Source organism: Arvicanthis niloticus, chromosome 4, assembly GCF_011762505.2.
Source record: "Arvicanthis niloticus isolate mArvNil1 chromosome 4, mArvNil1.pat.X, whole genome shotgun sequence".
Classification (NCBI taxonomy): Eukaryota; Metazoa; Chordata; class Mammalia; order Rodentia; family Muridae; genus Arvicanthis; species Arvicanthis niloticus.
Window position 1 is genome coordinate 47,569,306 of NC_047661.1, and position 288,358 is coordinate 47,857,663.

At 40.3% G+C, this 288,358-nt stretch overlaps 2 protein-coding genes and 1 pseudogene across 10 annotated transcripts; 1 reads left to right on the forward strand and 2 right to left on the reverse strand.

The window, feature by feature from the left end:
* Positions 1-7,299: 7,299 nt before the first annotated feature.
* Veph1 (ventricular zone expressed PH domain containing 1) lies at positions 7,300-216,268 on the reverse strand. 9 transcript variants are annotated; one of them, XM_076932482.1, is made up of 14 exons: positions 215,951-216,265; positions 199,190-199,458; positions 189,787-190,002; positions 180,459-180,633; positions 155,824-155,990; positions 148,585-148,794; positions 119,753-119,973; positions 107,342-107,551; positions 105,972-106,369; positions 79,336-79,475; positions 74,876-75,010; positions 38,234-38,351; positions 14,531-14,667; positions 7,300-10,717 (listed from the first exon to the last, which is right to left on the reverse strand). In XM_076932482.1, the coding sequence occupies exons 2-14, from the start codon at positions 199,376-199,378 to the stop codon at positions 10,481-10,483; spliced, it is 2,553 nt and encodes an 850-aa protein (XP_076788597.1). In that variant the 5' UTR covers positions 199,379-199,458; positions 215,951-216,265; the 3' UTR covers positions 7,300-10,480. The 9 variants fall into 9 exon arrangements, with proteins under 9 accessions (XP_076788597.1, XP_076788598.1, XP_034356800.1 ...); XM_076932483.1 differs by lacking the exon at positions 215,951-216,265 and adding an exon at positions 211,790-212,302 and having other exon boundaries at positions 7,300-10,714; XM_034500909.2 differs by lacking the exon at positions 215,951-216,265 and adding an exon at positions 211,790-212,302.
* On the reverse strand, positions 131,611-133,578 carry LOC117706748 (COMM domain-containing protein 6 pseudogene; annotated as a pseudogene).
* Positions 162,966-168,933, forward strand: Ptx3 (pentraxin 3). Its single transcript, XM_034500911.2, has 3 exons — positions 162,966-163,293; positions 163,746-164,147; positions 167,715-168,933. Exons 1-3 carry the CDS (start codon positions 163,164-163,166, stop codon positions 168,326-168,328), a joined length of 1,146 nt encoding a protein of 381 aa, XP_034356802.1. The 5' UTR covers positions 162,966-163,163; the 3' UTR covers positions 168,329-168,933.
* Positions 216,269-288,358: the final 72,090 nt, after the last annotated feature.

The following is a 288,358-nucleotide window of genomic DNA, read 5'->3' on the forward strand; positions in this document are numbered from 1 at the left end:
TTTAGGCTAAGTGCTCAGTGGAAAAAAATATCATTGTCTATTTTTTAAAAGAAAGATTTACTTTACTATTCATTCCTGCATGTGCATTTGTGCACATGAGGGAGGTACCCATGGAGGCCAGGAGAGGCTGTTAGATCACCAGGAGAGGGAGTTACTGGTGGTTGTAAAGCCAACAGTGTGGGTACTGGGAATTAAACTAGTCCTTTGAGAGACCAGGAAGTCTGGGTCTCTTGACCCCAGAACCATTTATCCAGCTTTCTACCATTATTTTATTAAAACCTCCCACTATGAAAAGCACGAGTGCCTTGCTGGAATTTACTTTAACAACTGTCACCAAGCTGCTAAGCACTTTGTGACTGATTAAATCAGCTAGATTTTTTTTTTTTTTATCTCTGGATCTTGAGAAGGAGCTGGTAGCGGCTGGAGGAGAGACAACTCAGCAGTTTAAAACACGTGATCCTCTTTCAAGAGTCCAGGGCTCAATTCTCATCAACAACATTGTGGCTCTTGTGTAATTCCAGTTCCAGGAGATCTGACACCTTTTACTGACCTCTCTGGGGACCAGGCACATGCATAACCCGTGCAGGTGAAATACTCACACATATAAAATAAAATAAAATAAAATAAAATAAAATAAAATAAAATAAACCTTTAAAGAAAAAGAAAGGGCTGATAGATTTAAAAAAATCCCACACAGATAATAATTAACAGCTACAATTATTCTCACCCTCTTCCTGCCCAACTTCATATAAAAAGATATCCAGGGTGATTACCCTATATATACTCTGAGAATCTGTCTCTAAATTAAGTTTATGGGCAAAGGATGGTCAATGATAACTGATTGCCATTAAATAAAAGTAAGAAGTTCTGGTGTGCCATTGTGTACTGTTGGCTAGAAGAAAGTATTTTAAATGCCTTTTTTTCTTATAAATTATTGAAAATGTTTGAATTGATGATATGCTTATATTGATCATACAGTGTAATATATACCAAGGCATTACATTGTACTGTTAATATCCATGTTTTTTTTTATTAGATATTTTATTTACACTTCAGATGCCATCCCCTTTCCCCATTCCCCCCCCTTAGAAAACCCCTATCCTATGCCCCCTTTTCCTTTTTGCATTTATACATTTTTTTTAAATAATGTTAATCATAAGCGTTATAAGTTTGGAATTGTTCAATCAGAGGTGTAACCCACTGACCGACCTAGATATAACAACTATCTTTGACTGGTGGAGATACATGAATATCTGCCTCCCTGTCTCCCCCCTCTTTCTCTCTTTCATCACCTAGCTTCTCCTATCCTTCTTCTCCTCCTCTTCTAACTCCTTTTCTTCCTCTCAGTACTCCTTCTACCTTAGCTCCTCCTACACATCACCCTTCCTGTTAAAATGAAATTTTTCCCTCAAAATACAATTAGAGCATAATTATGCCAATTTGTACCAGTGAGGTACAAGATAGTCCTAATACCCAGTCCATCATTTTGTTGACTAACCAGCACCTCTGTCATCTATCCTAACTAAAACATTTAGTTCTGAACCTGGCTTTAGGATGAATGTCAGCTGACGACCATCCACTCAAATCTTTTCTCTTACGGTAAATAGCTATAAGTTTTCAACCCCGTCAGAAATCCAGAATGACTGAGTTAACTATAATTGTGGGAAGCACAAAGCATAGCTTCTAAAACTTAGCCAATTTATAGAGACCTCTGAACACCTGAAAAGCCCCTATACTACCAAACGTTGGAGCATCAAATCTTCAGCCTTCTGGCCCAGAATCATCTGACAGACCTTGGTGATGCAGGATTATTAAGGACTGATTACTCTGTATAGGCAGATATAATCAGTCGACTATTCTGCATGTGTGTCCTTTTCTGGACAGTAATTTGTCTGTAGATGGAGAGAGGCAATTCTTGCCTAGTGGCTGTTACCACACAACTGGAGTAACTCGAAGGATGCTCAATTTCTTCTTAGAATCCACGACAGGAAGCTGTCAGGAGCAGACAGGTCTCTAATCAATATGAACATTAATATATAAATATTTGTAGCATCAGTTCTATGGACTTCTGATGTTTTGAAAACCAACTATCCATGTAAGGTAACCTGGACTGTTTTCTGTTAACTCCACTCAGCTATTTCTAAGTAAACTATGGAAAGCACCCTAACAATAAACTCAAAAATATGAATTTGCTATAGTCCCTTAACTCATAGGTTAATATCCATGTTTTTAAAAAACATAGTTATATATTAAGTTAAAGTAAATTTAAATGTAATAATCTCTTGTAGATGGCAAAAAATTAAATTTAGAATTTGCCTTACTTCTCAAATTGTTGTTTCTACATTTTCTATCTCAGGGACTGTCACCACCATGCACACAGCGTCCTAGGCAAGTGCCTAGGAATGGGCATATCTGCTCTTCTCTTTTCCATCCCTGTCCTCCAGCTCCAGACAGTCACCAGTCTTCATCCATTTGGGTAATTCCTAATTTTACTAATTCCCCTGCCTGACTGCTCACATCACTCTCTTTCCCATTAGTGAGATAAAGTATCCAAGTCTGGATAACTTTGTAAAGAAAAGCAGTGTCTTTAAATCACAGTTTTTTTGGTTCAAGGACTTGACGGTGGCCTGGGCTCCACTTGAAAGAGACATGGTGGCAGATGTCATCACAATGATGACATCACGTGCAAGGCGAGACCACCTGGCAACACAGGAAGCCAGTGTGGTTAGGAAAGGGTTACATTTTTAACAGTCTTCTCTCAAGAACTAACCAGGGTTCCTCTACATCAGTAGAGACAGTTTCCTCCATGACCTAATTTCTCCTTACTAGCTCACCAACGTGCAATATCTGTACCCAAGAACCAGGTTCCTATGTGAACCCTTGGGGGAAATATCTAGATAATTGTTCCATTTCTCTCTGCTGTGTCTGCTACTACGTCAGTGCAGGTCTTCATCTTTGAGGAGACTTACAACTGTTTTGATGTGTTGTTTGTTTTTTGTTTTTGTTTTTGTTTTTTTTCTATGCAGTTTTGAGTTGGGGATTGAGCCTGGGACTTTATGCATTCTGATTCTAGGCTACCACGTCCTCTAGACTTTGCCACAGCTACTGATACATAGTCCAGTAATTGTACGACCATAAAAGTTGTCTTTCTAAATGTGAACCTGCTCAACACCTTGTCGTGATGCTAATCATCTTAACTTGCCATTTCAGAAAGGGACTGTGTGCTTGTTTACATTTGCAGGGTGGTTCCTTAACCTGCTATTTTGTTCTCTGTTTATCTATAGCTTTACTATTAGTTCATTAAGCACAGCTTATTCTATAGAGCCTCAGGGAAACAGCGATCCGGTGCATTTACATGTGTTTTCTCCTGTTTCCACAGGACTGTGTGTATAACTTCATTAAGACACTAGATATCCTTCCAGTCTGGGCCCAAGCACTGAGCAGATCCTGGATGGCAGCTCTAACCCCAGTAGTAACACCCACCTCACACAGTTCTGATACAACCAAGATAATAGGAAAGACAGGCTCTAGTCAGAGACAGGGCAGGTAGCACTAAGGAGATCCAGATGGCGAAAGGCAAGTGCAAGAACATAAGCATCAACAACCCAGGGTACTTGGCATCATTAGAACCTAGTTCTCCCACACAAGAAAGTCCTGAATTCCCCATATTACTAGGAAAGCAAGATTCAGATTTAAAATCACTTCTAACAACGATTATAGAGGACTTTAAGAAAGACATAAATAACACTCAAAGAATTTGAGGAGAATACAGGTAAACAAACAGGTAGAAGCCCTGAAAGAGGAAATACAAAAATTCCTTAAAGAATTACAAGAGAACACAACCAAACAGGTGAAGGAATTGAACAAAACCATCCAGGACATAAAAATGGAAGTAGAAACAATCAAGAAATCTCAAAGGGAGACTACCCTGGAGATAGAAAACCTAGGAAAGAAATCAGGAGTCATAGACGCAAGCATCACCAACAGAATACAAGAGATAGAAGAGAGAATTTCAGGTGCAGAAGACACCATAGAAAATATTGACACAACAGTCAAAGAAAACACAAAATGCAAAAAGTTCTTAACACAAAACATCCAGGAAATCCAGGACACAATGAGAAGACCAAACCTAAGGATAATAGGTATACGGACTGGATGTAAACAGTACCCAGCATTTTGCTGCATACGGGAAACCCACCTCAGTGACAAAGATAGACTCTACCTTAGAGTAAAAGGCTGGAAAACAATTTTTCAAGCAAATGGTCCTAAGAAACAAGCTGGAGTAGCCATTCTAAAATCTCCAGCCCGAGAACACAAAGGGAGGAATTCATGGCTCCACCTGTATAGGTAGTTGAGGGTGGCCTTGCCAGGCATCAGTGGATCAGGATCAGCCTTGGTGCCTGAAAGTTTGGATTCCCTAGTGTTGGGTAATTTGAGAGCAGGGAGGAGGGAATGGGAGGATGGTGGGAGCACACCCTCATAGTAATAGGAGGAGGGGGATGGGGTTAGGCATCAATGGAAATGGAGGGCCTTGGTGCCTGAAGGTTTGGATTCCCTAGTGTTGGGTAATTTGAGAGCAGGGAGGTGGGAATGAGAGGATGGTGGGAGCACACCCTTATAGAAATTTCCAGAATTATATGGATTAAACATGACAGAGGCAGGCAGCCAGAAGACTAGATTCCAGAATTCAAACAAAAAGTTATCTTGATACTAAAATTTGTTTTGAGAATTGTATATTGCAGAATATGCAGCCTTGGTGTATCTACTCATCAAGCAAGCTGAGAAGACCTGCTTGAACCTCTGATGTCCTGGAATTCCAGCTGGATGCAGTGAAGGCACAGTATCAGAGGCTTATCAATTTATTCTTCCCCCTGCGCTTCTTCTAATATCTCATCGCCTATAATCAGCTTGAAGAAGTTAATGAAGAGTCGGCACCCCCTATTCCCTGGACTTGGGGACTGAGGTAGTTAATATTGGGTTGTCTTTCTAGGAAAAAATAGTGGTTTTGGTAGAACAGGGAGGATTAGCTAGGATTTATTGCATAGCCATAACCTAGTGGTAGAAATGTTATAATATGTATAATTGTTATTAAGATGAAGTTATAATTCCTTAAATGGTACAAAGTTTACTTTGATTTCAAATTTAAGGTTTTCACTGGTACGAGCTTCTTATTGATATAAAAGTGAGGTGAATATTGATACTCTCATGGGCATTGTGCCTGTATAACACATTTAGGAATACAAGGCTTAGACCCAGTCCTTCTTTAACTTTTTAAACTGATTTGAGATGGTTAGCCTGTGAGTTAAGGGCCTATAGCAAATTCATGGCTCTGAGTTTATTGATAGGGTGATTTCTATATTTTCTTTAGAAATAGCTGAGAGGAGTTAACAGACAACAGTCCAGGTTACCTTATATGGATAATTGGTTTTCATAACATCAGAAGTCCACAGAATTGACATTACAAATATTTCTGTAGTAATGTTCATTTTGATTAGAGACCTATCTTCTCCTGACAGTTTTCTGTCTTGGATTCTAAGAAGAAATTGAGCATCTTTGGAGTTACTCCAGTTGTGGTGAGACAGCCACTAGGCAAGAATTGCCTCTTTTCATCTACAGACAAATTACTGTCCAGAGAAGGACACACTTGCAGAATAGTCGACTGATTATATCTGCCAAGACAGAATAATCAGCTCTTAATAATTCTGCATCACTAGGTCTGTCAGATGATCCTGGGCCAGAAGGCTGAAGATCAGATGCTCCAACGTTTTGTAGTACAGGAACTGTTCAGGTGGGCTAAAATATAAATGGGCTCTATAAATGGGCTAAGTTTTAGAAGCTATGCTTTGTGCTTCCCATAATTTCAGTTAACTCAGTCATTCTGGATTTCTGATGGGGTTGAAGACTTATAGTCTCATAGCCAATCCCGGCTATTTACTTTGAGAGAAAAGATTTGAGAGGATGGTTTTCAGCTGACATTCTTTCTAAAGCCAAGAAAAAAGCCAGGTTCAGAACTGAGTCTTTTAGTTAGGAGAGATGACAGAGGTTCTGCTTAGTCAATAAAATGATGGACTGGGTATTAGGACTATCTTGTACCTTACTGACACAGATTGGTATAGTTATTCTCCGATTGTATTTTGAGAGAAACATTTTAACAGGAAGGGTGACATGTAGAAAGAACTAAGGTGGAAGGAGTAAGGAGAGGAAGAGGAGGAATAAGGAGAGGAGGAGAGGAGCTAGGTGATGAGAGAGAGAGAGAGAGAGAGAGAGAGAGAGAGAGAGAGAGAGAGAGAGAGAGAGAGAATGAATCATGGAGGCAGTTGTTCACATGTCTCCACCAGTCAAAGATAGTTGGTATATCTAGGTTGGGTATTGGGTTACACTTCGGTTGAGCATTACCAAACTTATAAAGCCTTTGATCAACATTAAAAAAATTGCATAAAAGCAAAAAGGAGAAGGGGGGGGGATTGGATAGGGGTTTTCTAGGGAGAGGAAATGGGGAAAGGGGATGGCATCTGAAATGTAAATAAAATATTCAATAAAAAATAAATTTAAAAAAGACACTAGATATAAGACATTTCAACTCTTGTTGTATGTGTCTGTCTCCTTTACTATACATTAACTTCTTGGGGGAAAGAAATAGGTGTATTGTCTTGTTTTGTTTTTGTTTGTTTTCCTGGTGTAATTAACCTTAAATATACCACAACCTCTCCTCCCAAAAAACCTATAAACTCCTTCAATGGTGTCAGCCTCTTCATGTGCTTTACTGTGTGTGTGCTTCTGCTTTCAATAAAAAAGCACTGAGAACTGGGAAAAAAAAAAGAGGTTGTCTTTTTATTTTGGAATCTCCAGGCCAGGTATGGTCCTTGGTGCTTAGCAGGTTCTTTTTTTTTTTTTTTTTTTCGAGACAGGGTTTCTCTGTGTAGTCCTGGCTGTCCTGATACTCACTCTGTAGACCAGGCTGGCCTCGAACTCAGAAATCCGCCTGCCTCTGCCTCCCAAGTGCTGGGATTAAAGGCATGCGCCATCACCGCCTGGCTGCCTAGCAGGTTCTTAGTAAGTTGCTGCTCATACAGATTGCATGTATGTGTGTGTGTGTGCATGCATCTGTGTATATGTGTATATATGTGTCTCTGTGTGTGTGTTTTGTGTGTATAGTGCAAACATGTGAGTCTGTGAGTGCTTATGCACATGGAGGTTAAAGCAGATTATCAGGTTTCTTCCTCTGTGACTCTGACTTTTGTCTCAAGACTGGGTCTTAGTTACTTCTCTAGTGCTGTGAATGAACACCAAGACCAAGGCAACTATAGAAGAAAGAGTTTATTGGGGGCTTACAGTTTCAGAGGATAAATATGTTTCCATCACAGCAGAGAGCAGGGCAGTAGGCAGGCATGGTCCTGGAGCCGTAGTTGAGAGCACAAATCATGAGACATAACCATGTAGCAGAGGCAGGTGGTGGGGTGGTTAACTTGAAACGCCATGGGCTTTGAACCCTCAAAGCCCAGCCACCAGTGACACACCTTCTCTAACAAGCCACACCTTCAAATCCTTCCCAAATAGTTCCACCAACTGGGAACCTAGTAGTCAAATATGTAAGCCTATGGGGACCATGCTCATCCAAACGACCATCTGGGGTTTCTCAGTGAGCCAGAAGTTCATCACTTCAGCTGGACTGGTGGCCAAGGTGCTCTTGGGATCCACTTGTCTCCAACTCCCAGTGCAGGGTTACAGACCCCAAAAGCCATGCTGGGATTTTCATGTCTGTGTTGCTGACTTGACCTCAGAGGCTTGTGTTTGTAGGCAAGCTCTCTCATGACTGAGACATTTCCCTGGCCCCTGGATACAGAACTTTGAAAAATTATTCTCTATCACATTTAGTAAACTTGACCTTGTCTTTCCTTGTCTATATTTATTAAACTGTTTTCCTTCTTATGATGACGTCACCTAAAACAAAATAAGAAACCACTCATTTATTCTATTCTGCTCTTTCACCTTAACCCCACCTTTAAAAAATTAAAATACAACAGTCGATTACTACAACACATCGAAAGTTAACTTTTACTGCATCGTTTCAATGAAATTGTTCTTACCAGTGACACCAATTGCTTCCTAATTATGAAAGTCAAGCTCTATCTTCCGGATTTCAAATTGCTGACATCCCGAAAATCCTTCTTAATTTAGCTTTTGTAATATCATGTCTCCTGGGCTACATCATCTCTGAATACTGATCAGCTAATCTACCTTGCCTTTGTCTAAATATTGTTATCCCAAGGGGTCATTTTCAATTCTCCATTTCTTATGTAATTCAGCCAATTCCATATCTTTCACAATTACCTACGTATGCAGTGGACCCAAAATTTGATCTCTTGAACTCTATTTTCATGGTGTAATAATTTCTGTGGCTCATAATATCCTCAAACTTTACATGTTAAAATTGAATTAAGTTTCTTTGCTCAAGTATGACCCCTTTTACATTTCCTATGCCAGTGAGTTAACAGTAGTGTCAGTGTGGTGACATCTTTTCCAGGCTTCTATGCTAAAATACATAATAAATCAATTTCACAGAAAAAAGTTATCTTTGATATATTACCAGCGGGGGTTTTATATGAATTAATCAGTGCATAACAAATTACCACATGGTTTGCATTTAAAGCAGGGTGTACTGTTACTGTATAGTTTCCGTGGGGCAGGAGTCCATCTTATCCGGGTCCTCTAAGCGGAGGACCTCATGGCTGCCAACAAGATGGTGGTGGGCTGGCTCTTGAGAGGCTCACTATTGTTTCAGGGTCACATAGGTGTTGGCGCAGGTCACTCATTGCCTTGCAGCTATAGTACCATGGCAGCTTATTCAAGCTCACCAGGAGAGTCTGACATACTCTTTTTCTTAGCTGATAACCTGGCTGTTCAGGTTGTATCAGTTTTACTAAAGACATCTGAAGGACCTTAATTTATTTGTTACTTTTTAAATTTCTGTTGTAATGTAACACAATTGTAGGAGAGACTACCGTATCACCTTTGCCATATTATGCAAGTTAGAAGCAAGCTTCGGGTTCCACTCCCCAGCACTCCAGGGGTAGAACATTATTACAGGGCATGGGTCACTGGACGTCACCCAAACTGCCAATGGCAGCTTAATTCAAAATTATATAAGGATAATGGGAAAAACCAATAAATGCTTATAATTTGGGCAATACAACGCTTAACACAGAGAAGAAAACCACAGAATTTTAATTAAAAAAAATCTTGAAGTTTAAGAGAGGTGATGCATATTTACAAAGAAGAAAAGGTGTCTTTCTATTCCTATTCTCTATACTTACTGCCGTGGACAGTAGATAGAGCCACGTGTCCAAACATTAAAATCCAATTTTACACTCTAATAAGAGCCTGAATTTAATTATATAACTGGAGTAAGAATCACTGTAACGTGTGCTGCCATCTTCTGTGTTGAGAAGATAAATGCTTAAGGGTGGTAATTTAAATAATTAAACAATTTTAATGCCTCCCATATGCTCACATATTTGAACACGTGGTCCCATTGGTAGTGCTGTTTCAGGAAGTTGTGGAGCCCTTAGGGGGTGGAGCCTTGGTAGAGGAAGTCCATCGATGGGGGTGGGTTTTGTGGTTTTATAATCATACCCTGCTTCCCACCCTTTCTGCTTCCTCCGCTAAGTAAAAGTCAGCCAGCATTCTGTTCTTGCTGCTATGATTTTTCTGCCTGGTGCCATGTATTCTCCTACACAATGGACTCTATCCCTCTGGGACCATAAACCAAAATAAATCCTTTCTCCCTTAACTTATTTTTGTCAGGGTATTTTGTCATGGCAACAGAAAACTAATATACTAAAGTTAACTGTTTTCTTGAGTGTACCTTAGTTCAACCTTTCTTAATTTTTTTTAAAAATGTTTTTAATGTGATAGTTTTCCTTCAAGAAAGATCTTTTGGGCATCTGTTGTTTTAAAATTTCATTCATTCATTCATTCATTCATTCATTCATTTCTTCCTCTTCTTTTGTAAACTGGAAGTATGAATGTGCTATGGTATGCAGAGAACAGAAGATAAGTGACAAGAGTTGGTTCTTCTTCCACCAAGTCAGTTATGGGGCTAGAACTCAAGCCATCCAGCTTGGCAGCAAGTTCCCTTTACCTGCTCAGCCTTCTTGCTGGCCCCATTCACTGCTTTCTTACAGCCATAAATCACATAGCTACAGAAGTTCTTTTATACGTAACTTTCCCTCCCTGGCCCACGTGCTCCAATATGAACTCTGTGGCTTCTCTTTCTCACGTACTTGAGGCAGAAATCTTGGAGTTAATACAAGAGCTGCGAGGGCGTGGGGTTTACTGAGAACCCTGCCATTTTAGGCTCTCTTTAGGGATAATGGTTTCCCTGGTATTTAGTGAAACCCAATAGCGCCATCGTGGGTTCCTCTTTGTTGACACTGGCAATGCCTATCATGCGTGGCCGTAAGAGCGGGTGTGCGAATCCCTACAGATATGTGGTTACTTCTCGGCCCTCCCTCTCCTTTGCCTGGGCCAGCGCCACGTTGATGCACTGAAGCCACTCCTCTGCGTTCTTCTCATCCTTGGCTTTGAAAACATAGGTCTTATTGTCTGTGAAGATTTCAAATGCCCGAGGGAGAGAGCGGTCCCGGCGTTTCTTGACCACAGCTTTCACGCTCTGTACTTTGCTGAGTTCTATTGGGGAGTCATCAGGGTCATCCTTCTGGGAGAAATGGAAAGGAAAGGTCATGAGTTGGCTCCTGCTGCCGCCTATTTCACTGGCTCTTGGAATTTCCCAAGAGAGCCTGGACCTTTCACATCCTATGGCTTGAGACCTTTCTGTTTTGGGTGCTAAGGCCCACAGAGTCATTAGGACAACAGAAGCTCAAATTTTGGCTTCTATTATAGTATTATAAGTCATCACAAGATAGCCAGTACTGAAATTTATTATAAGTGAAATTGAAAAAAAAAGTTTAATTCATGGTTCTTTGTTCTTCTGTCACCTTCTATTGATATTGACACTATTAATAAAGCGCAAAGCAGCAGTGAAATCTGGAATACACTCACCTCAAATTTTCAGCTAGTCAAAGAGGCCTAGTATTGGGTTTTCCTGTGGTGTACTACTGGAAAAGGGTATTGAAAACCTAGTGTCTAAGTAGCTTTTGGAATCTCTGAACTAGAAGCATGCACTGTCCATAGACATTACTCAGTGATGTTGTATTTGTGTCTTAGGAAAGCAAAGGCTTAATATTTGTGTCTTAGGAAAGCAGAGGTTTAGGGACCTCTGTAATACCGGAGTCATCAGATTGGGCTAGCACAAATGGTTTTAGACAATTAAAAATGTCTAAAAGCAGTGAACACATTTTGTCTACTGGAAAAAATACCTGTGGTTGGGCATCTTGCCAACTGTCCTTTTCCCCCCCCCCCCCCCGTTGTGATAGTCACCTCCCCTACTTGGCAATGAAAAAGCACTGTTCTTACTCAAAACTTTCTAGAGTGTATGGCCAGCTTGGAAAAGCCTCAGGAACACCGAACACCACCTCCATTCCCTAATTCAACATAGCAATGTTAGGGAGATATTGTTATAACAAGACAACATAACTTTTCTATATCAATTTTATTAATAGATAGCATTCCCTCCCTCTCCGCTGTGTGTGTGCATGTGTGTGTGGATACGTAGAAGTCAGAGGTCAGCATCAGATGCCTTCCTCTTAACCCTCTCCACATTATTCTTTGAGACAGAGTCTCCCACACTGGCCTAAGCTCGTCATTTTGGCTAGACTGTTCAGCAAGCCCCTGGGATCCACCTTTCCAGTCAGGTTAGAGACAAGAGTCACTGTGGGGCTTTTATATGGGCGCTAGGGATTCAAACTCAAGTCTTTATGTGTATGAAGCAAGCAATTACCCGTTAAGTCATCTTCCTGGTCTAGCATTTCCATTTTAGTGTTTAATACTTAATTACTAAATGTGGCATTATACTGAAGCACATTCATAAATGATATAACTTAAAAAAAAAGAGAAGTCAACCAGAAAAATGAGCACTTAGAGGTTAATGATCACAGAAGTTAAAACAATTGCATTTCAATGTATGCACACGGTTTTCTTATACTGAAAAATGATAGGGAGGACTGGAGCGATGCCCCGGTGGTTAAAGGCATGGACTGCTCTTGCTGAGGACCCGAGTTCAGTTCCCAGCACCCACTCTGGAATCTTCACAATCGTCTGTAACTCAAACTCTTCTGGTTTCCATGGGAACCCACCCATACCCAAACACTTATAATTAAATACAAAATAAATCTTAAAAATAACAGGGCAATTGAGACACATTGTTAGGGAAAGGTAGTAAGAAATCTGAATTCAAATGAAACAGAAGCAATGAAAATATCTCTACTAAAGATACTAAGATATATATTTTTAAAAAGATGCATGATACTGAATTAATGTGTTATGGTATTTTATTCTAGTAATTATATTTAAAGAGATTTTTTAAAATTAAATATAAATTAAAGAGAAAATATGCTTTTTTATTTTGAAATGTCAATATTTATAGTGCAACATAAATTAAAACTGTGTAAATTCATAATAAATGTGTCAATAACATTTAAGATGTTACATAGATTTTTTTTTCCCAAAAAATTCTTTTAGGTGTTACACAGGACAAAATTTGAGGACATCTCCGCTATACAGTCTATTAGCCTAATTTCGTTTATATTAAGTATATGTTGATAATAAATTGTGTTGAGGTCAGACTATAGTACAGAAATTGATACACTATAACTGGATACACCATAACTGATGGAGAACAGAGGGCTCCTACAGATATAAGGAAGGTGAGAGAGAGAGAGAGAGAGAGAGAGAGAGAGAGAGAGAGAGAGAGAGAGAGAAGAGAGAGAGAAAGCACTGTTGCCTACCTGGCTAGTGGAAATCAACACCATAAGAATGTGAATTTGAACTACAGTCTGGGTTTGCCTTTCAGGCCGAGGTTTCACTGATGTTTTTAAAAGAGGTTGTTTTTAAAAGAGGTTGTGAGTCCTTGTGATCAGAGGTATTTTGTTGTATATTGTTTCTCACTATTGAGACACATGTTCTGTCAGATTTCTACAATGCCAAACTGTTATTTACTGATAAATATACCAAACAACGTATTCTTTAGAACTTAGTTAAAAGTTTAAAATTTGGGTGAGAAATATTTAGACCATCATTTCAGTGCTTAAAAATAGTTTCATAGACTAGTTCTGTGTTTGTGCTAAGGGTCTGAGGAACATTGCTTCTTTATGTTTATTCCTGAGTTCTTGGGTAGATGTGGGAAATTCAGATGGTCATTCCAAACACTTAAAACTGCTCCAATGTGAACTGATGTCAAAAAATATTTCTTTAAAATCTAATAACTCTTTAAATTGAACATGCTGTCACCCTTTCACTCTGAAAAGGTGTTTAGCCAGAGAAAAAGCCACCTCCATATGGCACAGACTGAGAAAGATACATAGCTTCAAGGTATCACAAAATACATTTTTAAAAGCAAAAATCATTTTGAGGGAGGTCTTATTAAGGAAATACTTTCTCAGAATACATCATAATTCTGATGTACTGTATTTTACTCTCACTGAGAAAAATATTTCAATGACATCTCTAGTGAGAAATCTAAAAACATGGTGCATTTGTCCAGAGAGAATTGTTAATGTGTAACCCATTTAATTTATTAACAAGGCAATAGTTTAGTTTATATGATGGTTCAAGATATGAGTCAACTTGCCTGGGCAAATGGGTCCCCAAATAGCCATTAAAACATGGTTTCTGAGTGTGCCTGTGTTTCCAAAAGAGACAAACATTTGAGTCAATGGGAAACAAATCCACCTCCACCACTGTGGGTGGCATCAATCCATCCATGCAGCATAGAACAAAATCACAGAGGAAGGGACGTCTGTGTTACACTAATCTTTTCAGAAAAAAAGGATAATGGCCTGTTCCAGGTAAACAGGCAGAACTCTGAGTCTAAGGTCAGCCAGAGCTACATGGTGAGACTGTCTTCTCAGTGATATCATTGCCATCACCACCTCCACTACCACACACTGGTGCTTGGTGTGGTGGCACACACTGGAGCACTCTGGAGGCAGAGGCAAGATGATCACCATAAGTTCAAGGCCAGCCAATGCTATTCAATAAGGCCCTGTTTTAACACCTCCCCCACAGTGTCAGCATCTTGGGGATTGAGGTAGGGGACACAGCTTTACTATCACCCTCAGGCAGGTGGGGAGTTTTTCTAATCTCTTAGAGACTCCAACTTAGGCCAAAGTGGAGTTCATGGCTTCCACAGAGCAAAGAATTGCAAGCCCAGGCAGTCTAATGCAGAGTTGTGTTGAATGGATTTTAAGATAGGCTTAGGCATGAGGCACTCATAAGGTAAGATGTTTGAAAGCATGGGTGTGAGCTTCTGAGATGCCCAACTGTGTTTTTACAACTGTGTGCTTTAGGATTGTGGTGGTGTTTGAAGGAAAGAGAAACAATTTAAGTGTAAAAAATGTGTCAGAGAACTCACAGATTTCCCCTTTTGAAACAGAAGTTGGTTTCCAGCCAGTGTAAAATAACGCGTTTTCCACCTCTTGATGAACCTCCACCTCACTTGTTTCTCCTTAAGTTTTCCTTCAATGAGAGGCTGGCCATCTTGATTTACAACTATGGAGGGAAACAGAATGATCAAGCACTCATTTTCTGTTATTGATTTGGCACATGATCAAAAGTCATAACTGTAAAATGAACCAGACCCTGGAGAGCACATCTGAAATACTCCGACTGAAAGCCGTTTGGGGGAGGAAAGGGTTTATTTCAGCTTACAGGTTGCAGTCCATCATCAAAGGAAACCAGGGCAGGAACTGCAGCCAGACGTTGAAGAAGAAACTATGGAGGACCACTGATTACCAGCTTGTCAGCTTCCTTCTATAGCCCAGGCCCATCCTCCTAGGGATTACCTGATCCGAGGTGGGCAGGGCCTCCCAAATCAATAAAGATGCAAGAGAATATCCCATAGGTATGTTCACGGGTCAATCGAATGGAAGCAATTTCTCAACTGAGGTCCTCTCTTCTCATGTGTGTCAAGGTGACAACAGACATAGCCATCACACCTAGCCAGCACTGGGTATTTCTTATTTCAACTTAAAATATTGATCTTGAGAAACTTTGCCCAAATCCAGGACAGAGCTGCCTTCGTCTATCTGTCCTCAGGGTTCATGATGCTTGCTTTATGTTTGTCATTGTCACTCAGGGAAGGTTATTGGTGCTTGCCTTCCTAAGGCCTTTATCTCTCATTCACCCGAGAGCTTTATGGGGAGTGTCTTTGCTGTGTTTCCTACTAAAACACGTGATACCTCACACAGTACCAAGCAAGTAGTAAAGGAGTCTATAAATGTGTTAATGAGTGGACTAATTAGACACCAGAGTAGAATACAGAATGATTGCACATTGTCACAGAATTGGAAGGTCCATTAGAGGTGGAGAAGCTGAACTGAAGAATTTCATTTCTCTTACCAGCTATGTAAGATTTATTGTCAGATTTCCTTGAGGGTGTCTTAAGTTTTAGCGGGAGAAAACATCATTGTGAGTAGAACCCTATTTAGCGGTATTCAATTGCACCCAGTTTTCATAGCACATCATAAACAATAAAATTTATTTTTTCCATTGCTGTAGAATTAAAAAAAATGACAGTGTCTACTTTGCTATATGAACACAATCTATCTTTGCTATCTTGACAAACCATGCTCAACATAAGATAATCAAATATGTGGTTTTCATTAGTGAAGTTCTATGAAGGCTAGTTTGACATTCATTTCCATTTTGGTGTAGTGATTATTCAATCGAATGTTCTAACAACATGAAATAAAAGCTAAAAATAAAGATTACACACCACATATATTAGGTAGTGGTAAGGACTGTGATGAATTGAGAGTAAGGACTGGCTGGCAGTTGGTGTGCATATACTTTAGTCAGGAAAAAGCTTGGCTATTGGAGGCTTGGTTGCTCTGAGTCCTTAGTGATAAGAGGCTGTCCTGCCTACTCAGAAGATCCATTGTGCCTAGCATAAATGGCAGAAGATAAGTATTTTTTTTCCGTTATATTAGGCATGGTCTAGTTGGAGAGTTAATGTAATAATGCTCTTCATAAATTTGAATTCTCTACAAACACAGTGGTTGTGTCTTTTGTGCTATTCCACACCCAGCAGTGAAAACACCTAGACACTGGGTCACCCAGTTCCCAGGGTAGAAAGAGAAGATCCAAAAGGAAAAAGAGGCAACCACGAAACCATCAACTGCCTTCCCAAATGAAAATGATTTAATGCAAAGTCTTTAATAACTGCATTTTCCTTCTCTGTGCCTTTCAAGTAATATTGAAGCACATGGATTGGTAAGATTTGTCACTGTATTTCTCCTCGAGGTAGAACCAAGTGGTTTACTTGAAGGACCTATTTGACAGAAGGTTCCTGCATTGGCAACACTGCTCAGAGAGAGGAGCCATTAGAGATACAGAATGAATGAGGCATGACACTAACAAAACCCAAGAGAGGGGTGACCTGGAGCTATGTGTCTATTGGGAACCAAGACTTTTTTCAGTAATCCGCTGCTCCCCCAAGACTTCACCGTAGCCTTGTAAAAATTATCTCAGAGAGAAAGTCCATGGAAAGGATTTTATGGAGGAAATGTTAGCAGAACCTTAGAAAAGCAGAATGGTAGAAGCCAAATTTTGGCATCAAAATCATGTTGGAGAATTTAGTAAGAGCCAAGTAATCAAGAGAGAGAAGGAGGAAGAGAAAGAGAAGGAGTGGAGAGGGAGGGCAGGAGAGTTGGGGGACTGAATTCTTTTCCAGATACTAGCTCATGTCTTTTTTCTTTTTCTTTTCTTTTCTTTTCTTTTCTTTTCTTTTCTTTTCTTTTCTTTTCTTTTCTTTTCTTTTTTTTTTTTTGAGACAGGGTTTTTCTGTGTAGCCCTGGCTGTCCTGGAACTCACTCTGTAGACTAGCCTGGCCTCGAACTCAGAAATCCGCCTGCCTCTGCCTCCCAAGAGTTGGGGATTAAAAGCATTCGCCACCACTGCTCGGTGGCTAGCTCATGTCTTGCAGACATTTTTGTTTACAATTGCACATAACTTATGTATTATGGGACACATATCATTTTAATAAGTTTTTTTTTACTCACAGAATTTCCTTATAAACAAGTATAATATGATAGTATTGTGTCTTTATAGCCAAAATGTTGAATTACTTTTTTTTTTTTTTAAAGATTGTCGAATTCTATTGAAAACGAAGACATTGAATAATAGGATGAATAGTGCTTTCAAAGTACAGAGGGTATTCAAGTCTTTCCTACTTTCTAATTAACACACGACTTTACCCAAAGCAACACAGTTTGGGTAGGGTACTCCCTACCAACCCGGGTCTGTTCTTTTTCCTTTAATTATCAACAGGCTGAAATGATAGTAATGTGTTTAAATTTTTAGTGTACCTAAAATCCCAAGTCTTATCACGTTTACCAACTAAAACATTTTTTTTTTCAGAATTCAAATATCACTAACATCTTCTGTCCTCCAAGATGGAAAATAAAATAACAAATAAACCCTGAAGGTTCTACTGTGAGTAAGAGTGAAACAAGTGACAGCGATCAGCAGCAGATGAGAAGTTCTCCAGCTGGAGGAATGAATGAAACAAGAGTGTTCGTCTGTCCATCAAGCATCCATCCAGCTCACACGTGCTTCTGAGCATAGAGAAGGTATGAGGCTCGCTCGCTTTGAGGAGTGGTAGGACCTGTCTTCCAGGGAGCTTAAGTTATGGTGTAGGATCCTTAGAAACATGCACTGCTCAACAGAGGTTGGTGAGTCAGAGAAGGGTAACCACGTGCTCCAGCACACAAGAGGAAATCCCGCTGTTAGCTGAGAAGAGATGACAGGAGAGTTGGAACTTGCTAAAGAAGTGGGGAAGAATTCTCTAGAAAGTGCAGAAAGATGTGTGTGTGTGTGTGTGTGTGTGTGTACTACACAAAACAACCTAAAGAGACTCAAGATTCAGTGACTCAGAAGCTAGTTCCAAAGCATTTGCTTGAGAAAAAAGTCCTGGGCTGAGGGCTGAGGAAGTAAACCTTGTTCAAGACTTTGCCCCATTGAAAGACTGGCAAGGTGCCCTACCCTGAAAGTCAAACAACTGATTGACTTATTCACAAAGATTGTCACTAGTGATAGTGGCTGCCTTAGAAGAATCTCCCATGACATCTGTGGTTGTTCTTTTTTCTTTCTACCTCAATCTTGACTTTGTAATATTTTAGAAAGCATGAGTAGACAATAATGTCTGCATAACTGCTAATCCTCAGGCACACTGACTTCCATTCAGGCTTAGGAGCACCTTGTTTTGTGTGCTTTTCCCAATCTTGAAATACCTCACTGCATATAGACAGCCATATTTCACTGCATATAGACAGCCATATTTCACTGCATATAGACAACCATACCTCACTATTATAGACAGTCATATCTCACTGTGTTTAAACAACCATACCTCACTTCATATAGACAATAATACCTCACTGCATAAAATACCCATTCCTCAATGCATATAGACACCCATCCCTCACTGTATATAGACAGCCATACCTCACTGCATATAGACAGCCATATCTCACTGCATAAAAACAACCATACCTCATGACATATAGACAACCATACCTTACTGCATAAAAACAACCACACCTCACTGCATATAGACAACCATACCTCACTGCATGTAGACAGCCATACCTCACTGCATATAGACAGCCAGACCTTACTGCATATAGACAGCCATACATCACTGCATATAGACAGCCATACCTCACTGCATTTACACAGCCATACATCACTGCATATAGACAGCCAGACCTCACTGCATATAGACAGCCATACATCACTGCATATAGACAGCCAGACCTCACTGCATATAGACAGCCATACATCACTGCATATAGACAGCCAGACCTCACTGCATATAGACAGCCATACCTCACTGCATATAGACAGCCAGACCTCACTGCATATAGACAGCCAGACCTCACTGCATATAGACAGCCAGACCTCACTGCATATAGACAGCCAGACCTCACTGCATATAGACAGCCATACATCACTGCATATAGACAGCCAGACCTCACTGCATATACACAGCCATACATCACTACATATAGACAGCCAGACCTCACTGCATATACACAGCCATACATCACTACATATAGACAGCCATACATCACTGCATATAGACAGCCAGACCTCACTGCATATACACAGCCATACCTCACTGCATAAAAGCAACCACATCTCACTGCATATAGACAGCCATACCTTACTGCATAAAATACAACCATACCTCATGGGATATAGACAACCATATCTCACTGCATATAAAAAACAATACCTTACTGTATATAAGCAACATCTATTCGAGGCCATCATGAATTCCATTTGTGATATTTGAATTTTTATATATTCTTTTCTGGTAGTTATAGGTAAGTGGCTTTAAAAGAAGGCACATCTGGGAGAAAATATGTAATTTCCCCCAAACTGAGTATCAAAATAAGAATTTTAAAATAAGAGCTGAGAGAAGGTATACAGTTACCCTCGAAATAATGGCTGCTGGGAGCTGTGGTTTCTGTGCAGTCTATAGCGAATTTCTTTGTATATATTGTATGTGTTGTTTTGTGCATCTCAAAGTTCCTTTTTTTTGGTAGTGTGTGTGCCAGTTCTAACAAAGCCAGAGTGATTACAGATGATGTGATCACTAACTACGAGCTCTTAGGAGCTACAGAGACCGTGTGGCTTTTAAAATCACTAAGGGTCTTCACAAATGCCATGTTTCTTACGTGCTTTAGAGTATATATTTCCTTATTGGGGTGAATAAGTACATACAAACACAAAATAGTCAGCACTGTTCCTATAAAATGCTGTGGGGACCAAAGCAGGAAAGTGAGATCAGTCTTATGAGGGTGCTTCTGCACTTCCAAATGGTCTCATTGCTCGTTAGTTTCATATTCACCAAAGTATAGGTCATTTTCTAGATTTCTCTGACAAAGCACTGAGTATCAACCTTCCAGGCCGTCAGAATTACACTTTCTTACACCTTTAGACTGTGTTCTGGGGCCACCTTCTTCAAATCAGCTGCTAGTTTGTGAAAATGCACTTTCCAAAGTACTGCCCTAAATCCACTGTATCTGACTTTTGAGGGGTGGCGAGGGACTCTGGAGTTTTAACGAGGTCTCCAGACTATGGAGAGCAACAATCTATATGCTTCATGTCTCTCAAGAACTCCTGGGAAGTTTTGAGTTTTGTCATGATGGGTGAGAGTAATTGGTCAATTAGCAAACAAAAAAATAAAGCCAAAAATAGCAAGAGAAAAATGGTTATGACTTTTCTACAGAATAAAAGACTAGGAGAACAGCATGATCATATACCTGTTGTTGGATTTATTCATTAAAATTACTAAGTGCTTAGAATCAATACTTGTGCAATTTGGTTTATATTATTAATGAAACTAAATCTATTTTTTTTGTTTGTTTGTGTGTAACATATATATGTGTGGGTGTATGTGTGTGCAGAGGACAACCTTGGGTTTCATTTCACAAGGTGTCTCTGGCTCATTGGCCTAGAGCCTTGCCTAGTAGGCTAGACCAGATGGCCAGTGAGCCTCTAGTCTGTGTTTCTTTCTCTGCCTCTCATCTGGCATTGCTGAGATCAATACATGCCACTTGGTCTAGCTTTTTCTGTTCATTCTGGGGATCTGAACCCAGATCCTCACACTGCAAGGCAAGTGCTTTACATACTGAGCTGTCTCCCTCAGTCTGGTAAACAAACAAACAAAGTCTAAGGGCACTTTCTAAGAAGACAGCCCTTTTAGCAATTCCGAGTGTTATGTGTACTTTTATGAGAGACTCATAATGAAGAAGGGACCAATAAGAATAGAACAGGAAGTAGAAAGAAATGGAGATAAAAATTCAATCTTTGGATTAAAGTTTTAACAAGAGTTTCATACAGATATCCCATGTAGGTCCCACTTGGCCTCATTAATGAACTCTTATGATTTATTGGCAACATCTTGTAACTATAATTTGCGAACTATAGCAGACTCTTCATGCTGAGATCTGAGCATGGAGACAACCTGCAGAGAAGGAAGCTGACCTGGGCTGATTCACATTATTCTAGGAAAGGACTGACCAAACTGTATGACAGCAAAAATCTAAACATTTCCTGGCCTTTACATTTATCCATCCATCATCTATCTATCTATCTATCTATCTATCTATCTATCTATCTATCTATCTATCTATCTACAAATTGTAAAGCTGCCACAGGTGTGGTAGAAAGAAATTTGATTTTTTTTAATCTCCCTAGTTTGTCCTACTGTAAATAAATCCATTTTCCTTTACTAATTTCTGTTTCCTAATTTGTTTGAGAATACAGGGAAACAAAGAAGGCAGGCCATGGATATGCATATCTGATAATCATTTTGACTCAGCCATCTGTGAAGAAACTGTGTGGTCACCCGATCTCCAAATTTAATACCCCGAGGAGAGCACAGTTGCCAGGATGGTCCCCTCTTCCCCCACTGTAGGTAGTGGTTTCCTGTAAACAGGTATTGGTAAATTGATAACAGAAAAGGCTTTTGCTTTAGGCCTGGTCTTCTTTTTGAAGATTATTATGAGGTTGTTTGGTGTTGTGATTTGGAAAGTTTTGGGTAAATGCCTAAGGTCAAGATTTTGCTCTTAGACAATTTGTAAGGAGAATTTGGAGTAAAACCAGGCACATTTGATACGCTCATCGTGCTGAAGGCCCAGCTGAGCCATTTGCTGATGAGTTGCTTGGTTGCTTGACAGGACCCTTCTGGTTTTGTTTGGCAGAGTGTTCATTTTGCCTGCATTTCTGTAGCCAGGTTTGGCATTAGTGAACCACAAGGCCTGGCTCAGGCTAGCCTTTGTTTGGAGAGGCACTCATTTTTGTCTAGGTATACCTAGCTATATAGTTGGATTTTGTACATGAGTGTTTCCATTTTGGTTTAATCTTTGTTTTGACATTTGAGGCATGACTATCATTTAGACTTTCCTTTGTCACTTTGCAGTACCACTTGATGTGACATAATTTATTTCAAGTGTCTGAAGCTTGAATATCTATCTATCTATCTATCTTTGGAGTTCTGTTGTTATGATATGAAGATGAGAGGACTAAAATTCTCAGTAAAGTTGTCTACATTTGAATATATATACATTTTAAATCTCTGTTGTAATTGGTATAAACATGGGAAATGTTAAATCTATGCTATCTTGGTGGCTTTGGGAAGAATTCTGGATGACTAGTTCTTTTATGATAATTTGTCTGGAGTGTACATATGAGTTTATATACATGCTAGTTAAATGACAAATATCCAGAAAGCTACCAATGAGGCTGTGGAATAAATTTATATACAAACCAAAACTCTAAGGACTTTTATAATCAAGTAATTGTTATTTAGGACTCAGCAGGTCTGTGTTTATTTGATGTTTCTTTTCTTTATTTCAAGTCAAAGTTTTAAAAAAGAAAAACTTAAGCACATATATGGCTTCTGGCTTCTGAGATACCACTACCCCAGCTAGCTGAAGACTATGCTAAACAATTAGAGTGAGTTAAAGAGTTTCCTGTGGTCATGGGAGGCTTGAAAAGAGAAATCTTGCAGGGAAAATTTATGTGCAAGTAGGGTGGTTATTACTGGAGAGTTCTTTAAACCATTTTCTAGTTCTTTGTATGAAAAGAAACAAGACTATCTTAGCACATTGATTCAGTTGTAGTACAGTTTATAAAGGGGCTAACTTTAAAAAAGACAAAAATCAAATATTTAATACATAATTTTATTAGTTTTTTTGTGGGGGGCAGAGTCAGGCTTATTTAAATTTCTCTGAGTTGAAATCGTTTCAATGGTCATATTATAGTTCTAGCTAAATAGGATGTAGTTATACTTGTGTACCAGATGGTTCTGATTTGATACTGCTTTCAAATACTTGTGGAAGATCTTAAATTAAAAGTGCTTGCATAATTATGATGCTATTTTCTTTATCTGTGTTTGTGATACCCTGGGATACAACTCCTGGGATACAACTTCTAGAATGTAAAGCATATAAATGCTTACCAAGCTGGCATCATCAAAGTAAAGATGATTAATAATGATAATTTTTAATATATATGTTCCTAATTATATTATGACCATTATTTTTTGGGGGGAGCACAAACAACTAAACACACTCAAACACATCCAATTCTAAGCAAAACCAATTTAACAGGCTTCAACATTGATCTTGCAGAGTCTCCTCATGTAATGCTCTTGTCAATGGGACACTGAGACAGTTTATATATCCCTAGCCCTCTTGGGTTTTGTTATTGTAACTTTCTTCTCAAGCTTTATAGCTCATCTCTTCATTTTTCTGTTACAAAAGAAGAACAAAACACTCACAGATCTCAATGTCAAGGTTAGTGTTTTTAATAGGCATATCAGCAAGCTGAGGTTAAAGCTGCTCTCCAGACAGAAGGACAAGGGGAAGCTTCCTTCCGACAGCTGTGGAAGATCAGGCAGAACATAAAGGACATAGAGACAAAGATCTCTATAAGTGTGGAAAGGATAGGGGAACTTCCCCACCTGTAATGCAAATTATTTAGGCATTTGAGAATAGATTCTAGGTAAATTCAGCCTAAGAGTCCTTGCTTCTAGATGTGTGTTGCTTTAATTTGATCTCTGACTCAGGACTTTATCTGCCTCCTCCTTCCCAGTGTGGGGCCAGATCAGATAGTCAGGGAAAGAATCTCATCCTGGCAATGGCAGACAGTTAAGCAGCAATGTCTTAAAAATATGTTGAGAAAGGAAAGAATATAATTGAAATGATGTAAGGTTCAAGGCAAACACAGTCCGAACTAAGAGACACCAACAAGGATGAGTCATTGTGCCAGTCCTAAAGCCAAGAGGCTATGAAGAAAGGGTCTTAGGCAATGCTTCCCCGTTCTAGCCTGACTCCTACATATGTATATTCATTTCTGATATCTCTTCCAAGAAAGGACACATTCCAGGAGATTTCACATCAGCTCACCAGTACATGGCATAACATTCCAAATCCCTCCAAACTGAAGAAATGTTAAGGAAGGAGGAAAGGCTGACAGTAAATAGTACAGAAACACAGCAGACCCTCCATGCTCCTAGGCAGCAAGAGGCAGCTGGCTAAGGACAGACATAACCTGCTGATGTTGGACACAACCTGGACAGAGTTAAACTGTCTCACAGCAAAGTCTGCACAGATTCTGGCTTTTGTCTCATGTGTTTCTATAAATTGTAAGTTCAGCATAGTGGAGTGAGCTTAGATTCTCCAGTTCACCTAAATTTTGCATGAATTAATTTTCCTTTCTCACTTTCAGTTTTTAACTTCCTTTGGAATAGCTGGTAAGGTGTGGACCTGAATATTCAGGAACAACTGGGCTGATAGCTTTAAATGTTGACTACTTTCTCATATTGTCAGGGTATGGTAGAGCTTGCCTAGTTTGGGGATATATGGATGTGGCACAGTTGTGCAAAGTTTGTGATAGAAAGAGTCAATCTGTGGAGTGTGTTCTAACCACACTCCTGTCTGTATATGTGTGATATTCTGGACTTCAAGACATTGCCCATAATGTTTTCATGTGATTAAAAGAAAAAAAAAATCTCAACAAATTTCATCCACTTTAGTTCAACACTTGACATCAAACTTTTGACCAATAAACCAAAGTTTAATCTGTGTTAGAAGCATTGGCTATAACACACACCATTATATGATGTATATTTTGTGTATATATACAGACAAGCATATGTGTATTAGGGTATATATAAAGCGTCCATATATTTTCAATACACACATATAAAAACCTCACACATCCTGTTAAGTAAAATGATATTTTTTATAATAGTTCTAGAAAGAACTTGTTTATGAAAAAATGTTTATACGAAGGGATGTGTGACATAAAATATATGCTGCAAATGTCTTCACATGAATTTTTACTTTTTTCCTTCTAAAATGGATATTTGTGCTTTGTTACTATTGACTGAGAAAAACTTCACTACTGAAATTATTCTAAGATACAAGATTTGATGGTTGTGTAACAAATATATCCAAATTGAAACATCTCAGGGGAGGATGGGGTAGGTTCATGAGATTCAGGAAGTAAGCAACTCACAAATCTCAAGAAGTTCCTGAAGCAAACAAGATTCACAAGGCTTCTTACCCCAGGTTATGCAAACACTAAGCATATACCTAGGGTGGAGACTCTCCAACCAGCTGCACTATTGGAAGGAGACTGTGATCTGTCCAGCTGCCTGCAGAGAACTTGGAGATGCAGCTGTCATGAATCCCCATTCAGACTAGGTAGGTTTTTAGTGATGCCTTTGTGTCATCCATGATCCATGCTATAAGCAACCTTTTGCTTAGGCTCCTATAAATTTGTAAAATTAAAAAAAAAACTTCTTACCCATTTGTGTTTTTTCTTTTGAGAACTCTGATTAGTTACATAGGCCCAGATAGTTCCATAGGCTCCTTTTTAAGTTGTTTTCTTATTGTTTTAGTTTTTGATATATATATCCTCTATCAGATGTGTTTTTGGCAAAGACATTTTCTCTATTCTATAGCCTGCCTCATAGGAGATAACAGTCTCCTTTGCAGTACAGATTCTTGATATGAAGTCCTGCTTGTTGTTTGTGGGTTCTAATTCCTGGGCAATCAGGGTCCTATTCACAAGGTTCTTACCTGAGCCTGCATCCTGAAGTGTATTCCCTATTCTTGTTTCAGAGTTTCAGGTGTAACACTGAGATTTCTAAAATTGATTTGTGTTCAGGGTGAGAAAGGAGGATCAAATTTCATTCCTTTACCATATAGATATCCAGTTTCCCCAACAGCATGCTGGCTTTCCTCTAGTGTATTTTTGACATCCTTGTCAAAAATCAGAAGGCTGTAGGGGTGTTGAATTATAACTAGGTTCTTGAATCTTGTCCATTGCGCTGTGTCCACTGATCAACAGCTCTTGCTATATTGCCCAGTTCATTTTAAACATCTGGCTACAAGTGCTCCCTCTGTCAAAGTCCCTTGAGTGCCCGAGACTATAGAAGCAGAGTGTCATGCTATTTTTATTTACAAAAATATTGGTAGATGGACTTCAGAGTGTGTAAGGTAGATGAGAAATCACTTCTCAGTAGCAAATTGAAGAAGATAAGAAAAAACAATTCCACAAAGTACACACACACACACACACACACACACACACACACACACACACACACGATGAAAGTACAGAGACAGGTCCATCTGCGTATTTCTCGGTACTGTATAAGTTTCTTCCAAGCTGGCTTTCCGTCATGCACTAGCTGCCCAGGGGGTATGAATGAAAATGGAATCTCAGAAAGATTTGTGGACCTCCATCCACAGACCGTAAAGGTATGCTTGCCAGCAGAGGGCGTAGGTATGCAGAGAAGGGAAATTTAACTATTCTGCTCTGCAGAAGCAGAAGGTCTTAAACCATATGCACATCTGCAATCTCAGTGGACCCCAATGTACCTGGAAAACTTCAGTTTTGGAGGAAAAACAGCCACAGAAATCCACCCCAACCCCTTCCTTTTTTCTTGCCTTGTGTTATGTCCCCCATCCCTCCACTTCCCATTTCACTATGCTTTAAAAAATAGCTTCTCAGGCTGTGAACTGACTAGGTAATGGAAGATGACCTTGACCTTCGTTCCATCTCCTTGCTTCCACCTCCCCGGTGGTTATTGCAGGAGTGTGCCACTGTGCCTTGTTTTAGTGTAGCGCTCGGATGGAGCCTTCACACTGGGCAAATACTCCACCCACTTTCCACTCCTTCTGTATCTTTTTTTTTTTTTTTTTTTTTAAGGTTTTATACTCTTATTTTTTGTTCCTGTTCACTTACTTAATTATGTTTAATTTTTTTATAACTATTGGATGAATTTTTCATTTTCTTTGTGCCCCTCCACCTTTTGCTTTACTGTACTTTGAGTAGCATTTTAACCTCATCTTTTTTTAAGCTTTATGTTTCTAGTTTTTGTTCTCTTTCCTATATTTATCTAATTTTCTTATTGCTTTAAATCCACATTTTAGGTTAGCATGCAAATAATGGGTTTCTTCATGGCATCATTGTATTTATCAATTTTTTCCTAGATAAATATTTTCCCTTTTATTATCCTCCATTTTTTCTCTTCCCCTTGACAGCATTCTCTGTCTCTCTTCCACTTTCCCTCCATTTATTTAGCCACTGTTACACTTTGCACCCTTTCTTTTGCCTGGTTAATTTGCTACTTCTACATTTACCTTATAGACTTTTAACTTTATGGTACACTTGACATGATTTCTACTATTTTCTGCCTCGTGGGCATTAGTGGGCTTATAGTGATTTCAAGTATATTCCTCAGTCTGAGGTGCTGCTGTCGTAGTGTTTGTTTTATTTTGTCTAAGTGGTGTTAAGGTTTGAACCCTCAAGGGAAGGCTGACCATTAACTAGATCCCCAAATAAAGCAGTGTGGCTCAGTTTTCCCAGCCAAGTCACTCTTATTACTGCAGTGTTCCCAGCAGCTATGCTGTGGAACCAGGCTGGATGCCCTGGGTAAATGGATAAAGAAATGTGGTATCAAAACACAGTGCAGTTTGTTCAGACAGGAAGGAGAAGGAAATGATTTTATTCTCAGAAGTGTGGGTGGAACTGAAGAGAATCCCATTAAGAGAGATAAGTCAGTCTTAGATAAGCATTTAATGTTTTCTCTCTTACAAATATTATTATGGATCTGTGAATACTTATTACATATTTCACAGATCAGTAGAGGGGGAAGAAGAGATGCAAAGTGAGAAGAGAACAGGAGAGGGTAATGGGGGGGGAAACAGATAACATGTTGCTTATTCTTTGGTATTTATAGATTCTTGCTTTAATAAACCTACATGCAAATGTACACACACACACACACACACACATACACACACACGGAGTACTATTGGGGAAGGAGGGAGAGCAACAAAGCCAGAGGAGGTGATTGGATGTAAGCTTGGTTAACATGAACAAGTTACAATGATGTGTATGTTTGAGAATGTCACCATTCTTTTGTATGCCAACTAAAAGTAGTTAATTTACAAGTTGATAAGACATTAGGTTTTGTTTTTGAGACAGACTCTTCCAATGTAGTCCTGGATGGCCTCCAACTCACAATCCTCCTGCTTCAGCCTTGTAAATGCTGGGACCTTCTGAACTCTGTATTTTAAAAGTAATTCCAACTTTCGATCATGGCTATGCTGCCACTGACATGATTTACAAACTGCCATCTATCTGTCTGTGCTTGTTAAACATGGCTGTGTGCTAGGCCTGGAACAATACACGGTTCCTCTTGTGGTTAACTGTCTTGGAGAAGACTCATGTAAATACACCACATGTAATGCAGATATGTAGGCAGAAGACAGAAAGAGTAAAGGGAAAGAGAGTTTATTCAGCCTTAGAGTAGTGGTGTGTGTGTGTGTGTGTGTGTTGCTGCAGCCTAGAGCTAGAAGTTGAAAGATGAGGGGGGAAGAAAGGAATGGAGTTTCAAGATGACAAATCATCTGGGTTGATGAGCACATGTTTATATTGTTATGGATAATTCAGAGTATCAGAACAACAAGCAGAGGCTCATTTTTATGTAATTAACCTATACATAATAGTCAACAACAGCGTGTAATATGATCTGTGAAGTTGTGCACTACAGTGTTGTATGTAATATGATTTGTGAAGGCGTGTTCAACAGTGTGGTGCTGTCTGTGGCACTCTAATAGAGCAGATAAGCCTGTGCTCAAACCTGTGAGGTAGGAGGAAAGATATAAGACAGCCCCAACTCTGCATACATCCAAAATGGATTCTTTCATTTTGTTGAAGTTCTATGAAATTAAATGGCGACATCTCATATTAGTGGACTCTCAAGCTATCTGTGGGCTCATGAGCTGGCCATATTCATGTTGGCATTTGGCACGGAAAGGCATCTAGCCCACAGGAATGGTGTGCACTGAAGGAGAGCCACACCACAGTCCCCAGTTATCTTTAGTGTCTCCACCATGAAGGCCATGCCACACTGATTGGATTTAGAACCCCCTTCTGTTTGCTTTTGTGATAGAAAGGGCAGCATGCTCTCAGACAGAGAATCTTTAGAATCAGTTCTACAGAAGAATCATGATAGAACATTATTTATAAAAGAATTCTCCCATTTTCTTTTAGAATCCATGGAGACTTCCTACTGACAACCACACTCACATTCTAAATATCAAATGACTCAGAGAGTGACTCTGTTGGGGATTATTCAGATTTATGGAGGATGTTAAGTGCCAAAATTCTGAGCTTTTCCTTCTTTCTTTCGCTTTTTTTTTTTTCTTCAGGTTACAAGAACTAAGTCACCCCACATGCTTCAGGCAGCGAGAGTGAGAATCATAACCTATTTCTCCTCCTACTTAAAAAAAAAATGTGGCAGCTTGTAAGTCCTGACAGCCCCAGGGAAGCCCTCTGCCTTCTTTTACTGTTACAGGTCCTGCAGTTCCAAGACTCACTGGCAGCTGTAAAGAGGTTTTGCATGGTTTTCCAGAAGTCAGTTACATTCGGCTACATCTTCTTGCTCAACCTCTGTTCTCTCATTCACTGGAGTAATGGGATGATCCTTGGTATCACCAGACAGTTCTCAGAGGGTTTCTGAGTTATTTCTGGGATTTTGAAATCACTTGCTTTGTACCTTTGTAAAATGACTATTGGAACTGAGTCAGCAATTGGACTGGAAATAGTTTCTATTGTAGTCATTGGCCACGTGTAACAGTTCCCCACTGATTACCACATCAAAGTTCCCGCTCTTGTAAAATCAGAGAGGCAGATCACATCTAAGCAATTAAACCTCGTTTTGGTCTTTACAGCACAGTAGAACATTGTGGAGTAGTTGTTATGGAAGTGTCTAAAATTCCACGTTTTAATTTGGACTGGCCCTAGAGGTTGAAATTTCAATTTCTGGAATTAGCTTATCATGAAGAAAATGCCAGTTCTAGCAGTAGGTAACTGTGTGACCTTGGAGGAAAATGCTGGTTATATCTTTTTTTTTTTCCTTTCCTTTCCTTTCCTTTCCTTTCCTTTCCTTTCCTTTCCTTTCCTTTCCTTTCCTTTCCTTTCCTTTCCTTTCCTTTCCTTCTTTGTAAATTGAGGTCAATAATGACAGTAAAAGAGGAAACACACACGTACAACATGCAGCAACACATTAATTAGAATGATAAAGTAGCATAATCTCAGGGCCTCTCTACCACTCTAGCATGTATGCTTTTTCTCATGCGTTTCAATTCAGTGGTATTGAACACTAAATATTAAGCTCCAGTGAGTTTCTGTGTGAACGAAAGAGACTGGAAGATGGTGATAAGAATTTTAGCTGGCCTAGGATGCATGTGAGGTGACAATACAAGCTAGTTCACGACTGTTGGCTTCTGAAAGACTTGTAGAGCCTTAATCTGGATATGCTAAGAAATACTTCATATTTTTGAATTTCTTTCTTAATGGTTAATTTATTTATGATGTGTTCCCTATTTATGGAGAGGCTGGACAGTAGTTAGAAAATACTGGAACACAGACTATGTGAGAACAATTACTATATTATTGATTAGTTCTTGTGGGGGGGAATACAGAAATCAGACTATTCAGTTCTTTCTATTAGAATCTGTGGGTGTTGTGGCCCTTGGGTGAGGCCCAATGGATGGCGAGGGAGGCTTAACCCACCTCCCTAACAGTACGAGTGTCCATGTCAGCTGACATACAAGTGTGTCACAAATAGAAGATCCTTGCAAACTAGTGAGCCTCAGAATGGGCCCGGAACAGGGAGCTGGCTGCTTCCCAGTCTTTCTGAAGTCCCCTCGGGTGCTGGCAGCCTGGCATGTCCTGATAGTGACAGTGGGATCGTTGGCTACTCCAGAGCACAGGTGGAGATTCCCCATTGGTCCAAAGGTTATATAAAAAAATGCTTGCTACTGTACAATATAGTAGATCTGCACCTGGATAATGGTCTCTGGAGTCTGTTTCCTGGGTTCACAACTCTGCCTCCCTTACCCCCGCCTGGATCCTGGTTCCTACAAGAGTCCAGCCCAACTGCCTTTAGAGGCCTCCTCTCACAGTGGGAAGGGAATCTGACCCAAAGCAGGCACAAGTACAGTCCAGGGTCGTGCACAGTACACAGCATAATACAGCCAGCTGTGAGGCTGGCCACTTGGTTTCTATGTGGTGAGTTCTCTTATGGAAGAAACAGGACCAGACTTCCGTTACCAAGCTCACAATGTTCTATCATATTGTGATGTGTATTTGATATGGTTAATTCATCTTCAAAATCTTGAAGCATTGCATTTTAATATTAAGGAATTTTTGACTTTGCCATTTCTAAATATTAGGTACACATTCATCCATTCAATACGTATTTACGGTATGTTAAGAAACACAAGAAGAGTGCAAGATTTCTTTCATAGAAGGCTCCTGGCTCTAACTGGGTTGTGGATCCCTTCTAAAAGAGGCTCTGCACCATCTTTATCTTTCTTTCTCCAGGCATCCTGTAGAAGACACATAGCCCATGCAAAAGGCACACACTGCACGTGTGAATAATGGGCCGCAATTAGGCCGACTGTTCATGCCCATAGCCCAAATGTTCATTTGTATATCTTAGTCATCTTTCACGCTGGGATTTAAGTACAACAAGAATGCAAATGTTGCCTCCCTGAAGAATACACTTGGTTGCAGGATTATGCTAGACCTTTTGCTTAGATCAAATATATAATTTATATGCCTATATAAAAAGAAGATGAAACCAACAACATATATAAACTCTCCAGGGACTCACAAATGTGAGAATAACAGTTTAGAAGAGGATTTCTCTCCGTCTCAAATCCTCTTCCATGTAGCCCAAGGAAATGAGCAAAGAAATTCAGACACACTGAAGTTTTCAGGGCTAAACATTTTGATCCAATATGTTCTGCTGTAAAGTGTTTGGCCTTGTTAGAGCTTTTTATCACTCTGTGTTCCCAGTCTGTGCTTCATGGTGGGAAAAACAAATAAGACGGTGATGTGCAAAATGTTCTTTTCAAGTGTGTGGCAGCGAATTTGAGAAAATACATATTAAAGGAACGCCTCATACCACTGAGCCCCTTTCCTGGGGCCTCCCTCAGTCAGGCTGACTCAGTTTTTATTGAATTAAGGACTTAAGCTCACTTGGAGTGAACACTCTGAAGAGCCTTCCCAGAGTCACCTAAGAGAGGTACGTTATTGCACCATGCTCTCCAATGAAGCATTTTTGATGCTCCACCTTTTTGCATATGGGTGGTAAAGCTCTAATTAGAACATCTTACAATGGAGGCATTCAATCCCCAAATTTCTTCTTTGCTTGAATCAACTTTTAAAAAACTGAGGTGTTCACTCTGGTATGGCCTTAATCCAGACTCTGTAATCAGCCCACAATCTGTGCATCACAAATGCCCCATCCTTCCCTGCCAGCTTCAACCTTCTGCACCTCTTCCTCTGGGTAATGCATTTTAATTGGTGCCTCTCTGTATGTGAGCCCCTAGCATCTCTGGTCAAACAAACACTGTTTTGCTTTTTTTTTTTCTTTTGTTTTTTAAGATTCAGCCTCAACATCTTGGCAGTTAAAAGGAGGACAAACTTGCCACATGGTTACCTTTAAGATGATAAAATCCATAAAATCCTCAAACTGGAGAAGAAGTTCCCAGAGATGCAGCGTTTACTTGAATTTGTTGTATTGGCTAAATGAAAGCAGGCATCTGGCATGCAGAGCAAGGCACTTTGCTTGTATTCACTCACAATTACGTTTAGTCAGTGTCTTAGCTAGGGTTTTACTGCTGTGAACAGACACCATGGCCAAGGCAACTCTTATAAGGACAACATTTAATTGTGGCTCGCTTACAGGTTCAGAAGTTCAGTCCAGTGTCATGAAGGTGGCAATATGGCATCATCTAGGCAGGCATGGAGCAGGAGGAGTTAAGAGTTCTACATCTTCATCTGAAGGCTGCTAGCAGAATACTGGTTTCCAGGCGGCTAGGATAAGAGTCCTAAAGCCCATGCCCACAGTGACACATCTACTTCAACAAGGCCACACCTTCTAATAGTGCCACTCCCTGGACTGAGCATATACAAACCATCACATTCCACTCCCTGGACCCCATAGGCTTGTTCAAACATATGAGTTTATGGGAGCCATACCTAAACACAGCATAATTTAAAAAAATACGTTTAGCCCAACTTCAAAAGTCCCAATAGTTTATAGCAGTCTCAACAATGTTAAAAGTACAAAATTCAAAGTCTCTTCTGAGATCCATCCAATCACTTAACTGAAATCCCTGAATCAAGCGAGGAAACCAATTGGACAAACTCCAAACTCTTCTTTTTCATCTTTGTTGACTGCAACAAAGTTTTTTTCTCCTGGGCTGGTTCCACTCCCTGTTAGCAGATTTTCTCAGCAGATAGCTCATGGCTCTGGCATCTTGAACATCATGGGATCTACAAGGCAACTTCAATGTTACAGCTTCTTGTTTCAATGTCTGGGATCCACACATGATCTTCTGGACTCCTCCAAAGGACTGACGTCACTTCTCCAGCTCTGCCCTCTGTAGCACTCTAAGCTCAGGTTGATCCATTCCACTGCCGCTGCTGTTTATGGTGATCCTCCCATGGTATTGGCATTTTCGATACACTGGGGTCTTACACTGCAACTAGGCCCCACCAATAGCCTTTCATAGGCTCTCTTCATGGTGCCAAGCCTCAACTCCTTTGAATGACCCCATCAGGCCTGGGCCATCAACTGCAACTGAGGCTTCACCAACGATCTTCCATGGCCTCTCACAGTGCCAAGCCTCAGCTGTTCTTCATGACCCCTTTATGTCTTCAAAACCAGCATCTCCTGGGTAACTCTTACACATAACCAAGTCCAGCTGCAGCACAAGGTACAACCTTGGCTATCTCTGAAAAAGGGCTTCTTTGTGCTCTCAGAAAACACTTCCTAGATCACACTCAATGATCCTGGTCTCTTCTTAATCATCACTAATTTCTTAGCTCCAGCTAGCATCAGTTGTCCCAGTAGTCCCTTTTATTCTGGACTCTAAAGCCAGAGCCACATGGCCAAAGCTGCCAAATTCTGCTGCTTGCTGGGGTTGGAAATATGGCCCCCACTCCCTTATTCTATTATCAGCTTTCTGTTTTCAAACCTCATTGATGCCTAAGCTTGGAGGTCCTGCAACTTCTCTGTAGACTGACCTTGAACTCAGAGATCTGCATGTCTGTCTCCTAAGCACTGAGATTAAAGGTGTGGTCCACCAAGCCTGGATTTAACTTTTTCTTTTTTTTTTTTTCAAGATTTTCTTTTTTTTTTATTGGATATTTTATTTACATTTCAGATGCCATCCCCTTTCCCCATTTCCCCTCCCTAGAAAACCCCTATCCCATACCCCCTTCTCCTTTTTGCCTTTATATATATATTTTTAATGTTAACCAATGGCTTTATAAATTTGGTAATGCTCAATATCAATCAGAAGTGTAACCTAATACCCAACCTAGATATATCAACTATCTTTGACTGGTGAAGACATGTGAACATCTGCCTCCATGTCTGGCCCCCCTCTCTCTTTCTCTCTCATTACCTAGCTCCTCCTCTCCTCCTCCTCCTCTTCTTACTCCTACTCTCCTTACTCCTCCCACCTTAGCTCCTCTTACATATCACCCTTCCTGTTAAAATAAAACTTTTCTCTCAAAATACAGTTAGAGCATAACTATACCAATTTATGTCAGTAAGGTGCATGATAGACCTAATACCTAGTCTATCATTTTGTTGACTAAGCAGAACCTCTGTCATCTCTCCTAAATAAAAGACTTAGTTCTGAACCTGGCTTTTTTTTTTCTTGGCTTTAGGATGAATGTCAGCTGAAAATTATCCTATCAAATCTTTTCTCTCAAAGTAAATAGCAAGGATTGGCTATGAGACTATAAGTTTTCAACCCCATTAGAAATCCAGAATGACTGAGTTAACTGAAATTATGGGAAGCACAAAGCATAGCTTCTAAAACATAGTCAATTTATAGAGACCGCTGAATACCTGGACAGTCCCTATACTACAAAACGTTGGAGCATCTGATCTTCAGCCTTCTGGCCCAGGATCATCTGACAGACCTAGTGATGCAGAATTATTAAGGGCTGATTACTCTGTCTTGGCAGATATAATCAGTCGACTATTCTGCAAGTGTGTCCTTTTCTGGACAGTAATTTGTCTGTAGATGGAAAGAGGCAATTCTTGCCTAGTGGCTGACTCACCACAATTGGAATAACTCCAAAGATGCTCAATTTCTTCTTAGAATCCAAGACAGGAAGCTGTCAGGAGCAGACAGGTCTCTAATCAAAATGAACATTAATACAGAAATGTTTGTAATGTCAATTCTGTGGACTTCTGACGTTTTGAAAACCAACTATTTACATAAGGCAATCTGGACTGTTGTCTGTTAACACCACTCAGCTATTTCTAAAGAAAATATAGAAAACACCCTAACAATAAACTCAAAGCCATGAATTTGCTATAGGCCCTTAACTCACAGGCTAACCATCTCAAATCAGTTAAAAAAGTTAAAGAAGGACTGGGTCTAAGCCCTGTATTCCTAAATGTGTTATATAGGCACAATGCCTATGATAGTAACAATATTCATCTCACTTTTATATTAATAAGAAGCTAGTACCAATGAAAACCTTAAATTTGAAATCAAAGTAAATTTTGTACCATTTAAGAAATTATAACTTCATCTTAATAACAATTATACATATTTCTACCACTAGGTTATGGCTATGCAATAAATCCTAGCCAATCCTCCCTGTTCCAACAAAACCACTACGTTTCCCTAGAAAGACAGCCTAATATTAACCACCTCAGTCCCAAAGCCCAGGGAATAGGGGCACTGACTCTTCATTAACTTCTTCAAGTTGATTATGGGTGTTGAGATATTAGAAGAGGGGTTGGGGGAAGAGTAAATTGATAAGCCTCTGACACTGTGTCTTCACTGCATCCGGCTGGAATTCCAGGACATCAGAGGTTCGAGCAGGTGTGCTCAGCTTGCCTGATGAGTAGATACACCAAGGCTATGTATTCTGCAATATACAATTCTAAGATACTGCCCGGGTTAGAGTTCTTGGGAGCCCCGCTTCCTCTGGGTTCTGTGTGATTGGGGGCAGAGCTGTCATCTTGGATCTGCTCAGTTCCTGGGCCCAGACTGGAAGGAACCAGTGCTCTGGGCTGGGAATGACTTCCTGGGTCCTTGTGGGTCCCAATTACTCCTTGTTTGCGGTGGGCCTTGCTGTCTGCTTACCTAAGATACTGCCTGAGTTAGAGCACCTGGGATCCCCGCTTCCTTTGGGTTCTTAGAGATTGGGGGCAGAGCTGCTGTCTTGGATCTGCTCAGTTCCTGGGCCCAGACCAGAAGGGATTTAACTTTTTCTTCACCTAGAATTTTCTTGGTTCTAGGCTGGCTTTGAATTTAGAGTTCTGTGTGGCTTTGCCTCCTGGGATTAAAGGATTATACTACCATTAAACTTAGCTAGGTGGTATCTTGCCCCAAGGTCACCACTCCCTTAATTCAATTTAATATCCATGAACATGGGATTCAGCTCCATTTCACTTCTTGGTGCCCCTTTAATACTTGAACCACGTATTTTATATTTTTCCTTTCTAAGCTTGCTACACTTGTTTAAAATTCTCTTCATGAGACTTAACTAGAGAACAAAGCCTCTGCTGGGCTTTTTTGAGACTTCTTTTGTCAATGCAATTAATATAAATCTCTATACTTTAGCCTCAGGAAGACTCTTCAGATAATGACTAAAAGCAGTCACATTCTTCACCCAAATATCACAAGAACTGTCTCTCGGCTGCATATTAAAATTCTTCTTCTCTGAAACCTCTGGAGCCAAGCTTACACAGTACAAATCACCCTCAGCAACAGAGTCTTCCATATTCCTATAGGATAGTCTATTAAGCCCCATTTAAAAAATTCTACTGCTTTCCAAATCCAAAGGCCCCAAATCCATATTCTTCTAAACAAAAGCATGGGCAGTTCTATCACAGCAATACCCCAGTCGCTAGTACCAACTTCTGTCTTAGTTAGGATTTTACTGCTGTGAACAGACACCGTGGCCAAGGCAACTCTTATAAAGACAACATTTAATTGTGGCTGGCTTACAGGTTCAGAAGTTCAGTCCATTGTTATCAAGGTGGGAACATGGCAGCATCCAGGCAGGCATGGTGCAGAAGGAGCTAAAAGTTCTATACCTTCATTTGAAGGCTGCTAGCAGAATACTGATTTCCAGGCAGCTAGGATAAGTGTCTTAAAGCCCATGCCCACTGTGACACATCTACTCCAACAAGGCCACACCTACTCCAACAGGGCTACACCATCTAATAGTGCCGCTCCCTGGACTGAGCATATACAAACCACCACAGTCAGGTTAGTAGACTAAAGTCCTTGGGTAGCAGAAAAGATGAGGCATGGTGATGAGGGTTATTAACTGATTGCTGCCAGTGAACATGGTTCATTCACCAAGCAGCATCATAGGGAGTGCTACAGGGCAATATGGACTGGGTGATCAGTCCCTGGTTTAGTGTGGCCTCAGTTCTTTGAAGCTCTGGAACACAGCTGGACAGAACGTTTGTTTTCTCTAATCCTCAGGTTCATTTGGGTGAAATAAAGATTCTTTGAGAGTAAGATGTCCCCCTGTCCCTCCTTTCTTCCTTTTATCCTTTTTTCTTCCCTCCATTTTTCCATTTCTCCCTCCCCTCTTCCTCCTTTAACATAATACTGGAGAGTGAACCTAGGAGTTCACACTTGCTGTGCAAATGCTCTATCACAAATTCAGCCCAGTCTTGTTTTCTTGAGGTCAAAGAGGTCAGAGATGCCTTGGTCTCTTTTCTCACTCTGTCTCTTTCCCTTCTAGCATCTTGGCACTTTTTCCTTTTTAAACACAGCTACTCCAGTGAGATGCCTTTCTTAGTATGAGGTGGAGATCAGACACTGCTCTAAATTAGTACAACATGGGGTATCTACCAAAAAGAAGGGCACTTATTGCCTCTGGGCTCACAGATCCCTGTAAACCCAAGGGTAGGGAGCACAACTGGTTCTTTGTGACAAGTGGGGCCACTCACCGGTTGCCTTTTCAGGGTTGTTGCACATGAAGCATTGCCACGCCCCCGCTGTTTCACTGAAGCCGAACACGTCAAAGAACCGCACTTCTTCCAGATGGAGCTGAAGCCGGTCCAGATCCTGTTTCAGGAATACAGCGCACAAAAAGAATAAGCATGCTTGCTTGCTACAGAGCATCTGACACCAGAAAGAGGGGATGTGGAGCTGGAATGGCTGACTCTGGGACCACGAGAGCATTGGAAGAGACATCTCTTGGTCACCCTTGGAGAAGAGCACTTAGCTCAGGCTCTTCTGTGGGATGGCTCTTCACTATAGAGTGAGAGAGCCTAGCCTCAGGGCTGAGGCTTTCGGTGTAGGGAGAGACATCAGAACCTAAAGTGGCCCAGATTTTTCCTGCATTTGAAACAGCTTCAAAAATTCTATACAGAAAGGATGTCTGAGTGTCACTGTCTTTGAAGGAAATGCTGTTGAAGAAATGGCCTTGTATTCAAATTGTGTGTAAAATTGAGAACTACATGGGTATTATTTATACCACAAACATTTTTTTTATAAGGTTGGCTTTTTAGAGAGTGATGGAAAGTCCAGGGGTGGGCTCATTCCATCTGAGATGAGATTGCTCTCGTCTCCAGTACTATTTAGCCTGATGGTTTATCTCAGATTTATATGCAGATTTTGTTTAATATTCCACAATACAGCTCCGTTGGTTTTAGTGGGAAACCATCCCTGAAATTGTTTGTCAGTAAAGTAGCCATGTTCTGAGTAGTCGAGTGTAATTTGACATACTGAGATGGGTCATTTTTAGGTGGCGTGTGGCACGACGCCATGTCGGTGTGCTCTTATTCAGGAGGGAAGGCAGAGAGAGGTTCCGTTAGGCTATAAGAAGATGAAAAGCTATTAGACTAACCAAATGAACATTTTCTACTGTCTTTGAGGGGCTTTTCTGATATGTAAGGAACCCATCACTTGTGTTTCCTCTCTTAAGAGCTGATTCTTCTAAGAAGGACTTGCCTTCTTGCTGGTCTTGCACACATCTCTTCAACCTAATTTGTGTGTGAGCATTGGTGTACTGTGACTTCACTTTCTTGTCCTTGGTTCTGCACTTTCATCTTTCCTGCTTATTGTGATAACTCTTAGCTCTCGGAAAGGCCAGGTGCTGGATGTGGTGTTTGCATGGCGTCAGGCGGGCCTGGTAGAGCATGGGTGATGGGTTTCCCAGATCCTACCCAGAATTACTGATTCTCCATTTGTCGACACAAATGCTCAGCACACTAAACTTTGAGCAGTTTGAGAACAGAACTCAGTTGGTTTTGGGGGATTTGATTTGTACTTACATGGGAATTCACACATCTGCTTCGAGTCCCTGCCACCGGTTGGGTTTTTTTTTTTTTTTTTTATTGGTCAATAAAGAGAGCCAGTGGCCAATGACTGGACAGGGGGTCAGAGGCAGGACTCTGAGGATTCCCAGAAATAAAATACACATCAGGGAGAAGAAATTGCCAGGGCAGAAGGATGGAAGAGGATACAAACATGAGAGCCATGGAAGACAGAGAACCAACCATGTAAGAATCAGGGAAAAGCAGCTTCAGGGGCCACCCCACTAATTGGGTCTTGGGCAGAAGAGATAAAATGTAGATTTTAGAAAGGAGTAACTCAAGAATATCGAAGGGGGAGAGTGTCTTAGCCGCAAGGAGGTTTGGAAGTGGCCCAGTCTTTGAGCTAGTTAAGGCATATTAAAAAAATAAAAGTTGCATGTGCATTTCTTTCATTTGTGAATTCAGAGCTTTTGGGTGGGTGCAGAGCCACACCCATATCTGCCAGGAGTATAGAGTGGACCGTAAATATTCACCACTTCACTCAGTCTTCTTTGATAACAGCTGTATCCCCAGTATCTAGTATGGCACTGGGAATGGAGTAGCACCATTGGTTTGTAGGTGCAATATAAATCCCGTTTGCCAAAGAACTATATGAAAGGTGCAATGGCAATTTGAAATTCTCTTTAGAGAACATTCATGCTTACCAGAAGATAAACACAATGAGGACAGGGATTTTGTTTGTTGAATTGGATGTTTGAAACCTCAGCCTCTGAAAGTGCTTGTTACACAAATACACACAAAAAAACCCACATCTAATGAAAACCACAGATCAGGCCTTTCAGTGTCTTTATTAAGACAACTGTGCTTTACAATTTGGGATTAGACACTTTGACTGCTTAACATGCTGAGTATAGTATTTTAGATTCCTAATATCAGAGGCATTTCAATAGGCTGTGCACACGTGTGTATGTACATGCAAACACACATGTGCATGCACACACATGCACACATACAAAAATGAATGTTGTTTTAAAAAATGATTTAGAATGTGTTTATTAGAAAAAAAAAACTTTTTTTTAAAAAAAGAATGTTCCCCAAGATAAAGACCAAAGAAGCACCTGGGAGCTTTATAGGTTTCAAAGGATGAAATCCATATTAAAATTTATGGGGAGAAAGCAGATGTTCATAAATATCTGTTTCAAAACTGCAAGGTCTCTGAAGTCTGTCCTTGGCCATCGGCATGCAGATCAGTCTTTGTTTTTTACACAATTAAAGATTAGTTCTTTATTCCCCACAAACATTCCTAGCAAACAAAGGACTTAGCACATAGGGCTCCCTTTATTTTTCTGTTCAGAGACCAGGAATGTCCCAGGTTGTTACCTATCATCCACACTTGCTTTGGCAAAAAGTTACTTGAGAAGTTTAGGACAGATGGTGAGCTACATCCCAGTGCTCAAGTTCTGAAACCAAGAACAGGTTTAGCTCTTCAGAGGATTAAGGTGTTATGCAAAGGGATCCAAGCAAGGAAGATGGATCATAGTTACAGGAACTATTAAAGTTGGTGGTAACAGCCAACTTTAAATAAACAGATGAAGTACATGTAATTTTAACTATCTGTGGAAAGTCAAATTAAGTAAATCACAAAACAAGCCAGTACAGACTACCAGGGATATGTTTTGGGATTCTACATTTTAAATGTGCCTAGGGTCATTATTTTTTTCCATTTATTTTTACCCTCTTTAGTCCTTAGTTTTGCCCAAGAACTGACATTGCCACCTCTTCTCCTCTCCTCTGCTTCTCATCTTCTTCAAAACAAGAGAACTAAAATTGAATTAGAAAAGTACCAACTTTCTTTTAGATATCTAGACTACAGAAGAATGATACAATAGTTCATATCTAATTCTCCATCCCTTTCTGGGTATTTCAGTTCTAATGGGATTGTGGCAGGTGGGGCTTCCGATGATCTACCAGTAATTTTCATCTCATAGTGTCCATCTGCTTGTACAGTCATGTACACTTGAGTATTGGAGGCTCCTCTGTCTTTTTAGAGAATGACAAAGATGACAGAATATCAGTCTCATAGTACACCGCCCCTCCCCCACCTTATATACATAAGATCCTTCTTGCTAGCACATACCTACAAAGGAATTCTATCCTACTGGCCTTGAAGAAACAAGAAATTTGAGGAAAACTATGAGTAGTTTCCAGTAGCTAGCAAGAGACTAAGAACTGTGTTTGTATAGCCATGAATACATTTTATTTATTTATTTATTTATTTATTTTTCCAGCAACCTGGCTTTTCTCAAAGTAAAGAATGATCCTACTTGGAAGAGTCAGTCTTCCAGGTACCTTTCAAATCAGGTCTTAATAAAACCCGAAGGATAATGAAGCTCAAATTGTTTATGTGGGTTTGAGAAACTTACACAATAACACCAGGAAACATGCTCTGAGAAGGATTTTCCTGACAATTGTCAGTTAACACAGTTAAAAAGTCACTGGAGGGAAAATGGTCTTGTAAAGCAGTTGTTTAGATAAGTTCATCTCCAACTTGAGAAAAAAAGTCATTAATGAAATTAAGAAGTTGGAAAACCATAAAGAATCTTGTAAATCCACGTAGGGAAAAATAAGTTAGGCAACAGGGAAAGATGAGTGGACATTCATATCCTATAAAAGTGTGTGTGTGTGTGTGTGTGTGTGTATGGGTAAAGTTGGGGGTGGGGGTGAAGGCAACCAAATAGCTTAGCAGGGAAAGTCACTTGGGTAAAGGAACTTTCCATCAAGCTTGATGACCTGAGTTCAATCCCTGGTATCCATAGTGGAAAGAGGTAACTATTCCTTGAAGCTGTCCTCCAACTTCCATGTGAGCTCATGGTGTGCGTACCACACCACCCTCCAGGTATATAAATAAATGTACTATTTGTTTTTAATGTGCATATGAGCTATGAAACTCACATCGTGGTCTATGTACTGAGAGAGGGTACTGTGAAAGAGTTTTCTAGAAATCAGCCAAAGCATACATCTGGAAGAGCTTTGGCTCCTGGCACATTTAAGTTCTGTTCTAAAGTGCTCTGTGCACAGAAAGAAAACATGGGCTTGCCTCACGCGCTGTGTGTGCTTCTGGTTAGCAGGACTTCCAGCCTCAAAGCTCAAGTATCGGATAAGAAATAGGAAAGTTTCAAGAAGTCCCGAATATTCTTAAATATTAATAAGGACTTCATGCTTTACTAGATATTTCTAGAGTGCTCACTCTAGCTGTATCCCAGACCCAGGTGAAATGAGTTTATAGAGGGAATATAATCAATAATTCATCTTTGTATTGGCCTACATTGGACCGGCATAAAGAAAGAAACACTATGCTGAGTGCATAAATTAGCAAATGAGATTAAAAAAAAATGCCCACCTTATTACTCAATCTTTTTATTCTTTCAGTTACTGGAAAATTCTGCGTTTGAGCTCAATTAATAAAATGTAGTGTCAGAGCAGCTGGTGTGTCGGAGATTATGAATAAAGGGATGAAAGTGGCATAGGTCTGCAGTCCCAGAAAGTGGGACAGGACATTGGAAGATGCCTTCCACTTGTGTGTGTATGTGTGTGTGTGTGGTCACTATAGCGTGTTTTACCATGTGACCTTTGACCCTCCACTTTATGAAAGCTTCATAGAAAGTCTGACTTTTACTCTACTTTGTCACTTTTGGAAATACAGTGACTAGTGCTTTGTTCATATTATGTTTCAATGAATTGTTATTTTACTAACTGAGGTTTGTAGGTCTTATTTCTAATCTATATCAATGGTAACATTTGGGTTTTCTATTTTTATGTTTATTTGAGTACGTTCATTAAAGATTTACACAGTACTTTTCTTTGCTTTTTAAGAAATGGGTCTTGCAATGTTCCCCAGGCTGGCCTCCAACTCTTTTGCTCCAGAAATTCTGCCTTAGCCTCCTTAGCTGGTATGATAATCGCATGCTACCATACTTCTCTAGAGAACATTTCTTTGAAGCTCTAATCTGGGAGCCCAGATTAGCTCAGTGACAAAATACTTGGTTAGCGTGTGCAATGCCTCTTACTTAATCCTCAACAATGCAAATATATCACGACACAATATAACCACATCTCTCTGAGTATTGGCAGGAATTAATTTTATTTAACAAGTATTTAGAATAAAATCAGTCAGACAAGAAGGGTAAGAGTCTGAATTCATCAGTGCCGCATACTGGTTAGCTTTAAGACAGTCAATGTCCCCAGTTTATCAGTTCTTGTTTGGTTTCAACATCAGGAATTTTGGGAGACCTGTTACAAGCATTATACAAAGCTTTCATCTTCAATGCTTCTCAACAGGCTTTCCAAGATATTCGGATGTGCACGCCCTGGAAAACTCTACACTGTTGGGAACAGATGTGAAGATGGCTGATATATTCCTTAAAGGATTTGTATTTGAGGAATTTGTCAATTTCCTGGTACATCTGCTCATACATTCTCACAGCATTTGGTTTCATGTTACAAAGCACATGGTCTGTTCACAAAAGCACACGTTTCATTTTAAAAAATCAGAGACGTCGTTGTTTCAAATCGTGCAATATGGAAAAATGAGATGAGTTGTGCAAATCACTGGGCCTAGTTTGGGCGTTAGTGAACCGTTATAGTGCTTATGGAAGAAGACAAGCTCCAGGTGGGAGAGCGACACAGTGGTGACAGCAAGGAGCCATTCCTGGCATGTGGGATTCAGTACAACATGGATGCCACATGTGAGATAGCTTCCCTCGACTATCATTTTTCCAGCCTAAATTAATAAGGGAAATCTAAGAATGCATGACCAATGAGGTCCCCGCATTAGGCTTCTCACTATCCATAGCAACAACAGACTAGACTCAAATTCTTTGTGTCCTTCAGGAGTCTGTGTCTGGCAGCTGTGACTCTGGTTATGTCACCATGTAGCTGGATCAGAATGCCCATATTTGATTCATGTTAGAGAGAGTTCTTGGCATACTTTTATATAGGCACCAATGAAGATGTTAGAATAGTTGATTTAGTTCAAAAGACAAATCTACACATTCACCTAAGGATAAGGCGAAAAAGAATGTGGTGGACAATGTAGGTTGATGACATAAGAGTTTAAACAAAAAAGTTTATGGAAAAGGTCACAGAGGAGTATGGGGCCAAGTAGGAAAGGAAGGTAGTAGCAATTTGGGTCATGCTGTATAAGCTTTATCAATATTTGATAAACATATTTTTTTCTCATATGTCCCAGGCTGGCCTTGAACTTGTTATGTACTAGAGGATCATCTAGAATCTCCGATTTCCTTGTCTCTGCCTTCCTGGTGCTAGGATGATAGATGTACAGAACTAGGTACAGGTTTATATGGTGCTTCGAGTGGAACCAGGAGCTGTGCACACTGGGCAAGTACTCTGCCAAGAGACATGTTCCCAGTCCCAAACATCACTTCTTTATAAATCAAATTATTTCAGATTTTATATCATTAAAACCTGCAATACATTTTATCAGTGTGAAAACAAGGGCAACAGATTACCGCTGTGTATATATCCAGAGAGCTTTGAGGGTGTTACTGTAGTATCAGCAAAAATATTAGATTTCTAGAAATAACCGCAAGGATTTTATGTTTTCTTTTTCGTTGAAAAACAAAGGATTTTCATTTTTTTTTTTCTAATTGACTACTGTCACCAACATTTAACAGATGTGCCTTGAGCATCTTCTGTGTGGCACTGGACAGGCCTCTTTAGAAGAACCTGCTTTCCCCTCCTTTGGTAAGAAGATAAGAGAACTGCATTACTCAATCAGGGTGTTACTCTGCTGGAAATAAGGTTCTTCTCTTACTCCCTTGTTGATTGATGTGGAAAATCTTAGACCACTGTGGAAATTGGAATAGGCTTGGTCCCCAATGACTCTTGTATTTTAATGCCTGACCCATAGGGAATGGCACTGTTAGGAGATGTGTGACCTTATTGGAGAAAGTGTGTCATTGTAGAGGCAGCTTTTGAGATCTCCCATGTTCAAGCTACTCCTAGTGTGACACACAGTCTCCTTCTGCTCCCTGTGGATCAAAATGTAGAATTCTCAGCTCCTCCAGCCCCATGCCTGCCTGCATGCTGCCACGCCTGGCCCCATGATGATAATGGACTAAGCCTCTGAATCTATAAGCCAGCCTCAATTGAGTGTTTTCCTTTATAGGAGTTGCCTTTGTCATGGTGTCTCTTCACAGCAATTAAACCCTAACTATGACACCCACTATGGGTGATGCCACTTTTGGACAAGTCCAAGGTTATATAAGAAATCTGGCTTAGCATGAGCCAGGGGCAACAAGCCATTGTTTCTCCATGGTTTCTACTTCAGTTCCCACCTTTGAGTTCCTGCTCTGACTTCCCTCGTGATGGACTATTGTCTAGAAGTGTAAGCTAAATAAACCCTTTCCTCCCCGAGTTGCTTTTGGTCATGGTATTTATCATAGCAACAGAAACCTAACTGGGATAGAAGAGTAGATGCACTAAATGTGTGAAATGCAATTAAACTTATGACATTTAGTTATGATGGGTTTATGGGGATATGCCCATATTGTACCTCAAGAAGTATCTGTATCAGGGGAAAGTGAGGACCAGTCTGAGGGGAAGAGTGATATCGGACAACTCTTATTAAAAAAACCATTTAATTGTGGCCAGCTTACAGTTTCAGAGGCTTAGTCCATTATTATCATGGGGGCAGGCATGACAGCATGTAGGCAGGCATGGGGCTGGAGGAGCTGAGAGTTCTACATCTTGATCCACAGGGAGCAGAAAGAGACTGTGTGTCACACTGGGAGTAGCTTGAATATAGGAGACCTCAAAGCCTGCCTTCACAGTGACACACTTTGTCCAACAAGGTCACACATCTCTAATAGTGCCGTTCCCTATGGGTCAGGCATTGAAATATATAAATCAATGGGGGCCAAACCTATTCAAATTACCACAGTGAGCAAGGCTTTTCCACATCAATGAATAATCAAGAGAATTTCACACAAACATGGGCACAGGCCAGTCCAGCCTGGGCAGTTCCTTGACTGATACTACCTCTTCCCAGGTGACTATTGATTACATCAAGTTGACAATAAAAAAACTAGCCAGGACAGCTACTGAACATCATAGTTTAGTGCTGTGGAACTTTGCATCTTTGGTCATGACATGGCCATTACTATCTTGAAATCAGAGCAGGTGTGATTACCGGAATGAAATTCACCTGAGATTCTAGCTGTTCATTTACTTCCTCTGGTGGCATTCCCTTGTCCCCAACTGCGTATAACCCTGCTCAAGCTATGAGTCTCAGGAGGAGCTAGAGTATAGAGAGATGGGAGATTAACCAAAGGAAGACTCCATGAAGCATTAGGGAGGTCATCAACTATGTGATGGACAGGTCATTTTGGTGATGCAGCTGGTTTGTGGTCACGTATACTCCTGTAAGTAAGTATATATGTTATTTTATATAAACCCAATAAACCCACTGGTTCCACTTGCTATACTTGGGTGAAATTTTTCTTTAGTCTGTTGGTGTCCTAATCTGAGGTATATAGATATTTGTTTGCCCTTCCCTAGGAAAGTTATGTAGCCACTACAGTGCACAGCCGCCCACGGTTTACCTTGATGATCTGGGGGACTGCTGCCTACCAAGCAGCACTAGATAGTGTTTTGCCATAGATTGCCTAAAATTTAAAATTTGAATCACTTCTTTTCAAGGCATACTTACTTTTATGTTGCTAAGCAAGGTAGGCATGGATTCTTAATGAACACACCTTTAAAATTTCCTGTTTTTTTTTTTAAACTTTTACAAGTGATATTATACTGTAGACTCCATTCCATTTGTTCCAGTCAAGATATCTCCATGGGGCTGGGGAGATGTCTGGGTAAAGTGCTTGCTACACATGTATGAAGACCTGAATTTGAATCCTCAGAACTCATGAAAGACAGCAAAATGCTGTGTGTCTGTTGTATACCCAGTGTTGAAAGGCTGGAGCAGAGACAGATAGATCTAGGATGGTGTCTGGTAAACCTCTCTCCCTGGAAGTGTGAGAGCCAAGCTTATTGAGAGACTCTGTCTCAAAAAAGTAAGATGGAGAGTGAGGGATATTAATATTGGCTTGTTCATATATTTAAGTATGGGTGAGTGCACCCACTACATGCACAAACATGTATACACGAGCGTGTGCGTGTGTGCGCGCACACACACACACACCCACACCTCTCCATAGTGCCATGCCCACCATCCACGTTATGGTACCCATTACCAGGGGCTGTGTAACTTTTGATCTCACAGGAAACATAAAACAAAGAGCATCCATACCTGCCTCTCTTGTGGTATGAGCAGGGCTGGTTCTTGGACAAACTCTCCAGAATGGAATTTCTGGGTTATAAGATGTTCATGTTAGACTGTAGAGAAGATGTGTGTGTGTGTGTGTGTGTGTGTGTGTGTGTGTGGTGTGTATATGTGTGTGTGTTTCTGCATAGTTAAGGCTTTCTGAGATTTTTTTTTACTGAATGGTGTGACCTAATTTTATGACTGACTAGAAAGTGAGGTACCAGAGATTTATTTTCTTAGAAGTGTTTATGATTCAGTGTGAGGATGAGACCAAAGACCCTGGAGAAGTTCGTGTCTGTTTGGGTGTCCAGTAGAGACTTTGGTCTCATCTTTTCTTTGGAAAGAGTTATGTATATTAACAAGGGCATAGGTAGGAACTCAGGCCTCTTTCCAAGGAGGATAGATCCTTTCTTCCCTCCTTTCTTAAATGACCTCCCCTATGTAAATGACCAGAATCATCTTTTCAAGATTCTTGCCTGTAGTGTAGACCCAATAATGTGTTGGATGACATCTGGTTCTCATTGTGTTGCCTCAGGGCTAACAACAGAAACCAAAGGGAACTGGCAAGGCTATTTGCTCTCAGAAAATAATAACCTGCTCAACTCCAGAAACTTGGTTTCATGAGATATTAAACATTTTATATTATGTGTATCCTTAATGCCACTGGGTTCTGCCAAAGCGCTTTCCAGAATGAACTTCCAGTTTACATTTCCACTAGCCGAACACCAGGGGTTCTTTTTCCACCTCGCAACAGGGAAGCCTTTTCTAGGCTCAGAGTTTCCTGGAAGATTAGAATGTATGTTTTGTCTCATACATTGACTAGGCTTTTGTGGACTGGAAATGCATGGGATCTGATTGTCGCAGGTGCTTGCAAGTGTCTGCAATGACTTCTTTAGTAGTTGCTTCTTAAAAACTAGCCACACTTCTAGAGAGAACATTTTGTTCTCCTTCATTATTGCCTCTTGTTGGAAAGAAAGGTTACAGGTTTTTGGGAATCACAGCAACCATTTTTAGGTGCCAACATATGCCGATTCATGTCAATGTTTGATCAACATCTAGCTTTAAGAATTACATTAAGAATTAAAGTACATCTTTAATTCCAGCATTCTGGGTGGCAGAGGCAGGTGGGTCTATGAGTTCCAGGGCAGCCTAGTCTACAGAGTGAGTTCCAGGATAGCCAGGGCTACACAGAACAACCTGTCTCAAAAAATAACAGAACAACAACACAAAATAAATTATTTTGTTGCTGTGTTAACTACTTGAAGTAATAAAAAAAGGGAGATAAAATTGATTCTAGTGGGTGGAGAGATGGCTGAGCAGTTAAGAGTGCTGCTGCTCTTCCAGAAGGCCAGAGTTTGGTTCCCAGAGCCCACATTGGCCACGCTCTCCTGGACTCCTTTGATACCTGCACACATGTGATATGCGTTCATAAACACACACACACACACACACACACACACACACACACACACACAGAGAGAGAGAGAGAGAGAGAGAGAGAGAGAGAGAGACAGACAGAAAAAGACCGAGAGACAGACAGAAAGAGGCAGAGAGAGCCTAAAAACAAAAGAAAGGACAGAATGATTTCAGTGCTGACAGGACCCCTACAACCACAGAGAACACTCCTAAAACTTACCAGGCTTTCTGTAAGAAATGTTGCAAGCACACTCCCCAAGTGACACAGTACATGAAGGGTAAGGATTCTCTGTACATCCAAGGCAAGCAGCATTATGACAAGCAACGCAGCCTAGGTAGGCAGACCGAGTCTACTCTCAGTGAAAAGGCTAAAATTACAAAGAAGCCTGTGTGTGTGTTGAGCCGAACTGCAGATTGAAGAGGATGCTGGGTATCCAAAGACAGGAGTATTTCGAACTGGAAGGTGGTAACAAGAGAAGGAGCCATGCGTTCTTTAGACAGAAAGCATTGTATCCGTGCTGCTAGAATTCTAAGTATCTTCTTTTAGTCATTCAACAAAGCGAGGAGGTAACAGTGATGGAGGCAGATGCCATCAGCAGGATAGCTACCATGTGGATATGAAGTCGATACAGCTCACTAAGGTCAATTCACAAATGCTCACCTCTAGAGATGCTAAAATGAGGTGATCTACAAGCATAAACATACTTAAACCATTATTATTATTATGAGGATTAGTGAGTTAGTATGTGTGTAAGGGCATGCATGCCATATGTGGAGGTCAGAGAACAACTTCATGAAGCTGTTTCTCATCTTCCCCTTATACAGAGTGGGGAATCTAACTCATATCACCAAGCTAAAAAAGTAAGCCATCTCACTGGCCCAGCGAGATATACTTTCAAACAAAATGCTAAGTATAGAATTAAAATTCAAACAGTGGTATGAAAATACTTATGGAGGCCATACAAGTCAGCCCCAGAAGAGCATCTCTGACCACTTCCTTTTGTAGAGGTGGATACTTGAAGCAACTATCAAAGAAAGATAAACATTTTCTATCTGGAGAAAGGAGACATGTTTTTGTGCTTATCTGAATTTGTGAATTACTTATAGGTCCTGTACACATGGGGCTTGCCTCGATGTCCCTCTAGGCACTTGTAGAGTAGAATCTTTACTTTGCCTGTGCAAGCCTGGTTTTGATAGTGAAAGCCACTAAAAGGCTGTCTTGTCTTTCTGATGTTTGTACCCATCCTTGTCAAAGGGCTCTATGCTGAAAAAGAGATCTTTGTATGTGTGTGTGAGAGAGAGAGAGAGAGGAGGGGGGGGAGGGAAGGAGATATGAGACAGAGACAAAGAGACAGACAGATAGAGATATAGACAGTTAGACAGACAGACAGACAGACAGACAGACAGACAGATAGATAAATTGATAGAGACAGAAAGGAGGCAGAGAAGGCCCAGTGACTGCAGGTGCTTCAGGGGTGAGATAGTGTCAGATGTCAGAGCTGGAGTTACAGGTGGCTCTGGATGAGCAGATGTGGCCTTGACTACTGAGTCATTTCTGTGGCCTCAAGTTGAAGTTTTTACCTAGTTCTTCAATCTTGAAGACAAAGAAACAGGCAGAAAATGCAAATTATTTCAAATGCCTTCTTTTTGTCTTTCCTTACCAAACTAAGCATCGTTAATTCCACTTTTAGGAAGTAACACAGAATGGATTGTTTAACAAGGGGGGTTACTTCAAATATGGTTTCTGGGGGTGGGAGGATTAGAATTCATACCCTAGCATTCTCGAGAAATCACCCTTAGTCCCTTGAGGCTTCTAATGTGCCATTCCAATTATATAATCCTGTGACCCCCTGAACTTCAGGGAGGAGCTGCCACAGCACTCATGGGTAATCATAATACTGAGAAAACTGTACAGAAATAATAAGAGTATTAAAAATGTCTTCCAAAAATGAAGTTAAGCCTCTTTTTCATATATAAAAATAGTACTTTGGATCTTTGAGATAAATAAGCATAAGAAATTTTTTTTTTTTCTGCAAGGAATGACTTGTTTCAGAAACACGGATGTTAGGTGCCCGAGAAACATTTAATTTTCTAAAAGCAAGACATAGTTATCTGCCTGTTTTTGTTAGTTGGTTGTCAGATCTGGGAGCAGTGGATGTGACAGGATGCTAACATAGAAGGATGTGAGGAACATGAATGTTTCAAGGGGCCATAATGACATGCACATGGTTCGATAGGGCCGTAATGAGGCAGGCAAATAGAAAGGCACACAGAGATATGCATCGGTGATGATGTAATGAGATGCATAAATGGATGAGAGTAATGACAAAGGCATGGAGGCATGATTCGGTTTGTAAACGGGAGCTTTAAATGGAAAGGGTGGGAAGGGTGGCCCAAGATGAGAAGCAGAGGGAAAGGCTCCAGTGCTGTGTGAGAATGGAGGAGCTAATCACATGTGCATGAGGAGGTAAGGAGATAAGAATGGGGTGGGATAATGAAGTTCACAGATGGAGAGGTGTAATGAGCTGCATGGAAAGAGGAGGATGGCAACAAGCATAAAAGGAAAGGTTTAATACCAAGAAGAAAGAGATGGCACAAAGAGATGCAGACACTGAAAGGAGGTACAGAGAAACGGGATGCTGGTGAAGAGATGGAAATAACAAGATGAGCCAATTAGCGCTCTAATGAGATGCCAACATGAAAGGGTGCAGTGAGGTGTGTCCATTTAGGGAATAATTAGATACCCACATAGGACTGCCATGAAGGACCCAGGTTCTGATGAGACACAGATCAGAGGATTTAGTTCTTACTAAGGCTGTGGAAATAATCTTGAAGAGGCCACAGAGGTATTTAAATCGGAAAAGATGTGACAAAGCAGGTGATTTGAAAGATAGCCTCAAGGTTTATTTGTGAAGAGATGGGTTGCAGCTGCAGTATATAGGGCCTTATAGAGATGGGTTGCAGCTTCGGTGTATAGGGCTCTACTCTGTGCCCCACACTCTGCTAAGTGTTTAAGAGACTGTATGGGCACATTCCACCCTCCTATGAAGCTCATGATGGAAGGAGCTAATTTCTAGTTGAGGACTCCATCTGTCCAGCACATTAACACGTGGGTGGTGGATATGGGAGTCCCATCAGCTGGGTTATTACAGCCTTTGCCTCCATGTTGGCATTTTGGAAGATCTTGAGGTTGACAACAATCAGGATCAACTAGTGTCTTGGTTGCTTTTCTATCGCTGTGATAAGATACCCAAACCAAGGCAACTTATAAAAGAAAACATTTAATTTGGGACTCATGGTTGCAGAGGCTTACAGTCCATAGCCAAGTAGGCAGGCAGGGAACTGGAGCAGTAGCTGAGAGCTCATACCTTTATCTGAAAGTAGGAGGAGGCAAAGAGCTAACTGGAAATAGCCTAGGCTTTTGAAACCTCAAAGTCCACCCCCAGTGACAAATCTCCCCCAACAAGGCCACACCCTTTAATCTTCACCAAACAGTTACCAACTGGGGAGCAAGTATTCAAACCATATGACCCTTCTAGGGACCATGCTCATCCAAAACACCATACCTGGCAAAGATGCAGAAATACAGTGACACAGGTTCACCCCAGTGAGTGCACCATTTGCAGAATCTGCAGAAGCTCCAGGAACTGGTATTGCTCTGTAGCTACATTTTTATTTGTTTTGTTTCCTGTATCTCAGTCTGGTCTTAAAATTCCTTCTGTAGCCAAGGATGACCTTGAACTTCTGATCCTCCTGTGTCTATCTCTAGAGTGCTGGGGTTTCAGGTGAGTAACACCATGCCTGCTGGTTTTTTATATGGTGCTGGGGACTGCAACAGGGGCTTTTGCATGCTAGTCAGACATTCTCCCAGCTGAGCGCCAGCCTCAACCAGGCATTTAAAGTAGCTCCTGAGGCAGGGAAAGTACTCAAAAAGATCAGGGCAAGTTTGTGTGATGACCTAATGCTATCTTCAGTTCCAGGGAGAAGAAGGCTATGTGAGACACTGGGGTTCACTACAAGGGGCACCGTCTTGACAGGACTCAGCAGGTCTACATGAGGCACCAAGTTATTCCATGGACTGTTGTTTAGCATGCAAGGTTTGTCTCTCTCTCTTTAAGACAGGTCCCCTACTTTTTTGATTGATATTCAAATAGAAACACTAAGTTATATTGAATATAAAAATAAAAATGTGCTGAAAATAATTAATTCTGAGAAATGTTTATTTCCAGGATTTAAATAGAACAGAGCTCCCTCCCTCCATATTTGTGTAACTGCTCTGAACAAAGCTTGAGGTACTCTTAGAACCATGCTTGCAGTTCACAGGAGACTTGGGATTCCAACACTAAAAACAAGTACCACTGAGTTCTGTTTCCTCCTGTGTCTGTCATCGAGACTCGTAGATTGCCCAGACCTTTCAGAGACAAACTGAAACTTATATCTCAAAATGAGTGTAAAACCCAAGTGACCACTCATATATTTGGGCACACAGGATCTAAACAAAACAAAACACAACAAACAAGATGCTAATCCCTTGATCCTTTCTTCAAAAACTTTTCAAAAGTGTCTTAGAACTGTTCTCAGAATATGGTGGGTTTTTTTTTTTCACTGTCTGTTAGGTTACATTTATTGGATATTTTATTTATTTACAGTACAAATGTCATCCCCTTTCCCCATTTCCCATCCCTAGAACCCCCCTATCCTATACCCCCTCTTCCTTTATGCTTTTATACCATTTTAATTACATGCATGTAATAAGGTCAGTTCTAGGTTGAGGGTCTAGCAATACAATAGATGCAAATAGTCGAGGAAAAAGCAATACAATAAGCACAAATAGTCAAAGGAAAAGCAAGGCATGAATCAGTTATGTGAACACTCCCATGATCACTGTTTCTAAAGGCTTATCAGGATGATCAAAGTTTCTGAGCCTACTTCCCTATCCTAGCCCAAGGTCATTTTCATGTCTGAAGTCTACTTCCTTGTTCTAGCCTAAAATTTAGAATCCTGTCTGAAATTACTTCTTTGTTCTGGCCTAATATTTAGATTCCTGCTTGAGATTGCTTCTTTGTTGTAGCCTATGCTTTAGACTCCTTCCTGTAATTACCTCTTTGTTCTAGTCTAATGTCAGATTCCTGCTTGAAGCCTTGACCTTGGCCAATGTCATATTCTCGACAAGCAGCTCCTTTCCTTGTCCTTGGCTCATGTTAGCTTCTTGCCAAGCAGCTCCAAAGGTTCTCCACCTCTCCCCATTTTTTATTTAGTTAACAAGACTGAGCCTGTCTTAGGTCGTTCTGACAAGAATGCCTTCCTTACCTGTCATGGAATTTGCATTATCAAAGGCAATGCACTTCTGTCTTAGGTTGGTAAGGCTCTGTGAAGAATCTTACTCGTCTTTGACTTGTCAGCCTGTTACTTTGTCTGGGGGTCCATTTTCAGGTTTAAGCCATGTACTTTGTCTGCCAACATGTTGATGTTGTTAAAGATAAGCTTTAACACAATGGGCAAGAATAAGAGTATTCCCAGGACAAAAAGGGATAGCCTGATCAAGCTATGTATGCCATTCCTGAGGTTTGTCCAAAATGAAAATACTGAGCTCAACCATGGATAATTTTATTGGCATTATCTGCAGCATCAAAGGTCAACAAAGCAGCATTCTTTAAATTCATAATGTCATTATGCAAGGTTAAGACACCCGGAGAGGTATTAGGATTATGCCATATATCCTGCAGGTGTCTTTAAACTTTTTTTTAATTATAATGACAATCATTGTGAATTTCAAAAGTAACACTACTCCAATAATATTTGTCATGACATTTGGAATGGCTCCCTATATAAATCCTTTTGTATACTCAATACATTAGTAACATTTTTTTGATAGATGGTTAACAAAAATAGTTGTCTTAATTCCTTGTGTCAATGCTATTGCAGAAGCAGTGGTGCTAGCAATTAATGGAATTAAAGCTGTTATACCAGCAATAATCAAGCCTGCTACCCTCTTGCTTCTGCTTAAAGCCTAGTCACTTCTTCCAGCACTTTCAAGCTTTTCTTTTTAGAGAATCAAGGTTTTCTAATACTCAGGGCAGTGAGACAAAAGCTAGTTGATAGATCCCCATAACAAACATGCCAGGATTTAACACACTAACATAATTGGAAATTATACAGTCAATGCAACCCTTACAAATGCTGTAGAAGAGACAAACCAATTTTAGCTTGACAATTAAAAAAGCCCCAAAACATGGACCAACCCTTGCTTGAAATCCAGATCCTGTCCCAGCACCATCTCTTGCAATCCCAACATCACAGCGAGCTACAGCCAGCTTCCAAACATGTTCCTGACAAAGTTCAGATCCAGTCCTCTAAAAGTAGACTGATATGACCCATATTGATCTCCAGACCAGTCATGATTGAGTCCTAATAGCTGGGCACCTTCAAGAAGAATACAAGAGACATAGTTTCTCTTTTCGATTCTCTATCCCACAAGGTCTAAAAACTTGAGGCAAGGCAGCTTGTCTCATCTGGGATATAGTCAAGCAAAGGTAGGTCAGGAACATATGTGCAATACAGCTCCCCAGTCACCCTTGTCAGTGCACTCAGCAAGCTCATAGGTCGGCATCATTCTTTGTCTCAGCAACAGTATGTCTAACAAATCTTTTTAAAGTTCCTTGGGCCTTATCTACAATGCCTTGTACTTGAGAATTATGTGAAATCCCAGTAATGAATTGTTGACAAAAAGTCTCAACAGCTCAACTACGATTGCCAGACCCATTTTCTGTTTTTTTTTTAAAATTGGTTATTTTATTTATTTACCTTTCAATATTATTTCCTCTCTCCAAACCTCTTACTCCATCCCCCCTCCTCCTATTACTGTGAGGGTGTGCTCCCGCCATCCTCTCATTCCTTCCTCCCTGCTCTTGAATTACCCAACACTAGGGAATCCAAACTTTCAGGCACCAAGGCCATCCACTTCCACTGGTGCCTGGCAAGGCCACCCTCAGCTACCTATACAGGTGGAGCCATGAGTCCCTCCCTTTGTGTTCTCGGGCTGGAGATTTTAGAATGGCTATTTCAGCTAGTTTCTTAGGACCATTTGCCTAAAAAATTGTTTTCTAGTCTTTTACCCTACGGTAGAGTCTGTCTTTGTCACTGAGGTGGGTTTCCTGTATGCAGCAAAATGCTGGGTCCTGTTTACATATCCAGTCCATTAGCCTATGTCTTTTAATTGGGGAATTGAGTCGATTGATGTTAAGAGATATTAAGGAACAGTGATTGTTGGTTCCTGTTATTTTTGTTATTAGAGGTGGAATTATCTTTGTGTGGCTATCTTATTTTGGATTTGTTGGAAGAGGATTACTTTCTTGCTTTCTCTAGGGTATAATTTCCCTCCTTGTAGTGGAGCTTTCCTGCTATTATTCTTTCTAGTGCTGGGTTTGTGGAAAGATGTTGTGTAAATTTGGTTTTGTGGTGGAATATCTTGGTTTCTCCATCTATGGTAATTGAGAGTTTTGCTGGGTATAGTAGCCTGGGCTGGCATTTGTGTTCTCTTAGGGTCTGTATGTCATCTGTCCAGCATTTCCTGGCTTTTATAGTATCTGGTGAGAAGTCTGGTGTAATTCTGATAGATCAGCCTTTATATGTTACTTGGCCTTTTCCCCTTACTGCATTTAGTATTCTTTCTTTGTTTTGTATACTTGGTGTTTTGATTATTATGTGATGGGAGGTATTTCTCTTCTGGCCTAATCTATTTGGAGTTCTATAGGCTTCTTGTATATTTATGAGCATCTTGTTTTTTAGGTTAGGGAAGTTTTGTTCTATAATTTTGTTGAAGATATTTATTGGCCCTTTAAGTTGGGAATCTTCAGTTTCATCTATACCTATTATTTTTAGGTTTGGTCTTCTCATTGTGTCCTGGATTTCCTGGATGTTTTGTGTTAAGAACATTTTTCATTTTGCATTTTCCTTGACAGTTGTGTCAATATTTTCTATGGTATCTTCTGCACCTGTGATTCTCTCTTCTATCTCTTGTATTCTGTTGGTGATGCTTGCGTCTATGACTCCTGATTTCTTTCCTAGGTTTTCTATCTCCAGGGTAGTCTCCCTTTGTGATTTCTTTATTGTTTCTACTTCCATTTTTATGTCCTGGAAGGTTTTGGTCAATTCATTCACCTGTTTGGTTGTGTTTTCTTGTAGTACTTTAAGGGATTTTTGTGTTTCCTCTTTAAGGGCTTCTACCTGTCTACCTGTGTTCTCCTCAAATTCTTTGAGAGTGTTATTTATGTCCTTCTTAAAGTCCTCTATTATCATCATTAGTAGTGATTTTAAATCTGAATCTTGCTTTCCTGGTGATATGGGGAATTCAGGACTTTCTAGTGTGGGAGAACTAGATTCTAATGATGCCAAGTACCCTGGGTTGTTGATGCTTATGTTCTTGCACTTGCTTTTCACCATCTGGATCTCCTTAGTGCTATCTGCCCTGTCTCTGACTGGAGCCTGTCTTTCCTATTATCTTGGTTGTATCAGAACTGTGTGGGGTGGGTGTTACTACTGGGGTTAGAGCTGCCGCCCAGGATCTGCTCAGTGCTTGGGCCCAGACAGGAAGGTACCAGTGTTCTGGGCTGGGAATGACTTCCTGGGTCTTAGTGGGTCCCAGTTACTCCCTGTTTTGGGTGGGTGTTGCTGTCTCCTTACCTGAGATACTGCCAGGGTTAGAGCTCCTGGGAGGCCTGCTTCCTCTGGGTTCTGTGAGATTGGGGACAGAGCTGCTGCCTGGGATTTGCTCAGTGCTCAGGCTCAGACTGGAAGGAACCAGTCTTCTGGGATAGGAGTCTATTGTTTTTTTTTTTTTTTGTTTGTTTCTTTGTTTGTTTTTTTTTGTTTTTTGTTTTTTAAATCACAGAATAAGAAAATATAAGAAACAAATTTCATTGCTTCCATAAAACCTAGTTTCTTTTGTGTACATGTGTGTATGTACGTACACAGGCATATAGACATATGTGTGTGTATACTTGTGTATAGAAGGTTTATATGTGTCCATGGAGCAGGTAGAATCCAGAGGATGCTCTGGGATGTTGTTTCTCAGGTTTTGTCTACCTCTACTTGGAGACAAATCTCTCACTGCTATTCTCATTGCCCAGGAATCCTGGGGATCTATCTGCCTCTGCCTTCCCAGTGCTGGAATCACAAGTGTATGCTACCATGCCCACTTTTTAAAATGTGGGTTCTGAAAATTGAACCCAGGTTCACGCACTGTTTCAATTAAACTATCTTTCCAAGACTGCAATTTAGTTTTTTACTGAAACATATTCAGATTGAGCAGTTTTCTTTTATGATGTATCTGGGCACAGATAAATTTTGGATTATTTCTGAAAATAAAACCCATTTCCAAATGGTGAAACTTTTTATTAAGTTATATAATATACTTATACAGCTACAGTGGGTGTTGGAAAATGCAGACACGAATGGGAAGACCTCAGTCCCACAGCTTATAAGAGGCATAAAGGCATTAAAATGAAGTGATTCTTCAGAATGTTGAATGCTTTCCTGACATGTGTGAGGTTACGCGGACATGGCCAAGGGGATCGTTTTTTTTGTTTGGAGGAGACTTGCAAAGGAGTTGTAATACTATGCACTGCCGACCATTTACTGAGTTCTGACTATTTGCCACACACTTTCCAAGGATTTTGTACACATTGTCTCGTAAATCTATAACATCCCTGTGGTTTTCTGCACTCTGCATGTAAAGAAGCCGAGGTACAGGGCAATAAAAGAACAAGTAAGTAAACGGTAGGGACAGGAGTCAAGCCTGTGCCCTATATGTTTTTGTCACCAAACTATGCATAGAGACTGGTTAGTGCCAAGTGCTTGTAAGAACTTGCATGCTACCCTTCGCTTTCATAAAGTAGAGAAACTTTATGCTTGCACTAATCACTTTGCAAACAGTGCAAGCCTCCATTGGGTTAGAGCAGACATTCCAGAGGGACTGCATACCTCCATTCCCTAAGGAATAGAGTTATTTTGTTAACTATTTGTGAAAGTTAAAAAAAAAATTCCTTGACTGATGCAGAACATCTGGCTTACTGTGAAGGAATGTTCATGACAGTAGTAAAATTGACATGCTTCATTATCAGCCTGGCTTGAGAAACATGCAGGAAATATGATATGATGATAGACCTGGATATCAGCTAACTGAGAAAACACTTCTATGCTAACTTAAAAATAATTTAAAGCAAATGCCCAGGATAAGAAAAGCATGTGTGGACAGTGAGTGAATAGAAATGATAGTGTATTTTATTAGACTAGTGTAAGAATGGTGGTTTTCTAAGGAGGATCAGAGTATTCAAAAACAAGGAGGATAAAACAACAGATCAGGGTATAACAATGAATAGAAATCTGTTTTTGGATAGGAATCAACTGTCATTTAGTTAGATTCATTGTGGCTACAAAATCATATGTCACCGCTTAGCATAATGGCTCATGGGGACAGAATTGTTTAATAGGGACCCGGAAGGATAGCTGTCAAGGGAAAGGAGTCATACAGTTGAAGGTAGAGACGATTTAGGGAGGCAAGAGTCAAAATCTGGCTGGATTCCCAAACTCAATGGTCCCAAAGGCATCCATTACAGGCATGCTTGTAGAAATGTCTAAGGGCTGCATTTTCCCTTTTAAGGGCTCCTCACTTTCAAACCTCGATTCCTATGCCAATCATGTTAATTGAAGATGAATGAGTGTTTGGCTGTGGCGGTGGAGCATCAGCCCGTTGATGCTGTATACACCATGGTAAAAACCTATCTCCTGTTAAGCTACAGCTCTTTCTCTACTACCTCACAATGCAAGCCCTATTTATAGAGTGCGGTGAGAACACATTGTGGTCAGGTAACTCATCTACCCCTCTTCCTCAATGCCTATCTTTGCTAATCTTGACCAGGTTCATAATCGCTTGTGTGGTTGCTTCCAAAGTTGATTGCAGAGCATTTGCTGAGCCTGGGAGGAGAAGCGGAGGACTCTTGGGAAGAGCAACTCACCCCAAATCCACTATCTTCTCACTCAGAAAATAGTGAATCTAAAGACCACGCATACATTTCCCAAACTGGCTTGCAGGTGAGCAAATACTTTCTTTTCAGTAGTTTGAACTTTTCATTTTGGGGTTTATCTTTATCTTTTATCATTTTAAAAATACAACTCTCTTTTTGAGACCAAAGGCACTTTAGCACCTGATTGGTTGATTATAGCTGGACAAAAAGCTTAGATCTAATTGGGTGCTACTCTGCACCCAGAAGCCCCGCCACATTCCTTTGGGATTTTCCTCTGTGGCTGAGTGATAGTTTATCACACACACATACACATATATGTGCAGGCACACACAAACATATTTTTTTTTTATTCACTCTTCTAGTTCTGACAAATCAGCCTGCCTCCATTTTAGGCTCAAACGCCATATTAAAGTAAAGAAAAACTAGACACATTCATGTTTGTGTTTAAATCTTCTTCTATAGGATTGGGTTATGTATGACCTGTAACCTTAATTATAAATGGTGCTGTACTGCTTGTTCCAAGAAAGGGAAACTATGTCTTTGTTTCAAACAAACATTTTGCTACTTTTGTTTCAAAAGGTCATTATGACTACCTGTTGTTATGACTACCTGACTTTGATTGCCTTGCAACCATGTTTTTGTTTTAGAAGGTTTTTATGACTAACTTGTTATACTTATGTTTTGCTCCTGTAACCCCCTCCCCCCCAATGTTCGCCAAATCTTTCATTTGGAAACCTCTTAACCCAGAGCTTTAGAAACCTTGTCTTCTTCACATCTTATGCTGGCTTCTTGAAACTGACCTTAGGATGATGAAGCCCAAATCCATGAATAAAAAAAATATGCTTTAATTAATTGCTTGCTTTAATTGATTTGGCCATGCTGATTTGAGTCACTGGTCTTTCTCTTCCCATCTTTGGGATCAACAGTTCCTAGTTGTAGTCCCCATTTTCTTTATCCCTCAATCACTGAGTGATATCCTTGACATTCTTTCTTCATATGAACACCTATTCACAGCCCTTTTCATGATTCCACAACTGAATACTCTGAATAGTGCAGCAACAAACATAGGGCAGACATGGCCAGGTAGGCTGACATCATTCCCTCTGGCTATTCACCCAGACACAGGATAGCAGAATCCTATAGAAAATCTAGTTTTAGTCTTTAAAGGAGTGCCCCTGCTGCTTCTCCTAATGGCTCTGCCAATCTGTGTTCCCAACAATGGCGTCTAGACGTTCCCTTTTCTCCATATTCTATCCCAAATTTAGAATTTAACTTTCATCTTTGAACCCAGGTGAGAAGGTATCTCCTTGTAGTTTTGATTTGCATTTCCCTGATAGTGAAAGACATTGCCCATTTTATCCTTTTAAATTGTTATCATCTTTAAATTTTTCTTTTCAGGGCTGGCTAGATGGCTCAGCGAGTAAAGGAACTTCCTTCCAAGCCTTATAACCTGAGTTCACTTCTTGGAACCTACATGGTAGAAGGAGAAAAGCAACTTCTGCTAATTGTCCTCTGACCTACCTATGTACCCTGTGACATGTTCTCTCCCCTCCAAAAAAATGTGATTAAAAACTTTAAAACAGATTTTGATCATGTTTTATAATAAAAGAACACTATGTAAAATGCACACACACTGAAGACTTGTGCTCGAATGTTTTTGTTGTTTGTTTTTAAATGGAACATTTGATAAATTTGGAGGAGAATGTTCTCATATGCCAAGTGTTCCCCACCTCTCCTTCCTCCTCTCTGTCCTCCTTTTCCCACTCCCTACCTCCTCCTCCTCACCTCCTCATTGTTTTTGGTTTCAGGGTCTCTGCAAATCATTCTCTTAGTCAGAAAAGCTTACCGGAAATCCGCTTAGAGGTCAGTAATTTGTATATTTTATCAAAGGTACATTTCATTTGTGGTCAGAGATAAGTATTAAGGTGTGTTAGCACACACCTGTAATCTTAGCACATGGGCTATGGAGGCAGGAGCAACAGAAGTTCAAGGACATTCTCAGCTAAATAAAGCTGAAACTAGCCTGAGTCACATTCCATTCTATCTCAAAGAAAACAAAGAACAAAAATTATTTAAAACCTCACATTCTGTTGCTGCATACAGGTAAACATTAAAGTTTACTTAAAGAAAAATCCACTAACATAGGTGAAGTCTATTATAAAATAATTTTATTAAGAGGAAGGAAAAATCAATTGATTTATTGAAGAAATAAAGCCATCCATGGAGCACCTGGAGAGAGCTGTTAATAATTCCATTCATGCGTGTGCTACCCATTCCTTTGAGGGGAACAAAGCACGGATTATCAGAGAACCAGACAGCTGGGGGATTGCTAACAGTTCAGAATCTGAGAGAGATGGTATCTTTATTGATACACATGACCCAGTTCCCAAAGCATGGGGGAAATCCCATATGCCATGGAAATGAGGTCTCCAAAACTATGCTCATTATGGAAACAAAAACATTTAAATAAAATTTGCTGCTGAAATACAATTTCTAAAAAAATGCGCCCCATCTGGCTGCCGTGTGGAGTTTTGTTTTCTGTCCATGCTGCTTCAGACACACCTGACAGTTCCCAGGGTAGCTGGTCAGAGGGTTGAAGCATAAATAAAAGCGAAGCTTTGATCCTGGGTGGAATAAAATGAGACCTTCTGATGATCCCAAGGGCTTAGATGCAGTGTCTTAAATTATGCTGTTAATGTGCTTGAATAGGTAAATGCACACATAAGTAATTAGTAGGCTTCCACACAGGATGCAATGTTCAGACCCTCCTGTGAAATTGAAGTGTGTGTAGGCAAGGGGAATGATGAGCAGTTGGCCTCCAGGGAAGGTGGTGTGACGTGCCCGTGTCAGAAGCAGGCTAAGGTGCCAAATCTCCTTTTCAGAAAACTAGGTGGGAGTGGGAGTTTGAGATCTGAGAAGCCTAGATGTAGAGTTAGGGCCTTGAACCTATGAGATCAGAACCAGGCAAAACCGAAAGATAGCTCAAAAAATACACTATGGAAAGGTGACTAAAGGATAAACCATATGGAAGCCATGACTAGGTAACTGGGGCCAAGGGGCTGGAGAGAATAGGGTTCAAAAGCTGAATGCTCACTTAGGTGCAAAGGTGCAAATGTCTGATGCTCTCTGATCAGGAAGGGAGGCATTTGGGAGGGCAATGGGCTAAAATTCAGAGGTAAGAGGCTGGAGAAATGGCTCAGTGGTTAAGAGGACCCTCTGTATTTCCAGAGAAGCAGTATTTGATTTTCAGTGCCCAGTCTGCAACTCCAGCTCCAGTGGATCCAATGCCCCCTTCTGTCCTCTACTGGAACTCTCACAGACATGGCATACATACACAGACACAGAAATATAAATTATAAACAAATAAAGTTAGGATTTAACAAGAAGCGGGGAAGAAGAAAATAGTTCTATTTAGGAAGAATGGTGTAGTAAATAATTATGCCTTTAAGTTCATAGGGTCAGTTAAAAACTGTTTTGTTGTTGTTGAGCATCTGCTGTATCCTGACTGTGTGTGTGAATATGTGAATATATTTGTCTGTCTATCTATCTATCATCTATCTATCTATCTATCTATCTATCTATCTATCTATCTATCTATCTATCTATCTTTATACATACACACAAATACAAGTTAAAAATGAGCACATGTTGAGTGGTCTAAGAAGGCTTCTCCATTAACCAGAGTTAACCCTTTGATACGTGTGTGTGTGTGTGTGTATAGTGCCCATATGTATGCATATGCACACAGGTGTATGTTTATACACGCATTGCATATGTAGAGAAGTCAGAAGACAACCTCAGGTCTTGTTCCTCAGGCACTATGTTGGTTAGATTTTATCAACTTACTAGAGTTATCCGGAAGAGGAAATCCTAATTGAGAAAACACTTCCACGAAACTGGCCTGTATGCAAGTCTGTGGGGGTGTTTTCTTGGTTAATGATTGATGTGGATGGTGTCTCCCCTGAGAAAGTAGTCTTGGGCTGTTTTGATATTTATTTACTTTTTAAACAGAGAGAAAGGCTTGAAGTTGCTTGCATGAGTAAGGCAACTAGGAGGTGTTGGGGGAGAGGAAAGTATTGTATGAAAGTTTTACAAAATTAAAATATTTTAAAGACGAAGAAAAAAAACAAGAAAGCAAGGAAGGAGGTTAAGGAACAAGCCAGTAAACAACGTTCTTCTATGGCTTCTACTTCAGTTCCTGCCTTCAGGTTTCTGCTTTGTGTTCCTGCCTTGACTTCCCGAAGTTCCTCTGTCTTACCTCCCAGTTTTCCATCCCTGGGTGTACAAGCATGTGCTACTTTGCCCTGTTTGAATGGTGATCTTCCTGTTTTAGCCTTCCAAGAAGCTGTGACAGGCCTCTGCCACCAGCTCTGCCTCACACTGTCTTTTAAAGGAGGCTGCACCTGAGAACGTGGTCTTAGGCCTTGCTTAGGACAGAGTATTTTTTGTATCATAATACAAAACTTCCTTATGCTTAAGGATATTTTTCTGAAAAACTCAACTATATTTAAGACTGTTGGAAAGACAGTGCCTCTTTCACTATGATTGTCCAACTAATGATTATGTAGATTTTTCTTAACTACTTTTAATTGGGTCTACCTGATTTGATATTAATAGAATATGAAATCTCTATTTTTTTCATATCATTGCCATTTTGGGCATCTTGGTATTATCACAAATTCTAATTTTTGTCAATCCCACCATTATAAACTTGAATAACATTAAAAAATGTGTAAGTCAATCACTTCAGTGATATTGTCTCTGAACATCTTGTCCTTCACGACTTGGCCCTTTGAGGTTCATTGTAAGTATTTCAAATAGTTTCTCCCAGCTTGAGTGTGTCTTTAACTTTGTTACAGAGTATCTAACTAGACAGAAATTAAATATTTTAGGTAGTTAAATTTATTCATATTTATTTTAATGATTTTTAGGATTCATGTTCATATTCTTTACTCACTTGTCCTAATTTTTTTTCTTGTCCTGAATTTATTAGATGACATTTGATATTTTCCTCTAATTAGTGTAAAATTTCACTAGTTATACTTAGGTCTTTAATTTATCTCCACAGTGTTTGATATGAACCTAATTATACTTTTTAAAAAAAAGACTTTTTATTGATTCTTTATGAATTTCACACCATGCACCCCGATTCTACTTATCTCCCATCCCTTCATACCCACCCTCTGCCCTTGCAACCTCCCCCACAAAATAAAATAAGATAGAATTAAAAAATCTTGTTATGGAAGCTGCTGTGTGTCACAGTATGTCCCACAGTATACCCACTGCTTCCCCCATCTTTATTTATAAGTGTTCTTTGCAGCAAGTCATTGGTCTATTTCAAGTACTCTGGCTTCTAGATCCTTATGGGGATTTCTCTCTGCTACCCTGTTGTTGCCCTGTGTCATGGAGGTCCTGCAGCTTTGGATCTGTAGGACTGGCTCCTTCACATGTGCCAGCAGCTCATAGATGGTGTGATGGTTTGAATAAGATTGACACTAGTAGAAGGTATGGTGTTGTTGGAGTAGGTATAGCCTTGTTGGAGGAAGTGTGTCATTGTGGGTGTGGGCTTTGAGACCCTCCTCCTAATTGCCTGGAAGATAGTTTCTCCTGGTTGTCTTCAGAACAAGATTTAGAACTCTCAGCTCCTCCAGCGCCATGCCTTCCTGGATGCTGCCATGCTTCCCACCATGATAACAATGGACTGAACCTTAGAATCTATAAGCCAGCCCCAATTCAATGTCCCTTATAAGAGTTGCCTTGATCATGGTGTCTTTTCACAGCAATGGAAACCCTAAGACAGATGGGGTAGATTTTGGGGTTGGCCAACTCAAAGCCCTGGATCTGGGCCTGGGAGGTAGCTGAGTTCTCCTGTGCTGGCACCACCAGGGCAAGCTCTACCATACTGCCCTGGCTAGCTCACCCAGTGTGACATCTGGCAAGGGGCAGGGTCAGCCTCTTGCTCTTGAGGTCCTTGAGGCCTTTCTCAATAGAGTCAGCTCTACTGTGCTGCCCAGGCAAGGTACAGGGCCCATTCTCCCTAGTGCTGCAGCCAGTGAGGGGCAGGGCCAGCTCTTCTGCTCCTATGACCTCAAAGTCAGCTCTCCTACCTGACATAGGAAGCGGGGGTGTGGGGTAGCCTTGGCTAAGCCACTGATTAGGGGCAGTGCCAGCTCTTCTGAGTGTGGTAGCCAAAAGGGGCAGGGACAACTCAGCTCAGAGCCTCAGGCAGATGTTCAGATCAGTGACAACTGCATGGCCTTCGGTAGTAATACAAGCATGGCTTTTGGTAGTCATACAGGCCTGGGAAATCAACACAGATTACAGCTGCCATGTGACCATGGACCTAGACATGGCCCCTGGCAGCACCATGAGCCTGGATGTCCCCAGGATCTCAGGTGGCAGCTCAGGCCACGCAGGTCAGCATGTTCTCCCCTGCTGCAGCAGAGCCCTTAGATATCCACATGGTCTTATATGGCAGCCCAGACCATAGATATCTGCTTGGCCTTCGGTGGTAACTTGGGCCATAGACATCGGCACAACATCTTCCCCCTTCCTTACCCCTCCTCGAGCTGCAGCAGGACCAGGGACCCAGAACTCACTATGGCCACTTCATATCTTCGGGCTCCTCACAGCTGTCTTCAGTTCCATCCCCTCCCTGCCCCCCAGCTTTGCTTTCCCACTCATTTCTCCATCACATACTCATCCACCACAGTGGCAAGTACTTGGGTGTCTTTCTTCTGACCCCTGCAGGCTGGACCCCTGAATTCTGTTTTTTTTTTTTTTTTTTTTTTTTCTTTTCTTTTAAACTTTTTGATTCTTTGTGAGTTTCACATTATGCACCTCAGTCCCACTCATCTCCCTGTTTCCTCATATCTGCTCTCTGCCCTTGTAACCTCCCCTCCAAATAAAACACACACACACACAGACACAGATACACACACACACACACACACACACACACACACACACACACATCAAAATAAAGCATAGAAAACAACTCATCATGGAAACTGTAGTACAGCCCAGTGGGTCCCCCACAGTATATCCCTCTGTCCACACATTTTCACCTGCAAATGTTCACAATGAGTCATTGGTCTGGTTCTAGGTCTCTGGCTTCTGTGACACCATCAGTACTGGATATTCACTTGGACTCCTCCTGGTTTTGCTGTTGTTGCCTTGTGTCATTGAGATCTTGCAGCTTGGATCAGCAGGACTGGCCCCTTCACATGCCCCAACTGTTCACAGATGACATAGATTTTGAGGTAGGCCAACTCAAAGTTCTTGATCTAGGCCTGGGTGATAACTAAGGTGGCCAGTCTGCTGGCTCTCCCTTATTTGCACCACCAAGGTGAGCTCTCCAGTGCTGCTAGGCCACCCAATGCAGACATTGGCAGGAGGCAGAACCATCTCTCCTGTTCTCATGCCCTCAGACCACTCACCTACCCTTACACCTCCCTGCCTGACTAATCAGCTCCCCTGTGCTGCCTAGTCAAGGTGAGGGGCCCCATTTCTCAGGTGTTGCTGCCAATGAGGGCCTGGGCCAGCTCTCTCTCATACCCTCAGGGCTGGCTCACCTGTGACTTCACCATTAAGGCCAGTTCCAATTTGTTGCCCAAGTGAGGTATAAGGTCCACTTTCCCAACAGGAAGTGGCAGGGATCCTCTCATGCCCTGGGAGTCACAGGTGGTGAGGGGCAAGAGTGGGCAGGGCATCACCCCACACCCACTCTACCTCATGGCAGACAAGTGACTGCAGTGGCCAGCTCTCTTATGCTCATGCCCACATGCCTGCTCACCTGTGCCCCCTCCACCAGGGCCAGCTCTACTCTTCTGCCCAGGCGAGGTTCAGGGCCTGCTCTCTTGAACACTGCAGCCACAAGGGTGAGGGGCCAGCTCACTAGTTCTCATAACCCTAGGGTCAGCAATCCTGACTGACTCAGGTGGCAGGGTGGAGGGCATCACCCCAACAGCTAGGCTACTTCATGACCAGGCCTGTTCTGTGCTCACAGTCTTGGGGCTCACTCATCTAAGCCCCCATAGCTCTACTGTGCTGACCAGATGAGGTGCAGGCCTAATTGTACATTTTAAATCTTTAAAGTCACATCTCCTTACACTATTTTATAGATATTTAACTTTGTCCTAGCTGATCTGAAATCTTCTGTTACCTATGGAATCCCATATGAGTTCAAGACTGGCTTTGGACTCTGTTTTTTAATTTTCTTTTTGCTTTGAGATACAGTTTTGGTATGAATCATGCACAATTTGAAAAACCCTCATGATTCTTCTGCATCAGCCTCTCAAGTGCTGGGATTACAGTGGTATACCGCTATGTCTGGCTCAGACTCTTTCTGTTGTTTTTGTTTTTTGTTTGTTTGTTTGTTTTCGAGACAGGGCTTCTCTGTATATTCCTGGCTATCCTGGAATTCAGTCTGTAGACCAGGCTGGCCTTGAACTAGATCCTCCTGCTTCTGCCTCTTAGGGCTGGGATTAAAGGCGTGTACCAGCACCACCTGGATTCAGACTCAACTCTTCATTGCTGATTTACTTCTGAAGCAGTAAACGCAACTTATCATGGGTTAGAATAGGTTTTCTTTTTCGTAATAGAAGAATTCCCGTTTTCTGCTTTTTTTCTTATAATTCTTCTGTTCACTTATAATTTAGGCTCAGTTTGTTAAACAGCATGAAGAAGCTGGGCCTGGTGGCATAGGTCTGCCATCATAAATGCTCTGGAGGCTTAAGTACAGACATTTTGTGAGTTCGAGGTCATTCTGGGTAAACTTAGTGAGATTCTATCCCAAAACAGAAAGTAGAGAAAAGGCTGGGGACAGATGCTGTTCAGTGTTAGAGGACTCACCTAGCACACACATACCCTTTGCTCAGGCCTCGTCTCAGATGAACCCAAACAAAAACAGGCCAGCAACAATAACAAAATCAGAGTGAAGAAATTCTATTGCTGTTATAATTAGGAATAGCACTGTATTCATATTTTCATCTGGAAAAAATGTTTTGCTATGATAATGATTTTCTATTTGTGTTAATGGCATTTTTTTTTTTTTTTTTTTTAGTAATTCAGGTCTTCCAGTAATGTCTTTGTTAATATATAGACATGTTTGTTCATAAAATAGTTCATATCTATTGATTGTGGTTTGAAAGTTAAGTGTACCCCATAGAATCATGTGTCTGAACACTTGGTCCTTGGTAGAAAGTGCTGTTTGGGAAGGTTATCAATCAAACCTTTAGGAGTAGAGCCTTCATGGAGGAAGTGGCACTGCATATAGGCCTTGTGATTTTAAATCTGAGACCCACATCTGATTTACTGTCTGCAGTGTATCCTCTAATCGCCTGCTCAGGCCACCGCATCTTCCCTGAGGTGACAGAATGTATCCCTTCAAACTGCAAGCCAGAGCAAATCTTCCTCCTTTCAATTGCTTCTTTTCAGGAATTTTGGCCCAGAAATAAGAAAAGTAAGAAACATAGTATCATTGAAAATGATTATGCTTAACACTGCTTATAGATTAATTGTTGTCATTAAATATATCTTCTTACTGCATTTTTCATGCCTAGGCTATTCTTGATCTTAAATCAGATAACTTTATAATTTTTATTTTAAGTTCTAAAAGTTAAGTTGTCTTGTATTTTTCTGCACATGTGATCCGTTTGCTCAGGATCTCTCTCTGTGAATCATCACCCCTGTCTTTCTATAGCTTCTTTTGTGTCAATCCCTACAGCACTTCCTTGGTTGTCATGTCTTCCTATTAGATAGAAACCTCAGTAGAAGGAAGGAGACATGCTAAGAATGATAGTAGATACATTGTTGGAACATGATCCATAAACAAAGCTTCGTGAGGAGATTTCTGAGACCTTGTGAGAAAACTGCAAGTAAATATGACAGGAGTTTTGTAATCTTTGTTCATAACATGGGTTGTTCTTGGACTATGTTTTTGTGCTTCTCTCAGGTGTAGCAGATAGGAGTGAGTTTACTTCAGGTGTTGCTATTTATTTGTGCCTCTATGAAAAACATGTTTTGCCTCGTGTGGCTTGCCCTTGCGGATTATATACTTCACTCAGAAGACTCTTCTTGACCCTCAGAGTATAAATTTGCTCTTAGTTATGGTTTCATTGCTATGAAGCAACACCATGACCACAGCAACTCTTATGAAGGAAAACATTTAATTGGGGTTGGCTTACAGTGTCAGAGTGTCCATTATCATCATGGCAGGAGCATGGCAGCGTCTAGACAGACATGATGCTGGAGGAGCAGAGAGTTCTACATCCTGATGTACAGGCAGGAGGAGACTGTTCCACTGGGTGTGGCATGAGCATATATGAGACCTCAAAGGCCGCCCCCACAGTGACATACTTTCTCCAACAAGGCCACACCTCCTAATAGTGCCACTCCCTATGGCCAAGCATTCATACTTATGACACATTCATTTACAAGAGGAGGGACAGAGAGAGGGAAGGAGAGAGGGAGAGAGGGAGAGAGGAGAGAGAGAGAGAGAGAGAGAGAGAGAGAGAGAGAGAGAGAGAGAGAAGACGGGGACATAGAAACAAAGGCTTAAATGAGTGACAAAACCCCGGTCATGCTATTCAGGTACGGGCAGAGAGAAAGGTAAAGTTTGCTGCTCTAACCAACAGGAAATTTCAGTTTTCAACAGAACAAAAGGCTGGTGGTTTCTCATGCAGCACGAGTGATGGGATTAGCTATCTTTCAGAGCCACAGTCCTCTATGTGGGAGCTCATAATTCCAGGCTCTTTCCACCTTCTGTCAATCCAGTATCAGCAATTGCTTTAGTCGCCATGGTGGAAGATGAAAACGAAGACACTCACACACTGACTTTTAAAGTCTAAAATTGGACCAAAATCATCTCAAAGCCAAGCTTTTTGTCACTGGGGAACTTGATGCTGTCCCTTCCCAGATGAGAGAAGAGCCAGATGCATTGGTGGCAGTCTAGCCCTAATTCTGACACTGACTTTCAACAGATCCCTTGCTTCTAGTTTTAACACAGTATTTGACAGTATTTGTTTACTCAATGAACACCTATTGTTTGGGCCAAATACTGTGTGACCATAGAAATAAAATGGTAGATTTGAGGAAATCTCTCAAATATCCCTCAGATATTTGCTGTAGTCTCAAGCTCCTGGTGAGGACAATGTGTACTTTATCACACATGGTCTTATTTTAATGGATCTTAGTGACAGACTTCAGTTCTAAGATTCCAAGTTTCTACTTTAAAATGCTACAGTCACAGTTCAGGCTCAAGTATTTGCTCAAACGTGTTTCCTCAGGAGAACACACTTCTCCCGAGAGCCTGAGTTCTCTAGACTGAAGTCTAGACTGAAGTTCAGAAGCAGAGAGACAAATGCCATCACTTCCATATCACTGCATGTGTATATGTGTGTATGTGTGTGTACTGTGTGCATGTGGTGTATGTGTAAACAAAGAAGCTACTGTGCAAGTCTCAGCTATTTTGAATTTAATATGGAGAGCTCTTCATAAAAGATGGCAGCAAGCAAGTATGATTGAAAAATTTTGGAACAGACATTTTTGCCACACTGTGTACTTTCCAGATACCAACATTTTTCTATTCTCATGAATAAACCAAATTATGAAACTTAGAACATTTCAAAAAATTGGCTTTACAGTTACCTTTCTCCTAGAGGAATATTTATTGGCAGAAAGTAGGAATATGAATAACAGTAATAGCAAGTACAAAACTGGTTGCCAAGTTATTTAATCTCTTAGATCTCCAAGTAGGTGCCAAGTTTTAATTTTCTTCTTGTCTCCAGCTGAAATAGCTAATAATTAAAAAATTCTATAAGATTTTTTATGCATTGTCTTTAAGCATAATGTAACAGTTGAAAAATTAAGTAAAATATGCAAAGAATTTCATTCACTTCCTGTGGATGTGATTTCGGGGTTTCCTTTTTCTTTCAATACCAAGTGTCAAATTCTTAAACCAAAGCCAAAGATGAGTGAAACCGAAAGTTGAATATTTCTCTGTTGTCTATAGACTCTCGAATAAAAATTCTGAATAGTTACGGATCTCATCCTGTTGTTATTCACACAAGAGACACTTCCACAATGTAACAGGTTTTGATTAACTTACCACTTGTTTTTACTTAATGTGCACATGTGTGTGTATACATGCTAGTGCACCCACATATGCAGAGGACTTATGTCTTTCTTTCTCAATTTTTATTTCATCCCCCTGCAACAGGCTCCCTCATTCAACCAGACACGCACTGTTTCCACTAGCTGGCCAGTCTGTAAGCTCTTAGGAGCTGCTTCCTGCCCCTGCCCCTGCCCCCAGGTCGAAGTGCTGGAGTTACAGGCACTTGTAGCCACGTCTTTTAAAAAAGATGTGTGCTTGAGATTTGAACTTAGGCCTACTTGCAGATCTAGAGCCCTAACCCCCAAACCATCTAAGCCCTTGCTTGTACTTTGAGTTTACTTGATATTGATATGTTTATCTTCCTTTCTCAAAAGAAAAACAGGTGGAGGGAGAGAAGGATAAATGTTGGTCGAATGGTACCAAGTTAGAGCTAGACAAGAGACGGACAGACATAGTGTGCTGTTGATAGTCAAGTGACTATAAATAGTGACAATGTATATATATTTCAAAGAGCTATAATAACAAAGTTTAGATTTTTCACAAAGAAATGCTAAGTGTTTGTGATTGAGATATTTACCCTGATTTGAATATTATACAAGATATATATGTATTTAAACATCCCATAATATTCCACACACAAAAAAGATTTTTTTATGAGAAAAATCAGCTAAATTGGGTCAGAGACCAAGATCAACTATGTCAGAACCTCTAGATTTCCCACTTGGCATACAGATATGTCTTATTTCAGAAAGCTGGCAATGGTCAGAGAAGCTTTCTTTAGCCGTCTGTATTTGCTATCTGTATTGTGTCTTCAGTGGCCCAGTCTACTCCAAAATCCATATCTCCGGTCATACTTTTCTTTGTGAGAACCACTCTAAAATTTTAATCACCAAAATACACAAACATGGACTCTTCCTATGTTAATTTTCTGATATTAACAAAATACCTGAGGTTGAGACATTTGCAGAATTTGTTTCTTATAGTTCCATCAGCCAGAATATCTAAGATCAAGCAAGGCACTGGAAACTGTGTTATGTGGTAAGAGCTTGGTCTCTGCTTCCAGTACACAATGAACTCTGCCTCCTCCTTGGATGGCAGAAGGCAGAGAAGAATTTTGTAAAAACATATAGAATGTCAATAAGTGACAAAAACCTCACTTATTTACAGACAATACCTATCACCTCTACAAAGCCCTTGATAGCATTTATAAGGGTTTTGCCCCATGACTTAGTTCTTTAATACTTCACTTCTTTATTCTATCACATATCACATTAAATAGGGCTAATGACATTCAAAAATTTGAAAGTATCATACTACCTTCAAACCCCAAGGTAGTCCAGCCTCTCAAGGATGGTTTCTGTCTTTGGTCAGGCTTTCAGTAATCATTCCCTGGTCCACACAGCCCATGGCTTTTCTCACAGGAACCTTTGAGCTCACCAGAGTCCTTGTGCCGTACTTTGCCTGTATCCAGGGACCAGGTCTCTTCAGCCCTTGGATCTTTTTCTGTTGCAGCTGTCTGCTGAGGAGATCTCCGGCTACTATGGGTGGCAGGGGTGGGGGTGGGGCTAGGGGGTGGGGTGCTACTGCTTCTTGGACCTTAGATTATACTTTTCTGGCCCTATTCCACCTTGTTACCCTGACCACACCTCTCTGCCACTCAATTCATCTCCATTTTCTTGCTTAGTAGTGGTTGCTGAAGACAGGGCAAAGAGGGACTGTGAGGGAGGAAGGGAAAAGCATCAAAGAGCCTGGAGTCAGGCTTGCGGCTGCTCTTTTAGAACTCTTGAGATTTCTATAAAATAAAATATTACTTATGTACTTAATGTGCATACATTAGTGCATATATTAGGTAGCCTGTGCACCATTTTGAACCTGATGGCCAGAAGAGGGCATCGGATCCTCAAGGAGTGGAGTTAAGGTTATGAGCTGCCATATGGCTGCTGGGAATTATTAACTGATCCTGTGGAAGAGCAGCTAGTGTTCTTAACTACTGAGCCATCTCTCCAGCGCCTGTGTAAAATGTATTGGCTCCATAGCATGCTTGTGGCATTATGTGGTCTTAGGGAACTATATGCTTCATCAGTTTGTGTACTTAAAGGACATTTGCCTTGTCTACCAATACCACTCCGTGTTGACTTCACTATGGCACCACAGATAAGTTGTTACTACTACTACTACTGCTGTTGATGAAAGGTGTCACTACGTTGCCCAGCTTGGCCTTGAACTTGGAATCCTTCTGCTTTGGCTTCCTGAGTGCTAAGATTACAGGTATGCACCATTAGACCACATTTCAAAAACAATTGATTAATAAGTATTTTCTGATAATAAGAGAAGGAAAAGAAAGGAGGGAAAATTGAACTGTTAAGACAAAACGCAAACCACTTAAAAGCAATATTGAATCACTTTAAAATAACATGTGTGAGAAGAAAAGCATTTACCTTCTGCTGTGGAAATGTGGACTCCGTCATCGCAGTTTCAAAGCTGTGGGTTCCTGTGTCCTGCGTCTTCTCCCATAGAGCTTTGAGGAACTGCACAGACCCACTCTGAATAGACAGGGGCTCAGGAAACAGGCTCTGAATAGGCATATGGATGGACATACCACATTACCTCTTGGCCCAGTGATGAAATCTAATGAACTCCAAGGTACTACATGGACCCACGTTGAACATTAACATGATGCAACTTTAAGTGATACAACAGAAATCTATACTGAAGAGCAAATATATGATTTAGCTCACACTTCTGAGTTTCTAAGAGAAATTTTAAATTAATAAGAGTTTATATTCTTGCCTATATAAACACACAATCTTGTATTATAATGCTATCTTCATGATTTCCCCATAACGTTAGTTAGTTGGAAAGAGGTAAATATAAATATTCATATTGACTTTATCAAGTATCTGAGAATGAGGCCATACAATTAAGACCAGGGTTCAAAAGAGTCTATTTATATACAGAGTGGGTAATGAAGAATAGAGATCAAACAAAGAGTTCATTATCTAATTATGTAATGTGAACATTCTGAGTAAGTATGGGACAAATAAAACATTCTTCATCTTAAAATGTGAAATGAGTGACTATTTTTAAAGTTATAACTTCTTTTCATTGTCCATGAGGTATTACACTTAGATAGAATTCATCATAGCCAATGAGAGCCATCTTTTTAATGGGCATGTTAAACTTGCTTACATATTTACTAATCTGTGATGTGACTGGTAACCCTTGATATGTTGGGGTGTTTCATTTACAGATGTGAGAAGCCAAATCAATTTATGAGAAGAATTTTGTAAAAACATATAGAATATCAACGAGTGACTAAATATCATTTATTCACATACAATATCATACATGTTATTCTTTATCATGACGTATGATACAATAGTGAGATTGGCTTATAAATCATATTTTCCTAACAGCGCCTGAGACTTTCTAGACAGTCTATATGCACAGTCTTTTACTTAGCGCAAAATACTAAATGTTTTTCTAGGAAAATCTCCTGACTGTCATTAAAATGAGCGAGTGGCTGCTTGTGCTAATTGGGAGAAGTAGAGACTCATGAAACTCAAGTCATGACTGACAGATTTTAAAAGTTTATGAGACAGTGACTGCTGTCGTTTAATTTGTGCACGTACTCTTGAATTTTCTAATTATTATCAGAGCCATGCAGTACATGATGCTTTGTTTCAAGAAGAGCAGGACTTGATTTAATGAATCATTAATCCAAAAAGGAGCAGTTCTCTGAGTCTGAGGACTCCATGCGGGAAGCTGACATGACAGTGACCATTGGCCAAGCACACAAGACCAGTGATGGGTTTGTAATTACCAAATAAATGAGAGTTTGTTATGGCTTTGTCCCCAAGCCAGGATTTACCTAGACTTCATAATATCATAGGTGTGGACAAAGAGGAAAAACATTACCGTAAGATTAACTGGAAGAAAACTTTACAAAGAGATACTTCCTGGTGATTTTCTTTAAAAAGGAGGATAAAGAATCACACTGTCAATAAAACAGATTGAAAGAGTGAATAATTAAGTTTTCTTGGTGTGCTTTCAGAAAGCTAAGAACAAAGCCAAAGATGGAGCCAAATACAAAATTACTTGAAAAAAAAAAAAAGAGTGCTGGAAAATGATTATTATTATTCTAAGAAAAAAAATGTTATTTTTATGTTTATATGCTATTTGGCTCACACCGAAGTCTGAGCTGTTCTTTGCAAGATGGTATTAAGTGTTCTTAAGAAAATATACTGCAGTAAAAATCAGCAGATTCTGCAGCCTTTCTTAATTACTGTGGTTATATTTTATGATTATGAAGCAGTCAGCATTACATTTCATTGTTTTCCCCAATAAGCCTGACTTCATAAATAGAGTTCTTAGTTCTTGTGACTTTAAAATTCTGTTTAATTTGGATTTTTCTTTCCTTAGAAGTTTTGTTTGAAATTTTCATATAGGCCTATGAGGTATTCTGATCAAGTACACTCCCCTACTCCTCCTCTGTGCGTCTCCTTTACTCTCCTGCTACTATTTCTTCCCAGTTTCATATGTCCTTTCCTCTCTTTTCAAGCCTAGTGACTCCACTCAGTGCTACCAGAGTACACATGGGTATTTGACCATCCCTTGGAGCAAGGGTAGCCTCTCAGGAGCTGCATCCTAGAAAAATCAACTAACCCTCTCAAATCATTCATCTGTTTCCTGTGGTTTTTCAGCTAAGTGTGGGGCTTCATGATGGTCTCCATCTCCTGTGCTCTGATTTTGTTTGGTTTGATCTTGTGCAAGCATTGCAACCATCATGAACTCATGGGCAGCTGCTACGTCTGGAAAACACTGTTTTGCTGTGGCCACTCGCTACTTCTGGCTGGTACAATTATTCCACCCTGTCTTCCGTGATGATTCTTGTCTTGGGAGGGAGTATGATATAAATGTCCCATTTGGGTCTGAGCACTCCAGGCTTTCATGCTCTATGTGTTGACCAACTGTGGGTCTCTGTGTTACTTGTTAGTTGCCATATATTGAAAAACGAAGCTTCTCTGATAAAGGTTGGGAGGTGTACTATTCTACTGGTATAACAATAAGTCATTCAGAGTCAGTTTAGTCCATTTAGGAGAAAAATAGTACTGTGATCTAGCTAACCATAGGTTCTTGGCCCTGTTAAAGATGCAGACATGAGTTCCATCTTGTGGAATGGTCCTTAAACCCAATCAGAAGGTGTCTGGTTACTTCTATAGGTGTGCCACTATTACATCAATGTGTATCCTTTTCAGGCCAGTTATGAAAGCTTGCAGGAATTAGAGCTGGGTAAGGTGGATAATACTGTTCTCCCCTGGTAGCATGTATACTGTCTTTCAGCACTGTAAAAACTAGCCAGTAGGGATAAAACTTCCAAGTTGGTACCAGCTTGATTCCTCTATATTCTTTGAATCAAGTATATGTTGTCTTCAGCAACAGTGCCTAGCAATAGACTTCTAGAGGGTAAATATAAGCAATGACAATAGCTTATAGTGTTCAGAGGTCTTTGAGAGCTCACTGGCCTACAGTTTGAAAAGAGGAAACCTGTGTTGGGCACTGGCTGTTTGTTTGATAACCTATGATATTTACTAAACTCACTGTCCACCTGTAATTTTAAATTATTTTGTTAAATTAAAAATGTTATGTTTTCATGTGTATGTGTGTGTTTATGGGCATGTGCATGCTATGTTATACAGATGTGCCTGTCAGAGACAACTTGCAGAAGTTGGTCCTCTCCTTCCACGTGAATGAATTAAACTTAGGTCACCAGAGCCACTCCACCATCCCTGGTGACTTTTGTAGGTGCTATTACAGAAATTATTTTATTAACCAAAACAATTTTATGGTTCTATTACTTAGCCTATTTTTCCAGCCCATTACAATGGTCACATCCTGCATTTCCTACTGCTGTTTACTCTTCTCTTACCTACAGGTATTTCCTAGTTTGTTTTCAAAACACAGGCAACAGCAAAAAGATTGCTGTACTGGAGATCTAATAATATGAGTTCTGCCCTACAGTTTCTTTAGTCAATAAACATGGAGTTTAAGATCTCTTCTAATAGTGACATTTCATAATCTACATTTATATTTTAAGTGCAAATTTAATGCTTTTAATAAGCATTTCTAAATAAGAGAGTCTCTTTTCATGTTGACATTTTGGCATAAAATTCCTCATCGTTAAGTTGAAAGTTTTCCTTTGTGTGATTTTTTTTCCCATGTACAAGTATTCACTAGACAAAAGTGGATTTCAGAATCTTAGTAATGTCAAAAATGATATGCACACACTGAAATTAGTTGGATTTTAGAATAAGATTAAGACTAACTCTACAGATTGTAGGCACCTTCCTATAAGCTGCTTTTACTGCTGCATAACACAAAGTAGCTTCTCTCCTCTCCTCTCCTCTCCTCTCCTCTCCTCTCCTCTCCTCTCCTCTCCTCTCCTCTCCTCTCCTCTCCTCTCCTCTCCTCTCCTCTCCTCTCCTCTCCTCTCCTCCCCTCCCCTCCCCTCCCCTCCCCTCCCCTCCCCTCCCCTCCCCTCCCCCCTCCCCTTCCCTCCCCTCCCCTCCCTTTCCCTTCCTTTTCTCCCTCCTTCCCTCCCTCCCTCCCTCCCTTCCTTCCTTCCTTCCTTCCTTCCTTCCTTCCTTCCTTCCTTCCTTCCTTCCTTCCTTCCTTCCTTCTATCCTTCTTTCTCTGTTTTTGTTTTTAAGCTTCATTGCTGGGGATTGAACCTAGGACTCCCAAGATTCAGGCAAATGCTTTACTGTGGTGCGCAGCCCTTCTTCCCTCCCCCCATCTCTATAATGTCACTTTTGGCTCAAGGATTAATAATCCAATAAAAGTGTCTATAAGCTCACACCATAGCAGCTCTTCAGGAGCCCAAAGTACATATACACACCTGTTGGAAGAGGAACATGATTTGGATCCATGGCTGGGGTGCTTGGCTGACGAGGGTGAAACTGGACTTGCTGTACAGGCAGTAATGGCCCTTTAAGGAACAGGTGAAGAATAGCTTTGCCACACAACTTCTCATAGTATCTAGAAATAACACAGCATCGAACGTTAGTTATACTTCATGATCCAACACACAAGACAATACTTATGCAAAGCACATATCAGTTCCTTTAGGACCCATTCTTGAGTTTCTCAGGAAATGAACTAATGACTCCAAACAATTCTGCATTTGGGAGTGGGTCCACTTCATGGAAGGTACATATTTTAAAGCTATGTAAATGTGTTTAAATGGATATTGTTTAGACAGGTTGTATTATGTCAACTTTTATCTTGTCTTAAGCAACGTGCAGCGATGAAAGGATCAAGCAACCCCTAGAGAAACAAAAGATATCCAGTTGATACAAAGGTCTACATGCCACCATGCCATAGTCATCTGATTGGAGTCATTGAAATGGTGACTCAGAGGATAAGCTAATGAATAGAAGAAGTGCAGACTCTCCAGGCAGTGGGTAGCGTGCTGTGAACTGTTGCTGCTCTTCCTTTGACTGTGTGTGAACCATAATGATAGCGTTCAGTAAATACGTGTCAGAAATTTGGACTCCTGTGCCCTGACCTGGTATGGTTTGGGAGGCAATGTCAGTTCGAAAACCAACAACCAGTAGATTCCAAGATCATTCCTTAAGGATAAAAAAGTGTTGGAGGGTGATGAGGGACTGAAGCAGTGGAGAGCCATACATTCGAGCAGGAATAACTGGATGAATGAATGCAGTAGGTATAGGTTATGTGTGCTAGGCACTGTGTGAAGTTCTGGACAGTAACAGTTATCATAGATTGGCTTCCACATGTATTACATGCTAGGGCGCATTTAGGTTTCCCAGTCTTACAAGATAAATGGTATTATTGCTTGAATCTTAAATGTCATCCAGTGATTTCTAGATAACGGCTTGGTTGCTAACCAGTGGACTTTGAAGATGAGGGTGACTAGGCATGAGAGTTCTAGCTCCATCCGTTGATAATCGCTTCACAGGATCATAATTTTATGGCATTATGGGGAGGTGGTAGGAACTCGGAAGTGGAGCCTAGTTGGAAGTAGTAGGCACGCACTAAGGGCGCACCCTGGAAGTGTATATCATGAATAACTGAGCACATTCTGATAGCTTGCCAACACCGCCATTGGATGCTAACTTTACTGCCACAGAATGGGGACAGGTCCTCTCCTAGTGCAGTGGTTAATGGTACTCAAACCTCAGTTCTATCACCTACTAGTTATGTGATCTTGAGTAACTTTCACCCCAATATTTTAGTATCTGCTTTTGTTATTTGGAGAATAGTAACATCTGACAGCATAGAATAAAGCATTTGCTATTATTCATACCTGGTTAGTAATACTGCCTTACTTATTACTTTGTGCTGCTGTGGTCATAACTTACAGAGCAACATAAAAAAAAAGATTTATTTCAGCTTACAGCATTAGAGGGATTCAATTTATCACGGCAAGGAAGGCATGGCAGCTCATGGTGGTAAAGGATATGGCAACGGCTGTTCACATACAACAAGCCAGGAAGTGGAGAGTACAGGTTAGGGCAACGAGCTCAAAGGTCCAGCCTAGATACTTGCGTCTACAAGTCAGACCCTGCCTTCTAGGGGTTCCGCTGGCTTCCCAAAACATAGCTATTAGCTGCAGAGTGAGTGTTTAAAACTTTACATCTTGCCTCTGCCACCAGTGACTCAGGGGCATCCGATGAGAAATGTATTTAACTCAACTCCAAAAGCACCAAACTCATTTATTTATTTTTGAGAAAGGGTCTCACTATGTAGCCCTGGCTGTCCAGGAACTCCCTGTATAGAGCAGGCTAGCATGGAAATCACAGAGATCTGCCTGACTCTGGCCTGAGTGCTGGGTAAGGCATGCACCGTCACGCCTGGCTATTCCAAGGTCTTCATAGTCCTAGCCATGTGCTAGGGCTTAATTCCAAAGCCTCCTCTGAGACTCAGTCTTAGCCATGATCACACGTGAAACAACAACAGCAATGAACAAGTGACTTACTTCTAAGATAATGGCACAGGAAAAAAAGTCCCATCTTAAAAGAAGAAGTAGGAATGTAATAAGGAAAGGTGAAGGCAAGCAAGACTGAACCCTGGCAGGGCAGACATCCAACCTGTCTCCTTCTCTGGGCTCCTTCTCTGGTGCCCGGAACACAGGATGCGTTATCTGAGCCCAAGTGGCTTCACCGCCTCTATATTCTGTAATCTGGCGTTCACTGCCCAGATGGCCTTTCTTGTGTGCTGATCCCACTTGGCCTGCAGCTTTTTCTGGTACATATCCCACACCTCTGGAACCTCTTGTCCCCTGAGACTTCAATTTAGGCTTTACCCTCATCATTCTTACATAGCTCTTGCAGAAAACCCAACCCTATTATGTATTATCTGGCCTCTTAGGTTTTTCTTTAAAACTTGGGTGGAAGCCTCCATGATCCTGCAACTTCTACATTCTTCATGTTTGCAAAGATAGCACCATGGGGATGATGCATGCCAAATTCTGCTAGCAGCTCAAGTAGGATGTGGACTCCCATGGATCAAGGTTCTGGTGGCTTCTGAGTGCCCAGGTGCATGTGGCAAAACATGGAAAAACACTTACCTACACGGCCCTATGAAAATAGTGCTCTCTGGTCACTCTGTAGTTAAAAGAAAGACTTTCAAATACATATTCAGCTTTAAATTCTGGTGCCTGCAGTAGGTAGGGCATCTTACCAATCCCTAAATTTTTCCTGAAGATATGTTTCCAATTGCACAGTTACAATTTGTGTGACTTCTGTTTAGTCGCATTGATTTTTTAACTTATAACCTCTCTGCCTGTGGCTATAGGCTCATTTCCTTCTCTGGACAAATGCATTTTAAAATGTATTTTTACTCATGATTTTCACTGTAAAGTAGCCTACAGCAACCAGCAATAATCATGCTTCAACCTAAATGCTATGTCTTTCCTCTACCAAGTTAATTAGTTGACTACTTTAGGATTCAGTGCTTCTCAAAATTAACCTTAAAGTTAAGGATGGTCCAATTCCCAATAGAGTCTTGCTCCAGTCTAAAGCATCATGAAGACAGTATTTCCTGTCCACATTTCTTCTGACAGTCTGTTCTTCTAAACTTGTACCAGTGTCACCCATTCAATTCTGCTGAAAGCCATTCTAGAACTTATCTAGCCTGTGTCTCCAACCCTTTTCCATTTCCTCCTTCAAACCCATTTCAAAGGCCTAAGAACTTTGGGATCAGTTTTCACTATTTGTTACTTTTCTGTTGCTGTATTTATGATGCTTGACAGAAACGATTTAATGGAAGGAAAACTGATTTCCACCTGCAGAGTCAGAGGCATCCAGTTCCTCCCAGTGGAGAAAGTACCGTAGCAAGGCTGTTCAGTTCACAGAGGCACAAGGCTCAGATTATTGGTATCATGTTGAGCAGAGAGTGAGTACAAGTGTTAGAGGGCTTTGTGGGCTTAATTTGATTGTCAACTCAAGGGGATTTAAATCACAATGAAAACAAACCTCTGTAACATTGTGAGAATTATTTCTGTCCTATCTGGATTATGTTAACTGAGGAGGGACCTACCCTAAATGTGGACAGCACCCTTCCATAGGCTGGGGCCAAGGATACAAATGAGGAAGGTGAGCACCTGTGTTCATCTCCTTGCTTCATGATTGTGAATGCAGTGTGACCAGCTGCTTTAGGTTTCTGCTCCTGTCCTCCACTCCATGAGTGACAGGACTGACAAGGTGTGACCCCAGATACTTCTCTTCTTCCTTAAGTTGTTTTTGTCAAGTCTTTTGTCATAGTGATGAGAAAAAATAGCTAATGAGTCTTCCCTCAGCAACTCAGTTCCATCCACTAAGCCCCATCTCCTGAAGGTTTCGAAGCCTCGGAAACAGGGCTACCGTGCATGAAACCAGCACTCGAAGTATGAACCAGCACCTGTGGGAAACAACTCAGCTTCAAACCCTAATGAATCTTGTGACAGGTGTATAGCTGGCAAAAATTCTCTCCCTTTCTGTGAGCTGTGTCTTAACTCTGTCATTTTTTTTTTTTTTTTGCATGTACAGAAGCCTTTTAATTCATGCAATGCTGTTTGTCAGTGGTTGCTATTATTTCCTGGGGGTACTTTGATCTTTTTCAGAAAGCTTTTATCTATGCCTATACATCTTTCAAAAGTTTTTAGGTTAATTTTAGAATTTTTATATCTATGCCTGCATTTATGTATGTGTGCCGTGTGCATGCCTGGTGCCTACAGATGTCAGAAAGGATGTCAGATTTTTTTGAAATTGGAGTTACAAGTGGTTTTGAGTCGCCGTATAGATTGTGAGGATCAAACCTGGGTTCTCTGGAAGAGTAGCCAATGCTCTTAAACTTTAAGCCATGCATTCAGCCACCGTGTGTGTATATCCTGAAATGATTTCCTCTAGAATTACAGTTTCAAGGTTTCACAACAAGGTTTTGGATCTATTTTGAATAAATATTTTTCATAATGAAACCCATCATTTTTTTTTATCTTACTTTGAATAACATCTTCAAGACAGGCATTGTTCCCAGCACATGGCATCTGCTGTCACTCTTAATGTAGAAGGGTTAACAGGGCAACTCCACAAGTTATTCTAGAGTGTTTATTTGTATAGTATCTGTTTCTTACTAAATACAGAGTTTGCTGCAGAATGCCCATATATTTAGCTGTTTTTATTATGCTAAAAATACAATAACATAAAAGTTCTATTTTAACTATTTAAAAGTATAAAGTTTAATAGTATTAGGTATGCTTTATTATGTGTAACTATGTTTGATGTCCAGTTCCAGAAGTTTCTCATTATTTCAAATGGAAACCTTATATCCATTAATTAACTATTACTCATTCTTAAACTACCCCATAGTACTTTGCAACCACAAATATATATTTTTTTCTCTATAGAGTTGCCTATTCTGGATACTTCCTATAAATAGAATCACATACTGTCCTTTTGTGTATTGTTTCTTCATTTAACATGTGTTCAAAATTGCTTGCATGGTAGCACAGATCAATACTTTCCTTCTTTTTAATGCTAAATAACATCCCATTGTGTGGATGTACTCCATTTATATATCTATGCGAAGCTGGTGGTTTTTTCCTGTTGCTGTGAGCAGTAGTACTTCTATGGCATTTACAAGCATTTTTGTTTGAATGTTTGTTTTCAGTTCTTTGGATATATCTATCTTCCTTGAAGATATACATATATATGCGGATGTATATCTTCAAGGAAGATAGATATTTTATTATATATAAATATACGTGTATGTATTTACATATAATATATGTAACAAAATATCTGTCTTCCTTGGATGATACCTTCAAAAAGAAATTCAGTCTAGCACATGACACCTACAGCCACCCTTAGTGTTGAAGTGTTTAACACTTCTGTAAGCTATATATTTTTTTTAAAGATTTATTTATTTGTTTGTTTTATTTATATAAGTACCCTGGAGCTCTCTTCAGACACACCAAAAGAGGGCATCAGATCCCATTACTGATGGTTGTGAGCCACCATGTGGTTGCTTGGAATTGAACTCAGGACCTCTGGAAAAGCAGCAGGCTTTTAACCACTGAGCCATCTCTCCAGCCCACTGTAAGTTATTCTCAAGTGTAAACACAAACACAAACACACACAAACACACACAGTTATGGAATTTCTGATCCACATGATAATTTCTATATTTATATTTATAATTTTAAACTCATATATTTTCAAATAATGATTTCCTTATTCTTATAATGTCCAAATTTGAAAATAACGCCTTCCTACTGTGAAGGAGATGTGTTTGAACAGAGGATCCTGCTGTTCCTTCCCTGGTTTTCAGATTATACAGATGGAGAGCAGTCTTAAGCAAATAGCTCTCAAAGCAGGATCTTTTCTGATGAGGCAATTTAAGCACTGATCCTCACAGAAAAGGGTTATTGTGGCAACATTATTTACATTTTTAGACTGATTTCAGGAACATGCTTAATAACCTCCTCAAACACAACTGATTAAACTATAAGTATGAAATTTATTTCCAACTGAACTTGTTACTGAATGACTGCACTACACTTGCTTTTAACATATACTAGAGACAAGCACACGTGCATCTTCCAAGCCCAGTCACACCTACCACTGTGCAGAGCCTGGCGTAGTCCTTAGCCAATCATCAAACCCTTCAGGACAGAGCATTTGGAAGAATGCAACATTTCCCCACCATCACCTCCCGATGTTTGCCAAATACAAGTTAGCTCTCCAAACAAAAGGATGCAAGAGGAAAGTCAACATCAAACACAATCAGAGATAAATTTAGGATATTTTCATAGGAGCTCTCGGAGTTTGTAGACATGAAAGTATTTCTGGAATTTATATGAACTTTAAATCAAATACATGCCTCCCCCTCATAATGCTAATATAGTTGATTTCTGGCAGTGATACAGAGTCATGCTGTGGTTACACCGAGTCAGTGGGAGGCCATATGTTATAAATAAACATTTGGCTCTACGAGGCATAGATTTATCAAAAGTTGTGCAGAGGCCAATGAGGCCAGCAAATAGGGATCCCTTGCAGGCATGGCCCACATTGTGAGTCCTGCAGGCACCGAACCACGTGCTATCAATTACTTTACAATTCTGCATACGGCATAACAGCAACCAGATTTGAGGAAGAGAAATTTTAGGAAACTTTATGATGAAATTCCACTAAAATGAGTTTATTATTTCTCCGCTCTCTGAAGAGTGTACAGGACAAGCATACAACTGTCTGGATATGACTCATTTGCTTCCTTCGTCTCCAGCTGGACGTTCTGAATTAAGACCGTATCCCAGATGCTTCCAGTGGCATCTTGGCCACAAAGTGCATGTCACACTTGGAGGCTCTTGTTAGAGCTTGCCCTTTTAGGCCTAATGAGCCTGGCTTTCCTAAGACAGTCACCACTTCTGTGTTGACTGAAGAGGTATGTGGCTGTCATGAGAAAGTTAGGCACCATCTTGTTCAAGTTAAAGCTGCTGACTAAGGTTCGTGGAATAGAAAGGAACTAACAATGTGCAGCCAATTAGGAAGACATTCTGTGAATCTGGATGCCAAATTTGGAACTCTTGTCTCAAAACAAAAGGTCGTCGAATATGCAACCCTTAATGACTATCCCAGACCTACTGGCCTTCATTTATCTTTCTCTTATTCTCTCTTCTCCTCCTTCACTCCCTCTATATCTCTGCTGGATGACTTCCAAGTGAAGTTAGGCTAGGTGACTACTAACGTACTTTGGTATCTTGAAGAATAGGACAGTGACAACTATCTCTGGTGACAGTGTAGGCTATGTCCCAGCCTCCATGCAAGAAACTCCCCAGGCTAGTTGGCAATGGTGTATGCTTTAGTCCTAGGGCTCGGGAGCAGAGGTGGGTGAGTCTCTGAGTTCAAGGTCAGCCTGTCTACAGAGCAAAAGACTTCCCAGCTTTCAGACGTCACAGTTGCAAAAAATGTAGCTGAAACCAGACAGATTCCGGTAACCACGGTCTACGCTGTATGCTAAGAACAGAATGGCAGTAAAGAAGGGAGCAAAACCTCATAGTCTTAACCACTGAGCCATCTCCAGTCCCCAAACCTCATAGTCTTAATTCCTTTTCTTTTTAAAAATAAGTCTTACTTTAATTAGAATACAGAGTGTTAGGTTTCATTATACAGTTTTCAAATAAAATTTGACTTTGTTGATTCTCTCTCCCTATTATCCCTGCCAGCTCCCTGAGTCCCCTGTACCTTTTGTAACCTACAGCTTCCTTTTCCTGACCCTCAGGCCTCATGTGTCCTGTCACCTCCACAGTGCTAGCCTTTCTGGTGTCATAGCCTAGACTGCACTGACCTTTAGTTACACACACACACACACACACACACACACATACACCACACACACCACACACATGTTAACATGATCTAGGACCCACATAGACAGGATGTGTGATTTTTGACTTTCTGAACCTGAGTTATCTCACAATATAATGCTTTCCAGTTCTATTCATTTTCCCTGCATACATCATGATTTCATTTTTGTAACTAAATAATATTCAGTTATGTACACAAACGTACCACATTTTCATTACCCATTCATCTGGTGATGGACATCTGGGCTAGTTCCATGTCCTCTGTGGATTCCTTGTGAGTAGAGCAGCAATGAATATGGATATGCAGAAATCTCTGGTTTGATATAAAGTCCTTCGAGAAGAAACCCAGGAGTGATACAGGGGGGTCACATGGTAGTTCTATTTTTAAGTTTTTATGAAGAGAACAATGTAAACTAATTTTATTTCTGTTTTAAGATTTTATTTGTCTTCTTGAATCATAAGGCCCTTATTCTGAGTGAGGTGGTCAAAGTTCTTCCTGCAGGTCTCACATGGTAAATGCCTATGTTTTTTTTTTTATTAAATTATTTTATTTACATTCCAAATGTTGCCCCCTTCCTGGTCCCTGCTCCTAGAGTTCATCACCCCATCCCCCACTCCTTTGCCTCTGAGTGGGTGCTCACCCATTCACCCATCCATCCACCCCCACTTCATCCCCCTCCCAGCATCTACCTTCTCTGGGGCATCAAGTCTCCACAGGATTAGGCGTATCTCGATTGTATACCCCTCTGACTTGATGAGTTCACATTCTCCCAGTTTAAGTATCATGTATTATAAATCCAAAGATTAATGGCCAAGACTGGCCTGTGGGCATCCTTAAAGAGGGTCCAGAGCATGCTTCCACCTTCATGATCTCCATTGATATAAAATCCCTCTGGCTGGAGCCTGAGGTGCCATCACAGACAGTAACGTCTGTGGATGAGTAACGGCACCAAGTATTCCATTCAGGAGTAGCACAGTTTCTTTTATTTACTGCCTTCTCTAATCTATTTGGGGAACAAGGGCTGCTGGGTTTGATTTGATGTCCCATCAGAACTGGAATCAGAGGCCTAGAGAGATGGTTCATTAGGTTATAAAGGCATGTGCTGCTCGTCTTAGTGGTCCACATTCGGTTCCCAGTACCAATTGTCTGTAACTCTGGCTCCAGGGGTGTCTGATGCCTCTGGCTTCCACAGACACCTGCATTTATGTACACACACACACACACACACACACACACACACACTGACAATTCAGCCACCAGTGTCCTCATCCAATTACCTTACTAATGTTATTATAATGGTCATTTATAAGCTGCTTTGTTATAGGATAGTGACTCACTGGAGCTTACAGAGTAACTAAAAGCATTTCAAAAGTCCGACTTCTCCACCCTCATTTTGTATCTGTAATCTTTAGTATCTCAATATTACCATTTTAAAGTGTTTTTTCCCCCCCTAAGGCTCTCCCAGTGGAATCCAAACCTTCAGCTTCATTGGCTGTTATAGATAACAGATCAGATCAGTAGACATCTTTATTAGAAGAGACTGAAATTGCCCCACACACCCCCAAACACATGTAAGGTTCCCCAAACAATGATGATCGGTCAAACTGGTCACCTTCCAAATGAGGGTGACTCTTTGATATTGAGGCTGCATCCTGGAGTGGCAGTGTCATCTGATAGGGACCAGATTGCTGCTCCGTTTGAGCAATGAGGACCTCTTACAACCACACTGGGAACCAGAAACTCACAATCAGACAATGCCAAAGGCTGCTCATTTATGTACAGTTCTTGTCCCTTTCCTCTTTAGTTAAAGCTCAGGCCAGTGTCCTGAATGTGGACTGAGCTACTGAGACCCTTTATCTGTAGTTCCCAATGGAGCCACATTGCTCCAATCTCCCTTCTTCCCTTTTTGTTGGGAGCCTGGGCATTTGCTATAAACTTCTATGAATACTGTTCCCCACAGTGTCAATGAGCTGATCTCTGAGACCCGGCTGTGAAGTCAGTGTTTGTGGGGGGTCAAATACTGGGATATGTTGTCTCATTGACATTCTTAAAGGGGTAGAGGCACCAAGTGAAGGATGACGGGAATGTGCATGTGAGAAAAAACCCCAAATACAACAAACTGAGACCCAGGAGAACATCAAAGAGAGGGCGAATACTGAAGATTTATTGCGAGGAAAGAAGTCAAACCAAGGGAAGACAAGCATGCCCTGGTGGTCGTAAGAACCCGGAAGACGGAATGTTTTCTTCTGGGTAGTGCGCACTGGGCTTGAATGGAACCAGTGTCTGCTTTGAGGTAAAAGAGGGAACAGAGTATATTCTCTACAGAACAACCAGCCAGCTTTGTATAATTCCCCTTTCTCTCATCTGTTTTGTAAATTTGCTGCTGGGAAAAGGAGATGGGAATTCCAGGCTCAGTGAAGCATGCCAGTGAAGTTCAGTTAGTGCAGACCCCAGTGACCCTTGAAGTTTGCATCTGTCCCTACCAAGCACACTGCTCCCTAACACAGTCTTTTCTCCGAGGCATAGCTCACCAGGCACCATAACTACTAGCATCCTTCCATCCACTTAATGCCCCGTGGACTGAGAGCCAGGCACTCTAATCAGTGCCCTAGAAACTTCCTTTCTGTTGCTTCTCTTGTCTTCTGCCCCTCCGCCCTTGAAAAGACCCTCATCAGTGATACTGAGTCAATGCAAATATGAAATAGTATTTTCCTGGAGCATTAGGGGGAAAACAAAAGAGATACGCTTGGGGCAATTAAAAACAGTAAAAAATGTGGTAAGTTAAACTGCTGGTTATTGTTGACATGCTTTCCAAGTAAATCATGAATACCAAAATATTTAGTTAGTGTCAGACGTGCCCCCTCCCCCCAATTCAATTACATACCCAGAGCTTTGTTGATGAGCTAAATGTGGCATTCCAGACCGTCTGCATGAGGTCAGGACCCATTCAGCTTTTCTGAGAAGCTGCCTGCCCCTCCAGTGATCACCAGAAGGCTTCAACGAAACTCTTTAAAACCCCTTTCATGAACCACAGGTGAAGTCACCCAGAAGCATGTTCTACGTCAGTGTACACTCTAGCACACACTTTTTAAATGTCCCTTGTTTGAATGAATAGGAGGGGATGAGGACAGGGGGACTGGTTTGGGAGAAGTTGGAGAGTAGAGGGGAATGTGGGAAATACATTGTATCTGTGTATGAAATTATCAAAGAAAAACTAAAACTTAAAACATTTAAAAAAAAAAGCCCAGAAAGAAATAAGATTTCTAACATTGGTTCACTGGTAAGAATAAAGTAATTTTTAAGCCTTTTCTATGATTTTTCAAAAATTTACAGTGAACATTATATTTTTACACTAATAAAAATGTTTAGTAGAATTTTTCCACCAGGAAATAGATGAGAATTGGGCTATCATACATTATTATCTCAGTGGACTTGATGTCTCAGAGTTAAGTGATTAGATAAATTTAATGCATAAAATGATTTCAAGGAATACGAGCATTAGAAATGCAAAAGACTCAGACTAATTCTGTACTGAGGCTACAGAGATTTCTCCGTAGCTAAGCCAGTAGGCTGTTCTTCCCAAAGGACTCAGGCTTGGTTTCCAGTACCCACACGGTAGCTCACAACTCTTTTCTAATACCCTCTCTTGGCCTCCAGGAACACCATGCACACATGTGGTATACAGGCATACATGCAGGGAAAGCACACATACTCAAAAATAAATTATGAGAAAAAATTATACATAAAATTGTATAGGAAAATCATGGGTTGCATGTAAATTAGCAGCTCCCGCTTTAAAGAATTAGCTAATAAAGTATGTATGAGTGTCCTGGGGGGGTGACTCTCTGAGTTTGCACCTCAATTTCTCTTTCTTATTGTAGAAGAAGGTGCTGGAATGCAGGGGCGAAGCCTCAGCAGAGGCCTCTGGATCTAGCACGGGTAGAGAGCCTGTGTTCCCACCCACTCAACTGCTTCACCCTGTGTTTCTCCTCCTTTTATGAATAACTGATAGGGTTAATTTATTCAACCAGTGCCTAGAAACGGCATCACCTGTCTGGAAAACATCAGCCCATCTGTCTGGAAGAGACAAAGGTCGGCGTTGTGAACAGAAGTTACTTGGGCTTCTGATGAAGTGGAAGCAGTGGGGTGGACTGGAAGAAGGTAGTGAAGTTTTCTACGATGTTTAAACTTATTTATAGTATTTAATGCCCTTTGTATCTTATTGCGGGCATCCCAAGGCAGCCTCGTCTATAATGAATAAGCAGCCACATCTCCCTATGCAAACTTTGTTCATGACCAGCTGAGTCCATGTCAAGTTCTTATTATTCTACTTTGTCTTGAACGGAAGGAAAGGACTGTGATCAAAACTAAAAAAATTCTCTTTGCTTCAGAAGTCAGCACGGTTACATTCTGATATGTGTCAGGCCGCTTCTTAACACTGGCAAAGCGCATTTCTTGGTAAGATTTCTGCTCTGGGGGACACCCTGTGGAGATCAGAGGAGCTTCCCAAGCCATGTCTTGATGCATAAAGTGAAAATGAATTTGAAACACATGGATTACATGCTTTAAAAATATGCTTGAGTTCAAAAGTTAACAAAAGTAATACTTGGTTAAAAACGCTTGGGAATTTCTTAAGCCTCAGATGTTTGAGAACTCCGATTCTGACCTCAAATCAGACGGTTCCTTTGCCATTAGAGCGTCATCATTTATGTTAAATGCATTTACAGGTAATACTTTAATCAGCCATGGTGCAAACATGCTATTCTCATTCTTATTTCATTTGTAAACTTCCTCATATTTTAGAATTTAAATTCTCAAACAGTTTTATTCATATCATTTCTAAGTTACTTTAAGGAAATAGAATTGTTTCTGGTGCACATAAGTTTCAAATACACAGCTGACTAGTGAACCGAAAGTCAAACATGATACAATTTCTAAAAACAGTAGCTCATATCTTAAATAGTCAATATATATTTGATACTTGAACTATTGAGATTAAACAACATCAATACTGCATGAGTGTAAAGAATTTTAGTCTTGAGTGTTTTACAGTAGACTCAATTATTTATACAGGTTTGAAGGCTTTGCTAAAAAAGAGAACACAAAAACTCTCTTGATATGATTGTATTTATGAATTTGTATAATTATAAAGTGAAATTTTGGAAGTAAGATTTGACAGGGACTGTCCTAGCTAGGCCTAGTTGTCAACTTGACACAGCCTAGAGTCCTTTGAGAGGAAAAGCCTTAACTGAGGTACTGCCTAGATTAGATTGACATGTGAGGATGTCGTCTGTGGTGTATTGCTAACTGATGTAAAGGCCCAGCCCACTGTGCGGGCCACTATTCCTTAGGTAAGGTGGTTCTAGACTAACAGAGCTGGCTAAACACAAGCTAATCTGTGAGCCAGAGAGTCAGTTAGCAAGCGTCATCTTCCATGTTCTCTGCTGTACTTGCTTTGTTATTGTGTCAGATTAGCAAGCATTCCTGCCTTCAGATCCCTGCCCTGGCTTCCCTCGATGATGGACTCTGATCTGGAAGTTTAAGATAAAAACAAACCCTTTTCTGGCATATCCCAGAGATGCCCCCTCATCCCTATTCCCCTCTTATCTCTTCCCTGCCCCCCCCAGTTCCCTCCTTCCACCTCCTCTGATGACTGTTTTATTTCCCCTTCCAAGTGAGATTTAAGCATTCTCTCTTGGGCCTCATTATTTAGCGTCTTTGGGGCTACGAATTGTAGTGTGGCTATACTGTACTTTATGACTAATAGTCACTTATAAGTGAGTACACACCATGCATGTCCTTTTGGGTCTGGGTTATCTCATTCAGGATGATTTTCTAGTTCCATCCATTTGCTGCTCCAGGAGAGGCTCCAGGGAGTCTATAAGGATGACTCTAGCTGAGACTCCTAGCAGTGGGGGATATGGAGCCTGAAGTAGCCACCTCCTGTAGCCAGGCAGGGCTCTCTCATGGAGGGATAAGGACACCAATCCATCCACAAAACCTTAGAACCAAAATTTGTTCTGCCTATAAGAAGTGCAGAGACAAAATCGGAGAAGAGACTGAGGGAATGGCCAACCAATGACTGCTCCAACTAGAGATCCATTCCATGGGCAAGCACCAATTCTTGACACTACTAATGATACTCTGTTATGCTTACAGACAGGAGCTTAGCATAACTGTCCTCTGAGAGACTCCACCCAGCAGCTGATTGAAACGGATGCAGAGACCTATAGCCAAACATTAAATGGAGCTTGGGAAGTCTTGTGAAAGAGTTGGGGAACTCAGAGGGGATCGAAACTCCACAAGAAGACCAACAGAGTCACTAACCTGGACCCTTGAGGGCTCTCAGAGACTGAACCACCAACCAAAGAGCATACAGAAGCTGGACCTAGCTACCCCTCCCCCACATATGTAGTAGATGTTTAGCTTGGCCTTCATAAGGGTTCCACCAACTACTGGAGCAGGGGCTTACCCTGTTACCTGCCTGTGGATCCTGTTCCCCTAACTGGGCTGCCTTGTCTGTCCTCAATGGGAGAAAATGTGCCTAGTCCTGCAGTCACTTGAAGTGCTATGGTGAGTTCAGAATCCAGGAGGAACCTCCCTCTTTTCAAAGGAGAAGAGGAGTAGGGGATGGAGGAGGGGCCTTTGAGGGGGAGATTGAGAAGGAGGGCCGATATCTGGATGTAAAGTGAATAAATAAATTAATGGAAAAAAAAGCCCTTTTCTCTTCCAAGTTGTTTTTGGTCAGCGTGTTGTATAACAGCAACAGAATGAAATTAAACAAGGATGTAGGCCTGGGTTTAATTATCAATATTTACTGAAAAGATAGCTTATATTTAAGTGTGTTCAAGGTTCTTTATGAAAGAACTCAGAAAAGAACATGCCCATTCACTGAAAAAAAAAAAAAAAAAAAAGGTGATTTACCCAGCAAGGATGACAGTTCTCACGAAGAGGAATGAGGGATAATTGGATTAATCACTAAATATCAGTGAAGATGAATTTGTATTTTTCTTACTCACTGTTCAGTGTTTTGAGTTTAGGAGACTATATTGTCCCCAACATATTCCTTGTTTACACACTTAGCCGGGCATGAATTTTCTTTAAATAATATCTTTTTTAAAGATTTATTTATTTATTTTATGTATGTGGGTACATTGTTGCTGTCTTAAGACACACCAGAAAAAGGCATCAGATCCCAACACAGATGGTTGTGAGCCACCATGTGGTTGCTGGTAGTTGAACTCAGGACCTCTGGAAGAGCAGTCAATGCTCTTAATCGCTGAGCCATCTCTCCAGTCCTAGCCAGGTATTGTTTAAGCATAGAAAACTATCATCCATAAAGGAATAAATTCCATGTTAATAGAGAATCAGGACACTGAACGCAAATTTAAATGTATTTCCAAGTGTGAGTTTCCTGCCTTCTAGGCCATTCATCTTTCTTAAAATGGACATCGGAGCATGCTTAGAATCACAAACTCCGTGCTGTAAGCAGTGTACATAGCTAAGCCTGGTATCACAGGAAAAAATAATGGACTCAATTAAACCACACACTTTTTTCTTTAACACAAAATTTCTTTTTTGAACTTCTAGGAGCCTTTCATTCTTGGCTTCAGGACAACATAGCCTTTTCCCCCCACTCTTCCCCAAGCTATTCTGAGGCCATTCATTTATGGACAATATAGACTTTATTACTGATATTGTTTCCCTCCATTTTATCACCACTTGGGTAATCAGTGGTCAACTTGTAATTCAACAATTGTAAAACTTTTTAGATATAAATGCCTGAAGAATAACTCTACTAATGGATTAATTTAATTTTCTGTGTTTATTTTTCACATAGAATGAACCATCTGTCTCTTTTATAATTTATTTTTGTAGATTTGGTACAACTAAAGGAGGTAAATGAATCTATTAGAATAGAACAGTAAATACAGACATGATGCCCTAATTTGGTAACTAGGGCTTGCTATTTGTTGTATATTAATTAAATTAATAAATTTAAGCAAATAGTGAGAAAACCTCAAAATATTGCATAATACAGCCTGTTTTCTCCTAACAGAATCAAAATCACTGAAGGAAAAAGCAGAGAACTAATATGAAGTGAGGTTTCTTCTGGTGTGTGCTTATTAGAGATTTAAAATTAGTTATAGAGTTGAAGCTGATTTAAAAAAAATATCATTAGCTTCACACTTTTCCTGTCTCTGGAATGAGACCTTTAGACTTAATTGCACTGAGAACATAAAAAGCATTGAAGTAATGCAGTCCAGGGTATGTCATATATCACATTACCTTAAGCTGTGGGACTCTTGGTTTAAGCATCTATGAGAAAGCCAGTGTTTAAAACCACCTACATCAGAACTGCCCTGCTTGAGGACAAGAGGGAGGAGGAAGAAGACAGAAATTATGCATTAGACACTTATCAGCACCCACAGACTAAAGCCAATAGACACCCATAGCAACCAGTCCCAAACTGTGACAAACAAAAATGTTCTCAAACATTTCTAAGTTGTCTCTTACACTTGTCTCTAATTTAAATCACTGTTTCATTGCTGTGAAATCCTGTAAATGGCCCCAAGGCCTTTTAAACAACAGCTTGAAAACCCACAAACGGTGTACTTTTGCAAGAAACATAAGGCTCTGTATGACAGTAAAAGAAATGAAGCCACATATTCAAGGAGTGGAGCAGAATTGTGATCAGAACACAGTTAACACAGGATGCTGCAGAGCTGGGCATCACACTCAGGGTTCAGGATGTCAGAATCTCTAGTGCTAAAGTAAATTATCCTCACTAGAAATTCCATACCTTGGGCCAGGCATGGTAATACACATTTTAACCTCAGCACTTGGGAGGCAGAGGCAGGAGGATCACTGTGAGTTGGAGGTCTGTCTGCTCTACATAGCAAGTTCCCAAAGAATCCAATCCTTGAAGAAAGGTATGGTGTTCAAGCTTTTCTGTCCAACTCCCTTTCTCTTCAACCTGCACCTCAATGTGATTCTTCACAGAAAAACAATGGCAGCATTTTATTCTGTCATAAAACTCTCCCATCTCTCTGTAGAACCACACACAAAGATCTCCTTCCTTCCCTTTGTTTTGGTTTTTTTCACTTTTTTTTATTTTCTCAAAGCTCTTACCATATTCAGCATCTTCCCTACTGCACTTATATTTTAGTTAAGGTTTCTATTGCTGTGATGAAACACCACGACTAAAAGCAACTTGGGAGGTAAAGGTTTATTGAAAGAAATAAGGACAAGATCTCAAACTGGGCAGGAACCTGAAGGCAGAGACCATGGAGAGTGCTGTTTACTGGCTTGCTTCCCATGGCTTGGTCAGCCTGCTTTCTTATAGAACCCAAGCCTATCAGCCCAGGGATGGCCCCACCCACAATGGACCAAGTCCTCCCCATCAATCACTAATTAAGAAAATGCCCTACACCCGGGTCTTATGTAGTCATTTTTCAATTGAGATTCCCTCTTTTCAGATAACTCTAGCATGTGTCAAGTTTATATAAAACCAACCAGGGCAACTTTTTCTCATTTATATTATTTACTTCATGCCTTTTCCTAGTAGAACAGTTTTTATGAAGTCAAAGTTATCACACTGAAGTTTTTCAGGCACTAGAGTGGTTCTGTCACATAACAGGCACTCAAGAATATTATGAAGGAATAGATAAATGAAGAATAAATGGAAGAAATAAGCAGAACATGGACTTTTCAGCACATTAATATTAATCACATTCACTTGAGAATTATACTAGTATACAAACACACACACACAAAATCACACACACACAGACACACACACACACAGACACACACACAGACACACACACAGACACACACACAGACACACACACAGACACACACACACACACACACACACACACAACCACACATGTAGAAGTGATGGATTTCTGAGGGAGTTAGACATGGGAGAAGTTTTAAGGGGAAGAGTGTGGCTAGGAACTGATGTAAATACAATACTCATGGATAGAATCCTTAGATAATAAGGTAATTAAAAAAAACAAACAAATCTTAAGTAGGTAGGAAGAATCAGAGGAAAGTAAGGTCATGGAACTCCAAGACAAATTTTGTCTTCCTTTTAAACGTGATGTATTTTCAGATGACGTAATCTACAGTTCACATAGTTCATTGTAGGGCACACCTGACTGTCGGTATTCTTCCCCTGCAAGGCATAGGTCACCATCGTTCATTCAGAAAACTGTGTTGCTCATAGTTGTACACCATAAGTAGGTGGTGAGACACTATTACAGATGATGTCATCAGTTGTAGGACATAGAGAACTAATCATGAACTGACTAAGAAACTCTCTCCTTGCTGGCTAGCTTTCATAGTGCCAGAAGGTGCTACGTATGCATAGGGGAGAAAAGATATCATGATCTTACCTAGCACTGAATCGTGCATGTTGTCATAATGATCTGCCATACAAGATGTGCCCACAGGTGTTATAGTGTCAAAACTATTCATGGGTAACCAATGGCTGCCTTGGATGCCTGCTCCACAGGAGGGAATTCATGCCTGGTACGATTTTGGCTGGGAAAGCCATAGGGCCTAGAACAATGTACTGATGTTGTTTTACTAAATGGTCATATTGCCAAACTACCTCCTAAATATCTATTTTTAGCCATAGATTTGTGTTGCTCCCAACCTTTGTTGGTAGAGCTCCTTATTGTAGTAGATAGTCCTTAATACAAGGACTCATAACTATTCAAAGTATTGAAAATAACCGACTGTAAGTGTTCAGCTATGGATGACACCTCTACATCAATCTCCTCCTCCCCACAATCCCAGGCTCAGGGACCCTCTGGAAGAGGGGGCAGAAATTATGTAAGCCAGATGAAGGGAATGGGTGTTGTAAATAAAGGCTGTTCTCTACATGGTATGGTTCTCACACACAGTAACTCATGACAGCAGTGGTTTCTCATTCAAGGCCTCCATAAAAATCAAGAGAGTTTACTACAGTGTGGAGGTGGGAGAAGATTGTAATGACCCTCCTTTAGGTGGGGAGCTAATGGTGGCTGATGGCTGCTGAGGAAGAGTCACTTTCCTTTGGGGAGGGACATTGGTAGGCTGCCTATGCCCCAGTGTGTGACATGAACACATGCACAGCACTAATTGGACTTAGTCAATCACTTCTAAAGGTGCAAGCCAAGAACGAATCCTCATGTAAGCTATGCACTGAGCATGTGTCAAAACAGTTTCATTGATTGCACACCTGCTCTACTGTTTTGGCAGATGGAGGTAGGGCAGGTGGTTGTCTCTGTGTGGAGGTGGGGCATATTTACACTATGCACGTTTCTTTCTTCTATTAAGACTTTATTTTGATTTTTGAAACAGAGCCTCTCTATGTAGTCTTGGCAATCCCAGAACTTGCTGTGTCAATGAGACTGGCCTTGAACTCACAGGGACCCCCCTGCCTCTGCTTCCTAAGTGCTGGGATTAAAGTCATGTACTACCATGACCACAGAAACTCTGCACCTTTTACTTAATTTTGTTATGAATCTAAAGATACTTAAAAATATAAGATTTATTACTTAAAAAAAAAAAACCTAGCCACCTCAAAATTCACATGGCTAAAATCAAACTTTAATTCCCATCTCTTCGTGTTCTTTCTTTCTGTAGTTGGAGCTGTCTTGGTGAAGATGCTTTTATCCTTTGGATTATCAGGCCTAGCCTCCTTCTCCTCCATCCCCAGACCACACCCCACCCATCACTGCTGACAGCTTTGCTTTGCAACATACAAGGCGGAAACACCTCTTGTCACCTGCAGCTCAGCTGTTCTGGTCCACATTTCCCAAATGAAACATCCTCTGTCTCAGGGTTTGAGTTTGCTGTCTACCTGCCTTGCCTCTTCAGGCCACCATGTATTGTCACATGTTGGAGAGCCTTCCTCAGCCCTTGGTCTGAGAGCAGTCTCACTCAGTGTACATCTCTATCCCCTGGCTATGCTCTGTTTTATAGCACGACTGTGCATTATGTTATATATTTTCTTCCTTAAAAAAGATTTGCTTCCTTCATCCCAGTTGACTGTGGTTTATATCTTCCTGAGAACAGCAGTGCCTGGTACCCACTAGCATCTACTTGTGAATGAGCATGCCTGTTTTTTTTTTTTTTTCCAAGAGAAAATAAAGAAGAATCTGTCAGTCATTGCTAAGCATTTTATAGTTTGAAAGAGCAGGACACCCTGGGGCTGTCAGAGTTTCTCTGTCTAGCCCAGCACCATGTCTTATGTATACAAATGCTAAGGAGATAGATGGCAAGGTTCTTGGGCCTCGGGGCCTTGAGAATCTTGCTGGGGACACCTACTTTTGTTGCTAGCCATACAGATCAGATGTTATTTCCTATATTAGCATTTCTTTAAAAATTTAAATGCATGTGATCATATGTGAAACATTTTAACTTGTTTTATAGATAAGAAACAGGACCACGTCCTCAGATGAAGGGTCATGGTTTCAAGTAGGCTAGGCTAGAACCCATGGCATCTCTTCAGGGTAGTTATCTGCTTGACACATATCTGGGAAGAGGGGATCTTAATTGAGGAGATACCTCCATAAGAGTATCCTGTAGGCACATCTATGGGGCATTGTCTTGACTAATGATTGATGTAGGAGGGCCTAGCTCGCTGCAGAAGTGCTGCCCCTGGGCAGGTGGTACTGAGTACATAAGAAGGCAGGTTGAGCAAGCCACAGGAGGAAGCTGATAAGCAGCTGTCCTCCACAGTTCATGCCGTAAGTTCCTGTCCCAAGTTTGTCCCCTGACTTTCCTCAGTGTAATCTGAGAATTGTAAGCTGAAAACAAACCCTTTCCTTTCCAAGTTCTTGCTGGTCATGGTGTTTTATCATCGCAATAGAAACCCTAATTAAATAAGATCTAACAAGGGAACCCTCCCTGTGAGAAAAAAACAAAACAAAATGAAACAGGTAAGACCCTAGTCCTGCCATGTAAAGAGTCACCCCTAGAGGAGGCCAATGAGTCTGTTTTGCTAAGCGGGAAAGGTCCATTCTTTCAGTGTTCCTGAAGACTCTTGGTTTACCTTAATGCCTATGAAATGCTAATGCCTATGAAATGCTTTGTGGAAACAATTTTTCTGAAAAAAATATTTCTAGGATATAAATGTTTGTTGAATATTTATATAAGATAAAGAATTTTTTTTTTCCATCTCACCAGTTCTAAAAGTGCAAAAGAGTGACCCAGGGATTTACTAAGCATCTCTGTGCTCACTTCAGGCAGGTCTGCTGACAGGTGCTTAGGGCCCTGTCAGACTGAGCTGCTGGTATAAACACTTGAGTTTCTAAAAGTAAGCTCTTATCAAACACCTGTACTCCCGACTGCCTGCATTTTTGGGGAAAACATGTATCCTCCATCATCTGAAATTTGGTTCATGTGGAGGCAAATTACCCATGCTCCTCCAATATCAAACCTTCTTTTTGCCCCATCAACCCTTTCACCCAGCCAGATCACCGTCTTTCCGTTCCCTAGGTACCAGTACCTCAACTGCAGCAAAGACCAAAATACAGTTTTTCTCTTCTTGTTCTGTTTAAATGAGATTTGATGACAACCAGAGGTCATTTGTTCCCCTACAGTGCAGTCTCACAGTGGAAGAAATTTAACCTGTGGCATTTTGGACTGGAATGCTCCCTTCTTCAAGGGACTCTTGAGGGCTCAAGACCACTTCTCATCTTTTATAGCAGGCAGTCCCAAAACAATGATAGTGGATGACCAATACAAGTCTGAATGCAAGCTCCTCTGAAAAAAGGATACAGACACAGACTCCCAGTGAGCACACCACACACTACCACAGAATGCCTAATTTAAAGATGCTATCTTTAGAAGACTCTATCTAAGACACTGAGATGCACAGGAAACCACTTCTGCTCACCTCTTTTTAATAAGGGTTATCTTCAGGGCAAGGTGTGTGAAATACATTTCTGTATGTTTTTGTCTAACTTATAAGTTTACTTGTGCCTTTAATTATTTGTTAGCAAGGCCCCTTCAAATCTACGAGAAGCATGTCCAGGGTGACCATTATATCAAATGGACTGGTTGTTTCCAGGTTTTGAATGTCTGATTTCGTTGATAGGCAGATAAGCCTTTCTGGATCTCCACACAAGTAGCCTAAGAGTACAAGTGCTCACATAGTTGCCTTCATGCTATTTCTAGCTGGGTGAGTATTCACTTCATCTGTAGAGGAGCCCCATGTCCCGAGGTAAGACAGATTTTGCAAGGCAGATTATGAAGTGACTTACTAGTTCAAAGAAAACCCAATTTTCTTTTCAAGAGGAAGCTTTTGAAAACATAGCTAACAGATAATGTTAGGTACCTAGTGTCCTTTACTGAAATTTGTAATGTGGTGAGTGTGGATGTAAAGCATGTGATGTCCTAACCATTGATTTGTGGTTATTGTTCCTGTCTGAACCTTAAGCTTACACTTGCTTTGGGACACAATGCACAAGGTAATAATTGGATGTGACCTCCTTTTCAGAGGATCCCAGACTTTTCTCTAGCCATGGTGCATGGAAGTCTCATAGGCCATCATAGGTGATTTAAATTCATGCATGTGTTGGCTGGGAACACCGTAGAGGAAGACTTAGCCATAGTGATGTCTGCATTTTTTAGTTGAAATCCAGTCCTTAGAGAAATGGTCCAGAGAGTAACATAATCTGAGAGAAGCCCCAGAGAGAGCCCCAAGAAAACCATTTCTAGAAACTGGAATTGGTGTTCCCTGATCAGGGTCTCAGAATAGGGGCCAATGTGGCATCATCATCACGAAATGTGTTCTTCACTCTCAAAGTCTGCTCAAAGTTCTTGATGGAGAAATTATCTTAATACTGAAGTTCGGCTAATGTATTAAAAAATAGCAAAGATCTCTACCCAGAACCAGTAAATGAATGCACATTATTATCACTGCTGGACCGTTTGCCGCTAGGCAAGCCAGGTGAGAAAAGGCTATCAGTGAGCCTTCTAATTGTCTGTTTCAATGTGAACCCGAAGCATCACCTTAGGCTCTGTGATGAAAGCCCAGCATGCCTAAGGCTTTCCTGCACAGCATCTTCATAGTGCAAGCTGAGCATCCCAAAGTGCTCTTGACCATGATTTTAATGCCTTAGACTCAATGTGCTTTATGACCCTGAGCTCAGAATGCTAAAAAAAAAAAAAAAAAAAAAAAAAAAAAATAGTGCTTGCCATCTATCCTTTAACAATGACTTAAAACTAGCATGCCTAGGAATGTGGGCAGACCTAAAGTGCTTTCTTATATGAACAGGGATAGCACCCCATTCCCATGGTCCTTCCCATGGTCTCTTTTCCTTCGTCAGTCACTACATCTCTTTCTCTCTCAGGGATTTTTGGTTTGGCTTTGCATTCACCAGGATGTAAACCATTATGCAACTGCACTAGAAGGGTCCAGTGTTGACAGCATCCTCTCGGTGACCATAATTCTGAGTGTGACATGGAGGATCTGTCCATGGTAAGTTAGGAGGCTGTATTTGTAATTAAGCACACAAATGTTTCTTGATTTTTACAGCAGATTTTTATCTTTAAGGAAAAATCATTTCATGTGGACTGGCTGGAGGAAGGACCACCTTCTAAGGTTAAAAATAAGCTTTTTGCAAGTCAGGCTTGTCGTGTGTTATACAGATGGGATGTATTTTTACTCAGTTAAGAAACACTTCAGGTAAAGCAAAGGAACTTTGCTGTGATGGGTTCTTTCAAGCTCACAAGGTTTTTGTGGAACTCCAGAGATGGACTGGATTTTAAAAGATTTATTTAATATTACCTGTGCATATGCTTTTGGCCTGTGATTATTTTGCTCACATTAATGAATAATAATGATTCAAACTTTTAAAACATTCTTTGGCAGATGAATCCAATTTTCTGGTGTTGTATGTAAATATAATCAAATAGTGACCTAAGGCCAAATTTGCTTACAGGTACATAATTTCCAGTGACTGGTAACTTGGCCAATCCAATAACAAGAATGCCATGACTAAAAAAGGAGTCAACCTCAGTAAGACCTGAGATGTGACAAGTGTCTTTTCCAGAGATGATGTTAGATTTGTTCAGATCCACTTTCCCATTATTGCTGATCCCCAGGGTGACCAAGGTCAGGGTTAAAAATGCTATTTGTGACCTTGAGTCATACTGATTCTGGCACTTTTGTGACCAGTACGACTTCTATTCTTTTATCAGTATTTATCATTGAGGTATCAGGTTGAAGCACATGACACTGATTTTTTTTTTTCTTTTAGATCTAAACAGTTGAACATTTTGCATTTTCTGTTTTTCTCATGTGAACCAACCTAAAATGTCCAGAGTTTCCTTAAGGGTTGCTTTGGGTGGTTTCTTACAGTGTGGACTTTGTGTAGCACTCCAGAGTGTTTACTGTTTGTTGATGTTTCCTACTGTTTGTCTCTTTAATTGAATGTTGCAGAGAGTTTTCATTTGTTTTTGCTTCTTTTCTTCTTTGTTTCTTGATTATTTTGCATAATTTATTCGGAAAGGGCAAATGTTTCTTTTAGGCTAACAACACACTTGACATCAACATAATTTCTCAGCCAGAATCTTCAGTAAGTTTTTAAGAAAAGAGATGTAATACAGTTGTACTGATGAGCTTATGAAACAGCGAACGCATGTCAGTCAGAGGATGGGTGGTGTCTACCGAATACCTCACATGGCCGTTGAAATATCAGAAGTGTTCTAGCCAAAATATTTTGTCGGTAGATGTATTTCCAGGCAGTCATATAAATATTTTATCTCTTACACATGTCCTGTACAGGAATTTCCCAGGAAATTACTACAATATGAATGAATTCCAAAATGTCAACTTAAAAATTACACACGCAGTTCCAGGTTATCCCTGGTCAGAAATATTACCATCAAAAGTAAATATGCTTTTTCCCCCCTTTTTCTTTGATATTGGATTCATTCACCATTTGGAAAAGAAACCCCAAGTCAGTTAGCTTAGTCTAAAGCCAATTTTAACTCTTCCACTAATTCATTGTAAGTGAGCACTTACAGTAGTTCTATAGGATTTCTTCCATATTGTAACATGATTGAAACTTATTATATAGTAAACCTTTTATATTTTAGATGAAGTTTCACACACACACACACACACACACACACACACACACACATGCATGCACGCACATACACACAAAAATTGTTCTGGTAAGTGAAATATGTTGAACTCTCTTTAATACAGATTTTCTTTACAACACTCTGAAATTCACTTATCCCTTACATTAGCCTCTTGGACCCATGTACCTAGATTATTAGCAAAATAGCAGTTATAAAGAGGCCACCCAGACTGAACTTCACTAATTTAGGCATCCCTACAGCCTGGTATACTTAACCATATAGAACGTATTTGAATGCACACAATACCACTTTCATTTTTACCATTAGAAAAGAAATTTAGGAAGGCCAATCAGACTCCTACAGACATCGAAAGTGTCTGCCTCTGCACAGACTCGCAGCTAACTGCATTTGTTATACATGGACCTCCTCTTCTTTGGTTTAGTGGAACACATTCTATCTTCCTGTCAGAAGGGAGAAAAAGGATGGGAAGTGGAATAGGAGGAAGTGCACCCTCCAGGGATCCCTACCTTTCTGCTGCTCCTTTCTGGGTGCTGAACTGCCTGGCTTTTTTTCCTGTGGGAAGTTGGCGTGTTGAGACCTCAGTTTGATTCTCAAGAGACGGTGTCTGTTGTCTGAGGATTGCTGAGAAAAGCTCTAAGAGCCACGCGGTACCTTCAAGTCACCCATGCCAGTTCAGTCTACGATCAGCCCTGGTGTTCTACTGGTGTTAAACTTGTGTCTCAAACATTCCCAGAGCCAAGGTAAAGATAGGAAAGGTAAGAGAGTGCCAGGGGATTCACTGATTGATATAAATAATGTTTAAGAGATTTAATTAATGCAAAAACTCTGTGATGACCAAATGTCAAAATTATAATTAGAGAAAGTTTCAATATACTCAATGATCATTTCTTTGGACCAAGGATCTTGTACAGTGTGTTAAGATACTGTGACTGATCAATCCTGGCTTCAGTTTGTCTGTGTCTTTTGCATCACTTTAAACTGTGCTCCTGTGGTAGGTCTAGCCTCTTTAAACTATCTTTACTTTGTCCTTTGTTGTCCCAGTGTCTCCCATTCCTGCTGGCTTTTTATCTGAACCACTTCCTGGAATGGCTTACTATATTCCTCCTATAGTCTCTAGTAAATCAGAGACTGTGTTCACACTCAGATCTTGAGTTCCATAGGGGCCAGAGCTGGACACATAGGAATGTAATCAGAGGGCAATCTCTCACAGTCAGAGCAATGCATAGCTTCCGTTTGATTACATGGATAGAAGCATCCTCTGAATGCCCTTACCCTAGAGCCTGCTTCCAGGTCACTGTTTTCGCTTTTTATAGATTGGGAGTGGGAATTGGTCAGCAAAATCAGGAGACTTAGGAACATCCAAGTGGAACCAAAAAGACAAAAATCAAGGTAGGGCTCAATTTTACCCAACGAGCGGCAACCAAGATAACAGATGACATTTTCAAATGATCTATTCTGCAAAATGTTCATGAAAGGGTATGAGTGTTTAGATGTTTTTAGAGTTTGTCATTGACATTGATAGCGAGTGTGGAAAGTTCAAAGCACTTACCTTCAATGGTGCACTGGTCCGGGATTGGGACCTTTTTTGCGATTTCCAACGCATATGCCTTCACTTTGCTGAGGTTTTCCTTTAAATGCAAGTAGAGCTTATCTTGGTATTCAACAGGACTTGTGGCTACCTCTGGGATTTCTTTTTGGATGTTTTCTTTAAAAGTTTGAGGCGTATTCTCTGGTTCAATGTGTATAATACTTGGGTGTGAAGCTGAGGAATTTCTCAGCTGTGATCCATGGGTATCTGTCTTAAGGGGCAACTTGCCAATTCCGTGACTGAGTGGGTCTATTTCTGAAAGAGAGATGCTGGCATGTACTCCTGCCTTTTCTTCATCTTTGCCATCTTCCACACTCACACCGTTTGTGAGCACAGTATTCAAAGCCAAACTTTTGGACCTATAATGAAAGATTAGAAGAGTTACAGAAGCTCTTGCTTCCTGGCAAGGATAAGCAGTGACACTAGCCCAAAAATGTGCTTCCTCCGGACTGGGACACTGTTAATATATGAGAAAAAAAATCAAAGACTGCCTGATGTATAACATTTTGAAACTAGAGGGCTGGAGTTGTAGTTCAGTGGCACAGAGCATGCTTGTTATACGTAAGGCCCTGGGTTTTATCCTCAGCCACACCAAAAAGAAAGAAAGAAGAGATGTCACTTGGCTGAAGTTTTCCTTTAAATGCAAGTAGAGCTTATCTTGGTATTCAACAGGACTTGTGGCTGCCTCTGGGATTTCTTTTTGGATGTTTTCTTTAAAAGTTTGAGGCATATTCTCTGGTTCAATGTGTATAATACTTGGGTGCCTTCGGATGAAGATTTAAGTCAATTTCATAATAAAGTTGACTGTAAAACAGTAGACATAGAAGTTTTTAGTATTTTCTTACTTTTATGTGCTTACTCATCAAAGTGTGAGAGATGTAACTGAGAGCCATTCTGAAAATTAGCATTATTTTAAAAACAAAACCAGATGTTTGCCTTCTACTTCTATTCCCTAAGTCAGTTGTTCTCACTTTGTGGCTTGTGATACCTTTGGGGGTTGAATACCAGATATCGTGCAAATCATATATTTACATTATGACTACTAGTAGCAACAATCAAGTGACATTATTGTTTGAGGGTCACCACATCATGGGGAACTGCATTAAAGAGTCTCAATACTAGGAAGGTTGAGAACCACTGCCCTAAGTAAATAGTAATGCTATTTGAATAATGAGAGCATTGTGTGTAATATTTAATTCATCAAAGGATAGAACTTTGCATAGCTATGGAATAAAAAAACAAACCATAAAACACCCCAAAGCACTGTGACCACAGAAGCAATAACAAATATAACTTTGTACTTCAAAATGATGACTGAACAAAAGTTATACCTGCTAAATCTAATGTTTTTCCGTTCTTCCTTAGAGACGTGGTCTAGGCTGTATCTCCGGACAGAGCCAGGGGTATTGCTCTCAGCATTTATTTTGTCTTCAGAGGCTTTGGTTTTAACTTGGAGTTTTTCATGGTCTTCACTTTCAGGCTTTGTGGTCTTGGGTTCTCCCAGTTCCTCAGGAAAGCTAACTTCAGTGCTGGCTTTTCTTCTAAAAAGAACAGAGATGAGGGCATGAGCTTCCTGTCATCTAGGCCCTTTGGGACAGAGAGACTTTATCCCACCACCCTTCATCTGGAAATAAAACTCTGCTGGATAATTTTCTCATTTGTTGTGTGCAAACCTTTATTGACTATCATGGACACAGGCCTTTGATACTGCTTCTATATAGCTTGCTGTGCCAGAAGGTTAGAAACATTCGTGACCACGCCATCTCTGCTCTAGAAGTGTTTTCTGGGGTTCTGGAGAATAAAAGCCATTTGTCTTCATATTTATCACATTCCTCTAAAAAACTCATCAAAAGTCAGACAAAAATCATGCCATACATCTTGTAGAAACTTTACATGTGCTGATATGTCTTGTGATAGAAGTTGCTGATGGTTTCTGCAAACACATGACTTTGTTAATTTTAGGGAAGTCACTGTAAGTCTTTCCCTTTCAGAATGAAGTGTGTCTTCTCTATTTTAAAATATGGAATAAATGAGTTTTTTTTTTAAAAACATAAATGATATTAGTAGCTCTCTCTATTTAAGATTTATTTGTATTTTATTTATGTGTATATGTGCATGTATATATGTGTATGTCATGTGTGTGTGGGTGCCTGTGGAGGCCAGAAGAGGGAATAAGAGTCCTCACAGTTGAAGATACAGGTGGTTCTGAGCTGCCCAACATGAGTGCCAGGAACCAAACATAAGTCTTCAGGAAAAGCAGCAAGGGCCATTAACCACTGAACCATTGCTCTAAATATATTTTATAAGACTTTATGAAGCACTTTATGGGTCATTAAACGTTTTCTTTTAAGGCAGAAGTAAAAACTAAGGTATTATTTGAGGCCCCCTGAGAGCCAAGTGTTCCCTAGGCAGATAAGAACTGCAGATAAACCAGATAAACCAGATAAACCCAGCTCTTTGAGACCCACTGAGCCAGACAAGGATGGCAGGAGGGCAGAATATATTTCTATCTCTTGTTTGTATTCTAATATTAAACTGACCTATGGTATTTAATTTTTGAAAATTATGTACTTATTTTGTATATATATGTTTGTGCCTAACTGTGTGTATTTGTACCACAGCAGGAGCCCACAGCAGTCAGAAGAGGGCATTGGATTCTCTGGAATGAAAGTTATAGGCCACTGTGAGGCACTATGTACGTGCTGGGACTGAACCTGGGTCCTCTGCAAGAACAGTAAGTTCTTTTATCCACTGAGCCATCTTTCCAGCTTGAGTTACTTTAATTGTTACTTAACTATCATTATTCAAACCTGTTAATACCAATTCATATACTCACCAGGGTAAAATCAGATGATTTTAATGCCCACACTTCTGACATAAAATATATATCATTTTCCCATATACACCAATTCACCACCACTAACTGGGTGTCCTGAAATTCTCTACAATTGCAACACTATCCGGATTTGGCAACAGTTTTCACATATTTTCATGCTTTGATAATCAGTTTCAAGCATGGGATCTCGGGCCAATAACATTGTGAATAACTTGAGAACAGAGTCAGAGGGTTTCCACATGTACACCTCTTCTCCAAGGTTCAATAATTCACCAAAGGAGACTTTAGGCTCAAGAGACTCTAAAAGGCTCAAGACTTTTAGTTACAAGTTATTCTCAGATGCCCACTGACTCCAAGAGAAGCATGTCAAACACCTCTAGGTCACGGTTGCCAGTAAAATACAAAACATCAGGTCAAATAAGAATTTCAAATAAACAGCAAATATTTTAAAGGTGTATTTATTATTAAAATATTGAGTACATGAAACATTCATGTATATTATAAAAATGAAAGCATTTTATATTTTTAATGTTTTATGCCATATTTATTTATATATACATGTATTTATTATTTATTAGTACTCATGTATATTTTAGTACATCATTACTAAAATGTATTTCATTATACTAAATTGATTCTTCCAAAAACCCAAAAAATGTTTTTATCTGAAATTCAGCTAGATGCCTTGTACTTTTTAAAAATTATAGTTGGCTACCTGGCCATCTGGCTAGACTACTTTGCTTCCTCAGGTATTCACGGACAAGGCAGATGTAGCAACTGGGGAAGGTTTGTGGACTAAGAGAGCTGGGAATTCCTGGGATCTAAAGTCAGGGTGACTGCATTGCCTCGGGTCTAGCCATGAGTTGTTGGCAATTCCTCCTGACTCATCCCAGGCAGAGGGAAGCAGACCGTTATCCATTAAAGGTCAAGTGTGAAGGGTGTCAGAGAGTGAGCCAAAGTCCCCCACCTCTGCCATTTTTATATCTTGTCACTCAGCTTAGAGAGAGCACATCAAGGACCTTAGAAGGCATTAATTAAAGGTCAGAAATCAACAATGAAATCTCTGAAGGAAGAAATGGTCTCCATGCATGACCCCGATGAGTGTTGTCAGTGGGCAGAGCCTCAGTGAGCAGAGCCATGGCCACACAGACTTCACGACTCACAATTTCCCTTGTTTGGGAATATTCAGATTTGAAGTGCACATGAGTTAAGGAACAGGGGGACAATGAATGGCTGTGACTCTGCCAAAGCCTTAAGATGGGTTAAAGAGAACTTTTAGTCACCCTACCTGGACATGCCCAACTTCACCGTGGAGCAGGTTTTGATGATAGTAGAGCAGAAGGCCCGGAAACAGTAGATAGAAGGATTGGGCTTAAACTATCGTACCCTGTTCCTTAACTTGTTCCTTCTTTTAAAATAAAATATAAAAAGGAGACAAAACTGTCTTAGAAGCAATGCCCATTCCAGATAAGCACACCAGACCCCCTAACTTCCTTCAAACATGACTGTTAAGAGGCCATGCAGGCCACTCACTCTTCCTGTGGGTGTTTTCTAGGATGGAGCAAATGGGCTGGTCTCTCCCAGGGGGTCGCTATTTATTTTTCGTTTGTCACTTTTTAACTCCAGAGGTGATTTACAGTACGCTTTGCCAGGATTCTGTAGTCCTTTAAATATTAACTTGGCCTTAACTCAACAAGCCACATTACAAGGGGCTCAGATGATTCTGTCTGAACAGTTTCTGGTCTCTGTTGCCAAAGTATAAAGTCTTTAGATGTGTGTCTAGGGATACCCAGGGGAGGCCTAATTGCCTCCCTCTTGTGTGCACTGGGACTCTCCTAAGAAACAAATTGGCCCGCAGGCAGCTTGCTATGATCCCTCTGAGCTAGGTGATGAGACTATAAGCTGGTAGGAGCAGAGAGATAGGCAAGTTCTGTTCCTGGCCCCTTAAATCAAGGAAAAATAATATTAGTTCACGTTTGATGATCTTGGCTTTCAATCCCATGTCCAGGACACTCACATGCAGTTAAGCTTGTTAGTGAGGAAGGAGAACCCAGTGGGCTGAATCCACACCAGAGTCCTAAATTCTGGGGATGTTAATTTTTTACTCTTTGTCAACTTCTTGGGTTATCACCAGCTATCTAAAGGATTACACAGATGGGACAGTCACGATATACCCCTGGCCCCATAGTCCTGTTGCCTGTTTAGGGACTTCAGTGCCTAATGCTGCCGGAGTATGAAAGTGCAGAGATGCTGCCAGGTCCTGGGAAGCCTGTTCTGCTTTTGAGCTATTCTGTAGGTCAAAGTGGAATCATGCAAAGGCTCAGTTATGTGGGGATTATAATGTAGTCTTGTCCACAGTTCAGTTTCGCTGAAAGGAAATTCTGCTCCAGCTGATCTGATTTACACTAGATTTTTACATATGTGTGTATGGGAGGTTGTGGTTGAGGGGTGGGGAGGTGTAGGGAGGCATAGGGGTGGGAGTATGGGGGTAGAGGGATTATTGATTTTGAGCAATTGTAGACAGACAATAAGAGAAATTTCCTTGCAATCAGAAGAAAAATATTAAGCTCCAATACAAGGGCATGGTCTCCTTAATACAGATGCTCAGCCATTTTTTACACTCAGATTTTTGCTCAATCAGGGAGAAATAGGAAAATAAGGAATGCCGGAAAAGTGCAAGACCCTTAACACATGCTCTTCAAGTGCAATCTGCAGACCGGGAACCCCAAGTCCTTGGAGCTCATGGGAATCATAGACTCCTCCCCAGACCCACAAAATCATCAAGATCACTGGCCAATCAATGCAAATGTTCACCAACCAACCCCAGGCTATCTTCCAGGCATTCAGATCGGAACAGCATGAATCCATCACAGAAAGAACAGAATCAGAAGAGGACCTGTGCAGAAGCAGGGAGTGCTCATTAAGGCAATCTGCACAGTTTTTGCAGAGTTGATAGGATTTACTGTTAGATCCATTTAGGGTCTCCATAAATTCCAGGGTGAAGGTACTTTTTCAGCTTTCACTGCCAACAGACACTGGTGCAGATATGCTCTAAATATTTGGTCAATATTCCTGAGTTGAGCACGTGGGGAGCTGTGGCCCCAGCACAGAAGGTGGCCCTAGTCTGTCACATGGCTGTCTGGATGTGGTACAAGTGAAATTCCAAAGGAGTGCAGCTCAGCCATGTCACCACAGCACTCCAGAGTCAGGATGGAGCTATGGAAGTAGGGTACTGTCTTTTTTCTAGACTGTTAGCCTGGGGACTGATAAGGGGCTGGCAATGAACTGTCAGCTGTGAAGACATCATCAGTGTCCAGCATGTGACACTGCAAGAGCAAGAAAAACGTTTAATACTTCCTTCTTGGTGCGCCTCAGTCATGACATATGCGGTAGAAGCACAATGTTCTGCTTCTTGTTGCTGTCGCCAAATACTGACACGAGACAACTAAAGGGAGAAAGAGTTTATATTGGCGTGAAGATCATGGGGGAGATTGTCCATTGTGGCTTTGAGGGATGGTGGCAGGAGCTGAGGACAGCTGGTCACATTGCATACTCAGGAAACAGACAGTAAGTAACCAGCAACTGGGGGACTGGGTAGAGAGTCTTAGGGCCTGCCCCAGGGAAATACTTCCTTCAGGGAGGCTCCACCTCCTAAAGGTGCCATAGACTTCCCAAACAGCACCACTGGGTGCTAAACACATGAGGCTTCAGAGATCTAAATCATAGCAAATATTTGCCCAGCATTGGGGGAATATCATTAGTTGAAAATATGTCATTGTCTGGGCTGGGGTAAGAATACCACACATTCTTAGGGCTCAATTTCTAGCTCATTTAAGGGCTTAGCACTTAACCTATGGAAAAGTTTAGCTAATAGACTTACTTATGTTGCTAGCTTAAAAGAAAAAAAAAAGGTTTACTTTTATCTTATGATAAATATAAGTGCTGTTAAGAACTAGTTTTGTTACAGTGTAACCTGTCCCCAATGGCTAAAAATGTGTGTGTGTGTGTGTGTGTGTGTGTGTGTGTGTGTTACCTTTTACCCAGTAAGTCTTTTACCTTGGGGTCCCAGAGAAAAGTCTGGGGAGTAAAATGTTGGATACGGAACATCACCCTCAGATTGGTATCAGTGGCTTCATTGAGGATCTATCACAGCACTTTTCAAACTACTTGTAGCTAACAAGTGTCTGTTGTTTTTATTTTCATGGTAATGGATAAACTAAGCGTGCAGTGTCTACTGGTCATGTGCTTGCCCGATGAGGGAATGCCATGTTGCTGCAAATGCTACAAGTTCTGTACTATGCTGTGTGGTCTGATAGGAGAGAGTTTGCAAGTGAGTGCTTATCTGTGGGCCGTGTCCCCAGCAGTGCTGAGCATTCTAAAGTTACCTACCCTAATGCTTTCCAGGCACAGAATGCCAATGTTAATGGTGAACACTTACCATGGGCTTTTTATCTACAGGGATTGATGCTCTAAGTCCCTGTATTTGTGCCCTTTAACTTCAGCTTTGTTTTAAGACAGCTCAGTTACCAGTTACATCAAATAGAAAATTCAAGAAACACATTAAACTAGGCATCATTTTGAGTAGTAGGATGGACATTTATACCATCTCGTTCTCTTTCACCCAGAACAAGTGTCATCCTTTTGCCCAGAATATCCATGACTATATATAGTATATGCTATAATACCCCCTGTTAGTTATCATATCGATTCTTGGAGTAGTAAAATGATTGTATTTAAGTAACTCTTCTTTTAAGCTAATAAAGCACAAGAATAGTAATTTCAGCAATTTGGCTAAGACAGAGATGTGTTAACAATTTAGGCATGCTAATGTTTTTTTCTTTAGTGAAAAGGCAAAGGGTGAGAGAAACCTTATAATGCTTTATCATCTTTTTCTATTTTATTAATAGCCTCTTACTGTGGATAATTACTAAAATACATTTTATTATAGGTATGCTTGTATTAGAAAACTCATAATATATATGTGTTGGTTCTATCTTGGATATTAGGCTTAGGGTCTTAGAATGTATCCAGCAGCAATAGCAGGTGAATCTGCTGTAGATGTTACTCCTTACACGAATGAAAAGAGATGGGGGGTCGGGGGAAGCAGCTCAGAGATGCGAAGTGACTTCCTTGGCTTCTTAGGTAACTCTGAGCAGAAGTGTCAGCTTCCAAAGCCAGCTCATTTAATTTCCCCTGCCCCCTGAACACAATGCCTTTTAGAAGCTGTTTGGTTTAGGCTACATTTTAACCTGTCTCAGGAACAGTGATACAGATTGTGTGACTGGTGATGGAATGGTAACCAAGAATGATTAGATCCTAGTATCTCTGAGTCCTATGCTCCAGGAGCCAGACACAGAAGTGTGCTATGTAGTCATTGAGAAACCCTCACACTGATCCAGAAGATAAGTGTTTGCCTTCTTTTAACCCTAACTGAAAAGATGTTCAAGACTCAGAAAACACCACACATGGTAATTTAAGATTCAAGCATGATGGGTGTAGAAAAGGAACAAGGACCATTTTCTGAAGCAAAGTATTAAGCAGCACGGTAGCAAGGGTCTGCTGAGACCCTGTAGAAGTGACACCATCTCAGATGTGTAGGAGAAGGTCAGGTCCCCCTCATAGCTCTCACAAGTTCCCTTTTCCTCCTCCAGGCTAGACCCTGGGTGTTGTCTGCCTTGTTCGAAATTGAACACCAGGTCATAGGCACTCCACAAAAGCCTGTGTTTTGGTGTCTCCTGTGATTTGAATATTGCTGTGTTCCTGAGTTCCTGGAGAAGCTGCAGCTGTGTTGCTCACACTTAGAGTGGTATCCCACCATTCCCATTCCACACTGTCCATATCCTTCAGAGCCAGCCTTGCTGGGATCTCATTTTCATTGGTCTTGTTCTGCTGCTTCCAAAGCTGATAATGATATCTCCCACCTATGTCTCTTGCTAATAAACGAATTCCTGAAATACCTTTAAAGTCCTTCCCTCAACCTTAAGTACTGGTTAAGGAAGAATGACCAATAAGGAAAATGAACAACAGATGGAACATAAATGGTACCACATGTTAGCTTCAACCTCTTTGGTAAGCAGGGCAAAACCTGAAGCTATTACTTCGTATATTCAGGAGGGTCACAGCAGCCCACAACTGCCACAAAAGGCCATTGGGGTTTTCTTTTGGTAGAGAATATTTCTACATGGAAAAGATACACTCTTTTCTTACCAAAACTTCAGTTTTCTCTTTAGATGTTACCTTAGTTAGTGGGTTAGAAGTACCTTCAACTTTTCCTAAGCAGGAACAATACTGTCCAGAATGTCATTTGGTTTTAATTATGTCCTGAAATTACTTGTGTGTATTTCTTGAGCCAACAGTTGGTCTCAAAAAGCCAGTTGTTTTTCCTTTGTGTAAACGTACTTTGTTTTTTTAAAAACATGAGGGTTTTTTTTTTGTTTGTTTGTTTATAAGCACCTTAAAGATTGTATTTCTCTTGGATACTGGTGCTTTAGTTTGGAGACAAGTAGTAGGTAGGACATGAAGAGATATTTAGTGATTCAGGAGTGAGAGGGCTGGATAGGGATGTGAGCTATAGAAGTTTAGAGGACAGTGGGGTCATGGGAAAGAATGGCAACAGGACCTCATAGAGAAGTGGTACCAGACTGTAGGTGTAGGGCATAGCAGCCTTTCATGGGAAGAGAGGAATGAAGAGGGTGTTCTGGAATGCGATGGAAAAAAGTAAGCAGAATTGGTCTGACTTTTGGTAAGAATATGCAGAAGTCATCTTGGACAATTTCTTTGCATTATGTAAGTGCTGTGTATAACTCTTATCTACACTAAAATCTGAGCTCCACCAGATTAGACTAAAGGAACAAATGAAAGGAAGCTTCCTGAACTACTGCCTGCAATTTCCAAACACGGAAATTACTTCAGGCCTACAAGGAGAGAAGAGTATGTGCGTGAGCCTGCGTGAGTTTATTTGTATCGTGTGCATGAAGGAGTCATGGAGACCAGAAGAAGAAAGGATTGGATCTCCTGGAACTGGAGATACTGAAGGTTTGCTGCCACATAGTTGCTGGTAACTGAACTGAACCCAAGACCTCTGAAAGAGCAAGAAGTGCTCTTATCCACTGAACCATCTCTCCAGTTCTCCCTTTCTTCTAGGGGGAATTCATTCCATTACGCTTCACGTGAAGCCCCTACAATTCTAATACACATTAAACTATTTTCTTGTGAGGACTAAAAAGAATGGGCTAGAGAGATGACTTGGCAGTTAAGAGCACTGGCTGCTTCTCTAGACGCCCCACACATACTGACATCACCACCTATAATTTCAGTTCCAGAGGGATCCGTGCCTTATTCTCTCCTCTGTTGGCACTGTATGCATGTGGTACACAGATATACACGCAGGAAGAGGTTTGTAAAGGTGCAATCACAAACTATTAATTCAAAATCAAACGTAATGAATGACCTGAGGTACTTCTGAGAACGCTTATCAAGGGGGCGTACACAACTGCACAGTAGCCTTGGTTTTCAACATACAACACGTGCACTGTGTGCATTGTCACACTATGTGCCACATGCCAGCAAACACTGCTTCAAACACTTCAGCTCAGGTTCAAGACTATGGTGTGTTTTTCTTCTATGTGAGTTTTCTGTTCTTATGTAAATGTGATGGTTTAATGATGGAAACAGACTTCCAGTATTCTCCTACCATTCTCTCCTTAGCCCACAACTATCAAATTCCTCTGTCTTTGGATAGCATTGGGTTATGATGTTTGGTTTTAGAAATTACTTATTTGAAAGCAAAACAAGTTTTATAAAAAACAGTAACACATTCTAACTTGGTATTTGGACAGAATTTCTACAGTGTCTGAAATAGCCCTACATGTACTATTTTGTACATGTACATAGGCTTTGTGCACTGTGTTCATATGACGTGACATCTCAGCATGGGTGGTTATAAATTTAAAGTAATGACCAACTCTAAAGAACATTAAAGATGTTCTATGTCCAGCAGAATTATTCAGGCAAAACTTAATTCTTTCTGTAACAATAAATAAGGACATCTGTCTCATTAATATGCAAATATGCTAATTACACACTATATGTCAATAAATGGGATGTGTGTGTGTAACGAAGATTTGTCTTAAATTATTTTGTGATTTATTGTCAATCAGGGTTTGATTTGTATATGCATTCTTAAAAATAATTAAATACCCACACAGAGACATAGGGTCACAAAAAATTCTTGACTGTGAAGAAGTTGCAAGTAGAAAAAAAATTGAAAAGCTATGATTTACTGTAATGGTCAGTGGACTAAATGATTTCTGAGGGACTGCTCAGCCAGTCACATAGTCACCAAGAACACAGTCTCCCCTTCCTCAGTTTTGACTGGGCCTGACAGGTAAGCAGCTCAGTTGTCAAGGTCTTCCCAGAAGGCCACAAAGGGCATGCCATTTGCAAAGGTCTTTTCCCCCAGCTCCTTACCTCCACCTGTCAGCCCACAGGTGCCTTTATGCCTCCTCTTTTATTTCTCCAGAATCGAACTTCAAAACTTAACTGTTCTGCCATTTAGGCTTTGTTGGCTTTTATTTAAATACAAACACATTTTTAGAAACACAGGAACAGGGAAAATGCAAATAGGTTCACCTGCTGCCCTTTACAAAACTCAATGCATTCAGCATCATTGGCAAGAGGAAGGCTCGTCTGCTTCATTTTTCCGTTCTCTCTGGGATGCTAATTGTTTTTCTTTTGATAGTCGTGTTGTTTTGGCCTGAAGTCTAAAATCTGGCCTGCTGAGCGTTGTTTCACTTTTGTAAATGAGTTGACATCTGTTTGAGTTTTATCATCTTTAATTTTCTTTCAGGATCCCTCCACTTGTTCATTTTCCCTTTAATTGTGGGAATCAGGGTTTTTGTCTTTGCGCTACACAAAAGTGTAGACCTTTCTGCTTTGGGGGCATGGACTCAAATGAGTAGGATCACATGGTCACAAGGAAGGCTATTCAGGGAAAAGATGCTGGGACAGATGCCTTAGCAACCAGTCCAGAGAGGATGAGCCTTGGACACAAAAGGCTAGCTGTCCACACCACACTTCTGAGGTTCCCACTGAATAATTACAATCTGTTAGAAGGAGATTGACAGTGAGGGTTGAGCTGGGAGAAATATTTCAAATTGAGAGAAGTTGAGGTGATGGCGATATGTGGGATGAACGCTGACCCTTTCATTTCTTTACTTTACTTTTATATATATTAATTATATTATATTATATTATATTATATTATATTATATTGATTATATTTTTCATTGCTGGAGAGTGAAGCCAGGACCTCACAAGCAAGGCAAAGTGCTCTACTGCTGAGCTACATCCTCATGCTTCCCCCCTCCATCCTTCCCCACTACTATTCCTTCCTTCTTCCTTCCCTCCCCCTTTCTCCCTTTCTGCCTCATCATTTCCTTTACTTCCTTCTCTTTTTCTTTTTACTTCCAAAAAAAAAATACTAAAGAAAGTAATATTGCTCATAGGACTGGAGATTATTGATCAGAGATTAATTTCACAGTTAAAATATTGAGTGCAATGCCTTGTACCTTTTCCCCACTTTCTATAAAGCTTTTATATACACAAGCTCAGACATGTTTGTGGACACATATCTGTGTGTGTGTGTGTGTGTGTGTGTGTGTGTGTGTGTGTGTATGGCAGTGGTTCTTAACTGGGGACTTTTTGTCACCTAAAAGATGCTTAGAAATGTAGCCAAGTTCACTATCACAACTAAGAGAGGATACTATTACTAGCATCTCTTAGGTAAGGGCTCAGGTTTCTAAGAATTATTTTATAATTCACAAAACCGTCCACAGGAATGGAAAGGGCTAGCTGTGTGCACAGAATTCACTCTCACTCTTCAGTCCCAGCTGCCTTCTTTCCAGGTCAGCCAAATTTCGGCAGCTCATTCACCACCATCATCAGTAATTTTCTCCTGGGCAACACCCGTGGATATGGTCTGTCTTTCCCTTGTTTGATCTGACTCTTGTCATTTTCTTGCTGGGAGAGTCTCTGTACTGAGATGAGAGTGGCCTTCATGAAGTGCATTCTGAGTTTACCCGACCATGTACCAAATCCTACAGTGACTCCTAAAGGGTAAGATTTCAATTTCTAAGAAAAGTATGCCAAGGTCACCATGTGCCGTCCCTCCCTCTACTTCATCACCATCACCACCACCACCATGACCACCCCCACGTCACCGTCTCTAAACAATGCTCTTCTTGTAACCTATACTTCACTCATACAAAATGATGCCCCATTTCAAGAAAGCCATGCATGCCACCAAAAAGACAGCCTGGTACAATCTGATTATCTCTTAAGATTTGTCCCAAAATATCTCTTCCTCTAGGAGATAATTCTTGATATCCATTTTACTCCTCCTTCACTCATAAACAGGTAGATTACAGCAGCTCATTGCTCTTCAGATTTCTCGAACCCATCTTCATTAGTGTATCTTTTCTCTAGCTTCTACTTTTATTCTCTAATTTTTAAAATATTGATCCAATCTACTAGGCAGTGACCTCCTTGGGTACAAGGATCTTTCTCTTTCTGTTTATCTCTGCTCAGATTCCTAGTTCAGAGTAAACAAGTATCAAATGCTTATTGAGTTAATAAATCAGCACTACTTCGCACTGCCATTTGTACTTCATTATTATTTCTTTATCATATTTTGAACCTCTTTTAGACTTTTTGCTACATTTGGTTTCTATAGATATAGAAAAACTCTTGAAAGTGACCTAATTCATTCAGAAGTTACTCCTGGTTGATATGTGGGCATGACTTCCTTTGGGAAGTCTCACTAGTGTAAAGAAAAACATCACTGTCTGGGCTTGTCTCCATGGTTCCCAGTATCTCTCCAAGGTGCTGCTCAGACGCGCCTGCTCACCTGCCACTCTCAGCCTTGCTGTTTTCCAGTTGTCGGGAAAGCAGCTTGGCGATGTTGGTGAAGCTGTTGCTCATTCGGAAGACGTCCCTGCTGTGAGGGCCCAGGATGGAGGAGAAGGCATCTGTGATGCTCTTAATTTCCAGCAGGAGAACATGGTGGAATGAATGCTCCGTGCTAGCCAACTGGCTCACCAGGTATCGCAGGCAGCTCCGGGCTCTCTCCTGCCAACAACAATGAACAACAACAGAAGTGTGTAGGATAATATAATATCAAAGTCCATGAACTAATTCCTTCAAAAAAACATGGGTTGTATTAATACTGCAGGTACTTCTGAAGACAACACATCGGTGTGAATCATGACACGCAGTGTATCACAGACGCATTGCCCATTCCCAACTTAGAGTTAGAAGGTAGAAGTGGGGGACCTTCATAACATGTCAGGCCCATCTAGAAGTTAGGAACACATCATGAAAGGATAAGGATGGAAATTTACTGTCACAGTGAAGCAGACAGACACTGAACAAAATACCTATGTAAAATACATAGCACGTTGGGTGGCGAGTGAAGCAGGAAGATGAGACACTGGGAAATTAATATTAAACAGTGCACGAAGCACGTCTCAGAGAGAAGGTAACATTCAGCTTCAATAATGTTTTTATAATTGAAATCCAGCATGCTCAGTAACATTAGTAAACAATTAGAGTAAAATTTATCCTGCTTGAGTCAAGGACGTGGGATGATCTAGAAGCCAGGCAGGCCACATGGGATGTGACATTTTGTGTACTGTTTGTCTCATTGACAATGTAACTTTAAACTTCATATAAGATCCCCAGCCTCTGAATCAGATTCCTCTTTAGCATCCTAAAAAATCATTCCACAAATATTTCCATGTCCCCATGGTTTTGTGGACAGTATTTCCTGGGCTGCTGATGTAGCTCAGTTGACACAGCAATTTCATAGCATATGTGAGGCCCTGGGTTGATCCATAGCTTCTTCCTCCACCCCCACTCCCAAACCTTTCTTTCTCACCATAAAAAAATAGAAAATTCTTTTCTTAGAAGCATTTGTCTTCCTAGTGGTGAAGGTAGCCATGTGGATATTTGCTGAAATCAGCCTTGTTCTGAATGATCCTCTGGCAGCCAAACTGAGCTGAAGGGAAAATTAATCACATTGCGGGAACAAGAAAAATCCTAACTGCTCGGGACCCAGCATATGAACCCATGCCAACCTCACATCATTTGTTCTGAAACCTTGGAGCACATCCAGGTACCTCACAGGGGGAACAGATGTGATTTTGGATGAGAAAGTGTGATGTTAGGGCAAGAAAGGGGGTTAGGGAATTCTGATTTCTTTCTCAGCTCCAAAATATTTTGTCTCTGGGGCTTAGTACTGCATATTTGTGTTTTTAGTCTTCCTACAATGAAGTGGGTCAGCAGCACCTGTATGTCATAATGTGGGCCAGCACTGTCCAACCAGACATATTGTTTGTTATTAAAATAAAAATAGTGGACACACAAGGGTAATTAGTCTATGTGTCAAGGCTACCCCATATGAGCCTTTAGTACTCATGGAATCCTTTGAAAGACACCATGAGGTTAGCAATGTGGTGGTTATTGTTTTATGGGGATGAAACTGAGGACAGACCAACATGCTTAAAGCCACATATGTCTGTCTCTGAACTGTACCCTCACTGACTATGGTACCAGCCCTTCTTACCAAAACCAAGACCACAAGTTAGTCCATTCCCTTCTTGGTCTCTCATTCATGATCACAATTAGGCAGATTTTCTTTAATTACATTAAATTTAACCAATAATCATCATAAATACTTAGTAAATACAAAACAGGCCAACAATTGTCAGACCTTTTGTTTATAGGGCCCCTTAGCTCTTCTTAAAATGTGTGAAGGCCACAAAGAATTCTTGTTTCCCTGGACTGCATATATTGATACTGGCCTTTTGGCAACTAAACTAAGAAGTTAGAATCACCAATTCACTTGAAAATAGCAAGCCATTTGTATTTTAAATACATAAGTTTATGAAAAAATCCCATTATCTAATAAAGAACTTTTGCAAATCTTTATAGTCTAGTGATTGTTCACATGGACAAAAACTGGATGCTCATATCTGATCTTAATCAGCTGCATCATATCTGGCCTCATGTAGATTATATAATTGGAAATTATATTATATATATATATATATATACATATATATATATATATATATATATACACATACATACATATAATATAATTGGAGGGATTATTTTCAAAATATCCTATAGTTGGAACAGGGGGATTATTTTCAAAATATCCTTGATAATTATGCATATTCTTCATGTATAGTACATGAAAATTCACTCAGTGGTAGCAACAACACGAAATACTAATATTTTTGCACTCTGTCATACTAAAATCTACTAGTTCATCCTATAGCTTGGCTTAATTTTAACCACAAATGATAGTATAACATTAAGCATTGATAATCTGGCAAAACACTTGTTCTATGAATTAAGCATATCTTCTAAATGTGGATGCATTTTATTCTACAGTATTAGAAACACTGCATAGGATAAAGGGGAAAGGGCCCATAACTAAGGAGCTATTGACAATTTGATGGCTTTAAGTGGGGGAGAGTCAGTTTTCCTTAAGGGTGCTGCCAATATTGTAGTGAATTTCTCAATGTCCATGAATATATGGGCAGTACAAAATGACCCAATGCATCGCTGAAAAAAAAAAAAAGATGTTGGGGAAGGGATGGGTGAAGCTGGGAGGAGATAGAGAAGCAGGGACAAATATGATAAAAAAAAGTTGAACCGCATGTATGGGATTATCAAATAATCAATAAAACATTATATTTTTAAAAGGAGAAATCATCATCATCATCATCAACAACAACAACACCCCCTTAATCCCACTGTTAATACCACCATGCTTCTCTTCAGGAAAATCTTTCTGTTAGGAAAACCGCCATGTTTAGAGTGGTGGACACAGATTTTCAAAACTCTAATTTTCATTCCAAACTCAGATTTTATCACCAGCAATGGATACAGTTGGTAGTCTATGTCCCTAAGATCCACATCTGTGGATTCAACAAACTGCAGGTTAAAATATTCAAGGGGGGAAATGGGCATCTGTGCTGCACATGGGGCCCATTGTCCTGTCTAGCAGGGCATTAAACAGGGGTCTAGGGAGGTCACCTGAAAGAGAGCAGGGGTGGGGGGAACAGGCAAAGACACAAAGAATGGCGATCTGTCTATAGTCTGATCAAATCGCAATTTTTACTTTTTCACACAGGGGTTATATACATAAAAAGGCAGGATGTGAGGGAAGGGGATGATGCAGGAACGTAAGTGTTCAGGGTGAGTACAGATATCTTCCAGAACAGAGTATCAGCTGGGTGAAGCTTCAGGGGACAGGTCACTATGACTCCGCCTATGATTCACTTGTCCTTATCTAACTTGGTACTATCCACCAAGGCTACCTATCTACAAGGTCTATGACTAAGGCTTGGCAACTTTCCACCAAATCTGTTTGTTTACAATAGCTTCTAGCCATCTGTTTCAGAGTTTTTTCCACAGAGACCCAAGACTTTGTGTTAGCATGCCTGTATGTCAGGCCTATAGCTGACCCCAGGCCTTCAGTGTATAAGCAGAGCTGCCCCTGACAGACCATTCTTGTCATTATTCTCTAAGCAATTCAGCACAAAGTTGTTCTGCCCCCCTTTTTGTTGTAACAAAATACATGACAGGAAGCAACTTAAGGGACATGTTTATGTGACCTTACAGTTCAAGAGGATACAGTCCATATATCTGAATATTGTCTGACACATTGCATTAGCACTCTGAAAATAAAATGACAGGACTGGGGCCAGGCTAAGAATGTGAAAGCCTGTCCCCAGGCACCTACCTCCTCCAGTGAGGCCACATATTAACAAGTTATGGCTTTATTCCTGGAAAAGTAACCCATACCTTCATTCCTGATGGGTGTGTACCCTTTCCATCCTTCCTAGATTAGGCTGTTGTAGTTTCCCACAGACTTTAATCACAGGACATGTTAGCCACAAAGAGATGCTTTAAGGGATCTTCTGTACTCTAGACATAATCTTTCTTACCTCCACTGTAAAAGCAATCCAATTTTCCCATCTGGATCAACCACTCCTCTTATCAGTGTCATTCCTTTCTTAGCTTGTAGGCTTAAAGCATTAGAAACCCAAAGTGCTCAGGGGAAAGTCTGAGCTTACAGTTCAATGGAATATTTTTTGTGGCTTCCTGACAAGAATGTTCTTCACTCTAGAACCAAAACTTCAAGGCCAGCAGAATGTAAGGTCAGTAAGCAAAAATTTTTCTACTGGGTCACTAGGGGTGATAGTGAGTGGAATTATTTCCCTTTTCACCCCATAGATTTCTAGACCTATGGATCCTGGCTATGAGGAAAGCTGTACCATATATTAGACACTGATTCAAAGCATATACTGCCTTCTGCAGTACCTAGTTGGCACGGTAGCCTTCAAAAGGTCATCCCATCTTTCTATCTGGCAAGCTATTATAGGATGGTGGAGAACATACTAAAACCAGTGGATTCCACAATCCTGAGCCCAGTGTTGCACTTCTCTGGCTATGAAATCAGTTTCTTGATTAGAAGCAATACTACGATGGTGGATAAGGCATTCTGTAGATCTATGTTTGGTGGTTTTGGAAAAAGCATTACATACAGAAAAGGCAAATATATAGCATGAATAAATATTCACTCCAGTGAAAAAAATTTGTAATTTTCACAGAAGTGGTTCAATGTAGCCAACCGGGTCACTGGTTGGTCACTCTGATGAATGGTACATATTTGGGGCTCAGTGTTGGGCTCTACTGTTGACATCTTTAGCACTTGGCAGCAGCTGTAGCCAGATCAGTTTTGGTAAGTGGAAGTCCACGTTGTTGTGCCCATTTATAAACCCCATTTCTGCCACCACAGTCATTTTGTTCATTGGCCCATTGGGCAATGACAGAAATGGCAGGGGAAAAAGTTGACTGTCCATTGAATTGGTCATTTTATCTACTTGATTACTGAACTTCTCCTGAGCTGAAGTCACCTTTTGATGAGGATCACTATCTTCACATCCTTTGCCCATTTGGTTTTTCCTCAGACGTCTTTCTTACTAATTTTCCAGTCATGTTCTTTCCAAGTCTCTGACCATCCAGACAATCCTTTGGCTGGCTAATGGCTATGAGGACTACATGGACTTAGTGAACAAATGCACATCTGGCTAATTCTCCTTCTAAACAAAATGTATGAACATGTTTACTGCATGGAATTCTTCCTGCTGTGAAGATTTCTCTTTGCTGGCATCTTTCAATGTTGTCCCATAAAGGTTTGCAATGCTGCAGCCATCCATTTCTGGGTGATGCCTGCACAACATGCAGAGCCATCAGCAAACCAGGTCCTAGTCTTTTCTTCTTCAGTCAACTGATCACAGGGAACATCCCACAAGGCTATTGGTGCATGCTTGCAGCAAATGGCATGGTAACAGAAGTAGAGAACACAATAAATAAGCATTTGAATAAATTCTTCATGTCACTTGCTTGTGCCCTCAGGACCTGCTCAGATCAGATCACCATATCCATTTGATAATAGGTTGTTGGTGTGGGCATCCTACTTTATGACTTGGTGGATCAAATAACACCCAGTTCATGATGGGCAGCTTAAGTTGCATGGTAACTTGGTGGCCTATTTTTCAATGTTCAGTTTCTACTAAGGCCCAATTGCAGCCAAAGAGTTGTCTCTCAAAGGGAGAATAGTTGTCTGCAAATGATGGTAGAGCCTTATTCCAAAATCCCAAAGCTCTCTTCTATGATTCTTCTAGGAGCCTGGGCTCTAAACAGCATCTTCATCTGCCACTGACAATGCAAGTACCGTCAGCTCTGCTGGATCATATGGTCCATGGTAGAGCAGCCTGTACAGCAGCCTGGACCTATTGAAGAGTCTTCTCCTGTTTTAGGCTCTACACAAAGCTAGCAGCTTTCTGAGTCACTTGGAATATGGGTGGGAGTAATACACTCAAGTGAGGAATGTGCTGTCTCTAGAATGCAAATAAGCCCACTAAACATTATGCTACCCTTTTAGTGGTGAGAGGGGCCAGGTGGAATAACTTATCTTTCATCTTAGAAGGAATATGTCCGACATCACAGGACTCCTAAGAATTTTATTGAAGTAGAAGGCCCTTGAATTTTGGTTGAATTTATTTCCCATCCTCTCATGCATATATATGTTATCAACAACTTCAAGGTTGCTACCTTCTGTTCACTTGGTTCAGTTAGCATAATGTCATCAATACAGTGACCCAATGAATATTTTGTGGAAGAGACAGACAATCAAGATCCCTTCTAACTAAGTTATGACAAAGAGCTGGAAAGTTAATATATCCTTGAGGTAAAACCATAAAGGTATACTTCTGGCCTTGCCAACTGAAAGCAAATTGCTTGTGGTTGTACTTACGGACAGGTACTGAGAAGAAGTAATTTGCTAAATCAATTACTGTATACCATGTACTAGGAGATGTGTTAGTCTGCTGGCATGGATACCACATCTGGTACGGAAGCTGCAATTAGAGTCACTATTTTCTTGAATTTTCAATAGTCAGCTGTCATTCTCCACAATCCATCTGTCTTCTGCGCTGGCTTAATAAGAGAGTTAAAGGAAGATGAGGTAGGAACCACTACCCCTGCATCTTTCAAGCCCTTGATGGTGACACTAATTTCTACAATTCCTCCAGGAATTCGACAGTGTTTTTGATTCACTATTTTCCTTGTTTGACACAACTCTAAAGGCTTCCATTTAGCCTTTCCAACCATAAGATTCTTCACTCCACAGGCCAGGCAAGCAATGGGAGAATTCTGCCAATTTCTAAGAATATCTATTCCATTTATACTCTCTGGAATTGGGGAAATAACCATGGGATGAATTCAGAAATCCATTAGCCTTATTTTTAATTGTATGTCCCCCCAAATTCCATTAATCATCTGACCTCCATAAGTCCCTACTTTAACTAGAGGGTTACAGTGTTTTGTGGGAATCAGCATCAATTCAGAATCAGTATCCATAGACCCCAGAAAAAATTTCCCCCAGTGTAAAGTTACCTTTGTAAAAGGCTGTAGGTTCTGTAACAGGGTCCCAGACCTTACTAGGTTCTAAGACCTTAGCACAACTGACTCTGATGGAAAGTACCATTCAGGATGTAAATCTCAGCAGCTAGACAGCATCACTGCCAAAACTAAAACACAGACCTAATCCATCAAAGTCCATATAGCGCTAAGAAAATCTCAAAATGTACTAACTGTTTTTTAGCTTCTGTAGTTCTACTTCTGGCTAACTGTTCTTGTTAATTGAATTATGCCAACTCAGAACATGGGGTTCTTTTTTATTTCATAAAAACTCATCATGAGAAAGGCTCAGCACTACACTGGGATCCTGAGCACTGAGTATAGTTGCTGATCAGCTAATGAAGGCTTTCTACTGGCTTAAACCCATATCCATGCAGCCTTCTCTGGTGAATGGCCCACAACACGTCTCTCAAGAGAAGGCAGGAAAGAGGCTAACAGTAAATCTTTTACAAACTTTTATCAAGGTCCTTCCTCAGGAGAAACCATCTGTCCCTTCATTTAAAATGTTTTGGGTCTGAACTTGCTCAAATCTGAAAATTGGTTCATGGGTTGGGATTCCCTTTTGTCAAAGATCCCTTGTAGCATTTCTATGATTAGTTTGAAAATGTTTCCACTTATATACATTACACAAAAGTGTGTGATCTTATGTAGATCAAATAAAAATTCTGTAGGTTTCTTATCTATTTCATGTCTGGAAACACCAAGATTGATTAGTCAGGACCAAAGGTCTACCATAAAAGTCATACCACCATTGAATTCACTTTGCCTGTGCTGACCATTAAGGGTCAGGTCACTGTGAATATTACTTTGTCTGTGCTGCTCATTTTGACAATTACAATCACTTTGCCTTTGGTGATGCAGTGCTGCCACTTGGTCTCTGTTACTTCAGGGCCCAATTAAGCCCACTGCATTTAATTCATACAAGTGAGCATCCATATCTCCAACCCTAAGGTCTGGAATAAGGACAAGAGCGACAACAAAGCTCTTCAAATATGCTGGTGCCCTCTCACCATTTTTTTTTTTTTTTTTTTTTTTTTTGTTCTGCAGCATTAGTGAAAGGCATGTGTTCTTGGTTTTTCCATGGTGGTGGATTAGGTTTTATACAGTTACTTACTCTAGCATTGCAATTTCCCTGAGCCTTAAAATCCCTTCATTAACACTAAGCCAAGGGATATCAGGCATCTCTGATTCCTTTTCAATCGGCCATCTTTTGACAAATGCTTCATTAAACCATCCAAAGAAACTGTTGATACTTTCTTTTTCTTAACCGCATGAACGTCCTTAATAAAATTTAGAACCTCCACTCAGAGTACCCATATTAACAAACTTAGCGCAATCCAGTTTTACGTTTCTTCCACCATTATCCCACACCCTTAAAGTCCCCACACATATTCCCCAGACCTCTCCTTGAGTGAATTAGCAAACTCATTAAACTCTTTAGTAGTATAGTGTATAGTGCATGTCCTTATGGGCGACACTTTCTACCTCTCCTTTAGGAGCCTGCTTAGCCTCCAGTCAGGTTATAGGTCTAGAAGCAAGTATTGGTGGGCCCTGAATGATATCAGTAGCATCTTGCCTGGCATTTCCTTCAGAGAAAGTCCCTGCTGGCTTAGAAGACAACGAAGTATTCATTTCCTCAGTCAAAGATGAAAAAGGCAATATTTAGGGGGTGGGGTGTGAGTACATCTTCGGGTGGAGCAATGACTTCCTCAGGTGAGCTAAACCCTTGAGTATCTGAGGGTTCAAAGTTCTCAGCTTCAGTAGCATCCTCCCACGGTCCCCATCTCAAGATACAGGATCCAGTTCTTGACCAATTCATGTCTTGACTTTGACTGCCAACCCTCTGAGGCTTGGACTTGAATTTTTGTTGTAATGCAGCCAATCTTACAATGAGAGTTTTGGTTTGTTACTCTGCAACTTGAGCTCTGTGGCTGCTGGAGAGAAGATTCTCTTCCAGAACAGGCTTAGGAACCCTGAGACTGTTTATGTACATCTGGAGCCAGTCAATTTTATCACTAAGTTCATTGTCCTTCATCATATTCTGAGATGCTGGGCAGTGGTTAATTTGATCAAGGAGCTTGCTCATTTCCTTTGTCAATTTATCCCAAGATGCTAGAAGCAACTAGCTAGCAGCATCACTTTCCTTGTTTTTCCACAAACTGTCAAATTTTTATATAGTCACCAAGGCAGTTTCTTCTCCCACTTGGTGAATATGGATATTCAAATGCATTTGTCTCCTTAAGTTTGTAAAATAGCTCACACCATGGGCTTTCAGGACTCTGAGCCCTCAGGAGAGGCTTCAGCAACTGGAGAGGTCTCAGAAACTGTAGGAGTTGCCAAATAGCAAAGCCTATTCCAGATACATAGAATATCTTCTATCTCTGTTGCTTTAGAACCACTTATGATAAGAAGTCTGTATTATTAGTTAGGTTTTTCTAGAGTAATAGAACTTATAGAATGAATCTTCCTGTCATCTCTATCTCTATCTGTCATGTATATCTATATCTGAATCTATCAATAAAGGAGATTTATTAGAATGACTTACAGGCTATAGTCTAGTTAATCCAAAAATGACTGCCTACAAACAGAAGGTCCAAGAATTCAGTAGTTGTTCAGACAATTAGGCTGGATACCTCAGTCTATTTTAGGTATGTGATGGAATTTTAAAGTAGATTCTAATGTCAGTGAAAAATGGACTTAGTAGCTTGAGTGGGAGCAAGTAGGGAGAGAAGGGGGAGGGAGGGAGAGAGAGAGAGAAAGAGAGAGAGAGAGAGAGAGAGAGAGAGAGAGAGAGAGAGAGAGAGAGAGCTTCTGTCTACCATGTCCTTTATAAATGCTGCCAGTAGAAGGGTAGAAGGCATGGTCCAGATTAACGTTTTCTATCCCCACACAAAAGATTTGGATTAGAAGTGAGTCTTCCCATTTCAAATGATTTAACTAAGGAAAATGTCCTTCACAGGTGTGCTAAGTCATTTGGGTTTGTTCATTCCAGACATGGTCAAGTTGAAAACCAAAAATAGTCATTACAAAGACCAAGTGTTCAAACACATGAGGCTATAGCAGATCTTTCACATTCAAAGCATAGCACATTGGGGCACTAGAACCAGTCCCTCACAGGTCTCTGGGGCTACTGTAGTAATATCTGTAGTTTTGCCGAAAGTGGAAAACTCACTTCATTCCTTTTTTCAGATAACATTTACCAACCAGTTCAAATGCAATAACCACGGGCTGTTTGTTAATCATTATTTCAAGTAAAAAGTAAGCTTAAAAAAATTAGTCACCTGATCTGATAAGACAAATGCCTAAGTTTGGTTCCTAAGTTAGCCTCTATTTTCTTGTGTGCACTAGAAATTCTGAACCAATACACATTTCCCACTAGCCACATTGAATATTAAAAACATTCAGGACTGAGATTTGATAAGACCAGTCATTTCTACTGTTTCATCAAGCTAAGTGAGCCCTTGTCAGGGTGGAGAGGTGGGGGCTAGAAGGTCAAGAGAGTGATGTTTGCCACCATGGAACCTTTGGAGAATGTCTGGAGATATTTCTGGTTGTCATAATTGAGGACATAGAAAGGTGGAATGCAGAACCCAGTGGGAAAAGGCCAGAGATGCTGTCAAACATCACGTAACACTCAGGATAGCCCCTAGCTAAGGGTCATCTAGCCCAAAGCGTCAATGGTGTCATGCTGAGAAATCCCTAGTTAAGTGAAAGCTGGCTTTTCTCCTGGTCCCACAACTGTCAATACAATCTGGTGCCACTGTCCTGATTTGTGGTAATCACTAGAGGTTTCTCGAACTGTTCCTTTGTGCTACCACTGCAGATGTCGACTGAGTAGACACAGTAAACAATGCTTTGTGACCACTGCATTACTGTGAAAATAACTCCAGAGTCACAGGTCCCCACTGAAAGGACCTAAGGAGTCATGGGTCAGAATGAGGATCGATGAACCAGAGACATGCTTGGCAACATTTTCTGTAAGGAATGGACAGGAAATATTTTTAAACTAGTTAGTCATATGAACTCTGTTTTTGAAAAAAAAAAAAACAGTTGTTGACAATTTTACCTGACTGAGTGTGACTGGATCTGGCCACCGGCAGCAATTTGCTGACCTCTGAACTAGATTATGTATTGGCAGGATAGCATTGGCCATATTGTTGAGTTTAGTTTCAAATATGTGCGTGATAACCCTTATCTTATAAATCTTTTCTGTTATCTCTTATCAAGATAATAGAATTTAAATAAAAAAATGATCCCCCAAAATGTGGTGGCCTGGTTATAAGGACAACTTCTCTCCATTAACCATACAGTATGTGCCAGGCTATTGACGCCAGCTGGATCAAGCATTGAGAACCTGAGACCATGGAGGATATTTCAAATTCACAAACCATAACTGAATTTTTGTTGCACAAATACTCTTGTGGGTGGGGCCATTCACTGGAGCAGGATTGACCTATCAGGGACCACATCCTTAAGGAAAACTGACTCTCTTTCCCTAAAGCCATTTGTTGTCAAAAGGCCTTCAGCTTGGGGTAGCAGTTTGTGAGCTCAGTAGGGTTTTGCTTAGCAGAATTCATTGCAGGTATAATGATAATGAATCATCTTACCCCTTTCTCTCCACACATATGTGCATATATCTAATATACATATGCAAATATTATATGTATCATAGATATATATGTATGTATCACACAGAATTTTTTCTCACCCACAGTAGTTATGTCCTATGATGTCACCACCAATGCTGAATTGAAGAACAGTAAAGTATTTTATTGTGAAAAAGCAGAGGGTTAGGTACCTGCAAGTCTCTAATTAATAGCATTTCTGTCAATTGATCAATATATAAACATATTTTGTGTGTACTTTTTTGTCTAAATGTCTAATGTTTAAATGTCTAAAAAAACAAATGTCTTTTTACTGGTATATGCTTGTTGTAAAAAAAATCACGTTTTTCATAATAAAAATATCTTATTTAAACTTCTTAAATTTGAACTCATAGCCAATAGCTGTGTAACTTATGCCAGAATGAGTTTTATATTTAGGTTTTCTCTATAAGGTCTACTGTAGCCAATTTGTGCTTAGGAACACTTAAAGAGCACTTAGCAATATTCTTGGATGATACTTTAAATGTAGACACACACACACACACACACACACACACACACACACACACGCACACACACACAAGAGAAATGTGGTACTAGGCCATGAAAAGAAAATCTCTTCCAGGGCTGGAGAACTGGTTCAGTGGTTAAAAGTTTCAACTGTTCTTGGAGAGTACATGATTTAGGTTCTTAATACCCATACCATGCAGTTGTGGACCACCTGTAACTCCAGCGCCAGGGGTCCCATACCCCCTTTTTGATTTCCATGGAACCTTTACTTATGTGCATATTCCCACACAGAGATACACATGCATAGCCATAATTTAAAATGAAAAATAAGTCTTTTTTTTAAAAGAGTGATTCTATTACAGTAGATTAATTGAAATAAGAAGTCATAGTGTCATGCTTCTTGATCTTATCTGGGAAAATTTTTGGCTACTCTGAGCTTGTCTATGAATGACCAAGAAGTGCCATGAGCATTCATTTAGGGCTACGGAGACATTTTAGTGAATGGGTGAATTTGCTGACATAAAATCACTGAGGTAGACATCTATTGCAGATAGGCAGATGATTATGGATAGGTAGATAGGACAAATTGACTGATGGGTATATCATATCTTTGTGACTCTTCTAGAAAAAGACATTCCAACCTGTTAGGACATGATTTTCTACGAAGCCCTCTCAATCACAACCAGGGAGCTGAATACAAGTTCAGCCTTACAGGGTCAGGTGGCTTTTCTAATGCTGGAGACTGAACATGGCCTCCTCATGCTAGAGAGACACTCTGTCTAGGGAGCCATTGCCCACAACTGAGCACTTTGCGAAGTCTCTTACATATCTTCCAGTTTGTCTTTCCTAATGCTTCACACCACGAGCAAGCTTTCTTACTGCCTTTGCAGTAATTGGACTTTTCTCTCATTAGCCAATGACTATACATTAACAATTATGTGAGATGGAGACGTGTTTTCCTCAAAATGTCACTCTTCATCTACTTGCTTTTCAGTTACAGCTTAAGCTGTTTTCAGAAGAATGAGAGCTAGCAGGTAGTATTGACATACACTGAAAGCTTTTGGTTTTCTCTCTTGATTTTACCCTAAAAGATAATTTAAAAGATTCTTGAGTAATGTTTTTTTTTTCTGTTTTATCAGTTTCACAAATAATGTACACCAGTCAGTGCTCACCACAGTCACTGTTGGCTTATTGACAAATTTGAGCACTGTTCATGAATTCCTGTTTATCTGTTAAAATTGTTTTTAAAAAGGAGAAACGGAAGTGCAATTTTCATTGAATAAATATCCTTTGACCCTTATGCAGTTCTTCTTCAGAAAGTGGAGGCCATTACTTTAGAATTGTGATAGCAACTTACTAACCAAATAATCAGTTTTGACAGAGTAAACTGAAAAATGACAGCAGAAATGTCCTTGAACTGTCAATAGAAACTCTGAAACTGTGGAACTGTCATTTTAAATGATTGGCTCTTTACTTGGCCAGAATGATTTGCTGTTTTTAGTGTCACTACCATATAAGGACACCTAAAAAATCTGCAGCTGCCTGACCTCATAGCCATGCCCACATTCTACTTAAATACTTGAATAAAAGTTGATTAATTAGGGCAGAACAATACTTGGTCTACACTTCCTGAGTAGAACATCTTATATGCACCATCAGAGGCTATCACCTCAAGCAAGAGGGGAAAAGCAACAGAGGTGGGGGGTGGCAGAAGAACCTAGCTGGGGTAAGAATGCACAAGGACAGGACTAGCTCACTTTCCATGGCCATAGCTGTGAGTGGGAGACTGCCATTCACCTGGCTGGTGACCTCAGATTTAGCGTCCAGCACCTTCCCCTGGACATATACCTAGCCCATACCTGCGTGTCCTGAGTAAAGTTTTCAAAAAGAAAGTTCTTATTTGTATTGGGACAGAAAGTTAGAGAACACTTTGAATTTAGCTATGGTTTGTTCTACAAAGGTTCACATACTAGGCAGGAATTGGTCTTCAAAAGAATGGTATTTAGAGATGGTAGAACCTTTGAGAGGTTGGTGGTGAAAGCACTTCCATCAGAGGGAACTAACACCCATCTCGAACTGGGTCTCACAAACATAGGATGAATTGATAATTAAACGAGAATGGGCTGTAATAAGGCAAGGTCATTTTATGTGTATTATCATAGAATTATAAGTGGTGCTTAGGAGAAAGAAGGAAGGTAGTTCCTGGGGGTACATGGAAGTAGGGTATTGTTTATTTAGGGGAAGAGAGATAACAAAAACTGGACCTCCCTTCTTCCAAAAAAAAAAAAAAAAACCTTTCTAAACTCACTTTTGCATTGTTCATGAAATTATTTAAAAATTTGACTCAAAGGACACAAAGGACACAGGAGCCACTGGCCTGTGGTTGTTCTGGTGACCCTATCACCCTTTGTTAAGCTCTTCTGAGATGAGAAAGCCATCATGACTCTGAAAGACATCACTATTCCATGTCAGCATTGGCCTGTGATGTCACCCCACCCCCCATATTCTGATGCGCCATGAGTTCTGGCTGATGCAGACATTTAATCTTGCCTTTCCTACGCACAGGGCCACAAGCTAAGCCTCATATTTTGCTAGTAACCTAAAAAGGACTAAAAGAACCCAAGCCCTGATGAGAAGTGTAATTATGACTGAGTCAAAGGGGAAATTTTATCCAACTGTTTCTAAAAGACTTTGATATGGCTCCATACCATGGTTGTGAAGCATCCGTTGGAGATATGGCATGTGTATTACAATGTACATGTGGAAGTCAGAAGATAATTTTCAGGAGTCAATCATCTTTTTATCCACCATGGGTTCTGGGAACTGACTTCAGATTGTCAGGCTTGTCCAGGAAAACCATCTTGCTGGCCATTTATTTAAAGTTGTCCCTCTTTCTCTAGATTCACCAACTCAATGTCGATTAGAAAAAAGATGTTTTCCTTTGGGGCAAACCTTGGCTACTAGAACTCTTTCCTCACCTTCCCTTTCTCATACATGCATGTCATAGTCAATTTTCTGTGTCAGTGTGATCAGGTAGTTGGTAAGAAGTTATTTTTGACCTGCATATACATCTGCACATACACACACACACATGCATATATACCACACATACATTCACCACATAAATATATATCATATATTCATACACACACAATCAGCAAAATATATGCACAATGAGCTGGTAAAGAAAGTAGATACTAAAGGTCATCCTATTCAAACACTAGGAAATAATCATTTTAAAAGAGAATATTGGGAAGGCAAGTGTCTCATATCCCACTGCCAACTTTTTCCCGCCTGGCAGAATGATGTAGAGAATGAACATGAATCTTAGCTATCTCTCTTGGGTCTTCTGATTTGGAGACAAACAATTTAAAATTTTATTTGCAGGTGTGTACATGCCATATCATATGTGTGGAGGTACATGTATGACAGTGTGTGAGAGTTGGTTCTCTCCTTCCATCGTGTGGGTCCTGAGGTCCTCAGACTTGATGGCAAGTTCCCTTAACTCTGAGTTGAATCATCAGCATAAGACATTATTTTATGATTTAAAAAGTATTACTCCTTGCTCATGCCTTAATTTTCTAGTATATTCTCTTAGAATAATTAAAATTGTTTTCTACTCATTGATAAATAAATATTACAATAGGATTTACAAACATTTTAACAGTTTCAAACATCACACAATTGGTGTAAAAGAAAGACCATTCCTACCTTGGCTATTTACAAATTAGTTTGCAAGATTTTAGGAACATGCAGAGTAATAAATCATGCCTAGCCAGAAAAAAAAGCTGTCTGGACAAGACAATTTTAAAAATAAATTTCAGTAATAAAAGTTAAAGAAACAGCTGATGAAAACAGATGTATCCTTTGTTTTGTATGAACCTTAAATTTTGTCATATGGCAAAAATGAAGGATAAATTGGACAGAGTTGAACTCTGCATTTGGCATAGAATACTAAGCAGCATCCCCCTCGAAGGAAAAATATCAATGAAGTCTTAGTTTTTCATTTATAAAGCAAGTATGGCTTAGACATATTTAAGGCTGAAACTTTCTAAGTCTTTCTCAAAAAGTTGTTTGAACAAAAACAGTTTAGGATTGAAAATACTAGCCAGAGAACGAAAGGTAGCCTAACTACCTGTGGGATTTGAAAGAAGAGTGTAACTGTGCAAATTACGTCTTCATTTTGATTGATTTTAAAGTTCCCCCTTTAAAAAGACATAGTCTTTCACCAAATAACATTTTCCAATTTATAATTATTTTCCCTGAAATAGAACTCAATACAGCCATGTTTTGGTTTCAACAACCCCTGACTCCTACTTGTTCTGGGTGGGAGTCTACTCACAAGCATCTTTTCATTGCTTTGGTCCCTCCAAATGCTTACAGATCCTAAACCTTAGAGCTTCAAACATAGTGTTCTGATTGATAACAGATTTAAGCATTCTATAGTTCAGATTTACTCTCTAAAAACTGGGGGCTTGGGAATGTAGCCTCTGAAAGATAGACCTTTTGTGTGGACCCAGAATGTATTCCATTAGGCTAGAGTTTCCTCTCCCACAGCACAGGGTCCTCTCATGTAAATGACCTCTCATTGATTATCCGGAACAATGGGTCCACTATTTCTTTTGCTTTAATTAAACTTTTTTTTTTTTGGAAAGACCATTGGGGACACAGCACTGAAAAACTTCTGGTAAACTCAAAGCCGCAGACCATCCTTAATCATACAAGGATTTGCTTGGCAAATGAGGTGCAAAACAAGAGTGAGAGAAAGTAAATAATTAATGGGAACCATCTGGGGAAAGATGCTGTCGTAGGTCCAAAAAGAAATACGAAGAAAGAGAGGAAGGAGGGAAAGAGAGAGGAGGGAAGGAAGGAAAGAGGTGGGGCAGAGAGAAACAGAGACAGAGACAGAGGCAGAGGCAGAGGCAGAGACAGCAAGAGGGAGAGATGGGGGGGGAGATTGTACTTGAAAGTTTTTCCTTAGGTCAAAGAAATATGCATTTTTCTGTTCATCAATGAAAGCAACAACATAGTAAAAAATTAACTTAGTTAAGCTCTATCAGTTACAACGGAACTTGCCACAATTCACTCATCACAGGATGTATTCTGCTCATTATATAATTAGATATACCCATTTTTCTTTGTACTCATCTCAAAACAAATAGCCAGACTATTTTACCTGTGGAAGTTAGGATATAACTTCCCAAGTACAAGATAGAAAGGTTTGAGTGAATACATTTCAGTACTCACAGAGAAGAATGAGGTAGAAAAGCCACGTTTTCCCCAAATGGTAACCCTGGCATCTTGCCCATTATCCATGCAGTTTTGTCTGCTGCAGTTTATTAATTTTGTCCCATAGCAACCGTATTTTCACTGTGAGCGCCTTAACTGAGTTAAGCAGGGAATAAAGGAATGGACGGATAGACGAAAGCAAATCGCTGCTAACAGGACAGAGCTGTGAAGGTAGCTACAATCCCCTGAGAGAAAAGCATCTGAAAAGCAATTTTCCAAAGCAAACAACCTCTTTCCAAACTGCTTTCCGTGCATCTAAGTGTTGGCCATTGAGTAAAGCTGACAAGAACGGCAAAAGCATGGAACCAACATCTGGGATGGATGCAATGTTTGACCTCATCATTTCTCCAAAGAAGAGCAGAGTCACCTCTCGGTACCCAGGATTCCACAGCATTCACTGGGATACTAAAATCCATCCTTCTCTGCTCTGTGCTCATTCTCACCCCTACAGAGAGAGGTAAGCCATTGCCTTCAAGAAACATCTGTACTGTTATTGCTTCCCTCCCCGCTCCACCCCTTCAGATAATCTGTCTTTCCCAGTCATGAAGGAGTTGGTGACACCTATGTTCTGAATGTTTATCTCCTAACAGCGTGTTGAAATGTAATCGCCACTTTAATGGTTTAATAGTTTTTAAAGTTTGTAGGCATGAGGCCTTTAATATGTGATGAGTCTGTGAGGTTAGGATCTGCTCTTCTCAACGGAACAGTGATACTATTATTTGGGAATGGTTCCTTACAAAAGGACATATTTGATATCCATTGGTCTCTTTGACCCCATGTTTGGGGGTCAAACAAAAAGAACGTTGTACTAGTAAGTAATCTCTACAGCTCTCTTGATCTTAGGCTTCCCAGCTCCTAGAACCACGAGTCAAGAGTTTCTGTTAATTATTAATTAGCCAGCGTGTGGTATCCTATTATAGCAGTAAGGCAATTTACAGGAAAAAGTAGTAACCGTAGCATGAGAAGGCTCCAGGAACTGCTTTAGAGGAGGGAAAAGAGACAAGCAGCACAAAATATCTTCTACTGACAGTTGTTTGCTCAGACACAAAAGTCGAAGAAGGAAGTACGAGGGAGCAGAGAGACACGGAGTGTAGCCCGAGCCGGAGACTTTCCAGATCAGTCCTCTGGAACATCTTAGTTACTTGTCTTCTTGCTGTTACAAACTATCTGACAAGAACAACTTAAAGAAGAGCTTACTTGGGCTTCCAGTGCTGGGGGCTATGTTCCCTCGCAGCAGGAACAGGAAGCGGAGACTGATGAACACCTGTGCTTTGCCCGTTTTCTGCTTAGCCTGAGACCCCAGTCTCTGGTACTATATCCACTTACATACACTTAGGATAGGTCTGCCCTACCTAAACTAATCAAAATTAGACCTCGTAGAAATGCCCAGAGATTTGTTTCCATAGTGATTCTAAACCCTCCAAGCTGATCAAAGTGGACATACATTGCAGTGATAGGAAACAGAGAATTATTCCCTTCATTTGTGTGAATGAATTGTTAACTATTTAACCTGTGGGGTCCGTGGAGTTTTGGAAATGGAGAAATCTCTGTCGTACGATTCCATTTGCTGATTCACTACTCTGGGAAATACTGACTTTCCATTCATCTCAGATTTCTTAAAGGTAACTGTCTTATTGTTTACCTATTTCTTAACAAAAAGCAAACCAGTGTGAAGATATGAGACTTTCTTATAAACTATATAGTATGGAAATATTTCATGTGACAGCCAACTGCCAGGTATGTCCTTACAGTGCTTTGGTACAGGTGAACTAGTACCAATTCTTCAACACATAACAAAAGAGAATCAGGCTTATATTTTCTGAGAAATAAGGACGAATGAAATGCAATGTCAGTTCAAAATGATATAGCAGTAGATTTTCAGCAGAATGCATCTGGTTTCAGGTGCCCTTCGTATCTTTTGAGAGTACAAACGTAATAACTCCCTTCACCTTGCAATACAGTCTGTTTGCAAAAGCTACTTGGAGTTGTGGGAATACTTCCAGGTATTGTGCTATGATTTACCAAATAATATTTTTAAATTTAAATTAAAATTTGAGAGGTAGGGAAATATTCTTTTATGTTTCCTGAAATGGTTAATTAAGAATACCATCTTCTATTATACAGGAAGGAAGAAGACTAAGGAATTCTAAACACTTTACCCAGGAAGGTACCACTCACACCATGTTTGCCATTTGAGGGACACATACTTCTTAAGTGAACTGAGGAAACCATGCCCTCTCAAAGCACAGGCCAGAACCTTCTTTAACTTTTTACTGTCCAGTGCTTTGTTCAGAACAGATGTGAAATGAATGTTCATAAAGTCCTTTGTAAATAATATTTATTTTTCTCCCAGGCTTCTATGTATCTAAAGTCCAAGACGATAACTTAAAAAAAAAAAGTATAGGTTGTTTAAACACTGAAACTGTGGGAGTGTAGCTATATTCTAAAACTACCTGGGCAGAGTAGAGAGAACACAGGAATGGTCTGCTGATGAATAAAGGGTTTTCATGACCTAGCTTCCATTCCCTGCCCAGCTCCATCTATCTCCCTCCTGACCCAATTCATCTCATCCCCCAAGCCAGTGAAACTCTTCAGGGTTCCAGAAGATTCAGGGTTGAAACTCTGGGTACATCTTGTGTTTTCTGTGAATATTTTCTTCTTCTTTCTCCATAATTTTGTCATTTTACCAGCCAAATTAATAACACTGTCTCAAGCACCCTATGTAGGGTTACTTCTTTCTTTCCTCATCCTGTTCAAACTTCATAACAGAAAACATAAAATTAAATTTCAGATTTCTGTTTACATCTCTCTCACTCTATTTTCTATGAACTCCTCTAGGGCAGGGACAACCATTTTTTTCTTTATGTTTTTGTCACGTACCCCAGGACTGGTGCTTACAATCAGGGAGCAAGAAATGTCAGCACTTTTATTTGAAATATATATAGATATAGATGGATATAATCATATATATCACCTTCTTGAGCATTTACTCTTATGATTATTAATAGCATGAGTTCTTTTCATAATATAAATATAGTAGTTATGTTTATAGACTAGGGGTGTTGTTGATTGTTTACCGATGGTGACGGGTATTCTTGGTTTTCAACTTGACTATATCAGGAATTAACTAAAACTCAAGTGGCTAGGCATACCTGTGAGGGATTTTTCTTGATTGAATTATCTGAAATGGAAACAAACAGGCTAAATCCAAATCTTTTGAGGTGAAAAGATGCACCTTAAATCTTAGTCATACCTTCTGGTGGCAGCCTATACCAAGGACATAGTGGAAGAAGGTGCTTGATTCTTTGCCTGCTTGCTCACACTCTTATTGAAAACTTCATTCCTTCACTAACATCAGAGCCTACTTCGTTAAAATTCCAGCTTATACTGAAGACCAGCTGAGATTCCCAGCCTTGTGAACTGAACAGCTGTTCAATTCTTGGACTTTCTATCAGGAGACAGCCATTTTTTGGACTGTAACCTGCAAGCCACTCCAATAAATCATATATATATATATATATATATATATATATATATATATATATACATATATATGTGATATATATGTGTGTGTATGTATGTACACATATATATATGTGTCCAAGATATGGGTATATATATATATATATATATATATGTATATGATTTATTGAAAAAAAATATATATATTCATTCTTTTCTCTAGAAAACCCTGACTTAACACCTAACACACACAGGTTCATTTCCCAGCAAAAATGAAAAGGAAAAATAGTTGTTTCTATTCTAGAAAAACAGATATCTTCTTTAATTGATGATGGTTTTGTTAGATCACTGACAGCTGGTATCAACCAACAATTAACTTCTAAATTAAAAAAATAAACCTACTTCTTTTTAACCAAGTTCATTATCCCTGGGGACACTGAGGTTTCTGGTTGCAGCAGCAGCTCCTTCCTCTAGGTTGACAATTACAGTCCTCATGTTCTTCAGTCTTGGTTTGCACACTGAAGGTGTACACTGACAGCCACCTCCACTCTGCAGGATGTTTTACACCAACCAGGATGAGGACAGTTACTTGGTTCTCAGTTGCCTTTGTCATTCTTTTCCCTTTCCTCCTGAAACTCTTTCTGTAGCGCTACCGGATGTCACAGAAATGCAACCCAGGCAAAATGTGTGTCATTTCTCTATTTGAAAAGTGTCCCTGACTCTGAGCCCAGAGAGGATGTAATAAGCATATCCTGATACTTGGCCAGGATATTCTAGCCAGTTAGAAAAACAAGACAGAGGGCACAGGGCTTAACACCCATGACGGCTATGACTGAACTTTGGGGCAGGCTACTTGACCCTTCACAGGTGCAGCCTGGTGGTCGGCAGCTAAGGAAAAACAAGTGCTTATAGCATCCTTCCTTTAGCTATGAGAACACTACATCTCTGGCTTTGTGCATAGGTCAGCTGCCTCCTAGCTCTGGAATGGACTTAAAATATGGTGGCAGAGCCCATGGGACATGCTGAATCAGCATCCTAGGGAGACCAGGCTTAATGAGGATGTGTCTGGTAAAGAAAAGTAGCTTTAGTTCAACGACATGAGACTTAGGCAGGTGAAAAGAATCCACAGATTCAAGTTGGTTTCTCAAGAAAAAAAAAAAAGCAGTTCCTGAAGGAATCTTTTTTATGTTTACTACAATTAGGGAGAAGAGGTGTAATAACAATGGTACCTTTAAAAATGTGCTGATACCCCTTGCAAAGACTTAAGAAGTGACCAGAAACCCACAAAACTGGGAAATTGGAACAACATTCAATTTTTATCCTCCGTGGACAAGAATGCAACCCCACTTTGGATTCAATTTAGCTCCCTTCATGTCTTATTAGTGAGAGTTTAGAGCTAATAATTGCTGTGTACAGTGAATGGTTATTGTAGGTGGGGAGCTAGAACCACCTGCCATTTGTAGAAAGCAGTGCATTTCCAGTGTCCCAAGAACTAAAGGTGAAACCCATGAACTATCCCTTGTATTTTTGTTACTCTTATTAGTTTCTCCAGAAATGATGTCTAGCACTATAAATATTAATATACTTCACCCACATATGTACATCCATTCGGCCTTACAGCACCTATGACAAAGCTAGCCATTTACATGGCTGCTCCCATCCCTAATGAAAAAGGATCAGACAACAAAAGGGTCAGAAAGTGCTGTCATCTGTTGGTTATTTATTATTTTCTAGACACTGATTTGCAGTTTACCTCATTAAACTCTCACAACAAACTTATGAACTGACTAATGTCACCAATTGATAGTTTACAGATGAAAAAAGTGAGTCAAGAAAAGTGGCATTAACTTATGTTAGTTAATAGCCAAGGCCACATAGCTGGTAAGTGACTGAGTTAGGATTGACCTCAGTTTCAATAACTGAGGTTAGCAGGCATCATATCTCATGATCTGCACCTGATACAGTGCAGATGGCTGCAGAGTATGCACGCTCATTCATGAGACATCCTTGCTGGTAACCATCACATTGTCTACAGAGATGAATGGATCCCTTGCAGCTTTCCTCCTGAGAATTTTCAGTCTGGGGCTCTTAGTCACTCATTCTTATGTTCCATTCAGAATTAACTTTCATGTACGTTGCCTATCAAGGAGGCAGAGTCTTTTGGTATCATAAATGGCCATGTTTCTACTACATGCTTTCTGGATATTGGTCCATGTCCTTGCTTTGGCACTTTTCACTTGTTAGATACCAGGGATAAATTGTGTAAATTCCAAAGTTTTCCATCCTGCATGTTAATATCATATCCCCCTCCATTTTAAAATGATTTCTTCATTCTATTTAATTACCATAATAATAGAGATTAAACCTAGGACCATATTCATTACCTGTACAGTAAACATTGTGCTATTAGCCCCAGACTTCACCTTATTTCTAACATATATATGTGAATATATATATATGTTACAATATGATTTGATTATTTTCTTCTCTTGTTATAACTACATCACATAGACAAATTAGAGGATGATGTTATCAAACAAAAGCTCAAATAAGAATCCAGCATCCAAATTATTAATTAATAGTACTCCGGGGTGCTCATTCATTCTTTTGTCCACAAGTGAACTCAAGTGGTGTCCTAATTAGCATTCACTGTTAAGCCAGAAACTTGACACAGCCAAGAATCATCTCTAAAAAGTGCCCTGATGAATAGCTGTCTTTATCAGGTTAGAGTTGTCTTGATTATTAATTGATGCAGAAGGCCTAGTCCACTGTGGGCTCTCCCTAGAGAGCTGGGCTTGGCTGTATAAGAACCTAGCTAAGGATGAGCCTGTAAATCAGAAAGCCATCCAGAAAGTGAGTTAGCAAACAGTACTGTTGCTTGATTCCTGTCTATAAGTGTCTCCCTGGAACCCCTGCCCTGACTTCCCTTAGTGATGAATTGTGACCTGGAAGAGTAAGACTTACTCCCCAAGCAGCTTTTGGTCAGAATGTTTTATCACAGCAACAGAAGGAAATACAACAGGTGGGTATGAGATGACTCATATTCTCTGGACTCTCAGACACTGGAGGAGAAACAGAGCTGGCTCAGCAAGTATATATAAAGTGTATCCCTAGTGCTGTGGGAGTGTAGACTATGGCGACTCACTGTCCTAAGGAAGCTTTCAAGAATTCACATCAAGGACAACACTTGATCTAGGGTAGGAAAGTTAAGTAGGAGATGGGGGTAAGACTAGCTAGTCAGAACAGATTGTAAAGATCATGATGTGTGCGGGAGCAAGGTGTGTTGTGGGAAGTGTTAAAATTCCAAGTAGACCATCAAGAGACAAGAGAAAAGTAGGAGCAGAGGCTGGGGTGGGCTGAATCAAGACAGATTATTTTGGTAGTTTCCTATAACAGTGAATGAATCTAGGGAAGAGAAGTGGGGCCATAATATCTTTGAGGATAGAAAAGGTAGCCCCAGGAGAGATGCAGTGGAGTGGGAAGAACCCCAACCCCTACATACACTCCCCCCCCCCCAAACACACCCTGCCCACCACACTGGACTTCTCCACATAGGCAGGGTTATTATGTTGCAGATGATGCTACTTTGTTGTCTGTTGAAATTCAACAAGCACTTGCTTTAGGTCAGGGACTTATACAAACTGTCCCATTGTATGCTTAGGGGTGGGCCCTAAGGAGCCATTAAGAAGTTATTTCTGCTGTCACTTCAATCTCACTAAGGAAGGAAAAAAAAAAGGATGCTTATATTTTTTCCTATGGTTAAGGTGAGTCTATTAAATTTCTATTTTTATGTGTGTATTTACTTCAGCTGAGTATCTCAAAGGAGGATACTAAATGATGGAAAACTGGTAGGACCTTTACTGGGTGGAGCAGAGCTGCCCAAGGAGCATGTTTCTCTGCCCTTTGGTCCCTTCCACTTGAACTCTCTATGCAATAACTATGATTCAGATGCAAGCACATGCTTGGAGATGCTCTCCCACAATGACCTGAACACAACACAGCAATTTAGCATGCTCCATTTTAATTTGGACAAAAAAAATTTCCAAGTTAATTTTTTGAGACAGAGCAAACAGGGTTTAGAAGATTTTTGTATTTGGTTGTATGCATACAACTTTCCTCTGCTGGTCAATACAGATAGGAAAATTGTGGTGCTGTTGTCAAGCTGTTGAAACAGTTTGCTCAACCAGATGGACCCTGATTTAACAGATAATCACATTCAGTCTGGTTCTCAGAAGCCTGGCTTCGCACAGACACAGAAGGTTAGACATGAGCCAATTAATAACATTTGACTCTACCCCATGGCCATCTCAGGGTGATGACTACATATATACTTTCTGGAGGCTACTGCTGGAATTCAGGCAGTTAACAGAGACCTAACAGAAGGCTTTCTCCACTCAGCTCCAGCTTGTATATCTCAGAATTTGGAATAAGATCCCTAATTTGGTTTGACATTTCTATGTTTCTATAATTTTTGAATCCCTGATAAGCTGAAGTCCTGAATACAATGGAAATGGTTACTTGAATGTCAAGGAGAAAAATTCTAATTAAGTTAGTTTCCTTTTTTTCCACTTATGAGTATGCTTTTTATTGGATATTTTATTTATTTATATTTCAGATGTCATCCCCTTTCCCCATTTCCCCTCCCTAGAACCCCCATCCCATTCCACCTCCTCCTTTTTGCTTTTTTATTGGATATTATATTTCAAATAAGATCAAATATAGGCTCAAGGAGAGTCTCATGAGGCAAGGGCTTACAGAGGTCACGTGACTGTCTTATAGTTAACACCCACAGTCATCCCATGTCTCATATATTCACACATCCCACCAATTTCTCATGCCCTGAGTCCTCCACACAGAAGGCAGTGGAGCAAAGATTTTGCTTCTCCCTCTATATTATTCTCTCATAGGTGCCCAGGATGCTGCATTGGATGTCTGTCCTCATGCTGACTCTCCGTGTGTCTTAGTGAAACTCTTTGTTTCTTTTTGGAAAGAGCCTGGAAGCAAACGCACAGGCAGATGTATCCAGCTGATGGGCACTAGATTCAGAGAGTGTGGCAATAGAAGTGTTTCTTTATGGAGAAGAGCAAATGCAGTCAAATTCATCAGTAGCTCGCTGCTTATTCCTGAGCTGGAGAATTTGTTAAAATTCCAACTTTAAAGCTAATCAAGGACTTCAGAATGGTAAGATTTTCAATAATAGGAATATGTAAGAAGGAACATTATTTCTGAGGAGAGGCCGCTTGGCGTTTGTAGAACACTCTGTTAGACTGGTCCTAAATGAAATGCAGCAATAAAACAAAAGAAATCAGAGCCAGAAAGGAGGTGACCCTAAGTAAAGCCATTCTTTTTTAGGAGAAAAAAAAAGACTCAGAAACAAAACGACTTGACCAGCTACACAGAGACTATGGCTGGTCCTTCATGACTTCTGATTATCTTGATTATCTAGGGAAGTGACCACTGGGATCAGGACCACAGACAAGAGTCTTTTCAGTGTGTAGGCACTACCATGTTCAGCTTTTTTCTATTTAGTTAATGACATGTTAAAAACAAAAACAAGATGACATTGGATTGCCTGGAAGAGACCTTTTGTTTTCCTTCCCTTTCTTGTTGGCTGAGATTCTGGCTTGATGGGTGGAGATGGAATCTTATTCCATGAGATAAAAGCCATGTGCTGGGTGTGCTCACGAATAGCAGAGGTAACAAATGAACGAGAAATGATGATCTTTCGGCCCTCTGTATTAGTGGGTTTGGTATCCATGTGTTCAACCAACTGTGGGTCAGTATTTGAGAAAAATAAATCCATCTTCTCTGAACATGTACATACAGATGTGTTTTTGTTTTCTAAACAACATAGTATAACGTCACACATAGAACATGTTCAGTGTGATAGGTAGTTGAGTGTTACCTAGAGATGGTTTAAACTATATGGAAAGATACGGAGATTTTATGGCAACATTTTGCCACTTGACATAACGAGCTAAGAATATCTGATTTTATATCTTTGGGATCTTGGACCTGAACCTTTGGGGATACAGAGGGAAAAGCATACACCTCGGGTTATCCATAGCCACCTCTTACTTCCTTTGCATACTCAGAATCACACCAATGTTGCACCCACACTTTCTTAGTTTAGTGTTAGATCAGGCAGCAATGTGGATAGCATTTTGTTTGTTTGTTTGTTTTGTGCTTCACTGAATACTTTTTAAAGAGAAACTTAGCCACCTCCTACATGTATTACTGTACATTAATGAACCATAAATGCATTTATGACAAAAATAATTACTACTATTCTGCAAAAGTGTATAGTTTTAAAATATTTCTCACACATCTAAGGCCTATGTATGTATGTATGTATGATGTATGTATGTATGTATGTATGTATGTATCTATCTATCTATGTATCTATTTATGTATCTGTCTATCAATTTATCTATGTGCCTAAGTATGTATGTATGTATGTATGTATGTATGTATCTATCATCGATCTATGTATCTCTCTATTTATGTAGCTATCTATGAATCTATCTATCTATCTATCTATCTATCATCTATCTATGTATGTATACATGTATCTAGCTATCTAGCTATCATCTATCTAGCTATCTACCTACCTATCTATCTTCTGGTCTTTGTGATAAACTACAAGGTCAGCAGACTCCAACAGAAGGTATCAGAACCCATGGACCCAGAGTTATGGATGGTTTGTGAGTTATCATATGGGTTCTTGGGTCTTCAAGAGCAGCCAGTGTTCTTAGTAACCATGTCATCTTTTCAGGCCCTCTCTTGTTTGTTTTTTTAAACTTTATCTTGTACAGAAGGTACTAAATTAGATGAACTATGGGATTCATTAAAAATATTGGGCAATTTAATATTTATTTAATTGATAGTTGTACATAGGTCAGCTAATTCAAAACCTCCATTTTGTATGTACTTTTATTTTTAATAGATAAATTAAAATTCTGAATCCCATGTCAAGAGATACACAGTTTCTATGTGTTCTCATGTGCACAGCCTTTAGAATTTGGACTCCTAGATGCACTCTTCATTGTTTAATACCTACAGACTCTGATGGACTCCCACTGCTCTTGCGAGACTCCCTTATGCAAATATTTACACTAGAACGTTTAAACATCTACAAACATTCATTCCCCTCTCCCAAATAACATCACCCAGAGTGCTTGGAGGATTCTATGACATGGTGTCTCTGGGCTCTCAGAATGGGTGCCTCTGAGACCTACCTGCTCAGTCTCCCGGGCTAAGCACAGCTACAACAGGGAATGTGGTGAGCCCCTGCTAAGAGCTGTTGGTATTACAAAGTGGTCTTAAACCACTTTCTTAAACATGTCAAACTGTTTTTTTTTTTCTATTTTAATCCTGCTTCTACATCAAGGGACACACTAGCAATAGTATTCTCAATTCTGGAACTTTCTGTAACAGACACTTGTTACATTGATCCAGAGGGTCATGGTGACATGAAAGTTTCAAAAGAGAAATGGAAACTCTGAGAAGTGCCTGGACAACTTTTGAGGTTAGAGATGTTTCTAAATAATTCAAGAAGACAGAAAGCAAAGAAGGAAGTAAGGAAGGAAGAGAAGTAGGATAAAAGGAAAAGAGGAAAAGAGGAAGGAAGGAAGGAAGGAAGGAAGGAAGGAAGGAAGGAAGGAAGGAAGGGAGGAAGGGAGGAAGGGAGGAAGGGAGGAAGGAAGGAAGGAAGGAAGGGAAGAAGGAAGGAAGGGAGGAAGGAAGGAAGGAAGGAAGGGAGGAAGGAAGGAAGGAAGGAAGGAAGGAAAGGGAAGAGAGATGCCGAACTTACTTCATCCACATGCCCAACAGCACCGAAGATCCTTGCCATTTGTCCAGTGAGGTAGGGGAATTGCTCTGCAATCTCTTTCAGCACTGGGAGAAAACTGTTCAAGGCCAGTGGCTCATGGCCAGCTATTTCTATGAGGATGTTTAGGATGATGTCATTATAGGTTGAATCCTTCAAATTTCTGATCAGAAAAGGAACACATTTCTGAACCACCTACAAAGAAAGGGGAGAGGAGGAAGAAGGGAGAAAGAAGTGATGAAGAGCAATGTTAGTCAAATCAGAATCATTTCCCAGAGAAACCTCTGTTGAGACAGTCTCATAGTGTAGCCTAGCTAGACTCAACTTAAAACAATCTTCTTGCCTCAGTCTTCTGAGTGCTAGAATTACCGGCACATGGACAGCGACATATTAAATATTAAATCAGGAGGCAAAAATCCTGGGATTATTAAACTCATAGTAAATCTTCTGACTTTGGAATCTAAACTTTACAATAAAACCATCTGTACCCAAGTCTGCTTTCTTTTTAAGTCATGATCTGCTATTAAAATGTTAAGTCCAAAAAGTTCTCATGTCACTGATGCCCAAAGCAAGCTTTGATAAGCCATACAAATCCTCTGTTCTTCCAGCAACTGCTAGAACTGCAGCTGAAGGACAGCCTGTGAGTAAGAGACCCTTGTTGATTTTACTAAAGCCCCAGTTTGAGGAAATTCTGTTTAGAAATGCTTTATGGTAGGGACAAGAAAGCAGGAAGGGTTTCTCATTTGTTCTTAATCTCCAATTTTACCAGAAAATGTCATGGTAAGGTATAATTATTAAGACAAAATGTTTTCCACCATAATCCCAGTGCTTTTTAATGTCTTTATGAATATAAGAATTAAATAATTCTTACTAGAAAATGTGACATTCTGTGGACTAATACACAGATACAGAAAGGAAGCCGTGGGTAGAATTATTGACCGGGACAAACCAGATAATCTTGAGATAACTAAAATTGTCCTGCATATAGATTTAAACTTCATTCATTCATTCATTCATTCATTCATTCAAGTACTTTGGGAGTGAAGAACATGTCTAGTTCCTGGGAATTCATACATCCGCAGTTCTATAAATGCTGCCTGTCCTGGGAGGGATTGCATGTCCTTCAGGAGACACCATGAGAGGTCCTTGGCTCCTATAGCAAAAGTGTCAGCCAACTTCTCTCGGTCAGGGCAACATACCTGACCTGGGGCATTTGGAAATGGAAAATGCTCACACATTTCCTGCCCATTCTAGAAAACTCCATTTCCCAGCCCTTGCCCTTCAGGTCCTGTTTCTGGAACAACAAGGAGTGTGACACCTGGTTTTTCCAAGCATGCCAATTTTGTGTTTTAACTTAACTCCAGCTGCATAATCCAAGCCTTACAAGACTGTATGTCATCTGTCTGTCTCTTCATGTAGAAAGCAAAGAAGTGGGGGAGGATAGAAAGAGAAAAATTAGGAGAAAAGGAGAAAAGGAAAAAAGATTTTTAAAAGCAGGCAAGCAGGCACCATGAAACTAAATCCCCCCCCCCCCCCTGAGGGGGGCGGATGACACCAGCGAAAGCACAGAAAGTAGAACCATCTTGAATACTGTCAACAGCAATCATGACTTTATACATGGAACAAGAACTGAGTATTTGTCTGTGAATCCTAATAAAGCTAAGTTTATTATTATGATGATAGAAAAGCAAGATATTTCAAAGTTTGTCCAACACATGAAAGCAAAGTGGTACCCTGGCAGGAGAATTTTAATTTCCATATACAGGGTCCTGTCTCCAGGACCGCCTTGGGTTGACTTCATGTCTGGCAGAGAGTCCCATGTCTGCTGTGAGCAGAGCAGTCAACAGAGACAATGCAGATGGCAGGCACAGAGGAAGCAGACATGGCTGCCACCCTCTTGTGGCATACCATTAAAAGAATTATCCAATGACCTCCTTGCCTGGCCTGTCTTTGTCCTTCATGAGCTAACCTCTTAACTGCCTCCAGAGTACCTTGTCCTGAAACCTCAGTTTGATGCTATCAAGATTCCCTCATGACCCAGAGCCAGAAGCCCAGTGCCGGGGCCTTGAGCATCTTCACTTAGAGTCTTTCTGCTTCCTCTTCCCCATGGCCAAGCTTCCTGGTACTCACTGCTTTGGTGAAAGCAGAAGAAAGTATCTGCTTCCTCATTTGACTTCTTGCCTACCCTATAGACAGAGGGCCTGGGCTAGAGTCCTGCAACCACACACCCAGATACTCAGCAGACCTTTAAGCTGTAACCTTCCTGCCTGATAAATGAGCCTTGCAACAATCTGGGAGCTTGACTTTGACTTAGATTCTCTGGCCTGCATACAAGAAGTAGGAAGAGATGACCTGACCCCCTTTCTTTCTACCCTTACCTTGTTCCACCTGGCTATGCCAGGCTAATTTAAGCAACCTCTCAGGAATATGAGGTCACTTAACAGTGTAAAGTAGACCCTAAAAAAATAAAACTTCTCCATAAAATATGTTAAGAATGAGAATAGCTTGAAGCCCTGTTTTCAGGAGGGGATTCCCCCTCAGGGAAATTTCTCACTGTTCTGACAGCTCATCTCAAGCTAAATCGCCTTACAAGCACTTTCTGGCCTTTGTTCCACATTTCCTACTATAAATTGTACTATTGCAATAGGAAATGTGGAGAAAACGAAGAACTTTTCCTCTTTAGTTCTGACCTAAACTGCAAATCAACCCATTCCTTTTTATTGATTCCCGAATCCTCAGTTTTCTTTTTTTTTTAATGTAAAATAAGCAAGCAAATGACTCAGAAGGGCTTTTAGTCAGTCCTACTTTTAGAGTGGCTTGTGCTGGCATGAACAGACCCAGAGCCAGTTGTGCAGAAGCTCCAGAGACAGGCTTAAGGTGTCTAGGAAAATTCCTAGGCTCTAGCGCCCTGGCTTGTACTTAGTGAGGAGTGGGTTTAAGGTGGGGCACGAAAAGAGGAAGCCCAAACAGAACTGTCCAAAGCAAACAGCCCGAAGTGAATCCCAGCCTTGAGCTCTCTGGTTCTTCCTAGACACTACTCTCTTCTCTTTCCACCCCCTCAGAGCAATTCATAATGCGGCCTCATCACAGAGTTGAAATTTTGTGGATACCTCTCCTCAAAACCAAGGTTACCTTTAGAACAGGGTCATCTGAAAATTACTGACATTTCAGGACCTATGTATAAAATAGAAGGCAAAGTGTGTGTGTGTGTGTGTGTGTGTGTGTGTGTGTGTGTGTGTGTTTACTACCACTTAAATTAGTCCTCTGGCAAAATTTTCTAGTTAATTAGGCTAGTATCAAGACTTCATTAATTTCTGGGAATCTAGGAAAATAGTTGCCATTCCTTTTGCTTATGGCTTATTTGCTCCACACTGATGTTCTGGAGAAGAGTGCTGTGCATACTGCTTCTAAAGAGTCTCTATCTCCCTTTGCTCCATCTTCTTCATGTTTCGTAAATGACTTCAAGGTAATTATTCGAAATGACCCCTGAGCTTTGAGGGCATGGCGACTGGGCTGGTGGACGATGTGTGAGGTGTTGTAAGATTTGGCACAAGAATAGGAATGTTCTACTCTGTTGTGTGAAACCCAGGAAATGACCAGTTCCTCTGGGTCTGAACACTGAGGAGAGAGAGTTTTACTTGCCTCTCTCTGTCACTCATCTTTGCATGCCTGGGGCCAGAAGCCCATGCCTGGGGCTAATAACATGTATGCACACACATTAATAAATTCTGTTCTATTTGTTAGCTAGACCCAGGATGTCCCATGGCACCCAAGAAAAGACTAACTTTATTCTTATAAAGGCAACTTGGAAAACTGACCACACAGACTTTTCCTATAAATGGATCCTGAGGTTCTCCTGGGGATGCTGACCATGAGTCACTAGCCAGGAACTGCCTCTCTATCTGAGAAGAATAGTGTCCTATAAAGAATCATAGCCAGTATTATTGATAAAGGTTAAGGACTTGTTTGACCACCCATGTACATCTTAGAACTTACAGATGTGTGAATGCTAAGACCTCATGAACCATAAGCTTTGTGTAGAGAAAGTGTCTCTATGGGATGGGACCTTGAATGGAAGTCTCCAGAGGGTCTACTTTTATGGGGAAAGAAGGGCTAACAAGATATATGCTTTATCCCTGAGCTATATCATGGTCCAAGGAAGAGATTTTTTTTTAAGGCCTACTACTGACCAGTCCTGAGAATCATGTTCTCTCACTGGTCTCAGAGGGTGGGTGATGAGAACTACATTCAACAAATAAAACAAACCTAGCCAACCAGCCAACTAACCAACCAACCAACCAACCAACCAACCAACCAACTAACCAACCAACCACCCACCCACCCACCAGCCAACCATTACAGGCTAGTGCATTCATTAGAGATATCACTAATGCCCTCTGTTTTAGTTACCCTTTTCACAAAAAAAAACCCCAGCAGAAACATTGTGAGGGAGGAAGGGTTTGTTTTAACTTATGCTTTCAAGGATTTCAGACTATCATGGTGTGGAAAGCATGGTTTGGGAGGCTTGGTCCCTGTTGGGGCTCCTCACATCATGGGAGACTATGAAGCAGATATAAACCCCAGAGGACTGTCCTTAGTAGTCTGTATCTGCAACATTCTGAAACAGCACCACCAGCTAGGACCAAGTGTTCCAGTATGTGAACATGTGGAGGACATTTCAGACCCAAGCCATCCCATCCTCCAACTGACATATGGCAAGCCTTTATCCTGACATGAAGAATCACACCCCTCCATGTCTGCCTGTTTATTTCATCTGGAAGGGAATGGATCAGAATACAGTCTGCATTTCTGATTGCTGGTGCTTTCTAGACACCTCTGTAAACCCTCTCTCCATGATCATGCCCCTGACCACTGGTAAAGTAGGTATTCTGTATGTCACTGCCTATGGCAGGGTAGGTTCTAAGGGAACCATAGAACTGAAGGGGCAGGTGGAAGGTCTACTTTCATACAAAGAAATGGGATGGGAGCAGCTGGCTGGGCACTCCTCTCTTATGACCCCTTTTAGTGGTTAAAATCTGGGTCAGTGAAGTCCACTCAGTCACTCTAAGTGCCTCCTAGGTCTGTCTCTTCATTTTGGAATCTACCCCCCAGAACACGCTACCTCATCTGGGATACTGTTTCTCATTTAGCTCACTTCTGTCTTTTGTCATCATCTATCTCACACATTCTGCTGCATCCTCTGGAAAGCTGTCTGCTTTAGAAGTTACAGTTGTGCTCTCTGTGTCTCAGTGTCTCTCTTGTGTCTCTCTGTGTCTCTGTGTCTCTCTGAGTCTCTCTCTGAGTCTCTCTCTGAGTCTCTCTCTGAGTCTCTCTCTGAGTCTCTCTCTCTCTCTCTCTCTCTCTCTCTCTCTCTCTCTCTCTCTCTCTCTCTCTCTCTCTCTGTATGTGTGTGTGTGAAAAGATTTCTTGGGTATGATCACATCAGATTTTAGTTATAGCTTGGCCTTGTCTATGAAGCTTTAAAACTATGACAAGTGTCCATTCAGATTACCTGTATGTGGTAACTTTAGGGAGGGCAGTTTGACTGTGATTTAGAGAGGGAGATGGGGCCTTCAGCAGATGAAGGCCTGAGGGCTGATCCACATCAGGCCAGTGTGAAAAGTCACCTCACCAAGTCGCTCCCCATCACTGTGAGTGATCCAAATGTTGGGTTTTCCTTCTATGCACTATAAAAAAAAAACTTGCTGTGTGGGATGGAATGAGGAAGTGACTGCAAACCACCCACCCAGGGGCTGCTACTGTGGAAGTGAGCTCGACCACTCTCAGCTCCCATTGTCCACTGTAGCCAGGACTGAGGAAAACAGCCCCATCTTGTAACCTTCTCTAGGGGAAACCACTGGGGCTGAGAGAGGAAAAAGGTTTAAGTCGGAGAGCCTTTCTGTCTGTCAGGCTTTCTGTCTGTCGGCCTTTCTGTCTGTCGGCCTTTCTGAAACCGATTCCTGCATTTGTGATCTGGGCTACATCGCCTAAGGTCCTCTGGCATCTTGTTTTATGTTGTACTCCTCTCATATCTTCTACCTCTTTATACTTACTCTGTTATTCATTTTTCCTGTTTTCTTTGGGTTTCCTGAATTGTCAGTCCACACTTACATGGTCACTTCCTAACCTTTCCTTCTACGTGTAATACATAATAAATGGCTGCGTCTACTCACCACAGCACCCCACATATTCTTTGGGGTCACTGGTGATTCCAGATTGCCAAATTCAGGGTCATTTTCCATCTCCTTTACTCCCCTAGGTCATAATTCTCTTAAGTTGTGTTTCCCCTTCAGCGATCATACCACAACTCTTCCTGGCTCATTAGGCTTCTACTTCCTTTGGTTTCTCATTCATTCATTCACTCACTTATTTAATAATCTCTTAATCTAACCACTTTGGTGTATGTCTATTTGAATGAGTGCTTGTGTTCATGTATGTGACCATGTGTGTGTGTGGAGACCAGAGGTCACCTTTGGGTGTTGTTCTTCAGGAGCTGTTCGTCCTCTGTTGAGATAGGGTCTCCTGCAGGGATCTGGAGGCTTTGTCTCTCCACTCCCTCAGCACAGACTGTGCATTTTGAAGGCTCTAGCCTGGGTACTACTCCGTTTAGAGGACTTCACTATACCCATCTATCCCTGAGAAATCTGTCCACTGCCTCCCCTTACAGCATCCAATTTCTGAGAGATTAAAACAGAGAGCAAGAGAGATGTTCTATTTTCATTATTTGATTCTTTGGACCAAGCCTCATATAAGTTTTGTTTATTTACTAACACACACACACATACATACACACACTCATGTACACATACAAACCCCTCATACACATACACACTCCCTCATGTACACATACATGACCCTTACGTACACACACTTACCTTTATGTACACACACTACTCATGCACACACATACAGATACTCACAAACACACACCCTCATGTACATTCACACTCCCTCATGCACATACCCACATCCCTCATGTACACACATACCCCTCATGTACATAATTCTCCCTCATGCACATTCCTCATGTATACATGCACACACACACACACACACACACACACACACACACACACACACCATACAAATGTATTGTAAATAGATAGATCTTCTGCTTGCAAAGAAATCCTAAGCACATCATTCTGCTCAAATTATCCAGAAGCCAATCTGCTGTGTGGACCATCCATCACAGTGAGTGCGTTTGGTAAACAGTGCACTTTTTACCTCCACATCTTTTCTCTTTGCTGCTACATGCAGAAGCCTTAGTAGATGGTACTGTTCTGTCTGCTCCAATTGAGACATCAAGGCCAGGAGTTCTGCCAGGTGTCTGTTGATTGGTTGGGGCTGCTTTTCATACACAGCAGGTAACACCCTTAACAGCATGGCATTTCCTATTGGGGGAGGGACAATAAAGGCAACAACAGTGACTGTACCAGTCCTGAAGCAACGGAAATAACATTATTGTCAATGTAATAATCACTGCACTTAAGCAGCACAGCCAATAGCCGAAAGTTCTGTTAAAAGTAACAAAGTATTTCATTCTAAAAAAATTAGTCACTAAAGCGAAGTTCCAACTGATTTAAAAGGGGGAGGAGGGAATATTTACTGATACAATCAGTATTATTATTCAGTGAAATTTTTTTTTCCTGAGTAATGCTCCACAGGGGTTAGAGGCGAACATGACAGTAACCAGACCACACCCCTGAGGAGACAGTTCCAATAAAGAATTTCTGGTAAGAAGCAACATTTGGTTGATGTTGAAATGAAAAGTGAGCAGTGTTTTAAGCATAAACCTAAATGAAAATGAACCAAAAAAATGTTCTGAGGCATGCGCTCACATTCCTGAGGGGAGGGAGGCTTGGTTAGACAATGGCCATATGGAACAGTGCCTTATTCTTATGGATGGTTTAAAAGGTAGCAACGCAAATTTAAATCCTCAATTTCTGCACCGTTTCAATGGGATTTTGCACTCAGCCTGTTTGTCACGTGTGATTTGCTCAAAGACATGTGTGACAGCTAGATTTAAAGTGGCAAAATCCGAAGGAAAAAAAATTCCATAAGCTACAGGGACGGACGAATCTGCAACATGTGGGAAACAGCCGCTTAAGGCTTTGCGGTAGGCATGCTTCGGTAGGCATGCTTCGCTTCAGAGTCCAGTCAGGCACTTAAGTGTCCCAGAGAATTTGGTTTCTAGAGGTTTCTCAAAGAAAATGCTCTTGATTCTATTTACAATTTTTGATGCAGCAGTGGTGCTGGGATTGAGCCAAGGGCCCCGCACGTGCCAGGCAAGCATTCTTCAAATGGCCATGCTCACCTCAACACAGTTTGTGGTTTAGTTTTTCTTTAAAGTTGGCTTTATTACAGAAAGTATACACAGGAAGAATCAAACAAGCAGAAACTATACATATGTAAACCTTCATTAAGTGGAGAGGATGTGTGAACTCACAGAAGATATTTAATTATGAACATTAAGGAAAGAAAGCTTGGTTTTCTAGAATATCAGTGTTAATATTCGGTTTAAGACAAATTTAATGTATTTGGGTAAAAAAAATGTTGAGACTTGCTTTTCATGGAAGCTTTAAACATGTCTTAGCAATATATCCACAGATACGGTGTGGTACATGTCTGCCACCTCAGTACTTGGGAGCTCGAGATAGGAAGATGACCACAAGTTTACGGGCCTACGTAGTGAGTTCAAGACAAGCTTGGGCTACATAGCAGGACCTTGCTCAAAGTGAAACTAACAACTAAAACAAAGAAGTTTGTCCTAGGATAAGAGATGGCTCAGCATTTAGAGCACTGGCTGTTCTCCCAAGGACTAGAGACTGAATCCCAGCACCCACATTGTGGCTCGCAACCATCTAGTTACATCTAGTTACAGAGGACTCAACACCCTCTTTTGGCCTCCAGAGGCACAGGGAATGTACTTGCACACAAAACAGCTGTATGCATAAAGTAATAAAATAAATTTTTAAAAAGACACTGTTCTCTGATCACAGGAGTGTTCACGAAATTTTGTTTATTGCCTTGCGTGTTCTTTGACTGTTTGTGTTTATTGTATTGCTTGTTCCTTGACTATTTGCATCTATTGTATTGCTAGTCCCTCAACCTAGAACTGACCTGAATACTTGTATGTAACTCAAATGATATAAAAGCAAAAAGGAGGAGGAGGGATGAGAAGGGAGGGTTCTAGGGAGGGGAAATGGGAAAAGGGGCTAACATCTGAAATGTAAATAAATAAAATATCCAATAAAAAGGCACGGTTCTCATCACTACTTTTTAACAATTTAATATTTTAATACCAAACAACTTATTTTGTTTGGTTTCTGCTTGTTTTTGTATAGGGCTTCTCCTTAAACCCAGGGAAGTTTGGTTCAGTACATGACTGATGCAGAGCACATTAGGTCACTGAACTTGGCTGTGTGTGCACACTGGTCAGCTGATGGGAAGTCACATCAAGTGGGACTGCAGTTAGAATCTGGGACAGGAATCTGTTGTGTGACTTTTTACTACCGTCCCCAACAAAGGCCCTTGGGGGACATTTTGAAGGGGAAATCCCTAGGTTAGTCATTTTCAACTGACTTCAATTTCAATGAAGTAAACCCAAAAATAAGTGCAAAAGAACTTACTTTATTTTTTTAGTTCGAAACTGATGAAGAAATCTGGATGTAGAAATTCTGTAAAAAGTACTCCATTTATAAGTCACATTTTGTTTTAAATACTGAATGTTTCAGGCCCACAGCCAAGCACAAGAAATAATAAAAGTGACAGTGGTGTGCCTGTCATCCAGGTTCACCAAAGCTTTGACTTGTGTCGTAAGAGTTTCCTGACCAATTTTGTTTTCTCCTCAGCGGCAGGCATCACTGTGAAGTTAGTATTTCTCATTGCTGTGAATGGTTTTATACTTCAATTACATGTGTGCATCCAGAGTCATCTTATAGCCGTTTGCCTGCTTTGTAATTTTACACGAATGGATTCATTCCATACAGAACTCTGCAAACTATTTCATTCCACTCACTATTATGCTGGTTTTCATTCAAATTGGCCTCTTATCTTTATTCTTTCTGTTTGCTATTCTACCCAGGAGCAGCATTTTGTTAATATATTCTATGGCTGAAAGACATCATTTTCTATAGATTCTAGAAGAAACCATCAGAAAAAGACCCCAAATCACTCAGATTTGTTACCTTTTGTCTTCTGAAGCCCAACAGGAATGCCACTTTGCTAAAACCAAGATATAGGAGAGGCTGCAAGGGTCTTGGCAGAGACTTCAGAAGAAAGCATTTCTTTGGCTCTGCCAGCTTCTAGAGTCTGGTGTGTATTTGCTGGTTTGTGCCCCTTTCCATCATTTTCAAAGCTAGAAACAAGGTGACTCTGCCATCTTGCATCTTTCTGTCATCAGTGTTCCTCATCTGACTGTCTTCTGCTTCTCTCTTTCATTTTTTCTCTTAGAATGTTCTACTTAGTATATGAGAGTGTGCATGTATGTGATATGAATGTGCATGCCATGGTGCGTGTAGAAATTAGACGACAACTTTCCGTCACCATCCACTCCAAGGACTGAACTCAAGCCCTCAGGCTTGCTTGGAGAGAGCTGTTATCAAGTGATCCATCTCACTTGCATGTCCTCTTTGACTTTTAGGAACCCCATGATTACAAAGCCAACCTAAAGATTATAGGGTTGTTTGCTTATTTTGTGCAATAACTTTAATTCTTTCTCAAACGCAGCGATACAAAATGCATTCACAGGTTACAAGGACAAGCAGACGAATATCTTCTGAGATCCATTTTTCTACTGCCACCGAGTTTGTGAGAGCCCACACACCCATCAGCAGCATGAGCTCTCAGCCTTCTCACATCCTTGCTGATGCTTGCTTGATCTTCAGATACTGGCATTCCTTGGCTCTTGATAATTTGATGGGGTGTAAGATTGTATCTCAGTTTTTGTTTTGATATTCACTTTCTTGACAGCTACACACACACACACACACACACACACACACAGAGAGAGAGAGAGAGAGAGAGAGAGAGACAGACAGACAGACAGACAGACAGACAGACTTTTGTAGCAGCTCATTTCCTCTCCCATGATTTGGCCGTTCATAGTCTTTATAGATTTTCTATTGAGACACTTATATGTTCACTTAATTCATTAGTTTTCTCTTTGGTTTTGCCAAATTGGCCATTTGATACATCCCTGATCTTTTAAAAAGAATTTCAATTCACTTTTTTTTAAAAATATGGGGATCATTTATAGTTCCTTAAAATAGTCACCCTTTCTATTAACAATCTTTTCTGTGTGCGTGTATATGTGTAACTGTGGAAGCATGTTTATGAAGACACATGTATGTGTGTGGAGGCTTTGGAAGTCAGCCTCTGGTGTAATTGCAGGCATCTTCAACCTTGTTTTATTTTTTAAGATTTATCTATTTTTATGTCTCTGTGTGTGACAGCATAAGTTTATGTGTATCATATGTACCTGAGAAGGTCAAAGTGCATAGGATCCTCTGGAACTGGAGTACATGGCTGTGAGCTGACTGATGTGGGTCCTGGGAACTGAATTCTGGTCCTTTGAAGGAGCGGTGAACATTTAAAATTTTTTTTCTTAGATATTTTAAAAATTTATTTATTCATTTTACATCCTAATCTCTGACCCCCTCCTTCCAGCCCCACCTTTACAAGTACCTCTCCACTTTGCTCCCTCTCTTTCTCAGAGAAAGGGAAGCCCCACTTGGGTATCACCCAACCCTGGGATATTCCAACAAAGTAGGTAAGTGCACACTCATCCACTGAAGCCCAACCAGGCAGTCCAGTTAAGGGAATGGGGTCCAATGGCAGGCAACAGAGTCAGAGACGGCCTCTGCTCCAATTATTAGGAAAGCCACATGAAGACCAAGCTGCACATCTGCTTCGAATGTGTAAGGGACTTAGGTCCAGCCTCTACATGCTCTTCGGTTGGTTGAGTTTCAGTGAGTATGCATGGGCCCAGGTTAGTTAACTCTGAAGGTCTTGTGGTGTCCTTGACCCTTCCAGCTTGCTCAATTCTTTCCCTCACTCTTCCACAAGACTCCCTGAGCAACTGCCTTGAACATATTGACACAGAAGACAAATTCCTGAACCGAACATCAACAGCTCAGGCACTAAGATCAATAATTAATGAGACCCATGAAACTGAAAAGCTTTTGCAAGTCTAAAGACACCATCAGTAGGACAAAATGGCAGCCTACAGAATGGGACAATATCTTCATCAACCTTACATCTGACTGGGGACTAATATCAAAAATATTCAAAGAATTCAAGAAATTAGACACCAATAACCCAAATAACCCAATTAAAAAATGGGATACAGAGGTAAACAGAGAATTCTGAACAGAGGAATCGCTAATGGCTGAAAATCACTTAAAGAAATGTTCAATCAGGGAAACGCAAATCAAAAATGACCATGAGAGTCCATCTTATACTTGTCAGAATGGCTAAGAATAAAAACTCAGATGACAGCAGATGCTGGTGAGGATATGGAGAATAAAGAACACTCCTCCATTTCTAGTGGGAGTACAAACTGGAACAAGCTGTTTGTAAATTGATTTGGCAGTTTTCTCAGAAAATTGGGAATAGTTCTACTTCAAGATCCATCTATACTACTCCTGGGCATATACCCAAAAACTATTCACACTATACCACAGGACACTTGCTCAACTATGTTTACAGCAACTTTATTTGTAATAGTCAGAAACTGGAAACAACCCAGATGTCCATCAACTGAAGACTGGATCAAGAAAAATGTGGTTCATTTATGCAGTAGAATATCACTCAGCTACTAAAACCAAAGACGTTATGAAATTTGCAGGCAAATGGATGGAACTTGAAAATATTATCCTGAGTGAAGTGACCCAGACCCAGAAAGAAACCCATGGTATGTGATCACTTGTAATTGGACATTAGCCATAAAGTACAGGTAACCATGCTACAATCCACAGACCCATTAAAAGAGCAGTACGCATTTTAAACCAGTTCTTCCACATTGCTTTTTCAGACAGGGTCTCTCATTGGCCTTAACTTGTCCAGTGGGCTTAACTGTCTGGTCAGGGATCCCAGGGGCCCTCTGTACTGACGTTAGGACCCTGCATCAGCACACCAGGCTTTTTAATGTGGACTCTAGAAATCAAACTTGAGCCCACAGCCTTAGGAGAGAAGCACTTTACAGAGCTGTGGCTCCACACTGCCCTTTAAACGATATCTTACTGTCTCGTATTACCATCTCTTTCTGATGGCCTTAATGGTTTCAAACGAACTCATTTTTACCTGCTATTTCAATAAGTGAAGCTGCTGAGCAGAGGCCTAATGCTTCTTGACTTTCTGTTGATTCTTATTGATGACGCCCTGTTCCCTCGATGTCTAGCTATGTTTAACTGTGGATGGTCCATGCATGTGTATTCCAGATGCTAGGGCACTAGGCAAGGAAAGTCACTTGTGGTTCTCTGTGCAGGGCCGGAAAAAGGAGTTTACCTATGGGAATCCAAGAGGCAGCCTTCTGAGAGGCCTGACATGAGGTAGTCTTACCCTCAAGATCAGTAATCCTACTACTGATAATCCTTCCCCTCCATCTCCTTTGAGACCCTCTGGGAGTGGTTCCCTCAAGATCTTTGGCCACTGTGTAGTTTTCTTGCTTTATTTGGAGTTCATTCGAATGTTTTATTTTTTATCACTATTATTATGACCTATCAACACCTATCTAGGTACTTTGCATGGAAGGGGGCAGATTTTCACACACCACACACACACACACACACACACACACACACACACACACACACACACCAGGAGTCACTAATTTAAATTTAAAACAGGAACTTGATAGGCTTTGTGGAGAATACTCAAGCACCTAAGGCCAATATATTCCCGCCCCCACTTTCCTGTTTTATTGGATTTTTACCCAGTTGTACTGTGTTTTTTAGTTGCTACTCCAGAGGAGTAAAGACAAGTTAGTCAGGATGGATTTGACTTCTAGAGTCATAGTTCTTAATGGGGTGGGTTATTTTGGAGTCACGGAATCATTTTCTATAGCTTGGACTTGAGAAAGCATCCAAAAGAAAAGTGCAAAAAAAGTTTTCCATAACTTAAAGGGTTGTGGAATAATGAAAGCTCACATCAAGTGCCAAAATGATAATTTGCCCCGCACCTCTGTGTTCCCCACCCCCAAAAGCGCTAGCACTTCGGGTTACAGCAACTAATCCTCAGGGGCACCAGAAAAAGTCCAGCTTCCCTCTCATTCTCCCCCTGCCCCGCCTCTAATTAATCTGCCTGCAGTGTGGACCTTGGAGGTTTAACATTGTGCAACCTCTTCAGCTCCCTTGCCCTCCCACCCAACCCCCTCCCCCAAATCCAGGGGAACTCCCTCGCGCTGTGCCACCGATATTACTCATTCATCCCGTTCAGGCTTTGGAACGTTTATTAAGGGCTTCGCTCCTGCCTCACTCTATCTCTCCCGGGCTCAAACTCGGATCACTGGAGAGCCTCACTTCTTCCCCTGCGGCGGCTGCGGAGCAAATTTCGCCTCTCCGGCAATGCATCTTCCTGCGATTCTGCTTTGTGCTCTCTGGTCTGCAGTGATGGCTGAGAACTCGGATGACTATGAGCTCATGTATGTGAATTTGGACAACGAAATAGACAATGGACTTCATCCCACCGAGGACCGTAAGTTCATTTTAACTTTCTCAGCTCACCCAAACTACACAACTCACTTTGTGGGGGGGGGAAGCATAATTAACATAATTAACATAAGTAGCTAATGAAGCATGCTAAAATTGTACTTTATTTGTAAAAGCAAGGACTGCCTGAGAAAAGCCAGAGGTTTTAAATTATTTTTGTAACATTTATCATGAGTTAAACCATACGAAATGACGGTTCTTAGCTATATAAATGACGGTTTTTAGCTATATAAATGGCATTCCCCAAGTTAGCTTAACATGTCCTAGAAAGAATGGTTCTGGGTCATCTTTGTGAAGTGTACACTCACTCTGTTTTCAGAGCTATGCTTAGAAGGAGAGGGGTTGCTAGGGACAGGCTGAAACTTGGGGTCAAAAAAAGTGCAACCCACAGCCAGCCAGGACAAGTTGGTAACAACTTGTGTGTGTCCTGCGCTCTAGCCACGCCATGCGACTGCAGCCGGGAGCACTCGGAGTGGGACAAGCTGTTCATCATGCTGGAGAACTCGCAGATGCGGGAGAGCATGCTGTTGCAGGCCACCGATGACGTCCTCCGCGGCGAGCTGCAGCGGCTGCGGGCCGAGCTGGGGCGGCTGGCGGGCAGCGTGGCGAGGCCGTGCGCAGCCGGTGGCCCCGCAGACGCCAGGCTGGCGAGGGCGCTAGAGCCTCTGCTGCAGGAGAGTCGCGATGCGAGCCGCAGGCTGGCGCGCCTGGAGGACGCGGAGGCGCGGCGACAGGAGGCGACAGTGCCTGGCCTGGGCGTTGTGCTGGAGGAACTGCGGCGGACGCGCGCAGACCTAAGCACAGTGCAAAGCTGGGTCGCTCGCCACTGGCTGCCCGCAGGTAAGCAGCCTGAATAGAACCCACTTTTGGCTCCGTCCCTAGAGGCACGCTTTAGTGGGGACCCTCACACTCAGAGCCCCGGTACTTCTCATAGGCACACTCACAGAACTCAGACACACCACGCCAGGCAGGCGCGTTGCCTTTTAAAAGTATTTCCAAGCCCGAGGAACCCAAAAGAAAACGGGGCTTTAACCATCAGTCTCGAAGTTGAGGTGTCTGACACCGGATCCGACCAGATATTACAGGAGTCCATTGGCAGGTGTTTAACCATGACCCTCCTTGCTGCCCCGAGTCCCTCCGTTAGGGATTTCCACATCTTCTAATTTTATCCCGTCACTCTCTTTAGGCCAGCTCTGGTTTCCCCAGCACTATTTCAGGGCCCCGCTAACTTCAGCGACTTTCCCAGCCCCTCGGCCGACTCCTCCCCCTCTGCTCCTTCTGAGCTGACTGGAGCCTAATTGGATCTCCTGCAGACTCAGCAGGATTCCACCAGGGTTCCCTCATCCCAGTTTAGTCCCACAGCGAAGGTCAAGGGGTGCGGGCTCCGGCCATGTCCTATAAAGCCAGGAGCAGGAGTCAGGGTGTAGCTGACTGCTTCATCTAGCCCCGCTCCTACCCTACGGGGCCACACAAGAAAGGGACTATTGAGATTGGGCAACTAACTTGTCAAAGCCCACATAAACTCCATTAAACTTCCAACTGATGAGGGCCCTTTTGGTACACTCTTAAAAGTTAACGTAACAAGAAGAACATCTAAGCCTAGTAATATGGTTCTTAAGTCAAATTTCTGATGGGGGCAGTGATGTTTTGTTTTAGATTATTCTAGGAAATTAGTGTCTTACAAATATCTCTGGTGCTCCTCACGAGTCTCAGAAACAAAGACAGACAATGCCACCTTATCCTGTATTTCCAATGAAACGGAGCTTATTGGCTGGGATAGGAGGAAGGACGCTCCAGAGCATGGTCCATTTCTTTCTAGGAACTATGCTACAATCAGTCCTCCCTAACTATGTGAAGTCTGGAGGCCATGCCCTTAAATCCTAAGTAGATCTTCAGAGAGAAAGCATAAAGTCAAATCTAAAGCAAACCCTCAATGTGATAATTTTGTTACAACTTTAACAGCATGGATCTTTTGTTTTGCAAACTCTGTCTAGTCATGTACACATAATGTGCTCCTCAAAGGAGGAATTACTTTGTATCCTCGTCTGTTTGTTAGAAAATGTATACATTTCCGAATTCTAAACCTCGGTGCTCATTACCCAATAATACTTTCACCTATGGGCTTTCATTGTTCCTCTCTTTCTCTCCTGCCAACTTGGCCCCCAGAGGATTCCCAATCATGTTGTGGTCTGCCTCCTAAGAACCTGGTTTTCATTTTGGTTGGTCTTTGATAATATAATTACAAAGACTTATTAGTTAAAAGCCATCTCATGGGAGACTTTCTGACATTTCAAAGAGGTCTCAAGGGCCTCAATCACTATTCTGCAAAAGAATCCCACAAAATCTGCGAACATACCACTTTATGGCATGAACTCAAGTAGCTGCCATAGCCTACAGGGATTCTGGGTCTCCCAGGCATAGTCATGGGGAGCCCTGGAATGTAATATGCACTGCCTGGCCTTACTTAAACAGGAAGGCAGTTAATTAGGTTGTACTGGATGCCCCCTTGGACAGTACTTTAAACTTACAGAGGCCAGGAGATTCCAAATACACATAAATGATAGTCTTTTGTTTCCATAATCATTATTTGATTTAATTGTTGTAGCTGGAGAAAGAATCCTACCTTGAAAATGCCTCATTTAAATTTTTTCATGAATAATTAGAATTTTGTAAGAGTTCTGTTATTATTTGGGGGTATTGCTATCATGGTTGCTCTTATACAATTTTCCTATATTTCAATATTTCTTTAACTATTACTAAAAGATATGGTCTATGTTTGTTTGACTTTTTTTTTAATAGAATGAGCATAGCTCAGAGCCGCTTGTGAGAATTATTTACTACACTTTATAGGACATTTGATGTCCACACATTCTACTGAGTCACCAGTTAGTGCTTAAATGCTCTGGGAGTGACTTTTCAAAGCCACCTTATAGCATTTCCTTTGGGTTATTACAGAGAACATCTAGCCCACCTTAGGTTTTTTTTTTTTTTTTTTTTTTTTTTAGATATACCACGAACCAGAGCCCATTTGTTCTAGGCCTTAGCACTTTCCAAGTCTTCACCTTGGCATCTTAGCTGCAGATGCGACCTTGAGATCAGCAGAGGTGGAGTAAATGGGTCTCATGTCCTTGTTCAAAGCCTGTGTCTTCTGAATGTTCTCAGCAGAAACACAATCTCTAACAAAATCCTTCTGAAGAATCCCCTCCTTTTTAAGTGTTTTCTATAGTGGGGTGACTATAAAATTTGTAAGTTTTAAAGTGTATTCTTGGATTTGAGTGCAGTATACTTGTAACTTACAGACTTGCAGGAGATAGCCACACCCCTTAAATATAGACAACACTAAAGGCTGGTGGGATCATAAACTCCAGCAAAAGCCTTATAATATTCACTAGCAGTCAATTATTCAGAATTCAAGTCTTCTGTTAAGAGATGATATAATGTGTTGGCCTCTGCGAACAGACCAACCGAACTAAAACCTGAGCTTTAAAATTTAGCTACAATAGAAGCATAGGTTATTTTGCCTCAGTTTTCACACACATAAAGTGGAACTAAGAAGACTTTAAAAGAAAGTATGAGGATGTATTGAGGTGATGAACAATTTGGTTAGAACGTTATTTGGGACATAGTAAGTCCCTAATAAACATCAGTCATCATTACTACACTTTGCTTCCTGTCAAAGCTCAGTTTGCAAGCTGGTCCTGATGGTGCACCCCAGTAATTTCAGTCCCTTGAAGGTGGAGACAGAAGAATCAGAGGGTAGAAGTTATCCTTAGCTATATGTCCAATATGAGGTTAGCCCAGGCTACATGCGAACTTGTTTCATACAGCCAATAATAATAGTAAGTTTCCTATAAACTCTGCAAAGTTAGTAATATCCAAATCATGTAGTATATGAAAACATATTCCCTAGTGACATGGCTATTCTAAAGCATTGTTTTAAAAGACATGCTGAAAACGGCTACCTAGAATGAGCTAGATCCATTGATTTTTATAGATTTATTGTTTTAAGACCATGGCAAAGGTAAGAAGGAAATAGGATAGTTTAAAAAAAAAATACTTCAAAACAATAGGATCTTCTGAAGTTGTGATTTAACCGTTCAATAAAAAAACATAGAAATAAAAGCAGATTGAAAGGGAGATGGTTATTCAACATGTTTTTTGTTATTTATGGGTTGAATTGGTGCTTTCCTTCTCTTTGCAAATGTCTCTATTCAGTTGCTTCACTGAATAAGCCAAGAATTTCTTCCTTGTTTTTACTTTCTTTGCTCTATAGAGATCAGACTGGAGACCCCATAAATCATAACACAGCACTGTATATAGTTATCAATTATAGTTAATATAACTGAATATCAAAATAACTCTGGAACTAAATTTTTTTTCTCCTTGTATTCTCTTTTGCTACTCCAGGTTGTGAAACAGCGATTTTCTTCCCAATGCGTTCTAAGAAGATTTTTGGAAGCGTGCATCCTGTGAGACCAATGAAGCTTGAATCTTTTAGTACTTGTATTTGGGTCAAAGCCACAGACATATTAAACAAAACCATCCTGTTTTCTTATGGCACAAAGTGGAACCCCTATGAGATCCAGCTGTACCTCAGTTCCCAGTCCCTAGTGTTTGTGGTGGGTGGAAAGGAGAACAAGCTGACTGCAGACACTGTGGTGTCCCTGGGGAGGTGGTCCCACCTGTGTGGCACCTGGAGTTCAGAGCAGGGGAGCATGTCCTTATGGGCAAATGGGAAGCTGGTGGCTGCCACTGTAGAGATGGCCAAAAGTCACTCTGTCCCTGATGGTGGACTCCTACAGATTGGCCAAGAAAAGAATGGTTGCTGTGTAGGTGGGGGCTTTGACGAAACATTAGCATTTTCTGGAAGAATCACAGGCTTCAATATCTGGGATCGGGTTCTCAGTGAAGAGGAGCTAAGGGCGAGTGGAGGAGCGGAATCATGCCACATCCGGGGGAACATTGTCGGGTGGGGAGTCACAGAAATTCAGGCGCACGGAGGAGCTCAGTATGTTTCTTAAGTGTTGTGAAACTCTACTTGAAGCCAAAGCAGACTCATACTTTAAATATATGCCAGTTGGAAAAGTCTGAAAACTTCGGTGCGTAATAAGAACACTTGAGATGGATGGAGAGACTTGAGATCGTCTTTATTTATCTTGGCAAAATACTGAATAAACAGTTGAAGGAAAGGCTTGAGAGAAGGCTTGGGGATGTTGTTACTAAGCCTTATACTGTGGTGCTTTCAGATTAATGTCTGCCTCTGTCAGATAAACCCTCAGATAACTAAACAGGACTGGACTCTGAACAGAGGAACGATTGTGTCACTTTTTTTTGATTAATTTTATTTTGGCTAGAGACATTTTTATATTGGAAGAATAACAAAACAAGCTCTGTTGCCCTTTGTTCATTTTTCCTGGTGTGTATTTTGTAACAAAGAGATGATGAGAAAACCATATTCATATTTATACCACAATGTGACTTATTAACAAACATAAATGTAGCTTACGTGTTTTAATCCAGTGTTTCATTTGGGAGAAGGTAGTTGTGTAATTTATATTGTGAAATGGATTTGTATTAATTTTATTTTTGTAAAAGTCTACTGTAAATAAAATGTTTTATAAAGCTAGCCTGTGTCCTCAAAACTTAAGTTTAAGAGCTTTTTTGAAGTAAATCCACACTTTTCTTTTTTTTTTTCATTTAGAGTAGGCAAGTTGTTTTCAGAGACTGCTATGAAAACAACAATAGTTTATATTGGTAGAAGCAAACTCTACTACTGCTGTAAGCTTTAGTGTCCTATAGGTTGTAAGAAATAGGGTCTTGGCTAAATGCATTCATCTCTTTGGGCTTCAGTGTTTTCAACTAAGGAACAGAGGAAGAAATGATTTGATGAGTCTATGAGCTTGTACAATTTTCTGACCTGCTGTAACACAAACAAACATGTGTTATCCAAATTCTCCAGGACAACACCGCACATGTAAGCAATGGCCAGATGCGTGTTCTAGCTCTTGACACTGCTACATGAAGCTTTCATCTGTCAAATTCATATTCAAGAATTTCACAATCAAGTTATCAAAACCATGCAAAAATGAAAGAGCTCATAATGTTTTATGTAAGTTAGGATTTTGTGCATTCGTAGATCCTACAGGGTATGTGTGACCTATAGGACACCAGTTGGACATGCATGGTAGGACTACCAGAGGAGAGAACCAAGAATCTGGACAAGTCCTATCCATTTTCTTCCTGGGAGAGGCCAGAGAACCCTTCACATTCAGGAGTTTGGGTAAGACTGCCACAATCTTCTCTTGAGGATTCTATGAAAAGAATCCTAGAACCTTATACAGCTGCTATAGAAATACTGTAGAATCACAGTGAGCATGTATCTTCCTAAATAGGTAGCTGAAGAACCATTCAATCTTCCTGTTCACGAGGTAGAGCCATGGGCAAATATATCTGTCTGGCTGAGCTTCCTTAAACACTTGCCTTGATCTCAGTATAAGAAAGGAACATAGATCTAGTGTCTTTCAGAAATAAAGCACCATGGCTATAATAAGTTTGGAGGATGTTCACAGAATTTGTTCAGCGTCTTCCCACTCTTAACATCTATAAAGTCAGGCCTATGAGTCTGTAACAAAATTACTCACAGTTATGAGCTGATACACAAGCCAATCTTCTACTCTTAGGAATTATACAACTCAACATTTCTGATACATTGGTCCCATGCTAAGGTCTTATGTAGTTATTCTCTATATTGTTTGAATTCTCATCTGAAAGAAATACTACACCTAACCTTAGAGAGTTAGGCATGCTTTTCCTCTCTTTACATGTGCCTGCTCCAATTAGATCTGTTTGGATGCCTCAGAAGACACGAGCCAAGATCAGTACAGATGCATATGCTGACAATATTAACTATACATTGTATTGGTCACTCTGGTATGTATTTATGTATGATTAGTACAGCAATATTTTGTGTACACAAGCAAAGCACAGTTGATGTTTTCTTGGTTTATTATAGTAAATTTGGCCTTTAAGTATTAATTACCTTATAGTTAGAACATTTGACTAGTAAGTATCATGGGTTGGCCATGGGTTAATTAAGGGTAATGAAGAAACAAATAGAAGAAAATAAAGACAATATTGGATTATAAATGTAGACATTTCATGTACTACCACAGTAAGTCTGGATAGATATCCTCCATGGTCTTGTGGTTCTTCCTTTATCCCTATTGTACCTCTTTTCTGAAGTGAGAGAATTCTACTATTAGTGGTACACACAGTCATTAGGAAGACTCCAATAATTCTCAGTGTTACTTGGCCAAGCTCTGCACACTGATGAACTATTGTATGTGGTCTATGTTATTTCTCTGCCTTTCTATTCTATGTCTGTTTTGAATGCAGAAATGATAGTTAGAATTTCAGCTGTCACATTATGGCATGTAATTTAGAGCAATCACCTAGTAGCAGCCTAGGTGTCTGGTGACCGTGAAGCTAATGCTGGCTTGCTTTCTCCTGGCTTCTTTGACATGAAAGAAAATTACAACTCTAAATTTTTAAATTTAGAGATTGGTTGTTGCAATCTCAACCAGTCATTAGAAGAAAAAAAAAACTTAAAAAGACAAAGCATTTTTTTCAAAACACCCAGTGTGCATACGAAAAAATATATTTTACAAATTCTCAGGAAGCTAACTGAAAACTTAACAGTACTTAAGGAGTTTTAGAATGTAAGAGTGTTAGCAAGAAGACATAAGCACTGTGTAGAGCTGAGACAAAATATCCCTTGGTTTAGCACCATGGCCCATAGTTTTATTCTCCATGATGCTATTGACAGCATTATCACGTGATGCCACAGTAGAATAATTGTACAAGACAAGCTCAGTTATTAGGATGAAAATGTATATTGCTAACATATAATGCTGTTTATATAGTTAATATCATTACTGTTATAATGTAGGGTGACTAAGTTTACTGATTTTTCTGGGCCTGTTCTGGCTTTATTAAAGTTATCATGTCCCTGGGCAAACTGGGACAGGTGGTTGCTCTAGTGTGTACTTATGTATGATTAGTAGGGCGACGTTGTGTACATAAACAAAGCACAGTTGATGTTTTCCTTGCCTATTACAGTAGCAATTGGCCTTTAAGTATTAATTACTTTCTATTTAGAACATTTAATTATTAAGTGTCTATTATGGGATGTCAGAGCTTTATTGTTTTATAGTTTGCTACTTAATTGACTTCACAGTAGTGGCAATTAGATTGACAAATAATAAGATCTTATGATTGATTTTTATTTAATTTATTCTCTAATCATATATTAAAAAGCTCCTTTTTTGGATAAATATACCTGGACATAATATATCTCTGAAATTGTCTTTTAGCCAGTTAAGAACCAGCATGACGAAGTGTCAAAGCCTTAACTAAAGCAATACTGTATATTAATTTGTATGACTCTTGGGTTCTATGACTATGAAGGTATCAGGTTACTGATCCTTGTGGCTCCATCAATCTGAAGAGCAGAAGAAAACTGCAGGCCCTCAGGTTAGAAATTCAGTGTTTAAATCCTGGCACCACCAAGTAATGGCTTACCAATGAGTAGGTACGCTCAACTAATCACAAGTAATTCTCACACTTCTTAAATTATCTGACAAAACAAAATCCCTCTTCAAACACAGAATTTTTAAGCAGATATTGTACATAAAAGTATTTTCTGGCTCATCCAATCACTTTTGAATTAAGACATTTCTTAAAATATTTTATCATGTCCTTCTCACGTTCTCACACAAAGCTAAGCAAGGAAACAAAATGGTCACAAAGGGATGAGCCTTGGGATTGTTGTGTTTTAAGACAGGCACGCAGACAATCCAGCCTGGCCAGGTTTCCTTTACCTCACAGCAACATCTGCTGGTGAAATTCTGAAGGTGCAGAGTGATGGGCACCAGCTCTAAGCTGGCCACTTGGCCACTAGGAAGTCCTTTTCTTACCAATTCTGGAAGCATGATTGGAAAGACTTCTTACCATGTTATGTTAAATCTTTCCCTCCTCATGGTAATATTCAAGTGAGATATTTGTAATAGAATTTCAATTTAAAGAATGAAATCTTACTCTTTCCATAGTGAAAAATCGGTCTGTGGTAATGTAAAATTAGTGATTCCCTATTTTGTCAAGAGAAATCTACAAACAATATTAATAGTTAAAAAAAAAAAAAAAAAAAAAAACCACTGAGTGCCTTCTCTTAAATTAAACTAAGACAAGAAGAGTTAGGCACAATAACTTGGGTCACTAGGATGAAAATATATGTGCGACATGTAATAGTTTCTCTATGGTTCGTGTTACTACCTGTGTGAAGAAGGGCTAGTAACACTCCCCTAACTGTGTGTGAGGTAGTAAACTTTTTAAAAGCAATAATCATGTCATAGATTTTACATGCGTGTATGTGTATGCATACGTTTGTGTGCAGGTGCACACATCTATGTGCGTGTCTAGAGGTAAGAGAAGAGCATCAGGTGTTTTCTTTGACCACTCTCTGCCTTTTCCCTTCGGTGAGGTGTCATCTCTGCGTGACTCTGAAGATTACATTTATTAATTTATCCTGCTAGGCCTGCATCCACCAAGCCTCAGAGATTGTCTCTTCTGTCTCTGCTTCACACACTCCAGAGACCCCAAGTGTGTGAAAGACCATGTTTGGCTTATTATATGGGTTCTGGGATGCAAAATCAGGTCCTGTGGTTATACAGCTTATACAGCAAGCACTGCTAACCACTGAGCCATCTCTCTCTGTCTCCAGCATCTGTCATGAATGTTTGATGGCTGAGCATCTGTCTAGGGATTATGAAATTCAGTGAATGGATATGGTTCTGCATCCAGTATTTTAATATGAACTTAGTATATTGCAGATACTCAATTAGAAGTGGGAATGATGGTAGTGGTGACAGGAGGAAGGACTACAATTATCAGTGGGCTGAATATTGTATGGAGTGTAGTAGGTATTTTATCGAGTTAAGCATCATTGGCCATATGTGGTAAGTAAAATTACTGCCATAACATATGAGGAGTCAGCTTTCTCCATTTTTGTTTTGTTTTGTTTTGTTGAGACAGCTCACAATTTAATAGTTTGAATTTTGTCTCACATAGAGAAAGAAATGAGGTAAATTTATCATAATTAACTCGACAGTCTTTTCCAGGTCATTACCAGCAAGTCAGAAAAGAATTTGTACTATTGCTGGGACAACATTGTGTTTTCTCAAGTATTTTCTACTTAAATTTCAAATCATTTAAGGCCATCTTGTGGCTTGTGCAAGAGGACTGTTTAAAAATTCTGTGCATGGAAAAGTGCATTTTCACCTAACCTCTGATTCAGAGAGGCAGAGGAAAGGATAGTGTTGCATGCAGACTTAATAGTAGGGACAGACACAGCGTCACAGTTACAAGTCAATTATTTGCATGGAGCTTCCCCATGGGCCCACAAATAATCAGGTGAAGTTGAAGACACTCTCATTTTATGGGCCTTTTATACTATTGTCAGTTTCATGGGTGAAAGATATGGCAACTCACACTACACTGAGCTCAGGGTGTGTTTCTGTTTTCTGATACAAACAGCACGGCCCATCGCCACACGGCCAAGAATAAGCCTGGAGAATTATTCAGGAGCATGGGCAACCTGTCTGAAATTACATGATATAAAATTACAGGTGGTGTAACTTGGGCAGAAAATAGATCCACCATCCAGTGACTTCCTTGTTTTAGTTTTTAATCCAAGGGGCTTGTATTAAGTGTTTTTCTTTCATTATTATAATTTTAATCTAGGTTTATTTTTGTAGCTATCCTTTGTTAAAATAAGCATGTTACTAAATACTAACTAGACACTGGAAAAGGCTAGAGTTTCACATATTTATTTATTATTTATTTATTTAATGTATATGAGTACACTGTCGCTGTCTTTAGACACACCAGAGGAGGACATTGGATCCCATTACTGATGGTTGTGAGCCATCATGTGGTTGCTGGGAATTGAACTCAGGACCTCTGAAAGAGTAGTCAATGCTCTTAACCACTGAGCCAGTTCTCCAGTCTCTTGAGTTTCGCATTTTGAATTTAGGTCTTTATTTTGTCTGAAGTTAATTTCTGTATGTTTTGATATGAACAATTATTTCAGCACCATTTACTGAGTAGTCTACACTTCTGTATCGCAAAGATTTCTCACCACGTACTTGATTTCCACATTGCCTGGTTTTGTCTTTGCCCTCTCTAATGCAGCGTGGTTTTTCTCTTTCCCAGCACCACAATGCTGCAGTCATTGCTATGACATCACAGTCAAGTTCCCCTTCTTTAGAGTTCCTTGAGCTGTCTCACTCACTTTATCTGACTCATAAATTTTAAAATCAATTTGTCACATTTTATCAAATGTTCCATCAGTATTTTATTAAAATTTCACTGAATTCATTGAAAATTTCTTTGCTACACCAGTTTCCCATCCATGAAGATGATATAGCACTCCACATCTTTGTACTTTATTTGACCACTTTCAAAATGATTTGCAATTTTATTATTAAGTTATTTATATAATTTTCTAGGTGTTGTGTATAAATCGTTATATATAATATTTTTCACCCCTGTATGATTGTATAATGAGTATTATAATTTATTTTGGGGTCTAGGCTATGCTCTCCAGTGACATAATAAATAGAAATGATACAGTAGTATCTTTGTTTCTTTCCTGGACTTAAAGACATGCTTCTACTCATTCACTACCAAATAAACAAATATTCTCTTAATCAAGGTAAGGAAGTTCTCAAAAATTTACTAGTTTGATTTGTTATAATCTTATAAGACACACTTGCTGATAACAGAATCCTCTCCCTGCTTAGTTTTTTACTGTTTAGTAATTCAAATAGAAAACTATTTTGTATTCCTGGGACAGATCCAACTGGGTTATTATGCACTTTATAAAATGGGTTAGCAACAGCTCCTCAGTCACGGGATACATGGAGGAACAATATGAGCCGATAGGTAAGCTCTAGTCTGCACCCAGTAAATGTTACATAGTTTCCTATAAGCTTTGCATCGTTTCCTAATGTGTTTTTTCCTGCCATGAACATCTATGTCCATGACTAAGACAAATGTGTGCTTTCCTTTCTGATAACGCCCTTTGTCTGGTGTTGGTTTGTGGATAGACCAGACTTGGAGAATAAGTTGGAACATATACTTCCTTTTGAATTATCTGGAAAATTAAGATAAGATTCTAATGATCTATTCATTGTATTATTTTTTTAACATTTTCCAACAGAGCTGTTGGGACAGGGTTTTTCCTGGTGGCTGAATTAAAGACACTAGTGTAACTGACTTACTGCTCTACAAGTTTGTTCCCTCAGCACCCAGTCATTGAACAATTTGTACCTTTAATTCTTCTTCCAAAAAGAGGATCTTTTTACAATTCTCCGTCTAATTATGGAAATTCATGGGATACAAAACAGGTAAATGGAATCTAAACAATTTATGTAAAATAAATTTTACCCTTAGATTTAAGGTAAACTCTACATATCTACTCAGTAATAAGGAAAAGTTGCAAAGCTTGGCTTGAATTATTCAAACATTTTCCTTTAGGGGTAAATATACAATCCCATTTCATATGATTTCTCATAGTTGAATTATAAATATACGAGGAATTTGATTTGCAAAAATAATATAATGTTAAAAAATAAAATCAATGAACTATTGTGAGCCAAGTCTAAGTAAGGGCAGACAGCACCCGCAACCAAGGACCAGGACCTATGCTCGGCCACGGAATTGGTGTTTTGAAGACAAGAGTGGCATTGCCCAAGAAATTTATAATTGATAAGGACTTTGGAATAACTGCAGACACATTGAGATGCAAGTCTTGGCCTGGAAAAGCATTGAGCTAAATCCAATTGTGGAGAAAATAGCAAATAGTTAAAAGTGGAATTACTATGTGAAACTTAAAAGATAGACTTAAAACCCAAAAACACAGAAGAAATTGCTGAATATATAAAATGACTTGTATTTTTTTTTTTTTAAAAAAAAAGCAAACCTTTGGAGACAGTAGCAGAAGATAAGATCAGGAGAATTTAAAGATGTGATTGTGTGGCTAGCTGGCTCAAAGGTTGCATTACGATTCTAAACAGGGAGGGACATTCATTTAAGTTCCTCTGGAGACACATCTTAGATATTGTGATCAGCCATGGAATACACACTGTATAGTGTGCTGACAAGAAAACCAGAATTCAAGAGGTCAGCCCACAGGGAAGGGACCAGGGTGCGTCTTGCAAAGTGACTCACAATTAGGTAATCTTTGGCTGAGTCTATGAACTAAAAGGGAACCTGCTTGTTATGACTGGGGAAGAAAATTGCTGTGAGAGATGATGTTCCTTCTTTGAAAGCTCACCACAAGCCACAGAGAAAAGAGAGAGAGAGAGAGAGAGAGAGAGAGAGAGAGAGAGAGAGAGAGAGAGAGAGAGAGAGAATCTAATTCATAAGGACCAAATACTACAGCAATATGTGGGTTTTCCCAAGAAAACCGCGGATTTCTTGGCACTAAAGGCATCCAAATATAAGCAGGCTGCTGTGATTGTTGCTGTTACCATCTTAGCTAATATTTATCTTACTAGGCTGTTACATTTGAACATCTCAATTTACACATGAAGAAACCGATGCTCAGAAAAATACAAGCACAACCAGTATGTAGAGGAGATGGGATTGCACAGTAGAGGTGGCTCTGGGGTGAAATGGCAGGGTTTAATCCTAGTCAGCTGCTCACAGACAAAATGACGAGGTAGAGATTGGTGGCTTCCACATAGTCCTTGTTCATTCACACAGCTGCCTGCACATCTTCTGAGATCCACTGTTTCCTAACTCCACACTCATGTGGGTCTGCTGCAGCTCACTGCCATCGCCTTTCTTTTCTGAGGTACCTTATGATCTCAGCAGACTGCTGATATACACTTTCTGCCTGCAATGAGGATGTATCAGTTCAGAAACAGGTTGCCAGAGTTGGACTGGAATCAGAAAATGCGACTGGATATGGACCTTGTGTCATTGGTGTTCATAATGATGTGAACTGGATGGTGGAGAGATCCATGCTAGAGGACAGAAAATAAAGCAATACACCAGAAGGGTGATGAGCCATAGCTTTCAGGGCCACCACTGAGTCTTGAGTCAAGTCAGTGGAAAATCTGATCTACTCATGGACCTGCAGTCATGTGCCAACAAAGAGTTGCACCTCTTCTTTCTATCTGGCCCCTCTCTCTTCCTCCATCTTCTTCCTTTTAATTTCTATCTTCCTTCTCTTTTTCATCCTCTCCTTCTACCTTTTCTTCTTCCTCCTCCTCTTCTTCCCTTCTTTTCTCCCCACTTTCTTCTCCTTTTCCCTTCTCCTCCCTTCTTTGTCTTCTTTATTCTCCTCTTTCTTCCTTCTCTTCTTCCTCCTCCTATCTTCTTCCTCTTCCTCCTTTTCTTTATTCTCTCCATCAAGTCACATATATCAAAGCCTTCCGTTACTTAAAGTGTTACTGTTCAGTAAAGGGATAATAGGAATTCTGCTTTGCAGGTCTCACAAGTAATGCTGATTTACTTAGTACAAATGGATTAATACAATGTTTGTCATGAACGTTGTCTGATTTTATTACTATAATGTGATTTAAGTATTGTCATTGAACACATGGCTACTAACCTTTTCGTGAGAGTAGAAGTCCTTGAGAATGAAGAAGAGGATACTACAGATCAAAGAAGACAGTCTAACAGTGAGAAGAAACTACAGGTAATGAAGAAAGACACACCAAGGCACTCATTAAAGCTGCTCACGGGGAGTATCAACTGAAGGCTTGCAGAGCAAAGAATTCATTTCTCAAAATCTCTTTGGCTCTACAATTCACATGAGCTGTGGGAGGGGCTTTGTGGTCCTGTCAGTCCTCAAAGTCCAAAGCCTGGATGATGAAGGCCCAGCCATTCATAGGTCAAGTTACCATTGATTTTATGGCAATTTTCATAACGCCTGATCAAATAAACCAAGTCATTTGTTTATTGCAGATGCTTGCAGTGAATTTAGAATTTATTTTGTGTATCAAAGATCTCTTTGTCATTGAAATAACATTTCAAAAGCCCCGAAAGCATGAGCTAAGCTCCTGGCAGCTGGAAGAAGAGAATTCATTTTTTATATAAATCTATTGCCCACATGTCTGCTTCCTATAGTTTTGAAATGCTTGGCCTGTCTGTAATTTTTATGAAATTTGATTTCAAAAAATGTTTTCATGGTGGCAAGAATAAAAGCATAATTGTTTTTCTGGACTTGCAGCAAAGTTAATCACATGTGAAGTAAAATTAGCAATTTTACTCTGAAGCCAAAGGAAATTAGGAACAAAAGCACTAGCTAATATTATTAATGGCAAATCTTTCAGGGGAGCACAGGCTGAGTGACAAACACCACCATCTGTGGTGCTCAGATGTATCTGAGTGTCTGGCAGACAGTGATCTAGACAGGCTAGATGTCTAGGGTGACACTGAAGAACCCCTCAGGAGTATCTGATATTTGAGCTTCAGGTGGAGATCTTGGTTCTTGGCAGGCAGTAGGCATTCTGAGGATGGGGTGGTAGCGGGTAGTGGGGTAAACCAGAGTGTATGGAAAGATAGGGTGGAACAGGGGCTATGGATGAATAGTTGATTTTAGATGTCAGGAAATAAAAGAGAATGCTTTGGGTTTGGTGGTGGTGGTAGTGGTGGAGGTGTGTGTGTGTGTGTGTGTGTGTGTGTGTGTGTGTGTGTGTGTGTGTTTCAACAGTGGAGATTGAATTTCTTGCCTTGCCCATCTGGTTGAGAGGTCTACTACTGATCTACACATTTGAAGAGAGTGTACCCTAGGTCTTACCACAAACCCAGTAAAGCAGAGTGGCACCTAAAATAAACAACCTTCTTTGGGCCTGCCTACCAAAGTGTAACACCAAGGAGAAAGACTACTGTTCTCCGGCCAGAGGCTGCCACATGGAACTCCTGGTTGGAGAATTGGTGGCTCCTAAAGCTTTGGGTAGGAAGCACATGAGGGCAGAGGCCATTATTCTGGCAGGGGAGCATGGAGCTTCCATATGGACCCCTCTAGGAGCAAAGACATTGGAGGTTGCTACCACTGTGTACCATGCTGGAAGGCCCGGCTAAAGGTCATAGACTGTGGGCTGGCCTGGGTAACCTGGGCACAGAGCACATTCAAGACATTCTTGTAGACTCTAAGAAACCTGGGACTAGGAACATAGGATCTGCAAGAAGTTGAGATTGTGGCATCTGAATTAAGAGGCAATCTATGGGTAGCAATACCTGTGAATCTCATACATTTTTATCAGTGAGGACTGGGAATACCTAGATGCACATGAAGTCATTTGATATATTATCCTCTGACCTGTACTTTGGTTTTTTTTGTTTTGTTTTTTGTTTTAAAAGCAAAACAAGGTTTCAGATAGGTAAGAAACAAAAACAAAACAAACAAAAATACATATGTGGATTAGTTTGAGTTTCTCTTGATTCAAATGATGTAACAACAAAGATGTCCTTATTTATTTACTTATTTTGGTGATATTTAATGTACTTCTAAATCAATTTCAAGTCATTTGAGTTAGAGAAGCTATCACATTTCCCTGTGTATCGTATCTCTGTTTTCTTTTGAGGCAAGATCTCACTATGTAGCTGTGACTAGTCTGGAACTCACTATGTAGACAAGGTATGCTTTGAACTCACAGAGATCCACCTACCTCTGCATTTCAAGTGTTAGGATTAAAGGCATGTACCGCCATGTCTGGCTCTGTGTATTTTATATAACTAAAAATACTTCTTACTTTTGAAAATCAAAGTAAAAGGAACTGGAAATCTTGACAGCAATCCTGGGCAACATAGTTCTCTGGATGAGAACCATAGGATTGGCAGGAAGTTCCTTTTTCAGTGACTATCAGTACCTCATTCATCAGGCAAAAGAGAGGCCAACTCAGCTGGTCCAGAAGACATTATAGCATGGCCACAAGCCAATCAACAGCAAAAAAAAAAAAAAAAAAAAAAAAAAAAAAATCTAACTTGTCCCTTTGTGTGCTAGGCCTCACTCATAGGAGCCATTAAGCAATTCATTCAATTTCCATTAAACACGTTCCCAGCTCAGTCCTTGCACTGTACCTTGGAGTATGCTCTTTATTATTCCTTCAGTATGGTCAGCCAGCAGATCGGCCTTGGTGATGGCAGCCAGGGACAGATAGTTGGACATGTTCCTACACAGCTCCTTGCTGCCTCTGTGGAGGAATTTCACTGCGATGGGGACAGCTAAGACCATCACAGGGGTCCGGTTGTAATTCTGAGGAAATATAAGAAGGCAACAAACAAGCTTGGTATTCATTCATTATTCATCCACCTCGAAAATATTCTCAGTGCTGCTAGAGTACAGCTGTGAAAACACAGGCCCTGCCCTGGTTCCACGTGTGTGCCCCGCTTGGTCTTTTGGGAAGCCTCAGGGGCAGTTGAGAGCATAAGCAGAAAGCACGACCTGTGAGGTGCAGAGTGCTCAAGAGAACACATCCAGCCAGAAAGTGTCAAGAAAGACTTCTAGAGAACGGGATGCCTTAGCTGAGAGTGAAGGGATGAGTTGGGGGTAGCTGGGCCTTAGTGAGGCAAAGATTGGAGAAGAAAGAGCCACTGTGGGAGGTCCAGAGGTGAGGGAGAACACGGTGCACCTAGGAAACTGTGGGTAACTCAGTGTGGTTGTAGTGTAATATGTGGGAAAATTGGCAGGACCTGGAAAGGTCAGTGGGCATGTATATACTGGGAGGCTGGTGAGTTAGAACTAATCCCAAGGGCAATCAGAGATCAAGGGGAGGGACAAATCATTAGATTTATGTTTGAGGAAAACAATCAGAGGAATGTTGACAAGCTTGAAGCTTGTTGGGTTTTCAGAACCAATCAAGGATGGATGGATAAAATGTGATATATATATGAAATATTTATATGAAATATAGATATGAAATATATATGAAATATAGATATGAAATATTTTAAGATCTATTTACTTATTTTATGTATATGAGTACACTGTTGCTCTCTTCAGACACACCAGAAGAGAGCATTGGATCCCAATACAGATGGTTGTGAGCCATCATGTGGTTGTTGGGAATTGAACTCAAGACCTCTGGAAGAGCAGTCAGTGCTCTTAAACTCTTAGCCATTTCTCCAGCCCATGAAATAATTTTTTAACAACATGAATAGAAGTTGAAAGCACTGTAAGCATAATTAGCTAGTTGTGAAAATTCAAATACTACATCTTCTCACAAGTGTAGTCAAAAAGGTGATTTTGCATAAACAGACTGGAATGGGTTGAAAGGAGATCAGCTAATGGGTACAAAAATTATTTGTATAGGACAAGTGCTAGTATTTATAGCTTGGCAGGACAAATGATGAAAGTTCAGAGGGACGAAATGCTAATTTCACTTTACAAGTATTGACAGAAACACACTGCACTCAGCTATACAGACAGCTACTGATGTCAAAAATTACTGATGGATTTTCTACCCCACCACCCTTGCCTACCATCCCTGGCCTCCCTTCAATGACCATAATCTGATGCAGACTAAACCCAGACAGTTACTCAGTGCGCACCCTGTTTTTAATTGACAGCTACGTGTCAATTAAAAAAATGCTAAAATTTTAGCTAATGATATTTAAACGAAAAAAATAAGCGTAAGATTAAAACCTGAAGGCACTCTAGATCCTAAAATAACTCTATTCTTCTTTATTTTGTGATTTACTTTACACGTCTCATAAATCCTGTCATTGGTATTTAGTTATGCATTTAGAAAAAAATAATTGATCAATTACACACACACACACACACACACACACACACACACACACGCAGCACTTTCTCTACCACTTAGACTAAGAGCAGAGCTGTATTATATACAATGTGTTTGGGAGCTGACCTTGTATCCTTATAAATAACAGGGGCTGCTTTTCTCTGTGCTTTTCTCTATACTTCTCATCCCACCCATAGGTTGTGCTTTTTATTACTTCCAACAATTCTAGGCTTTGGTAGGTCCTCAGTAAACATGACAGACTGAATAATGAATGAATAAAATGTACTAGGGCTGAGAGATGGCCACTGCCTGTCACCCATGTAAAAAGCTGAACATAATGTCATGTGCCTGAAATCCCAGCACTGGGAAGGCAGACACAGGGCGATCTTCAAGGCTTGTTGGTTTGTTAATCTTGTCAAATTAGTGAGTTTCACGGTAAGTGACACACAGAGACATACAGACACACAGACACAAACATGTACAGATGCACACATCATACATATACAAGTGGGAAGTAGGTACGGAGAAAGAAGACAATGTGGATGCGAGGTGATGGCTGTCACAGAGAGTATAATGCATTGAGGAGGGTATGTGATGGGAAACAGACTGGATTTCACTCTGGGCTTTGCCACTCTCTTGCTGGCTGACCTCAGAGATGTCACCCAACTCTCTAGATCATCTGTAACCATGACTGTCATCACATTTTCCCATTGAGCAGTCTCTGATAAATAGGTCTCACAGCAGACACAACATCAACTGACTGGCACAGGAAGACTCTCCAGGCTGCTAAAGGACCAATGACCTTGAAGAGAAGGTCAATTAATGACTTCCCTGCAAACAGGGTGCACACTGAGTAACTGTCTGGGTTTAATCTTCATAGATTATGGTCATTGAAGGGAGGCCAGTGACGGTAGGCAAGGGTGATGGGGTAGAAATTTCATCAGTAAACGTTCTTTAGTAGTCAGTTTCTGGGTTTCTGATGGGGATAGGCACAAGATTGCACACATTTCCCAGCTTCCCTGCAATCAGACGTGGCCAGGTGCAAAGCAGTGAGATAAGGAAAGCTTACCATGTTCAACTCCTAGGCTACTATTAGCATGATGTCACTCGGCTCTTTACCCATTTTCCTCTTTACATCCCTTGGAACAAGGACTTGGTAACAGGGACTGAAGCAGTTGTCTATGACCACAAGTTAGAAATTGTGTGTAGTACAGGGAAAGGGTTGGCTTCCACATCAGCTCTAGACTGACATTTCTGAGTTGTTTGCTGAGAGATAAAAAAATGCCCTGCATAGCTTAACTGACTGGCCTTTGTTACGGCAGGTGAGCCTGCATCCTGACCAGAACAGTGTTAATACAGAACCATTTTCATTCTTGAAGTGTCCTCAGTAGCTTAAAGGGAAAGTTATATCCTTAGGCGGTACGGAATTTAGAATTTCATTTTAGCAGAAACCCTATAATAAAGATCAAAGAAGGAACACCAGGCCAAGACTGCCACACGGCTACAGTGTCCTGAGTAGCGTTATGACATCTTAGACATGGGGCAGTTGGATCAAAGATGACACTAAATGAGAGAAGACAGTGTCTTGACCCTTACACCCACCAAAATAAAAATAAATTTCAGGCAAACTGCATATCTAACAGTAAAACACAACGTAACCGTGAGTACAGAACATGGTCCGTGTCCCCAGTGGCTTTGGGTCAGTAAGCAGCTTCTCAAGTCTAACTAAAACATTAAATAAAAAAGAGAATGTAAAGTGGATAAAAAGAAGGACATCTAATCCGGTAATATTCTAAGGAATGAAAAGATAATCCAAGAGAAATATAATATCTGTGACCCATTTATTCAACAAAGGTCTAGCCATAACCAGAATATTTAATGGAAACTTTAGTCAATCAAAAAGGCACGTAGCCAAAGGAGAAAACAGACAAGGGATTTGAACAGATGGTTCCCAAGTAAGGATGCAGAAATTGACCAAACACATGAAAACTTGCTCACTTTCATTCAAATTAGTTTTGATCTGGGACTATCTACAAAGCCTTGTTTACTGAGGTATCATCAGGACACGAGTTCCTCTGAAGAAGAGGCCCAGTCCTACACGTTCCGTTTTCCGATAGTTGTTAAGTGATGAGTACAAGCTTGAATATTCTGTGCATATCCATACATATAAGTGACCATGACACGAACAGTCAGCCAACAGTACAATAATGCTGTGCCAGTGCCAGGAGGAAGAAAAGGAAAGGTTATGGGGTAGCTGAGACACTCAGGTTATTGAGTTCGGAGTCATAATTGTAGAACACTCATATCTTGGTACTGAGTCCATAATACTTCCTAAAGTCACAGGAAACAGGACTGCTGTGGTTTCTCTTCCACCCCAGACCTCAGTCACATTAAACCCTGTTGAACACTCTGCTTTCATTTTGAGGGGGAGTCTTCATTAATTTCTTTCAAGAGCTTTCCAGTTCTTCTAATGATGGCATTTCTACCCTTGGTCTCAAAAAGTGTTAAGTGACTCAGCCTAAAAGAGAGAGAGAGAGAGAGAGAGAGAGAGAGAGAGAGAGAGAGAGAGAGAGAGAGAACGAACATTTCCCTGATCCAAATGATGCTTCAGGAGTATAAACACTGCACCGAATTTAATTAGGAATTCTTCAAAGAAATCTATCATTGTGATTTTCCTGCTGGATTCAAAGTTTATGGGTGCCACTATCATGCAACTTCAGTAGGTAGAAGAGAACCTGAATGACACTTGAGGACACATGGGGTTGGAGAGGCAAGCTGGAAGAAATCAGGTTCTGTTAATAGCATTTGAGCTCCATGATATAGGGTATGCCTAACCCATCTCTATTCCTAAATTTTTCTAAACAAGCTAATTAAATATCTTTTGGTTAAACACGTCTGCTTTCCTAGTTACCAGGAACAAACAAACAAACAAAATGCCTGATACATTTTAACTAATTCTCATATTCCATCAATTTTCTAGATACATACTCAGGACCACAGCCTGCCTTGAGACTTTTCTGACGATTTATTTGAATATCTTGGTCTGCCTTCTCTCCTCTCCCTAAGCATGTGTGGGTCTGGTTGCTGATGTGGGAGGTTATGAGGCCTCCCTGGAAGATAAGCTCTGTCTCCTGGGCCTGGCAACTCACCCCCATAGAATTTCTTGGATCTACTGAGGCTAACTCACACCTAAGGTGTTCTAGAAGGTTGACCTATAAGAGTGAAGCCAAGAGATTTATGTACAGTGAGAGACTTCATTTGGTCGGATCAGAACATCTGTCTCACACTATCAAGGTACCAAGAAGCCAGGCAGGAAACTAGAGTCTTTACTCATTAGCAAAAGATCAGGTAAGCTCAAAGAGATACTGAGGTATACTCCATCATAAGCATGGTAAAACCTGGTTAAAATAACACATGCATTCACAACTGAATCTCCATTTTTAACAATGTTTATTTACAACTGAATCTTCATCTGTGATGACAGAACATTCCATCCACCAATCTTAGCCTCTAATACCTCCTCCGAGTAACACTTGAGTACATGTGCCAAAATAGTTATCCATCTTCCTTTTGTTAATACACTCTTCATGTGTTTAGCAAGGTTAATCCATTGGTTTTCACCTGTCTCAATCACCCTATATTGCTGCTTCTTTGGATTCACATTCAAGTTACTTCTACTATAGCCCTGGATTCTACGCCAACCCCCAGTCTCCTCTTAGGCTATGTTTATAGTCATCCAATTTCTCCATCACACAGAGGTTTCTGATGATTACATTTCCATATTTTGCCCCTATCCTGAATGGTCAAAGCCCTAGCATTGGGGACTTTTCAAAATGAATCCTATGTCAAAGGTACTATACATACATCAAGTCTTTTGCAAAGAATAATTAGGAAGTAGAAAGGTCCTTGTCTTCCATTAGAGGATTAGCTCTTCAGGTACTTTTTAATTAATCAATAATTAATTAACTAATTAATTAAAATGAGGTCTCACTATGTAGCTCTGGCTGGTCTTGAACTCACTACATAGACCATGCTATCCCCAAACTCACAGAGATTCACCTGCTTTTGACTCCTTAGTGCTGTGATTAAATGTGTGTTCCATGGTCTTAAGTATATTTATTTGTAATTTGCAAAAACAAAGACAGTGGTCTCAGGAAGTGGGCCTTGCTAACTGTGAGCACAGACAAACTCAGAGAGTAATTAGACTGATGGAAATCATTAGATTCTGTTTTAGACTCTGGAGTGAGCTAGCCCTTGGCAGCAGCAACGAAAGCACTGGTCTTCTTAACCAATCAGATTTCATTCTTTTTATAATGCCTTTGAAGTGGGGAATCCAGTACAAAAACAGAAGCTCCTCCCCTCAAGTGTATAATGTCATCATTGAAAACAAAAAGAAAATAAACTTCAACACACTCAGCTTTTGTGCCTTCTCCACACACATATAATTTGGAAATCTCTCAAATGATACAAAAAGTAAAACATTAAGCCAAGAGCAAACAGTTCATGTAAGTCTGCAGGGATCACCACCGAAGGCACTTCATCTCAAAACTGTGTCTAGACTGCTTCTCCCATATCAAAAGCCACAGGCACTGCTGACGACAGACAGCAGGGTGTGAGTAGAGTCTGGGCACCAGGATGACACTGGCAAAGAAGAATCCCACCTAACAAATAACAAACAACGTCTGCTCGACAGCTGGACTTCATTTCAAAGGCAACTAACACAGCAGACGCGGCACAGCAAGTCATTTTATCTTTAGAGCCATTTGGATCACAGAGGTGCTAATGGGATACAGGCAGAGAAAAGTCTGGTGGTCATCATTCTCCAACAAGGAAGCCGCTTTACCAGCAGCTGATAATGCCACAGCCTATGACAGAGTTTGGCCCTAGCATTGACTGGAGCAGGCTGGTGTGAATATTACCTGACAAGTGCAGAGCTCAGGGAACAAATGGAGGTCACTGCTTTGTAGAAATGAAGGGACTCCTGAGAACTGCTAACGCTCGCTGGAGACGTGAAACAAGGGGGCCTTGTTCCACGATGCCAAGGGTTCCGTTTCTCAGCTTGATTGGCACCATTTGAACTCTTGGAGGAGATTTTCCTTTTGAAATTGCACCTTGGGAACCTTTGCCAGTGTTTTAAAATTGGAAAGAATAAAGCAAAGGAGAAGAGATACAGACCCAGGGTGACAGCAACGGAGATGCTTACTTTGCTCTCAGGTGCTGAATTCAGCCAGAGCCATAGAAAAGCAACAATCTCAAGAGATGTCCAACTTCATTTATTGAAATAGGGCTCCCTGGACATTCACCCTTTGTCTCAGGCACACAGACAAAGGTTTGATTCCTACGAGTGTAGGCATCTGGGAATCTAATTGACACATTCATCTGGTTTTCCCAGTGGGTTTCCTGACAGGTGAGAAAAGAGAAGGTCTGTGGGTTGTCCCACCCATCACATTTTGTCCTCCTGTCCAAGGACAATGTCTAAAAGTCCACTGGACAGAAATATGGTTGCTCAGGAAGCCACAGAATAGTTAGTGCTCCTGAGCCCGTACAGCCCTTCACTCAGTAAATATCACTTGAGTGTACCTACTGCTTGCCAAGTGCTATTTTAGGTGCTGGGACTAGCTCAGTGAAAAAAAAAAAAGAAGAAACACAATCTGGGGAGGGAAGACACAGGCAAACAATGACTAGTGTAGTTACTGAATAAACAGCTTGTTGTAAAGAGTTAAATGCTGGATGGGGTCATGGTGACAAGGCACTTGCCACACAAGTATGAGGACCCTGGTTAGGGTTCCCAAACACACATGAAAGCTGGGTAGGTGTGGTGGCCTACCTACTATCTGGGAACTTGGAGGTGGAGAGAGGGGCAAGCTGGTTAGATCTGGTTTCATCAGGAGAACCTGCCTCAATAAATTGAGGGAAGAGCAATGGAGGAAGACACCCAGTGTCAACCACTGGCCTCCTCATGCACACCTAATACACAGGCAAAACAATGATGAAAGAGAGCCGTGCGAGGCGTATTATGGTCTCCTGCAGATGATAATATCAACTGGGGTTAATAATCACATGATATTTCCCATATTTGGAACTTTTTTTTTTATTTATTTAGCATCTGGTTATTTACTCATTAAAACAAACCCACAAGGCAATTACTTCTATAATCTGCACTTTATAGATGAGGCAATAAAGGCACACAAGTGTTAATTTGACTAAGATCACCCTATAGGTAAATTCACGACAGAAAGGGGATTGCTTGTTGAGTAAACTTCTAGCTTTATAAAACCAGCCTCCCCCATAAGAATTCTGAAGGAAATACTCTGAGCCATCCTAGGTCCTTTGTACTCAAAGCAATCACACAGTTTTGACTGGGGAAGCCTGCATGAACAGTGTGTGTACAATCAGGCAGGCTAGTTCTTTTACCATACAGAAAAATATTTATTTCCTGATTTGTGGGTCACTTCTCGTCCCTTTTGTACCCATTGTCAGCCATCTTAGATTATTTCAGGGAGTCTCCCACAGTGGTAGCTGAGATGAGAAAGCAGATAATGCAAAGATGATTTACATATGACGTCAGGCCTACTAAGCAAGGTAGTTGGGGAGGGGTGATTGTACTGTTTCAAACGATGAGCTTAAAACTAGGCTCTGGCTCCAGACTTCTGTCAGTTCTCTGGAGTTACATTCTAGTTCATCAACTATGCCAATTGTTATAATACCTGTGCCACGTTTTTCATCCTCATCTGTCCTCTCCAAGTGTGTCTTTGTTTTAGAAAGCAGAATGTCTCGTGTAGTTTTCCTTTTACAGTTTTTCTGGGAGATGGGTGGTAATGGCCAAATCCATATAGCAACTTGGAAGCTCCTAGCCTCAGGTAAGCGGTGGTTTGAGTTAGGAGTTCCACTTCACGCCTACACCACATATCGAAAGCTTTTGTAATGAAGGACTTTCCTCATGTGCATCCACCAGTCTGGATACCTGTTTCTATTGGCATACAAGACTGTGGTTACAGACTGCTATGTCTACCGATCACTGATTGAACTACAATTGTCACAGGTAAGCATTTCACGTGCCATGGCCCCTTGATGTCTCAGAGTTCCAAACAGTAGGCATTGATTGTTGCCTTTAGTTTACAAAGGGCAAAGCAGAGACTTATGGGAACAAGTTTGCCAATTTCTCATCCGTAGAACAGATGGGTATTCATAGTACATAGTGAAAGAGACTTAAAAATGAGTTAGTCGGGCTGGGGAGCTGGCTCAGTAGACAGGAGCCCTTGTAGTGCAGGCATGAAGGCCTAAGTTCAAACCCCTAGCATCCACATAAAAAGCTGAGCATGGCAAAATGTGTGTCTCCAGACTGTGAGAGACCATCTTGTGAGAAAGTAGAAAGTGACAAAGGACATCTGACATCTTCCCTTGGCCTCCCCAAGTGTGCTCTCATGCTTGCTGAGATATTATTTTGAATTCTTTACAGTATAGCTCACACACAGCAGGGACTCAGTAGTATTTTCTCAGTTGCTTAGTTAGCAACCTGCTGGCTTAGCTACCAGTGGTTTGTGGTGTCTTTTTACAGTATCTAATGGGCACAAAAGATTGCCTCTCAGTTCAGAGACACCATGTGTTCACATAAGCTGCCAACTCAGTATCCAATTGCCCGCTGTTGCGTACTGACATACCTGTAAGATGCAACTCATGATATCAGATGCAATTTTTGCATGTGGAGTATCTTCGTCTTTCCCTGCAGGTTTCAGGTTGTGCTCCAAGCAGGAATCCCACAGTCCCACCAGGGCCCTGGCATGCTTTTCAATGGATTCTGTCTCTCTGATGGCTGTTGTAATCCTTGTGATACAGATTTCAACCACTGCCTGGTCATTGTTATTAGTTTGGTAATCCTATTTAGAAAAAAAAAAAAAAAACCCTTTAAGTTAATAAGTACTCTAGAAGGTTGTCCATTAAGGAAAGCTGTACTGAGTAATGTTGGAGATGATGATGTCACTGGGTACTAAGGAGTGAGGCTATAAAGCCCATTACAGTTGGCTTTTCTCCTACTGAAGAGGCAGAAGCTCCAGCGTCATTAACATAAAGGAGGGGGCAGCTAGTTGGAGGAACTGGGTCATTCATAAGCACGCAGGTGACTCTTCAGGGCATTTCAGTTTCAAATCACTCTAGGACAGAAGTTACTTTTTACAAAGACGTTTTAGTTATGTGTATGAAAAACTTCAAATTATTCTTTAGCTCTCCTTATTAGCTTTCTCTCAGAGTCTGGTAGGACACAATGTTTCATTTCTTTCTTTTTAGCTCAAATAAGTACCAAGCCCAAGTTAGCTTTTACCCACCAAATTTCCTTCTATCTTCTGTCTTTATCACCTTTCAGGTACTTCATCACCTTTACAAAGAAAAAATATGATCCCTTAACATTCCTAAAAATGTGAAAAAACAAGCATATACAACAAAATACTTTTTGTTTTGAATCGGAAAATGGTCTGAACTAAATACCACAGTGGGAGTCTCACAGAACTGGAGACTTACAGGGTAGGCAAGCATTTGAATGTCTGTAGTCTGTACCAAGGTAGCCAACTGGGAGTTTTCACTCCTAATATTTTTTATTGTTATAAAGGGGCAATAAACACCTCAAGCCTGTATCTACACTGTTATCATCTGTAGCCCATTTTTTTTTCCTCCAGAAGAGTAATTTTCTGAGGCAAAGGACAGAAATCATTCTGAGGCCCCCAGTATATACTACTAAACTCCCTTCCAGAAATATTTAAGGAATTTAAACTCCCATCATTTGGGTGAAAACAGGATCTCTTCATTGTGATTTTGCAAGAACAAAGTATTTTTAATTTTTGCTAATTTGACCAGTGAAAAACAGTATCTCATTACCTCCTTGAGCCAAAGTGAGGATGCATACTGTCACGTGTTTATCAGCCATTTGTATTCCTCCACTGGGAATTGGGCAATGAGTGTTCAGTCTATTTTTCCTTAGTGTTTCATTTTCTTTTTGATCTTCTTTGGAACAATATTTTCTTCCTACTAAGGCTATTGAGGCATCATTTGAGTTATAATTCTGCACAGGCTTCATTGTTCCTTTTCAAAATTGCTATTTATCAACAGACTAAGAATTTAGACACACAAACCAATCAAGCTTTTGAGTTTTATATTTTTCCCTTCTAAAATTAGAGATTTAAATATATTTACTCTTTTAGAGTTAAAATTTTTATAAAGTTTTATTTAGATCTTATGTGAATGGCTGTTCTTCACACATGTACATCTATGCAACACATGAGTAGCTGAAGAGGTAAGGGAGGGAATCAGATACTCTAGAACTGGAGTTGTAGGTGGTTATGATCCGTTATGCCACGTGGTCACTGGCACCCAAACCCAGCCAAGTCCTCTGGAAGAACAACGGGAGCTTTAACCACTGAGCCACCCAGCTCCAAATATTTATTAAGTTAAAACATAAGGTATGGATATGGCACAAAAGATGTAGGAAACAGGGTTGGCAGTGCAGAGCAGAGCCCCTGGGGCCCCGTTCCCCAGCCTCTGGTTCAATTCTCCAGTGGAAACATGTCCCCAGTGCCTTGTGCTTTACAGTAGCATCCTCAGCAAATCAGAAACCATTCACCTTCTCTGTGTGTGAGCATTTAAACATGATTTATCTTTTAAAAATTTTATTTTTTCATGTGTGTGAATGCTTTGCCTGCATGCGTGCTTGGGTAGCACACTTCCATGCCTAGTGCTCATGGGGATCAGAGAGGGAGCTGGATTCTCTGGAGCTATACTTACGGATGGTTGTGGGCTACCATGTGGGTGCTGGGAACTGGACCTGTGTCTTTTGGAAGAATAACTAGTGCTCTTACCTTAACCCTATCCTCCTGAAGTGATGCAATGACAATCGATACATAGACAGACTATCGGAATTAGTAGGATAGTTGATTAAGCTCGCTGGATATAAAATCGCTAAACAAAAGTTTGTATTAAGGAACTGCTGAGATGCACAAACGGTAGAGCACTTACTGAACTAGAGACTCAGATCATGCTGGAAGAGGATGGAGAGATCAGACTATAGAATCTGTCCTCATTCACACACGTGCACACACACACACACACACACTCCTACTACAACAAGAGCAAATAAAATAAAAGTAATTGGTGTTATATTACCTGAAAAAGAGTAGAATTTAAAAAAAGAATGGCATTTTTAGCTCTAGCTAAGAATATATAATGCTTATACATTAAGAAAAATATTATTATTTCTTAAATTGTGCTCTAGGAGGTTCAGTTCCCAGAACCAGCATGGTAGCCCACAATTATCCATAACTCTAGTTCCTGAGAAGCCAGTACTCTCCTCTGGCCTCCATGAGCACCAGGCACAGAAGTATAGCACAGGCACACATGCAGGATAACACACACACACACACACACACACACACAATTTTGTTATAAAGATATTAAAGAGGTTTGAAGTAAAAGTATGGAAATGTAATATGTGCAGAAAAGAAAACACTGTCACTGGGCTGCTATTTGTCTTTAAGTTAGTTTGCAGATACAATGAACTTCCAATCATCATATTGTCAGAATTATTCATAAAACCAAGTATCTAAATATAAAACTATTAGAGAATAAAAACAAATTAGAGTAGATTTTAAGAAATTTGGGAACATGTTTTTTTTTTTTTACCCAGACATATGCAGTAAAGGACAAGCTGAATTCTGGAATATTAGATGTACAGCATGCATAGGTGACAAAGAATCACGATAAGAACCAAAAGAGAATCTTAAAAACCTTCAAAAGAAAGGGACACTGAGCCAGGCCTGGTGCTGCACATCTGTAGTCCTAAAACCCAGAGGCTGAGACAACAGGATCTAGTTCCTATCTCTTCAGTGACAGTGCTAGGCCAGACTTACTTAGTAACATGCAACCCTGTCTCAATACCCTTCAACAACAAAAGAGAAAAGGGAATTAAGTAACCAGAAACATCATTTCACACAAACCCAAGTGGTAAATGGCACACACACAAAAAATACTTGCCCTCACTAGCAATGAGGACATAGAAGAATAGTTAGAATTAGTACACTGCTTCATTAAACTAAATAAGTTTTAACATCTGACAGATGCAGGAACTGATGAAGAAAGCCACTGGGCCTTCAGACTCCCTTCATATTAGAAAGCTATTTGGTGTACATTACAATATTGGAAGTTCAAAGATCTCTAAATCCAGTTGTTTTTTACTTTATACTGAGAAACTTGCATATTTATCGAATTAATCAACTAAAAGAATGTTTTCTGCAGCACTATTTAAGCAATGAAGGTCAATCAAGAATAATAAATAAATAAATAAATAAATTGTGGTATGTTTATAGAATAGAATATTACGTCCACTGAATGAATGAAACTACATGTACCATGTGTATTTGATCATATAAATATAAAACTATTAGAGAATAAAACCAAATTAAAGTAGACTTTAATTTGTTTTAAGAAGTTTGGGAACATGTTTTTTACCCAGATATACACAGTAAATGACAAGCTGACTTCCTTCCTTCCTTCCTTCCTTTCTTCCTTCTTTCTTGGGTTTATTGTTATTAGTTGAAAAAAATACAATATTTTACCAACTCCTTTAGAATTTCATACAATGTATTTTGATCATATATTTGATCATATATGTACCATATATTTATAACAAATTAAAGACAGTATGGAAGCTATGATAGCATTTATATAAAGCTTAATATCTTTTCTAGCTTTTAAGGACATCTAAGATTCTCAGTGTAAAGAAAAAAACTGGTTTGGTAGATTGGTGTATTTCAGATATTATGATGCACACAATCTTTAAATTTTGTTTCATTTTTAAACTTGATATAAATGTTTAAATTTTTCTACTAATAATTTCTAAGACACGCATTTCTAATACAGAAGTTAAATAAGTGATATAAGTGATATGTGAATATCAAGTCCAGGTACAGGTGAACTTAAGGCCCTAAGGGAGGGCAATTGTATTGGAAAGAAATATGCTAGCATTTTAATTCTACCAAATTTTCTCTTTCTCCTCCTCCTCTTTTCTCCTTCCTCTTTCCCCTCCCCCCTCTCTCTCTTTTGTCCCTCCCTCCTTTTCCCTCCCTCCTTTTCTCCCTTCTTCTCTTCTTCCCTTCCTCCCCTTCACTTCCTCCCTTCCTCTCTCCCTCTCTGCTTGCTTTCTTCCTTCCTTCCCTCCTTCCCTCCTTCTTTCCTTCCTTTCTTTCTTCCTGGGTTTATTGTTATTAATTGAAAAATCATAATATTTTATCAGCTCCTTTAGAATTTCATACAATGTATTTTGATCGTATTGACTTCCTATTTTTCCCACATCCATCCTCAATCTCCTCACTGGCTCCCAACTTAGTGTCCTCATTTTTTTTTTTAAAGAACCTCGTGCTGAGGGCTGAAGAGTAGGTTCAGTGGTTAAGAGCATTTGTTTCTATTGCAGAGGATCCAAGTTCAGTTCTCAGTACTCACATGGTAGCTCAGAACCCTCTCACAGTAGCTCACAGTCCCAGGGATCTGATGTTCTTTTCTTAGCTCTGTAGCAACCAGACATGCATTGTGGCACACATACATATATGCAGACAAAATACACACATAAATAATAAAACAAGTAATTAAAAAAAAAACCTCCATCAAGACAAATTTGTGCTATCAATATATTCATGGCTATGGGGCCATCCATTGGAGCATGTGTGACCTACCAGGGGCCATACCCTTAGAGAAAACTGCCTCACCCTGTCTCAGAAGCCATTAACTGCAGGCACTTACTTAGCTGGGAGCAGGAGTTTATAAATTCCTCCCTCCTTCAGGCTGGAATGTTGGCTGGCTTAGTCTTGCACAAGTCTTGTGCAGATGACCACGGCTGCTGTGAGCTCATGAATTCAGGAAACTGTCATGTCCAGAAGACACTGCTTCACTCTCATTCTTCTTGGTCTCTGGTTCTTACACTTCTCCCCACCCCTCTTCTTGAGATTTGTGTGCTATAAGATGAGATGATAGAGACCTACCATTTGTGGGTACCTAATATTTTAAATGAGGTGCTATTGCTTGCCCAATTTGTTTCACTGTTTTAAAATATCCAACAGAAATGGACAGTGGATCATGCATGGGGCAAGAGTGTACTGCCAAATAGATGTTTGGAAAAAGAGATGATCTCACTTGAAGTTACTTGGAGAGAAAGCTAAGTTAATAAGAACAAAAACTAATAATAAATGTAGTCCAGAAAGGATTTGGAATAAAGGAAAAATGAAAGGCATGCTTAGAAACTTGGCAAGAAATCCCAGTGAGGAGTTTATGGCAAAGCAAGAGTACAGCATTAGGCAGGAGTGTGCTGGTAGGCAGGTAGACAAAGTGGCCACGCACCGGGGACTGGTATCCACTAAGGCCTGATTATATTTTTCAGGTAACTCTGGAGGAAGCGATTGAGGCTTGCCTGACATATGTTCTGATTCTACCAAGTGATGACTAAATGCATTTGACAGAATCATGATATGTAAGGGACAGATTTATTCGCACAAGGACCTAAACACAAGAATGTGTTTGCAGTGGTTTAAATGTCATATAAAAGGCTTAAAACATGACCTGGCTATAAGATCTGATCCACGCCCAAAGTCTTAGACGATCCCACGAAAGATGTGGAAACTGTGCTGGTCCTGTTAGAATTGTACTTTAGAAGCAGAGCACTTTATTTGATGAGCATTAGAAATGGCTCTGAGCAACTGGTCTAAGTGTCAAGCGATGTTCTATTACAATAAGAAACTAAGATGATTCCAAGCAAGGGGAATGAGAATGCTGAGTGTATCGGTCATACCTGGAGCTACAGTGAGGTCTTCTCAGAAGACTTGGATATGTGATTTCTCTTTGAGAATGAAATCAATGAGGTATACTTGTTTGTGTGAGGTTAGCCAGCTCAGGGGCCACAACAGAGACAGTCTGTAAGAGTCTGTACAGCTTTCCCCATATTCTGACAAAGTGAGTTTTGCTGACCACAGGGTTAAGGGTTTCATGCAGGATGTCAGGTGGTACAACCTTCCCTTGACACAGATACATTCCTTATCATGGAAAAACCCATAGATAATAAGAATATTAAGCTGAAAAAAGAAGCCATGGGTGAGATCTGACAATTTCTTTTCAAAGGTTTGAAGCTTTGCTCATAGAAATTGAGGGTGGATTGAATGGTTGAAAACAAGAGACTAGAAAAGAATGAGTTAAAAAGTCTGAATAGCAAGATTTCTTCTGAGTAAAAGGAGGACCATGGTATGTCTTAGTTTCTTTTCCTGTTGCTGTGATTAATGCTCTGACAAAAGTAGCTTAAGGGAGAAAGGGTTTATTATGGCTTAAGTTCCAGGATCCAGTTTGTCATGACTGAGAAGTTCCGGTAGAAGGAGCTTGAAGCAGCTTTGTCTAGTTGCATCCACAGTTAGGAAAGCAAAGAACAATGATGCTTGTGCTTTGATAGCTCTCTGCTTTTTATGTTGCCCACAACCCAACTGTGGTGTCAACTGTTACAAGGGTGGATCTTTCCCACCTCAACTAATCTAATCAAAGTAGTTCCTGACAGACACATTCAAAGATGAACCTAATCTAAATAATCCATGTGTGCTTGGAGGTTTGTCTCCTAGATGATTTCAGATCCTGTCAAGATGATAATCAACACCAGTCATCAAATACGGTAACTCTTTTGACTACCAGCAGTTGTTAGCAGGGTCTTTGTCAAGATTCTTGAATCATAAGCAAGGGTTAATCATAAGCATAGAATTTTGATGATGGCAGCAGTTATGGTGCCACAGACTTGAAGGCAAAGCTGTGATACCTTGTCTCAGAAGTTGCAGTAGGCAAAACAGACGCAGTTTTAGAGAGCACGAAGTAATGGACTGCCTCTTTGGATTGCTAACAGTATATAAATCCTTCCCTGTTGATTTCTTCCTCAGAATTACTGGCATACTAAATTCTAATTGCTAAGCTTGGATTGAGGATCCTACTCTTTCCTACCCTTCCATTGGTAGCAGAGTGGGAAACAATTCATGGTAGGGGCCTTGCTGAAGGCCCCATCAAAGATGGGGTAGGATAGTTATGAGAGATTTAGAGAGGGGAGACATTTAAGAACTGTTTCCCCAGACTCGCTGTTTGGCAAGTAGAAGTAGGTGATTTGACAGGAGTCCCAGGGAAGAGATTGGTGCTGGAAAGATGTTGGAAAACGCAGCTCAGAAGGAAATTTCTAGTTCTGTTCTTGAAGAAGAATTGAGAACAAGAAATGATTGCTAAAAATCCAGGGTCCTTAGGAAAGGGAGGCCTGGGCCAGATCACGTGGAACAGATTCAACACACCTAATTGGCAAGTCAGCCAACTAGGCACAGGAGACTAAGTAGAGGAGGAGGAGCTGGCACCAGTCCCCCCAAGCTTAACACACTTAAGTGATAATTCACCATCTTTTCTGCTCCCTGTGGATAGGTAGAGGAAGTGCAATGAGGTGGAAGTTAATAGAGAGGAGGCGTGAACTGTTGGCAGAGGTGTGGTGCTGAGTGGAGGCCTGGGTCTCCTACTGCTCTACCCTGCTGCTGTGCAGTGGTTCAGCAAGGTTGCTGCTTGAGTCTCGCAGCAGCAACGTAGGGCAGTAGGAGAACCAGACCTTGCTGAACCACTGGAGACATACAGCAGGACTCACCAGCCCTAAAGTCCTTCATCTGACATCTGTGAGCCTGGCTGAAGAAAAGAAAGAAAAGCACGGGCCACTAGTGACCTCTGGTGGAAATGGCTTTCTAGTGACCTCTGGTAGAAGCTGGCTTTTGGGGACCTTAGTGTTCTGATTAGATTCATTTTCCTAGGAAGATAAAAAGCCATGGCATATTCAGATGGTTTATTTCCAGGCAAGGGAATGAGGATCCTGCTAGGTATAGTATCCAGAGAGTGAAAACATAGCAAAAATTCTTTATGTTTTGACTCAAAATAAGTTGATTAATGGTCTGGAAAAAAAATATGTACAAGTGACTGCGGTAGAAGACATTACCTGCACCTGAAGAGGGTTAGGGCAATGGCTTCTTTGGCCAGTGGGGAGCTGGTTCATTAAGAGTGAAGAGCCAATGGACATGATGACAGGCATGTGGAATAGCCTTGCTGTGTGCTGGTATTCCTGTTAAAGGTATTATTATGGAAGAGGCTGTTTCCCCTGAAATCTGAGCACACGTCAATGTCCTGAGTCCCATAACTCCCCCTCCCAATGGATGTCTGCGCTAAGTGCTGGCGAGTACTATTGAGTCGTGAGGATGTGGATGTGGCAGGTGTTTAGTGGTCTAGGTCTTTGAAGTAGGACTAATCTCAAGGAAGGTCTCAGCCCAAGCCAGAAGGTCAACATCAAGATGCACTGGGCACTGCACATATCTCTGCTTTGGGGCATGTTTTTATAATATATAATTTTCTCACAGAGACAAAACAAAGGCAGGGGAGGCCTGATTGGATGTGCTCATATTTGGGGCTAATAATGGAGTTAAATTAAATGGGGACTGGAGGGTAGAAAATGAAGCAAAGACAAGAGTTTTAAAGAGAGCGAGATGATGCATAAGTAAACAGAATCAGCATTGTCAAGCCCTGGGCAACTGTCATTTCTGGCAGCAGTGCTCTGGCAGTCCGTGTCTCATCTTACCCGTGTGGCAGAGGTGTCACCTGCCTTCTTTCATTATTCAGCCTCCACCACACACCCTGCCTTGTTTGCTGATGCTGTTGTGCAGCTTGGCAGGTCTGCTTTTCTTAAATTTGTTACACCTCTCTTCTCCATGTCATTTCAAGGATGTAAAAATAGTCCCTAAAAAATCCATTTGTGAGAAATCCACTCTAGTTTAAGATTTCCAGTGTTCAGGTCTCCATGAGTGGGCAAAAGCTGGCCTTAGATAACAGTTTGCTAGCTTGCTCAGTGTTTTTTTTTTTTTTTTAAGATACCAATTAAACCACATATTATATTTATCACTGTCCCTGCCCCCTTACCATTCCCTGAGAGGCATATGGTCTTTGGCTCTGAGATTGGCCACTTGACAGGTCTATTCTACAAACCAATTTACTTACCAGAGATGAGCTAATTACTTTAATCTGCTCCAAAGCTTCTGTCAGGCTGTCTTCAATTTCAGCATCATCTAAAGAGAAGAGGTCCCCAGCTCTTGAAAGATCCTTTTGTCCCAAAACCAGTCTGAAAAGTTGATGCATTGTGGGATGGATCAGTTGGCTTTCTGTGGATCCAGGGCCATGGTCAGTCATCCAGGGTTAGAGATCGCAAACAATGTAGCAGTTAGTACACTTCATGGTTCATGAAGCTCTGAGGTGTCCTTTGGCAGTCTCTGTAATTGAAACGAATGACAGAATATGAAGAGTGAAGGAATGGGAGGTAGGAGATAGACGATAGATAGATAGATAGATAGATAGATAGATAGATAGATAGATAGTCAGTCAGACAGACAGAAGCATATACATAGAGTAATTAACTCTTGCTTGGTGGCATTTGAATGAGCTCTTTATTTTTTATATCAGAAAATTCTTTTCTTTAAGAAATTTTCAGATTTCCTCTGAATTTAATTTGAAGCTTTGAACAATCAACATAAGACTCACACATTTTCTCCTGCTATGTTTTTTTCCACACCCTACACCCCACTTTTCTCCATAAGGCGGGTAAAGAAGCAAAAGAGCAACAAACAACTCCGGTACTTGGTACTTGCTAGATCCTCTCTGCAAGCAGATCCTATGGCAACTAAGCCACAGTGGTAAGGAAAAGGACAACGTAGGAAACACTGTCTCATGCTCATTCCTCTAGAACCTGACATGGGAACCAGTTCACTCTCTTGGCTGCACGTCTCAGCTTTATTGACAACAGAAATTCCTCCTTACTTCAGCCTACAAGGTTATCTATTTATTTTAATCCTGTGCACTCGCTAATGAAATAGCAATGAGATAAAGAACTTTGCCTTGGTATGTGGGTTAGAGAGATCTCTATTAAAATTCACCTTGGAATAGTGACAGTGAACATGATAATATTGCAGTGTAGGCTAAACAGGAAGGTCTTTGGGATTGGGTATCTTCCCTTTAATTACATGGAATGATACAATTTCACTAACTTCTCCACTATGGAGCAGTCTGTAGAGAACAGAGTGAGGGGACAAATTGGATACTTGGTTATTCTCTTCAATTCCCTTCTGGGGCCAATGAAACTATAGATTGTTTGCATTAGTCGATCTGTTAGCTGTCATTTAACAGCTAGGGATGATCGATGACTTCCCTAAGGCACCATAGTCATTATTCTGGGGCTAGTCTCCTGCTTTCAGGTGAGTGGGCTTTCCACCATAGTTTACGGTGAAGTGGATTCTCTTCATACATGCAAGTATCTGTGATGTAGCCACTTTCTCAGAGTGCAGGAACCCAGTGTGAATTACTTAACAAGAGCAGTGGATGATTCTGACCATCATTACAGTGTGAATGAGTTCCTTGGAATGAAGGTGAAAAGAGAGAGGCCTCTGTGGTCCCTTGTGAGTTATCTCTGTGGGAGTACCTCTCTATGCTGTATCAGTCTTAAAGTTCCAAGATACTGTCGATTCACCATGGGATCTAACCACGAGACAAATATTTCACAGGATATTCAAGTCAATCTATCTGTGGTATTTCAACTATTCATGGGCTATTTAAAAAAACGATTTCAAGGGCATTATTAGCTATTCACTGGACATTTTTTATACTGCCTTCCAGCTTTAGAAAAATAAGGTTCACTCTGGCCAGGGAAGTATGTAGGCTAACTGCAGATCCTCGATTCTCCTTCTGCTCCTTCAAATCTAGTCCCCCAGCCTCATCCTCAGCACTGTAATAGAATGCCTGCTGCTGCTTCTCTTACCCTCTGCACCCACCTCCTGTGGGAACCATAGACCTTCCCTTTCTAATCTTCCTCCCTGAACTATTTGCTTTGTCCCAGCCCTCAACTCCAGAAGGCACTCTTGAAAATTCCCAGGACACTCTGACTAGAGAGGTAGTAAGGTTAACTTCATCTTTTTCTCCATTCCTCCAAGTCTCATCCTCAGCTCCATAACAGACCTTCTAGAACCTCACCTCACTCTCTGTCCCCATTCCCAGGGGACTGACTAAACAGATGCTTGTGGAATAGCCTGATTTCTTTCCTCTCTCAGACCACAACCAAGCCATCCTCATTCTGAAGTGTCACTTCCCAATACCCAGAAACACATTTTACCTGGAATCCCCAGTAGCCACAACGACCAGGACCCCAGAATATTTCCCTACCAGGCAACACACAACCACCACAGTCTCCCAAAACCAGAGAGGAAAGAGAAGCCAAGGAACAAGACACTTACCCAACAAAGATAAGAGCAGATACAGCACCTAGAGTTACAATCTTCCCAATATCAAATGACCAGATGACAGTGTAAAAACACAATCAATAATAGTCAGGATAATATATTTCCACTAGAGCCCAATGCCACAGCAGGCCCTGAATATTCCAGCATAGTTGAAGCATGAAAAAAAGACCTTGAAACAGCCTTTATAAATATGATCGATGTACGTAAAGAGGAAATTAATACATCCCTTAAAGAAATCTATGAAAACACAAACAGTGGGAGGAAATGAATAAGACCATTTAAGAACTGAAAGTAAAAATAGACCAACAATGAAAATTCAAACCGAGGAAAAGCTGGACAAGAAAACTTTAGGAGCCTGAACAGGAACCAGAGAGGCAAGTGTCACAAGCAGAATACAAGAGATGGAAGAGAGACTCTCCAGCATTGAAGGAGTGATAAAAGAAATGGATACCTTGGTCAAAGGAAATGTTAAATCTAAGGAAACTCCTGGCACAAAGCATCCTTGAATCTGGAATACCATGGAAAGACCAAATCTAAGAATAATAAGAATAGATGAAGGGGAAAAAACCACAGGTCAAAGGCACAGAAAATATTTTCAACAAAATCATAGAAAAGAAAAATTTTCCTAGCCTAAAGAAGGAGATGCCTATAAAAGTACAAGAAGCATATAAAACACCAAAGAGATGGATCAGCAAAGAAATTCCCCTTGGCACATAGTATTCCAAACACTAAATATACAGAACAACAGCAGCAGCAGCAGCAGCAGCAGCAGCAGCAGCAGCAGCAGCAGCAGCAGCAACAACAAAGAATACTAGCAGCTTCAAGAGAAGACCAAGTAACATTGTGATAACTGTTTTGGTTGCCAGCTTGATTACATCTGGAATTAACTAAAACCCTCAAAATTACTGGGCACACATATGAGGGATTTTTGGTTAATTAAATCATTTGAAGTGGGAAAATCCACTTTTGTTCCCAATCTTTGAGGTGAGAAGAAACAACTCTAATTCAGATATTTTGAGGTGGGAAGATCCAACTCTAATCTGGGCCACACATTCTGCTGAAAGCCTATGTAAAGACATGGGGGAAGGAAGCTTCACTCTTAGCCTGCCTGCTCTCGCCCTTGCTAGCAAGTCCATCCCTTCAACAGAATGGCTTATAATTTTATGTTACCTGAGCAAATCTCTAATGAATGAAAAATGGGTCAAGAAGGAAATAAAAAGAAAACTAAAAGACTTTTTAGAATTGAATGAAAGTGAATACACACCATGCCCAAACTAAAGGGACAAAATGAAGATGATTCTAAGAGGCAAGAATTTTTAGAACTTAGTGACTACATAAAAAAAAAAAAAAGTGGTAGAGATCTGATATTAGCAGCTAAATAGCACACCTCAAAGCCCTAAAAGAGAAAAAAAAATCCCACCCAAGAGTAGAAAGTAAGCAATAATAAAACTCAGGGCTGAAATCAGCAAAACAGAAACAAGCAAGCAAGCAAGCAAGCAAACAACAACCAATACAAAGAATCAATGAAACAAACAATTGGTTCTTTGAGAAAATCAGTAAGATTGACAAACCTTTATCCAAATTAACTAAAAGTCAGAGAGAAAATCCAAATTAACAAAAGCAGAAATGAAAGGTGGGACATAACAACAGACACTGAGGAAATCCCGGAAATATAATTTAAAAACCAGTACTCCACCAAACTGGAAAATCTGAAAGTAATGGATATTTTTCTCACACACTTACCAAAGTTAAATCAAGAGCAGTAATTGAAAGTCTCCCAACCAAAAGAAGCCCAGGGTCAGATGGTTTTAATGAAAAATTCTACCAGACTTTCAAAGAAGAGTTAACATCAATGTTCATTAATTCATTCCTCCAAATAGAAACAGAAGGAACACTGTACAATTTATTTTATGAGGCCACAGTTAACCTGATACCCAAACCACATAAGCATTCAGCAAAGAAAAATAATTCTGGGCCAATTTCCCTTATGAATGTAGATGGAAAAATACTCAATAGAATACTTGAAAACCTAATAGAAAAACATGTTTAAAATGATCATCCACCATGATCAAGTAGGTTTCATCCAAGAGATGCAGGGATGGTTCAACATACATAAATCAATACATGTAATTCACACATACAAACAAACTGAAAGAACAAAAAACACATGGTCATCTTAATAGATGCAGAGAAAGCCTTTGACAAAAATCCAACACTCTTTTATGGAAGAAGTCCTGGAGAGATGAGAGATACAAGGGACATGCCTCGCCATATTAAAGATAGCTTCTAGCAAGCCCAGAGCCCACACCAACCTAAATGCAGAGAAAAATCAATTTCTACTAAAATCAGGAAAAAGACATTTGTCTCCTTTCTTCATATCCATTTAAATATAGTAGTGCTTAAAGTCTGAGCTAGAGCAATAAGGCAACTGAAGGAGATCAAAGGGTCACAAACTGGAAAGGAAAGCATCGAAGTTTCCTTATTTGCAGATGGTATGATAGCATACACAAGCAACCTGAAGAATTCCACCAGGGAACTCTGATAGCTAGCAAACACTCTTAGTAAAATTGCTGTATACAAAATTAATTCACGAAAATCAGTAGAGCTCCTAGGTACATATGACAAATAGACTGAGAAAGAAATTAGGAAAACAACATTTTTCACAATAGTCTCAAACAATATAAAATGTCTTGGAGTAACCCTAACCAGGCAAATGAAAGACTTGTATAAAAACCTAAAGACTTTGAAAACAGAAATTGAAGAAGATATGAGAATATGGAAAGATCTTCCATGGTCCTGGATCCATAGGATTAACAGAGTAAAATTAGCCATCCTACCAAAGGTGATCTACAGATTCAATATAATCCACATCAAAATTCCAGCGTAATTATTCACTGATCTTGGAAGAATACTTTTCATCATCATATGGAAACACACACACACACACACACACACACACACACACACACACACCAGGATACCTTAAAAAAAAAGCTGGAATAATAAAAGAACTGCTGGAGATCTCCATTCCCAATTTTAAGTTGTGCTACAAAAATATAATAATAAAAACAGCATGGTATTGACACAAAAACTGATATGTTGATCAATGGAATAGAATTGAAGACCCACACATAAATCCACACATCTATAGCTGCCTGATATTTGATAAAGAAGCCAGAAACGGTCACTGGAAAACAGACAGCATTTTCTTGTTTGTTTGTTTGTTTTGTTCGTTTTTTTTGTTTGTTTTTGTTTGTTTTTTTTTTGTTTTTTTTTTTTTTTTTTTTTGTTTTTTTTTGTGTTTTTTTTTTGTTGTGGTTTTGGTTTTTTGAGACAGGGTTTCTCTGTGTAGCCCTGGCTGTCCTGGAACTCACTTTGTAGACCAGGCTGGACTCGAACTCAGAAATCCGTCTGCCTCTGCCTCCCAAGTGCTGGGATTAAAGGCGTGTGCCACCACTGCCCGGCTCTTTTTTTATTGGATATTTTATTTATTTACATTTCAGATGTCATCATCCCCTTTTCCCATTTCCCCTCTCTAGAACCCCTTATATGATCCCCCTCCTCATTTTTGCTTTTATACCATTTGAATTACGTGCAAGTGTTCAGGTCAGTTCTAGGTTGAGGGACTAGCAATACAATAGATGCAAATAATCAAGGAACAAGCAAGACAATAAACAAAATTCAGTGAACTTCCCACGATCACTGTTTCTGTGGGTTTATCAGGATGACCAAAATATCAGAGCCAACTTCCCTGTCCTAGCCCAGAGTCATTTTCATGTCTGAAGCCGACTTCCTTGTTTTAGCCTAAAATTTAGATTCCTGCCTGAAATTACTTCTTTGTTCTAGCCTGTGTCAGATTCCTGCCTGAAGCTCACTTCCTTCAGACAGCATTTTCAACAAATGGTGATAGTCAAACTGGATGGCTGCACGTAGAAGAATCCAAACAGATCCATACTTATCACCCTGTGTTAAACTCAACTCTAAATAGATCAAAGACCTTAACATAAAACCAGATTCACTGATTCTGACAGAAGAGAAAGTAGGAATAGCCTTGAACTCATTGGCAAAGGAGAATACTTTGTGAATACCATTTATGTGGAGACTTAGATCGACAATTAACAAATGGGAACTCATGAAATGAAAAAGCTTATGCATGACAATGGACACTATCATTCAGACAAAGCAACAGCCTAGAGAAGGGGAAAAGATTTCTACCATTGCACATCTGATAGAGGGCTAGTATCCAAAGTATGTAAAGAATTTAAGAAACTAGGTTACAAGAAAAAAGTAACCCAGTTAAAATGCGGTAAGATCATTTGTCAGTAAATTATCAGTAGAGGAAACTCAAACGGCCCAAACCACTTAAAGTTCAACATCCTTAGCTATCAGACTACTTATTAAATTAAAACTACTTTGCGATTACATCTGAAAGCTAATGTTGGCAAGACTGAGCTGTCACTTGTAAGGAGTGTGGGGAGTAAGGGGATCACTCACTCATTGCTAGCAGAGTACAAACTTGTACAGCCACTGTGGAAATCAGTATGGTGGAGTTTAAGGGAGATAGAAATTGATGTAGCTGAAGATCAGCTATATTGGGTATATACCCAAAGGATGTTTCATCTTATCACACTTGTTCAATGTTTATCACAATGTTCAATGTTCAACCACCTAGATGTCTTTCAACAGAAGGATGGATGAAGAAAATTTGGTATATTTACAGAACAGAGTATTTCTCAGCTGTTATATTTTCAGGCAAATAGGTGAAACTAGAATAGTTCTGAGTGATGTAGCCCAGAACCAGAAAGACAAACATGGTATATATTCACTTATATGTAAACATTAGCTGTTAAATCAATGATAACTCTAGAATCCTACAGAGATTAGGTATTGAGTGTATTGACTGGAGGGTACAGATAGACTTTATTAGGAATGGGAAATAGATCAGATAATTATGGATGAAGGAAGAGCTGAAATGGGAGGATTAAGTGGGGAGGAGCAAGGAGAAGAATAGAGGGAGGAAATATTGGGAGAGACAGCTAAAACTAAGGGACATTTGATGTAGTATGGAAACCTAATACAATAGGAACCTTGTAAAATAATGTTCATATATGAAGGCAATATAAATGATATCACCAAATAATAGAGGAGACAGAGTCCCACCTGGCTGTTTCTTGTTACCAAACAAGGTTTCTAGTACTAAGATTGGGTTATATCTAATCATGCTGTTTGTCAAAGTGGTTCCATGGGAATCTCCAAACAACCCAGGCTGTTGCCATGACAATAGATTGCTCATCACAAACTAGTAGCAAGGTTTCTTTGTTGATGACAATACCTATGCGACTCATTAAACATGGAGAGATAGATCTGGTACCTACATAGAGTCTTTCCCCTATGTCCTAGCATCTTTGGTACATGTTACCAAAAGAGATACACCATGCAGGTTCTGTGTATGCCACTTCAATCTCTGCACGTTCATATGAGCTTTGCTCATGTTGCTTTAGAGGGCCTTGTGTTCTTGGTGTCTTCAATCCCTCTGGCTCTTACACTCCTTTTTCCTCCTTTTTAAATGAGTTTCATGGGCTCTGCACGAATGGATTTTTGTGTGCTACCAAAGAGATACACAAGCGCTAAGCCAAGCACAAACCCTTTGATTTACAGCCATGTCATCCCTACCATAGATGCTAGAGCAACGGTTCTCAACCTGTGGGTCATGACCACTGGGAAACACAGATATTTACATTATGGTTCACAACAGTAGCAAAATTACAGTTATAAAGTAACAATAAAAATAATTTTATGCTTGGTGATTACCAGAACATGAGGAACTGTATTAAAGGGTTGCAGCATCACGAAGGTTGGGAACCACTGTGCTAGATCAATGGTAGTACAAATTTTGGAGTAACCAACAAATTTTTTACTTCAGGCCCACTCATCGAGATGGAACACATTCCAACACTGCTTGGGTGACCTAGAACCTGGTATTACATAGCCCAGGGATCTTTAGTTAAAACCAAATAATCCTGGTCTTAAAAAAAAAAAAAAAAAAAAAAAAAAAAAAGGGCCAGATATTGTGTCACATGTCTTTAATCCCAGCATTCAGGAGGCAGAGGCAGGCAGATCTCTGAGTTTAAGGTCAGCCTGATCTACAATGTGAGTTGAGTTCCAGGATAGCCAGGGCTATACAGTGAAACTCTATCTATCTGTCTATCTATCTATCTATCTATCTATCTATCTATCTATCTATCTATCTATCTTCATAGACCAGTGCCTTGTTCAGTCATATAATTTAGAGAAGCTTTGATGGGAACAAATACAGATCCTCTCTCTCTCTCTCTCTCTCTCTCTCTCTCTCTCTCTCTCTCTCTCTCACACACACACACACACACACACACACACACACACACACAGCCCTTGAAACACTTACTCTTAAATGTGATGTCTATCAAATTCTTCCCCTCAGGGCCCACAAAACTCCAGAAGAGTAGCCAAAAAAAGTAAGGGCCTGAGAGGATTGAAGACAGCAAGCAAACAAGGCCTCTAAGTCAACATGAGCAAAACTCATAAGAACTCACAGAGACTGAGGTAGCATCCGCAGGCCTGCATGGTTCTACACCAGGTCCTCTGCGTATATATTACGTCTTCCACTTTAGTGTTTTAATGGGATTCCTAAGAATGTAAATGAGTAGATTCTTGAGTCTATGACTTCTCTTGGGCTCTTTTCCAACTTTGATGTAATAGTTTTTGTTTTATCATATCTTGTTTTGTTATGTTTTATTATTATCCCTTAGAAGCCTGTTCTTTTCTAGTGAGATACAGAAGGGGAATGGATGAGGATGGGTTGGGAGGGGGGAGGAACTGGGAGATATAGAGGGAGGAGAAACTGTAATCAGAATACGTTGTATGAGAAAATAATCTATTTTTAATAAAAAGCAGGAAAAATACTTAAAAAGAAATATAAGGTCTTTATTTTTGTGTCATGTGCCATGCACACATAAATAGAAATTTTGCAAATGTTAATTCACTTGATTTTTATAACAACTGTAGAAGGATATGTCATCCCCATTTTGCAGATGAGGTTTGTGAAGCAATTAAATAACTTGTCATACCATGTAGATATGATTTGGATTTAGAGACTCTAGTGCTATGGTCCAATTAAAAAAAAAAAGTACTCTGTGTTACTGATGCCAAGGAAAATGTGCAGCCACTGTTAGAAACAAGTTTTCCAGAGCAGTGGTTCTCAACCTGTGGGTTACAACCCCTGGGGGGTGAATAATCCTTTCTGGGGCCCAATATCAGATACCCTGCATATTAGATATTTACATTACAATTCAAAACAGTAGCAAAATTACAGTTATAAAGTAGAAACAAAAATAATTTTATGGTTGGGGGTGGGGGGAGTCACCACAGCATGAGGAACTGTGTTAAAAGGTTGCAGAATTAGGAAGGTTGAGAACCACTGCCCTGGAGTAATACTAACATTTAAGAACGAAGGTGTGGAAAAAGTGAGATCTTATGGACAGGACTGTTTCTTCTGCATCCCTGTATCCTTGCCCATTTATACCCTGAGGTTTACAAAAAGCAGAGGGCAGGAGAATCAGAAGAAAGCGGAGCTCTGGAATTCAAAAAGAGTGGTAGGCAAACTCTGAGGGAGAGGCGGGCGGGGCAGAGCAAGTGTATCCCAAAACAGTTTGCACCCTGGAAAATGAGGAAGGATGAATTGTAATATCTTAAAAAGATGTTAGGTTAGTTCTCTACCCAAGGTTTGTTTTTGGTTGGTTTTTTTTTTTTTTTTTTTTTTTTTTAACACACCCTTTCTCCAAAAAATGATCTCAATAAAATAATATCCAGAAACAGATGGGACAGAAATGAGTTTTCCCCTGGCCATTGGACAATGTCTGCTCCTCAGGGAGATTCCGATGCTCCAGACACATCAGAGCTGGGATCTGAAAATCGGCATAAGTACATGTTATGGAGGAGCATCCACAACGGGTTGGTCCCCAGCTCCTTCCTGAAGTACGTGATGCCTGCTGTGGAGTGGCCAGGCCTACTTCCAACTTGATCCCCTGTTCTTGTACTCTCTTTATGCGAAAACATTTCTTTGGGCACTGTGATGTTAAGTGTTGATTGTCAACTTGATGGAACTTACACTCACCATAGAAACTAATCTCTGGGCATGTCTTTGAGGAAATATCAAGATTAGGTCAACTGAAGTGAGATGAGCCGTTTTAAATCTGGGTGGCCCTGTCCCTTGAGCCTGGGTTCCAGACTGAATAAAGTGGAGGAAGCAAGCTGGGCATAAGCAGTCACTGCTTTCTGCTTCCTGACTTTGGATGCAATGTGACCAGCTGCTTCCTGCTCCTGCTTCCAGACTCTCTCAACCATGATTAACTGTATCCCCTGGAGCCGTAAGCCAAGCGGGGTCTATCTTAGGATGGTGATTGAATAATCTGCAATGTGGAGAAAAAGGATTTGGAGAAAAGTTATAAAAGTCCTGGGTGCTATAACACAGAATGAGTGAGCACAAGAGAATCTGAGGCAGGTCACCATTAGCAGCAGATGACACAAAAGGCCCTGTAGAGGAAATGCCATTTGAGCAACATTTCGGAAGCCAAGATATTTACAGATTTCTCTCAATGTACTTGTGCTAAACTCAGAGTAGGGAATGCTTTTGAAGGTGAGGATGGGATTCTAGGCTTGGATTGTTCACCTGGCAGTTTTAGGATTATTGGCATATACTTTTTCCTCAGCTTACCTGCAAATTGGGACTAATGCAGGGCTATTCTACCAGGCTAAGATCCTCTTGTTAAATGAGACTCCGGGGTTTAGAAACTAATATTCCAAAGTGAAGGTACTAGAAGCTGCCTTGGAGTAAAGTTTCACCATGACCTTGTGTCCTCTTGTCTCCTGATTCCTTTTTTCCTCCCCTTCCTGCAAAAGGCAAGCCACAGAAACTATAATCTCTCTTCTCTAAGGTAGGTCACAGAAACTTTAGCCTCGTGCCCCATAGCAAATCACAAATCCAGGGAACATCGCTCTGTTCATCTCTTGCTTTTCTCTGTTGGAGCTAGCTATGAAATCTCTCACACAGCTTTCCTGACAGTAAGACTTACACTCTGGAAGGGGCTGGAATGCTACACAGAGAGTCAAAGAAAGATCTGAGGAGAGAGGCCTTCATGGCTTTCTCCATTCAGTCTGTTAGCATTACATCAGACCCTTTCTGTCCAGTCAGATTTCTATATGGCTGTTTATGCATAGAAAAAAAAAAATCTAAGCTTAAAAAGAAATGAACCAATCATTCTGAGTTTATAAGTCCTTAGTTTGAAAGCTCTTGTATCACACAGAACAAGTACCCCACTTCTTTGCCTGTCTTTTGATAAAAGGTGTGTCAGATGTGATCCTTTATGATAGGCAAGAAGTGAATACAGCCCCTACCTTTCCCCCACACTGCCACCAAGAGCTGCTGTTTGTCACATTCCAGCATTATTCTGAGTGCTTCCCAAGTTTTGAGCCACTTGATTATGACAAGGCATGCAAGGAAAACCTGATGCATAAGAACAGTTGCAGAGCTAGGACAGAAAGCTGTAGGTCTCCGGGTACAAAGCCCTCTCAGGACCTTGTATAGACACAGAAGCTTTTCTGCGTTAGGACTGGCAAAGCAGTTATTTATTTTCTGGTCAATGTTTTGCTTGGATGTCTGGTTTCTCCTGCTTGTTTATTTTGCAACTGAAACCGAAGACATGGCCAGAGCCTGGCCAAATTTACCTAATGCTAACTACATCCTTTTCCAGATATTGTAGTGCTGTGGACCAGATACATAAATATAAGTGCACGCTTGGTAGGCACATAGGTGCACAAATGAAAGCCTACGTGTACATACGTGTGCATACTCAAATCTTATCTAAGCTGTTGGTTAGAAACTTCTCAGTATGCCCATTAACCTTGCAGGCAGACGTAGAACAGGACCCATTCATTAATGCCTTACCTGTTTTATAAACAGGTTTTATAAACTTTATATAAGTTTATATAACTTACCAAGTTTTATAAACTCTCTTTTTACTCTGCGTTTTTCATTTCTCTCATAATTTCTCTCATAATCCCTCGATGTGTATGTGACCCTAACTTGAGGCCTACTCTCTCTTAGTTTCAATTTTGTCTTTGTTTGTTTGTTTTTAAGGAGTTACTAGTTGACAAGTTAACTTTCCTAAAAAAAAAAAAAAAAAAAAAAAAAAAAAAAAAAAAAATTAGGAGCAACAAAAGAGTTAGGATTCTGCGTTCAGCTGCCTATTGCAGGGCTGTCCCCACAAACTCATTTTACCTGCGAGCTACTCCTCCAAGGCTCACTTGCTGCCACTGGCTGAAAGCTTCAAGCCCAGGCTGGAGGCAGCTGCCGGCCCCAGTGCAGCTCAGTGACCCCGCAGCTGTCGGTCCGCCGGTGCCGCGTGGAAGAATTCCAGGAATGCAGCGGAAGCCACCGGCTGCTCCCTGGGCGGGTCAGGTGACTGGCTGCTCTGGCTCGGGGGCAGAGCTACCTCCAAGCACAAAGGCAGCTCCAGTAAACCAGAGAGCTGCGGCAGACCGAGAAGACAGAACGCCCTGTGTTCGTGGAAATCTACACTTTCCCATCCGAGATTGGGTGGGGGTGGGGAAGCCACGCAGGAAGTCGGTCTGCTTGGTAGGTCAAGTTGGAGTCGGAGATGGAATGACCGGGCCCCCAGCGGGAGCAGGAAACTTAGTGAGACACAGGAATTCAAAACACAGAGCCTTGTGTAGGTAGAGTCACAGCCTGGAAGAAACGACCCTCTTGCCGCCCGGCTTCTAGATTAATGTCAGTGCAAGTTTGAGGATTAGGCTTCTAGATTAATGTCAGTGCAAGTTTGAGGATTACCGATTACCGGGAGTTACTGGTGGAGGGAACAGACTGGCTCCACGAAATCACACAATTTTTCACTCTATTTGGAGGAATTTGGGAGGTTCTTCCTGACCATCTACATCAGCGGCTCTCAACCTTCCTAATGATGTGACCCTTTGATACAGTTCTTCATGTTGTGGTGACCCCAACCATGAAACTGTTGCTACTTCCTACCTGTAATTTTGCTACTGTTATGAACTGTAATGCAAATATCCTGTGAAAGGGTCATTCGACCTCCAGGCGGTCCCAACCCACAGACTGAGAACTGTTGATCTACATAGATCAAATATAATGGACTGTGTTTATAAGTATTGTTGCAGAGTCTGAAGAATGTTTATCTTGCTTAATCTATTGACATCAAAAAGTGTGTGGGTGGGTAATCTAAGTGCCCCCCCTTTAAAATGAGGTCTCGCTATGTAGCCTTGGCTGGCCTAGACCTAACTTCTTACTAGGTAGACTTGGCTTTGAACTCACAGAGATTTGGCTGCCTCTGCTTCGTGAGTGCTGGGACTAAATGTGTGTGTGCACTTCACCTAGCCTCGGAATTGTTTAAAATTGTAAAAATATGCTTTAAAAAAATAATTTTATTCTTTTAAATCCATAATTTGCCATCAGACCCTCCTTTAGCCAGATTATGAAGGCACCTCTCCTGCAGGTAAATCCACTTTCGGGAAAACAAAATAGAGACAATGTCTTTCTGGGAGTATGTCCCACGAAGGTAGGTCAGGAGCTACAGCGCATTCAATCATTCTTTCTCCCTGTCCTCACAGGCAGAACTGTCTACATGAGGAGTTTCATGACAAAATGGAGATGCCAGTCATTGCCCCCAAAGTATATTTTTTCTTAGTAATTTTCCAGCTTCCAAGATGACCGCTGAAATCTCCCACGTTGGTGGACTAGAAGAGAGTTCTTCAGACTGTATGCTTCTGATTGCTCGTTTTGAAATCCATAAATTTTGTCCCATGTTCTTAAATGGTTCAAGCATGTAGCATTTTAGAATTTGAGATTCCATAGACACCAGCAAAAGGATCAAGCAGTAAGAGTGTGGGAACCTGGAGACACCTGTTTTCCAGTCTTGGCTGTGCCATGCTGCAGGGGAGACATGGGCAGTGAATCCGCCTCTCCCAGGCTGTATAAAACATGAGTGCATCAGTTCTGTCCTTTGCAGTGGTCTCCTGTTTCTCTTGTACTAGAGATGAAACCTTAGGCCTCATGCAGCTTGGACCAGCCTTTAGCATTGAGCTATATCCTCAGCCTTCGTTTGACTTTTTATTTTGGGACAATCAGTATCTCACTAAATTGTCCAGCTTGGCTTTGAGCTCACCCTGTAGCCAGGCTGGTCTTGAACTCACAATCTCTTACCTTAGCACCTGAGTAGGTGGACTAAAACTCCCACCCCACCCCCCCAGATCCTGAGTATTTTTATTCTTATAGAAAATTTCCCATTATCGTATCACTACATCATAGCTTTTAAAAGTCGAAACTCCATGGTATAGTTAACTAAATCCAGTTCTTGGAATAAAGTCCCTTAGCGTTGGTTGTTTTGTTTTCTTTTCTGTTTGTGTCATATATTTTAGTTGTACTTTTCATTAATCTCAAGTCTGGGTAAACTTCATTTGTATCACACACATTTCACTAACTTAACTGTGTTCTTGTAGATTTATTCCTTGGAGAAGTAGCCTTACTGTGGTCCTTCTTACCTCCACCATGGCCTAATAATAACTAGTTTTGTTTACAGATTAGAAACAGACTAGGGTGCGATGTGTCATGGACTTTTCATGGCTGGGTAATCCTAATACCTGTGTTTTCCATATTAGTATAATATTTACTCTGTTGTTTACCAGGCAGAAGGGAATGCCCTTCCAGGGAACCAGAACTTTTCAAGGTGACCTATACTCATTGTTCACTTATAAATACATTAATAATTTACCCTATTATGGGTCTGTAGATGCTGCTGTATGCAAGTAAACACAGGGCTCAGTCCTTCTAAGGTCAGAATAGTCTCCCCATAACACAGACAGGTCTTTAGGGGAAGGTTATGATCATTAGCTCAGGAAGCCAATTTGTTCGGAGGTGTTCAAGCCTCTACCTTACAACTCAGGTGAGAAGATGTCTGACTGAGTCCCTACTTCAGAAAATTCTAGAATAGCAAGGTTTATACTTTGAGCAACATGACTGTATCAAAACATTTTCATTTCATTTACCTGAGTTTAAGATGTCTATTGACTAACTTAGGTCCATTTGGATGCTACAAAACGTTGAATAAATTTCCCAGATAGATTCTTTTTTTCCCTTGAAAGAAAGGATTAAAGATTCTATTGAAGAAACATCTTTTTCACACAGTGTGAAAAGACCACAGGCGTTCCCATGGGAATCACCCGAACATACTTCAGCCCTTCCCACAGATGGCCATTGTTCCCTGGGCAGCTCTGCTTCGCTCTTCTGTGGCATGTGGCATTTCACTTGGACCAAAAGCCTCCAATGCTAGATTACTCCAAACAATTCTAAGATACTCAGACCTAAGGAGTTTTGTCAGAATTCATAGAGTTCAAATTTGTAGCAGGCATATTATAAGAACATATAAAATAGCAATTTTGCCATCTATTTATCAAAAGCTCAAAACATGTAATTTTAAATACAATATTGCAAGTTTTGAATACAAATAGAGAAGCGTTGCCCTTCATGGACAGTGAGAGGCAAATTATCGAGTCTTACATACTTTCTAAAGCACAGAATTTCGTGGCCTTTCAGGATGATTTCACAAGTATGTTCATTTTCATCTGGAACTTTCGACTTGGCAGGTCTTATTTTCCTCTAGAACAACATATATCTTGGTTTTTAAAATTCACATTCAAATTCTATTGGGGTTGTTTTTTCCAGGAAACAGGTCCAAATTCTCAAACCATGATACCCAGTGTTGAGTGTATGACTGTGTCATTTAAATTTCCAATATTTACTCTGCCAAATGAAGAATTCAAATCATTTCCTAGGTTTACAAATTTTAAATTTCAAAAGCTGGATGCCACTGAACCCATTCGTTGATCCTTAGACCAATTTGAATGTGCATTTGGAAGACCAAAGAGGTAGCAATATTAGATCATGATTTGTAAGCCGCACAGAACAGCAGTGATGAACCGCACCAATGAGTGTCCAGCCTCTGACTGGAATGGGACTACTTAGCTTTCTTCAACAACAGTAACAGGGATTGTTCCTCTGCTCACTGCAAAAGGCTTCTTAAGGTGAGTGAATGTGTGGAAAGAAGACCACAGTCATGGAGTGAAACAATAGGTCCACTTCTAGTACAGCTATCTGGTCCTAGAAACCTAGGGACATGTTTTAACCACCCACAGAAAATTAGATATTCTTAACCTAAAAACTGAAATGCACACACACATGCTCACACACTCGATAAGCTCACTTTATCTGCATAAGCAGTCAGCCCTTGGAAGTTTCTCAGCTCTACTTTCCCAGCCCCTTTCTGTTCTCGCCTCCCTGCAGTTTCTGGCCTTTACTTTGATTAGCTTTTGTTTCTGCTGAACAAAGGGACAAAAAAGAAAACAACCATACCTCCTAGCCCGGGACACTGGCAGGTGCAGGCAACAGAAGGCAAATGCTTGATCCTTCGAACACACTTCAGCTGGGACCCAGGACCACGCTCAGAGGCAGCCCTGCAGCCTGCCTGTGCTGTCGGTGGCTGCTGGCACGCAAGTCCCTGTGTGCTCGTCAGGCTGCTCTGCGCTAGAGTCCCTCCTGTGGACTCACCGTGTGGTATCAGGCGAATGAGTAACTTTTCTCCCTTTTCCAAACTTCTGTTTTAGATCTAACAATTGGCATGGTTTCCTTGACTTCCTCTGTAGATTTACAGCAGTTTCTCCCAGGCCAATTTGTAGTGTGAAAGAATTGGATTTGCTACCAACCAGTAATTTAGGTTCTGTTAATGAATAACTCACTTTAAAGAATCAAGGAAGTTTTAGGTTAATATCAGATTTGGGGCATTTATGCAGACATGTGTGAAAGAGGTGGGAAGAGATTGGGGTCATGGAATGAGACAGTATTTAAGCCAAACATGATAGAAGAAAAATACCATGTAGCAAGCGCCTGAAGCGCCTTTCTAACTACTCTATCAGTATTGCTGGTGAGACACTGAGAGACTGACTGGAACATCCCTAGAGACCCTAGGACTTTTTCTAATGCAGCAGGGTTTCTTCTTGTGTTCATTGAAATTGCTAACTCATTTTCTTTACCCTCCGAATATGGAACTGCCTCTCAGACATAATGCATAGGGGATTCCTTACAAGCCACCTCATGTTCCCATAGATCTCTGTCTTTTAAGGGGAATGCAAAACCTCTAATGCATAAATTAATTGGCGGTGCCCAGTGGACCGATACATCAAGAGGCTCTTCTCTCCCCTAACAGGTATGAAATGGTTTTTCTTTCTTTATTGATCCGAGGCTTTTGCCTGCATAGAATATTCCTGAGTCTTTCTAGAGCTTTGGCTGAGTCTTCCGCCAATTTGGGTGAAGGTGTTGGGGCAAAGCAGAGGGAGGAAGAGAGGTATAAGGTGCGCAACCAAGAATGTTGTATGTCTTTGTCACTGGCAATTATTACAAAAGCCACATTTAGATAGTGTGGATTCCTTTTTCCTGTTTGTCACCCAACATCCCATTATTCTAGTCAAAAATAATGGGAAGACTTGGGAAGCCACAGTCTTTCGGTAGAGTTGATGCATATACACAAGAGGAGCCCTAATTGTTCTTAGCCAACCGGAGGACCTTAGTGATTTAGGGAAGACATATGGGCCCTTCCAAGTCAATCAAACAACTAAGGTAAACGTTTGATCTCAGTGGGAATAGTCTTTGTTGCTGATTTAGATAAAAAGAAGGTATCAAGTCATATTGCTCTTGCTGGATTGCCACTAGGAAACCTCAGTGACTTCATCTGAGCCCTTTAAGCCAGTTTCTAAAGACCTATCTTCCATGTCTGACAACACTGTGTTTCCTAATGGGAGTGATTTTGGCTTGGCTTTTCTGCTGCTTCCTTTGAGGGGAAAATAATCTGCCTGACAGAATTGGCCTGATCTAGACTCTCTCATGAGCACGCCTTAAGCATTAATGGGTGCATAGATTCACCAGGACACATTTATGACAAATGTACCCATTGAGTGGCAGCCATGGCTCTCCACTAACAATCCACTGGGGAGGAAAGGCTTGGAAAGGGATGCAGTCCTTCAGTGCACCTTATGTCGGGTGCACTGAATGAGTTTTTCTCAACTTGTTCACTTCTCTAATATTTCCACTGGACCTCCCAGACCTGGATGACAATGCCTGGCATGGACCCAAATAGATCTGATCTCAAGAGCCTTTCATGCATGCAGTTTTCATCAACTTGTTTGATTTTTACAGAATTTGCTATGACTGTTTTTTCCTCTACTCTTATACAACTTGAAACAAGCAAACAAACAAACAGAAGCGTTATCTCCAAACCATAAAGTGAGAAGAAAATACTTCTTTTATAAAAGGGAGGGGGTAAATGCTAAGGTAACCTTAAATGGATGAAGTCCGGATAAGCACTAAATGGTCCCCAGTGACTATTGTCTATGAATAACTTTGGGTGGTAGAGTGTCTCATTGTGAAATCCAAGCTGGCCTAGAACTCTACACAGCTCAGCCTGGCATTGAACTCAAGGAGACCTTCTGGCTTCTGCATGACGAGTACTAGAATTGCAGGCATGTACCACTGTGCATGTTTGAATAACATTGTTTTTTGTTTATTTGTTTATTTGTTTTTGCATTTTGTCAAGTGCACTATTTCTATGTTCAGTCTCTCAGCTCAGCACAGAGTCTCTTGTAGTCACAGAGATGCAGAAATATTCAGAAACTCGTTTTTTTTTTTTTTTTTTTTTTTTTTTTTTTTTTTTTTTTTTTCTCAGCAAAATGCCATGGGGATCAAACTGTGGCAGTCAAACTTCTTAAGAACTGTTGGGAATAAGGCTGTGTGGCTGAGGTTTATTTAGTTTGTTTCACTATAAATAAAGGTTCTTTTCATTAATATATGATGGTGAGCGCAATACCATTTACCACCCAATTTGAGAAGACTCATTATTCATTCCATTAAGTAGTTCTCCTCTGTGTGAAAAGCCTGTTTGTTCTACTTACCAGGCAATTAGATGGGGAAGGAGAGGATCATATTACACTCCTTTCTGTCCTCGTCCCACCAGTGTCAGTGGTTCTCACAAGGTTCTATTTTAGATGCTTAACATTTCTATGAACTGGGGTTGATAGCACCTACAGTGATCCACAATGATTCATTGGATAGTCTGTATGCTCTAGTGTAGCCTTCCTTCCCTGAGAATGGCAGGGTTTGTGACTTGCTTCTAACATATGGAGCCGTACCAGGAGGCTAGAACCGTAATGCCATGGCTCCCTTGTTATCTAAGATGCCATCATGCTCCTGGGCTCAGTCTAAATGTTCTCCTTTCTGGTTCAGTGAAGTAATTGTCCATGTGGAAAAGCACAAGGAACTAGGAGTGGCCTCTAGGACCTAAGGGTAGCTTCGTCAAATACTAACAAGAAATCAAGGCCCTCATTCCTACAGACACACAGAAGTGAATTCTTCCCAAACTGGAAGAATTCTCTAGCAGTGCTTTGAGGTGTGAACTCAGCTCAGCTAACACACTTGATTATTCTCTTGCAAGATCCTTAGCAGCCACATGTAGCCAAGGACGCCTATGAGTGCAGCCCAGTGCAAAGTAGTAAACTTACTCAAAGCATTTGCTTTGTGATTTTTTAAAAAAAGATTTATTTTGGATTAAGAATTGTAATATCTATCTATCTATCTATCTATCTATCTATCTATCTATCTATCTGCATATGTGCATGCCTAAGCCTGAAGAGAGTGTTGGGTTCCTAGAAGCTCATGTAAGCGAACCAATGTGGGCTCTGGGAACCAAACCTGGGTCCTCTGCAAGAGCAGCAAGTATTCTTAACTTCTGAGCCATTTCTCCTTTCTCCATCTCTACAATTTTTAAAAAAAAAAATTTGTAACTCAATTACATGATTTTCAAGCATAAATTTTCAATGAAAAGTTGTGTTGCAGTGTCAAAGGGTTGATATGCCTGGGTGCTTTTAAATGATCCTATTAAATTATAATCATAACTGAGTTCTTCTGCAATAGAATTTTTTTCATCTCAAAAATGAAGCAGGCAACACCTGAGCTCGACCTCCAGCCTCCACAAAGGCATGCCCACGTGCCCAAGGTCCATTCATTGATCTGAATATCTGAATCTACTACATCTTCCCCTTCGTCTACATTGTTCACATCTCTTCTCATTCATACTTTTGGGAGCTCTGCTCTGGTGGCACTGAAGTTATATAAAGTCTTTGCTGTTCCTGTAAGAAGCCTCTGTGCTTGCTGCTGCCTCCATCTCCAGAGGTTTCTCCTAGAGGTCCATTGACTTACTTCTGCTTAGAATTTGAATTTGGAATGTTGTTATAGTCTCATATTTTGATGGCTTGATCCCCAGTTTGTGGCATGCTTCTGAAGGTCATGGAGCCTGTAGGAGGTAGACAATAGGCCACTAGTGGAGAGTCCTTGAAGGCCATACCTGCTGTGCTCAGGTTTTCTGCTTCCTGGTCTATATCATGTGAATAGTTACCATACACATCATTCTCATTCTACTTCTCCCCCTCCCTCCCTCTCCTTCTCCTCCCTCTGTTCCTCTCTCTCTTTCTCTCCCTCCCGATGTCTCCCTTTCCTTCTTTCCCTCCCCCTCTCCCTTTCCACCCCTGCCTCTGTTTTTTCACCCTTCCCCTTTACAGTCCTTTCTAAAATATAAACTTTGGTCAAGTTTTTATTGTTAATTTGTTTCTTACAACCTGTACAAAAAGGCTAGGTAAGATGATGGTACACAGTTTTAATCATAGAATTCGAGAGGCACAGATAGGTAGAATTCTGGGGCTCCCTGGCCAGGCAGCCTGGCATAAACAGTGAGTTCCAGGACAAGTAAGGGACAGTGCTTCAAAAATAAGGTAGATGACACCTGAGGTTGGCCTCTACACACCTCCACATACACATACGCACATAAATGCAAACCTTAGAAGACAGAGCTTGTGGTTTTCAGTTGCTCCTTGGAGTCTGGGATGGTGTCTGATACACAGAATGAACTTCCATTGTTAAATCAACTTTAAGTAGAAGTCAGTTTAAGCTCAGGTGGCCTTTCCAGGCAAGACAGGGATTAGAAGCGAACAACCTGAAGATAAGCAACTGCTCAGAAACTGTGCTGTCACTGACTTCGGGAGAAAAAGGTTTATGTTCAGGCATGGTTGCAGAATCAAGTCCTAGGCTTTATATCTGCAGGCATGGAGCCAGGGAAGTGGTGGTATTTCTTAGAACCCAAGGCAGCAGCCTTGTCACTAGCCTGCTCTTATCAGGTGTTGATGCTTCCATCTTCTGGTAAATTATGCAAACTCCCATTATCCTTTTGATAAAAGTCATTGCAGTCTAATTAGACAAGAGCTGCTTCTGTTGCTTGGAACTAAGAAACACATGCTGGTGACATGGTCATCATCCTGCCTCTGTGGTTTTTCCTTTGCTGGCTCTTGAACAAGAAATACATGACTATACCACCTCACCATGAAGGTGTAAACGCTACCTTCTCCGGTCTGGAGAGAAATTGATGTCAGGTATAGTCAATCATTTTCCTTTTGACTCTACAATATAATGCAAGGCAGAACCATCTTCTTCTCCCCCAGCAACTGGCCAGTCTTTAAGGAGAAGGGCCTGAATACAGTTCATCCTTGTATCTCTAGCTCTGGTTTACTATTAGGGAAAAGGAAATATTAAATTAAAACACTCACAAGGGATTTCCATATAAACACACCAGTAAAATAGTAATTCTATACTGAAAACAATTTTTATACAGAAAGGAATATACAAGCAGCAAAGAAACTCCTGAAGTGAGATGAGATTTTTCTTTTCAATATGTAATAAATAAATAAATAAATAAATAAATAAATAAATAAATAATCTAAATTTCTAGTTATTTCAGTAGCATCAGATTCAAAAGAAAAAAGTGTCTAGCCAGATAATTGGAAAACCAGAGCTAGGACACACATTATCAAGACCAGTGTGGACATCTCTTGTGTCGCTAATGAAGAGAAAACTACAATAAGGTGCTGAACAAAGACAAACAGCACCTATCTGTCCCTGCATGGATCTGAAATGACAGTGGTCCAGCTGACTACTAAGGAGAATGATCATGGAGGATTCTGGGAATCAACAGGATAAAAGTTGAAACCTTGCAAGACCAGCCCTGAGATAGCAGCACAGTGAGGGCAATGAAATATCCCAGGACCTGCAGCCCTGCCTCTGCACCAAGGGAAGAGTTAGGGAGCAGTAAACCATGTCTGCATGGGTTCTGGCAGTCAAGGTGATGGAAAGCTTTTGTAGCCCTTCCAGCCTTGCAGCCTACATAACTAACCCCAAATCTGCATGGAACCTAGGTTTTTAAATGGACTTTACATTTTCCAGCCAGCACCTATGGTGCCATAGCCAAGAACCATCTTGAGTAAAGGACCTACTGCCTGAATTTGAACTCCTCCAGAGCTCAGAGTACCCTACCTAGTCCCATGTTTAGAAGCTCCTCAAGATACTAGAATGCCTTGACTCAGCAGTTGGATGTCTTATGCACCAGATGTGACTGGGTAGAGGGACTCTGACACAAACTGGCTAAGAATACATATTAACTTATGTTAATATTCAAATCATAATATGGAATGAAAAGAGCAAGCCGTGGAAAATCCATTTAGAATGATGCCTTTAATGTATGCAAAGGTCATCAGAATATATTAGAACAACATTACCTTGAGAACACCTCCATAGATAGTAAAATTACTTTTAAAGAGGCAATAAAATAATCAGAATTTAACTCAAGATAGCATTACCTGGGCAGGAAAGGGGATGTTGTGTTGCTGTGAAGAGCAGACATTGTGACACAAAGATGAATTGAGGAGACAGCTTTTTATAACTGGAGGACTGGGGACCCTGCCTTTGAGACTAGGGGCATGGCACATCATGTGTGGTTTTGTGTGAGTGCCAGTACTGAGAATAGTCACCTATGCAAAATGGTTCTGAGTTCTTCCTTGTTCTTAGGGCACAAAGTCTAAGAAGTCTTGTGGGAACCTTTGCCTGGTGTTTGCTATGTTCTACTCTGACTAATTCCAACTGAGAAGAATTATTAGTTTGTTTTAGCTACAGCTCACCCCTGCTCAATGATCTGGTGGACAATATGACTGAACTAGTTGGGGTGGGAGAAAAGTCCCAGATACATCAAGTACACGTGTCCGAGGAGGCTTGAGCTCCTGTACTTGTATGGAGATACAATAACAGCAGGGAGGAACGTCATAACTCCTACAGCCACCACACTCATGTGAGTCTACACCATGTGTTGTCCGCATAAGCTTTTGGTCACAGGTTGTTGACAAAACTAGCTGTGAACATAGCATATCAGTACAGTAAACTCTTATTGATAGAGTAAGCCATCAAATGGCATAGATGAGTAAGAGAGAAAGAATTGGGGGAAATGCATTCAAAATAACCAGATGTAACAAAGAGGAGCTACAACTCCTGCGATTAATGTAAACAGTCATTATCTTGAGGATACCTCCATACATAATAAAGTTACTTCTCCTTGTGAGTCACCTTGATCTCCCCAGGGTCTAGTCAGAGACAGGGGCTTATGGTCTTTCTCCACTGTTTGTGGAACCAGCACTAGAAAGCCTTCTAAGCAACATCAATATCAGTGGCAACTGAGGAAACTATCACCCAATAGGAGTTACCACTTCTCCTGTAGAAGCAACCACACAGGGTGCACCTCAAGCATGCCTGTCTGTACCATGCCTGCTTTAACTGCTGGAGTGTTTCAATTCTTGTGAGACCTGCAGAAACAAAACATGGATATCCAATATGACCTGGGTTCAAACTTGCTAAACACAATTTTAAAAAAAGCAAATATCATGGAGTCTAACTGAAAATCAACTTAATGTTGCATAACAGACTGATACCTTAAGGTCCATTTTCAAGTGCAAGCTGCTTACTGAGAAGGTTATCACATGAAACTGTGAGATGTAGTCATTCCACTACATACACAAAGCTCACTGGTGAAACACAGAAAAACAAGAAGGAGAATGAGACCATGCTTGATGCTCACAACTCTCAAATAATTAATTTCAAAGATATTGAAATAGATTAAATGTCTAATAAAGAATTAAAAACTCATCTTTGAAAAAGATAATCAATGAATTCCAAGAGACCTCAAATAAATAACTAAATTAAATTAAGAAACAACAGTGTATGAGTAGAAGTCCAGAAAGACTGAAAAAAGAGCCAAACAAGAAACTTGGGAATGAAAAGGGTAATGAATGAAATAAGATGTTCAATTGAGAGCTTAAGAAAATAGATGAGATCAACAGAAGAAAAGATTATCAAAGATTGTAGACAGGACTTTAAAAAAATATCACATTCAGACAGACTTTAGATCTTCAGGACACCTTTAAATCAACAAATCTCTATATTGTTAGTGTACCCAAAGAGGAGGGAAATAAAGGCCAAGGGCATATAAAAAAAAAAACCCTTCCATAATTTTGGGGAAGATGTGAGATCATTATACAAGAGCTAGTAGAACATCAGAGAGTCAAGTCTACAAACAATTCTAAACAGGTGGGTTCAAGGAAGAATTAAAATCTCCAAAGATAAAATCAGCAAGTCACAGTCTGGGGCAAGCACATTAGATTTCTGTAGACCAAGAAGATCTGTAATGACAGTCTCAAGTCCTGGTAATTACTGTACCAGAAAGTTTTAGAGGAAGAAGAAATAAATACTCCATAAGCAAAGAAAAAATGATGAAATTCAGAACTACCGACAAACCTTTAAAAGGATGATTAAGGGCATCTTCTATCTAGAAATGGAAGAAAGACGATTCCCATCATGGCGGTATGCAGAAGTATAAATCCTACCAGAAAAGTAGACACCGAAATGAGAAATAGAAATGAATAAAATATCATCAAACTGCAAAGATGAGTAAGTGAAGAAGAACTAGACAAAAGACACTTAAAATAACCAGAAGGAACTAGACAAAAGACACTTAAAATAATCAGAAGGAAATCAACCAAATGACAAGAATAAGTTTGTAAATTGAGCAATAACTCTGAATGTAAGTAGCCTTAGTTATTCAATTAAAAGCAGAAAACTATGAAATAGTGTTAAAGAAAAAGAACCAACATTATGATGCCTATAAGAAGAAATTTACATTACTAGTGAAAACATACCTACACGGTAAGTCAAAAGGTGGAAAGATGATGTTCTAGTCAAATGACGTTTCCAAAGCAGGAGTATTTTCACTTATATTCAACAAAACAGACTGTTAGACAACACCAGTAAGAAGTAAAGAAGCCAACTATATTATGATCTTGGGATTAATCAAGAAGACATAGTGGCTGCTAATTTATAGACAATTCTCAATATTATAAAACAAACACTATATCAAAAGGAGAGATGGGATCCAATAAATAGTGAGGGATTTTAATGTTCCCACTCTCACCAATAGATAGACCATTTAGTTTAAAAGAGAATCAACAAAGAAACAAGCTAGTTAAACTCTTTATGTATTATAAATGTATACTTATATAGTTATGCACATTGGTATCAAATAGACTTAGAAATTTACATAACATTACACCCAACACCCACAAAGTACATATGCATTCATCAGCACATAAAATTTCCTCTGGAATAGACCATATATTGAGTTACAAATCAAGTCACAAATTAAAAACCTGAAATCACATCCTGCGATTATATATGAACACCGTACAATGAAACTGGAAACCAACAAGAAAAGCTTCAGAAATAACAGATATATAGAGATGGAACAATATATCTTTAAACAAATAGTGGATCACTGAAGAAGCTGGAAATTCAAGAATTCCTTGAACTGATGAAAAGTGTCTGTGGTAAAGCCCATTAGACACCACAAAAGCAGTATGAAGACAAAGGCTTTAAGCCATGAATGCCTACATAAAAATAGAAATAGTTTAAATAGCTTCATGATTTGTTTCAGTGAGTTTAAGAGGCAAGAATGAATCAAATCTCAAATTGATAGATGGAAATAAATAATGACAGTCAGGACATAAACACATGGCACAATCTAAAGATGAGCATGAAAGGTCAACAGAGCAGAGCTGGCTCTTTGAAAAAATAAAATTATCAGCTAGACTAACAGAAGGGGGAGGCATGGGGAGAGAAATGCAGGAAGGTAGGGGAGAAGGAGGGAGGAAATTGGTGATTGAGAAAAACTCAAAATTAGCAGTGAAAAGGGAGACAAAAAAGAAAGAAAGCAAAAGACACATTACAAGTTATACTAAAACATTCAAAAGACCAGCAATAATTATTTTAAAAAGTATATCTTAACAAATGGAAAAAGTCTAGATTAAATGGGTAAACTCCTGACCATGTACAACCTTCCGAAATTAATCAAAAAGGATATTAAAAACATGAACATGTGAGTAACTAATGCAATTCAATCAGCAATAAACAGTCTCCCAACAAATTTCCTAGGACCAGCTGGTTTAGCTGTTGAATTTTACGAAACTCCTAAAGAACTAACATTAATGCTCCTTAACTGTTGTAAGGAATTGAAAGGAAGGGAATTCTTACAAACTCATTCTATGAGGCCACCAATACCATTACCATTACTGAACTTGATAAGGATACCACCATCACCACATCACCACTACCACCATTACCACTACCACCACCACTACCACCACTACTATCACTACCACCACCTTCACCACCATCACCATCACCACCATCACCAAGACTACTACCACCACCACAACAAAGAAAACTATAGATTAATATCCTTTATCTGCATCTATTCAAAGATGTAAAAATCTTTAACACACTATAACTAACGTAGCAGGATATCTTCTTGCTACATTGTATTTGTAGTGGAGCTTAGTGATTGGGCAGTAGAAGAGGAGGTGGAGCTGGGAGAAGGAAAGAGGAAGGGGAGGAGAAGGGAGAGAAGAGGAAAGAGGAGGAGAGAGATAGCAACCATGGAAGAAGACGGATGGGTCAAAAGCAGTCCTGGGTAACCATTTATATCTAAAGGCTAGATATTGGGTAACAATTCTAATTGTGTGGGCATCTTGTTAACTGAGCATTTCCAAATATATTAATCTATTAGATAATCTTTAAGCATTAAGAGTCTTCATTCTACCGGGTACCGTGAACATAGTGGATATTATCAAGGGCTCAGCCGAATTTTGTGAGGACAGTGTGGTGAATTGGCAGAGCCAGCCACCATGCTGGCATCTCGTGGGTGCCAGAGCCAGCACTTCTAGTATCTGGAGCCACCATCTGAGCGAGAACAGCAGGGAACATGGCACCGTTTTAAAAATATCTCCTGTTACAACCAACACTTTATAAACAGAACCATCTCCTAGCCCCAGAACTGTTTTTTTTTTTTTATGAAGATAATGAATTTTATCAAATGTTTTATCTATACCTATTGCAATGATTTCATGATTTTACCTTTCACTTGATTTGCTTGATGCCCTGTGTTTATTGATTTGCATCTGTCATATACTAACTTGGCATCCCTGGAATAAAAGCAACTTGATCATAGTGCGCTATTTAATTTGGTTTTGTTGTATTTCGTTAAAGAATTTTAGATTCAGATAGAGGATATTGATCTATAGTTCTCACACAAGCACATGGACCTGAGTTCATATCCCTAGCTTACACATAAAAAGTTGGAAGAATTAATATTGCCAAAATGTCTATACTACTGAAATCCATAGCTAAGATATGGAGTCATCCTGGGTGTCCAATAACAGTAAATGGATGAAGAAAATGTTATTTATGCATACAGTGGAATATTAGTCATAAAGAAGAATAAAACTGTTCTACAAAGTATGTGAAGCTGTAGGACATTACATTAGGTAAAATAAGCCACACACACACATATTTTCTTTGATATAGATTAAAAAAAACTGAAGATAAAATTGCTAAAACAATAGCAATTTCTAGGGTCTAATAAAAGTGCCACCATGAGAACTGTAGGTAATAAGGGTAGCAAAAAGAATTAACACTAATACGTACAAGACATAGGTATAAATTGAAGAGAAAATGGAAATAAAGAAATATCAGAGGGACTGGAGAGATAGCTTAACTGTTAAAGGTTAGGTTTACAACCAACATGTCAGAAAATATTGGACAATTTGTATTAACAAACTTGACAACTTGAATGAAATAGGCAAATTCCCTGAAGGAGAAAGATCGTCAATGAACAGCTGTTTGGCAGTGAACAACAGCTGTCTCCTTGGACTCAGGGTCCACGTAACAGGAGGGAAATCATGCCTGGTACTGGAGACTTCGCCAACTGCATGTGGCTAGAGAGGCCATGGAGTAGATAAGAACCTACAGTTACCAGCTCACTAAGCAAGAACGATCCCTAACTGCATTCTAAAATACTTATCCTTATGTTACCGGTATGCTCCGCTTTCACCTCTCATCAAAGAAGTATCCTGCAGCAGAAGGAGACTCTTACAGAAAACCACAACTAGTCACAACTAGGCAGAGAACTGACTGTGGGTGCCCATCCCCAAGGGGAACATCTACAATACAAGTTCTGCACCTAAGGCTCAGGGAGCATTGTGGAAAGGGGGTGGGTTGGAAGATTGTAAGAGCCAGAGAGCCAGGAGGTAAGTCTGCTTTGAGATTGACCTTCTAGCGATGACAGGGAAGTTACATTCATGAAATCTCTACAACATAGCTGCTTTAACAAAACCTGAACAATCCCATCAGCAACTGGCATCCTAAACAGATAGTGGAAATCTCATGGGCCTGCCCCTAGATGAAGAGTTATAGGGCATTAGCAACTCCTGAATTGGGAGAATTAGTCTTCTCCAAGGATAAGGGTTGGTTATGTAATGCCAATTGCCAGCCTTAAAACATACACACAGGCAACACTGAAAGGACTCAGAGGGTTGCATATTTACTCATTTATATTTATATGTAACAACAACAGTTAAAGAAGAGGAGACCATAAAGTTGGGAGGGAGAGAGAGAGGGAGAGGGTGGAGATGGGAGGGAGAGGGAAAGGGAGAGGGTGGAGATGGGAGGGAGAGGGAGAGGGAGAGGGAGAGGGTGGAGATGGGAGGGAGAGGAGGAAGGATAGGGGTAGGAAAAATTATATAATTGTTTTAATTAAATAAAAAACCTCTCACTCTAAAAAAGAAAGAAAAATGAACACTCCCCAACACTCCAGAAAAATAAATAACCAGGATGATTCTATATTGATTTATTTAAAATTTGAGTTACTGAGTTACAGTTTAAAACATTTTTTTTGTGATTAAAAACTTGAGGCTCACCCATCTTCATTAGCAAACTTTACAATAATCTTAAGAAAAAAAATGATACTTTACTGATGGTATACAGAATCCCCCAGAAGTCTGTCTCTTTTACACTCTTGTTCTAAGGTGACCACTAAAGGGTTGCCAAAGCCAAGCAAAGCAATGTGAACACCACGGGGTGACCCTTAGACCTGCACCACTTCCCACTCACACACAGTTTTTGTGTGTCCATAACCAAGAAGAAAAGGACATTTTCTTCCACAGATGACCCCAAAACAACTGAATACATGTATTTGAAAAGACCCATGGATTTACAATTTATATCACATAAAACAATTCGAAGTCAATCGTAGGCCTAAAAGTGAAGGCTGAAACTAAAACTTCTAAGACAAATATTAGGACACGATGTGATTAGCCTTAGGTGAACTCAAGTTTTCTTAGAAATAGCACCAGAAACATGATTCGTATAAAACCTAACATAAACAAATTTCACCAAAGAAGATTTGGATATAAAGTCAGCATAAGAAAAGGTATCAACATGATAAGCCAGTATGGTTAAAACAAACAAACAAACAAACAAACAAAAAACCCCAACGAACCAAAAGAACAGCAACGAAACCAACAGTGGAAACTGGAATTAGCTGCTACTGTGCCTACATGCTAAAACCTCTAAAGTTAATACAACGAGCAAGCAGAACTGACTGTACCAACTGTTGGCCAAGATGCAGAAACTAGAACTTCCAAGTGCTATTGGGAGAGTCTAGTAAGATAAACTTTTGGACAAACCACTTGCAGTTTCTTAAAGAGTCAATATACAGACTGGTCTTTCTATGTCTATGATGGATACAAGAACAAAGAAAATGCACAGACACACTGACATCCAGATATTGTGGCAGCTCTATTGGTAACATCCTAAATTAGGAAAGACCCAAATCCAAATGGGTAAATCAGTTTATCTACACAGTGGCATGCTACTCGGTAATGTAAAGGGTTAAAAGACAGATCAAACCACCTGGATGGCTCACAATATAATTATACTCGGAAAGTAGCCACTAAAATAGTTATATTCACTGGTTACATTGAAGAAAAAAATCCGAAAGAAACTTAAAGCAATCTTCAGTTACAGAGAGTTTGCTGGAGGGTTAGGTATGCTGGGGGTAGGGTGTGGATATGTGAAGAAGTTACAGAGTCAAGAAGAAACTTGGGCAAATGGCAGGCTACTATCTTCATTGGGATGATTTCCTAAGTGTAAACTACATCAAAACCTATCAAAGAGCACACCCAAAATATGTGTGATTGTGCCGATTATACTCTGAGACACTTGTTTGAAAATTGTGCTTAGTGCTGGCAAAAATGGAAAAAAGACACATTTCTATACTGTTCATGTAAATGCAAGTGCTAAGTCCTCTAAAAGACATGGCTTACTCTGTCAAACCTTTGGAGATGTATACTCTTTGATCCAGACATTCAACTGATAGGACTTGGTATTTCAAGCCTTACAGTACTGACACAGAGAAAGAGAAAATCCTTCACACCCAGCCCTGCTCAACACACCTTGAGGTGTCGTGCTGTGGGGGTTTATAGCTTTGCCCCCACTACCAGTTCACCAGCTCTGCTTTCTGCATGTGGCTAGACTTGGTATCTCTCAGCTTCCGGCTCTGACTGCCTTCTGCCATGCCCACACTACAATGATAAACTCTCCCTCTGGAAAATTATGCCAAAATAAGCTTGATCTTCCGTCAAGCTTATGGTTATTGTGTTTTATCATAGCAACAAAAGTACCTAAGACCCTGAGCTGCAGCATGGAGTTGGTGGAAAAAGTAGGTGAGAGCTGTCTGGGCACACATTACTAACCATGCAACTTTGGGCAGTGCTCTTAATTTTGTTTTTAAATATTTGATTTTTTTTAACAGGGTGAATATTTTCATGTTGTCTGCTTCATAAAGTAGTTATGAGAATACTATGGGGTAATATTTATGTACTTCTTGGAGTTATGACTGGAATGTCATAAGTGCTACATGAATGTTTGTTAGACACACATCAAAAAGAATATCGTTGCAAGTGTTTTCTTTTGCACAGTAGCAGGAACTTACCTAATATTCATACCTAGAAGAAATATTCTGGGTAGTCAGATATGAAAATCTTTCATTTCATAAAACACTGGCACATTATAAGCCAAAATAACAAAATGACAGCACCAATCCATCAGTATAGTCACAGGAAGGAAATTTACCCTTTTTGTCTCACATCTGAAAACATTTAAAAAGTGTTTCGACTTCATTTATTGGTAAATGAACGTGGTACCTTCCATGTTAATATGCCTTTATGTGATAAATGATCAGATTAAGTGTATTTTAAATTCTGAACATATTTATAAATTCTCTCTCTCTGTCTCTCTCTCTCTCTCTCTCTCTCTCTCTCTCTCTCTCTCTCTCTCTCTGTGTGTGTTTTTCAAGACATGATTTTTTTGTGTAGCCCTGGTTTTCCGGGAATTCACTCTGTAGACCAGGCTGGTCTCCAACTCACAGAGATCTGTTTGCCTCTGCCTCCAATGTGCTGGGATTAAAGGTGGGTACCATTACCACCTGGCTAAAAGTGCATTTTTGTATGATTATATAAAAACATATATTCTAGAAATACACAGAATATTATTACATATGTACTTAGCATTTGTAGGTATTTTTGTATGGAGTGAGAAGCCAGTGGTGAGAAGCCAGTGGTGTGAAGCCAGTGGTGTGGCTCAGGGAAGAGAGCAGTTGTAGTGTGAATCTGCTGATCTGAGTTTATCTGTGGAACCCATGGAAGAATGAGAGAGCTGATCCCTGGAAACTTTGATCTCCATATGTGTGTCCCTGCATCTGGACGTGTGTACATTCACACACTCGAGCACACACACACACACACACACACACACACACACACACACACACACACACACAAGTCCAAGACCCTAGACTGTGAAGCAATACTTCTCTTGATAAATGTCAAAAGTCAAATTGTGCCTTGCCAGCACACATAACTCTGTTTTTGAGTAGGAGTGTCATAGTTGCCAGGGAAACCTTAGACTTAATTGTTTAAGCTCTGAGCCATCATAAGAAATTTCTACATAAATTTCCAGGTGAAAAGAATGAGTAAATCTTAACCAACTGAGATTTCAGAAAACAGTATCTAAGTCAGTGATCTGTTGCTGTGAAAAGACACCATAACTGTGGCATTTATTTTTTAAAATAAAGGGAAGTATTTAATTGGGGATTGCCTACAGTTTCACATGTTTAGTTCACTGTTGTGATGGTGGGGAGCATGGCTACACACAGATTTCATGGTGCTGGAGAAGTTGAGAATTCTATATCGGATCTTCAGGCAGCAGGAAGAGAGATACTGGACCTAGCTTGAGCTTTTGAATCCCCAAAGCTCACCCCCAGTGACACACTTCCTCCAACAAGGCCACACCTCCTCATCTCTCTCCCTAATGACCAAGCATTCAAATATATGAGACCGTGGGAATCATTCTTATTCAAACCATCGTAACTATTAAGGCTGAGGAAATGCACACTAAGAAGGGAAGACCATGAAATCCAGCATTATTTCATGTCAATACTGTCGTCTTTGTCCTAACTTCCTCAAAATGAATGATTGGTAGGCTAGATGCAGCCTCCATCCCTGGTGCACTTCATTATCAAAACAACACTTAATTAAGTGGCCGACAGAGCCAGAAACAGGCTGTGGTTTAAGGAAAGCTCTTAGGTTATTTTCAGATGTTTCTAGTTTGGCAAAAGCTGAATAATATTTTGTTGAGCACATTTTATTCCACTGTGTATTTTGAGGAAATCTAACCCATGTGTTTTATTTTGTTAATCTTGCCAAGTTAAATGCTCCTCTTGTAAGATAAATTTAATGTTATGCTACTTTTATGATGCTTTCCTCTTGGATTGTGAATTCATATGTCACCTTAAGTAAGTGTGCTCTTATCCAAATATCTTGTAGTTATAAAGGCAGAAACCCACAAAACTTGGGTGATTTCCCAATGGTGCCAAATGTAATATTTCACATCTCCTACAAACATCATGATTTTCTCCTCATAGTCATCCATCATCAGCGTATTGGGGAACAGTTATCTGCCTTTGTAAGCCCTGTTCTTTGATAAGTAAGACCGTGTTCCAACTCAACATAGCCACTAACCCCTAATTGTGGGCGTAGTTAGTTCTAAGTGTGTGGGTTGTAGAAGGACCACATTGTAGTTACGGTTACTTGAAAGTATGATTTACATCAAACGCATCAAAGGGAGTGATGTCTGCTAACCCATAAGAGGGGTAAAAGAACGGTGAAGGTATGGAGCAAAGGGGACTTTCAGTCAGTGCTGGTGGGAGTGGAAATAAATGGAACGATTCAGTAAATCATTCAGAATGGCCAATGAAGTTGCAGTTGTCAAGGAAATCAACAACTCCACGTGTGATTAAAGCTCTGGAGAAAGTTATACATGGAAAGGGGCACACACCACCACCACCAAAATTCACTGCTGTAATAAGAGCCATCTAGAAAGAACCTAAGTATCCATTGGTAAGGAAGATCCACCATCATTGTGGATCAATGTATTCATACATTGGGATTGTATGAATGGTCAATGAAGAATGAATGAAGTCACTTTACGCACAATGTGGTTCTACCTCAAAAGCCAGCTGACTAGAAAGAAAACTGAGCCACAGCAGACTGAGGCAGCACAGTTGTACTTACATAAACTTAAGGGTGTGTAAAAAGTGTTTAGTTTTTAACATATATACAAATAATCAAAAGACATCCCTAGCCCTCAAAGAGAGTTTTTTAATACAAAAATTTAAAATTACAAAAATGCAAAATTTATGTATTTGTATTAAAAATACAAAAATTCTTTCCCAAACAAATACATTCAAGCATAAATATGTTCCATTTAAATATGTGATTCAACTTTGTGCATTGAATTTCACCTCTACAAGATCTATATATATATATATATATATATATATATATATATATATATATACACATTGTTTTAATGTAAACAAAACTCTAAATCTTTTCCTTTGTTGTTTGTGTTTTCTTTCTTTAGAAATTTCTAACTGAAATTAGAAATGCACTATTTTTGCTGACTCTTAAACTTTGTTAAAGCTTTCTCTTTATGTCTTGAATTTATAGGGAGTAATGTGCGGTGCATTGTAAGACGCTAGTTAACAATGGTCAGAAGATCATTGACTTCAGGGCTTAACACTTCCACAATGTCCTGCATTGCTATTTCCATCTCTGCCAGGAGTGGTATGATCCTGGCTCCGTGCTTTGTTCTTTGGGATTAGAATCTGCTCTCACACCCATGTGTTATCATCTTATTTACATATTCCGTAGCCCAACTTGGTTGGTCTTTTCCCCCCAATATTTTTGTAACTATTCTCCACCCTGTACATTCCCTTTAAATCTCAGAATCAGAAGTAAAGTTCTTACCTGAGGTTTTCGTTGACATGGAATAAAACTAACCCATAATTTTGGAGGATATACCATCCTTACATTGTTGAAATTGTCTAGTGTTGATTGTGTTCAAATCTCCAAATTATTTCTGTTTTCTTTAATGCTTTTCAATACACCATGTTTTCACATACAGCTTGCATTTTCTTTTGCCAGCTACTTCATTTGAGCTACCATCAAGAATATATATTGATCAGAGTGTTTTGAAGAAGGCAACATTGTCGTCTAAGAGGGTCGAAAGACATCCTAGGACATAATAACAGCATCTCCTGGCCTATGCTCCTGGGAGGTGCTTGCCATGACACCAGGGAACGTAACAGGAGCATTGCTCATAAGATTAAACATCAGGACAAACTAACCACTGAGCCATCTCTACGTGGCAACCTGTGGGCAAACAACTGTGATATATTCCCTGTAATAGTGAATATATAGAAAATAACCAAATTTATTCATATTAACTTGTGTTTACATTAAAAGCATACTGTCAAATGAAAGAGAAAAATCATGGATAGGGCTGGGGAGATAGCTTAGCGCTTTCCAGGCAAGCGTAAGGATCTGAGTTCAATACCCCAAGTCCATGCGGCAATGCTGGGCATGGTTGCACATGCTTGTAATCCAGGGCTGGGGATGTTGAAGCAGTGGTTCACTGGCTAACCTGCCTAGCCTATTAGGTGAGCTCCAGGATGATGAAAGATCTGGTCTCAGAAAACAAGGTAGAGAAGGGCATGGTGGTGCATACCTTTAATACCAGCACTCAAGAGGCAGAGGCAGGTAGATCTCTGTGGGTTTCAAGCTAGTCTGGTCTACATGCCAGTTCAAGGACAACCAGGGATGCACAGAGAGTCCCTGTTTTAAAACAAAATAAACAAACAAACAAACAAACAAACAAAACCAATCTCCCCTCCCAAAGAAAAATATCCACCAAAGGTCAATGACTCTTGTGGGAACACAGAAGGTAGACATTTGGTCTTTGTACACATGTGAATACACACATACACAAACAAACAAACAGACAAACCAAAGATCAAATCACAGGAAAGCTTTTGGGACCATTGTACCTTCTTAAACATGAATACTTTTTATTTTTTCATTAGTTGGAAGGGATGCTTGTACATACATATCCACATATGACACACACATATGTAGCTGCCTGTATTTGATGTGTATCCTTTGTAATGAAATCTTACTACAAATATAATCAATGCAAAACACTCCTGAGGGTTCATGATGATGAGTTAGTACCTCCAAGGTATTTGCTAGTCCCGGTTTCCCATTTTGTATCTTGGTATTTGCTGAGGTAATAATCCCAGTGACAGGCCCTTTGCTTGTATAATGTGACTTTTAAAATTCACACTTTCTTGCTGATATCAGTAGGAGATTTGTGGAGTCTTGCAGGGTGCCACAGAAATCCATGTCTGGCAGGGATGGCAGCATTGAGTGACAGGATGTGTCACTAAAACAGTGTGAAAATAATATCTATGGGGGTTGGAGAGATGGCTCAGTGGTTAAGAGCACTGACTGCTCTTCCAGAGGTCCTGAGTTCAATTCCTAGCAATCACATGGTGGCTCACAACCATCTGTAATAGAATCTGATGCCCTCTTCTGGTGTGTCTGAAGACAGCTACAGTGTACTCATATTAAATAAATAAATAAATAAATCTTTAAAAATAATAATATCTATGAGTCCTGGATGTTTTGTTTTCCTGAGCTTATGCTGGTGGGCTTTTCCCAGGTTACAGAACAAATGGTAGTGAAATGTAAGACAAGTTTTAGGCCTTTCTTTTATGGCCATTCTCTCTATAAATACTTTATTACTCCATTTTCTGCTTCAAATTTTCTATCTCAATATCCACACACATGGGATTGGTTCACGGACTGAACTGTAGATTTTTCTGATCTAAATATTCTAGTTTTCATTCAGTTTAACTGCTGTCATTTAAAGCCCTTTTATAGATTTTATCAAATGCATTCACTGTATGTGTTACTAGACACAGAGTACCTTTTCTTTAATTTTCCTTTGATGCACTCTCATCTTAACCTTCAAAAAATACTCGTGAAATTGTGATGCATTAATCCTGGTTTGTCAAATACTCCTGAAAATAGAATTGTGTTTTGAATATCTGTAAAAGTCAAGTTTCTTCACGTACTGAATTTGACCTACAACCAGCCTCACTTTGCTTGAGAAAAATATGATCAAACTTAGAATGGCACCCCCCTAACACCCAATTAAATAACAAAACAAAACAAAAGACTCAATTCTGTTGTTCCCTTGCTCTCCAGTAGGGCATACTGAATGGCAGGGCAGCAGGCTGGCTCTAGCCTCAGCCTCACCGGCCTGCCAATCTCCCCTTTTGTCTGTAGACCATTCCCTTTTGGGTTTGCTTACTGTCCTTTGTTTGGGACTGCCGTTTTTTCTGTTGCCGGGCTCCCTCTGAAAGGTGGGTAAATTTATGCCCTGGGAACCCAGCATCCCCGCAGCTGCAGTGCCAGCCAGGCAGCTCAGATACAGCAGCTGAGCAGACCTATCGGACTGGTAGTCCCTGTTTGTACATGGGCCAAGTCACTGGGGCATGTGTGGCTGCTTCCCCATCAACCTCTCGTCAGTAACGGGGAGAGAGCAGACTTCTGTGACAATCTAATTTGCACATCTTCTCTGTGATCATCTGCCACTTGGACGTAATTGATTTATATTCTTTAGCCAACTCTTTAGCTTGGGCATTCTTGGTTTATTAAGTCCTGATATTTTCCTCGATGGCGTGGGGCATTTCTTACAGTGTTTGATTAAAGATGCCTTTCTTTCCTTCCCTCATCCTTTTCTTCCCTTCATTCTTTTCAAGCTCAGATGCTTTGGGTATTTCCAGAAGGCTGCCACTGCCTTTTAGTGACACATGTGTCTATGACGCCACTGGCAGGGCCTTCCACTTGCATGGCTGAGTCTATTAAGAGCTAGTGAAGCCTGAAAGGCAGAATCAATGTTTAATTTGCATCAGAAGGCTCCACATAGCATCACATCCTGCTGGACACAGGCTGGACAGCATCTTAATGTTAATCAGCTCTATTCAACATTGGATTTTCAGGATTGCTATTTTGAAACCCACAAATGTTAGCTCTGGCCCTGCCCCCTGTTCTAAGACACTCGTCTGCCCTTTTGCCAGACTGTACAATTTGACACTCTTGTTCAGCGACTTCTCGCTCATTAAACTGATCAAGATACAAAACTTGTTAGTTAATTTTTCATGCACTTGGGGGATCTGGTTGCATATTTTAATGATCTGCTCTCAGAATGTGCTGATCAAACTGCATATTTTGTTGATTCGCTGTGACACAGCCTTAACTACAGAGTTGCTTGTGCGGGGTCCCGGTTGATGTGAGCTGCATCCGGGAAGCGCTGAGCAGAGACTGTGTGTGCTAATTGAGCTGTGCGGCTCCACAGAGGCGTTGACACATTCTTTGCTGATTGATCTGAATAATAACCATTTGGAAATTTCATATTCCGTATCTCAGGGCTTGGATGATATCAAAACCAATATTTATTTGAGTAACAGTCATAGTAGTCAAACCTTAAGGCTTATTTTTTTTTTCATTTCCTTGAGGTTAGGTTATGAAAATGGAGGAGACAGGAGCACGTATGCACACATACAGAGGGCTTGTGCACGTGGATGAGCGTGCCCACGCTCTCACGCACGTATGCACACACACACACACACACACACACACACACACACACACACATACACACACACACACACACCTTGCATGATGGAGACAAAGAAGCCAAGGAGTGAGTCTAGACAAGGTCAAGCAGAAGACAGTGGCAATACTTAGCTGGATTTTCCAGATCCCATTGCTGCTGGGGATATAGGGACTGGTTTTGTGCATTTGGAAAAGAAGCTGTATATACTCTGCTATCTCTGACTACAAAAACCTGACTTTAAAGGAAGCATCAGGTAGAAGTGTACAAAGTCAGTGTGAATGAAGAGTCAGAAAACCCTAGGGCTTTCCTCAGAAGGTCAAGGATGGTCGATTCTTAACGAGACCCACGAGTGAGTGCTCATGCATCCTAACAAAGCAGGGTCTTTAGATCTCATTTGCTAAATCTATTTAGAAAAACAAAACTGTCAAGGTCATAGGCGTCTTCAGGATTTGGATCTTCTAAAGTAGGAGTAGCCAGGTCATGACTTTAAAAAGAATCCCAAGCCAACAAATACAGAGACCTACAGCTGGACAATATGCAGAGAATCAGAGATCTTGGAACACTCACCCCGACATGGGAAGTCTCCATCAAACCCTTCCCCTCAGGGCTCAGGGAACCCTGCAGAAGAGAAGGAAGAAAGATTGTAAGAGCCAGTAGGGATTCAGGATGCCAAGGAAACAAGGCGTTCTACACACAGCAAGACCCATGCAGATATGAGCTCATAGACTGCAGCAGAATGCAAAAATCTAAGCCACGTAGGATCTCAGATATGAGAGGGGAAGTGGCACAAGCCCCCATCCTTAACCCAGACACTGTTTCCAATTGATAGCTGTTCAAAAATGAAAAATTAGTTTCTCCAACAGAATTTCACTGGGTATACTATTATACACCGCAGTTAAGGGCAGGCAGTAGAGAGCCAACACAAAACAAACTCAATCATATTTTTTGGAGGGTTTTGCCCTCAAAATGCTTTGTCTGAGCCTTTTCTTCTTTACCTTACAGGTCTTTTGCTTATACACAGTGGTGTTTGTTTTGTGTTTTGATGAATTTTCTTGTGTCTGTAAAGTGTGTGTGTCCCTCTGTTTTTTTCTTTGTTCACTTGTTTTCATTTTATTATTAGTTTTCTTTTCCTTTTTTTCTTTTTTTAGATGCCTGTCTGTTCTCTAATGAGAGAAAACAAGAAAGAGTGTGGTTTTGGGTGGGTGGGGAGGTAGAGAGGATGTGGGATGAGGTGGGGGATGGGAACTAATCAGAATATATTACATGAAAAAACCACCCATTTCCAATAAAAATAATTCCAACCAAGGAAAATTATTTTACATCATATACAGTGTTTAATATGCTACTGAAGCACAATATTAATAAAAAATGGAAATGTAAAATTGAAAATGGGTTTGGGAGTAGTAGAGTTAGCCCTTCCAACAACATGTTTTAGACAAGGCTAGCCTTTTTGGCTGTTGCTCAATATGAACCTATGAAAGTGCACTATAGCACAATTGTAGTCTATGTGACTCATATATTTTCTGTCATAAGCACTGAGCTCTTCCTATTCTAATGGAGAAGTTGCCATGAACTAGTGGGGGCTGCTGTATGCTGATCAAAGTTGAAGTCAGACAGCTGGCTGCATTTGGCCCAGAAACAGCTATTTGTTTTTCTTTAGTAGAGAGCATTTCCCATCATCCATCAGCTAACCTTTCTGTTAAGATGAAGATATAATAGTAAATATCTTATGGGCATAGTAGGAGAGTTAAAAAAGGTGTAAGAGTGTGTGGTTTTGAAGTTCTTAGAACTGTGCCTTAGACATACCAAGCTCAGTATATCTAAGTTTGGATTAGTTTAACACTATTACTTGGCTTTCTTTCCAACAGCATTTAGGAAAGCTATGCTATGTGCCATTACTGGGTTCTAGAATTTTACTTGTGACCTAATCCATCAGGACCTTTTTGTGCCAGGAGCATACAGAACTGCAGTGGTCAGAGATAAGACAAGAGATGATCATATTATGGAGTACAGCTGGGACTCCATAATATGAGAATATTCAACTTCTCAGATGCTCCAGTTAATGCAAAGTGGTATCGTGTTTGTTTATAATTCATGTGACCCTCCTACCAAAAAGGATCTCTAGATGATGTATCACTAGAAATAATGTTTCAAACATGTTTGATTGAATCTGTGAATGTTGAACCCACAGACATGGAAGTATATGTATCTTCCGTGTGTGTGTGTGTGTGTGTGTGTCTGTCTGTCTGTCTGTCTAAGTATGTATCTGTGCACATCTTTTTGCCTCTGTGTATGTGTCTCTGTGTGTCTGTGTGTGTCTCCATTTTTCTTTCTGTCTCTGCCTCTGCCTCTGCCTCTGCCTCTGCCTCTGTCTCTCTCTCTGTCTCTCTCTCTCTGTCTCTGTCTCTCTCTGTCTCTCTCTCTCTTTCTCTCTCTCTCTCTCTGTGTGTGTGTGTGTGTGTGTGTGTGTAAAGTGGATGCAGTAGCTTTGACAGAAGAAACAGCCCAGAAGCACAGACAGTCAACCCCAGCACGGGAATCAGATGACATTTTCAGGAGGAAACAATTGCTAAACTTAAGTCTGAAAAGCCAGTGGGACGTAGCCAGCCAGGAGTGAACGTAGAGGCATCATGAGCAAGGTAAGGTTTAGGCAGACAAGACAGCATAAGAACAGCTGGGGCTTGTGGGGATTATTGTGTGGCTGGCAAGTGATATGGAGAGACAGAAAGAATAGAAAGAATTCACAAATAGAGGGTAATAGAGGAATGAGTGTCAAGAAAAAGAATTGTAGGCCACAGGAAAATTTCCAGAAGGGTTAAGAAAAATAAGTTCTGAATAAAGGTTAGCAGAAGTTCCCGAGGAAGTACTTGGGAGAGGTAGGTCCATTGGATGCTTAAGGGCAGTGGTCAGTGGAGATAAACATGGACATCTGTATCAGGAATCTGAAGGAAGATCAAGAATTAGATTGCAGATTTCTTAAGTACTGTCTTGTTGCTGTGATAAATACCCTGAGAAATCAGCTTAGGGAAAAATGGCTTATTTTGGTTTGCAGTTCCCAAGGGATACAGGTCATCACAACCAGGAAGATGTGACAACAGACAGAAGAATCATGGCGGCAGGAGCCCGAAGGCTGGCCTTGCCTTCATACTCAGGAACAGAGAGTAGGTGGAGATACAAAGCCGCAAGGCCCAACTCCACCAACACACTTCCTCAGGGGAGGCTCGGCATCCTAAAGGTTCTACAGCCTTCCCAAACAGGACGATGTGAACAAAGGGTTTAGATACATGAGCGTCTGGGGGGCATTTCATCAAATCACAACAACAAGTATCATCAATAAAAATCACATAAGGGAGGCTAAGAGGGGTCCTTGGATGGAACAGGACTATGGTGGTTTGAAAATACTTGGCCCAGGGAGTGGCACTATTAGGAGGTGTGGCCTTGTTAGAAGAATTGTGTCACTGTGGGGGTGGGCTTTGAGACCCTTCTCCTAGCTGCCTGAGGGTAGTCTGCTCCTGAATTCCTTTGGATGAAGATATAGAACTCTCAGCTCCTCTAGTGATATGCCTGCCTGGACCCTGCCCTGCTTCCTGTTGTGGTGATGATGGGATGAACCTCTGAACCTGTAAGCTGGCCCCAATTAAATGTCCTTCGTAAGAGTTGTCTTGGTGGTGGTGTCTCTTCTCAGCAATGGAAAACCTAACTAAGACAGGGACGCTAGAGAAGGAGTCGAGGCCAGGAGTCCAACAGGGAGGACCAGCCATGGCAGAAAGGAGGACGTAGAGACAAAAAAGAAGAATAAAAAAGAAGAATAAAAAAAATTAAAATACCTAGGTCTTTTGAAGCAAAACATGAAATAGGATTTCCTGAGAGTAAAAAGAGGTGACTTGAGATTGGGAGGAGATATGACTGAGACAGAATGGGTGACATGCTGAAACAATAAGGAGAAAGGAACAGAACCTTGGAGGGAGGCCTTGGGGCATCCCAGGGGAAAGCCCGGGACACACACACACACACACACACACACACACACACACACACACGCCAAAATCTAACTGAACTTTTGAGGTTTTCTCACTGATGTTTGACAGGTCAGAGTGAGAGAGAGAAAACCAATCAGAAAATGTCACCAACCTTGAGGTAGGAGCTGGCTGGGAACTGTAAGAAGCCAGAGAGAAAGACAATAGTTCACATGGCTCAGGCCAAGGGCTGAGCAGAGAGAAGCCAGAGGCCAGAGCTGACACATAGAGTCTTGGAAGCCCAAGATCAATGATTAGAAACAGCAAACTGGTTTTGTTTTGTTTCATAGCATTCACTACAATGGAACAATTTTCACAGATACCTGAACTGCCTCGTATTAAAATGAGAAATCTAGAGAAACTTAGTCCTCACAAGTGATTCAAACTGTGGCGTGGGGGGTGCAGGGGAAGTTACTTCCAAGTTCAGGCTTCCATCTGAAGGGCTGGGCAGGACCAGTGAGGCCCGCAGCCTACAAGCCACTTGCCTGTCTTGCCCAAGAGTTTCTCTCCCCAGCTTGAGATTCTTAGGGCATTTCGACATTCTTAAACCCTTGAACTGGTGGCGGCACATTTAAGGGAGTTAAACGATAAACCTCCCACAATCTTCCTGTTTTTCTTTTGTTTGCCCATTGGTGCTGTGCCAGTGCTTGAGTGAAAGCGCTTGCTGCTTGAGAATACTCTCTTGTGTTCTAGAGTATGGCCCCTGAGCCCTTCCTGAGGCCCTTGACTGATAGTTCTCATTTCAGCCTTTACCCGCCACAGTGCGTTGACCCACAAACCAGCCTCTTCCTCAGCGTCTACATCTCTCCAGATACACAAGTGGGCATGCTTGTAGGTCTAATCAACCTGGTTTCCGTCTCCGGAACAAAGGCTTAGCATGTCAAGTCCCACAGCTTTCGTGAGTTTTCTTGTGTGGCTGGTGAACGCATGTATGAAAAAGCCATTTTGAAAAACAGAAAGCTGAGTGTCCTTCATTGATTTGAAGTGCACATTCTGGTAAGATAATAGGCATTTTAGTAATCCTTGCCCTAAAACCACTTTCCACACACCATTTTCACTTGCCGTTCACAATACTTCTGATGTATACTAACGGACATCTGATAAGACAACGCGATCATTTTGCAGGCAGGATGACCGACGCTTAGAGCAACAACGGAGCACCCTATATTCACATAGTTACTATCTATCGGCCAAGATTTGCACCCAGACAGACTGAGCTCAAACGTATTCCTTCTCCATTCTGTTGTGTCTCTTTTATAAATCATCATTCAGTGGACCTAGTTTTCTAGGACCGAGACCATCAGCTTGACCGGCCCAAGGTCCCCTTCCCGTCTGGCTATGCTCACATCTTTATTTTGTAAATTGCCTTCTTCCAGCTATGAGGCTCTTTACAATGGGGCTCAGAACTCGACCTTTGCTTATTGCCTGTTTCAGCCTTGCCCACTTTCAATTGCCAGGGATTCCGATCACAATGCAGTTCGGTTCTACCAACCTTACATGTTCCACAAGGGGGCACTGTCTGACCGTAAAGCTGTGGAGTTTTTGCCTGTAGGCTAAAATACAACCAGAGCCCTCCTAATGCTTTCATTCTGTTATAAGAAATGACCTTATTCAAGCTATGTGCCTCATTGTTATTTCACAGAGAGGAAACAAAAGTTAAAAAAAAAAGGAAACCATATAATGTTTGTGAACTGCTTTACCATAATTCATTCACTGGGTTTCTGTTAGGCTGTATGGAATCCATTAAGCAGGATATTGAAGCTTATGAATGGAAACCTAGTAATTCCTCTTTAATAACATGAGTATCTTTATTTCTTAAACTTTATTAGGCACTTACTCAAAACATTACTGAAAAACGCTTGTTAATAATATGAATGATGATTTTGATTCCGTTTGCGTTATTACTATGTCTAAAGGCCCCAAACACAAAGTCTGGATTATTCACAGAGGCTGGGGAAAATGGCTGCCATTTGAAGGTAAATCTTGGTGCCTGTGCTTAATTCCATCTTGACACTTCTCACCAAACCTTGTGTGGAAGGTAGTGGCACCTACCACAGTGATCTTTTTGTGCAGCAGAACCTAACACATGGGCCTTCAAGAGTGAGTCCCATCTGAGGGCCACAAGTGACTGTGCTTGGCTTCCTACGGGAATAAACAAGGGTGAAGCACAAGGATAACAAATATAAACATAACTGTACAGCCCAGTCTATTATGTCTTCCCACTGGCCAGACTTCTGAAGATGGGGCTCCTCCTGTGTCCTGGCCCACCTCTATATCCCCAACAGAAAAGTCAAGAAAGAATTTTGATTAACATTTGGAAATACATCAAAGAAATCTAATAAAGCTTTTGGGATTTCACAGTAGAGTGATTTAGTATACAAGAACTGATCGGGGCACAGAAAGATCTCCATACTTAAAAATTCAGAGAGAACCTTCATCCTGCATGGGATAGAGGCTTGTGGCAAGGAGGCTCGATCAAGACTCATCCTGCTGGTCAACCTCTGTGCAGCAGAGGACTCTGTATTCCTGCCAGAAAAAAGGGGCTTTGTATGAACAAACCAGAAATCTAGATGGAAGTTAAATTTAAAAAACATATTGAAGTTATTTTGAAAAAAAAAAAACCCTAAATTGCTCTCATTTAAGGTGAGTTGGTATATCTAGAGACACAGGTGACTCTGACGGTCATCTCTAGTGAAGACTCTCATGATTACATCTTCTCAGACCTCTCCTCTGACACATAGCTCCTTCTTGAAAATTCCATGGAGAATGTGACTTGGCCATATCAAAGCAAGTAAACCCACAGTGGGACAAACTATCACCACAGCTCTGAGAAAGCCGATGGGTTTTCCTAGAATCCAGGCTCACTGCCTGATTCTAGGAATGACCATGGTATGTACCCAATTACTAGGACCAGGCACCTGAGAATCATCTCAATGTCCAACTTTGCCTCTTTCAAAGCTTGAATGCATTGGTCCCCTTGATTCCATATCTAAAAGCCCATCTTGAAGTTTCCTATTTTCTCCCATCTCATGTTTCAATTTATTTGCAGATCTCTTTGCCTCTGGCCTGACTCCTGTAGCAGCCTGTAATTGGGTTTTGTTTCTGTTTCTTTGTTTCCTTCCCTAACAATGCAGCAATATACAGAAACAATGTTACAATCAAAATATATATTTGATTGCAATTTCTCCTGCTTAAAACTCTCTCATAGCTCACTCTGCACAGCATCAGATCCAATTCTGAACCCATAATCATGGTCCACAGGGGCCTGTAGATTCTCTTTTGTCCTTTGGTCAATATGACCTTACTTGTTACCACACTACTAGATTAGTGAGTTGTGAAATTCTTACCTAACACTGCTTGTGATGTTTCTCCAAGACATCTCTGATGCCCTATCTAGAGGGTCAATGGTTATATCCTAATTCCCCAATTACCTCCTTCCTAACAGCTTCTCAGTTTGCTATTATTTTATTAACTTCTCTGTGTATTTATTGTCCTTCTCTTCAACAATGTAACTCTTAAACCTGGCTCAGTAAAACTCACTGTGCAAAACAGGTGTACAAAAAAACATGACAAAGTGAATAACAGAACTTGTCTACAAATGTCTGTCTTAGGATTTTACTGCTATGAACAGACACTATTACCAAGGCAACTCCTATTTAAAAAAAAAAAAAACATTTAATAGGGCTGACTTACACGTTCAGAGGTTCAGTTCATCACCTTCATCATGAAGGTGGAAGCATGGCAACATCTAGGAAGGCATGATTCAGGCCAAGCTGAGAGATCTACATCTTCATCTAAAGGCTGGTAGTGGAAGACTAACTTCCAGGCAGCTAGGGTGAGGGTCTTAAGCCTAGAACCATATGACACACCTACTCCAACAAGGTCACACCTCCTAATAGTGCCACTCCCTGGGCCAAACATATACAAACCATCACACTCAATTCTTTCAAAATAAAAAATAATGGAAGTCCCAATGGTCCTTTAATGACTTTGCAATACTAAATGTGTAGTGCTTATATGGTGATTATCTAGAGACTCCTTATGTTTCCTGTGGACACCAGAACCCACTGAGACACACTTGCTATCCTTTGGTCCTCTGCCAATAGCCCCAGAGACATGTTCTTCTTTCAGCCACTATTACTGTATACCATTCTAGAGCTCACCACCCAGATCTTGCTGGTCTATGAAGCCTGTTGTCAAAGAGTAACATGCAATTCTGCATCAAATGTGCCTCTTTTGTTGGTACATAGATAAAAGCCATGATATTTGATCTTTCTCTGTCTTTCTCCTATTTTCCTAAATCCCTCTTTTATATCTGCACACAAAGTGTGGATTTCATCATGCAAAATCCATGTGTGCATGTTATTTAGTACTAATTATGAAAAACATAGAATATTTGTGCTCTGTGTAGCTGCACCTACATCCTTATGCTGCAGTTCATTCTGTGAAATTGTATTAAACAATATCTACCCAGGGTCATTTTGAAAGTTAACTGAAAGAATTCTACAAACTACTTACCTGTTGCAAGGCCTAGTAAATGTTAGCTGTTGTCGGGTTATGTTTTGCTATGTTATGTTACAATATTTTTTATAAAGCAGCAAAGCTTCTTTTCTACTTATCAGTTGCTGCACAATGAAACATTTTTAACAATGGCCAACATTATAGCACAGATTTTATGGACCAGAAATGCAGAAAGGGTACTAAGGGCATACCTGACTTTCTGGAGCCACGATGGAGTGATCCAACAGCTGGGGAGAGGTCAGCTGAAGGCTGTCTACTCAGATGTCCTGCAATCAGTGCTGAGAATCAGTGAGATCTTGTCTGGGGTTCAGGGGTGGACCATCTATTTAAGGTCACTGCACTCTTGGCATGTTGGGTAGGTTCTAAGGGTGAGCATCCTGACAGGTGGATGGAAGCTGTGTCATCTTTTATGCTTCAGCTCTGGAAGTCTCCCAGCATCTCTTCTGCCTCAGATTCAAAGTTTGGTAACATAGACACTTGGTATTAAATGGAGGGATAGCAAGAATCACTTCCTAAGAAAGCATGTATCTTCTTGTAGCCATACTAGAAAATGCTTTACATCACTTTCCAGACTGACAATAAAGTCGGACACATGCAGATTAGATATTTGTGTTCTTAGATTAATTTGTATTTTGTAACTTAACACCCTTGAACATATCTTCAATGAGAAAATATTGGAAGACATGTTCTCCCTTTTATGAAATTGTGTAGTTAGCTACAGAAGCCATATGGTTCCTGTTCCCATTGGTCAGAATATACAGAAGAAAGTTGATTTTAGAATGGGAAAATGCCATTTTTGGCATGAACATCACTGTGCTCTATCTACCACAGCACCACTGTGCTCTATCTACCACAGCACCACTGTGCTCTATCTACCACGGCATCACTGTGCTCTGTCTACCACAGCACCACTGTGCTCTATCTACCACGGCATCACTGTGCTCTGTCTACCACGGCATCACTGTGCTCTGTCTACCACGGCACCACTGTGCTCTATCTACCACAGCATCACTGTGCTCTATCTACCACGGCATCACTGTGCTCTATCTACCACGGCACCACTGTGCTCTACCTACCACGGCACCACTGTGCTCTATCTACCACGGCACCACTGTGCTCTATCTACCACGGCACCACTGTGCTCTATCTACCACGGCACCACTGTGCTCTATCTACCACGGCACCACTGTGCTCTATCTACCACGGCACCACTGTGCTCTATCTACCACGGCACCACTGTGCTCTATCTACCACGGCACCACTGTGCTCTATCTACCACGGCACCACTGTGCTCTATCTACCACGGCACCACTGTGCTCTATCTACCACGGCACCACTGTGCTCTATCTACCACGGCACCACTGTGCTCTATCTACCACGGCATCACTGTGATCTATCTACCACGGCATCACTGTGCTCTATCTAACACGGCATCACTGTGCTCTATCTACCACGGCACCACTGTGCTCTATCTACCACGGCATCACTGTGCTCTATCTACCACGGCACCACTGTGCTCTATCTACCACGGCATCACTGTGCTCTATCTACCACGGCATCACTGTGCTCTATCTACCACGGCATCACTGTGCTCTATCTACCACGGCATCACTGTGCTCTGTCTACCACGGCACCACTGTGCTCTATCTACCACGGCATCACTGTGCTCTATCTACCACAGCACCTCTGTGCTCTATTTACCACAGTATTGCTCTGTTCCTACCCATATCAGGTAAGTGAGCTTATTATGCCAATAAAGCTCAAGGATGAGTATAGAAAAATAAAAACACTGTTGCATAAATGGTACAATTTAAAATTTTTATCTGAAATAAAAATGTTAAAAACCAGGCATATTGAAAGGGTGGAAGCACTAGTACATTTGTTCTATTTCATGGATTCCCCAGATTATTATCTGGTTCACACCACACAAACTCTAAGACTTGCTGCAAAGCTGTTGTAATTAGGACAGTGTAGTATTGACAGAAATGTGAGGTGAGCAAGACAGGGAAGCAGTAAAAAGGCCAGAGGGGGAAAAAAACCCCAATGCACATCTGGAAATGCTGTTTAACAACTGAACACTGGGAATATAACACCATTTGGTAAGTGGTACTGGGATAAATGGTTAGCCAAACCCCCAACAAAGGTGTAAAATCATAACTTTATGTCACATAATAAATGAAGTGCATGTATAGATAGATTAAAAATCAAAAGTCAGTTTTTAAAAAATGTTTTTATTTTATGTCTCTGTGTGTTTTGCTTGCATATATGTCTGCACACCAAGCATAGGAGGCCCACTCTGGCTTCAGTAGCTACTATCAACTAAAATATCACCACATAGGTTAGAAGGAATCAAAAAGAAAACAAAAGGAATCCACTTTAGAGACTGGATACAAGAAGTCTGTGGGAGAGGACGTGTACATGATGCTGAGCTTCACTAGAGACCAGGGGGAATGCAAAAGTCATAACTCCAGGCCTACTAAAGACAAAAGTCCAAATACCAAGTGCTGCTGAGGAACACAGGCTCCTGTCCATTGTGAGGAGAGGCAGAGTGTCACCTGGAGTCTGTAATACCTGGTGAAGCAGAGAGGTGTGGACCAGCCTTCCCATTTCTTTATAAATGCACACATATGCCAATCAGGAGAGACAGAGGAATGCTTAAAGCACCATTTCTGCAATCGCTCCCTCTTAGGCATTCCACATGGCAAAATCGAGCCAGGAGGTTTGGTAATTACAATGTAGAATAGACAGGCACACAGCAAAATAGTACACAACCACAAAAACTTAAACCAGAGCGAGTGTGGGGCTTTTAAATGAGAACGGGCCCCATAGGTTTATATATTTAAAGGTTTGGTCCCAGCTGATGGAACTGTTTGGGAAGGATTGGGAGGTGTGGCTTTGTTGGAGGAGATATGTCACTAGGGGTAGGCTTTGAGGTTTCAAAAGCCCAAGCCAGTCCTAGCAGCTCTCTCTGCTTCATGGTTTTCATCTCAACATGTAAGCTCTCAGCTACCACTCGAGCTCCACACATGCCTGCTTGCTGCCATGCTCCCTATCATGATGGCATGAACTTTAACCCTCTGAAACTATAAGCCCCAAATAATCTTTTTCTTCTATAAGTTGCCTTGGTCACGGTGTCTTAGCACATCAATAGAAAAGTAACTAAGACAGTTACAGTGCTCGCCATAGGTTTAGTATGTAAAAGCACTTACTCTGCTTGATGACCTGAGCTCAAAACTTGACACCCATAATAAAAGAGGAGAGTTGACTGACAAATTATCCTCTAACCTTTTTTTTTTCTTCTTAGAGATGAGAATGACCTCATAATGGTTACAACCTGACAGACAGCCAACTTTAGACTAGAAGGTGAGTTTGAAAATGGAAGCCATGAGCTTGGAAGATCAGATACCATCATAAGGGCTATGACTAGATCATCCCCAAGTTGATTTCTGGGACACTGGAATTTACTTGTATTTACTGTCAAAACCTCTGTCATTTCATTGCTTCCTGTTGCATCTGTTTTTTTTTTTTTTTTTTTTTAAGTCTGATGCTGGAACACATGATATACAAATATAAATAAGATCTAAAAATATGCAAAGCAACTTGCTTGCAGCAAAAGCTGGCATGTTGTGGCAAACAGCTTTGGCATGGTAATTACTAGTGAAATGGGGTACTGGAGAGAAGATGTGAAGTGTACACACAACATGTATTAAATTTTATTTTATTTTTCTTTATGTATGTGTTACATAGTTTTCTTTTTGTATGTGTTAAACACTGGTGCAGTACTGGTAAGACTCCAACATTCAAGAGTCCTCTGGGGCTCCGGTACCAGAAATCATGTAGGGTTAACCTACAGACTCTGCTCTCTACCTTCCTCTCAGACCTCTCGTGACTCAAGCTGGATATATGGAAATAAACCTGATGATGCTCTAGACTCTTTTCCTTAGAGGCCCAAACATCTCCTCATCTCATTTATCCCCTTTATGTCCTTTATCTTCTCCATCTTCTCAGCTCTTGTTGTCTCTCAAAGAGACTCAGAGGTTCAGAGAAAGCCGGTCTTCAGCCAGAAGCCATAATTCCTTTCCAGAAATCACCTCAACCTCCTTTCTTGGAAAGGAGGAGCAGCAGGAGGAGGGAGGATTTTATCTTCTCTGGACCCTGGACCCATGTGTTCTTCTACTCCTCAAGAGGCTTTCCTGTCTGGGATGGCATCATTGCAATCAGCTGCAGAAGTAGAGTATATCATGAGGCCAGTTGCTGGTGCACTGGACTGCCGTTGCCGCCCCCACCCCACACTAAGAGAATGTCAAATTTGTTGGACATTCAGGCGCATGTCAGGACATTCAAGAACAAAGCATCTTCTCCAATGACAGGGAATGATTTCCCTCTATAGTGCTTCATGGACAGGTTGATGGGATTAGACAGTGTGCCTTTCGTAAAAGTCATTATAGACACGACCACTTATATAAAGATGAAAGTGGTGTTTTGGGGAAAATGCCAAGTTGCAAATCTGAGGTGGAGAAGATGTTCCATTAACCTTGTATCTACTAGGCTGTCTATTAATTTCAGATGATAAAGGGATGTCAGATAAAGCCAATTAGCATAAAACATTCTTAGTCAGCTTTGCAAACCTTCAACAAACAGCAACAAAGATGAAGGGCATTTGGGAATGGACCTTTTCCAAGTGGTTATTGAAAGTGATAGTGTCTTCACTTGCTCTCATTCCATGTGCTCTCCATGTTACCTCCTAAAGCAACTACTAAGTGACTTTTGAAACCCACTCTCTTGTCTTTTTTTTCTTTATGATCCCGTGCCCTGCTTTTCTTGGCAGAAAAGATAGATGGTGGTATATTCACCTGTTACCACATGATATCCAGAATAGAATTAGTCCCTCTACCTGCTGGGAGCTGCCACTTCTATGTATTTCTGCATCCTGCATGAGTATCAATGAGTTTTCTGCTTCAGATTAATTCAGCAACAAGGACTGAGGACTGGGGTACTATGGATGAACATTGCAGCCATATCTCACTGTCTTCCACCCAAAACAGGAAACCAAAGGTAGGGTGTGCACACGACCTGGCTTCTCTAATGAGGCTCACTCTTAACTGCTATTCCATACCTCCAAGGACTCCAACCTGTATCCACAGAGATGAGTCTGCATGAGATGGTGACTCCACTTCTCAAATATATCTCTGCATATACAACTGCAGACAATTTTTTAATCTTACTTATTTGTGTGCATGGGTGAACATGTGTGTTTGTGTGTGTATGTGTGTGTACATGTGTGTGTCTGTATGTGATCTGTGTGGGAGTGCAGGTACACTCATGGTACATTATAAGTGTGGAGGTCAGAGGCAATGGTGGGGCGTTGATTATCTTTTACTGTGGATCTCAGGTCATCAAGTTTATGTGGCAAGTGCTTTGTTACCCACTGAGGCATCTCTTTGTCCAGGATAAGATTTTTTTGTAATATATCTTTGTCTTTATTTACTAATTTATTCATTCAACCAACTTCCCTTGATTGTAGGGCCTCACACATGGTAGAAAAGTGTTCTATCAGTCAGTTACACCCCTAGCTCAGATTGTGTACGTGCCACAAAAGCAACCAGGGCCTCCACCTAGTGGAAGACATAGAAAGTAGACAAATAAAATGGGATATGAAGGATTTATCATGCTGTAGGTGGAGTTTTAGAGCAAAGATTCTGGCTTCCCCAGCCTGACAGTCCAGCTCCACCACCTTGTAGCAGGTAAGGTTTTAAATGTTCACCTTCTGCTTGGGTTGGGGCAGATGAACAAGGAGGACCCAGACTGTCCAGGCTTGTAATTATCTACTGTTGTAAGGAACTTGGGGTGAGGGCTGTGTTTTGCTCATCTTTATCTTTCTAGTGCTTGGCATATAGTGGATGCTCAATATAATTTTTTTGATGAATGAAGTAATATCATCAAACAATGAAACAATAGATGATAGTACCATATATAATAACCACTAAGTGTAAAAGCATAGAAGTTGAACTATGATGATTCGGTAATAATGGCAATACCCAGCATTTAGCACATGCTTCCCAACCAGCAGTTTCCCCTCATACTTTGCAATATTCAGTTGATCACAGGAGTGGATATTTGCAATGTCTCTGACTTCAACACTTCACAGTCTATAACAGTTTGAATACAGCAGTGTATATACAGGGGACTAATCCAAGTCCCCTGTGTTTCTGCTGGGCAGACCAATGGAGATTCTGAGGTTTCCTGGCTCCATCTATTTCATTGCTTCATTGGTTCTCAGCCTATTGTTTTATAGAATGTTCTCAGCATTGACATTAAGCTAACAAACTAGGGAATGGCAGGGATAGAAGGTAAAGTTCAGGAAATACCCATTCTTCTCCATAGCTCTCTTTCTTCCCACTCTCCTGGCTTCTGGAGCTTCAAGCACCTCTTGGCATGTAGCTGTATCATTTTAACCTGGCTCATCTTGCTGCCCCTCTTTTTTGTCAAATCTCTCTCAGCTTTCCTTTTACAAGCTCATGTGTGACTACAGTTAGGGACCAGCAGATAACCCAGGGTAATTTCCTGCCTCAAAGTCTGAAAGATAAGTCATATCTACAAGGCCCTTATATTTGTTGCTATGTAAGGGAACACATATATCAGTACTGGAGAGCTGTCATGGGGGAAGGAAAGAGGCATCTATGCATCCTACCAGAGACAGCCTGGCTTTAGAATTTTTGTTTAGTGTGTGTGTGTGTGTTCATGCATGCCACACTGTCTCTGTGGAGGTCAGAGGACAACATAATGGAGTCTGTTTTCTATCTACCATGTGGAGCCGGGAATCCAATTCTAGTCATTGTAGTTGGCAAAAAGCACCTTTACTTGAACCATTATGCCAGCCCAAGCTTGGCTTCTGATTGCGTACAGGTATGTGTGCTTGCGCACGTGCTTGCGAATGTGTCTGAGTTTGTGATGGTGTGATCTGTACATGACTGTGTGACTGAGTGCAAATGAATTCGACTCAGCTGTTGGGGTAAGAGTATATGTGGGGACTGTGTAGGTGCTGAATGGGAAGTGGATCCAGACATGAGGAATAACTCTTGCCTAGGCTGGTATCCAGTTGCTTGCAGTTGTCATTCCTTGAGCCTAGAGTTCAGGACCTGTGTCCTGGCCTTCCTGGTTCCAGGTGCTTATAATTACAGGCCCCCAAGTGAACTTTGAGATGTCAGATATCAGGCTATATGAGGGTTGAGTTGGAGGACTCTGGGCTTGGGTTCAGGCCACAGATAGCACAGGATATAGGCTGGGCTGTAATGCATTTAATAAGTTTTCTGAATAGATTGGCAGAGACTGCAGAGAACTAATAGTGTTGGAGAACATCTTAAATCCATCCACCATGGCCCCAGTGGTCTTGAATAGGAATGGAATGTGTCCAAGGACATGGAAAAGACTGTTCTAGACTAAATCTCCTGCTAATATCCCCACCTAAGAAGGAGCAGTGCAGGTGGGGGCATAGAACCTTAGGTATGTGCTAAATCCTTCAGGAAGCTGCATGGGGTATGTCTAGCACACAGGGAGGGCTGAGGGACCAGCCCCTGTCCTGTCTTTTGCCTGCTCTGCTCTTGGGTGCTTAATCCTGATAACCTTTCCTCTCTGCCCCAGCACAGGCACCTGTGTGTGCCCTGTATGTCTATTTCACCAGATGTCTTTCCTTGTCTAAGGTTAGAATTCAAATGCAGGCCTCTGTGGAATATGGTTTGTCATTTTGTCATTGGGTTATTGGAACAAGAAACATAAGATCAGCTTTTTATAGAACTATACCCCTCCTTCCCCATCAATCTGAATCTCATAAGCAACTGAGAACACCTGGGTAAGCCTGTAGAAAATGCAGATTTCCTGGCCTAGGACACAGGGACACAGTGAAACGAACTTTGAAAAAAAAATTGAAGATACATGGCATAATGTAGCACTGAGAAAGAGCACTGGGATCCCAGGCTTTTAGTACTGGGTGAGGTAGGTAGAAGTTTTTCTTTCCCAAAGAGCTAGGGCCATGAGCCTGTGAGTCTAGCATATCCTTCAGTCCAAATGTAAGCATCCCCCATTCCATGACCTTGGCCAAGACACTTAACCCATTCAAGCAGAGTTTTCTACTTTCTTTGTGGGAACTGAAGAAGACTGCTTTACAAAATAAAACAAAAACCAAACCAAACCAAACCAAACCAAACCAAAACACCATCTCCTACATGCCTCCCTTTGTAAAAGTAATTACATTTGTCTGATGCAATTGTCGTCTCAAAGGCTTACTGATGAATAAGCTCACCCTTTTTAGCTCTTTCTAAATTCTAGCTGGCTAGTTCAACTCAGCTGTTCTGGCTCAAACTCTTCTCCAAACTAACTGTTTCAAGCTGGCTTCTCTCGGCTTTTGACTGAATTGCTCTGCTGGACCTCAAACTAACTCAAGCAATTTGTTCTAATCTTCTGGCTCCTTATTCTCTGCCTCATGCTGTCTCCACCTGTCTAGCTTGTTTTCTCTGCAAGCTTCTGTAAAACTGTCCCAGTAAAAACTGACTCTGAACTCTAGGAACTGAACTGCACCCAACTCAACTGCCATGAATTGAACTCCACTGCCCTACAAATAGACCTCACCTCCCAATATCAGTGCTTCCTTCTACAAACTAAGCTTACCTACATTGTTTGGGATTAAAGGTGTGTGCTAAGGGTGTGTCTGTATTCCACACATCTAGAAAGTCTTTGGATGTTATCCCTTGCCAGAGCAGCCATGTTGCTGGATTAAAATTCATCTACACCCCACTTAAAGGCCCTCCATAAGTGGTCATAGTATTGGGCTACACTGTTACCTTGTTTAATAAGAGATGGGTGAATAGGGATTTTTGAATATAGAGATAGTCAGAAAGGAGGAAGAGAGTGGAGGAGGTGGGGGAGAGGACTCTTTAGGTTTTCTTTATCACCTGCAGACACTTAAATCTTTAGGTGTTGAGGGAGGGGGGTCACCTGTACCATCCTTACTTTTGATGGATGAAAGATATAAAAGTAAATGTGATTTTGTGGTTGCCTATTTAGGCCAGAAGATTTCCAATACCAAAGGGTTTTGTGGCTGACTCCCAGCATCAGCATTTGCCTCTGTCAAATTTCTATACCCAAATCTCATAAACACTCCTCCTTCAAGACACTAAGAGCTGAACTTAATGACATTTAACTGCCCAAATGAGACATACATGTGGTGATATGTGGGGATGGTTCCTTGAACAAAAAAAGGGTGTATCTGTTACCCCAACACTTTTATGTGAAGATGGGGACGTTCTCAGGAGAATTGGCAGGAAGCTGAAGGACACTGCACAGCAATGACAGTAGAATATACATTAAGATGAAGGGGAGATTTGACTCTTAGAAATTGATTTCTGACTTTCACACAGGAGCTGTGACATGCATGTGTGCATCCCCATTAAACAAACAAACAAACAAACAAACAACACCATTTTTAAATGAGATGCTAAGTCTTCTTGTAGCCACAAAAGGGAAAAGTTAGATAAATGAAATTGTCCTGTTTAAATCCCCCAACCCCTATATTTCTAGAGCTTCGGGGCTTCTTACAACTCAGTGGTTTGTGAGTATGGACAAAAGGCACAATGGGTGACAGCCAGGTCAGAAGTACCTAACTATGAACTGCTCACTTTTTGGTTCCAGCTACAGGTTGGGAATTTTCTATTATAGCTCATAGTTTGAGCCTCCAGGCAGAAGGTTAAAGTTCCCCTCATCTGTGTTAAAAACTTACTTGGATGTCACAATGCTGGTCAGAAAAAAACGACCAGTTTTGTGGAATTTGTTTGCTAAACCCATTTGAAAGATAGCTATAGAGAAGAAGAGGGAAGAGCCACTGGATAGACTGCTGGTCCCCTTGACTAATTACTGAAGACACTCAAAGCCTTCAGAACCCCAATGTGGGCATGTGTAAACCAGCAATTATAGTTTCTGCTTCTGTAAAGACTAGAGAATATAAATAAAGAATCTAACAGTGCTGGCACATAATATGAGCGCAATCAACAGCCTAAACTGAAATAAACAAGAGCAATCTTTCTCCACTTCTGTCTGTAGAGACAATATATGACATCTTTTAAAAACTAGATTCAGATTCTGCTGTGGTTCTGGGCTGGGCTGGGACTCTACATTCCAACAAACTCTTAGGGTGTGTGCTGCTGGAAATTGTGACTTGCCCCTGTTGTCTGAGGGACACAGAGCCAGGGAGGGTGCTGATCTGATTAAGTTCCTGCTGTGTGCTGGCCTGCATGGTGTCTGTAGCTTCATGCTGTGTTCCATATTTACCGTTGTGAGTTTGGGAATTGGTACTCTGAAGTTAACTTAATGAAATCACAGCTATAAAATGGCAGAGGCAAAAAATGTAAAATAGACTTATTCGCCTTCTACAGATGTACAGCCTGCCCCCAAGCCTTGCTGATGTAATCACACATCTTTGCTGAAATACTTCTTTTGTGACACTCTTGTATCACTGGTCTACACTGAGCCACGTTGGCCTTTCACATGCTGTCATGGAAAAGAAGAAGTGGGGTTATTGTGAGAAGATAGTTGTCTGACTTAGGTGGGCACTGGGTTCTCTTTGACCCCTGTTCTCACACTAAAAAGAGACCATTGTATTTCAAATTACAGAAATCAACACAGAGATGGCAGGAATAAGTTTCTAGAAAAAGGATAGTAATGGGCAAGACTATAAAAGACATTTAGTAAAATGTTTTTAACTTGTTTTTAACAACAAGGAAATCAAACAATAAATAAACTAACAACTCTTCAGGCTGACTAAGCTAGATATATACCACGCACATACAGACACACACATTCAGACAAGCATATAGCACAAGCATATAGCACATGTACAAATGCATGGGCACATAGGGCATATACACAGGCAAACACACATGTACACACACACATACTTTAATATGTACAAACATATGCACACATACACAGGCATACATACATAAATACACACATATATACACACACAGACATACATTGACATATAAGATGCAAAATATTCAAAGTGAAGTTTCTACTGACCTAAGTTCCTTATGACCTACTTTATAGAAATAAGAACTGTGAGTAAATGCTGTGAAATTGTAGGGTACTAAAGTAGGTAACTTTAATGAAATGGGTTAATTTTTAGAAATGTATCCTACCAAATACATGATTCATAAAAAATTTAAAAATTGAGACTGAATTAGTAATCAACATTTCTTAGCTTAAAAAAAAAAGTCTAGAATCAAATGGCTTCATTGGTAACTTCTACCAAACTCTAAAAGAAAATTGATTCTAGTACCTTTTATCTTTTCCCAAAAAGTAGAATTGGAAAGATGTAACATCCTATGTGGGTGGCATTATCATGGTACTAAGGCCAGAAAAGACACCATAGAAAAATAAAACTAGAGACCAATATCCTTAAACTAAATCCAAAAGTCAGTAACAAAAGAGCAGCTAATTTAAAAACAATACAAAATTAAATCAATGATATTATATAGGAAAGAAGGATTTACCTCGGAAATATGTAGGTGGGTCAACAGAAGAAAACTAATTTAATGCATCATATTAACAGAACAAAGAACAACTCCAAAATCATCCCAACTGTTTTAAAATAAACAACAAACAATTGATGCAATCCAGTCCTTTTCATGATGAAAATACTCTGGCAACTAGAAACAGAAGCAGTTTCTTTCACATGATGAAGGGCACTTGCAAAACCCATAGCTTACATCCTGTGCAGGGAACCCTGAAACATAGCTCCCTAGTGTTTCAGTAAATCTTCAACCCCAATACACCCATGCAAAAACCACAACTCAGTTATAATATTTATAAGCTGCATACCTAGATTGGGCAGATTTACCACTACACTATCTATTCCCCAGCTATGAGATCCCTTGCTACTTGCAGCTTCTCCAGGACATGTGATTCTTCTCCATCTTCCTTCCACCTCCTCTTCCTCCATCTTCTTCCTTTTTCACTCTTTACACTTCCCTCATTTTCTAAAACATCCAGCCCCATCTTTCCCTTCCACTGACCAATCACAGGCTCTAACCTTTATTTGACCAGTTAAAACTGGGAGAAGGTTCACATGAAATCACCTGAGTACATGATCCACTCCTCCTTGGCAGCCACTCTTGTGGAAGCAGAATTAGCATCAGAATACAAACAGCACCAGGGTAACCCACAACATTTCTATCTTTTTGTCCAATTAAAAGGTTCTTTTCTTTCAGATGCAAATTGAGCACAACCATTACAATTATGCAAATTATAAAGTATAAGATACATTTAACACACAGTCCATCATAAATGTCAATTTAGATAAAACACGCTACCATCTTTCCTAACTTTAAAAGCTTACAATTCTTTTTTTGTTGTTTTGTTTTAAATTTTTTTATTGGATATTTTATTTACATTTCAGTTGTTATCCCCTTACCACATCTCCCCCGCCTCCCCCCCCCCCGCCCCCAGGAACTCCCTATCCCATTCCCCCTCCTCTTGCTTCTATGAGGATGTACCCTTACCCATTCCCCCACTCCCACCTCCCCATCCTCGAATTCCCCCAGCCTTCACTGGACCAAAGATCTTCTCTTCCACCTATGCCCAACAAGGCCATCCTCCCCTACATATACAGCTGGAGCCATGGGTCCCTCCCTATGTGCTCCCAGGCTGGTGGTTTAGACCCTGGGAACTCTGGTTGGTTGGTATTGTTGCTCTCCTCACGGGGCCGCAAACCCTTTAAGCTCCTTCAGCTCCTTCTCTCTAACTCCTCCATTGGGAACCCCTTGATCAGTTCTACTGGCTCTATCTTGGAAAGTGTTTTAAAATTAAGCTGGTTGACCAATATGATTTGAGTTTCAGGAAACTATTTTCTAATATGGAATTGATCTTGACCAATGGCTGAAGCAGCATCAAACTTTATGGAAAGGCATTTGAATGAATTACTCAATTCTGTGTCCTTAGTGGTTATTATGAAGAAACATAGTATATTGCAATCCTTTAGGTATTAGCTTATGCAATGTCTTGTTTAAAATTCATCATCACATTTAAGATCCTTATAGTGAGTCTTTAAACTGTATACAATAGAAGTATACTAAACTTATCATTTCCAAATTGCCATACCTCAGTAGTTTCCAGTTGCTGCCAGAGTGTGACTTTACTAATCTTGTCTGAAATTTATCCTAAAAGTAATAATAACAGTCTTTTTATTTTGTCGATCATACCATCATCATATCAATGCTATGTGGCTGACTGTAAGCGTTTTCATCCCTCCATTGGTTATAAAGATGAATAAGGTGTAGCTCTTTATTTATTTATTTATTTATTTATTTATTTATTTATTAAATTAGTTTGTCCCATTACAAAGATTGAGCTATTGGTTCAAGTTTCACAGAATTCATGGCTTTGCTTTTTTTTTTTTTTTTTTTTTTTTCTGAGTAAGAGCAGCTGTTTTCTTTGTGGTGCTTTTTGCTTTCTTTCTTTCTTTCTTTTTAAAAATTGGATATTTTATTTATTTACAATACAGATATCATTCCCTTTCCCCATTTCCTCTCCCTAGAACCCCCTATTATATACCCCCTCTTCCTTTATGTTTTTATATCATTTTGATTACATGCATGTATTAAGGTCAGTTGTAGGTTGAGGGTCTAGCAATACAATAGATGCAAACAGTCAAGGAACAAGCAAGACAATAAACACAAATAGTCAAAGAAAAAGCAAGGCATTAAACCCAGTTATGTGAACACTCTCGTGATCACTGTTTCTAAAGGCTTATTGGGATGACCAAAGTATCTGAGCCTACTTCCCTATCCTAGCCCAGTGTCATTTTCATGTCTGAAGCCTACTTCCTTGTACTAGCCTAAACTTTAGATTCCTGTCTGAAATTACTTCTTTGTTCTAACCCAATATTTAGATTCCTGCCTGAGATTACTTCTTTGTTGTAGCCTATGATTTAGATTCCTACCTGAAATTACTTCTTTGTTCTAGTCTAATGTCATATTTCTGCTTGAAGCCTACTTTCTTGTCCTTGACCAATGTCATATTCCTGCCAAGCAGCCCATTTTCTTGTCCTTGGACAATGTCATATTCTTGCTAATCAGCCCCAAAGGCTCTCCACCTCTCCCCCTTTTTTTATTTTGTTAACAAGACTGAGTCTGTCTTAGGTCATTCTGACAAGATTGCCTTCCTTACCCGTCATGGAATATGCATTATCAAAAGTGATGGACTTTAGTCTTAGGTTGGTAAGGCTCTGTGCAGAATCTTACCCATCATTGGCTTGCCAGCCTGTTAATTTAATAATTTTGTCTGGGGGTCCATTTTCAGGTTCAAGCCATGTACATTGACTGGCAACATGTTGATGTTGTTAAAGATAAGCTTTAACATGATGGGCAGGAATAAAAGTATTCCCAGGACAAGAAGGGCTAGCCTGATCAAGCTATATATGCCATTCCTGAGGTTTGACCAAAATAGAAATACTAACCTCAGGCCATGGATAATTTTATCAGCATTATCTGCAGCATCAAAGGTCAACAGAGCAGCATTCTTTAAATTCATAATCTCACTATGCAAAGTTAACACACCCAGAAAGGTGTTAGGATTATGCCAAATATCCTACAGGTGTCTTTAATTTTTTCTAATTATAATGACAATCATTGTGAATTTCAAAAGTAACACTACTCCAATGATATTTGTCAGGACACTTGGGATTACTCCTAACTCTTGAACCCTGAGCCTCCTTTAGCTAATTTGAATGGGTTATAGAGCATCATTTGTTGTTCCAGATACCTATATAAATCCTTTTGTATACTCAATACATTAGTAACATTTTTTTGCTAGATGGTTAACAAAAATAGTTGTTTTAACTCCTTGTGTCAATGCTATTGCAGAAGCAGTGGTGCTAGCAATTAATGGAATTAAAGCTGTTATACCAGCAATAATCAAGCCTGCTACCCTCTTGCTTCTGCTTAAAGCCTAAGTCACTTCTTCCAGCACTTTCAAGCTTTTTCAGAAAATCAAGGTTTTCTAATACTCAGGGCAGTGAGACGAAAGCTGGTTGGTAGACCCCCTTAGCAGACATGTCAGGTTTCAACACACTAAGATAATTGGAAATTATAGAGTCAATGCAACTTACAATAAATACCGTAGAAGAGACAAAACCAAATTTAGCTTGACAATTCAAAGACCCTTAAAACATGCACTGATCCTTGTTTGAAATCCAGATCCTGTCCCAACTTTATCTCTTGCTATCGTAACATCATAGTGTACAGCTAACTTCCAGATATGTCTCTGACAAAGTCCAGATCCAGTCTTCCAAAAGTAGACTGTTATTTCCTGTATTGGGTTGATTTCTAGACCAGTACATGATTGAGTCCTAATAGCTGGTTTTTAAGAAGAATACAAGAGACATAATTTCTCTTTTTAATTCTCTATCCCACAAGGTCTAAAAACTTGAGTCAAGGCAGTTTGTCCCATTTGGGATATAGTCAAGCAAAGGTGGATCAGGAACATACGTCCAATACAGCTCTCCAGTCACCCTTGTCAGGGCACTCAAGCAAGCTCACAGGTCGGCATCATTCTTTGTCTCAGCAACAGTATGTCTCACCAATCTTTTTAAAGTTCTATGGGCCTCTTCCACAATACCTTGTCCTTGAGGATTATACAAAATTCCCATAATAAATTGTTGACAAAAAGTCTTGACTGCTCGACTACACTTGCCAGACCCATTATCTGTTTTTTTTTTAAAATTGGATATTTCGTTTATTTACCTTTTAATGTTATCTCCTCCCCATTCCCCCAAAACCCTTTATCCCATCCTCCTCCTCCTATTTCTATGAGGGTGTGCTCCCACTATCCTCCCATTTCTGCCTCCCTGCTCTCGAATTCCCCAACACTAGGAAATCCTAACTTTCAGGGACTAAGGCCCTCCACTTCCACTGATCCCTGGCAAAGCCACCCTCAACTACCTATACAGGTGGAGCCACGAGTCCTTCCCTTTGTGTTCTCAGACTGGAGGTTTAGGCCCTGGGGGCTCTGGTTAAGTATTTTGATACTCCTTCTAGGAAGGACCAAAGTACCCATACTTTGGTTTTCCTTCTTCTTCTTGAGTTTCATGTGATCTATGTGTTGTATCTTAGGTATTGTGAGCTTTTGGGCGATATATCCACTTATAATATAATATATCCACTTATAATATCATTGAGTGCATGTCATGTGTGTTCTTTTGTGATTGGGTTACCTCACTCAGGATGATATTTTACAGTCCCATCCATTTGCCTAAGAATTTCATGAACTCATTGTTTTTAATGGCTGAGTAGTACTCCATTGTGTAAATGTACCACATTTTCTGTCACCATTCCCTTATTGAAGGACATCTGGATTCTTTCCAGCTTCTGGCTATTATAAATAAGGCTGCTATGAACATAGTGGAGCATGTGTCCCTGTTGTATGTTGTTTTGGGTATATGCCTAGACGTGGTATAACTGGGTCCTCAGGTAACACTATGTTCAATTTTCTGAGGTACCACCAGACTGATTTCCAAAGTGGTTGTACCAGCTTGCAATCCCACCAACTATGGAGGAGTGTTCCTCTTTCTCCACATCCTCGCCAACATCTGCTGTCACCTGAGTTTTTGATCTTAGCCATTCTGACTGGTGTGAAGTGGAATCTCAGGGTTGTTTTGATTTGCATTTCCCTAATGACTAAAGATGCTGAACACTTCTTTAGGTGAAAAGCTTACAATTCTATTCCTAAATTATGATCTGGTTTTAGCTTGTATTATCATCTGAAAACCGTCCTCTCAAATCTATCTTTCTCAATGCTAAACAACTTGAGATGACTGTGAGACTATAACTAGTTATCAACTTCATCAGAAGTCTAAGAATGACTTAAATATTACCTGAAGATATAGGAAACACAAAAGATAGCTTCCAACATTTAACCACTTTGTAGAGACAGCTAACTTCTTGGAAGTCCCTCATTCCTCAAAACAGAGCCTTCAGCCTTCTGGCCCAGGATCATCTAACAGAGCTTTGTAAAGCAGAATTATGAAGGACTGCTTACCCTGTATTGGCAGGACAATTAGTCAACTATTCCACTTAATATGTCCTTTTCCTAAACAGTATTTTTTTCTGTATATGAATTGAGGCAATTCTTGCCCAGTGGCTATCTCGTCACAACCAGAGAAACTCCAATAATGCTTTGTTTCTTCTTTGAACTAAGAAGAGAGTGCTGTCAGGAACAAAATGTCTCTAGTCAAATAATCTTTAATAATGAAATGGCCTTAAATGTGGTATGCTGTGGACTTCTGATGCTTTTGAAGACTATGTATCTATGCAAAGTGTACCTGAACTGTTACACCTTAATTATTCTTAGTTATTTCCATTTAAGTAAATTAAAAATACATTATTATAATTGAATCAGGATCTAATATAACCATGAGTTCACTATCTGGCCCTTAACATGTGTTACTTAGTCATCCTACACAGTTTGTAATAGCAGTTATTAGAAGGACTGAGTCTAAGCCTTGTATTCTTAGATGAATTGCATAGGCACAATGCCTATCAGAGAGTAACAATATTAATTTCAAATTTTTTATAAATACATGAAATTCACACCAATGAAAACCTTAAATCTACATCAATTTATAAATTCTGTACCAATGTAAAATTATAAGTTCAACTTGCATTAATTATAAAGATTTCTACCAATGTAAGATATGGCTATACAATTTTTGCTTCAGAGTAAATTTGATACCCTATTCCTATTTGTCTATTCCTCTAATTTCTATGATATTACTATATCCCCCCTTTTCTCTTCCACCCCTTTTCTTTACCTAAGATGGAAAAATAGAGAGGAGGAAAAGAAAGGTAGAAATCCCTGAGTCTAAGCTCTCTAGTTTCCACCTGTCCAAAGCTATAACATTTGTAAGTTATCCCTTAAAATGACAACATATCTGCATTTCACAACACTCAAGTATCAGGAATAAGACAAGAATTCTACATTTCTCAGTACTATTTGTAATTGTGCTGGAAGCTTTACAAAGAATTGTTTGACAAGCAAAAGAAATAAAGGTATCCAAATTGGAAGAGAAGAAAAGAAACTACCTAAATTTGGGGATGAAATGATTATGTACACAAGAAGTAGAAAATTATGAATCTGAACATTTACTCAAGTTGTAAATTTCAAAGCTGTAGGATATGAGCCCAATACACAAGAGGCTGGCAATGCATATGCAACAGCAATAAACAATTTAAAAATGAAGTAAAAAATACAGAAAATGTTATCACATTTATTTATTGTGTGTGTGGGTGAGGGAGCAAAAACATCTTGAAATATGAAGGTCACAGGACAAACACGAGAATGGGTTCTTGCAGATCCAGCTTAGGTTCTCTAGCTTGGAGGCAAGTGCCTTTGCCCACTGAGCTTTACCACCGGCACAAGCAAAAAAAAATATTTGTACCATTCAGAAGAATAAGATACTTAGGAATAAACTTAGTCATAGAGGTGAGCAACATTTGAAAATTACAAAGCACTACTGAAAATAAAAATTGAAATAAACGAAAAGACATACTATGTTCATGGATGGAGCAACTTAACACTGTTAAGATACAGTATTCCTCAAAATAATACATAGACTAAATGTGGCTCATATCAAATGGCAACAGTTTTCCCCCCTAAAAATGGACAAGACAATCCTCAAAATAAATTCAAGGAAACATTGTCAAAGAATAAAATTGGAAGACTCACACTTCCTGCCTTCAAAACTTATTGCAAAGGGAGAATAATTAAAACAGTGCAGTGTTGGTATAAGGATAGCCATATAGACAAGTAGGATTGAATTCATATATCTATGGCTAATTGACTTTGACAATGATATCAAGACCCTTCAAGGAAGGATGAATTGTTATTTCAAAATTGGCTCCTGAAAACCTAGTTATCTGTATGCAAAATAAAATTGTATGCATACTTAATACTACATACAAATATTAACCCAAATTGGGGCCTGCAAGGATATCACAGTAGGTAAAATGTTTGCCACGCAAGCATAAAGACCTGGATTCATATAAAAAGCCAGTTCCTCAGCATTCATATACAAAGCCAGGTCTGGGGGTAAGAATAATCCCTAGAAGGGCAGATCCCCAGCCAGCCAAGCTCCAGGTTCAGGGAAAGATCTTGTCTCAAAAAATAAGCACAAGTGAGTGAGAAAAACACCAGATATTAGCCTTTGATCTCTGCAAATACATACACATGAACACATGTATACACATAGCACACACATAGAAAGGGGGATAAAACAACAAAGTGACTTTCTCAGGTTTCTCACCTTCATTGTCAGACTTTCCATTTGTAAAGCAACAATAATATCTATATGCCCTCCCCTGAAGGCTGTTTATGAGAACTGGACGTAATACAAGGTATATAAATAGCACAAGGTAAAACTGACATCCACTGTAATAGTAGCATTAAAACAAACAACAAAATATCTCAAACAATATTTTTTTTACCTGATTTTGCTTTATTTTAGTCCACAGATTACTCTGTGTTTAAAAAAAAAAAAAAAAAAAAAAAAAAAAAAAACCATAACACTTGTTGAAGAAAACATTGGGATAAGTATTCATGACTTTGGGTTCAGCAGTGGTTTCTTAGGGCATGACACCCAAAACTTGAACAAATAAGAAAAAAATTCACCAAAATTCAAGAAAATGAAAAGTCAACAGAAGCTTGGAGAAAATATTTGCCAGCCATGCATACTGCTCCAAAGAAAACATGCATATGTTTAATAAGTACCTGAAATGATGCTCAGTCACTATGGAAACAGCAAAATGACAGTAAGGCAGCGTGTTACACCAGCTGGAACTGTATCATTAATACAGTGGGAAAGAAGGATTGACAAAACTTTCAGGAAATTTCAACTTTGTTTATAGATGGTACTAAACATACACTTTGTATGTTGAGGGTACTGGAAAGTAGGCTGGTGGTTCCTCAAGAAGGTAAGCCCATTTACCATTGTGGTGGAACAATTCCACCCTAGATGTAGATGCCAAAGAATTAAAAACAGGTCTTTTAAAACTAAATGTACATTAATGTGTAGCATTGCTGTACACAATGACCAGAAATGTGGAAAGAATTCAAATTTCACTCTTACGTGAGTGGCTAAATGCTTTGTGGTGTATCTGTTCCACAGGATATTATTCACAGTAAAATGGAATAAGTTACTGATATGTGCTACAGTGTGACGACCTTGAAAGCACACCAGGTGAAAAACCAACATGGGGGTGACATAGAATATGGTTTTATTTTTATAAAATAGCCAGAGTCAGCAAACCCATAAAGAAGTAGGCAGGTGTTTACTGGGGTCTGTAGGCAGGATGGAAAATACAAGATAATATTTAATGAGCATAAGGTTTTTCTTAGGGAGATAAAAACTCTTTGGAAGTAGGTAATATTTGTGGTGAACAATTTTCCAGAAAGTATTAGAAGACAGAGAGTTGTACATTTAACAACTTATTTTATATTATGTGTTTTACTGCAATTAAAATATTTAACTGGAGTAGAATTTTTGTGCAATAAAATTCAATGTTACATGCATATTGGTGATTTTGATATTTATCCAGAGTCAGGTAACTACCACCTCAGTCAAGATACTGAGCATTTCTATTATGTATAAAATCCCTTGGGCTGTACCACTGCCTTTACCACCCACCACAGATCCACCCATATGTTCCCACACACCCTAAGTGAGTGTCTTTTATTTTTAGAAATTCTTCAGAACAAAACATCTCTTAAAAAAAAAGATAAATCCTTAGTTTGGTATGTTTATGAGGTTCATCTACTTTGCTAGTCTATCACTGGTTTGCTCCTTTTAAAATATGAAAAGATTCATCGTAATGCACGAGTTTTCTTTTTCCTGTTTATCACACTGAGTTGTTTTTATGTTTTGAAACTTATGACAAAATTTGCTCTGGGAAGTGACATTTAACTTTTTGTGTGGCCATATTTTTATTCCTTTTGGGTGAATATACATAAATCATCAAGTCATATGGTAGATGCAACTCTAACGTTATTATTTTTTAAGTCTGTTCCCCCTTTCTTCCACTGGTGCTTGATGCATTTTACTCTTCCAACACAGTCAGCTGTGTCACGAGCTTCTTGTCAAGCCATGACAAAATCAGTCTTTTCCACGTTAGACAGCATAATTGTGTAGTTGTTAGACATCATAATTGGTGTAGTTGAGTTTCATTGTGCTTTAATTTTCATTTCTATAATAACATATAAAATAAAATGTCATTTTACATTCATTTATCATTTTGTATCACCTTTCATGAAGTGTTCAAATTTTTGTCTCATTTTTCAACCAGATTTTAAATTTGTTACTATTATTGAATTTAGAGTTCTTTTTTTCTTTTATTGAAAATAGATTTTTTTCATACTATATATTCTGACTATGGCTCCCTCCTTCCAACTCCTCCCAGTTCTTCCTCACCTCCTCTCCCATCCAGATCCTCATTCTCTTTGTCTCTCCATAGAACTCAGACAGGTGATTCTCCAGGAACCTGTCTGACACTCAGGCCAAGGAAGCAGTTAGCTCTTCACCTCCCTCTCCTGTCCTCCAATGAAATCTCCCAGTCTCATTCTTCAAGCAGATAACCCTCAGTGGTCTCCACTTCCCCTTTGCCCTCATCTCCAGCAGATCTCCCTCTATTCTCCCTTCCTCTCATGCATCCCCTTATCTCAGTTTCCAACTGCAGCAACCATTCCCTGAGTACCCACCACTAAGCTTGCCAAAGAAGCAAGTAGGTCAGTAAAACAGGTAGGTGAGTTTCAGATCTTCACTCTCCCTCCTTTCTTTCAAATCCAACCCCCCAGTCTTATCCCCAGGTCTGTAGGAGACATTCTGTTGTGGCCTCTCACTCTGTGCTCCCATTCCCAGGGGACTAAACAGATCCTGGTGGAACATGCTGCTTTCTTGTGGATCTCCTTAGGCTCTCTGTCTAGCCTTTGCTCATTCCTAAGTATCAACTCCCAAAACTTATAAACACATTGGACCTAGAACTCCAAGGGGCACTCCTACTAGGATCACAAGAACAGTCTCTTCCAGGCAACAGAAAGCACCACATTCTACTAAGAACCAGAGGGGAAACAAAAATCAAGGAAGAAGATATTTACTCAACAAAGACAAGACCAGATACCAACATCTGTAATTAAAATCATTGAAAAGCCAGATGCCTAGATATCAGGGTAAAAAGACAATCAATAACAGACAGAATCATATGTCTTTACCAGAGCCCAGCAACAACTACAGTAGACCCTGAGAAACACAACATTGCTGAAGTACAAGACAATGACCTTAAAATAGCCTTTAAGAGTAAGATAAAGGTTCTTAAAGAGGAAATAAATCTTCAAAACCATAAACTGGGGAAGAAAATGAATCAAACAATTTAAGATCTGAGACTGGAAATAAAATAAAGAAGAAAAACTCAAACTAAGGGAATCTGGAAAGGAAAAATTTTAGGAACTCTTAACAGGGAGCTCAGAAGTAAGTTTCACCAGCAGAATACAAGAGATGGAAGAGGGAATGATGGGTATTGAAGGCAAGATAGAAGAAATGGAGACCGTGGTCAAAGAAAATATCTGGCACAAATTATCCAGAAATAGAGCAAGCACACCATATCCATATACCAAATCTATGAATATGGATGAAGGAAAAGAAACCCAGATCAAATTCATAGAAAATATTTTCTAAAACATCATAGAAGAAAATTTTCTAAAGAAGAAGATGACTATCAGGGTACAAGAAACACACAAAACACTAAATAGTCTCATGAGAACATAATAATGAAAACATCACAGATGCAGAGCATAGAATATTAAAAACTGCAAAGAAAAAAAAAAAGACCAAAGAACATATAAAGGCCAGCCAGATTTACACCAGACTTCTCAGTGAAGACTCTAAAAGTCAGAAGGGCCTGGACAGATGTGCTTCAGACTCTAAAAGACCACCAATGCCAGGCTAGGTTATTATACCCAGTAAAACCCTCAGTCTCCATAGATAGGGAAAATAAGATATTCCACCATAAAAATTGTAAGCAATATCTGTCTACAAATTCAGCCCTAAAAAAGGCTCAAGAGGAACTAAATAATCATCAGGGAAATGCAAATCAAAACAACCCTGAGATTCCACCTCACACCAGTCAGAATGGCTAAGATCAAAAACTCAGTTAACAGCAGATGCTGGGGAGGATGTGGAGAAAGAGGAACACTCCTCCATTGTTGGTGGGATTGCAAGCTGGTACAACCACTATGGAAAGCAGTCTGACGGTTCCTCAGAAAATTGGACATAGCATTACCTGAGGATTCAGCTATACCACTCCTGGGCATATACCCAGAAGATGCTCCAACATATAACAAGGACATATGCTCCACTATGTTCATAGCAGCCTTATTTATAATAGCCAGAAGCTGGAAAGAACCCAGATGTTCTTCAACAGAGGAATGGATACAAAAACTGTGGTACATTTACACAATGGAGTATTACTCAGCTATTAAAAATAATGAATTCAAGAAATTCTTAGGTAAATGGATGGAACTAGAAAATATCATCCTGAGTGAGTTAACCGAGTCACAAAAGAACACACATGGTATTTACTCACTGATAAGTGGATATTAGCCCAAAAGCTTGAAATAGCCAAGACGCAACTCACAGACCACGTGAAGCTCATGAAGAAGGAAGACCAAGTGTGGATGCCTCGGTCCTACTTAGAAGGAGTAACAAAAATACTCAAGGGAGCAAATATGGAGACAAAGTGTGGAACAGAAACTGAAGGAGGGGCCATCTGGAGACCATTCCACCTGGGTAACCATCCTATGTACAGTCACCTAAGCTAGACACTGATGTGGATGTCAGGAAATGCATGCTGACAAGAGCCTGACATAGCTGTCTCCTTAGAGGTCTGCCAGAGTCTGACACATTCAGAGGACGATGCTAACAGCTAACCACTGATCTGATCAAGGGTTTCCCAATGGAGAAGTTAGAGAGAAGACTGAAGGACCTGAAAGGGTTTGTGGCCCCATGAGGAGAGCAACAATACTAACCACCAGAGCTCCCCAGGGTTTAAACCACCAGCCTGGGAGCACATACAGAGGGACCCATGACTCCGTCTGTACATGTAGGGGAGGATGGCCTTGTCAGGCATAGGTGTGAGAGGAGATCCTTGGTCCCATGAAGGCTGAACACTGAGTGGGGGGGAATTTGAGGGTGGGGAGGTGGGAGTGGGGGGTAAGTGGGGGTAGCACATCCTCATAGAAGTGTGAGGAGGGGGGATGGGATAAAAGGTTCCTGGGTGGTGGTGGGGGAATGGAGGTAAGGGGATAAAATCTGAAATGTAAATATAATATCCAATTAAAAAAAGATGCCCTTCCCTGTCTCAATGGGGGAGGCAGGGGGCAGGGCCAGATGGTTTTAGTACAGAATTGTATCGGAGTTTCAAAGAAGAGTTAATCCTAATACACATAAATTCAACCCACAAAATAAAAACAGAAGGAACATTGTCCAGTTCATCTTACAAGGCCATAGTTACCCTGATATCCAAGCTGCAAAAACATCTAACAAAGGAAAAGAATTGTAGACTAATTTTCCTTATGAACATAGATACAAAAATACTCAAGAAAATACTTGAAAACCTAATACAAGAACTCATCAAAAAGATCATCTACCATGATTAACTAGGTTTCATCCAAGAGATGTAGGGATGATTCAACATATGTAAATCAATAAATAGCCTTCGGGTCTGGGCCCGGGCACATCCCAGGTGGCAGCTCTGCCCCCAATCACACAAAACCCAGAGGAAGCGGGCCTCCCAGGAGCTCTAGCCCTGGCAGTATTTTAGGTAAGGAGACAGCAATACCAGCCCCAAAACAGGGAGTAACTGGGATCCACTACGACCCAAGAATTCACTCCTGGCCCAGAGCACTGGTTCCTTCCTATCTGCACCTGAGCACTAAGCAGATCTTGGGCTCCAGCTCTAACCCCAGTAGTAATACCCACCCCACACAGTTCTGATACAACTAAGATAATAAGAAGGACAGGCTCCAGTCAGGGACAGGGCAGGTAGCACTAAGGAGATCCAGATGGCAAAAGGCAAGCACAAGAACATAAGCATCAGCAACCCAGGGTATTTGGCATCATTAGAACCTAGTTCTCCCACACTAGAAAGTCCTGAATTCCCCATATCACCAGGAAAGCAGGATTCAGATTTAAAATTACTTCTAATGATGATGATAGAGGACTTTAAGGACATAAATAACACTCTCAAAGAATTTGAGGAGAACACATGAAAATAGGTAGAAACACAAAAGAGGAAACACAAAAATCCCTTAAAGAACTACAAGAAAACAACCAAACAGGTGAAGGAATTGAACAAAGCCATCCAGGACATAAAAATGGAAGTAGAAACAATCAAGAAATCACAAAGGGAGACTACGCTGGAGATAGAAAACCTAGGAAAGAAATCAGGAGTCATAGACACAAGCATCACCAACAGAATACAAGAGATAGAAGAGAGAATCTCAGGTGCAGAAGATACCATAGAAAATATTGACACAACTGTCAAAGAAAATGCAAAATGCAAAAAGTTCTTAATCCAGAAAATCCAGGACACAATGAGAAGACCAAACCTAAAAATAATAGGTATAGATGAGAATGAAGGTTTCCAACTTAAAGGGCCAATAAATATCTTCAACTAAATTATAGAAGAAAACTTTCCTAACCTAAAGAACAAGATGTCCATAAACATACAAGAAGCCTATAGAACGCCAAATAGACTAGACCAGAAAAGAAATTGGAAACTTTCTGGAATTCAATAAAATCAAATACAAAATATATCCAAACTTATGGACACAATGAAGATGGATTTTTAAAAATTGGATATTTTATTTATTTACATGTCAGATGTCAACCCCTTTTCCCATTTCCCCTCCCTAGAACCCCCTATTCAATTCCCCCTCCTCCTTTTTGCTTTTATGCAATTTGAATTACATGCAAGTATTTAGGTCAGTTCTAGGTTGAGGAACTAGTAATACAATAGATGCAAATAGTCAAGGAACAAGCAAGACAATAAATACAAATAGTCAAAGAACAAGCAAGGCAATAAACAAAGTCCCGTGATCACTCCCATGATCACTCCCATGATCACTGTTTTTAAGGGCTTATCAGGATGACCAAAATATCTGAGCCAACTTCCCTGTCCTAGCCCAAAGCCATTTTCATGTCTGAAGCCTACTTCCTTGTTCTAGCCTAAAATTTAGATTCCTGCCTGAAATTACTACTTTGTTTTGGGCTAAGATTTAGATTCCTGCCTGAAGCCTACTTCCCTGTCCTTGGCCAATGTCATATTTCTGCTAAGCAGCCCCTTTCTGAAGATGGATTTTTAACAGAATAGTTCATAGCACTGAAGTTCCAGGGTTAGATTGTTTTAGCACAGAATTCTACCAGACTTTCAAAAAGTTAATGTCAATGCTCATCAAATTATTCTACAAAATAGAAAGGGTAGGACTATTGCCCAGTTCATTTTATGAGGCCACAGTTACCTAGACTACATAAAGGCCTAATAAAGGAAGAGAATCACAGATCAATTTCCCTATGAACATATATGTAAAAATTCTCAGTAAAATAATTGGAAACTGAATACAAGAACACATCAGAAAAAAAGTCATTACCATGATCAAGTAGATTTTATCCCAGAGATTCAGAGACAGTTCAATATATGTAAATTGATGAATGTAATGGATAAACTGAAAGAAAAAACCACATGATCATCTCATTAGAAACAGAACAGTTCTGAAAAAGAAATCAGTAAAATAATACTTCTCACAATAGTCCCAAAAAACATAATATATTAAGAGGTAACTTCAAGCAAGTGAAAGACTTGTATACTAAAAGCTTTCAGATATTGAATGAAGAAACTGAAGATGTCAGAAGATGGGAAGATCTATGCTCTTGGATCAGTAGAATTAATATAGTAAAAATGAAATCCTACCTAAAGCAATCTAAAGATTCAGTGCAACATCCATAAAATTCCAACACAAGCCTTCACAGAACTTGGAAGAACAATTTTTAGCTTCATATGAAAAACCAAAAATAACCCCAAGATAGCAAAAAATTTCCATAGTACTCAAAGAATTGCTGGAGGTATCACCACCTCTAACCTTGAATTAAAATTGAATTGAAAACCCAGACACAAATCCACACAGCCACAGACACCTAATATTTGATAAGGAACACAGAAATGCACACTGGAATAAAAGCACTATCTTCAACAAATAGTGCTGGTCCAACTGAATGGCTGCATGTAGAAGAATCCAATAGACCCATACTTATTACCCGGTGCGAAACTCAACTCCAAATGATTCAAAGACCAGATTTACTGAAACTGATAGAAGAGAAAGTGGGAAATAGCCTTGAACTCACTGACTGACTGAGGAAAAGACTTTCTGAAGAGAATACTATTAGTATAGGTACTAGGCTGAATAATTAGTAAATGGGACCTTGTGAAACTGAAAAGCCATTGCATGATAGAGAGATCAATCATTAGGACAAAGTAGCAGCCTACAGAATAGACACTTTTCCCAGCTATACATCTGGTAGAAGCTAATATATAAAATATATAAAATATATAAAGCGAACAAAAAAACCCAGATATCAAGAATATAAATAATCCAATTAAAAATGTGGTAAAGAACTGAAAATAAATTCTTAAAAGAAGAAATTTAAATGGCCGAGAAGCACTTAGAGAAATGTTCAGCATCCTTAGTTGTCGAGGAAACGCAAATCAAAACTACTTTGAGACTTCATCTTATAACTGTTGGAATGGTCAAGATCAATGAAACAAATTACTAAGATTTTAAGAGGCCATGTAAGGGTCTATTATCCCTAGATGGTAAGTTATCAACTCTGTTGGAAACTAGAGCCTCATCTTCTTTGATAACAACCATATAAGAAATGCATTGTTAGGAAGTCAGATAGGGTCTCATGTTTAGTTATCGTTTTGAATCAGTGCATATGGATAATTTGAATGGAAGTAAATTTAGAAGAAAACTATCTAAAATTAAAACCTAGTGGTTGATAAAAATATAGTTTATATTTATCAAGGGTATAGTCTGTCTAAATATCTCACAATATTGTCTCCCATTATGAGACTAAAAAAAATAAGCATGAAAAAATGAGCTATAACACACACACACATACACACATTAACATAAAAATGATCAAATAAAAGGCAGAGAGAAGAGGCCAATATATTATTAAATTATGTGTATGTGTGTCTCTGTGTTATATGTATGCATATGTGAGCACAGGTGTCTGAAAATGTCAGAAGAAGGCATCAGGTTCTTTGGCATTGATGTTATAGCTGGTTATGAACAGTCAGACATGAAGGCTGGAAACCAAACATCAATGTTCTGAAAGAGCACCAAATGCTCTTAACCATTGGACCCTCTGTGTAGCCCAGACTGACTTTTTAGGATAGTCACTGAAGTTCTTTTACATCTTAGACAGGTTTTATTGCAGTGAATTAAGACTAGAGTCTTGAAAAACACTGAATGGTACCTTACCTTTTATTGCTCTACACTATCAGTTTATGTGTGCTAGTATCATAGTTACTTTTCTATTGCTGTGATAAAATACCATGACCAAGGAAGAATACAGAATGGTTTATTTGGTGTTAATGATTTCAGTGGGTTAGAGTCCATGCATGTCAGAGAGAAAGCATGGTAGCAGGAATACTGAGAGCTTACATCTTTATCTGTATGTAAATAGAGAGGGGGGAAGGGAGAGGGGTAGAGGGAAGAAACAAACGGAAGGAGGAAGGAGAGAGAGAAAGAGAGAGAGAGAGAGAGAGAGAGAGAGAGAGAGAGAGAGAGAGAGAATGAATAAAAGATAGGGGAAGAAATGGCATAAGTCTTCCAAAAACCTCTAACCACACCCCCAGTGATACTCTTCCTCCAAAGAAGGTCACACCTCCTAGTTCTTCCCAAACAGTTCCACCAACTAGGGACTAAGTATTCAAATATATGAGTGTAAGAGTGTATGGGGGTCATTCTCATTCAAACCACCACGGCTGGGTGCTGAGTTTCTTCATTAAGCTCTATGCTTCAAGTGCTCATCAATTGTCCCCTTTTATGTGGCCTAAAATTGAAAAGGTATAGAGTGGCATCTCTGAGTTTTCTACTATGCTGTGTCGATGGAAACTTGACAAGATTTGTGGGCTGCTTCTTAAATAGTGTCATCCATCGTAAGGATTTATCTTCAGAGGAGTAAAGGTTCAGTGTTCTGCACAGGCGGTGAGCTTTGTCGTGGGTTGAATCTGAAATAATTTTTACAGGCTCATGCTTTAAATGCTTGTTCCCCACCTGGTGGCACTGTTTGGGAATGCTGTGGAGCCTTTAGAAGGTGGGGCCTCACTGGCAGAAGTAAGGCCTTTGAAATGTTGCCCTGCTTGTGACTGTTTTCTCCTCACCAAGTGATATGAAGTGCTGCGGTCTCTCTCTCTCTCTCTCTCTCTCTCTCTCTCTCTCTCTCTCCCTCTCCCTCTCCCTCTCCCTCTCCCTCTCCCTCTCCCTCTCCCTCTCCCTCTCCCTCTCCCTCTCCCTCTCCCTCTCCCTCTCTCTCTCTCTCTCTCTCTCTCTCTCTCTCTCTCTCTCTCTCTCACACACACACACACACACACATCCCGCCCCATGAACATCTCCATGCTTTCCTTGCTATGGTGGACTGGAATGTCAAGATACAGGGAGCCAAAGTAAACCTCTCTCTTTTTGAGTTGTTTCTGTCATGTGCGCAGGTCACAGAAATGTATAAGTAACTAGTTCAGGATTCAATTGAGAAAGAAAAAAAAATCAGGACATCAAGTTAAAATTGGGTTTCCTATAAATGGCAACTAATACCTTAGTATATGCATATTCTCAGTATAGCAAAAGCATCTGTGACCCTCTTACTATCTTCTCCCATTATGAGGCCAGGAAAACATAAGCATATACTTATAGCATGTACATAAATTTCCATGAAAACAATAAATTAAAAGTAGAGAGTTGAACGAGACTTGACTGTTTTTTCAGATTGTCTTTTCTTAACTTCATATTCCATTTTAACTTCTTAAAAGATTTTATCACATTTTTGAAACTTGTGTGTGTGCATGCATGTGCTACCATGGCACACATGTGGAGGTCAGAGGACAGCCTGCAGTAATTGGTTCTCTCCTTCCACTGTGTGGGTCCCAGAGATGGAACTCAGGCTTGTGGGTGACAGCCTTTACCCACTGAGCTATCCTGCTGGCCACAGATTTAATTTCTCATTTTTACTCAATTTTAGTATTTCCTTACCTCAATGTAGCTGAGACCAATATACTGCTGTTCAGGGATCTTTTACTCCTCATTTCCAGGCTTAACCTGGGGTACTGACACCTACCCCATGAGTTTATTAGAAATGTAGGCTATACAGAGAAATATTTCTACAGGGTTGTGAAAATAGAAAAAACTTAAAGAGAAATGTGGGGTAGTGGGCTGTGAGAGGCAGCTGGGTATCTGGTCGAGTGCAGGCTTTGAACCCCAGAGACCCTCAGGGAGGGTAAGAGTTTGGCCTTGTTCCTGGGCCCTTGGCTCCTTTCACATAGCTACAGCCCCTCCCACAGAGAGGTTTGTAGCACAGGTAGAGGGCATGACTACAGGCCACAGAGCCTCAAGACAGATCTCCATGCTAATGAGATACCTAAAGGCCAGAGGGCATTAGCCAATTAAGCATTTCTTCTTAGACCCTCCTCCTTGCAAAAGGTATTTAACCTTAGGCCCGCCCTGAGAATAAGGGGTGTAGCTTTGTTCATTTTCCACCATGACAGTAAATATGTTAAGACCATATCTTAAGACCATGGACTATCTCTCTTCTTTGGGGCTCACCATGGGGAACCATGGAGAAGGTCTTCAACTACTGAGACGTCGTTTAATCTTCCGCCAATGACTTCTCTACATTCGAGCTTTGGAGGCCACCAACTGAAGCAAGTGAGCAGAGCCTGCCATGACCCAGCCAAGTTAAGTCCCTGTGACCAAGAGTCTCATCCCCATGGGATGCAGCTGGAGCTTCTCCCTCTCCCCAATTTGGCTGCAGGTTGATCCAGCCCATATGACCCTTCCTCCAGTCTCTGCCTTTCCTTGGCCTCTTAGTGGTGCCTGAGAGCCCAAGGGCCTAAGACCAGTCAGTTCGGCTGCCTCCTGGCCCAGGGACCCCCAACTCAAGAGCTCTAGCCCCCACGGGACCCAGACTGTGTTTCCGTCCTCCTGATTGAAGTCCCGCTGTTTCTCACAGGCCGATGTCCGCCTGACGCTGCATGGAGTGAATACAGTCAACTTCCCGTGCCTCTGCCTCTCTGAGCCATGGCCCTAGAGGAAGTGGCAGACATGGGACCCACAATTTAACCCACAGGACCCATGCTCAAGTGCGCACACCACAGCCCAACAGAGAAATGTCGCCAAGCTTTTGGAATACCTTATAAACATGTTTTCTACTGTAAATGAGTTTGTCACCTCCATATCTACATTGTAGACATTGAACAACGGAGGCTTTGTATTTCATATCTATCTGTGTTACAGTGGTCTAAGAGATAAGTGTTCCTCACAGGCTCACATCTTTGAACATGTGATTTCTTGCTGTTGGGTGTTGGTTGAGAAGATCATGGAACTCTTAGGAGATGGAGACTTGCTGGAGAAAGTTCATCACTAGAGGTGGGCTTTGGGGGTTTGTATTCTTACTGTACCTCCTGGTCTCTCTCCTGCACATTTCCTGTGTGCAGATGAGATGTGATTAGCCTGCTTCCCGAGTTTTCTGCCATGGCAGTTCCAATCATCAAGGGACTCTATTCGTCTGAAACCACAAGCTAAAATAAACACCTTTCTTTCTAACTTTCTTGTTGTCAGAGTGTTCTGTCTGTCACAACAACGGAAAAGGAACTAACGCCCGTGTCAGTCCTCAGCACCACTTCTAACATTTAGAGCCATCTTTTGCATCAACTCAGATATCATCATGTCATCACAACAAGTTTACTGCAAGTTGAAGAAGTAGAAGAAAAAAATGGAGACTGTTCCTCAACAGTGTCCATCCTAACACTTCTATCTGTAGCAGAATGCTTTCTCTTTTAAAAAGCAATGAAATATTTTCGTGTTGCTTGCAATGAGTGGAGGTATACTTTGGCAAGACAAGTCTTTTCTCATCCCACCAAGTTCTTTGGGAATTTTTTAATGCGACACATTGGATTCTGTGTCACAACCTTGTAATTCACTAGTTCTGTATGTTTGGAAAATGAACAGAAATGATGAATTAGGAAAAAAAATTGGCTCCTCTGGGTTTAAAAAAAAAAAGATTGTCTAGAAACTCCAATACTTGGAGATTTCTACAGGCAATAAACAGAGTCATTTCTCTTGTGGCTAATCTAAAACATGACAAAATAATAGCCACCTCTGACTCCTGAGCACTCTGCTGTCAGTTGTATTGTGACTCAGCTGATCTTCATAACTGCCATGGGGCAGGTACAGTTTCTATGTTCAGGCTGACACACAACAGGCCCTCAACAAGTACTGGCTGTATAATTACACATATTTGCTTTGCCTTTGGCTTTGCTTACTTGTTTTCAGAAAGACCTTAATTTATATATCAATGAACCAGCACAATAATGAAATATACTTTTGGCTATGCATCAGTGAGAAAGGTTCCATTACTTCCTCAGGACCTCCCTGTGGGTTAACTTCAGGGGCCTCCTGGTTACTATAACTGTTATGAAGATGAGAATAATTTGCTCAAATAAGCAGAATTAACTCTGAATACTGTTGGGTACCCTTGTGAGGAACCAGGGAGGTGGCCTTGGTTGTGTACCAGGCACTGTACAAGACCTTTGTTTGTTCACTGCTCCTACTCATCTCCATAGTAACATCTATTTTTCATATGAAACGATGAGACATCAATAAATTGGACCCAGGCCACATGGCTCATAAATAAGGTTTCAAAATCAACATAAGATGATGCCAGATATCAGGTCAATTTACTTGCGTCACATGAGTCATGAGTTTCACAAAACAGGAACTAGTTGTTGACGACCGAGTCCCAAGCACTTCAGTAAACGGTGGCAAAGTGAATGAGCAATGCCCTTGGTACTTTAAGGGAATCCTCTTCAGGTCTGCCCAACCCTTACCCTGCCTACTATAAGTCTATTAAATCCTGGCATGAAGAATTAAATTAATAGGAATATTCAGTAAGAGGTTACATATATATTTAGCCACCACCATGACTGGTTCAATCAATCTAGAACTAATCCTAAATGTCTGTAGCAAATGGTCTAAAACAGTGTGACAGTCCAGTTCTGTTCAATTTACTCCCTCAGGCCTAAATTGGGCAGCTCATACAATTTATGAGGTCTCTGGAACGGAGTTTTGCTTAGCTGCAATATCTTGTGTGGGCGAAGTAGACTGAATTTGGAATGCTGTTAAACTTAGGGTCAATGCAGAGTTCAAAAAAAAATTAAGTTTCCCCAAAAAAGTGTGTTAGATGGCCTTTCTAACCTGGAGTGCTGAGGGACAAAGCAAGATGCCTCAATATAATATATATTTGAAGGCAGTTTTTTAAAACTCTATTGTCTTAGCATGTGCATGTAATATATAAGAAATAATGAGTTCCACTTTTGCAGCAAAATTTTTTAAATAAATGATTCATTGATTTTGATGTCAAACAAGTGGGGATGACTTATTTAGAGTCTTGCAATCAGATATCTGTGTGTCTGGCGTCTCCTCATACTAACTCTAACACAGATACAACATAAGCAAACCTTTAAACATAGGGGGCTGAAAAGGTGGCTCAGTGGTTAAGATCACCAGCTGTTCCTCCAGAGGATGCAGATTCAATTATAAGCACCTAGATGGTGGTGATTTACAGGTATCTGTAATTCCAGTTCCAGAGGCTCTAATACCTTCTTCTTGCCTCCATGGGCACCAGACATGCAAGCAGCACACAGAAATGCATACAGGAAAAACACCCATTTTATATATGATGCATTGTTTATAAAGGGCATTGTTTTAAACCCAAATGTAGATTTATATTGACATGTTTATTTGACATATTGATGATTGAACCTAGGGTCTCAATTTTAGGCAAGCACTTTACCCTTTTTGTCCCCACTTTTATATTTTCAGACAAGATATTACTACATTGAGTACATTGGCCTTAAAATCATAGCTGAGGCAGATTCTGCCATTCTGTCTCAGCATTCCAAGTAGCTGAGGTTATCAGGCAAGTACCTTCAGGCCTAACTTAAGCATAGCTATATATATATATTTGGTTTGGTCTTTTACTAACGGAATAAATTCTAGTGTTTCCTAGCTCCTTAAACAAAATTATTAATTTGATGATCATTCCTGGACATTCTCAAGCTTCTACTAATCTCTGTTAAAGTAAATGAATAGATAATCGGGTTTTGTGGAGAATGAGCCACTCTTTATGGACCAGTCACTCTGTTAGAGAGTTTTTGAAAGTGCCATTTGATTGCCTGTGCTGAGAACCTTTCAATGATCCAGATGTAATTGTGGGACATGTATTCCCTGAGATGCAACAATTCATTTAAAGTATCTGGGAGCAGGGCCGTGACTCTTTCAGTCTTGCATACCCAGTCTCTGGTGACGAGATTGTTCTTTGAAAGGCTTCTCTTTCCACACTTCGAGTCCTGGGCTCACAGGTTTCTGTGCTGCTATCTCCTGACCACTTTGCTTTTTATCTTGGTCAAACTCAAGGCTCCTGGCCCCTTCTCTCCTTCTCTCAGAGATCTCACTGCTACCCTTAATTTCCATTGGCTTCTACTGCACTAACACTGCTTTTAATCTCCTCTGATCCTATTCTATAGTTTTCCTAATCTATTTCTCTGGTGTACACCCCGTGGCTGACAGCACTTCTGTGGATACATTGAACTTGGGAATGTGTCACTGGGCAATTAATGCAGCACTTTTCTTTCCTGTAATTGGTACAGCCAATCATTATGGTCCCTCTGATGCTGCTTGTGCCTATCCAGTTCTCAGGTGCATTAGTGACACTGAATTCTAACTAAAGAATACATCCTTTTCTCTGGATACCCTTTACTGTGAGCCCACTCTAGAAACTCAAATATTCTGCAGATTCAGTGCCCAGTGGGTGGCATGTGGGTGCAGCAATGTTTTGTACTGGACCTTTGATTGGCAGTTCAGTAGCTTGTGTCACTGCTCAGCATCATCTTGCTTTTTTTCAATCACTCCAGGGAGGAGGCTGAGGACTTTTCATGTGATCTGCTCCAGTTTATGTTCTGCTGTCAGTGGCAACATTAAGTCTGCTACTGATGGAGAATCAACATGGAACTTCGACGGGAGGAAGAAGGTGAAAAGACACAGACTTTCCTTTTGATCCATTAGTGATAATATCTTTTTGCAGTTTTTCCATTGTTAATCTTATACACTGAGATACTGTAGAAATGTTCAAGTCTGTCTAGGAGTTATTTTCTTTTAAGAAAGAATTGGGAAAGTATTAGGAAGTGAACCCTCCTGCCCTGTGCTCCTCCAATAGAAAAGTCAAGAAAGAATTTTGATTAATGTTTGGAAATGCATCTAAGAAAACTAATAAAGCGTTTGGGATTTCACAGTAGAGTGATTTAGTATACAAGAACTGATCAGGGCTCAGGAAGATCTCCATACTTGAAAATTCAGAGAGAACCTTCATCCTGCATGGGATAGAGGCTTGTGGCAAGGAGGCTCAGCCATGACGGAGGAGGCTCAGCCTGCTGGTCAACCTCTGTGCAGCAGAGGACTCTGTATTCCTGCCAGAAAAAAAAAGGGGCTTTGTATGAACAAACCAGAAATCTAGATGGAAGTTAAATTTAAAAAACATATTGAAGTTATTTTGAAAAAAAAAAAAAAAGCAACCGAAATTGCTATCATTAAAAATGACTTAGTATATCTAAAGACACAGGTGAGTGATTTTTCTACCTGATTAGGGAGTACTTCCCATTCTAGGAAAAAAAATCTTTAATTTTTATTGGCCTTCAAAGTAACAAGGATACAGAAAAAAAATATGTATAACCCCATCTTATTCTAATAGTACCCTGTTGCCTTTGAAATATTTAGATCTTAATGAATGCTTTGATTGCCTCTGAGAGCATCACTCTTCCTGCTCTTAGGATACTCTTGTCATAATTGAAATGTTAGGATTTATTTGTGACTATGTATCTTGACTAATTTGCTCTGGATCCTGATTCCCTTAACTCCATAAAAACATAAACACATTATTTCCTCTGTATGCTCTGATCAATCAAAAGTGTTCCCTATTGCTTTGTATCAACCTTTGGAAGAAGCCTTGGAGTCTGAGGAGAGCTTTCGGGATCTGTGGTCTGAATGTCACATGCTGAATTGATTCTTGATTCAATACTTTTGTTACTGTGTGTTAAGCTTCTTTCCTCTTGGGCAGCAGATTTCAGATCAGCTAGAACTGGAGTCTAAATCATTTTCTCTAGGTTTGCATATTAACATCAATATAATTAAGTCACAATAAATAACAGAAAGCATTTGGTACAGACATTGTGGTTGTTCCCACTTGTGAAGAACCCGCTATTTCTTTGAAGGATTTTTAGCTAATGCATTTTATTATAACAGCTTAGAAAATCCCAACATGTATATGCATATTTTATCTTCCTAGATTCTCAACTATCTGTGGTCTTTTTCTATTCATTTATTCTTCCTTCTTCCAGAGATCCTAGCAATTTGAACCTCTGAGTTTCTCAGTGCTTAATGAACAATAAATTGCATTTAATTTGAGCATCCATTTGGTTCAAATAGTATTTTATATTTGTTAATAATTTGAATAAAGTATGTCATAAGGTTAAGAAGTGACAATAAGCCCAAAGAATGAGACAGTGCACTGAATGCTCTGAAGAAGAAAACTTCATGGAAGCAACCCTTTGGTGGAGGTCATGGGGTTCCCATTCCTAAAAGTGGGACCAAAAGTGAGCCTTTGTAATAGATTTCCATTTGCTAATCCTAATCGAATTTTGTAGTTAGGTGATATTTAAATATTCAATCTTACCTGGAAAGGATTTAAATATTTTAATCTTAGTACATTTAATATTAAAAGTAATGTATAGAAAGAGAAAGCTTTGTAGAATTATCTATAAATAACTATGGATGCCTGTATAACAAACATAAAATTTAAAACTGAAGGGCTGAGAATGCTACAGTTCTTCCTTACCATGTACAGAGCCCTAGGATGAAACACCAGCACCAAATAAACAGTGCACACATTAATAATCCCAGCACTTGGATGGTAAAGACAGAAATATTAGAAGTTCAAAGTCATCCTCTACTACATAGTGAACTCAAGATTACCCTGGAATATATGAGAGCCCGTCTCCAAAAATATTTAAATATAACTATCTAAAACATAATGAACCAATTAGAATGTGATATGGTAAATAATAGAGTGCTAATGAAAATTTCCATAATTATAAGAAGGAGTGAGCAAAGATGACTCAAAAACAAGATAATCGAAAAGGGGAGAAAAAGAGTACATATGTAAAAAAGATTTAACTTAAGTAGGAATTTAATAAACAAAAACTAGGAGATATTTTAATTGATTCTATTAGCTTAGCAAATACAAACAATTTAAAGGGATCAGAGCTGATAAGAACCAGGCTTGCTTGTCCACTCAGGTACTGTTGTGTAGATCTGTGAGTTCTTCCGTTAAATAGACCTAAAGTTCTTTGGAGACATCTTGATAGTTGCATCAAATGTTTCTGACATGTGGACTAGACTACTGAAATATTTACATATTCTATAGAAATACTTGAAAAAGTTTTAAAAGATGTTTATACTGAAAAACTTTCCACAATCGTGTCTGTAAGATTGCTGACAATCAAAATGTTTTAATAAATGGGACATTCTAAAGCAATTTAAAATGGTTCACAGATAATTTGTAAGGAATGCCAGCAAGATCACTCAGCAGGGAGAAACACATGCTGCCATATGATGCAAGCCTGTTGACCTGAGTTAATTCCTCAGACTGGGGAGAAAGTTGACTTTGCAAAGTTGTCCTCTAATCCCCACACACACATATGAAGATTCATGTGTTTCCCAACATTATATATTATACACACACAGTAATAATAAATCAAGATTTTTTAAAAAAGAGAATCTATAACTATATGAAAATTCTCACAATCATGAAGAAAATGAGATGACTTGATTTTATAAATGCATAAAGCTTTCATAATGAGGGTGGGTGTAGCAGCACACACCTGTAGCCCCAGTACTTTGGATGCTGAGGCAGATGGATCATAAACTTGAAGTTAGCCTGGGATACAAAGTAAAACTCTATCTCAAAAGAGCAGCAAGCAAAAAACAACAATAACACCCCTCCCCCAAAACAAACAAACAAACAAACAAAAATCAAAACCAAAAAGCCTCAAACAACAGTGAAACAAAAATGGGAGCATAAGGGGACCCAGCTGATAGAAGAACTTTCATCCCAGCCTGGTGACCTGAGTTCAATCCTTTGAAGGCAAAGGTGGAAGGAGAGGACCTACTTCAGATATTTTCTTCTGGTTTCTAATATGCTTTCCATCTCATAGCACATGAATACAAATCTCTCTCTCTCTCTCTCTCTCTCTCTCTCTCTCTCTCTCTCTCTCTCTCTGTCACACACACACACACACACACACACACACACACACACCACACATACACACACACCACATACACACAGAGATACATAGAGACACACACATACAGACACACAGATATACACACACCCCACAGACACACACACACACACACACACACACACACACACACACACACATACAGACACACAGATATACACACATATACCACAAATAATAAAGAAAATAAAATTTAAGAAAAATACAGAAATGAACTAGAGTATTGACATGACAGGTGGTACTATTTTATTCTTCATGTTTTCTGCATATTCCAGTCTTTCTACAGGAATGTATAGTTTATACATTAAAATATAGTTTAAGAAGGAGCATACTTCAGTAGGTAGCATGCTTGGCCAGCATGTATGAAGCCCTGAGTTTGATCCTTAGCTTTGCAAAAACCAAGTATAGTGGAGGATGTCTCCAATCCTAGTACTCTGAAGGTGGAGGCAGGAGGATCAGAAATTTTAGATCATCAACAAGTTTATAGAGAGTTTAAGGTCATCCTTGGCTGAGTGAAACACTGTCTCAAAACAAAAGGAGGAGAGGGACAAAAAGTAGAAAGAGAAATATGATTTACTGGAATCAGGGAATGATTTCAATGGCAGAACCTTTGCCCAACAAGTACGAGTCTTGAGGTTGAGGTTCAGGACCAGGAAAATGGAAGGATGCGTCCACCATATTGTACCTGGGAAATACGGTGCACTTGATGTCTAGACCAGCTCTGTACTGTGTAGTAAAAGCAAGAAAAGATGAATATCATCTTTGTTCCTCTTGTCAGTTCCAAAGAAGACTACTGGAGGAAGCTCACGCCTGCTGCTTCTGGTGGCAGTGCAGTTTTACTGGTACTGTGCTCCAAGCATCTCAGGAGTGTCTGCTCTGTGCACACTCTGCCTTGGTCAGTGAGAAGTTTGGGAGTCCTACTTCTCAACTTTTGTATTCTTTTCTGAGTGTCAATCAAAAATCAACATGTACTTTTTTCTTTTCTTTTCTTTTTGTTTCTAAGAACAGTTAATGCTATTATTTTGTCATTGTACCTGAAAGTAATTTATTAGGAAAACTCTCTTTTTTTCCAAAGTCTCTCACGTAATTAACATATTTGTAAGGGATAAAATTCAAATAAAAATCTGTTCTTTGATTTCCTCTGCTCTATCATATGAGAACACTGAGCCAAGATTAAGCATCAAAATGGACACATGTTAGATATTAAATTACAGTTGAATTATAATAGGTACTGTGAATAAAGATCAGTGTTACCTTTGAAAATCTCAGCATAGAACATTTCAAACTAATAAATGATTATTGGGTTTCTGTCTTTTCTCAAAAAAGTGAGTTTTATGTGTTAATCATTTATAGAAAAAGTGCTTGAGACAATCAGTTAATACAATTAATGAAGGCTGGCAATGGTTTTGAAACCTGCACCTTTTAGATGCACTAAATTAATGTAAGTGTCATTTGTTTTCAACATCTCTGTTTACTAAGTTTAGGTAATTGCATGGGCAGATTAAAACAGATAAACTTCTGTGTTCATTTACACAATGATACTCGGGGTGAAAATATAGGTTATTTATTGTTAATTGGCTTGACAAAAATCTACTTTGAATGTCAGTGAAATTGTAAAGTGAAGTGACTAAGGGTTGTTTTTTGGATCATGCAGCAAAGCATCAAATAATTACTTAGGAGGTTTTGGTGAGGATTTTATTTGTACTTTTTGAATGAAGTTATTAAAGAAAACCAAAAGAGCCTATTGAAGTTTAGCAGAAACCTAATTGCACCTGTGTGTGTATTTATGTGTGTGCATGTACAAACGCACAGAAGCATGAGTGCTCCCTGATTGTGTGTGTGTGTGTATGTGTGTGTGCGCGCGCTCGCATGTGTGTGTGTATGCAGCCTCGTTTAAAATAGGCTATTTGGATGCAGAAGTTTGTAATACTGAGTTAATGACACAGTTGGGATGGATTCTAAGCCCCGTGCTGAGTAGATAGCACAGAACTTGTACCAAACAGAGTGCTTCTTCCTTCATCCTTCTAGAAAGGAATACGGTGTTAACGAAGGTCTGCATGTCACCGAGAGGCCAGCAGAGAAGCCAATAGCACATTTCGTCTTGCAAACTGTGTGAGGTAGATTTATGATCTCCTCAGTACACAACTCCAAGCACTATTTTCATCCAGACACGAGCATATGATGTTTAATCTCCAGCTCCATGTATGGGATGCATGGGAGGACCATGTCCTTTAACTGACCTTTCCCAAATCAAGTCCTGAGTCTGAAAGCTGTAACCCAAAACCCCAAATCACTGGCCTTAGAGAAATTTCCCTGAGAGAATCAAGCATTCCTTTTCGTTTCCAAGTGCATGTGTCTCCTGCATGCCTTCAGGAAGTGTGGTATCCTTGGCCCCAAGCCTTCCTAAATTTGGGGATATGTGTATAAGCAATGATCTCTGAGTTCCAACTTGATTGGAGCTTGAACCCAATCTCACCAAAATTAGTTTTCAAATCCAAATTCAATTAAAAACAGATGTTTCCAAGTAGACTGAAAAAAAAAAGTGGAAAAAAATGTATCTCAGGCTCGCTGCCTCGAGAACTGGTTGAATTCTCTAGGTATTTGTAATCAACACAAATGGAGAAACAAAGCTTGTTCCCAGAGCTTGCCCTTCCTTGCTGCCACACCGACACTCGGAGAGCTTCGAGTCACTGTCTTTTAAGAAGGTGAGTCATGATTTGCTGGCCTTGGCTTTTCTTTGTGATCCCCATTCTAATCTATTCCAGATCAAGACGAATTTGCATCTCGGGCTAGACACGTAATAATTCTTATTGCTGAGAATTAGTTCTTACATCCAGCGGAAAGGGCACATAAAAATAACTTGTTATCGAAAAAGTAATGGAATATTAAAGATTCTTGCACATAAAGTTTTGTTTAGCACATTCCTCAAAACTGCCTCTAAAGCTGGTCTAATGGCAATTCAGGAAACATTAGTGAGTTTGGAAACTTTTTCTCCCCCATTAAAATCAAAACCCTATTAAAGAATGAATAGTGGGAAGAAGGAGGGGAGAGCTTACTTG

Coding starts and splice junctions, on each gene's coding strand:
- Ptx3 (XM_034500911.2), top strand. CDS start 163,164: ATGCATCTTCCTGCGATTCTGCTTTGTGCTCTCTGGTCTGCAGTGATG. Junction 163,294..163,745: donor ACTTCATCCCACCGAGGACC/GTAAGTTCATTT, acceptor CCTGCGCTCTAG/CCACGCCATGCGACTGCAGC. Junction 164,148..167,714: donor TCGCCACTGGCTGCCCGCAG/GTAAGCAGCCTG, acceptor TTGCTACTCCAG/GTTGTGAAACAGCGATTTTC.
- Veph1 (XM_076932482.1), bottom strand. CDS start 199,378: ATGACTGACCATGGCCCTGGATCCACAGAAAGCCAACTGATCCATCCC. Junction 190,003..199,189: donor AAGTAATTAGCTCATCTCTG/GTAAGTAAATTG, acceptor TTTTCTAAATAG/GATTACCAAACTAATAACAA. Junction 180,634..189,786: donor TCATGAGTTGCATCTTACAG/GTATGTCAGTAC, acceptor ATATTTCCTCAG/AATTACAACCGGACCCCTGT.